The following is a 227,007-nucleotide window of genomic DNA, read 5'->3' as shown; positions in this document are numbered from 1 at the left end:
AAAAACAAACCAACTTCTTTATTTTGCCCTCAGCAGTTTTAGAGAAGCAGAATTGAAAAGGGAACAGAAAATGTGGAGCAGGGTCACTTGAAAATCCTGCGCACGTTGCGGGGGTGGGCTGCAGGAGGCAGCTCAGGCCAAAGCACTGAGTATCCCACCGAGCTCCCACCCTCATTATGTCCTCTCATTTTGAGTATGCCTGCTGGGAGGGTGGGGGAAAGATCCACTGAAAATCTCTCAGGGGAGCTCAAAGCATGGGATTTGCTGGGGTAGGAAAGCAAACACAAGACAGCAGCTGTCGCCGCAGACACTGGATAAAACCCAGGCAAGTATCAGTTCTCCATAGAGAGCAGCAACTCCTTCCTCAGGTGCTGAGCAGAGGGTGGCAAACGCTGCTGGTTTATGGGCAGCCCTTTCCGTGCTGTTTGCTGGCTGTCACCTCTCCGAGTCCCTGGGTGCTGTCACCAGAGCCACTGTTTGGGCTTCCTGCCCTCTTTGTGGGAAATTTGCTTTTTCTTCATCAATGGCAACACCTTCCCCTCGAAAGCTGATGTACCAGGGCTGTGCATCATGGTGTTGGGTCCGGGACAGCCCCGGGGGCGCTCAGCAGAGATGCTGAGAGAGGAACAGGCACTGCGGGGGCAGACAAAGGTTAGGCAGGGGAGCAGGCAGGGGCTTTTTTTCATTTCGTCTGAAAAAGAGATGGGGAAGGAGAAACAGAAAAAGCAGATGTAGGGTCTGGCTTTCCCTCTCCAACCTGCAAGGCCAGGAAGCATGAGGCGAGCTCGGCTCCTTGGCAGAGGAGCCCCCAAACCAAAGGCAGCACCGGCTCCCAGGAAGGGCTGCAGCTACGAAACTGGAACCAGTTTGCAAAGAGGTGAGGGGTCAGCGAGCGGCACTGGGAGCATGGGGAGGGGAACAGCAGCATCCCAGGGCTCTGAAAACGGGGCTTAAAACACTGAGTTTAAAAAGTCTGGCTGTTTTACAGCCTTTGGCATCGGAGCCATCAGCGGCAGACAGGGTGGAACACCTCGCTGATAGTTACACGGAGAGAGGTTTCCCAACAGGAGGGAATAGTAGGGTTTATTTTTTTCACAGGATCACTAAAACACAAACAACAACAACAAACAAAAACCCCAAACCGAAACAAAACCAACCAAACAAACAAAAAGCCAAAACAAAACTCAAACCAACCAAACAAAAACAAACAAAAAACCCCTCTCAAGGTCCAAGGGCAAAAGTCCAAGGACAGTGATTGCAAATGGAAGTGGGAAGGTACAAGAATTTTCCCACTGCTGCCTTTCCCATATCAGCCCAGAGCCAGGGAGTCGTTAGAGCTCCCATGAAAGCATCTAAGAGTGCTTTCCTTGGGAAGGCCAGGTACAGGTCATGAATAGGCACTCAGCTGGAAAACTGGGGGCCCTGGGCTGGCTGTGCACATACTCCAGGGTGATACACCTGCACCCTGGCACTGAGATCAACCTTCTCCCTCTTGGAGGCAGAAGGGGAAACTATTAATAATTGTTTATGATCCACGGGGAATTTCCTTTAGGAAAAGGAAAAAAAGAGGAATTGTAAAGTTTCTTCTGCCAATAAATAGGATCCTTTGGGGTTTCCTACCCTCAGAGTCAGGGGGAAATCTGAGGTAATATGTAGGGGAGAGAATGAACATTTTGTGGATAAGATAGAGGTAATCAGAGGGTTATTTTGGCTGTAACGTCTGCGCTAATCTGTAGATGAGAAAACGAACTTTTCGGGGTAAAACTTGAGATGATCTGTAAGGGACTAAATCTACGTGACAGATCATTGCACAATATCGTCGTTTTAGTTTTAGAAACATTTATCTCGGAGAGCAGCAGGGCTGACCCATGTCCCAAACCACTTCCGTGCCTTTTAAGCGCTGGCAGCTCCATCTGCTGGGAGGAGAAAGAAGGAAAGGATGGAAAACAAATGCAGGGAGAGATCACAGAATCATCATGGAATTCCAGACTGGTTTGGGATGGACGGGACCTTTAGGATCACGTTGTTCCAGCCCCTGCCATGGGCAGGGATACCTTCCACTAGACCAGGTAGCAACCTAGCTCAGAGCTCCATCCAACCTGGCCTTGGACACTTCCAGGGATGGGGCAGCCACAGCTTCTCTGGGCAACCTGTGCCAGGGCCTCCCCACCCTCACAGGGAAGAATTTCTTCCCAATATCTCATCTAAACCTGCTCTCTGTCAGTTTGAAGCTGCTGTGCTCTCACTCCCACAGCCTGGCTGGCTCATCATGTGCTGTTCTCTGCACCCTGGGCTGATTCACTCCTCTAATCCAGTCAAGAATCGTCTCCTTCTATGAGTCAGGGCCCATGGCAGGGGGGTGGAATGAGATGATCCTGAAGGTCCCTTCCAATCTAAACCAGTCTGGAATTCCATGATGATTCTGTGATCTCTCCCTGCATTTGTTTTCCATCCTTTCCTTCTTTCTCCTCCCAGCAGATGGAGCTGCCAGCGCTTAAAAGGCACGGAAGTGGTCTGGGACATGGATCAGCCCTGCTGCTCTCTGAGTTAAATGTTTCTAAAGCTAAAAAGACGATATTGTGCAATGATCTGTCATGAAGATTTAGTCCCCTACAGATCACCTCAAGTTTTACCCCGAAAAAGTTAATTTTGTCCTCTACAGATTAATACAGATTAATCTGTCCCCTACAGATTAATACCAAAAGAATATCTCTATCTTATCCCCCAAATGTTCATTCTCTCCCTTACATATTACCTCAGATTTTCCATCAAAAATATTCATTATCCCCTATTGATTACATCAAGTTTTATCCCCCAAATTTTCCCTATCTGTCTGCAATATATTACCACAGTTTACCTTAAAATATTCATGGCCTCAAGATTTACCCCCAAACGTTCCCTTTGTAGGCATTTTGTAGATTGCCTACACTTTGCCACCAAAAAGCCCCCACTGATTACCTCTAGATTATTGCAAATTTTCATTCTGTCCCCTACGGATAATCTCGGATTTTACCCCCAAAATATTCACTGTCCCTTTACAGATTGCCTAAAGGTTTGCACACAAAATTTTCCCTTCCTGTCCACTAACTGATTACCTCATTTTTACCTTAAATTGTTCATTCTCTTCCCTACAGACTAACTCAATATTTACCCCCAGAATGTTAATTTTGTCCCCTACAGATTAAGTAGAATTGCCCACCCAAAAGACAACTGTTTACCTCTATCTTATCCCCAAACTGTTGAAGGAGATCCTGCAGGGGTGGGATAATGCTTTTTTATCATGCCAATGTCCTCCTCTACACAACTGGATCAGGTGTAAAACTCCTCCCTGGGGGAGGTACAGGGACATTCACATCCTTCTGATAAGGCATCACTGGCAAACCCAGGCTGACAGGAGAGGCAGCTGTCATGTCTTAGGTGTCATAAACATCAAAGACTCCCGAAGTGCCCCCAGATTCATTTCTGGGGCTTCCACCAGTGATCCACAGTGTTACATGACAGTGTAAAACTCCCCTCTCAGGGGAGGTACCTGGGCATTCCCACCTGAACCTGAGTGTATATTAACCCATTAGACTCTATTATTTGGGGGCTTCCCCCACCCCCAATGGATCAAGACTCAGACCAATGAACATCTAAATTGCAACAATCAAGTCTCATCACTGGATCCATGGGTGCTGACATCTTTCTGCTGTCTGCCCTTATCCTTTCTTTCTAATTCTTTCTTTTCCTTATATATTTTCTTAAGTGATAATTTTATAGTTTTATACTCCTATATTTCTACAGATAACAACCAAAACAAGGTACACACCTCCTTTCCATTGCAATCAAATTGTTCCAAAATAAACCTGGCATATACATATACGTATATAAACACCAGTCATTCAATGTCCTTTCAGTCTAATCTGCCCCAAGGGATCTATTAACAAGAACCTCAATTATCCACCAAGAAGAACATGGGACAGAATTTGGTGACAGTCTTCTCAGGAAGATTTCTAGGCTGAATGCCCTGGTGACAATAGGGCAAAGACCAGTGGAGGCTTTTTCAAGTTGATGTGGTCACCACATCATAGGCTTGAACAGAGGGCAGAAAATCAGCATCAGATGCCTCTAATTCCCCGAAACCCCAGAGCATCCTGGTTGCTATAGTAACATGTTCCCCTTTCCTTGCTCCTGATGTCATTCTGGGGACTGGTCCCTTGCCTATTCCTGCACAGCAGGCATACGTGTGTGTGTGTGTGTGTGTGTGTGTGTGTGTGTGTGTGTGTGTGTACACACATGTGCAACACGGGGAGCAAGGAGAACAGTCTCTGTTATCCCTGGGGAAGAGGAATGGGGGACAAAGGGAACGTGATCCCGCAGCTAGTGAAAGGTGGAGGAAACACAACTCCCTGCCTCTTCTGTCGCCTCTCTCGGCAGTTTGAGGGGTGGAGAAGACACTTTGTTTCTCCCTGTGCCAGCTTTACTTATTAATGAATCAGGAAGGTGATCTCCACCCCGAGCCCCGCGTGTGTCTGTGTGTGTCTGTGTGTGTCTGTGTGTCTGTGTGTCTGTGTGTGTGTCTCTGTGGGTGTGTGTGTGTGTGTCTGTGTGTCTGTGTGTATGTCTCTGTGTGTGTGTCTGTGTGTGTGTCTGTGTGTGTGCAGAGCAGACAGGGAGCACACCCCAGGCTCAGGAGGGTGGGCTTCAGTCCAGGCTGTGCCCCACATGTGGGGAAGGTCCCTCCTCTGCTCCTGCCACCCCCTGGGACCACCGCAAAAGCATCCTGCAAAGGCAGTGACACCCCACTAGTGTGAGTGTCTGACTCCCCACCAGCCTCTCTCTGCCCTCGTCTTAAAATTATTTACATATTAGGGTTGTGTTTTCACCAAGATCTCCTCTGCCCACAAAATCCAAGGCAGAATTCCCTGCTTCAGTTGAAATAACAAGCGAGGAGCTTGAAAGTGCTTCGCCACATTTCCAAACCCCACAAAACTCCTGCGGGTGTGCGGCCAGCCAGACTTATCCACTCTTTTTTGACGTGATCAACCTGACAGCCTACACAGGCCTGATCCTGCAAGTGCCGGGTTTGCCTCATTTAGGCAGAGTTTCCCAGACTCTGCCCTTCACCCCGGTTCCATCAGCGATGCTGTGGAAGCCAGAGCTGCGGCAGGAGGGTACCGGAGTCACCGTGTCTGCCTGCAGCTGGATCACAGAGTTACTGCTGTGGGTGCAAGATAAAACCAGGAAAAACAGATGGATGGATGGATGGATGGATAGATGGAGGCTACACCACGAACATCACACCCAGGCTTTCCTGCTTTGGTGTTTGCATGCCAACTGTGCCACCAGCCACTGGCACTCTGTGAGCAAACCTGTCCCCATCACCTTGGCTGATAGGAAGCCGCAGAGGAGTGGTGCAGGTCCTCACACTTCAGTGCCAAGAAAACCTGCATTTCTCTGCCTATGCCACATGCGTAGCAGAAAAACTATGCCAGGAATGCAAAAGAAGGCTGAAAGTTTTTATGGGGACTAGTTTTTTGGATCTCTCCCTGCCTGCAGAGCCAGATGTCTTTCAGCTCCTCAGTATCTAACATTACAGAGCTCTGAGGGAGCTGTATGTACGTTTGAGTTTCTGCACTTAAACCAAAACAGCTGTTTCTGTACGATTTAATGCTCCAAACCCTTAGCCTGCCCTGCGGGGACAGTGACAGCCAGTGTCCCCCAACTCCTGAGCTGTTTCCAGTAGGATGTTCTCACTCCCTGCCTTCCTGGAGCACACAGACATGAGCTCACTGGCACAGCACACCACAGTGGGGACAACTTCCTCCAAGCTCCTGTATGGGGAGAAAGTGGAGTTTGGGGAAAAAGCTATTGACCCTGGAGCCAGTTTTGGCTGGGGACAAGCAGGAGGAACCTTCCCACTAGGTGGTCATGGAGATGGAGCCAGCTTCCTCACGTGGTGGGACGGTGAAAACTGGGACAGGAGAGATTTGGAGTGGATATAAGGAGAAACATTTTCTCCAGGACGACAGCGGGCAGGGAGACGTTATACTGGACCCATCCTTGGAGGTTTGCTGGATAAAGCCCTGACCACCCCAGTGTGATCCCGCTTTGGGCAGGGAACTAGACATGAGCCTGCAGCCCAGATCACACCGTGGTGCCCAGCAGGGATCTTGTCTTGACAGTTTCGCGGGGTGTCTGTGCGCTCCAGGCCCCCATTTCCCCACCCCAGCGGCCAGGCGGCCCCTTCCAGCGATCCTGGGGCTAGGGCCGGCAACTCCCGGTTTCCCGGCGTGGCGTGTCGGGGAGGGGACAGCGGGGAGGCAGCGGGGGCTGGCCCGGGGACCCTGCCCGGCTCCGCCCCGGGACCCGCGTCCAGGCGCCGGGACCGCTCCCCCCGCCGCTACACCGGGAGGGAGGAAGGAAGGAAGGAAGGAGGGAGCGAAGAGGGGAGGGAGGGAACGAGGGAGGGAGGATGACAGCACCGTGAAGAAAAGCAGGGGACCCTCTGCCGTCCCTCCTCCCGCACGGCAGGACCGGGCGAGCTCGCCCCGCGGAGCCACTGCCGGTAGGTGCGGCGGGAGCCGGGAGCGGGACCGATGGGGCCGGAGCGCAGCCGGGGGCCGGGACCGGGGCGATGGGCAGCGAGAGCCCCGGGGCGGGGGGGAGGATGGCGGCGGGGTCGGGCCTTTCCCGGCGCGGCGGGGAGTTGCGGGAAGTTGGGCGTGCGAGGAGGGGCCGCGGCCCCGAGCCCCCCCGGGCTGGGGGAGCGAGGCCAGCGGGGAGCCCGGGGGCTCGGCGGCCGCATCCCCCCGCGGGGCGGCCCCGGGCTCCGCTGGGTCCTTTGTGCGCCCTCCGGCCTCGGCCGCTCCTTTGTCTCGGTGCGGGGCCCCGGCCGCCCGCTCCCGCAGCGGGGCAGCGCCGGCGGTGCCTCCGTCCCTCACTCCCCTCGGCCGACAGCCGGATCCCAGCGCTCTGCCTCCGAGAGAGAGTCCTCCCGGCACGACTGCCCCAGCAGCTCTCCCCGTGCCTTTCTTTCGGGGAAAGAAAAACAGGAAAAATGCAATCAATGGAATAGAGTCGAGCTCTGCGGCGGCAGCGCTGAGCCTCCGTCCGGAGCGAAGCGCAGCTGGGGCGGCAGAAGGAGACTTTGGAAAAGGAGACTTTCTCACAACCATCCCGGAGTTGCATCATCCGGCCTGTCAGCCCCTACCAGGGAGCACTGGAAAGTTGTCCTCACCCTTTCCCCTCCTGCCTCGGGGCCTCCGGGGCACCCTGGCCCTCGGGCCGGCTCCCGGCACCGAGGAGCCAGCGGCATTTCTGCCGGAGCTGGGGCTTCGACATCCTCACGGCCCCAGAGGGGACCTGGCTGGTATGGGGGTACCTTAGGATGACAAAGACCGCCCCAGCAGAGCCCCCACTCAGAGCCTGCCGGGATTTCAGTAGCCGCTCCCACATCTGGGGCAGCTGCCCGCACCCCACTGCCTTTGCACCGAGCCTGGCTTTGCTGCCTCGGGGAAAGTGTCTCTTTTTCCACACCACCACACCAGGACAGGGATTTAACTCTGCAGTTTTCCCACATCTGCCATGTTGCTTCAGCGTACGACTCATTTTCGCACCAAGACCCGGGCACAGGTCACTATTTCCCCTCAGCAAACATCTATTGCCGCCGGTCCCCCCCAAAGGTCCCGGGAGCGCTACAGGCGCCTGTCTCGGGGTGAAAGGGACACGGAGCAGGGCACAGAGAGAGCGGTGTCCCCGGGTTTGGGGTGGCTTTGGCGGAGGAGCTTCCAGGCTAGTGCGGAGCAGCGAGGAGAAGGAGCGCGGGGCGGTGGGAGGGACCGTGGGCTCTGCGCCCCAGAGAAAGGGCTCATTGAGGCAGGGCCGCGCACTTGCGGTTGCCGGCGTGGCCGGGGGCTGCCGGCACGCACAGCAGCCGGCATTGTGCCGCCGGCGCCGGGCACACGGGGTCGGCAGGCCCCTCACCTGCCTTGGTGGCCTGTGCTCCGGACCCCCTTGCTGCCCGGCAGCTTGGCCCGTTCAGTGGCCCGTTCAGCTGCCGTTCAGTCGCTCACCTTTGCTGCAGGTGGTATTTGCAAAACCCACCCCAGAAGTGCCTGTGGTTTCCAGCAAGCTGGCTTCAAGGTGGTAGGTGTTTCAACTGCCTCCTGGTCCAGATCCAACCTCAGAGGCTGGTCCCTGCCTGGCAGACACACATCTTCCCCCATGCCCAGCACAGATGCCTCTGTGTCTCCCACCACAATCAGCAGGGCAGGAGCAGCAGCTCTCCTCTCTGCTGGGTTGGGACAAAACACCTCTCTTGGACACCACCAAGGTGAGGGAGAGCCCAGACTGGTCTGTCCTGGCCACAAAGCCTGTGCTGGTCCTGTCACTGGCGTTACTGTGCCAACACCTGCCTCTAAATCCCATCTGGGATTCAGTGCTTCTTGGGAGACGAGGAGCAAGGACAGCTCATCTAGTTCACCCCCGAGTTCAGGGTGGGACAATAAAGAGTGGACAGGAGACAACCTTGTGCATCTGGAGTTTGAGAGCTCATGCAATGAAAACAAAGTTGTGTCAGTGGTGCCTGTTTGTACCAACACCCGCTGCCGCTGCTCCTGAGTGTAACCTCAGCCAGAAGGACTTTCCGTTCCAAACTTTCTCCTCTGATGGGCAGTTTCCAGGCTTCAATTTGATGAGGCCTGTGGCTATTCTCGGTTGCTTTATAAACATCGCAGGCGGTGACATTTCCCTCCCTCCTTCCTTTTTTTGGCTTGACTAGACATGTTTTTAACCAAAAAATACCTGTCCAGACAGACTCCTTACACGCGCTGCAGGGCAAGCCGAAGCAGTGCTGTGCTTGTGCCATGGCTTGGAGGACAGCCAGGGCCGGGGTGAAAATTGCTGGGAGATGAAAGCAAAGTGGGAAGCTCCGGTGGCACGTTTCCCAAAGCCAGCCTTGGGAGGAAGCTGGGAGCGGAAATAGTTGATAGAGTAAATACAGAGGATTTTTTTCCCCAGGTTGCAGACAAAGAGCAGTGCAGACAGCAGATAAGCCCATGCTCCTTATCTCTTTGTTGTTCCACCCCTGTGTTTTGCTGGCCCTTGTGTCTGCTGGAAATCTGATGAAGCAAAGGATCATGGAGGGAATTACTCCGAGCAGCAGCAGCAGCAGCAGCGCAGGGGGCAGTGAGCTCAGCTGCAGCTCCCTGTGGGCTCTGCGTGGGAGCAGATGGGGGCTGGATGGACAGAGGGATCTGGGGCAGGGAGGGAGCTTGCATGTAGGTGCTTCATTGCCGCTCCTTATCTGAAGTTCACTTGTTGCCTGTTGAGTCACCGGAGGTAAATGTGACTTTATCCAGTCTCACCTCCAGCTGGTTTCCCCTGCCAGCCACAGGCGCCTTTCCTTCCTGGAGCTCACCTGGTGTGGGTTCAGGGCAGCCAGAGGAGGGGGATGAGAGCCCCAAGGCTTCATGGAAGACCTTCCCTTGCCCAAAACCAAGCTGAAAACCCTTGCTCTTCTCTCCCAGTCAGGCAGTCCTGCAAAATGCTCTGCAGAAGGGTGACAAGAGCATCCCGTTGCTCCTTCCTCTCCCCGCGGGCCTTGCTGTCCTTGCTCTGGAGTTACACTACCCTGCTCACCCCACCTGCACCACCATTGGAAGCATCCATGCCATGAACTGACTTGCTCCAGTGGACTGGGATGGTTTGGTGTCTCCATTACCATTCGAGTCCTTCCTTCTTGCTGTGGCAGGGTTAGGGTGACTTGCTGGTAGTATCAGATCCCACCTGGGCAGCTCTGCATGGGAACAAAATCTCCACCACCACCCAAAACCCTATGCTGGCTTTGACTCAGCTGGGAAATCCATAAATCCTTTATCCTCTTGGCAGTGGGAATTGTAGCAGTCCCTGCTGAAATGAAAAGCACTTCTAGCCCGAAGGATAAGTCAGGGAGCAGCACTTGAGGACCTGTGAGTGCTGCTGTCTGGGGCGCCTCAGTTCCTGGAAATTACTGCTCTTTGCTTTGGGATGTGCAGAGCAAGAGGAGAGCAGTTGCCTGCCATCACCAGGGACAATGTCCATCCGTCCGTCTGTCTGCTCACACTGGTGGAGCAGTCACTGGTGGGGCACCCCGGGGCAGCAGCAGCATCCTCGTGGTTCTCCTCATCCCTCCCATCCCAGCGGAGCCCCAGAGGGGAGAACACGGGGCACACAGAGCCCCTCTGTTCCCCCTCACAAAGGGATGCTTGTCGCTTGCATGCTGCCCCGTCCAGGCTGTGCCCCAACAAGGAGGAGCTTTGGGATGCCAAGCAGCCCCCACCAGCCTCGCCAGGCCCCCTGCGTGTACCCAGCCCCACGGCTCAGCCCTGACAGGGCCCCTGCGCCTGTCGCTGCCGCCCCGCGGGTCCTGGGCCGGACGTTTGCAGCCGGCTGTTTATTTAATGAATTATGTCTGCCCCAGGCCTGGGAATGAGGGTTTTGCCAACACTGCTGGACGTGGCTCTCTGTGTCATCCCTGTGAATAATTCTTGGTCTGTGGCTCATTTGTGGTCGGGCAGCTGGCGGCATTAGAGGGGGAAAACCCCAGGCTGGCTTTGCCCATGGATTTGTCTGAGGAGGTGGATGATGGCATCCCCCTGCGTGCGCGCTGCAGGCAGCAAGGGCACTGTCCCCAGCCCCAGGCGAGGGCAGTGATGGGGACCGCTGCCCCTTGGGATGCCACAAACCCAAAAGTCCTTTGCCACAGCCAAGTCAGCAACTCCGGCAGGTGCTGAGAGACGCAGCCACACACCCAGGGCTTTGTATGTTTGATTTCTTTCCTCGGTTCCTCCAATACTCCGACAAGTCCTGTCATCACAAGGGCACGACCGAGGAGGGGGGACCCGGGGGGCTACGCGGTGAAAGGCACCTGCCCCGGCTGCTGGCCTGTCCCTGAGGAGCAGTGTGCTGACAAACTGAGCCAACAGGGCTGTTAAACACACACACACACGTGCTGGGTGATGTCGGTGCCACTCACTGAAGGGGGAAGCCTGGGGGCCCCTGAGGGAGGACTCGGGAGCTGCCATGGCTCTCCAGAGTCCCTGCATCCCACTGAATCCTGAGTTTCCTGGATGCGTGGGTGCAGGTGTCTCTTTTTAGAAGCTTTTGCTGGGAAGGGAATGGCTGAAAGCCAAGCCCTGAGAGCTGAATGGTTTGCTCAAGCCTGGAAACTCCTGGTCCTCACACAGGGAGAACTGGGGACCGGACAGTCTGGATGTTGCCCTGGCCACAGGGCGCATCCCTCCCCTTCTGCCCGTGTTCCCTCCTTCCCTGTGGGAGGGACATAGAGCAAGCAACACCAAAAAAAGCACATTTTGGCCAAGCACGATGCAGAGGAGGTTGGGATGTGATGCAATGCCTGGCAGGGCTTCCCTGCTCCACACCCTGCCGAGGGATGGGGGCACTGCAGCTCGGCCGGGGCATCTCCCCTCTGGCAAACCCCAGTGCTCCCCAACAGATGGGGCTGTGCCTGGCTCCCCCCTTCACCCCAGAAAGCAGGGGTGGTACGGGCTGCTGGAGTCATGCTGGCAGAGTGAAACAAAAGCCAAATAGACTTTCCCTGAGTCACTGAAAGTCTGGCCAAGAAAGCAGGACAAGCAAATGGCATCACCCACACAGCTGTCCGAGCATGCAAACCAGCGGGTAGGGAACAGGAGCCCTAGGAGTGTAAATGTGCACACTCAACACATGCTGAGGACCTGCCTCAGAGCTCCAAACAGCAGCTTTGGCCCCCAAAATCTCCACCACATCCCAGCTGGTGTGTGCATTTGCAGCAATGCAGAGTGGTTTCCACCAACACCCCAATTTCAGCACTGGGAGGAGGATGAAAAGGAAGGATGCAGGGGGATCTTTTCTGCTGGGCAGGGATGCCAAGTCTCCTGGTTTTGCATCCCACACCAAGTTTTTTTTTTTCCTTTTTGGCAAAATCCCACCACCACCCAGAGCATTTTACACCCCGAAGGGGACTGGCAGCAGCAGCGTTTTCCGGCCCGTCATCGTTCCTGGAAACTCTCTGGGTTTCATTTTCGGTACTGAGCAGCTGCCGCTGCTGTGTTGGGGGAAGGCGGAAGCCGCGTGGCCCCACAGCGGGGCCCTACGGCAGAGTCTCCCACTGTCCCCAAAAGTAGCTCTTTCCAAAGGCTGGGAGCCACAATGCGCCACAGATCGGGATGATCCGACGGGTCCCTCGCTGTGGGCAGCAGGTTTTGCCAGTGGGGAGCAGGCAGCTGTCAGGGCAGCAGGGATTGGGTTTCAGGGCACGCAGGGGTGGCTGGTGGAAGCGTGGGAAGGGGTCCTGTCGGGCAGACCTATTTTGGGAAGGAGGGGGAGCAGCTGATGGGGCCTTCATGCAGCTGCTCCTCAGGGGTGGGATAGAACAGTAGGGAGGAGCTCCCCCTTTTTTACTGCTCTTGTCAAGCCTTTCTCGGAAAGGTTCAGCCTCTGACTCTGCCTGCAGGGAGCCACCACCACCATGCTGACCATTCTTCTCCCCACAGGCAGGGCTGGCAAGACAGAGGATGCCCTAGCCCAGGACACCTTCCCGGCAGACAGGAGAGATCTGTGTGTGCTCCCCATGGAGATCCGACGCGCTTTACCCCAGGATGTCTGGGAGCTGCTGCACTTCTTGAAGATGAGGAGCAAGTACGCCGTCCTGCTGGTCTTCGTTGTCAGCCTCGTCATCATCGAGAAGGAGAACAACTTCATCTCCAGGTAGGGAGCGGGTACCTGAGCCACCCTGCATTTTTCACCCTTTCTTTCCCCCACATCCCGAGCTCCTGTGCAGCAAGGGCCCCCAAATCCCCCACCGGGATGCAGGGGTGGTCCCGCTCTCCTCCAGGCTGGGCTGGGTCTCCCCGCAGGGTGTCAGACAAGCTGAAGCAGTCCCCGCAGGCACTGACAGAGGCCAACAGCACAGAGGTCAGCCTGGCACCGGCCGAGAACGGCTCACTGGCCTCGCTGCAGGAGCTGGACGCCGCCTTCTCCCAGCTGAGGTCCCACCTGCACAACCTCACCCTGCAGCTGGCAGGGGATGGAGACCCCGGGCCGCGGCGGCACGTCCTGCTGATGGCCACCACCCGCACCGGCTCCTCCTTCGTGGGGGAGTTCTTCAACCAGCAAGGCAGCATCTTCTACCTCTTTGAGCCCCTCTGGCATGTCGAGAAGACGGTGACCTTCCTGCCAGGGGGAGCCAGTGCCGTGGGCTCCGCCTTGGTTTACCGAGATGTCCTCAAGCAGCTCCTCCTCTGCGACCTCTACATCTTGGAGAACTTCATCTCGCCAGCGCCCGAGGGCCATCTGACGCCCTTCCTGTTTCGGCGGGGCTCCAGCCGCTCGCTCTGCGAGGACCCTGTCTGCACGCCCAGCGCCAAGAAGGTCTTTGAGAAGTACTACTGCAAGAACAGGCGCTGCGGCCCCCTCAACATCACCCTGGCCACCGAGGCGTGCCGGCGCAAGCAGCACGTGGCCCTGAAGACGGTGCGCGTCCGCCAGCTGGAGTTTCTGCAGCCACTGGTGGAGGACCCTCGTCTGGACCTGCGCATCATCCAGCTGGTGCGGGACCCCCGGGCCGTCCTGGCCTCCCGCATGGTGGCCTTCTCGGGCAAGTACGAGACCTGGAAGAAGTGGGCGTCCGAAGGGGAGGCTCCCCTGCACGAGGAGGAGGTGCAGCGGCTGCGGGGCAACTGCGAGAGCATCCGCGCGTCGGCCGAGCTGGGGCTGCGGCGGCCGGGCTGGCTGCGGGGCCGGTACATGCTGGTGCGCTACGAGGACGTGGCGCGGGCACCCCTGCCGAAGGCGGAGGAGATGTACCGCTTCGCCGGGCTGCCCCTCACCCCCCAGGTGGAGGAGTGGATTGGCAAGAACACGCAGGCGCCCCACGATGGCAATGGCGTCTACTCCACGTGCAAGAACTCCTCTGAGCAGTTCGAGAAGTGGCGGTTCAGCATGCCCTTCAAGCTGGCGCAGGTGGTGCAGGACGCCTGCGCCCCGGCCATGCAGCTCTTTGGCTACAAACTGGCCAACAGCCCCGCCGAGCTGGCCAACCGCTCCTTCAGCCTGCTGGAGGAGGCACAGCCCTCCTGGATCACGTAACAGCACCGGGGGACGGCGGCGGGGCAGAACGAGGGGCTGTGGCCCTGCTCCCGGCCGGTCCGGAGACGACCTGGGGGTCCCTGCTCCTGAAAATGCTCCTGGCTGCTGCCACATGGCAGCCCCAGGAGCTGGAGCACCCTGGCAGAGCTGACCCCAGAGTCCTGCAGAGCCTGAATTACACAATTTTCCCGGGAACGGGGAAAAGGCAAGGGTGAGGGGTGGTGGGTTTGGCACCAGGGCCACCTCCCCAGCCTGGGAGCTGCACCGAGGAAGAGGAGGGTGAGGGCAAGCTGAGGGTGACAGGACCAAGCACCTCTGCATTGCCACTCCCTGTCCCAGCTGGAACAGGGCAGGGACAAGATCGCTGTGGTGCCAGCAAAGACACAGACCCCAGAGGCCTTACTGGTTTTGTGCCTTCATACACCAGCACAGACTGGGAACTGCCCACAGAGCCCTGGACGGCACTTGGGCTGCAACAAAATGAGGTGACTTTGTGGTTTGGTGCTCTTCAAACTTGGTTTGGGAGGTTTGGGGTTTTTTCCTTTTTTCCCCTGTGTATTTGCATACCAGGTGAATTTATTTATTTATTTTGTGAAAAGGAGGGGGAGGCTGGTCAAAGAGCTAAGCCCAAAAATCAGAGCAGCACAACATACCACAAAGAAACAGGGAGACACCCAGAAAGGGAGGTCCCATTTTGGCTGGAGACCAACACGTGTCCTGCTGCATGATCCTGGGAGAGCCCCCAGGGACCCATGGGCTGTAAATCCCCCAAGCCCCGCGCGCGCGGGAGCAACTGCGAACTTTGGCGGTGCTGAAAGATGGTCGGACTTACTTGATTAAAAACAAAAACACCAGCACAGAGCTCAGAGCCTCTCCTGTCTCCTTAGCATTGGTGGGTTTCCCCTGCCCCAGGGGGAGCCCCAGAAATATAGGCCAATAGCACTGGTGAGTGACCAAAGCTGGTGGAGGCCCAGGGAGTTTCAGGGTGTTTGCCACATGCAGACGTTCACCCGGCGCCGAGCTACCCCATCCAATTCACATTTCATTAATTAAAATGCCTATTTTTAGCGCTCTCTGCAGCACATCCTTTTTCTCCCCCATGTATTTTAGGTTACAACAGCCACCTGAGGGAGAAGCCAGGCGTTTCGGTGGAGGAGGGGGGTTGCCTCCACCCAAGACTTGCTGAAGAGCCCCAAGGGCTCCCAGCAGCCACACGTCCCCTCTCCCCAACTGGAGCTGTTGACCAAAAGCAAAAATAAATAAACAAAACGAGGCGGCGGCTGGGCACAGCTGGGCTGTGCTTCTGCCGGCCGAGAGGAGCGTGCTGGGGCTCCAGCGACGGGCTGCGGCTGGGCTGAGCTCACAAAAGCCGCGTTTTTGACGCCGGAGGGAGAACAGAGGCGGCATTGAGGAGCGCGGGGCCGGCCGGCGGGGAGCAGCCGCGCCGGAGCCCTGCGCAGCCACCCGCCCGCCCCGGCTGCGGAGGTTTTCCGAGCGGGGCCGGGCATCATCTGGCCTCAAGGTGTGAATTCAGGGCGCTCGACACAGGCTGGATGGGGACAGGGTGCAAAAATTGGCACTTTTTGGCGCACCCTCATCGCTTACAGGCGGTGGAAAGCGTCAGCCCCCTGCCTGCCTCACACGCAGCTCTCGGCATCACAAGCAGCCCTGGGTTTGCTAAGTGAATCGGGTTTTGTTTGGAGGCTTCCTGCTGCGAAAGCAGCAGGGTCACTGAGGTCGGATGGATATTCCGCAGCTGCGCGCTGGGAAAAGCTCACAGAGCTCAGCCAGCGTTGGGGGGAACGCGGCCGGACCCAGGTCACGGGCAAATGCCTCTGGAAAAGTACCGTTAAGTTGACTTTTGCAGAGAAAATAAAATTTAAGTTAATCGTTTGTAAAACAGCACAAGGGGTGAATAGCTACTGAGCTGCCAACAGCCGGGGAAGGGATGCAGAGGGTGCCCAGCATCCCCCTCCCATCCAACGTGCAGGCGGCGCTTCGGGGCTTGGGGAAATCCAGGTTCAGGGGCAAGGACAAGCGAATAAGGGACATACAAAGCAAGTGCCGAGGGAACCGGGTGCTGGGCTGAGCTGAGGCCAAGAGGGGACAGTGACAACCAACCATTCTCACCTGGGCTGCCTCAGCCCCGGCTGGCTCCAGCCTGTCATTTGTAGCCAAGCACGAGCATTTATTCCTGGACACCCTCCAGCTTCCCGTCAAAAACGTCACAGGACAGAGAAAAAACACGCCCCCGACCCATGCAGATTTCCGCGGGGCTAATTGCTCCCATTAAACCCGCGGAGCCGAGACTCCCGCCCGGTGCCAGGCACATCGGGAGGCCACGGGGGACACGCGGCTCCTTCCGAGACCAGAGCAGCTGAATTCCCCCTGTGCCGACCAGGGGGAGGTTTGTCCCCCTAGGAGAGGGATCTCCCGCTCACGCCGCTCTGGCTGCTGCCAGGCCTTGCCCTGCTCTTTCCCTAGAGGAGGACAGGCATGGATTTGGGAGGAAAAGCATGCCTTGGGAAAGCCACGGCAAGAGACAAAACCTTAGAGCAAGAACATACCTGCATCCAGACAAACCATGCAGGAAGCCCACAACAGGAGCTGCAACAAATGCAGCCTTACCCTTTCACCATCCACACCAATGCCAAAAAAAACCCAAACCATCCTCTTTTCCAGGGATTTAAGCCTGCAGAAATAAAACACACCTGAAAGGCTCAGGCTTGCCTTAAAGTAAGCACCCTGTTTCCCACCCTTTCAACAACCTGCAGCTATACTGCCTCTGCCACAGCTGTGCTTTGTGGGGAATTGACCACACTGTGGTAATGCTTATTGTCACCAGAGAGACCCTTTCTGCAAGAAGCCTAGGAGCAGCAAGGGGACATGTGCCCTGTGGGACAGGGCCACCAGCCAAAACTGCTTCTCCTGAGGGTCATTGCAGGTGACACAAAATGATGTAGCAACAACGAGAGCTTTAATAAACGATGGATGTGCTCTCAATGTTCCCCTCTCAATGGGATCTTTCTAGGGTAATGCTTCCCTCACTGGTCTAATCCAGAGTTGACTTTGGACAGCAGGTACATCCTGCTGTTTCTATGCCTCCTTCTTGGAGCACTCAGGAGTGGCTGTGATGGCATGGCTGGGCTTGCTTGAGGCAGAAGCTGCCATTGCCAAGGAAGAGAGTTGTCAAGGTGGGCAAGTTGTCAAGTTGTCAAGTCTCTGAAATGCCACCTTAGATGCCCCTCAGTTTAATACCCAGGTGGCCCTGCTGGGCCACAAAGCAAAGCCTCCAGGTTGGCCCACAGAAATCCACAAAAAGGCCTTTTTCCAGCTTGGCACGAGGTTTGTCCCGAACATCAGAAGTTGTGGCTGCTCTCCTGTTGTCCTGACCCCCCATTCCCTTCTCCTCGCTTGCTCCTGCTCCATTTAATGGGATCGGATGAGCTAATCCCTCGTGTCTCCTCGCAGCGCTATCAGATGGGATTTGTGCACAGGGGCTGGAGGGAAGGAAACCCATGCTCCTTGCCCTCTTCCAGCTTCTACTGGAGGCTGGATCCACCCTTGCCCTTCACTCCATCACAGGGCTCGGTGCAGTTCCCGCAGGGAGCTGGTCCAGGCTTCGGCTTCACAGCCAAACGCCGGGTCAGTGGGGAGACCCGTGGGCCAGCGAGGGACCCTGTGAGGGCTGCAGCACACGTGGATATTTCAGTATTAAATGACAGCCTTGTTTTCTGTTGTGTTTTTCTAAGAGACTGCATGCCTGACCAGACTGCATTTCTTGGTCTGCATCCCATATTTATCCTGTAATTACACCTTCGGACAAAGGCTGCCTGTCTGCGAGGCTGATTTTTTTAAGGACACAGTTTTATTCTACGCTGTGCTCTCACTGTAATGAAATCTGGGGGGCAGGGAGGAGAAAATTCCTCACAATTCATGGGTGAAAGCTGTTCTTTCTCAAAATCTGCCCTGAGAGCAAAGGAACTTGCCTGAGCCCTCTCCCGTTTCTCTAGGAAAACCCAACTGCTGACTTCCTTTATGTCTCTCTACCACCCCACAAGGATTAATGCTGCAAACCACATTGTCCCATAAAAGAAAGGTGTCACCACACTGTCAGTCCATGGGCTCCTCTGCTGCAGGAGCAGAGTGTTTCCAGAGAGATCCCCACAATCCTTGCAGCCAGGCAGCTGACCTGATAAAGCTCTTTGTTGCACCTGCCTGGATCACAGCACAACAAGGGATGAACATCCACAAAATGGCATTTCTGTAAAATTCCCACACTTGGCTCTGGAGGGGCAGGGAAGACTTGCATGGCACGAAACCCCAAGGCAGTTGCTGGAGCTGTTTGAGCTGGGGTTTCCTCCAAGGGGAAGAACAGCCCTGGCTCTGCCCCTGCTCATCCCATGCTGGATGAGCCTCTCGAGAGCCCCAGTTTGTAGGTGCCGATGGCAGGTAAGACAAAGCCCATCACCACAGCACACTGAGCCTGGCAAACTCATCCCACTGCAATGCAGGGAAAGGGGAGCTGGAGAGCACCTTGGCACAGAGTCTGCTGCCATCCCAGGAACAGGGAGAACAGAGCCATGGCACGGCCCTGGGATGGACTGGAACCCTGCTACCAGCTCTGTATGGCTCCTCTTATGGATACAGAGATCACCTGAACCACAGAGACCGTTGCATTTCACCTTTGGGCTCTTCCTGAATCCCTTTCCTGGATGGGATTTGCCACCAATTTACGGGCTGGCACGTACAGAGGCGCTGCCTGTAAATACAAGTGACTGGTCCGGTCTGACCAAAATAAGGTGATTTTGGTGCTATGGCCCATGAGAAGCAGCTTGTCTTCCCAAGCCAGTGTCACTGAAAAACTGAAAATGAAATGAGGTTTGTTGGGAAGAGAATAAATAAAACAGGACCTTGTTGATTTCTGCTAAAAGTAGATTTTTATTTATAAAGTATAAAATGGCCAGTGTTGATGTTTAAAAGCAGCCAGGAACAGCCTGAATTGTTTTTTCCAGGCGATTCTTTGCCCTGAACTGACACGGTTCCACCTTGGCTGCAGCAGAGATCCCTGAGGCATGGGGGGGGAGCAGATCGCCCAGGAAAAAAGGGGAGCTGTGGGGCGGGTGCCAAGGAGAGGCAAAGCAGTTTGCCTAGAGCAATCCCTCATCCCTGGGAGACCCAGGATCCCCCTTTCACTGAAGCACAGCCTCAAGCGCTGCAGCCGCGCTGGTGCCGCTGCGGCTGTCGCAGGACCATGTGCAGGACACGTCTGCGGGCAGAGGGAATGTGCTGTGCCAGGCTGCTGATACAGGAGAGTATCTGGGGGTCTGCAGAGATGGCTGTGAGCCAATAACAGCGTCTCCAGCAGCTCAGGCTTGACCAGCTGGGTTGGGGCCTTCAGCCGGGCCCAGGTAGGATAACAACTCTCCAGAGGAGGGTGAAGGGAAGGATGTTATCCTTCTTCCAGCCTGTCTGGGCTATTGCAAAGTTACATGCCTTGGTGCTCGTGGTGGGCAGGACAAGGAGGCCCTGGCTTAGGGGGGGTTCAGGTGAGTGCAGAGCAGGGACACTTGTGGGATTGTAAGGTCTCCCCACACAGCAGCTTTGTACCCATCCTTGGATTAGTCATACTCAGAGGGATTATTAGCTCTGGTTGGTGTTGCATTAAACCTGGTGAAGAGAGGATACATATATGTACCCATGCTGCCTGTCTCAGAGTGGCAGAGCCCCTTCCCTACACCTCTTCCTTCCCACTGGATCCCTGCCATCCCACAGGGAGCGTTCAGTCCACAGAGCAGCTGTGAGGAAAAGCCCAGGGAGCCTGACCGCTGCTCCTGGCCTCCTGCCTGCCCCTGCCCCACAGATCACCAGCAGAAGGCAAACCCCTCTCTGAGGCTGGGCAGCTTTCACCTCAGCCATCTGCCTGCAGCCAGCCAGAGAAATATCATCAAAACATCCCCTCTGCCAAACCCAAGCAGCAGCCTTGGGCACTCGGAATTTCTTCCTGTTTGCCTGGGGCTGGATGTGAGGTTTTCATAATGTCTCCTTTTACCCTCCCTACTTGCCTTGGGCACCCTTTTTGGCACTGGCCTTTTCTTCCTTTGTCGGTGCATCTCCAACTCACTGGTCCACATATTTCCCCCCTTTTCTTGAAAGGTTTCCCTGATCTTCTGGTGTCCAGCCTGATCACACCAGGTGATAGGGGAAATCAGGGGAATACTCCTGGAGTAATCGACTGCTCTCAGCAGTGGGTATGTGCTGTAAAATATGTGCAAATGCCTGGCATGAAAAGCCCAAAACTGCCTCTGGAAAAGCCAGAGCTGGGCACAAGAGTGCAGAGGAAGGGGGAGAGGGCAGCAGCACATGGAAAGTGGTGACTCATCCTCAGCATCCTCATCTGCTCAGAATGGGCCTTTGATCCAGCTTTGCTCCACAGGATAAAGAGCCAGGGGAGTTATGGAGGTAAGGACGACCCTGTCAGGATGGGATGGGTTCACACACACCAGGTGCCAAACAAGCCAGCTCATGTAATTTGAGGGAAGAGCTTAAACCAGGTTTTGATTCCAGAGTTCATCCCTTTAGAAATGGAGGCAGGTTTGGTTTTTTACAATTTTTGCATTGAATGGTGCTTTCCCAAAGCTGGCCATTGCCAGGCTCTTCCAGCAGCCTCCTCACAGAGGTACCATGGTACCTGGTAACCAGTACCAGAAGAGAGGACAGGGAGCAGATCTGGAGCACTGTTACCCTGGGGATACTTCCCAGCCTCTGGACATTCACAGCTCCTGGATTTCCTGGCCAGGACAGATGCCTCGATGTTTAGCAGCTCTGGAGGGTTTATATTGCATGCATTAATCAAAATGATTTTTCTACCATTGAAAACTTCAGCATTTCCAGCCGAGTCCTGTGTAACAAACAGCACCAACCTGCCCTGGGCATATTTCAGCAGAGCCGTGGGCTTTCCCACTAAGGACCTTCCTCCCCTCCACCTTTATTGTCGGCTGTTCTATCCCTTTCCTTCCAGCTCTCTTCCAGGCTGAACAGTGTGGGATTCAGGAACGTCCCCCGCTTCTTTCCACCCTTTTGTCACCCTCCTTCCCCAGCCCCCAGCCTCTCCTGCGGCCGAGGGGAGAGTGCCCTGGACTGGCACCCCCGTGTCCCCACGGCCGAGCCGGCTGCACCCTCTGGCGGCAATCCCGAGTTCAGGCCCTGCTTTCCCGGGAAGAGATGCGAATTCCTTCGTCGTCTCCCTCCCGCGAGGTAGGGTGGGGAGTTTTGCTGGGGACCCCGCTGGGAAGGGGTTTGGCACAGCGGGCTGTGGTTCACCGAAGGAGGATGAGGAGCGAAGGAGCGCGAGGGCGGCTCTGCCAGCTCACAGCACCGCAGTGTGCACAGCAGCTATATTTATCCACATGGCCAGCAGCTATATTTATCTGGAATGCCACAGGAGCCGAAAGTCTTCAGGGAAACTTCCGTGCTGCGGACATTTTACGATCTGGACGTTTCGCTGTCAACCTTCTCCACTCCCTGCTCCCCTTCTGCAGGAGCCTTTGCTACCTCCTGAGCCCTTCCCTGCTCCTCCTTACATCCCACTATCTCCACCGTGGTGATGCTGAGCTCATCTTGTGTCCCTGCCCATGGGGAGTTACAACTAGATGTTCTTTAAGATCCCTTCCCTATTTTGTGATTCTGTGATCTCCCCTCCATCCCTCTTGCACAGCTCTCTCTCCTGCTCCACTCAGAGCAGATACATCTGTTTTCTGTGTTTAGGTTGGACGTCAGGAAGAATTTCTTCACAGAAAGAATGATTAGACACCGGAAGGTGCTGCCCAAGGAGGTGGTGGAATCAGCGCTCCTGAAGGTGCTTTAAGGAAAGGCTGGACATGGCACTTAGTGCCATGGTTTAGTTGACATACTGGTGTTCAGTCATAGGCTGGACTCAGTGATCTCAGAGGTCTTTTCCCACCTCGTTGATTCTGTGATTCTGTGATCGTCAATCTCCTCTCCAAGGGGTTATTTTTCCAGATGGAGTGAGACATCCTCTGCCACGCTATTCACCCGGCCTGCAGACTTGCGAATTTAAGAACACAGCCCTTGGTTTGTGAGATCGTTGCTCCCTTTGTCGCGTGGGGGATGTACGGGGGGGGGGGGGGGAACACTTCAGGCAGGTGGAAGGTGAAGCGCTCTGCTCTCGGGACTCCGGCACTCGCCCGGCAGGCACCCCCCGCCCGGCTGAGCCAAGGTCTGGAGGCCGGGCTCAGCGCCCGGGAGCGCGGCTCCGCCCCGCAGCTCCGCCCGGGAAGGCCGTGTTCCCCCCGGGACAACCCCTGCGCTCCTGCGGAGCCCGGCGCTGCCCTGCCCGCGATGGGGTCCCGCCTGTCCCTGGACGGCTCCGTGCGGGTGGTCGTGGTCGGGGGCGGCTTCGGGGGGACGGCGGCCGCCAGCCTGCTCAAGTCCTGGGCCGTGCCCTTCGTGCTGGTGGACGTGAGGGATGCTTTCCACCACAACGTGGCCGCGCTCCGGGCCGCCGTGGAGAGCGGTAAGGGCTCAGCCCACCCCGGACCCCCGCGGCAGCTCCCCTGTCCCACCGGGGGCTGCGGAGCTACCCTCGAGCGGCAGGGAACGGGCTGCTCGCACTGCCTCCTCCGCCCCCGCCGGGCTGACAGGCTTGATGTTTTCCGTCTGGAAAACAAGTACTTGGCTCCGGGAGGACCCACGGCCCGTCTGTGTTAACTTAATTGCAGATCCGCCGGGAAAACTGGGCAAAAACTATTCAGACGATCCCTTTGTGTTTATTTCAAGAGTTTAGTAGGTGACTAAGCTAAAAGCAGCAGCAGCTGGAAGGGCTGAATGAATCACTCTCTGTATCTGGCCCTTGAGATGTCGAGCAGCTCAGCAGTGAGGCCCTGGATGATAAAATCATGTTGGAGAGCTACTCAGGCTTGTCTGGAATCTCACTTGGGAGGCTGGGCTAACCCCATTTCTCCAGCCACTGGGGTTTAGGGGGAAAATCTCATGTTTAAGGCTGTGAACAAGCATCAAAAGGATGGCAAAAACTTGGTCTGAGAGGCAGATAACATGAAAAAAGCCTCTGACACCCAGCCCAAAATTCCTGAGACCACAGAAGGACTTACTGGCAAACCAGTACAGGAGATATGGGGAGTAGAGACAAAGCAAGGGCATCACCTGATGAGCTGATCTTATCACCAGGAGGCAAAGGTCCTGAAGCTCGTTGCTGGGCAGAGATAGCACACAGCACAGCCCAAGGTCCCAGGTATATGCTGGGCTTTTGTCTGAGCAAGGATGGCATGAGGGCAGAAGGGAGGAGGGGTTTAGCCTCCACTGAGGGAGAGCTCTTCTCTGCTGTCTCGTCTTACCACAGGATTTGCCAAGAAGACTTTCATCTCCTACTCCATCACCTTTGGGGACAGCTTCCGACAAGGCAAGGTTGTGGGCATAGACCCTGGGAGGCAACAAGTCCTGCTCAGTGACGGTGAGGTGGGTGTTGCAATGACCTGGCTGCCTTATGGGATCACCTGCTAGTGCAGAGAGTCAGGTGGTGTTTTCACCATCCTGAGGAGCAGGGCAACAGCCCCCGTCATTCCCTGCATGGCACCATCCCTTCCAGCCAAGCTGAGTGGCCTAGAGCTGTGTGGGATGTGGGTGTGCAGTAAATACCCCATCCCATCTCCTGCTCAGACGAGCTTTTATTCTTAGAGCTGGATTTAGAGCTCAGCAATTAACCCTGGAGCTCAGACCCTTATTTAACTGCAGGAAGAGACAAGGGCAGCAGCTCCAGTCACTCTTTCCAGCCAGAGCATCCCACCTCTGTTCAGAAGAGGGTGAAGGAGAGATGCTATGCTCTGGAGCCAGCTGTGACCATCCAGCATAAATAACACATAAGTTAAACATAAAGTGTAAAATAAACATAACTTTACCCTGTAAACTTATGGTAATTTCTTTAAAGCTCTCAGCTCACCTGAATGGTGTTTCTCTCAGACCCTGAGAACGGCAGTTTCTTGGTGTCACCTGGACCAGGTCTCCTCCTAAAGTCACTTCCTGACAATAACAAGCACTTTCCTAGTTACCAGGAAGGGCTGGAGAAGAGGCAATGAGTGACTAGAGCCTAGGAGGCAACCACTGTGTCCTAGGCTCCGTTTTCAAGAGGTCTAACATCCCATTCCACTTTCTGCCCTCCCAGGAGCTTCACTACTCCCATCTCATTCTTGCAACAGGCAGTGATGGGCCCTTCCCTGGCAAGTTCAACAAAGTTATTGACATGGAAAGCGCCATCCAGACCTATGAAGACATGGTTAAAGAGGTGAGGAATCAACTTATTTCCTAGTAGGTGCTGCCTGCCTTTGTTCAGCCTACCTGTCCCAGGCAGCACTATGGATATCTGTAGCCATCTGTGTCCTAGAACAAGAGGCCACAATAAAATGCCTATATGGACAGGCCAGGACAAGGAGCTCATCAAGGCTTGTCTAGCATTCTGCACAAGGGGAAACCTGAAATGCCCAACAGTGTTACAGTGCAGGCAGGAAGAGAGCACAGGGTTCTCCCTTTTTGTTTCCTCTTAACGAACTAAGTGGTTTGTTGCTGTTGGGCCTGTGCTGTGCCTCAGAACGTTCAGGGAGTGACTGAAGGCATCAGACCTTTTGCAGTTCTATGTAACACGAGTTGCCTCTTCAAGGTTGAGAAATCTGGGCGCATCCTGGTAGTGGGAGGTGGTTCTGCTGGAGCTGAGATGGCTGCTGAGATCAAAACAGAGTACCCAGCCAAAGAGGTAGGAGCATCTCTGTTACAAAGAACGTCATCCTGTTCTCTGAGACTGTTCTGTGATGGTGCTGCTGGAGGTATCCAAGATGGTTGCACATCAGGAGTTACTGAGAGCACCCTATGGCCTGCCACCAGCAGCAACTGGCACTAAAAGCCTCTCCTTGGCTCACTCTCCTTGCAGGGAGAGGGAAGCCAGCTACAGCTGCTCCCACATGGCATGCAGTGAGTCCTGTCCCACTCCCGTGTCCCCGTTTGCTGTTCTGTCCCCAACAGGTCATCCTCATGCACTCCAAACCTGCCCTGGCTGATGTGGAGCTGCTCGCCAGCGTCCGTCAGGAGGTCAAGGAGATTCTCCTCAGGAAAGGAGTGCGGCTCCTGCTAAGTACGTACTTAACAATGCCTCTGAGGATCTATGGGCTGCTCTTCCTTTAGCCAAAGCATCTCCTGATGTCCTCTTTCTGACAAAGTGTGGCTCCCTTGAATTCCTGTTCCTCTGGGCTAGCTGGAAACGGCAGCTTAGCAAAGGTTTGTGACCCAGGGCTCTCTGTTGCAACAGGTGAAAGGGTCAGGGATGTGGAAAACCTCACGCCAAACCAGTTCCAGAAGGACATGGTGGTGAGGACAGAAAAGGGCACCGAGGTGGTTGCTGACATGGTGGTGCTGTGCACGGGGATAAAGATTAACTCTTCAGCGTATGCTGCTGCATTTGGTAAGTGAAAAAAACCCCACTGGGTGGGGGAACCAGCACAGCTCTTCAGTGTCTTGTGCTTGAGGGGTGTGAGGTTAGGAATGAACTGTATACGACCTGCAGGGGATATTCTACTGAAATATCAAAGGATGATGCACTGCATGAGACTGCAGTGATTAACCACAGCAAGGCAAAAAGCATCTCTTCCCTGACACATAGAAAAGAGGGTGAAAAGCCAGCTCCTTACTTTGTGTCAATAACATCAGCAGCATTTTGGAGTCTTGGGCCACAAGAAGCAACACAAAGCTGCTTATAAAAACCTGCTGTTTGGCAAAACAGGTGACAAAATGGCAAGTAATGGTGCTTTGAAAGTGAACAAGCACCTCCAGGTGGAAGGCTATGAGAACATCTACGCCATTGGGGACTGTGCAGATCTCAAAGAGCCCAAGATGGCCTACCATGCCGGGCTCCACGCCGACATCGTGGTGACAAACATCATCAACAGCCTCACACAGAAGCCTCTTAAAACCTACGAGCCAGGTAAGGTCATCTCCTAGCTCCTGGCCTTAGGTGTTGGGCTGCTTTGCTGCAAGGAACAGCTGTTCAACTTGCATAGGACACTGATTAGAGGACACTGATCACAGCTGGGGCTGACTATGTCAGTTGATAGCTCAGACTTCATCTTAGTCCTTGCCAAAGACTGTAGCTGCCTATTACCTGTGCCAGTCTACTGACACAACGTGTCCTTTCTTCACCAATGTCTTCCTGAAAAATCCACTGGTGGGAGTCTGCTATTCATCACACTTGTTTGAACAAGGACATGGCTTGCCTTTCTCCTCTTCAACTGTACAACAAACTGTACAAAAACCTAGCTGGGCGATGGGTCTCAATCATAAAGCACTGATGTAAACACTAACCATAGCTGTGTCGAGAGCTGTTCCACAGGGATGCAGCGGATCTGGACAGCAGTTGCTTAACTTAAGCCTCTATATTTTCTTTCCAGGGTCACTAACATTCCTGCTGTCCATGGGCAGGAATGATGGTGTGGGCCAGGTGAACGGGTACTACGTGGGACGTCTCTTGGTGACCATTGCCAAGAGCCGGGACCTGTTCGTCTCCAAGAGCTGGAAGACGATGGGACAGACAATGCCCTCTTAGGAGGACACCAGGAACAAGCCAGCAAGGAAAACAGCCACTGGAGGGTGAGGTGCACTCCTGTTGCTTGGACTGGCTGGTGCTGTCTCCTGCAGCACCTCCTCGAGCACCCGTGCCACATTAACAGAGCGCCCTGCCTTGCTCTAAAGGGGAAGGAAGCACTTCCCAAACAATTTGCACAGAAGTTCCCATGATAAAAACCAGGGAAGGAATGTCTCTTTTACTCCCCTGCTGAGATATCTCTGAGCAAGAAGCTTGGCTTACCTTGATTTGTAACAATAAACACTGTGGTTTTCAGAATCTCCGTGTTTTATTTGTTATGTGGGTTTTCTTTTTTTCCCTGGCTTTCTCTATTCTTGCTCTTCTGAAAAGTACCTGCCTCTTACAGATCTGGAATCTGTCCTGCAGCACGCAGGGAGAATGGCTCTCAGTGCTGCCAGGGAAAAGCCTGCCTAAAACCTGGGAGGGGCTAATGTAATCCTGGGATTCAACAGGAATATATATATATTCCTATAATAATATGTTATTACATTATTACATATTTTATATATATAATATATATTATACATTATTATATTATTACATATATAATATATTATATATATTATATCATATTATATATATTATAATATATCTATATAATGCATATAATGTATTAATGCAGCTTTGTGTCAAAATCACCACAGATGTTTTGATCACATCACTTATAGCATTACACTTCAGCCAGAAAAAAACCTGCTGTTGTGATACAGCAAGTACTTAATTAGAGTTGATGCTGCTTTCTTTTTTTTTTTTTAAGGTGAGAAATTCCCAGAACGAAATTAGGGATTATAACAATAACCACGCTTGACACATTTTTTTTCTTATAAAACAAACAAAATCAGCATGAAATATTCTCAGTAATTACAGAGGTTATTGTGAGTTAAAAGCAAAACAGAAGCTTCTCATGCATCACTTCTAAAATCCTTTTCCCCTCTCTCTGTGGGCTGAAGGCAGTTTACCATCTACCCTCAAGGGAGGGGAAAAGGGAGCAGAACATTTTTAAGAGCTTTCTTTAAAGTGGTGTGTGTGGAGAAATCATCACTACAAATCTAAAATGAGGTTACTCTTTAAAAACTCCTAAACTAAAGTACCAAGGGACACTAAACTCCCAAAACCAGATGGTAACTCAATTGCTTAAGGTGATAGAAATGGCTAGAGGATGCTGATAGCATGAAGAAATCGGACTAAACCCCTCTCATCTCTAGTCACAGCTCTTCATCAAGTCACAACACATCACACTACTACCACTCCCCCTCCTCATCACATTGAAAAAATAAAACCCACCTCTAATGCTTTTAATGCTACTCAAGTTTGTTGAAAAATAAAGTTTCATTTGGCTGCCACTGCTACTTGGTGTCTAGCTTGGCCATTTCTTGCACGTAGATGCCGATGCTTTCGCTGTCGAAGAGCAGGAAGTAAATGTTCTTCAAGGAGGAAGAGCTGGTGCCATCAAAATGGGTGGAAATAGCTCTGAGAGTCACCTGGGCTGCCGTCTGTTTTGGGAAGCAGTTTCTGTGTGGGAGGGGAAGAGAAGAGCACAGGTGAGTGTCACAGGGCAGGCACTGGGTACACGTGATGCTGAGAACAACCAGCCAGCGCTGCTGCCAAGACAGTGCCAGTCACAGTCTGGCACATCCAGAAGCAAACCCCAAGGTTTTGATAGCAATATTCACCTGCTGCTATATCAGTCTCCTTGCTGGCACACCTGCTGTTTTCAGTTGCTTCTCCTTTTTATAACCACGCAAAGGTTTTTTTAATGCTCCCCCCCCCCCTTAGAATTAAACTTTTCCATGCCATGCTGGGCAGGCTAGAAAGTTCAAAGGATGATTTTGGTTTTTTAGCTGAAAACTGAAAAAAAAAAAAAGAACAAACCCAAAACATCACCTACTTAGCTGACTTCCTCACTCTGTCATTAAAAATACTTTGCTTGGGACTCCTGTGAAAATAATTGAAATTAGAGCTCCAAGCCAAATTAAGGTCAAGACACACTCATTCACTCATTTTGATGATAATATTCTCTAACCTACAATCTGAACAGCTAAAAGCTACCGGTTGTTACAGTATGTGGGCTTTTAAATTCCTATTTAGATTCTGCTGCATGATAATACTCCAGAGGAATTTTGATCCACGCCAAAAATAGTTGGTCAGCACAACCTAGGCCGTGCCCTTCCTCTGAGATAGGATTACATATAAAACTTTTGTGCTCTGAAAAAGGTTTGTCTAACTTATACTTACAGATCTTTGGTGGGGCTACAGCAGAACACACAGATAAGCCATTCCAGTGCCTAACAATCCTCACACTTGAGAGATTACAGTATTTCTTCTAATAGCATCCAGAACTGCCTTTGCAGTGTTTTTTCCTTCTCCCCCCCCCCCTTTTTGGTAACATTTGCACGTGTTTTGTATTTCACTTTCTACGTTTAGTACTTCTCACTTCTCTTTACTCAGTTTTATGTGAGTGATTTCAGACTACCTCTCATATTTATACTGAAAACCATCAAAAAGATCTGGCTCGACTGAAATATCCCACCTATTGTAGTGTTACATCAGTTACTGCAAACAGTCCCCAGGATGGGACAGAGGAAAATGTAAAAAATTCACAGGACTGATGCAGCATAATTCGTGATCTACTCACAAACCCAGTATTTCCTGGGCAGACACGTAGGGAGAATAAAACAAAAACAAAGCCATTAAGAACGATTTGAAAAATTCTTCCCTTTTTTCAGAAAATTTTGAGGTCCTTTGATAAATCTTACCACGTGGTAAGATTTATTCTATTTTCTGTTAGCAGGAGTAATTGTAAGAGCAACAGAGAGTGACATGGAACAAAGCAGCAAAAGGGTCTCCATCAAGACTAATGGTCCAAGACTGGATTATTCTAATTCTATGCTCATAGAAGACAAGAGGTCTCAAAACTATTTCTATTGGCATTAAAAGCTACAGTTCATTTTTGAAAGGTGCTCTTTACTATTAAAGAGTGTTAAAAAATTATCACGATTTGCTCTGACTGAAAACCATAAACAAAAAGATCTGTATATAAAAAAAAATCACTAAATATTGCACTGCCCCTCTATTTATTCTTTTGTCCTGATTCATAAAAATATTATTCTGCTTTGAAAATTGTCTGTGTAAAAATGGCACTTCCACCTCCTGTGTATTCAGTGATGTGGGGTGATTCCACTGATCAAAACACAGTTTGACTTTCATTTTACTCACTGTCGGGCCAACACAGCTGGACTGTACTATGTACTCTACTCTTTGGGCCCCTCTACCAAAACCAGCAGATACATTTCAAATCCAATATAAGCCTTAGAACTCTAACACAGAAGAACAAGTTCTGCAGTTAGCAGGGCTTGTCTAACGTTTCTTGTGATCAGGGACCAACAAACTGTTGGTTTAAAAAGAAGTTAAAAAGAAAAAAAAAAAGAAAAGGATAAATACTTCGGATTTCTTAGTCAACCACATTTTGTTTGCCAGTCACTGAGACAGAAACACGTAGCTTCACAGCTAGTTTCATAGTTCCCTTTTTAAAGCAAATATTCATTTGAGAAACATTTTCTTTTGAAAAAAGAGATTTTGTGTGACTAGTCTGTTTAATCTATATTGCCAGGGTGACTTAAGTGAGCACCCCACACCTACTTACCTACCTCAGGTTGCATCCCTATTACCTGCCCTCAGTATTATGCTGGTATAATCTTATTAGTACAAATGCAGTTTTAATAAGACCCCTACAGCCAAACAAAGGGACCTGAGGGGGTGTAGGCCCGTAGCAGAGGAATGAAAATGAGTGCCCAGCAATACAAAACACAGCAAGCCCACTCAGCTCTCCTGTGAGGTGGCTAATTTCTCTTCACAAAGGCTTTCTGGCAGTGTCCTGCCAGCACTGCCCTCGAGGCTGGTTTCCCCTGGAGCAGCACGGTGTGGCAGGGGCAGAGGCAGGGTCACAGAGCAGAGGGCACCTCTCTGCCCCAGCAGCAGCTCTCTGACAGCTAATTACACCACTGCTCCCTGACACAGAACCCTCCTGTGCAGCCAGAGTCCTACCTGCCGCTGGGGAACGGGGGGAACGCCACGGACTTCAACTTCTTGTCTTCTGCAGCTGTCAAGCAGTTCTTGACAGTCTCCTCGAGCTGCTCTTCACACTTGTCCGAGCCCCACTGTGGGATGTGACAGTGGATGACAAACTTTGCTGCTAGGCCGCTAGACTGAGTGAGTGCAGCTAACACAAACGGAAACGTAACATTTAGTGTCGAACAGGAACCACCCTGCGCTGACCTCTCAGCCCAACGCACTTCTTAATTACATCACCTCTCCAAAGAAACACATTTGGAATTACGACGCGCCACAGTGGCTCGCTCGCAGTCATAACCTGACTGCCTCATCATCACCTTTGTGATCAGTGGTTATTTCTTTGGAGACCAAAGAACCCAGGGCTCGTTTGGTTAGCACACAGTTATTCAGCTCTGGTTTTCAGCTCTCTCATTCAGCATGGCCTCGGAGGTTTTTTTGTGCAGAGCACCGAAACCTCGCCCTGAACACGGCAGCGCTAATCCCCCAACAGACATTTCTGCAGTGCTGTCACCCAATGCTTTGCACAAATATCCTGCATCATCATCACCATCATATTACAGCTCCAGAGTGTTGGGGAGTAATATTTACACAGCTGGGTAATTTCAGATAAGGACAAGAAAATCAAAGATGCTTGTTGAAGGTCCCCACCAGTTATGTCCAATTAGGAAGCTCAGATTAATTTTTCAGAAAGCCTAATATTTCTCCAGGACCTGCAGAGTCCACAGCATGGCATCAGTTTGTTTTTGTTGTAACTGTGACCATCAGAACTACTGGAAATCTGGGTCTGGGGAATCTCAGGTTAAACTCTCTGATATTAGCTGTGCAGGATGAAATTAGCCCAGGGATAAAAAACTTTGATGTATTCACATGTCCACCATTACAGAGAAAAGCAGTCTACTTTGATTTTAGGGCAGATAAATTTGATTAGATGTGAAAGTGAAGCACATTATCTTGTATGAAAATTTCCCTGTCATTTGAGATTATAAAACTAGGCTACTCATTCAGAAAATTTCCAAAATGAGACAATTTAAAGCATTTACTTTCTTGAGTATTGAGATACTAAGTCAGATAAGACATATTATAACTTTCTGTAATCCGTCTTCCAGCCACCTTTAATCCATATAAACTGGTTTAATTTGTCCACAAAGGAAAGCACAAGCTCAAGTCCCAACCCATTCACTGCTACAGATGCACTAAACCCTTGCAGGGAGCTCTTCTAATAATTTAGCTGTAGTGCCTGAACAATTGCTCTTCTGAAAATCAGTACAAACACAGCAGGAAAGATGGCACATAGGTGACAGCACAAGATTTTCTTAGTTTTGGGGCTCCTGCAGACAGAAGTTGCCTAAGAGAAATTAATCAGCCCAAAGACAGAACATGCACAGCACACAGGTATCCTATTCCTCCTTTTTTGCCCCCTCAGCAGGTTGCTCACATCAGCAGCAGCTTCGAAGAGGAAACATTTACATCACACAAGCAAAGGCACATATATAATCCAGAACAGACCAGAATGTCCAGAGAAAAGAACATATGAAATGAGCTGTGTCCAAGGCAGACTGCAGTATCCTTTTTACCTTCAGCAACTTCCAAAGGTCCTTGAGATTTGCGAAGCTCTTTCACTGTTTCTAAAAACTCTTTTCCTCCAGCCTTTTCCAACGCCTTGCCTGCAAGGACACGGAGCAAAAGGCCTTGGCTTCGGAGCATCAGCGTGGAAAAACAACTCTGCATTCTTTAAAAGAACACTGTACACTTATTATCCTGTCTCCCTCTATCAGCAGCAGCTGATGTTTATGTTTGCCACTGTGCCTAGACACAGATAAAGTTACTTTTTATTGGTTTTGAAGAGCCCTCTATTATATTACTGGAAATGACTTTAATATAAATATCTGCAAGAAAGCTATCTTACTCTGATTTATGGCTAAAATAGTGAGGATTTTCAGGACTCAGATTTTCAGCCTCCAGAATCAGTTCAGCATACAAACCCTACTGCTTGCTGAAACAAACACAGCTGAGATACCAGTGAAGGTCTTGATGACTACAAAACAATGATCCCAAAGCCTGTTACTAGATTCTGTGCCCCCCTACGTGAGGGGCTAATAGCTTTTTACCTCCCTCCTGCTTCAATTTCTGTATTTGTAATGATAATATTTCCTTATTTCACATGAGCAGGATAAGGCTTTGTACATGAGTATTTCTAAATTATGTCATATCCTATACTGAAAAGCATAATTAGCAGTGCTATTAATGTATAAGTTTTGTAAGAGAAATTTCAGAGGCAAACATAAAAATAATCCAAGAAAAGACAGCAGTAATGATTATTTACACCTTTGCTGCTCACGTGCTTCAACCAATTATCTGTGTTTTGCTTGTCACAAGGCATCATTAAAAAAAAAAAAAAGAGATAAATTAGTGATTAGCCTGTTATACCTAGTCAGATCCAGCCTGATTTTCAGAAGTGTTGTAAATGATATTTATGGCCTGGGGAAGATTCAGATGAAACAGGATGGGATCTCAGCAGGCAGCCAGTAGACCAGCTACTGTTCCAACTCTAGATCTGTTTTTTCTGCCTGTAGCAGAGCCTCACCTATTTCCTCCTTGAGATCTATTTCAGCAGTTGTGGGGTGAACGATGCCTTCTACTTTCATGGAGCCAATATGGCTGATGTCACTCTGTGTCAGAGAAAGCTGAAAAATAATAATGAGGGGACAGGAAAAAAGTAAAATAGTAATGCGAGTGCAAAAGCATTTTCATACCACAAAAAAACTAAAATGAAAGAAGTCTGGATTCAGTCTTTCAGAGATCAGTTATTTTATTGTGTTCAGTATGTGTGATTCTGATTTTCAGCTTTTGATTAATTAATTTGCACACCGCTCCAATTATTTGGTGATATGCCCACAGCTTGGGAGTTTGCTCCAGAGGAAGTTACTGCTAGGAAAATCAGTGTTCTAGCATCACACTTCAGAGAAAAAAGGGCTGATTTTGGAAATGCTTTGGTTTAAGGAGAAAAATAAAGAAACTAAAAAGTGTTTCTCCTGTAGAAGCCCTTGCCCTCAGAGAACTACTGTAAGGGGGCTGAGAAGATGGGCTGAGCACTGTCCTGATCTATGAAGGCTTCACAATCCCAGTGATTAATTACCTATTCCTGGCATAAATAATAATAAAAAATTGATTATATTCCCATAGCTAAATCTGTAAGAAAACCTCCAGTTTAATTCAGAGGGTTCAAAAATTAAGGAAGACAAAAAAACCTTCTTGTTCTTGGAGAGTACAGGGGAACAAAAAGTAATAAACACAAGGCACAGTCGATGGAACACCAAGGAGATGTATTTTGGTGGGACAGTTTTGTAACTCTGGCCAGGCAAGATGCCACAGCCTGTGCTGAGATGGAGCAGTAGGAATGTTCTGCAGCTCTGCTGAGGTCCTCAGTTGGAACACTGACAAAGCAGAGTCCCACAGCCCACTTTCAGATGGAGCACCCGGGCTTCTGGCACAAACCAACAAGCTCTGGGTGATCCTGGGACCTGGCCCAGAAATACTCTTTGAGAAACAATAAATAGCCTAGAAGTTTAAACCTGGTTTGGCAGTATGTCAGCACAACACAGACAAAGCCAAACCGATCAAAACCCCAGTCCTGCTCAGGCCAAGAAATGACTCAGTGTGGATCTCTGCAGAGGGGCTGACCAGCATTGTTCTTGCAAATCTTTTATCTGCAGACATACTTTTGAGACCTTGCCAATGACTGGAGCGAGTTTTGGCCTTAAGTTTGGAACCACTAAGGCAGAACACAGAGATTTTGCAGTGCTGTTGGATCAAACTCATCCTTTTGTTAATGCCAGGCCCCACTGCTGTGATCTCAATCCGTTCTGACTTCGTATTACCTTTTGCCCTGGCACAAGGCTCTTGGAGGACAAGATAGTGAAACCATCCCCAGGTCCATCCTCAGATGTTGAGTTCGAAGCTCCTTCTTTTTCATTGTCTTTTTGTTTGTTCTATTTGAGGGGAGAAAAAAAGCAAGGAAGCAAGGACTCTCAAAAGGGGAAAAAAAAATCAACATATACCATTATTGAATAATGGATAGATTTAATCAGTTACTATAAATCTAATCTTCTCAGATCAATATATTACTTGTAGCCTTCTAATCCCCAAAGATTATATAACAACAGAGGTCTGCCCTGTTTATATAATGCTAAACATCAGTGGTTCATCTGAGGTATTATATACATTTGTGGTTACATTCAGATTCGGGGCACCCACAGCCATCTGTAGTTTCACTAACAATTAAAGTTGTATTTATGGGTGGGTGTGTGCTAGTTTATTTTTGTTGCTAACAGAGCAAAGCTCATAATAAATCAGATTTAGTAACTTAGTAACCCAGTCAAATATCCCAATCTGAATAAAAAACAACTTTGTGATCTGAAAACAAACCTGTTAAGTCTCAGTTAATAAATCATAAATCCTTCTTGCTGCTTAGCTCCAGGAGCAGCAAACACACCAGCCCTAGAGGGCTGCAGGAGCATCTCCTCACATCTTTCAATATTTGCTTTAAGGTATGTCAAGAAGCTGACTCTTCCTAACAAGTTCAAACTCTGATGTGCACCATTCAAAGTAAGGTGGTGGCTGAGATCAATACACAGAGGCATCCTAATAAACATCCTATTAAGCAACTCCTGTTTTCTTTTCAAAAGTTGTCTCTGCATATCCTCAGCTACGGAACTCTATCAAAGCTTAAAGGCCTCTAGAAAAATGTGCTTAATGCAAGTTTAAAAAGCTTAAGTCAAAGCTTAATATCATCTAATCCCACCCAAACAAAACCTAGCAGCATTTTAAGGTGCATGCTCTGGAAGGACAAACCAAGAGCACTGATCTGGGTTGCTGCTTTACCAAATTAAACCATTTTGGATAGTGACAGAGGAAGGGCAACCACGAGGGAAGGTGCAGTGCTCAAGTTCTGATTCATTTATTCTTCTTTTAAAAACCACTAACAACAGCACAGCTAAGAACACGTGGAACAAAGAGCTTGTCACAACGGCACTGCCATATACCACGTCAGGACAAGTTCTCTGGGCAGTTAGGAAAATCTCTAACAGCAATTCAGTAACTGCACAAGGCTGAAGGCAAGACATCCCTCCAGTACACGATGTTTAAAAGCAAGAGCTCACTGCCACACAGTTAGTGTGGAGGTAAAGAGATTCCACACAGTTATCAAGAAAGCAGTGCAAAGGGCAGCATGGAATGTGCACCTGCCTTGTGCTTACTTTTTTGGATGTCCGGGCCTTGGGAGACTTTGCCTTCTTCCCACTCTTTTTGTTCACCATGGATTTCCTCCCCTTCTTCTCGGGAGCAGGGGAAAGGATGGTCTCAGACTTGCCTTTGGCACCCCGTTTCTTGGCCAGAAGCTCAGGCTGAATTCTGGGCAGGACACCCCCACTTGCAATAGTCACACCTTTTAGCAACTGCCAGGAGAAGCAGTGTAGAGAAGCATATTACAGATCCTCTTAGCCCACACCACCAAAACACTGTTAGGGACAAAATCCACAATACAGAGGAACTTGGCAGGTGACAGCAAAGTCAGCCAGCACATCCTGGGAACTCTGCTGCTGTACAATCACTCTTGTCTCTTCCAGTGCAGTGATCCTTGTGCAAACTTGTCCTTGGTGGCTCAGAAACACTGAGTGTGGGCAAAATAAGAAAAGTGCCTGTCCCACAGCCCTGCTCAAAGGACTGGATGCAGACCCCTTTGGCAGGGAAACATGCAGTGACAAAGCAAGGAAGAGCCCCAAGGACCTGCTCTGCAGAGACAAACAACAGGAGTGGGCTGTGATATTATGTGGAGGACAATGTCTGGCTAATTCCTAACAGACAACACTGGATCTCTATAGATCCCAGTTCACAGGTCACCGCCCAGAACCACAGAGCTGGGAAAGGGCTGGTAGTGTTAGCATGACTTTCCTTCTCTCCTGGCCTCTGCTTTGACTTTTCAGTCTGCTTGAGTAGAAACAGTCACATGACTTCATGGGCACCACACTTTCATTATTTAAAGCAGACAAATTAAGCGCAGGAGTATTCAAAGTGTGAATGATGTCATCCATCTTAACATGGGGCCCACCAAGAAGAGATACTCTGATGCTGCCTGAACCTTTTTGGCATCCCTGAATAGTACAATTTACAGGCCATCCTAATGATTTCTGTCCTCACTCACCAAGTTTAGCAGAAGTGAACCCACACGTGATCCTGAGAGTCAGAGCACTGCAAACCACAGCTAATGGGCAAGTGGGTGGGGAGGCAGCAACAGAGTGAGCCAGATCCCTACCCAAGATGGGCCTCACAGCCAGTATAATGGAAAACACACATTTCTAAGATTTTTGGGAAAAGGTCTTGCATAAGGTACATTTTCTTCAAGTGTTGCATGTCCCTGAGAAGAATGAAGCATCAAGCCTACACACTTCAACAGGACCCACAGGCTACAAAAGAAGCAAAATTTATGTCCATAAGATTTAAGATAAGGTATCTCAGAACCTTTGGTTTTGTTTGCTTTTATTTAAGAGGGCGCGGTCTTGCCTTCTGCTCTGACAACCACGTTCATGTCTCAGACTAAACTGTTTCCAGCCTTCCCCTATGCCACAGCACGTGACTCCTGCATTAAAAAGTAAACAGGTACCTGATTCAGTTCCTCATCATTTGCAACTGCCAGGAGGATGTGTCTGGGGGCAATCCTCCCTTTCTTGTTGTCCCGCGCCGCGTTTCCCGCCAGCTCTAGAATTTCAGCTGTGACACACCGAGATAAAAAAGAGCAACAAAAATGCACCTCAGGTACACGCTGCAGTCACGCTTTACATCCCTTCTTAACATCCATTTACCTTCTCGGGACGTTTCCAGATTTAAAGGGTCTTTGCTACGGAAAGGCAGAAACCAAATCCCACTCGATGTATTTGTAAATTTAGGTCAATTAATTTGTCCTTCCCAGTAACCCCTAAAGGAGAGCTAGCAGAAAATGTTTTAAGCTCGGTTCACGTCATTTCTTTTACAAGCCCCAAGTCATGATTCTTTCAAAAAGACAAAAGAACTACCCTATAAAAATGTACATTAGCAGTCCAACATTTAGCAGTAGCACCATAACAACAAACAGTCAAGCATGCAGTGAAACCCCAAACCTGGCACAGACAGCTCTGCCAAACAGCAAGGATTCTCAGGACTAGGTAAGATGAAGACTGAGGTGCATTTGAAGAAGTACTTGGAAAGCCAGCACACTAGCCAGGCACTGCTGGAATAAAAGGGCACTGAAAATCTGTGAGAAGCTTCATTTCAGATCAAGATATGAGAGGTTTGCCTTAGGTGCAAGCAGAGACAACATAAGAGCTTCAGTGCATGAAATATTGACAGAAGGTTCCTTCTACATCTCTGGGAACTGGAGGTCACTTCAAAAGTAGTTTCTCTAAATTATCAGTAACATTTATATTGCAACCAAAGTCACCGAGCTTCTCCTAAGTGTTATGGAGGAAATATAGGCACATCTTTCTAAGTTTATTTGGACTGCAGTAAACAATCATTAGAATTCATTAACTTACACAGTTTGGCCCCTACTCAGAAGTTATTTCTCAGGTAAGAACTCTACTGAAACACTGGGAAGGAAGAAGGGATTTTTTCTTCCCCCCTCCCCTCCAAATAATCACAAAAATCACATTCAAACTTCGTTTCATTTTAAAAGCATACAGTGTCCCTGTCTTTTGGTTTTGGGGTTTGGGGTTTGTTGTTTGCATTTGTTTGTGTTTTGCATTTCATACAGGGGTATGAAAACTACACCCCATCAGTGTCCTAATGATACCTTACTCCTAAATAAAGAACTGTAACCATTATAAGAAGAAGGACTTTCATGAAGAATTTAGTGGAAAGGTACATAATGCTGTCTGGCTAAAATCCAGATGATTTCAACATGAGGCTTAGCTCTCGGCTCTTGGGAAAAATACAAGTTTTCAATATCACTCAGTAAGAATAACAAAAGTACATATTTGTCTTCCAGTTTTCACTAGCATACAGTGAACATATTTAAATGAATGCTGGAGATGTAAAAGCCTATCTTTTTAAATTTATGTGCATATTCACAGTGAATTGTAAGAGCTAGGGGAGGAACCTCTCAGCTCTAGCATTTCCTAGAGTCTGTCCTGGATTTTAACAGAGACTGAAAAGAAATTCTGCATAATCCAGCTATATTCACCCCCACGGGGCTGGAAGTTTCAGACCCTCTCCCAGGCCTCTGCCAGTAGAGCTAAGGCAGCAGCAGACAGCAGGAACAGATTCCATCCATTGTGCAGACCAGCAGAGAGCAAGAAAAGAGGCCCAGGCTTCTCCAGTGGGTTTTGCAGATGTGTGCTGATAGCAGAGGAAAATTGCATCGGGGGGAAAAAAATATCCAGAAAAGCAACACATACTTACCTGCATGGGAACTGAAGTTCTTTCAGGTGTGCCAACAACAGGCACATCCTGCTACCTGTGTGCTCACCCCACTCCCCCAGGTTTGGGTCCTTTGGCCAGCAGCATCCTGATGGTGCACCCAAATGTCCTCTGCCTAATGTCAAGAGCAAAAAAGGCAGAACACTCAAATGCCAGCCATCCACCACAGGACACTGGGAAGAAGGGAATCCGAGGCAGAGGTGATGTATGGCAGACTGTGGAAAATGTGTATACAGCTTACCAAAGGACGCCAAATGTCTGCATAGGTAAATAATCACCTTACCTCCTTCTAATGGTGGTTTATATGCATATTTTTCTAATGGTAGAGGCAGGGACTCATAGTCTCAATAATATAAAATGGCACTTGCAAAATACACATCAAAACTAGAGGCATCAGTTGTCACATCCTCTGCTGATAATAACAGATTCGTAAAGAAAGTGCTTTACATTTCAAGCAGAAGCATCTTAACAGCTGAGGTTACCTAAATTCTAAGACCAGTCCAAGAATATAGGCCCTATAACAAAAGCATGTACTACAACAAGCTCTCTGGGAATTGGGCATCTTGATATTCTCAGCCATAAGTTGGTTTTACTTTATGTGCTCTCAGCAGCAGGCAGTAAGAATTAAAGTGAAATCTGAAACAACCTTGCTTCCCTCGAGATTCAAAACCCACAAAGGTGCCTCCACACCAGAAGTGTAACTTCAAGTCCAGACATCTTCAGCACAGGGGCCTACAAGCAAACCAGCTCCTTGAGGGACTCTGGCACACATGGAATGCTGGGCTACAGAGCAGTGCCCAGAACTCTCCACTGGCTCTACCCAACACTTCTTTTTAAAGTATCTTCAAAGGAGCCTTTTCTCTTGTTTGATAAGCACTCAGAGCAGGGAAGAATATAACTCCCTTCCAGCCGACAGGAGCAGCAGCCAAGCCATGACCTGAATGGGATTACATCTCCTCATCCTGTGACATACCAGAAAAAAGAGGTTTCTCTGGCTGATGGATCAACACATTTGGAGTGTCTGTGAAGTAAAAGCCTCCTAGCCAGGCCAAAGGTATTTGTTCAGCTGAGCTCAGCCTGTTTCTGTGAAGCTGGACTGATAAGAAAGGCCTATGAGAATTACTGATAGCAAACTGGAAAGATTTCACACAGGTTATCTTGTTTTCCACCTCCCCTTTAGGATAAGTTGTGTGAGGCAGATCATGCCAGGTGATTTCTGTGAAGAAAGAAGCCTTTCCTGGTGATGTGTTCTGCCCTAATTTAGAGGGGATGGCTTTCCATTGGCATCTCCCATGAGTTCCTCTGAGCAGCACCCCCCCTTCACATGACTTCTGCCTCCTAATCAAGGGGCATCTGCATTCTCTGCCTGCTTTTTGGGAAGGTGCACTGTGGGACACGTGCAGCTGATGTTTGATTTAGATGACTGTGACTGCAGTCAGCCCTGTGCACACTCAGAGCATGTCTGCTGCAGACTCCATAAATCCAATGGGACCGAGTCCAATTTTCCAGAGCTTTAACTCTGAAGCCAGTGGAGCCCAACGCTGTTCCAGCAAATAAAACTTTCTAGACAGGAATTAAGCTGCAGTTTTGCAATATGATTTTCCAGCCTAAGATATAAAACAGCATAGAGAGATTTAAATGAAAGGCATAGAGACCCTTTTGTAAAGCATCAAATCTCTGCTCAAATGCAGAGAAGCACTCAGGGATTTAGAGAAGTTCTCATGAATGCCTTAACACAACAAAAATATATGGTTTGACCTGCTTCTGTGAAACAGCTAAAAAGCCAGACTCCCTTATTGCCACTGTGCCAGATTTAGCCTGAAGCAGTTCCCCTGCATGCAGCCTTTCATCCTGAGTAACCAGCATTTCCTAAATGCAAGTCCACGAGAAAAGAATGGCATTTGTAACAGGAAGCATCAGATAACGTTAAGAAAATTTGCCAGTTTGACATGTAATACCCCCTTTAACAACAGCCTTGGAAAAACACATTTTGTTTCTACAGGCTTACCAAAACCCAAGACTTTATTCCCACAAAGTATTAGTAATAACTAGATCAGCAGGGTTAGATGTTGCAACACTGTTTTTTTAATCGAACTCTCCACCTTTGTAGTATTTCCAAACAAAACTCTGGACAGAGCACAGAAACTTTGTTTTGGAAAGGCCACTATCCACCAGCAATAGGTGTTTGCTCAGAAACATTACTCCATTCTATGACAATATATGCAGGCTTGGGTTCTCTGCTCAACCAGGCAGCTTAAAATAGCATTCCTTTACAATTTATGTGGGCTCCCAGCCCACACCTCTAGCAATTTTCTTGCCCAGTTCACTACACATTCTTTTTTTTCCCTAAAACAAAGAGTAGGCCCACACATAATCTGTCCATATAATATTAATGACCCAAATTAAACTGCATTTACTAGCCAGGAGCAGAGCCAAGATATACATTGTTCTAGTTCAGGTAATAGGTCAACAGTGCTGACCATAACTCAGTCTGCACTACCGAAATGCTGCACACACCAGATGTGCTGCTGACAATTTATTACTGCACCTTGTAATAATTGCCACAGTTCAGAACAAGCATCTCCAAATGTTTATCCTAGAAGCTCCTTTGAATGCTCTGGATCCATGTGGAGTGGGAAAAGAAAAGACATATTCCTCCCCAGACAGAGGGTCAGCAGAGTCACAGTGCAGCACATTATGTTACAAAAGTTAGTGTGATTTCTTCAACACGAGCAATACTTTGTCACTCCAGCTCCAGAAGTAGCCTCAGAAAACAACAAAAAAAGTCAATTCTCATCCTGCAGTGTACCAGCACAAACATGGAAGTTTCTGTAATATGCTATTAGGCATCATCAGAAATTTAATTTTAATGGTGAAATTAGTGAAATTTAATAGTGAGATTTTATATTTTCTCCACACCTTTGAAAGAAAATAGTGCTTTTATTGCCTGGTAGTGAGAACAGGCTTTCATGTGTAAAAAAGACAGAGATGTTTATGCAAAGCCTGGCATGCTTTTACATGGACACCAAGGCTCCATGCAAGCTTCTTCCTGCCACTTTGGCAATAAACTATGCTCCTGAAACACAATCCACTCAACTAATTCCATCCAGGTTGTGACTCCTCACTGATTCTCTAATGCACCTCAGTCTTGATCTGTAACACCTGAGTAACCTGAACCAGAATCCTCTCTGCACCGTGAGTTCTAACAATTTCCTAAAGTGTTATTTTCCATAATTAAATAAGAAACTGAGCAGATGTGACCACAGGACATTCCGAAACATTACTGTACAGAATCACAGGATATTGTATCACCACGTGACACCTGCCCCTTCCTCTGAGTTCAGTTTCAGAAAGGAAGGAAAAAGAAAACTTGGGGTACGTGGGAAGATTTAAACCCCGAAGCACTTTCTTTACACGCTTAGGCAAAGCAAAAGTGTTTTTAAAATACAAAAGAACAACCTTTATATTTCATAACACTTTTGACACTGTCCTGCAAGGAGAAACACAGCCAGCAAAACAGTTGAAAAGCACAAAAGATGTACAAGGTAGGTTTACTTTTTTTCTCCTGTTATTCACAGAATCACAGAATCTGCTGAGCTGGAAGGGACCCACAAGGATCATCGAGTCCAGCTCCTGGCCCTGCACAGGACCATCCCCAAGAGTCACACCACGGGCCTGAGAGGGTCATTCAAACACTCCTTGAGCTCTGCCAGCCTTGGTGCTGTGACCCCTGCCTGGGGAGCCCAACCACCCTCCGGGGGAAGAACCTTGTTCTAATATCTGACCTAAATCCCCTCTGGCACAACTTCAGGCCACTCCCTCAGGTCCTGGTCACTGGTCACATTTAGGTGTGTCAAAAGCTTAACATAATAATATAACATCAGTTATTATCCTGTCCAGCTGGTGCCTCCATAGGAGAAAACTTCCACCCTTGGTCTCTTCAAGAAACAAGTTAACCTCCTCAGCATTCTTAGCAAACATCAACAAGTGCTGCACCGGCAGAGCCTGATTTTCAGAAGTGCTCCACGCGCTCCTGCCCCATCCCTTGGCCATGCCTGGCTCCCGTGTGTGCTCAGCAGCTGCAGGCCCAGGTTCTTGGTTTACCTGCGAGGTACTCTATGACAGCTGCCATGTACACGGGCGCTCCCACTCCGATCCGGTACTTGTACGTCCCTTTCTTCAGGTAGCGCATCATCCTCCCCACGGGGAAGATGACGCCAGCCCTGCTCGAGCGGGACAGCTTGGACATCTTCTTCTTCCCGCTCCGGCCCGACATCTCGCAGCCTCGTGCTTCTCACCCCCCTGCTGACTCCGAACGCCCTGCTCCAAACCCACAGGCTGCAAGAGAAGGCAAACAGGGTTGGTGTTCAGCGCGTGGGAAACATCTTCGTGCATTGTTGTTGTTGTTGTTGTTCCAGGAGGAAAAAATATCCAAGCCCACCCTCAATACCTGAGGCATTATTCATTAAAAGTTGGATAACTGGGATATTTGCTGTAACTTTGCTTTTGAACTGCACTGTCGGGAAAGCAATATCAGCCACAAAGAAAACAAACCTCATTTTCTCCGTATTTTTCACGAGATCACAGGCAAACAGGCAACAAACCCTGGAATCTGCCGCTCCACTCCAAAGGATGCGAGTGGTCCTCTTACACCCCTAGTTCTCAGGCAAATAATGGGGATGTTTTAACTCTGTTTACAAAACCTGGTTTTAACTCCATTTTGACAGCTGCCCTGGAGGCCCAATTACCAGCCTGGATACTCCTCTGAAGCCAACAAAGGTGGTATTTCTGTCAGTGAAGGCACAGCTACTTCATTCCCAGTATTCATTCACCCCAGTGAAACGAGGAAACACAAGGAGGGAGATAATTTGGGAGGGGGGGGAATAAATTATGAATTTAGGTGATATTGTTAAACTTTATCACAATCTTCATTTTAAACAGCCTTCTGGAAAAATAAAAATATATTTCATTTGACACCACTGCAAGCCCTCGGGAACAATCAACATTCACCCAAGCAGGGCACAGAAATCTGTTTCAGTCTTATCCTGATTATTATAAATGAAGTGCATGTACAAAGAGAGTCATCTGTCCATACAAAGCCAGGCATTCCCAGAAACCGTCTCATCCATAACAGCCAAAGCCAAGGGGCAGTTTCTACAATAACCCAACTTGAACGCTGGTTTCCTTTATGGTGTCAAGGAAAAAAATATCAGCAGGGATCTCTAAAACCCTGGCATGTCCTTGTGTATCGGCCAATTTTTTTTATTCTGTGTGCAACACATTACGTGGGCATGATAAGAAAAGTTGGGAAAGATTAAAGCAGCAAACCTATCAGACAGGGACACGTCAAAATTGCTGTTGCTCATCATCCCACTCCAAGCTCCCTGCTGACTGCCAGCCCGGAATCACGAGTGGTGGCAACAGAGCTCAAAGGGAAGGTAGAAAGGGGAGTGGGGAGACATGACAAGTTTAGAGATTGCCTCAGAGATGTAAGAGGATGCTGCGAAGGTGGAGAGAGTGAGTGTTCCCTACAGCAGTGGCTCTCACAGAAGCTGTGTAGCAGGGGGGGAGGAGAGCACTGGACTCGGTCAGACAGGAGGCAGCAGAACCTTCCCACAACTTTAAAACAGTTACAGAATGAATGCCAGAATGACAGCATTGGATCTGCCCTGGGACTGGAGGTGATCTCCCAAGGTCCTTTCCTCAGTGAAACTTGCAATTTGTGACAAACTCCTTACAAACTTTCAGTTTCATAATAATAACAACCCTTAAAATGTGTCTTTTTCGTTCGAGGTAACTGACACTCAAACTACTGACTAAACGTAGGGAATTAGGTTTCTTAGCCATCAGAAGAGCCAATTTCTGGAACAGCCTTCACTTGTGAACAATATGAGCAACAGTAACTCATTTTAAGGTGGAACTTAATAAGTGTATGCAAGTAGGGCAGGAACTGGTTCCATCACCCAAGAGTTCAGTCCAGCACTGAAATCCCTACAGAGAGCCATGCTGGCAGAGTACACTACATGTATCAAAATCATATTAAGCTCACTCCTCATATGTTTGTTCCCATAGTATCAAATCCCACTTGCTTGTAAATCAATGGGAAAAGGCAAACATCAAGAGATTACACCCACAGAAAATGCCATAGTTGTACTTGATCTCTGTGATAGAAAATCCAAACATATTTGTATATAACTAACCACATTGCCCCGGGCATGCTGTAGCGTTATATAAATTTATGTTTAATTACTCACTTCTGGCTCATTCTTCCATTGCCTCACTGAAAATTCCACCCAGTCTACTCCTTTATTTTCCCCTTCTCTCTCACAGCAAGCCTCAGCCATTTTTATCCCCCTGCTGCCAAGCCAGCTTTTGGAATCCCAAAATATTTTTCCAAATACACTGCAGGTGACAGAGCAGGTTATGATTGTGGGACTTTTTGAGATACATTTGTAAATACAAAAGAGGTTTCAAAACTCTGCTAGCACTGTCTCTCTCTCTCTCTCTCTCTCTCTCTCTCTCTCTTCTTTGCAACTTAACGTGGACCAGGGTACACTGAGGAGCAATACAGACAACACTGTGTTCTTCTCTTGTCTTGAATCCTACAGGAGGCAATTTTTTGGTAGAAAGCCAAGCTATGGCATAGTCACATCAGCTCCTGTGGACCTGGACAAAGAAATGTGCACATCAGCTCCTGTGGACCTGGACAGAGGAATCCCACAGGCAAGGGTTTGGTTTCCTTTGCAGCACCATCACCTTGGAGGATGCCCCTGAGCTCAGCCCTGCCACAGCTAGGTAGGGCACTCACCTGGACTGCGACCAACAGGTAAAGAGCTACAAGTTGGGCACTGCCGTCCTAATTATTCTCTTCTGATGACACAGCCAAGCCTCAGGGGCTTCTCATTTGAAAAGCTCTCGAGTCTACCCACATGAATTCCCTCTGTGCCAGCTGATTCATCATCTCCACGTTTGTCCTCACAAAGCACAGCCTCCATTTAAAGATACGCCTGTGCCGTTCGTGCGAGGTCCGTCCTCGCTGAGCTGGAAGAGTCTATATCTGGCTACCATGACATCACGAGGCCTGGGCAATTTAAAGTGATTAATTTTCCCAATCCCTTAATTGGTCACAGCACACTCCTACTCTGCCATGACTCCAACATCCCTGTGTTGCTATGGGGGATTGAGCAGCTACCACATCTCCCAGAGCTCTCTGTGATGGAAACAGGGTAGACTCCTGCAAGCTGGGCGTTCATCTGTTGAGTTTTACCTTCTTCAGAGCCCAGACAACCAGTGACATTTTCCTTTTGCCTGCTGGAGAGAGCTCTGCCTCCTCACCTCTCTCAGGTAGGTCCGCTTTGGCCACTTGTAGGGTCCCTCCTCTGCAGATGTGACCACCCTCTTTTCTCCCACCACAGTTATCAGCAGAGGGTGAGGACTGCTCCACAAGGACACTGAGATGACAGACTGCCCTGGGATATTCCTCTCACCATTGTGCCATCTGCATCTCACACCACATCCCAGTGGATCAAGCTTTACCACAGCCACCTTACAACCGCATTTCTGTCCGTCCTACACAGGTTTGAGAGTTTGAAGAACAAACTCTCATAATCATCTTTGGACAGGAAAAGCACATATAACTTTTGGAAAATATGAACAACTTGTTGACACAGAAACAGATGAAACCCTCAAAAAAACCTGGACTTGGCCAGAAAACAATTTCAGAAATTAGCGTGTCAAGATGGGGCCAGAAAGCAGGGACTCACATCAGAGAGTTCAGTGCTGTACAAAATGCCTAAGAGACACCAAATCTAAATTTTTCTCTAAGAAAACCCACAGAGAACAGTAAAAGAAAGATTAGTTTGAACAATATAGCACCAAAACTCTTGCAGCACTGGTGGAGAACAGTAAATTCTGAGGAGGAGGAATTGCTTTTTGTTTTTAAATAGACAAATGGATTTTACACAGGTGATGTGGGATTTCCCAGGAAGGATTGAAAACATTTGGCTGTTATTTAATAGCTGTTACCCCAGAACAGCAGAGTGGTTTGCAGAACCAGACTGGCAGTACTTAGAATCACAGAATGGTTTGGATTGGAAGGAACCTTAAAGATCATTTCATTCTACCCCCTGCCATGGGCAGGGACATCTTCCACTAGACTAGGTTGCTCCAAGCCCTGTCCAACCTGGCCTTGGACACTTCCAGGGATGGGGCAGCCACAGCTTCTCTTGGCAACTTGTGCCGGGGCCTCAGCACCCTCACAGGGGAGAATTTCTTCCATATATCTAAACTAAAATCTCTTTTAGTTTAAAACCATTCCCCTTTGCCCTGCCCATGTAAAAAGTCTCTCTTTTTTATTCAAGTACTGGAAGGCTGCAATAAGGTCTCCCTGGATCCTTCTCTTCTCCAGATGAACACCCCCATCTCTCCCAGCCTGGCTCCAGAGCAGAGGGGCTCCAGCCCTCGGAGCATCTTGACTTCCAAACACCGAGAGAGCTCGAACTCAGCAGGCAAAGACTGAAACAAAGGACACGTGGGACTATCAACACACTTGCACTGTCCTCATCTCCAGCCAAAGATCTACTAGAACAGTTACGAGCTGACAAGGAACCCACAAACGTTTTATCACGGGCCAACTTCGGCTGCACACTCATATAGACACAAGATACTTGTGAAAAATAACCCAGGAGCCCCAGAGCAGGTGCTGTTTACGCGAATGCCCCCGGTGAGGCACACGCAGGGCACAAACACAGCGCTGTGCAGCGGGCAGGCGAGGCATCCCCCGGACCCCCGGACCAGGCACAGAGCGCGTTCCCGCGAAAGCGGCTTCCCGAGCACCCCAAACCCCGGGGGCCCTGCCTGGGCAGCTCCCCCTCACAAAGCACAGCGGCTGAGGGGACGGGCCCGGCTACTGAGACCCAGACCGAGCGTCCGGAGCCGGCTCAGCGCGGCCGAACCAGGGGAACGCCCCATCCCGCCTCAGAGCCCGTCCCGCCTCAGAGCCCGCCCCGCGCCCCTCTCGGCCCGCCCGCTCCGCGCGCGCCTCGACGTTGCCCAGACACCACCGCCCCGCCCACCCCCGCGCTGATTGGCCGCTGCGGCAGCCCGGGCCGCGGGGAAAGCGCGCTGATTGGCCGCGAGCCGCTTGATGGACGGGCGAGGGGCGGGCGGTGCCGCCAGGGCGCGCAGGCGCGCTGGGGCGCGGCGGGGTGTGGTGCGGGGGGTGTGGCCGCGGCTTTCCCGCGCAAACGCTCCCCCCCCACGCCCCCTCCCCGCCCTCAGCGTTCGCCGCCGCCGCCGAGGCTTCGCCCGCTGCCCCGCTGAGGGGCGGCGGCGGCGCGGCCTCGACACGGGAAGCGCGGCGGGGGCGAAGAGGAGGCAGCGAGCGAGGCAGAGCCGCCCCCCCGTCCCCCCTCCCCACACACACACACACACAACCCCACACACACCCGTTCCCTGGGGCCGGCCCCGCGCGCCGCCGCCTCGCGACCCCCGCCCCCCTCACGGCCGCCCCCCCCTCCCCTCACGGCCCCGGCCGGACCTTCCCGAAGAAAGGCATCGGCGGCGGCGGGAAGAGAAGGAGGAAGAGTAGGAGGAGGAGGAGGAGGAGGTGGGTCGTGCGGCCGGGCAGAGGGGGAAGGAGAGGAGCAGGGCCGGCCTCGCCGCGGCCCCCGGAGCCCCCGCGCCGCCGCTCCCCTCACCTGCCGCCGCCGTCGCCGCCTCCTCCTCCTTCTTCTTCTCCCTTCCTCTTTTTCCTCCCCCTCTTTTCCTCCTCTGCTTGCCCCCCCTCGCCTGCCCTCCCCGCTCTCCCTGTCGGGCTCCCCCCGCCCTCGCTCCGCCTCGGCAGCTCTGCCCGTATTGTATGTTCCGATGGCGATGGCGGCTGCTGCTGAGGGGGGCGGCAGGGGCTTCCTCCCGCTCCGCACATACCGCCTCTAGGAGGAGTCACTGCAGCCCGGGCCCGCAACAACCCCCCTCTGTGGGCTGCCGCCCTCCTTGCCCGGGCCCCAGGGCTGCGGCGGGGGCAGGAACCCCCTCCCCGCCCAGCGGGGAAAGGGTCCCCTTGGCCCCGGTCCCAGTGGGCTTGTGGCGGTCGGGAGCATAAAGGCAGAAAGCCTTCCCATCCTTTCCCAGGGTGGGGGAGTTTGGGGACGGGAGAGGTTTCAAGGCAACCCCAGATTGGGCTAAAGCTCGTGAGTCGCTCGTTTTTTGTTACAGGGAGCCACCCGTCCCTCCGTCCCTTTAGCAAGGTGACCTGCGTGCCTCGCCACGGTGCCTCCAGCCCAAATATTCCAGCATCCCCGAGCTGGCTGGGAACGGCCGTAACAAAGAGTGTCGGCGGCTCTTTGTGTCGTCTGGCGTTCCGGGCTCTCGCAGGCTTTCCAACTCATCCACGGGGGCTGCAAACTTCCCTTCCGAACCAAAGCTGAGGGCTTTGCTTTTCTTCCCCGCAGTCACACGGATTCAGGAGCTTGAACTCCGAGAGACGCAATAAGCGATTGTGTTACGAGCCTTGGCAGCGCCAAATCCCTGAGCGCGGGATGGTGCAGACAGAAGAGTGCAGGTTACCTCTAACTCAGGTACATTGTTATATGAAGCTGGGTTTATATCATCATGCCTATACAAATACTTTGTGTCGTTGCACCGATTTCACAATAAAGACATTTGAGGGCTACTGTAATGCACTAGGAGATACATTATTAACCCAGACCACTCCAACCCGCGGTGTTACTTCAGGAGGGTGTCTGGGAACAACAGAGTGATAAAGAGTCATCCATGGTTTCAGCTTTCCCTTTGTTGCTGTAAAAAAATCATACAGGTTCGCTGGAGTTTGGTTTTTGGCTCTGCCAAAGTAAACGATTTTGTGTCCGTATAGAATTGGATTTGGTGGGGAAAAGAAGCAATGGAATATTCCCTCGGGTTATATTAATTATGGATTGCACCATCTCCTGAAGAAAAAGGGCATGAGGTGAGGACCTGTGTTTTCCAGGGCTGCTCTGTGACCTTGAGTAAGGCATTTCATACACACAGCTGTGTTTTGACTGTCATTAAAATGGAAATAAAAATATCTTGCCTCTTTTTAAGCAGTGAGTAAGAGCTTTAACACATTTCTGTGGATTAATGCTTTGGAGTCTGTTCCCCATTTCTTTTTGAAAACAAGGTCAAGGTGCTTTGAAATCATAAGAGAAAAACCTCACATGTGTGAGTGACTTTTATTTTACAGGTAATGGAAAGTCTTACCTGGATCTTCCCTGCTGAGGCTTGGAATTTAGCAAAGGAAAAAGATACCTGTAAGACTTGTCAGTGTACTGAACCATACTGGGAGGGCAGGAGGAATCTGAAGAAGATTTTCAAGCACTAAGCATAAAAATAAATGACAACATAAAACCCATGTGAAGAAGGAAGTAAAGCATTTACATTTGTCTTATTTCCAGATACAAATAATTGCATCCAATAACCCTCACAATCATGCATGTGATACATAGCTTTGTAATCAAAAATAATTTGAGGCAAAATAAGCATCCCAAGTTTTTGAAAACATTCCCAGTTTAACATCAAATAGTTGCTGTGTGATAAGAACACAAATGTGTGGGAGGCCTTTCAAGGAAAAAAAAAAGTCTTAATGTGAGGCAAACTTTCAGCATTAGGACAACTCACTCTGTTTACAGCAACATTTTTCTGTTTATAAACAACATTCTCCATAAGGAAATGGGAATTCTGGAGAAGTGTGAGAGAGGACATAAAGGATTTTCACAATATAACAGTTTTTATCTTTAAGCCAGTCATAGATGTCTGCAGTTAAAGACCAGTTTTCCTACTGCTGTGATTTTTAATAGTCCCATAAACTCAATTTCCCCTCCTTATTTCTGCAGTGGATACAGCCTCTATCCTTAACCTAAATATTAACAGGATTATATGGATATTTTTTGTTGCTTCAAGTGTTTCTGGAATATTCTCAGTTGCTTTGTGACACTAGAATAAAGAATTTTTTAGCAGATCAGACCAAGGCAGCATTTGAAGAGTTACCACACGTGTGAACTGCTCTGCAGTAACCACACTTTTGGAACCAGCAGCTAAAAGACCTGTTTTTTGGTCACAGTAGCTGTGTGTTGTGGCCATTTATCCCTGGTTGTTCAGGGAAGAACTGTTACTAACTAACATTGTGCGAGGGGAAAACGCGCAGCACGGGATTGAAGAGCTTTCCCCACTCAGCGGGAGCGGGGCCTGCCCTCACGAGGTTGTGCAAAGACCATCTGCCGGTTGCCTTCCGAGCGCAAATACAATCTGTTACTTTGTCAAAATAAACAACAGATCCATCGGAGGAGCATTTATAGAGTGCTGGCTGCCTGACTCCCCAGCTATGGGAGAGCCAGCCTGTTTATGGCACTCTCATTTTGGGCCAGAAGCTGTTACATCTCAAACACTGTAATGAATATTTCATAGCTCTGGCACCAGGAGTTACAGCTTCACTCTCGCTCGGGCTGGCAGGTGTCCAGGGTCGCCCTGGCAGGGCAGGAACGTCAAAGTGCTCCAAAAGCTCTGTTTCAAGGGAGTATATAATCCAGGAATTTGATCAACAGTGTAAGCGCTGCCCTGTCATTGGGATAACCAAACACGATCAGAGCTGATGTGTGTCAATACTGTGGCAGCAGAGCACAGATGTAATAACCAAGTTCTGCAAATACTCTGTACTTCTGTGAGGAGTTCTTTGAGCCCTTTTTAACCCTTCCTCCACCCTCCATACTGCTTATGGGGTTGTTATGCTGCTAGGTTGGGCACAATGAGCCAGAAAAGCTAAATCCCAGCTTTCTGGAGAACTCTCTTTTAAGTAGCATTTTTTAAATTAGACCATCCCACATCCTTCAGAATTTAACATTTTTTCTGTGTGTCAGATTCTAACACATGGTGTATAAAGTAGGCTCACTAGCTGCAGCCACAGATTAATGTGTAAGCAATGAGAGAGGTCTTTCCTGCCCAAACACCAACTGATTCCAAAGGTTTAATGCTGGTTATTAGCTTAAAAAAATATCAAAAATGCGTTTTCATCCTTGTTATTTAAAAGCAGGTTTTAATCCTTGTTACTTGTCCTTAAATGCAGCAATGCAGACTTTAGAGATCATTGTCTTAATTATTCCTTAGTCACGTAAGTAAAAATATTAATTGAACACAAATATCTGAGTCATGTTTAATTACAATAATCATGACCTTTTTTTTTTTTTTTTGTCTAATGGAGATTTACAAATATATCCTTCAGAATTATGGAAACTCCAGATCTGTACTGCAGGGGACATCCTTAGCAAACTGGCATTTCACATACGAAATGTATCATATTTCCCGCTTCTCACAGTTGTTGCAAAGGGGTCTTATACCTGATCTGTTTTCCTGTGCCAGCAGAGATGTCTGTCCCCTCGCAGTTACACTCTTTGGTGCAGTTTGGAGCAGTGACACACATTTCCCTTCTCCTCTGGTGGCACAAACAAGCACATCCTCTCCCTGGATGGGACCATTAAGCTCCCAGTTCTTTTCAGAGAAGCTTCACAAGGTCAGGACTGCACAGCGCTGCTTGTTTGTCTGCTTTCATAATTGATCCTGAGTTTGATTTAAAACGAGACAATTTACTTCATTAACTACTTTTCCTGCTAACTGCAGAGCCCTTAGGGGGGAAAAAAAAATCTCAACTGTGACATATAAATAAATAAAAATGCCTTGGAACAAGCCTACCCTTGGGTCTGAGGCAGCACACAGCAACCCTCCAGAACGTTTATTTATTGCACCAGTGTAAGATTTCTCTACTCTCCCAGGGTACAGCAATACACATCCAGGAGCCATCATTTTTATAAAGCAAGAGTGACCTTGTAGCCTTCAGGAATGATAAAAGCCGTAAGTTTCAAACACATTCTCCATTCCAAGCTGGAGCATCGAAACATGTCTGTTTTCCTAAATAACTTGATGCATCAGTCACTGCTAAACATCCAGATCCTTGAGGGCTTTGCCTTGCGCTCCAAGGCTCATGGTACCTGTACCCAGAGGAGGTCAGGAGCAAAGCACACACTTCTGCTGTCTGTTCAGGAGCTAATGGTTGTTCAGCTCATGGCTTTCATTCCAAGGAACCACCACTTGATTTGGGCTCACACAGACACACACCCGGGCTCACAGGAGAGCAGGAGGGGAGGCAGGGGATGTACACCTAAGCGAGGGCAACGGAGAGATGGATGGACACCTTCCCTTTGGTTCTGTCTGCTTTGAGGAAAGACAGACAATACCCACGGCTGATAATTATGATCATTTCAGCGTGGGCATGACTAGAGAGTCAGTCTCTACTTTCCTCTGGTCTTCCCTCTCTCCCCTCTTTGCCCCTGCCCTCTCAGTTCCACAATTAGTGTGGCTTTGTGTTTTATGACTGATTAATTAACACTGTAAGAGTGGGCTCCAGTAAGGCTGTTCGTGTCATGGGAGGGCTCAGGCTGCCTTTCTCCCAGGCACATTCCCCAGTGTCCAGCACTGTGTCTCAGCTGGGGTTGCTGCCTTTCCCCTTGCCCAGGCACTGGGAAGGACTCTGTCCTCTCTCCAGCTGTCCAGTTTCATAGTGACAACAGTACTTTGGAGAATTCTGCCCTGCTAAATCTAGGTTGACATTTCCCACCGAGTTCCATAGTTCCCGGGCCTGATGGCAAACAGCAGATGGCGTGGTTGTCTCAGGATACGAGCCTAAAACCCCAAATGGGAAGTGAATTCACCTGTATGTGCATTTATGGGTTATGGATCTGCATGTGGTGTCATTTACAAAAGACAGAAACTAGTTGTACATAAACAGGGATTTTTATAAAAGGGAGAAGATATGTACATCACAGGTAACAAATGCAGACTGTACTGGAATATATATGTATGTATTTAATTTATAAATTAAAACAGAAACCTCACTAAAACATTGACACAAAGGAGTAAAGCTTCAACAGAAGGCACAGGCAATTCATCAGACTCCTCTTGGAAAACAGTAGGATGAGACTTCACATATTATGTTTACCATTACAACAACTACCCAGCCAGAGACATTTTTCGTTGCCTCCTGCTTGTTTTTTAGCCCTCCTTTGATTTACCAAAAGTTCATTCCCCAGACTAACTTGCTCCTGGAATCTTTGTTCTCCTGATGTCATTACTAGGCCGAGGTATTTAAAATAGCAACATACAGCTCTGAGGAGCAGTTTTTGTCACAGTATAAACCAGCACCTCTGAACAACATCAGCACTAGTTTCTTTATCCGATAAATCACTCTACTGAGGAGTGATTCAGTGAGTCCTGTAAGTGTGCCCTTAGTTTCCAGGCCAGGTGTGGTTTCATTGAAATCACTGGATTAATTAATGGACACAGGAAATGGGTAACTGAAGCCCAGCATTTGTTCTGACATTAAAATTCCTAAGCTATTTTTCATTCCTATGGGTGGAAATCATTTACCTGAATCCCTTTCCTCATGTTGAGTGCTTAGTCCTTTAGTGTCTTTTTAATATTTTATCACACTGTGAAAAGATTTGCTTAAAAACTTAATAGTGGAAAAAATACTTACTAACAACCCCAAAATAATTACAGTATTTCAATTCTGTTATGATCAGTAACTCCTTATGGCACAGCTATCTCTGTTTTTCTAAAATATTGCTAGAAATGGCCAATATGGAATTCAGAATTCCCAGGACTGAAAACCAAAACAAAAGAACGTTGTCATATTAACAAGGAAAAAGTGAAAGAAGAAAATCAAATGCTCATTTTGGCTGAAGAAGCTCCTGCTGAGGTTGAAAAGCTTGTGGGAAAGAACAGCCCTTTGTTCTCTTCATTCTAGCAATTACTTAGTGTAGAATTATCTGGAAGGCCAAAAAATTCCAAATAGCTAAACTATGTCAAAAGGAGTTGAAACAATGTCTTAGAAACAGCACAATGACAGTAAAAATTCCTGGTAACACAAAGTATACACAGCACACACATTAATGAATGCCAAATAACACTGGATATTCAATACACAGGTTGAAAAGTTCAATGTAAAAACAAACAAAAAAAAAGTGTAAAAAGCGTATTCAGATTTAAACATCTTAATTAATCAGTGTTTGTAAGAGAAACACAGAAACAATGCCCTGTCAAGGTCTACTCATAAATCATCACTTTACTACAGCTATAATAAATATTCTACAGTCTATGCCACCAAAGGGAAAACAAAAGTAAAATCTGTTGTAAAATTCAAGGAAACCAGATATGTAACAAATAAAGTTGCTTCAGAAATCATTCTCCTGCAGGGATTAGGCCAGTTTGGTGTCCAGCTGATGTACAGATGAGAAACAGGAGCAGTGCCAATGACACAAGCATTCTAGGTAGAATCAGGGAGGGGTTTTCTATCGCTCTGAGGACCCTGTCAAGGGGAGAACAACTTGACTTCTTGGTGAAGCGAACTGCCCTGGATGGGGGACACTCCTGCAAGCCAGGGCACCAGGAGCAATACCTCCACACACACAGTGGGAGTGTGGCCTGGAACTCGGCACTGCCAGCAGGAGAGCTGTGACATCTGCAGGCCATCCCCCAGGACCAGGAACTCCCTCCCATCCCTGCACTGCCCAACATCTGGAGCCATGAGAATGGTTCCTCCCTGCATCCAGGGGGTCCTCTCAGTCCTTCTGGGGCTGGGCTGAACAAGACCATGACAATGTTTTCTCTGCCTTTGACTGGTGAGGGAGAACAATAACACAGCGAAAGGAGCGGTAATGGGGCAGGTCATGAGTGAATGGTGAGGGAGCAGGCTCGGAGAAGGAGTCTCCTTATGGTGGCCTGCACAGTCTTGCTGCCTCTCTCCTTTTCCTGGACATCATCCCGCTGCAGAAAAGGCTGTGGAGTTTAGGGAGATGACACACTTCCTTTGGAAGGCTCAAAACACGGGTGAAACTGCTCGGTCTGTGGCACTGCTGGCGGGGTGCAACATCAGGGTAAATGCAAATCTTTGCAGGAGAGTAAAAGGGGAGATTTACTGAAGCAACACTTTGAAACACAAATGTGGAAAAAAAACCCCAATGGAATTATCACAAAATGGAATTTCACACTCCCAGCAAACCCCCACCAGAGACAACAGACCAACAAACGGCGTACAATGGAAAGCAAGCGTGTAAGTGGCACTCCACAGGCTCCACAACCAGTCCTCTCATACCTGTCATTAATGTCTAACCTACTAAACCTTGCAACAGCAGTTCAACAAACTCACGTTTTGCAGGAAAAACAAAAGTTTAGCAGGTTTTTCGTGAAAAAAATTTGCAATATTCGGACTCAGAATGAGTCTGTTCAAAAAAAAAAAAACAAAGATCATAAGAAAGCTACAAAGCTACACTGGTTTTGCTGCCATGTGTTTTAAATGGTAGAATCTTTACAGTCAACTCTAAAAAATATCAACAAACATCTAATCTTAATTCATGTTTGCCATGATATTCTCATCAGATCAAAATGTTTAACAAAGCAGGCCTACACGGAGGGCAGAAGGATAGCAGGAAGGACTGATAATAAAAGTGAGTGGGAAATGATCAAAATGCGACCAACAGAGATCTTCTGAAAATGTAGGGGGGAGGAAAGTACTTTGTCCAGGACAAAAACATCTGGAAGCAATAGGGACACAAACAAGAGAAGGGGGGAAAAAAAACACAAAAAAATATGGAAAAGAAGGGGAGACCCTCATCCAGCAAAGCATTTGCAGACAGGCTCAGGGTGAAGCACAGCCTAAAGCTAAGCTTGAGCCTGAGTGTGTTGCTGGATTCCGAGGAGGGAAAACAATACCAAGAGACAGCAATACCGTAGCAGGTACCCTCCAAGAACTTGCCATCTTCAAATAAGCATGACTTTTTAATTTAATTTTAACGAGCTTTCTAGCCCGGCTGTAGAATGCAGCTGCAGGGGACACAGCGGCTCTTGCTAGACCAGCTGCTTCCCGACAGACCCCCGAGGTGGGAAGGGACCATTTCCAGTCGGCTGGTCCCTCACATAGCCCTTTTCATCTTTGTAAATGTAAATGGAGAGTGTGGAGAGAGCTGTTTTGTCTGGGAGAGGTCACTGGTACCTGGTCCCTCGGTGTGGCCTGTGGGAATATGTTTTTCCCACTGAAAACTGTTTTGCCTGTGGAAAGCACCATTTTACTACTGAACTTAGGGAGAAAAAAAAAGACGATAGAAATGTCCTTAGGACGTTTTCGGTGAGGAACTTTTACACACTTATTCTAAAAGCCCATTAAAAATATACCTAGAAGAAAACACAACGGAGCAAACAAATTGCCCCCAAAAATCATTAATAAAAAGAACAGTAAAAGTAACATTAGCAAATTATATATATAAATGTTTTCAATAAAAAAGAAGGAAAAAAGCACACCTACCGCCTGCAGTTCTGGTCAGGTTCTCCCTCCAACCCCCTCCCCCCCCCCGAAAAAGTAAAAATAAAAAAATACAAATAAAATAAATTAACCTTTCCACCAGTCTAGTTCCTAACTGAAACAATTTCTTCCCCTGTTACTCTATGCACTGAATACATCTGTTAGAAGCCTTAAGAAAAAACCCTGCAATCCTTCAGATGAAACTGAAAGTAGGACTTTTCCCCCAATCTTTGTAAACCTGGAATTATTTTAACAGTAGACTTCCTGTGCGTTGGCAGGAGGAGGTGGGTGTCAGGTACAGGTGTCCTTATCAGAAGGTCAGGATGATTCCAGTGCTAACAAAGGGCGTTCGAATCTGGGATTGCTCCGGTTTAAATACATCCCTTTGAGCTTGAAATCAGCTCTTTCTTTCTGAACTGTAACATGAATTGCTTATCGTTTAATTCTGCCTAATGACTCAGATAACATCATTCATTAGCTCTAATAACAATGGCCCTGGCTCACCAGAGTACTTCAGTATGCAAATGGCATCATTTAGGCCAGCGGGAATCACGGGCTCAAAGTCAAATGTGTGTTTTAGTGCTTGGGCAAACGGGATTCCCAATGCACTCAGGGAAGTAGTCATGTTCATAAGATACATACTTAATTATTTATTTTAGGTTTGAGGGTTTTTTAATAAATTGCTGGGGTGGCAAGACACTAGAGCTTACATGTGAACAGAATTTAATCTTCAGCAACAGGGGCTGAGGAAGGGATGCCAGGTTTGCAGCTGGTAGGAGGTATCCAGGATTGTATATTCTGCCCTTCAGGCAGCTGGGAAACATCCTCCGAAGCCCTCAGTACTTTGCCAAATCTTTATTTCCCTTCAGTGAATGTATTAAAACATGTGACAGTGGAACTGAACCTCTGTGATCCTTATTTTCCATCTGGAAGTACGTCTGCGGAGAGATACCCACAAAAGGGCCTTAATGGGCCAGCAGAAAACATTTCTGGAGGGCTCCAGGCAAAGTACATCCAGTGTGTGCAGTGGAGACCAAAGCACAAGTACAGGAAGCAAAGGAATTAGTCAGTGAAACCAGACTTTTTCCACACTCCACATTTGCCTCCTTTGAACACATAGTTCATGCCTTCAAAATCCAGAGCAGTTAAAAAAGATACCCAAAAAACAATGTCATTTCCTTATAATTTCACAGGAGAAGAAAGTTTGTGATGAAAAGGTTAAAGATGGAATCATCAGTGATACAGGTGGAAGTCTGTCACCTGGTAACCAGAAACGAAAGCAAAAAGTGTGATCGTGTCCTCTCTGAGCAGCACTCTGAGCAGAACACGGGGGGTTCTCTGCTTCTCCTAAAGAGAATCGTTCAAGAAAGATTTCTCTCAGATCAAAGGATTCCCCTACCCCCCCCCCCCCCCAGAAATATTGTCTGTCTTGCACTCATTTATGCAGCCGCTGCTGGAAAACGAGCTTAATTCTTCATCTGAAGAGTCTGACCACAAAAGTCGAATGAAGCGAAAATGACCAAAGGAAAAGAATATAAATGGTGTCATTTTCGACCCCTGCCTCTGGCCTCTGGGAGAAGAGAGAGCAAAGCAGAAAGCGCTGGCACGCCGAGCTCCCGCAGCCCCAGCAGGCACAATTCCTGGTGCGCAGCTCAACAACTCTTCCCAGGCTCCAGGGAGGCAACTTGCAAAACATCTCCAGGAAATCTTCAGGAAGGTCCTCCTTCTCCTTTCACTCTGCTGCCATTTCTCAAGCTTCTCCACCCTCAGACTCACTTTCTGGCTATCAGCCAAGGAGTTTGACCCTTGAAGTGGCAGACAAAGTGTTTCATGTGAAAACAGCCAGGCAGAATCAACAGTAATCAGGTTACAGGTTTTAGTAGGGACAGACACTGAAAGGAAACTGTCACACTCAGGGTGGTGCAAACTCCGCTGCCACCGTTTGGGTTTCTCTTGACATGCAAAGTGCTCAGGTTTGGGAAGAGCAGCGGATCAGTGTGGTGTCACTGACCCTCGGTTTATCCCAGTGGCTGATGGGACTGTGTTAGTACAGGGGCTGTAGGAAGAGCAATCCAAAATGTTCACTCATCTTCTTCAGTTAAAATCCCAGGCTGTGGCTGCAGCAACCGCAGGGAACATTTGCCACCACGTTCCTGCCTTTAGGACAGGTGAGTGGGTACCTTACACATTTCCCCCAGAAACAGATAAGTCTTTGCTGACACAAGTCAGGTACTTTCGAGAGTTCTGGCAACTACATTTCAAGGCCTCCTGCACCTCAGGCAAGAGCTTTCTCACAAATGTATCAGTCAAAAAACAGCTCAAGAAATAAAACAGGTACAGTATCACCTCAGAAGTCCTTGACCTTTCAGTAGCTGTGCCAGGGCAACGTTACAGACGTGCACTTTGCTTTTGGATCAGATAAAACCAAGCAACAACAACTCCATGCAGTGCAATCACAAATACCAGCTACAAACCAAAAACACTCTACAGAGACCAAAGGGGACAGGAAGCATTGGCAGGCTCTCTTAGGGATCTGTAAGTTTTCGAGGATTAAGGATAGCCAGCATTTTTAGAAGCGGTGAAGCATTCAAACATTCTACCTTGCAGCTGAATGCTTCAAGATCAGAGTAGAAATTCACTGCTGCTACAAACTCCCAAACCCAAAGCACCCCCAATGTACCCATCTGGGTCTTTAGGAATTGCTTTGTTTAACAGGTGAGCAATTAAAACACGACTGGAACACTGGCTGTTCCAATTAGCTCAGCTCCACAGCTGCAAAGCCTTGTAACAGGGAGCTGGGGCTTATATTAACGATAGCTATTACTGAGAAAACCAACAAGAATCCCTCATGGCTCTGTGGTTCATTTTCCTTCTGTGCCATTTCAGCTCCAGTACCCCAAGCATCTCACAAAAACATCATGCATGGAAAAGTTCCATCCCAAGGACAATGTTGGCATGAGAAGAAATTGTTGTAAATACCATGAATTAGTTTAGGTTGAAAGTTGCAAGGAGTTTCCTAACCGCGAGAGCACTTGAGCCGGAACAGCCTGCGGGGTGGGGAGGGAGGGGACACAGGCAGAGAAACCTCACTGGTTTTTAGATGAAATTCAATAAATTTCTGAAAGGGTGAGGTGACAGATGGGTTGCAGCAGTCAGGGGCTGCGCTGGGTTCCTTGGGCAGTCCCTGTGTACCAGGGAAGTACATCCCTTATACCCCGTTCGCTTGACTCCGATGGTGCTAAAAGACTGTATGGAATCATCTGGAAAATAACTAACGAATGGTTTATGAACAGATGAATAATTGAGCAGCGTAGCCGAGTACAGAAGGGGTGGTGGTGGGGACCACTCCAGCTGGCACAGCTGCAGCCAGGAGAAGCCCAACTCCTGTCTCAGTGGCAGCATCATGCAAAGAGCAGGACGAGTGGATCAGGCTCACTAATGAACCACCACTCACGTTTCTCCCTTGGGATCGTTAAACATGGTGGCTTCCCCCTGAATCTCCTGGGTTGCCTACTGCCTTTCCCCCTACGTGAAGGGCCAATGCCAGGGGACATGTTTTAGGGAATGGATTTAGGTTTCCACTCATTTTCTAAGGAAAGCATATTGCGATAGTCACTTTAGCCTGGCAGTACTTTCCTTTCTGGGTAGTTTAGACTTGAGACATCAACAAGGGTAGGTCAGGACGGATAATTAAGATGTACAGATGCAAATTGTAATGGCACACTGCAAATCTGCATGTGACCTTTGGTTAATGTTTTGAAAAGCCATGTGGATTGATTTCTCTAACAAACATTCATTAGGATATCATCGAGGAATGCTGCGTTATGCTTCATTTTAAATGAGGTTTTCACTGAGTTACTTGCATGCCTACAATTTAGAAAGGGGTTAGAATTTCTTGCCAGCCAGGGCTCATTGTCATGAGCGTTATTCCAGCCCATGGGAGGATAATTATAAATCATGGAGTCTTTACGTTCCCAGTGCACGGTGACTACCAGCAGGTTTTTCAGCAACACTTTAATTCAGTCACAGCAAAACTGTTTATATTTCACTTTAATAAAAAATACATAATATTTTGAAATATTCTTGAATGACCCAGCTTGGAAAATGAAAATGACCTTTAAATCTATACAGGGCAGTTCCTTCGGGCATCTTTAATGTAATAATTTATTAAGTTCCTATATTCATCATGTGTGCACAAGTATCATGTAAATATTACAGCTGTACTCCATGACAAAACAAGCATAATGCAGACATAGAATCATACAGAGAACTGACAAACAGGGGGAAAAAAATCTAGTATTTTCTGTACAAAAAAATATGCAGCTTTTTGATAATTTGTAAAAATGCATAACTTTTGGCATTTTGGAGAAGAACACTGTATAAAAATAAATATCCTATGTACAGTAACACACACAGGCCAGTCCAGGTTAGAATCATCACTGCAAAAGAAAACATAAACTAGTGTTAGTGACAACTCAATACCAAGTGTTAATGCCAGCTCACAGGGCGTGGAGGGAAGGACAGCATTAGAGAAGCTGGCTCCAGGAGGAAGAGCAATGGGAATCTCAGCAGGGATCCTTTCCACTTCCCTGATTGAGGGTGGGGGGTTCAGCTTGGGCTGACTCTGCCTCCACCATCTTCCCACCATTGCAGCTTGAGGACCTGGCATTTACACCCACAACAGGTGCTGAAGGTGGGCCAGACCCCAGGGGGTCTGAGGGAATCCATGTGGAAATCTCATCTTTGTGTAAGGATTAGAGCACTTTGGGGCCAGGCAGCTCAAAGGCCACACATATAGTTCTCTCCTTTGCAGCAGATAGAGCTGTACCGTGATAGCAAACAAGGAGGAGTTTTGGTTGCTGCTTTTCAGCGGTTGTCCTGGTTAGAACAGCTGGGACCGGTTCATCACTGTATGGGTGTAACCCAAAACTGTGTATTCTATAGCCTTCCATGCCATTTCCCAAAAACTGTTATCAATAGACCATTTATACCATCTGCCCAGAGCAGCCTGACTCCTCAGGCTATAAACTGGGTGTTAAGAGGCCTTCCAGATAGGAGGATGCTCCTTTCCTTGCACCCATTGTGAAACTCCCCGCCCTGAGGGAGGTACTGGGCATTCCTGCCTGAGCTGGAGGATAGATAATCTTGGACTCTTGGGACTTTTTTAACCACTTGTGGGATTCAGAGGAAGACTGCAGATCACAGCTCTCAACCAGACTGCACCAGCACCCTCACCAACAGGTTTTTCCCTCTCCTTTTACTTTGGACTCAGGGGGGCCAATGAACACCACTCTGTTCATGCCTCAGGGTGCTGGGTTATACATTTGGGGTTTGTGGGTTAAAACCAACTGATTGTCTGTATAATCGTATTTATTGTATTATTTTATTAAATTGTTATTCTGATTTATAATCTCTCCTTTGAGTTGAGTTCATTTCCCCTGCTGGTTTACCTTTAAACCAGCACAGGGGTACAGTCCTGGAAATCCCATCCATGCCTCCACACCTCTTTTGCTATTAAACAGACTCACTGGAAAACACTAGCAAAACACACGGCACTGCCAACTCAGCACAGCAGCATTTCCAAGATTATTTTACCTTATTCCAGCAGCCTTGAACTGGAAGCCCATCTTCCCCCTGAAAAAGAGATGGATGAAACAGCAGTTTAGACACAGACAGTAGTGCAGAGACGGAGGAAAGAAGACGTGGGTTAACTATAACACCTGCAACAAACAGTGTGAATCAGAGCTGGAGGAATAGTCTGAGATATTCCTCAGCCTTTTGGAGTGACCCAGACTTCTGGCTCAAAGAACCTGAAGCAAGGGCTGGGACTGAAGAGGGCAGAGGCCTCAGGCTATGCAAGGGACTTACGCACATGAGGTCTGTAGGCTTGTACTCATTCTTCCTCAAGGAATAGTTTATCCAGGCTTCCGTGAAGGAAGGAAGAAGGAAGGCAGTGGAAGGTGTGAGGTGGTGGGTCTGTGTCTTAATGCTTGGCTCTGTAGTGCTGAGGTTATAAGCAAACCCCAGAGTCAGCACTAACCTCTGATCCTGAGGAGGGTCTATAAAAAACCTCCATTTCCTTTCAGCCCCAGGTGGGTGTGTTGTTGTCATTATTATTTTTTAATTTTTGTTTAAGGTTGAAGAAGGTTGGACACTTTAAGGGCCGTGCTACTAAAAGATGGAGACCCCATGGTTGGGAAAGGCTTTTGTGAGTGGCTGCCACTCATATCATCTCTGTGAAGCCCTGTTTGACAGGAGAAAACAGGATGTTATGTCAGTGCTAAGGTGCTCTTGAGCAAGAGGTGAAGTCAGAGGTAAGGAGATACATCTCTGACATGAGAAATCAAACACTTGTGCTGTTTCCATGTGGCCCATTTATAGGCTATCACTATTCCCCAGGAAAACCAAAACCAATACAAACAGAAAAGCAAATGCACAGTAGTATACTGAGAAACGAACTATTTAACAGAGATGCACTTTCAGGGGCCTGACGAACTGAACGTTGCCACAACAATATTGCTTTTCAAATGCATTTTTTGGACTGTGGTCTCCTTGTGCTGTTTCCTCCTCTTCTCCCCCATGTGGAAATATGGAGTTACCAGTCAATTACTGGGCATATTGCGGTGTTCCCATTGGTACACTGGTGGTGGTGGTAGGAATGACTGGTGCAGTGCAGCGCAGGAGGAGATGGGAAGTTAGGTGTATGAAGGAATGGGAGGCCAGGGAGTTACAGCTTAGGGATCAAAGGAAGACCAGGGTCACGAGGAAGTGTTTGTTGCAGGCGAATGTGCTGAGAACGGAAACATGACATGCTTATTAGCATCAAGGATCTCCTTCCACATATCTCAGATGTGCAAAGCGTTAGTTCACAGCCTCCATAAGTTACAAACGTGGATGTGTCAGCTGGATGCTAAGCTTTTAACCTAGTTGGATCCAAAAACATGCTTATTCACGTTCCCAAGCTAGCTCGCATGCCAGAACACTATATATAAAAAAATAATGGCATCTGCATTTCATCAGATTTTCTGGCAAGTTTCCCTTAACAAAAATAGGAATGACAAGAAGTGTGTGTTCCAACATGGCCATGTGGGGTGAATCCTCACTGGGAGCAGTGACACAAACAGAGGGGTGGTCTGCCAGGCACCCGTGGAATCCTTACAGGGATTGGGAATCAGGTGTCTTACTTGGCCAAAACTTACTCCATAGTAACCTGGCTATGACCATCAGGAGGCAGAACACATGGCTCTGTGGTTTTCCTCCTTTATGGGCCGTTCTGGGCAGGTCTGATTTCACCTGTGGGACTGGCCCAAGTTTCTTTCCACTACCCAGAATTTACAGAGCAGCAACTGAGACTTTACCAGTGGCCACTGCAAGAGTCAGTGCCCCAAAGAGGACACAGCAGTGCCCAACAGAGGGGGTGCTGGGAGGAAAACTGGTTAGCTCTTCACAAAGCTCAAATAACAAAGGCTTTTGATGGCAATTTCACAGCTTTTTTTCTCCCTGGGAGAACTAAGAAAACCTTCCAAATTAAATGTGGCTTTTTGCTTTGGGACGCATTTTTCCAACTAGCTGAACTAACAGATCTTCCATCCCTTGTAAATGGCATCAAACATCCTTAAGGGAGCTTAGACAGACCATCCTCAAGCAAATTTTGTCATGCCAAATAGGCCTGAAGGGCAGTAGTTTCTGTGTATTATGGAGATGTTGAGACTGTTGTAGGGAGCCAAAACCTCACCTGAACACTGCATCTTCAGAAAATCTCAGAGAAAACTAATAAATTGGTGATGTTTAGGGGGACACTTTGAAATCAGTTGAGATTAAGTGTTCCTCAAGACCTTTGTCTTACAGCACTTGGGCTAGATCAGGCACTAGTACAATAATAATTTTAATACTTAAGTTGGATATTGGGAAACATGCAAGTTTTTTTGCCACTATGAGTACAATTTGGACTTCTGGGGAGAGTCATAAATAAGAATTATCTCGCAGGGAGGCTAAGTGTCCAGTTAATATGTTTCACATGGGCTTGCTAACAGGATAACTATTATTTTCAGTCATCTTATTGTAGGGGGTGACTGAGGCAATACAGAGCCACGTCAGGCCGTGCCTACCACACACAAGCACTTAAAAATAGAGTTAATGAAGGACACGAGCATCACAGCTCCTTGCAAGGAAGTAAAGGCAGTGCAGAGCTGGGTCTGCACAGGCTGATTTAGTGGAAGTTGCCAAAGGGAAGACAAAGGAAGTGAAGCAGTTGTAAGTAAATCTGCATTCCCACTATTTTTCCTCACGCCACAAAGTAGTGCTGGCAGCAGCTGGGAATCACAGCATGAAGGGAAGGGCCTGGTTCTAACAGCAGCAATGTGAGGAAGGGAGGATGGAGACAGGTAAGGAAGGAGCTGCCAGGTGTTTCTAGGGCATGCAGCTATTTGGAGGTATCAGAAATAGCACCCAAGACCCAAAAAGCAAACGAGCATGCAGGAAAGGGAAGGTAGGCCATACCAATGGGCATGGGGCATCCAGGCCGTCCAGCCCAGGTAACCCCGGCTCACCCTTCTCGCCTTTAAAACCTCGGAGACCCTGTTCATGAAATCAACCACTGTTGTTATTTCAGTCACTGCCAGCTCCGTGTCACGGGGGTGGCCGAGCCCCCACCGGGACCCTCACAGGGCACTCTGCTGCACACCCAGCACACAGCTGTCTGCACACTTAGAGAATCAGCAGCACCAGCAGTTTCCTTTTGGGTTTTCCACGATCTGCGAGCCAGGAGATGCTTCTCTGAGCTGAAGCTGAGAGGATGGGAACGGCATTTCCTCAGTTTCAGAATCATCCCTTCCTCTGATCCTCACTAGGAAACCCAGCAGCTGGATTTCCAGCTGCATGATCCACAGGTACTCCTGGGATTTGTGGCACTGCTACAGATTTTTGGCAGAATTCGCTGCAGCATATGAGTTTAGATAAAAGTGTACACATATTCCTGTATTTATTAATTTGCCTAGATTTGTAGCCAATCTGTTTTGACAGACACACAACCCGTTTAGGAAAAGTGAGATTTGTTTTTCCTCTGGGTGCTGCAGCTCAAGTGCCCCGTGTGCTCTCAGGCCGTCCCATCAGCTGGCCCTTATTCCAAGGCAGGGGAACCAGCATTCCAGTTTTGCCATCTCATAGACAGGATCACACTGACCATCTCAGAGAAGAACTGCAACTGGCAGCAAAGGAGACAGGGCTCTATCCACAAAGGAGAAAGCCCTGGGCTCCCAGCACATGGGACACCCCCATGTACCCCAAACCTCAGTGGGCTCTGGAAGAGGAAGGAACATAACCGTGGTCACTCAGCAGCCTGGTCACTCAGAGGATCAGGGGTTCTCCCTCTGGAGAAAGCAGCTTTGCCACAGGCTGAGGTGGGAACCCAGCCAGGCCTTATCCAAGTGTTGTACTTTTGCAAGACCATTATTTATGTTATGATTTCCTTCTGTCTTCCCCATCAACACATCTTAAAACAATACATTTGATGAAACAGAACATACCAACGGACAGGGTGCATCTAATCCAGGCGCTCCTTGGTCTCCCTTATCCCCTTTAGACCCTCTAGAGCCTTTCTTGCCCCTCTCCCCCTGTAAATAATAGTTTAGTCCGAGAAAAAAAGAATACACAAAAGCTTTAGGATCATCCATTTCAAACAAATGTCAGCGATAGTTTAAAAAAAAGATAAACATTTAGGAAACATTTTAAAAGAAGAAAAATCTCTGTTTGAGATGTTAAGTGAAGAGCTGCTAAGCTGTAACTGAGCTGCATAAACACACTGGCTGTGGCTGCAGTCCCACATTGACAGACTGGGAGGGCTCAGCATCAAAGGGATCATCAGAGGACTTCTTGGGGCTTCCCACACTCCAGAGAGAGGTACATCAGGGAACATGCTGACCCCAGACACACAGGATGGGCAAACACCCCTCGGGCCAGCAGTGTGCCACCTCATCTCAATCTGCAGCTGGCTGGGAAGGTCCCTCCTCTGCCACTCCAGCTCTGGGATGGCACTAAGATGCTTTTCTTACCACTCTGAATTCTCATTCTTAATGAAAGTCTCACTTGGAGAACTCTCTGCCAGGGAATAAAGGAAGTACTCAGCCCTGAGAGTCCATACAACCTGGATGCCCCTTAGGATGCTCTGAGTAGTGCTCTCCCAAAAAACCTGTTAGACCAGGGACTAGAGCAGCCACAGGGCAGCAGCTGCTCCCTGACCCTCTTACCTGGCAGCACAAGGGTATAGCATGGTATTTGCCAGTATAACACAAAATCCTCAGAGCTGCTGAGCATGAAACAGGGGAAGGGGCTGCTGCACAGGGAACTGAACTCTGAACTTGTGGGGAGCGTTAAAGGAATTAAGGGATAAAGTCAGACAGCACGGGCTGCTGTTTCTTTAAAAAAAAAAAAAAAAAAAAAAAGGCGTTAAACCCAAAGCTGGCAAGAGAAATGGATGGGAGAGGAGAGGCAATGAGGAGAAGTCACCCAGAGCCAAGTGCAGGAATGGAGAGGATAATCCAGGAAAAGTGCGCCATGGGTTGCTCTGGAGGAAGGAGGAAGGAACCAGGAAGAAAGGCGGAACAGGATGGAGGGATAAAGGGGACAAAGGTGGACCTGTAGGAGCGAGGAAGAGGCACATACACACAAGAAAAAAAACAACACAGGCATTAAAATAAGAGTGAAGGCATCAGGTTGGCAGCACGAGCTCAGGGGTCCCACTTTTTCAGCTGGGTTACACAAAACTCTGCCTGTTCCCACCCCGACCCTGGGCACAACCACAACACACTCGTCTCCCACTTGGAGCAGAGGGCAGCAGGAACATTTCTGGGGTTTAAAGAGCCCTGCTCTGCCTAAAGGAACAGACAGGATTTTGGCAAATTGCCTGGGACTTTTGGAGGAGTAAGGGGAATCCCCTCTACTCAGTGGGAAAAGGGGTATTTTCTAGGATCCCATCTGCTAAAATATCACACTTGCCCATTTAGACTCAAGTTTCTCAAACTTTTTCATCATTGCAAATTATGGGTTGCAGTGATGCAAAGTGCATGCACATTTCAAGGGGCCAGCACAACCTCCCACTCAAGCTTTTGAACTCATCCTCTACAAGGAGTTGCAATTTCTCCCAGTTTCATTTGCTTTTATGCCAGAGCTCAGAAAAATCCCATCTACAGCTAATGACAGATCCTTCTGTAACTAAGACACCCAGTTTAAAAACCAACTGAAAAAGTCTAGGAATTAAAAGTTACTTTTTGTTTAGAAGCCACACAAACAAAACAAAACAAAACACATGTTAGGGAAGAGGAAGTTAAGAAGCAAAGCCAGAAATGCAATGATTAAAAAAGGGGAGAACTTTGGGGCTCCCTTGAACCTTTCTCCCCTAGTTTAAGATGCCAGTTGGCTGCTTCTTTACAAAACTGCCCTTTCTGTGCAAAGTAAGGTCAGAAATCCATTGCAGATGGAGGACTCACTATGTATCAAAAGCAAACCCATATAATGAAATCACCACATGGGCACATGCACTATCAAAATTTACGTTTTCAGATAAATTCAGGTGATACCAGAGTCATATGAAGAGTTGTGTGAGTACACACACTTGTACTATGCTGAACTGCTTGACATCAGGACAATTGTTATCTTACAAAGACTCGAATCCAGAAGTCATTTGTATTTCTAAATATAAATTATATTCAACTATAGCTCTCAAGTGTCTTTATCAAAAAGATTCAGAGCTTTAACAGGCAAGAAAACCTGATGAAAAAGAAGGAGCTTCTCAACATACACTTCTTGGTAATATTTATCTTTCTATTAACACAGGTGGTACAATGGAAAGTCTGCCATTCATGTTTCTGGTTTTGACCCAACTCTTCACCATCATATCTATTCAGGGTAACGCCTGAAGAGATTTCATGTCTGACTCTTTAAGGCAGGCAAATTTAATTTATCTTTTCCAAATTTCCATCTTCCAAATTCTCTGGAGGAGTGTTTGCTAGAGGACAACCTTCTTTTTCATGCTTCAGGGGGAATTTAAAAGTACCAAAATAAGATTTGTGGCTGCACCTCAGCTAATTCTCATGGGAATTTACACACATCAGTAAGTAGATAAGTAGGATTTCCTAAAGCACACCACTCTGGCCTAACTGAACTACACATGAAGTCCCATGCTTTGGTGAGAACAGAGCTGTGACAGCAATGAACACATTAGAAAATCCCTCCTTCAGCCTTCAGGCAGATGTGCCACAATGTCCTAGGTGATGGGACAAGCTACAGGTATCACCTTCTAAAATCCAGGTATGCAAAGTCACTTGTGTGAAGGTCTAGCAGACAAACACATGCTGGCTACTAGAGGTGCTCAGAGTTAACTGGGCTGTCCCTGTGTAAAGGTGTTAGTAATTAAATACAAGTTTGCCTGGTAACTTACCCGGATTCCTTTGTCACCAGGCAGACCTTGTAAACCCTGAAATGCATCAACATAAAATATTTTAAAACAAGTAGGTCCCACTGTATTCCCACTCAAAAAGAAGAATGTGTGCTCAGGGATTTGGGTTTTTTTCCACTTATGTTACAAACAAACAAAACTTTTCCAGCAGACAACCTCCGCTCCATCAGACCATCCAGGCTGTAACAGCACTACTCCTCTAAGGGTTCTTCAGATAAAAAACAAACTAGTTTAGAGAAGGCAGTCCCTGATAAAAGCAGCAAACTTCCTTTTTTGTGTTAAGCAACAAAACAGCTTCATGATTACATTACACTAGAGTTCCAACACTGGCCCCGTTTTTCCAAAAGCAATCCCAAACAGTGGAATTTGTTAACCTCACTGGAGGCAGCTTTTGTCCCTGCAATGGCAGGACAGGGCTCTCCCAGCCAGGCTGTGAAAGCAGAGGTGCTCCAAAGCAGCATTTTGGACTAAAATACCTATCCTGGGAGCCCCACTCAGCTTCTTTTGGTAGCTTGAGGACCAAGGTGAATTAACAATTTCCCTTCAGCTTCCTCCTCCTCCCTCTGAGTCACTGCTCTTGAGCTCTTTCTGTCGCTCCCGTAGTGAGCAAAGGTTTGTAACTGGAGTTACACTCAACCCAGCTGTGATTGCAAACACTGGATTACTGCAGCATCTTCAGCTGTCAGTGATACAGGCCCTGTAGATAAATCCCTTGTATGCCCATACTCACAGGAAGCCCTGCTGGCCCCATTGGTCCTGCAACTCCAGGATCTCCTTTACTGCCCTGAAATGGAGACAAAAGAGTAGAAATTGCTACGTTCCTACTCAGTACAAACAGGGAGCAAAGCACTAGAGAAGAAAAAGCAAAGGATGCAATTCAAAACACCTAAAACCTCCAAGGATGAGGTACTCAAATATCAAAGAGGCCCAGCTGAGAGTCTTGTATGCACAAGGAGAGGGCAGTTCCATCTCTGGAAAAGCCTAGATCTCCTCTACTCCTCAGAGCTGTCACATCTTCAGAGAAGTTACAGAGCATCAGTCAGTTCTGAAGCAAACTCACCCTTTCTCCTTTTGGTCCTGCTGGTCCTGAAACCCCAATTGGTCCTGGAGTACCCTGCAGTTGTAGGAAGGAAAACACATCAGGATGCTTTTATTCAAGGGCCTCATTAAACCAGGAGACACCGCTGCTCCCTGAGGCAAAGCACAGCTTGGAAGGACAGTCTGGTGGTGGAGGGCACCTCGCACCACTACAGCTTTCAGTGTTGGTGGTGATCTGAAGTAGTTGGTACAGGCAGTTTGAACAACATGGGAACTGCTAAGTTAGATCACACCAGCACCACTGTACAGAGCCTTATTTTTAATTTTGAAGCTTTCCCTTGACAATTGTTTCAGCAGGCATTTCTACCAACTCCACAGACAGGATTTCTTTCTCTCTAGTTCATATCAGACAAGGCTGAAAGCTGTAGCAGAATAAAGGCCATTTAGAATTATGTTAGGCAATTCTCCTTTATTTCCTTATTTTCCCTTCTCCCCCCCCCAAATCAGCAGAGCTGAGCAAGATAGAAAGCGTCCTGTTACGTGGTGGCAGGCAGCCAGTGAGTTGTGCATGCAAGGTGACAGACCCTGTGGTGCAGCAAGGAATGCAGGGGTGCACAGGCAGAGATGTGAACTAAGAGGGGTACCCTCCAGTCCCTCTGTTCCCTCTTTGCCATTCCTGTCACTCCACCAGGCTCCCAGTCGTGCCAACAGGAAAACCCAGTGTTGTTCCTAACCCTTTGACACAGGGGCCATCTCCCACCAGCATACCAAACTTCTTTCCCAGTGCTCCTGAAACTTGCTGGAGCTTTGGGAAATGAACCAGTCAAAGCTGATCTTTAATGTGGGCAGTGCAGCAGTTCAGCAATAGTCCTTCTGGCTAAGAACAGGATTTGGGCACTTCCAACTCTTTATAGACTCCTTGAACTCCATCCACACTTTGCTAACCACACAGGTATGGATCTACACTTCCATCATGGAGCCTCAATAAAGGGATACTTTTGAGGCATATTACCTGCCTCCTAGGAAGAACCAAGGCTTGAGAAGTCTTTTTCTAAAAGCCTTAAGGCAAAGGGGTTTGCATTTTTTAACATCAGCCTGCAATCCCTAGTCACTGAAGTAACCCCTCCGATGTGAGCAGGATGATTCATGTGGATCAGGAGAGGTTTTCAGACAAGTTAAGATCTGCAGAATACAAGTGGAGGAGTAGCTCATGCAGCACACAACTTCAGTGCAGTGAAGGAAGTAAGAAAAATCGGGCTCTCCTTGAATTCATACAATCATGGAAATCTTAATTGCCTGCACTTCGGCATCACTCAGTGCCTTGGAATACACTGAGGTTTCCCTTGCACCTCTATAAAATTAAATCTACAACATCCCCAAACAAGTGAGTGTATAAGCTGCCATTCAGGTTCTGTTCAGAAGTCAGAGCAGCTGACACAAACGTTCCTGCTCACAGCACAAAACGCTCCGGCGTTATTACACCTCAGACAAAACTGAAGAGCTCCTGCTGTGTAAAGGCAGCAAGCAAGGCTACCACGGAGAACTACAGGACAGAGATCCCTCAGGACAGAGAGGACAGGAGAACAGAACATCATGGAACCATGCAGAGGTTTCATTCATCTTGTTACTGAGGCAAAGTGGAACAAGGCAGCTGTGATCCCAGGATCCAGACAGACTCATAGCATCAAAAAACATAAGTGTGTGACATCACTCCCCAGTCTAAGTTTAGCCACCCTCCCAAGCCTGCTTTGGAACAAATTATTCCTGGTGTAAACTAGAACTGGGCTGGAATACACAAAACAAATCATGGAACTGGGGAGGAGGAACATAGGGCAATGGAGAAATGGAACTCACCGGTGGTCCAGGCCTGCCGTCTAAACCTGAAGCACCCTGAACAGACGGGGAGGGTTCACAAAAACAAGGCAGGAGGAGAGGGGAGGGGAGAGGTGAGTGAAGCAGTGACTTGAGACAAACATATGCTTGCAATTAACAAAAATTAAGATCTCAAGGACAGGTGATGGTACTTACAAGCAAACCAACAAAAACACAGAAACACTGAATACATATAACATTGACCCGCAACTTTTAGATCCTCTTAAAGAGGGTAAATTTCCTTCTCTCAATGCCACCAAGAAAACTCCTGGGGAAGCAGCTGTTCTGTGACAGATCACACAAAAGGACAATGTGACAGCAGAGTTGGAACCTGCATTGCCATAGAGAAGCCCAAGGCTGTTGAAATTCTGGCATCATGTCAAGCCCTTAGTCACAGAGGAAAAGGCAACAGATCCAGCTGCACGATTTTACAGAGTCTGAAACAGTTCAGTACCTGTCTGGCACTGCATTTAGTTTTACAGGCTGAAGACACACAGAATCAGGCATGAAAAAGCTTAGGAACAGAGTTCAGTGGCTCTGAGGAGGGACACAAGGTCCACAGTGTCTGATCTTACCAGCAGCTCAGTAACTGTGCTTCCTGGTTGGCCAGCTGATAGTGCTGATCCAAACACAAAATATTTCCCAGAGGACACTTCTGAGCCCTCCCCTCTCTATAGCTCAGGAAGAGTGACATGAGAAGCCAAGGGACCCTGGGGGCTAATGGGGCTCTAGGAGAAGCAGCCAGCACATTCCCTGCCATGCTGGTGAGCTTCTCAGGACAATTGCTGGGGCATCTTCTTCTCAAACTGTCACAAGGATCTCCTTCCCCTGTCCAGATACCCCACAGCCTTGAGGGAATAACCATCTACACAGAAAACTTCTGTTTCTATTTCTCGTGGGACTGGGCTCTGTCTTCTCACTGCAGCACAATCCTCTGCATTTGATCATAGAATCACAGAATCCCAGAATCAGCTGGGTTGGAAGGGACCTGCCGGATCATCAAGTCCCACCCTTAATCCACTACCACCGTGGTTCCCAGCCCATGGCACTGATGCCACATCCAGTCTCATCTTAAACACCTCCAGGGATGGAGAATCCACCACTTCCCTTGGCAGCCCATTCCAATGCCTGATTACCCTCTCTGTAAAGAATTTCTTCCTAATATCCAACCTAAACCTCCCCTGGCAGAGCTTAAGACCAAGCCCTCTTGTCTTGCTGATCGCTGCCTGGGAGAAGAGACCAACCCCCACCTGGCTACAACCTCCTGTCAGGGAGCTGTAGAGTGAGGAGGTCTCCCCTGAGTCTCCTCTTCTCCAGGCTCACCTCCCTCAGTCTCTCCTCATAGGACTTGTGCTCAAGTCCCTTCCCCAGCCTCACTGCTCTTCTCTGAACGTGCTCCAGCCCCTCAATATTCTTCCTGAACTGGTGTGACCTCACCAGTGCTGAGTACTGGGGCAGAATCACTTCCCTGGACCTGTTGGGCACAGTGTTCCTGATCCAGGCCAGGATGCCATTGGCTTTCTTGGCCACCTGGGCACACTGCTGGCTCATGTTCAGCTTCCTGTCAATCCAAACTCCCAGGTCCCTTTCTGCCTGGCTGCTCTCCAGCCACTCTGCCCCCAGCCTGTAGCACTGCAGGGGGTTGTTGTGGCCTTCCCAAAGCACTGCTTTCTCCTCACTGGCTCTGCCTGGAGCCACAGGAATACAGTCATGTGAGCTCACCTGGGGGCCTAGACTCAGAGAGGATGCATTCAGGCCCTGGAAGGGAATTGCTACACAGCACAACTAAAGGAGGAAAACATTTTACAAACAAAGACACGCACATTTCAGCCAAAGTCAGGGACAAGGGATCTGAGTGGTCAAACACAGGACAAAGTCACACAGTACATGAGATGCACTCTGCAGTGCTCATTCCAGGGCATTCAGGAAAGGGAGAGGGTGTACTGTGCCACCAGTGCTTTTTATGAGGAGAGGGCTTTGGGGCCAGTGGAGCAACTGGGTGGGACTAACTCATTATCAGCTGTCAGCTCACACAGCGGGCTTTAGCAGATGTGAGCCAAGAGCTTCACCAAGTCCCCAGGTTTGTATCTAAAGCTCCTGTAATTTCTCTGTAATGTATTGAGCCTCAATTCCTTTGGCTGCCAAGCAGTGCACTAACACAGGCTAAAAGGACTGAGTTCACACACAGCAGGGACACGCCAGGGCAGGGAAAGCACTGATTCCACAGCAGAAGTGACAGGAATGTTCTGGCTATTGAAGAAGTTGGGTGCACTGAGAACCACCACGCTTTGTACAAAGCTTGGCCCAGCTGACAAGTGGCTGGGAAGGCATTTACTTTTCCACATCTCTGACTTCTGTTTCTGGCTTTGTCCCTTTGCCCTGAAGTGCAGAGAACCCCCAGGAAAGCTACTGCTTGTTTTTCCCAATCCTCCCAGAAGCAGGAAGAAATAAAGTGATGGCTGATCTACTCAACCGATCTCAAAGTTGAAGGCTCTGTACAGAGCAAAGGCACAGTTATTTATAGACCATCTCTTTCTCTGTCTTTACATATCAAATCCCCGCATGCGTCTCCTATTGAGGGATCTTTTTACAGCTGACACAAGTTTGGCTCACAAAGTGCTGTTTGCTTCCTGGATACTTACGGGTAATCCCAGTGGCCCTCTGTCTCCTTTTTCACCCTGGGCACCCTTCTCTCCTTTCACTCCATCAATCCCTGCTTCCCCCTAAAGGAAGGATGGAGCAGAAAATAAACTCACCATAACAGCACTTATATAACAAACATTCCTCCCTTCAGAGAGCCCCGGAGCAGCAGGGGGGATACAAGAGGCACCAGAGTAATGCTTTAGCCCAATTCTCAGCCCAATTTGAAGAAAACCACTGTCAGTCAAATTCCCCCTGTGTGAGCACCTGTTCTAAGTTAATGGCAGATGGAGGAGATTCAGGCCCTGTGAGTAAAGATGTTGAAAGGGGAACTGGGCTCACTCCTGTGCTGCTCTCCCTGCTGTTGTTGCTGTATATATATTTATAGACAAATAACCAGAAGTTATCTGATAGGGCAGGTTTACATTTTAAGATGTGGATTGATTGAAAGTAAATAACAGGTGTCTACAAGCTTCAGAGAAAAATCATGCAGAAGTCATCTTTGCAAAGACTTTTGTAAATGTAAAGGCATCAGTTTAAACATTTGGGGAAAATAATTTCATCATTCCTTTCCCAACTGTATTTTTTAAATTCTGTATTATGAACTATATAGCAATAGTAAACAAAACACAATATATTAAATAATTTTTTCTCACAAACTCAAAGTGTAACCCAAAGCTTCTTTCCCCTCATTCCTGTTCATGAGGCATTTCAAGACGTTATTTTGGTTGCATTTTGAGACAGAAGTGTCAGAAGAACCAAGTTTGCACAGTCTCTTACACAAGTCTCCCAGCCACCTGATAGCAGTGGCTACTGAGTTATAGACCAGATGGATTACTGTGTCTGTAATAACACCTAGAGGAAAGGAGAATCAGGATAAGGACACCATCCCCTTCAGCACCCAAACAGTGCTGGTGGCCAAATACTGAGGATAACCAGAACAATTAAGATGTTGGCCACATTTTCCAATCTTTGCCCAGAATTTCAGAGGAAAGATGCATCTTTCCTTGAACTATTTTTTGTCTAGGAGCTGTTTTACAGCAGGCAAAGCAATAGTGTGGGCTGAGCATTTAGACAGATTAAAAAGATTCTCACCACCAAGGACAGGGAAGTTCTCGAGTGCTTTACAGCAGAACATACAGGGTAATTCTAAGGCTCCTTTCAAGCTACAGGTCAGTTACTTAGAGATGTATGATGTACGTTCATCCTGCTGTACAGATCTTGACCCTTCAGGCAAAGATTTCAACTGTTTTCTCATGGGAAGATTTCCATGGACCAGTGACTTCCCACTTCTCTGGATGAAAACTGGAGGGAACGATCAGTTCTTTGGGCCCTAAAGTGAGAGCTGCTAATCCATTTCCTTCAAGAAAACATCCAGAAGGATTTGTCCTCTTACAAAGATGGAAGAAAAGTACTATTTGAACACTAGGAAGTTGTTACTGAAGGGAATTCTAACACCTACGACAACTTTGGTTAAATTTCAGGATGTAATATTTTGCAGCCTTACCTTAGGTCCTGGGAGGCCCTGAAGACCCTGTATTTGGGATGAGAGACAAGACATGAGTAATGTTTCAGGATGGGCTTTAAACTCCAGGTATCCCAGCTCAGTGTTCAGTACAGAGCTTTCGCTTTCTGAGGGCACAGAGGCCTCTTTATTTGTGTCACGGGCACTTCATGTACTGTTCTCATCTGGTAACGAGAAGGCTCTTGCCAAGCACACCCTGGCAGGGGGCCAGGTGTGCTATTAAGACGATTTCTGCAGTTGATCCCTTTAATCCCATCATCCCATCTTACTACTGTCTTCCCTTTCATCTGAGACTAACATAAGCCCCTCTCTTTGCCCACCCAGCCCACCACAGCTCTGACCTACCCTGGGGGTGGGTTTGGAAGTGATACGTTTCCCATTTCAACACTGCACTGGTTCTGCCTGTTTTCTCCACACAGAATCCTCCCCAGTCACTTCCCACTCTATCCCCCCCATGCCCAGTGCCTTGCTCCTGAGGTGAATCACTCAAAACTTACTGGAGGTCCAGGAGGACCCTGGGGTCCGGGGGGGCCAGATATCTAGAAAGCAAACCAGGAGAAGTCACCGTCAATGTGCTGCCCTAGGGACAAAGGCAGACAGGGCACAAGGTGCAGCAGATCTCTGCCAGGCTGGGAAACCTGGACTCCCCCTAAGGACTGCATTTGGAAGCAGCAGTGATCCAAGACAGAGTGACTGGGAAGCAGCAGCAGGACGCTGGGGAGGGTTATGCAGCAGTTGCAAATATTTAGGAGGAGAGAAAGCAGTGAGGTTTTTGCCAAAGAAACGTCCGCTTTCACTGTTCTACCACAGTTCATGCGAGGAGGCACAGGGTCAAAGAGCAAAAGATAGGGAAGAAGGTGGCTGGCTCCACACATGTCAACAGCCTGTGGGACTCCTTGCTGCAGGGCATTCTAAAACCTAGGGGTGAGTTCTGAGGGGAGAGTGGGCAAATTCAAGAACCCTAAAATCTACTGAAAAAACCCTAAATGTATATGTGTATGTGTGTATATATATATGCAAGTATTGCTAGGAAACCCCTATACTGCAAATGCTGAGGAAAATATTTGTTACACTTTCCAAGATCTTCTGTTCTACCCCAGGCATTCCTTATTGACTGCTGGTTGTGAGATAGATTGTTCTTGTGTCAGGGAAAGGGGGGCATCAGGAGCTAGAGGTGGCTGGTGATCCAGTCCCAGGAGATGAGGCCTTGCTGTCCTCAGTGAGGGGGTTTCACCAGAGGGTGGGATGTGCCTGTTTCCAGCAGCTTTGCTGACAAATCGTCCCTCCCTGGCTGCCCAGATTGCAGAAGAAACATGAGAAAGGTGACCTACCGATTCTCCTGGATTTCCTTTGTCTCCATGTTCCCCAGGCTCACCCTTCTCTCCCTGCACACAACAACAGACCCTGTCACCACTGGCTGTGCTCTGGAGTCTCCCTCCATCAGAAGCCGTCTGTGAACCACCCATGTGCTGGCCAGCAGCAGCTCCTTCAGGGAGGAGCGTGAGCAGACCATGTATTCCACATTCCCTGCCTGCTGCTGGAGACCAGACGGACATTCTGTGACACCTAATTAAGGGCAGGGCTCTGAGTCTCCCAGGATACTCAGCACTTTGGGAAATGAACCCTTGTGTGCTGCTCTGTGCTGTTTTCTCTTTACCAAGCAGGAAAGAGCAGCCTGTCTTTCCCATTCTTACTGTCAATCCTGGAAGTCCAATGGGACCCGGCAATCCTGATGGTCCTGGCATCCCTTGGTCACCTCGTTCGCCTTTCTCTCCAGTGGGGCCATCTAGACCCTATGGATCAAGAAAGATTTGTGGATTTTTTGCAAGACTAAGTCAGGCAGACACACAAGACATCATTGCAGGAGTCAAGACTGGCTCTGGCCATCCCAAGAGCTCCCTGAAAACCCCAGACATCCATCAGGTGCCCGGGGAAATGCTGGGCTTCACTAGTATTGGAAGTGGATGAGCAAATGGCTGAACATCCTCCTGCCACTGTGGATGTGCCCGTCCCCTGAGCAGGGATGGGGCACTGCTTTCCTGCCTCCATGTTCTGCTTGTGGTTATGCAGCTTGCTGGAGTCCATGCTAGGAATCACTCCCTAACAGCCAGCTGTTGAGACAGCAGGAGTTTTATCCTAGTGCTCTTATAGGGAGGCAGGAAGTCGTTGTCCTTGAGCAGTGCTGGGGACACAGAAGCTGTAACAGACAAGCTGGGAGCCCGGGCACTGTGCCCCTGTTAGTGGCCAGGATGTCACAGGTTACCCCATGCAGGTGCCCTCCCAGGATGGGGCATACTGGTGCATCAGCCTCCTTGCTCAGAGTCAGTGCCAGCAACACGCCAGGCAGCAAGCTGAGGCAGTGACACAGGGCCCAGAGGGCAGGGCAGGGCAGGCAGCAGGGACAGCACATCTGCCAGATGCCAGGATCTCACTTCTGTAGTGTCACACTTCACACAGCAGCACCCACCTCGGAGGGGCTCGGAGGTGCCCAAGGAGTCCCAGGGCCTTGCCCATAACCTGGGTAGCCACCAGTAGTCTGAGAGGCCTTGGTTTACTCACCGGCGAGCCCGTTTGTCCTGGCTCTCCCTTATCGCCCTTCTCTCCTCTGACCCCAACATGGCCTGGCTCTCCCTTTATTCCAGGGGGTCCATCCTTTCCTGGCAGTCCGTGAGGGCCAGGGGGGCCCATTTCTCCAGGCTTGCCACGTGGTCCCTAAAAAAAATTCACACAACACAAAGTGAAGTTTTTACAGATAAGAGAAAGTTTACTCCTGCCTGGCCCAGAGCCTCTCCCAGCACTCATCCTCTCCCTCATGGATATGCCCCTTGGAGACAGGACAAAGTAGCATTGCCATGATAAATGTTAGGACATTGATAAACCATTAATGCTCACTTTTGTCAAGCAAAATACTGTTCTCCCCTGTGGGAAAAGCAACTGTGCTCTGTCAGTGACAGAGGTGGAACACACTGACTCCAGGCAAGGCCACTGAAGGGAAGAGCATCATGCCTTACCTTTTCTCCATCATGGCCTGGAGGACCTGGCAAGCCAATTTCACCCTGAAACACAGAATTGTTACTCTGGCAGTTTGAAAGCAGCTGTTGTGACTCGTTCACGGTGACAATGAAGGATGGGCATTGCAGAAATGACTGCAGGGACTAGTCACAGGGAAAAAGCGTGGAAAAACCTGGGTTTTTTTATTTTTTACAGAAAGTAAAGCATGGAAGCCTCTGCTGAAACAATACATTGTGTGACTGCCTGAGCACTTTCCATGTCTTGTTGATCCTGACTGCCAGTTCACAGCCCCAGTACTGTTACACAGTCCCCAACCAACACAATCCCACAGAGTGCAGTTCCCACAAGCCGCTCTCTGTAGGGGAGGGAAAGTAGAAAGGATTCTTCATCTTTCGGATAAGGCATTATCATTGTGGGAAAAGAGATTTTCAGGATATAGTGCATGAGTAGGAGTGGTAGAGACCAGCAGGACAGTTCAAGAGCGCTGGACAGGGAGATAGGAGCACAGGGAAGAGCTGTGGGTGGGAATTCTTCCTGGGCTACTCCTGTTTCCCTAAGCTTTGCAAGTGCTGAACTGAGCCAGTACCTTCTGTCCTGGTGGCCCTGGAGGTCCAGCCACACCTGGAAGTCCTGGGGGTCCCTAGATAAAGAAAAAGTTCATTTTCATATTATCAACAGGGCTTTTATTTTTGTGTTTTGAAACCCAAAGGCTCTCTGGAGTTTAAAGGGAAATCACAGGGAATTTTTCAAGGGATTCCTAAAATCATATTTGGCTGGGAAGCCAAGCAGTAGAGAGCCCTCAGAGTTGCTCTTCCCTACTCCTTCTGAGCACTCCCTGTTCTCAGCAGCATGTATTATGTCTTAAAGCAGAGAGATCAAAGTCTTGATTAGAATTCAAGATCAGAAGGCAAGATGAGCTCTCCCTTCAGCTGTCAGCTGCCCCAGCTTTATCTCCCAAGAGCAAAGGCCAAATGTTTTAGCTGCATCTAAATTGTCAGGCCTTCTGCCTAGGATGGGCATAAGGCTACTCGTGCAAAACCCCACAGCAAAGACCAGAACTCACCATCAAGGCCAAAGTTCTTATTTCCTAGGAAAATACAGGAAAAAAATAAAATTAAAAACTAAAACAGTTATCAGAAAACTAAGCTTTTTCCTGGAGGTAGTTTCTTCTCCACTAATGTAACAGTGGCCTAAGTGAGCAAGGAACCTACAGAATTAACAAGAGCAAAAAACCCTCACTCTGAGTCCCACAGAGCTGTTATTCTACAATTTCCCCTTTTCCAAAGTGGAACCCAGGCTAACTCAGAGCTGGGCATAGCCACTCACTCACTGCTCATCCTCAGTGCACACTTCCCAGGAAGCTTTGGTGACCTTCACTCACCACCTATCCCACACCATAGGCCACTCCTGAGGGGATTCACATGACCTCTACACCCACTGGTGTTAATCCATCAGCCCAGCAAGGTGCCCAGGTATTGACAAAAACACTACATGCAGGGAGCTGTGGGATGGAGGGGACTATGGCACATAGTCCAAGTGCTTCCCTTTGCTGCTACTGCTGAGGAAGCAGATCTACCTTGTTCCCAGCTGTCTGCATCCCCTGCAAAACTGTAAAGCATCCAGCAGTCACCTCACAGGACAGGAGGGTAGTTGCTCACCTGGAGAGCTTCACTGATGTTCCCATCATAGTCCATCATTTCGTCCTTCCCAGGCTCTCCTTTGGGGCCCTGCAAAGTACCACCTCTTTAGCCAGGGGTTGGGATTGCCCTTCCCTTGGGGTGCTCAGAGCTGTGGTTCACCCTGAAAAAGAGGGCTCAGAGGGACCCATTTCATGAGTGTCCAGTTCTTCATTTATTACAGAAAGCTTCTGTAGGGTAGGAAACACTACAGAAGTGCAGCCAGCCCAGCCTAGATCTCCATGCCTTGACCATCAAAGCTGGCAGGTCTGGGAAGAGGTACAGTTGAAGCCAGAATCCAGGAACTGGATTTTTTGACCAATTGTTGGACTCGGGCACGCACCAAGCACCCTCCTGCTGCCCTTCTCTCATAGGCCAAGGGCCTGAGTTCAGACTGGGATGCCCAAACCCACCTCCTCCTACAAACAAGCCACCCTGAGATGGCTTGGAAGACTTTTTCCTTCTAATGTGGAGGTGGGAGACGGAGTGGAGAAATAAATGGCCTGTCTCAAACTCAGCCATTGCCCAGTTATGAGCATTTTAGTGACAGGAAGACACAATCTGGACTGTCAGTATGGTCCCACTATCCTCAGACCCCTCTGAAGGGCCTAAACTCCTCATTAGTAAAGGAACACCTACCCTTGGGCCCATGGGTCCCTGGTCTCCTGGTGAACCACGTTCCCCCTGTAACAAGAAGAACATGCTGTCAACAGAGCCTGCCCCTTCACTTGCTCAAACTCCAGGAATCATTCTCTGCTGGTCCTTTGGAACAGTCAGGGTTTGACAGCTTAATTTAAAAATTCTCCTTTTCCAGTAAATTTTGTACATGTAGGAACAAACTTGCAGCTACTGAACCTCTGAACCTGGAGTTGGTTTATGCAGAAACTCTGTACCTTTTCTCCCTGTGACCCTGCAGCACCAGGCCGGCCAACGTCACCAGCTTCTCCCTGGTGAGAAAGGGAAAGGAATGGGTCTGTGTTGTGTGCACCAGGGGTGACTTCACTTTGGCTTTGCATTTTCAGGAGGAAGAACTGCACCAGCCAAGCGCCCCTGCTGTGCCCCCTTCTCCTTGGGAAGCCAAAATCTCCTGCCACGACTTCCCACCAGGAGCCCTTCTGTTCCACCCAGTGCAGAGGGAGTGTTCAGACTGGTTTTTCACAGAGCCTAGAGGGGAGTTACTTGAGCACAGGCAGGGTATTTTCCTTCCAGAAACACAGTTCACAAATCACCTTCAGCATTTAGAACAACAATACTAAAACACTCTGCAGCACCTGACACCCCTTCAGCAGGTAGTCAGAGGTGGGCACAGATGAATGCAACCTTTACTCCTTTCTACACACCTTGTGCTGGGCACAATCCCTCACAACACACAAGTCCCTGAAGGAAAAAAAATCACTCACCTTTGGTCCAGGGGGTCCAGGCAGACCTGGAGGGCCAGGTTCTCCTTTAGCTCCCACCAAGGCATTCTCAGCAATTCCCTTCTCTCCCTGTTTGCAAAGAAGAATAAGGCATGTGTCACAGATCAGATTCTTCACCTCTAATTTCACTTGCCAAACTGCTGGCTTCAAGAGCCATGGTCCGAGACAAGGTCCATCAGCTGGACTCTTGATAGCCCAGAAAGGCACTGCTCCAGAACCAGGAGCTGGCCAGGAACCAGGCCAGTCCTGCCAGGGGTCCATGCCAAGCCCTGCCAGCAGCCACAGGTATCCTCATCCCTGCGGCTGCTCAGCACTTACTGCCCAGGGCCTGTGCACAGACCTCATCCCTGGCCTCCAGCCTGAACACAACTGTGTTGTATTATTAAAACTGAGCTGGTAAAACCACCTGAGAGTGGCTTCCTTTGCCATGTCTCTCTCAGGAACTGTAGTCATTAGCCAGTCAGACCTGCACACCACATCCTTTGCACACAGCAGATAAAAAGGCAGCAACAGGAAACCTTTGCCATTACATCACTTCCTGAAATGGCCACTGTCATTCCATGCACTGTCCCCTCGCCCAAAGGAAAAGCACTTTGTGAAAGTCTGATTTGAAAGGTGTGATTTCTATCTAGAAACCTCAGAGCACCAGGAAAAAGCCAGTTTGAAGGCTTAGCTTTAGCTGACCTGCCCTGGGTCTCTCCAAGCACAAGGCTACTCCTCCAACTCAGAGCACAGCAGCGCAGCTCCCAAAAAGCCCATCTCATTACACAAGGATCTTAGAGCTGGAGGGAGGCTGAAATGCCACGTTACATCTGAGGTCATGCTTTTAACAAGGAGTTACTGGAATGTGGTTCCATGGTCCCATTCCCAGGACCACAACCTCTCCCCCATGCATGAGCGCATGGAATTCCTCACCAAAAGGCATCCTTTGTGTGCCCCCTCACGTCCCTGGGGCACAAACATCCAGCTGAGTGCTGCGGAACACCTGCCACAGTCACCTAAGAGTGCGAGAGCTGTGCCACGCAGGAGGGAGGAAGGAAAGGGGAGGAGAGTGGTCCCACCAAAAACAAAATATCAGGGAAGAGACAAACCTTCGGCCCAGGGAGTCCAGGAAGCCCAGGGTCACCAGCTCGTCCCTTCTCACCCTGTTGGCAAAGCAGACACGGTCAGGGCTGCCTCTGCAGACTCTTCATTCTGGAGGAGCAGCCAAAGGGTGAGCTGCTCCTGGTTTCAAACTCTCCTTCCCCTCCCCAGGCATTTTATTTTAGGCACAGCCAGGACATCCTCCAGCAGTGAATGTTTTCTTCCTTCCTGTTGACTATCTCTACACATCATTGTCATTTCTCTCCAAAGGAAGGTGAGTGGGAAAGGGATCCAGGGTCCCCCTGAGAATCTTCCTTATCGCTCTAGGCTGCTAAACCCTTTTCCCTGACAGTTCTTCAGCCCAGGATCTCCCTGTTCTATACTTACAGAGAAGTTGTTGCCCAGGGCAAATTTTATTTGGCACACAGGACTTTCTCCATGCCTTGCTCATCTTCCCTAACTCCAAATCCCAGTCTCATCGTGCTCTTACAAAAAACAGGCAGTGCAGCGTCTCAGTTGGCAGCCAAGCTCTGTGACACGCACTGGTCGTGAAAAGCAGCGAAGACAAGAGCAGCAAAAGTGGTTAAGACAGCAGCTGATGGTGTAAGATGATGCCTGGAGAGCAAGGGCTGCAGGCTGGGCTGTGTGAGGCACCACAGAGGATGCCACGGGCAGTGAACAATGGAGGGCACCCAGCACTCCCTTGGTGAAGTGGCTTTGCTTAGTTCACCATGACAGCTGGGCCATATTTTCAGTATTGGAACTCAATTAGTGGTCTTTATGCTGAAGTTAAGTTCTATTCAGCCCCATTCCATCCAGCTGCTAAATCCATGGTTTCCAGGCACAGTGTCCTGTTTGGGAGTGCGAATTTTGCCACGACAGAGAGAGATATCAGAAGTTTCTGTTACCCTGAAAAGATGTTTCAAATGCATCACCAGGGAAAGGTGTGTTCTTACCTTCAACCCTCACACCTCCAAGACTTAGCAACTTGTACAGATTACACAGAACAATTCAAACCCTCTTTCCCCCCACATGTTGCCCAGCTCTCTCCACAATGGCTCCTGGAGCCCTGTCTCTGCCTGCAGAGGCTGGTACTGCTTATCAGAACTCAAGGGCACCCATCTGACATGCAGTGAGTCTCAGTGAGACTCCTAGAGCATCAATGCTGCAGGAACAGACATGCACTGGTGGTTCCATGGAAAATAATTAGCTAGCAGCAATCCTTTTTTCAGGCAATCCTAGGGGTCCCAGTGACCCCTTTCTCCAAGGTAATTTGGCCTCCAGCCACCTGTAAGACCCCCACAGCTTTCCTCCCCTGCTGGAGAGTGCACATTGCTGCCATAAATTAATGTTTCTATCCCTGGAAAGAGCAAAAACATTTGCAGAACCCAAGGAAAAGGCTGGGCATTTGGGGTTTTTGTAGAGATATAATGGCTAATCCTGTCCCAGGCCTCTGTGAATCCCCGATTCTGCCTCAGTATCCCACTTTTCATTCAAGGACTAATTTTGAATACACATGTCCATAAGGGCTACTGAAAACATCCTGTGCTGCCAGAACTAAGGTGCAAAGCAGCAGATTTCTTGAGGAGGGAGGTCAGATTACTGAATCCCTCTGTAGGGTGTTATTTCTGGAGTCAAAAAGAGGCGGCACTGTCCTTAATCATTCCCAGGACAAGACTACATCCCAGGCATCTCATGCTGCCCTGCCTGCCACCAGCCCCCCACTCCTGCAAGCGGGAACATGCAAACACACTTCACCAAGGGGGCAAGAGCCAGCAAAGGACACATAATCCCCTGCAAGCACAATAATTCAACACGCAGCAGGCTCCCGCCAGCTCCCGCTCGCAGGGAACACAGCACGGCACTGCCAGGACACCCAGTCCAAACACACAATGTCCTACCCGCTGCCCCCTCTTCCCTGGCAAACCTGGGGGGCCCATCCTCCCTAGGACTCCAGGAGCTCCCTTTGTGGGGAAGAAAAGAGACAGAGAATGTGTCTGTTACGTGGCTGTCACACGCTATAACACAACCCAGCCAGCCTCAAACCAGAGGGGCCAGCTGCTCCCAGGGAGCCAAAGTGGCTGCTTAGGGATGGAGAGCTCATGGATGGGGTACTTCTGTACCGTGCCTGCCCCGGGAACTCAGACCAGGTCAGGCTACACTGAGAACATGGGCAGACACTGCACAGCAGAACAGCCCCCTTCAGGGACAGGGGAAGGCCGCTGGTGGGATCAGAAGTCCTGGGAGGCAGAAGGGGATGGGGAAGGGACAGAGGGAACATAGTCACTAAGCAAAGCATGCTGTGCATGTTTTGTGGAGTAGGGAGGAGAGGAGGCAGGCAGCTGGAGGAGGGTATTCCCACCCACACAGACAGAAGTAGGAGGGAGGGAATGTTTGCAATACAGTCCCTCTCTCACTTGGTATTCCTGTATCCTATTACCATTTTGCTTACACCAGCAGGTGCCATTTGGGCCTGGATTTGGGCACTGGGAAGTACAGAGCCATCCCTCAGCTGCTCCGGGAGGGAAAAAAAAAATAAAGATACACAAACCAACTAGAAGTGCAGGCTCACAGTAAAGCCTTCTGAGAGTACCTTTTCTCCTGGAGTCCCAGGCTCGCCCTGGTGAGGAAGAGACAGGAAAATAAAGTGAAAAGCCAGAGGAGAGAGTACAAATCCTCCTAGAGCTATCAGAGTAGAGAAAAGAGCCTTCATCTGTGGGGCCTTTGGGCTTGTAAATAAGGGCATAAGAATGCTTTAGGTGCAGACGTTTGTGCCTGGAGTTTGTTTTATCTTCATTAGCCAGTGTCCAGGCTGCTGTAAGAAACCAGCAAACCTGAGAGTAATGGCTTTTACAAAGGTGTTGCAGTACTTCAAGAGGCTTACCAGGCACCAGGGAGCATAGTAAGACAAGACTCATCTCCTGGAATTTGCCTGCTCCCAGCTGTGCGTGCAGAGGGGCAGAGCAAGGCTGCGGGTGCAGCTGGGGCTGAGGGAGGCTGTGATGATCCGAGTTCACCAATCTCTGCGAGAGCGGTGCCGGGTAGCAGGGCTGCTGCTGGAGACAGGTCCAGTACCTCTGCCAAAGGCATGGCAGTTCTGATATTTCCCTTTAGTGGGAGCTGTCCGACCATTTTCCAGCGCCTTGCGCTCTCCCAACCCCATCCCGTGCCCTACTCAAGGCACTGCAGTGTAAAACTGACCTTCATCCCTGCAGCGGCCATCCCAGGAGCGCCCTGGCAGAGAGAGGAAAGACAGGAACACCTTGTTTGAAAATTAATCAGACACAAAATTTTAAAAAGCAAAACAGCATCAGTCAGGTGGAACTAAAAAGGCAAAAATCCACATCTTTTCCTTTCCACAACTCAGAAGTAATGCTGTAACACCACACAGCACACACTCTCCTTCCCTGCGCAGGTCATTCACCTGTGGCAGTGGCTCTGCATTCCAGAAAGCTCCTCCAAAGCACAACCCAGTCAAGACAACCAGATTTCCACCCCCCATCCTGGTTTTAGTCTTGCAAATGAAGCAAAGGCCAACAAGATGAACAGTGTCAAATAACTGAGGAATGCAAAGACAGACCAAGGACCAAACCCCCAGTTCAGTGCTTGAGCCCAGATACATCAGCTCGAGCATCTTGAGAAAGGCCAGCTCGTACCCCAGAGCCTTGGCCTTGCTATTTCCCATCATTCTGTTTTTATCACAGAAGAGAAACCCTGCAGTAAAACATTTTCAGGAGAGCTCTGAAGCCACACATCTGCCATTCAGGTGTCATTCTGCAGCGCAGAGCGAGGCATCACCACAGGACAGTGGGGTCCAGCCTGCCCTGCCATCCCAGACAGGAGCCTTGGAGCCCCCGGCAGCTGCTCCCATAGGCACTGCCACATTGCCCTCAACAGCACTAATGCAAAAAGCAGGTCTCCCTATCAACCCTCTGCTCTGAAATCTCTGAACGCCCTGTATTAGTAGTAGTTAGGTCCTGGCAAAAAGGTCAAGTTACAAAAACAAATATGAGGGTCAACTAAGGAGAGGGCAGGGAGTGAAATGGTGTTAGAAGTTAGGGAACGTGAGGGGTTGGGATGTAGCACAAGGCAGAGAGGAGGACTGGGAGCCAAGTTGAAAGTGAAAAGAGCTTGGAAAAGTTCAAACAAGGAGGAGTGGGGAGCCAGAGAGCAGCAGGATCATACCTCTCAGCTTTCTGAAACAGAAATCGGGGACAAAAGCTAAAAAACACAAGGACAGAAGATGGAGATCAGGGATTCTATGCAATAAATGGGGGGGAAAAGCATTCCAGATTGTCTCAGGGTCAGTAGGTTTCAGTGGATACAGGCTAGAGCCATGAAAAGGGATAATGTGCAGCAAGCAGCTTTGGGTTAGGCTTTTGCAGTGCAGGTGGGATGCCTGTTCCTCACTCTTCGGCCTTCAGATGGCAGTGAGTGTGGATGAGGTTATTCTCTAGTATTTATCCTTAAACTGCAAGGCACAGACATGCAAGGTTGCTCACACACTGACCCTGATTCACCACTGCATTAGTCTGGGTTGGCCCTGCTGATCCCACATTTGCTGCGGTCACCTGGGACCCCCAATTTACAAAACACCAATTCCCTACTGGCACTGGCCGCTCTCACTGGCGTAAAGCATTAAGATCCTGATGCTGCAAGTCATCCTTGGACTGGGCATGCCATTTGCTTGCTAAAACACTTCTTTCCCCACCATCCCCTGCATAAATTAGGCCCTATGTTTTGCAATTTAGAAGCAGAAATAATTCAGCTGAGGACAGTCACTAACTAACGGACACACACACAACTCCAGGCGATGCTTGTGCATCAGGGACAGGCGAGTGCTATGGGTGAGATCAGGCAGACAAGCATCACTCCTCTGGTTACAAGGTACCTTAGAGCCATGTCTTCCTGGCAGCCCTGGCATGCCTCTCTCCCCCTGGAAGCAGAGCAAGACACACAGAGAAAGAGAGCAGGAGACAGGAGATGAGTCCTCTCAGGGCTCCGTGCAGAGTGCCCAGGGCACAGGTGATGAGAAACCCTCCTGGGCGAGATGAGACATGGCCCGTTCTCCCCACCTGACTCTCACCCAACCGACTGTCCTAACCAGAGACCTTTCCCTTCAGTGGCACCTTTCAAGCCTGTTGCTTATAGCATGACCAACCCCACTAGAGTGCCACAGTCTCTGTATCCTGCTGCCACATGGCATGGCATGCTGCAGGGGCACAGGGAGTCAGTCTGCAGTGACTACAGGATAAACAAACTTATCTGGAGAAGCAGAGAATCCAAGGCTTGCCTTTGTATTGTTAACCTGAATTTTGTCTGGTGATAACTGGAAAATAAAACCTCTTCAGGCAATATGCATGCTGTTGTTGCTTTGTTCTGGGTGTTTAGTCCTTGCTTGGAAAGACTATTCAGCAGGGATATATGTGTATGCTTTTTTAAAAAGCACTGTTTGTAATTGTGCCATCCTGTGAACTATATTTTGTAAAATACCTTCTAATACCATAATACACATAATCGAGGCAGTGTGAGCACTTCCTGCCCTGTACAACATACTTAACTACCCTATTTTCAGCTGTAAAGCAATAATTACGAATGCTTTGTAATGGAAAATGGGGACCACTCTCTCACTGTCCTTCCCAATTATGCTCCCTGTTTTTTTTAAGTGAGATCAAGCAAAGAAGACCAGTGCTTTCTGCTGGGAGGCACCCACGCTGTTTGCAGAGACCATTCCCACAGGGCAGCCCTGACTGTGACAGTAATTCCTCATCCCAGAGACTTTCCTGGAAGAACTGCCTGCCTGAAGAGATGCTTAATTATTTAGCTCTGCACAAGCAGAGCCCCCTCAGCGAGAGGCAGCAGGGTAACCCCCCACAGGGGGCAAGTTACAGAGCAACCACCCCACCCTGTGTTTTCTGAAGATGGCCTCAGCCCGCTGGCACTGCCCCGGCACCGGCAGGATCACACAGGCACTAGAGCTAATTAGAGAGTGGGAGCAGCAAACGTGACACTGCACCACTGAAGAGCAGAATGAAATCCCGGAGCCAGAGAAAAACATCTCCAAAACATCTTTAAACCCTTATGTGTTTGAAAGCCATTGTAGCGCAGCGAGCACCCGCTGGGCTGATCCCTCTGTGGTCCCCCGGTGCCCTCCGAGCTGCACAGGGCGCTGTAGCCAGACAGCAGCAGCCCATCAGAAGCAGCACCGGAACGGTGCAGTCAAGCCAAGAGCTCGGAAACATCACCAAAGGTGGGTACAAAAGGCAAAACACCCACCACAAGTCCCCAGTGGGCTCCAGGAAGGCAATCAGCAGCATCTCCCAGCTCTCGCAAGCTTCACGCCGACTTAGGAAACACCTCTCCCGTGTCTCCCGAAAAGTTAGGCTACACCTCTCCCCTCACACTCGCTTACCCTCCACCTGGTGTGAGCAGCTTTATCCCCACGGGGTGCCAGTGAAGCCCCAGGCTGATTAGCTCGTTAGCTCCCAATTAAAGCAGACACCCTTCCTTATTGCTCCGTGAGGGGAGAGGCAGATTATGAGGGGGTTATATAGCAAGGCTGTGGGCACTTTATTTATTGCTCCTCTTCCTCAGAGCATGACAAAAAGCCTCATCCTACAGACCTTTCAGAAAAAAGAAAACATCAGTGAAGCTGAATGTGACAGGCTGGGGGCAGTGAGTCAAATGCTCATTCAAGAGGCCCAGGTGATCACAATCACTGGCTAATGACCTCTATGGGACACAGATTTAGGTCCTTACAGGATCAAAGTACGAGGCCACAGAGAGAGAATCTAAACTGTGCCGCATCTGTCACTGGGTGGGGAGAGGTGGTTAAATTAGCACCGGCTTTGTGTTATACTAGCAAACCTCTTCAGGCCTGAGATGTTCTTCACTGCCAGCCAAAGCAGTGATATCCCATGCAAAATTGGTCATGACAGCTAAACCATGAATAATAGTGTTTGTCCAGGGCTCCTCAAAGCTAAGAGAAGCTAGAATCTAGCCTAGATAATTGGATCCAACATTGGAAGCATTAAAAGTCTTCCAGAATCTAAATCAATCCTCTTAGGTGGGAGACAACAAGAAAGAAGCAATTTCCAAAGACAACAAATGCACGTGCTGTCGGACGCTCAAGAGCTGCTACTGGGTGAGGTCTGGCTGCTGATTTAAGGGTACCTCTGCACTTCCCTTTCAACTCCTCTGAGCAAAAAGAAAGGAAGTTGAGAGAAAAGTGATCCTGACAATACCAAATTAAAGTCTGTGTGTGAAAGAAGACGCCCCTTTGGGTCTGGGGAGGTGCCCCTTTGGAGCAGCAATTTAGTATCACGAAAAAGTGTCTCCGGTTTCATCTCTGCTCTTTGCGACATGGGATGAATAAGGAGCCAAGTAGGAAGAGTGTGTCTCCAGCATGACCCTGAGTGGGGGAAGGCTCTTGCCTGTGGATGGCCCTGAGACATCACTGTAATACCTGGAGACTTCCCTTTGCCAGAGATCTAGTGAAGGGCTGGTTAGATGTGCACAAGCAGAGCAGATGTCTGCTGGCAGTGAAACATGGCAGTATAAGCAGGGGTGAAACACGACTTCCCCTTCCAGCCTTTCCTTCCCCCCCAGGCTACACTCGATGACTTCAGTCCCCCAGTTCTGTTTAACAGGAGAGATGAAAACAAACTCTGAGCCCCAAAACATCAGTTCTGGGTGCAATTCCACCTTTATTCACACTGGCACAAACAGGAGCGATGCCTTTGTGCTTGATGGAATTACACTGATGTGGAGATGGACACAGGGAACCTTTGGACTGTACAGGCATCTCAGTATTTCTGAGGAGGTATAGTTTTCTTGTAGGAAGGCAATTGCTATTGCTCTATTCAACTATGGACCCAGATCCTGCATTCCCTAAGAACATTTCTTTAAACTCCACGTTACACATCCCTGGTAACCTCTGAAGGGGCCTTTTCTCCCTTCAAACAATAATCCACCCAGATGGAAAAGATATAGAAAGTGTATGTGCTGCACGATAAATGAGCCGCATGCCACGCACTAAATACTTGAAATGTACGTGTCACAGCTAATGCTTTTCCAAGTATTACAGGACCGGTCTTTCCTCGTGATGTTTAAGATGTATGGAATGACACAGTGTGCTCTGACTGCCATGAACACTAGCCAATGTTGTAATGTTTTAAGCACAGCCTACATTGAGTAATATACTTTAAATATATGGGTACAGTAAATTTCAGTCAAATAGATAACATCTGGGCACAGACCATATGAGCCTGTAAAAAGTGTCCAGAAACAGACAGAAACGCCTGGTGCCAAACCTCAGCCTGAGTTGCAGAGTTTGAGCGGATTTGATGCGTCAGCTAACCAGATTTTATGAGGAAACCCCAACCTAGCCCATCAAATAGAGAGATGTAACAAATCACTAGCAAGCTTCATAGTCAGAGAAATGCCTTTGGTAAGAATCGAATTCCACCGAACGGATAAAGGCTGCTTTTATTGCCTGAGCTCAGAGTGCCTGTCTGTGGTTAATCAGAGCACAGATGTGCACTCCATTAAATACCCCACAGAGCTGCCTCGGACCCAACTTCCCCTTGCAATCCATCAGCCCAAGGAGCAGTATCTATCTCCCAGGTGATCTACCGCGCCTTAGAGAAACATATTCCTCATGCCTACCTTTATGCCAGCGTCCCCTTTTTCACCCTGCCCAGCAAAGGAGAGAGAAGGGGGGGGGAACAGAGAGAGGGACAGTGAACATAAAGAGTAACTGAGCAAGCAATCATAACAGTGAGGGACAGAGAGAAAGCAGCCAAAAGAGGGGTGTGATAATGCAACCCCAGGCCTCTGGTTCTCCTGACAGCAACACGGTACCAGCCCAAGCACTGGCTGCAGCCCACCCCTCCCGGGGAATGCAAGGCAGTTTAGGTTTCTGGAGTAGATGCTGGAGGTCACCCATACTAATGTTCTTCCACATGATTTGGGTGTAGAAACCGTCAAAATGTTTCATGGCCCATTCCCTCAACCCTGGTGCAAAAGCCTCTAAAGGCTGGGTCAGTTTTATTCTATAATGAAGCCCTGTGCAGGTACTGGTTCAGATAGCATGAAATCACCTTGGCCAACAATTGCCCAGGCTCCCCACTCAGGAGCAAGTGTTCCTGGTTACATGGCTCATGACGGGCTCTAGAGAACTGCCTCCAGTCCCCAGCCTTTGACATCCTTTAGTTGACTCTAGCCTTGTGGGCCAGTTATCTGCCCTTGGGAGATGCCCCCACTGACTCGAGTTTAAGGGTTACCTTGGGGCCAGAGGCTCCAGGGAGGCCACGGGCACCGGGCAGGCCTGACTCGCCCACCTCACCCTGAGGAAGAGAAGAAAATGGAGGAAGGAGCGAACACAGCAGCAAGAAAAGGAACTGTGGGTTGCCAGGAAGATCAGCAGAGGTGTGAGAGGGATGTCCCACACTGAGGTGCCTCCCACACACCAACCTACCACCTGGGTCTCTCTGGGAGAGGAGCGCCATTCTGCATCACAAAAGATGTGTGTGAAATGTCGGGAAGGGAGTGGTCCCGTATCCTGTATTATATCTGAGTTAACAATTTTCCCCTACATTTTGCTTTCTTTTCCCTTTTCTTAGGATTTGCTCCCCTACTTTCATCTATTCCTTCCACCTTTCCCAGAGAAAGGTCACAACCTTGGGCTCATTCCTCCAAGATCAGTGCAGGCTCTTTGCTCGGAAGTAAATTAGCCAGACAAGTGGTTTTGTGTAAGAGGAGCTGGTAGCAGAAGCCCTCGCTGTGAGGTCGCTGCCGGGACCGCCCGCCCAGCGCACACAGAACAGGATGGGCTCCTAATGGAAAATCCAACAGTTCACCGGGAGAAGGGGCAATAAATTGTGTCTGTCTGCAGAAGTGGGCTGTGGTCTGCAGGGGCTATAATTTCCACTTCCTGACATAACAAAAACTTCTCAGTTTATACAGATCTAATTAAAAAGCTCTCAGGTCTTGCCATTTTACTCGCAGAGCACCCATAAAGCAAGGTGGAGATAACAGGGGACACAGGACTCCTGCCTGCTGGGAACATTCACCTTCCCCTTCTCCAGCTAACATCTCTTTATTCTCTCTCTCCCCTTTGATCTTCCTTGTGTCTTTCCCCTGTCTCTCTTTCTGTCTCTTCATTACACCCTCCGGCCTTGACAACCCTGCTGCTGATCAGCTGCTGCTGAAGGCATTCGGACATTGCCAGCTTCTGCCTCTTAACCTGGAGGAGGTTAAGGACTCTTTCCTGTATTCCAGAGAGCAGTACACAGCCAGGGATTTGGCCCTTTCCAGCCTCCTGTTCAGGTCTGGATAAACAAGACCTGCATTTCAGCCTGGATGTGGGTGTAGAGGGGCACACACACGGGGACTCTGTTTCATAGCTGCTGGAGAGTTAAAGACACCTCTGGGCCCAGGCTCTCCTGATGTGGGTGACAGGAAGAGATCTGTGGGCCTGCCAGAGCCCCATGTCCAGTGGGAGCAGAGCTCCACAGAGGGCTCCAGAGTCGTCCACTGATTTGCAGCCATGATTCCACAGGGCATCAGTGCACTTAATTCGTTTAACAGCACTGGAGCTCCCCTTCTTACCTTTCTGCCAGGGTATCCCTGAATCCCAGCCTCTCCCTGCAAAAGGCAAAAAGACAAAAGAAAGTGAGGCTTGGCCTGAGAAGGACAAATCTCTGCTCTTTTCCCTGACTTACTGCTGGGATGGGAGGGCATTCCAGGGGGAGAAATTCCTCTTTTGCTCAGAGCAACTCCACTGAGCTCCTGACCCTTCAAACCCACGGGTCACCATTACTTGCACTGGGCTGAGTCCTGGCAGGAAAGGCACAGTAAGCCCTGGCAGCCGGATAACACGTGCCAGCTCTGTGCCCCAGCTCCATGGTTCCCATCTCCTCACCCTGGCTACATATCTCAGATAAAAACTAATTAGGGTGGGTGGCTGCAGCTGAAAAACAACAACAACCACCCCCCTCCTCGCACTTTGGCAAGTGAATAAATGGGAACCCGTGGCGGAGTTAACAATAGCATTGCAAAATCCATTCCTGAAGCGCTGGGAAATGCTTTGAGAATGGAAGAAGCCAATAAAGCTGTGTGTGGCAAACAATTTTGCAAGAGGGGCTGATGAGGCGTGCCTGGCTCAGTCAAGATGCAACTCAGACGTGTCGCCTGGACAAAACCCATGAATCAGCACACGGGCTGGGCCCCAAAGGCAATGCTGAGCTGGGTCAGAAATCTTTCTCAGCGATTTGATGTAACCTCCTTTCCCCTCCTCCATCCGTCAAAATGTACACATCTGTCCTCACCAGGAGTATCCATCCCCGTTTATCACTGTGCTACACCTCTAAATGAGGTGAGATGTCTCACCTTTGGTCCAGGAGGCCCAGGTAAGCCCTGTGGATAAAATCAAAACAGACACTGGGGTTGGCAAACGTAGACATTACATGGACTGCAGGGTGATAGGAGACGCTGGCTGCTTTGGTTTGAAATGAGATGATTTACAGAGATGATTTATGCTGGTGAGCTCAAACACCCCCAATCTATTCTTCATGTAGATGAATACTGTCTTAACCCATACACTCAAATAAATCCATGTCTGTAGTGCTCCATCTCCCCAGGTTTGATCAAGCTGAATCTGAAAACCAAAGAGCTGCTTTGCCTTATGCATTACGCTCTAGAACCTTTTCTGCTTCTCTGGCTCGCCTGGGAAATTTGTACCCACTGTGCAGCTCTGGAGTAAATCAGGCATTTGCAGCTAAATAGAGAGAATATATTAACAAACAAACCATTCATGTCTTTAAATGAGAAATAAGCAAACCTGATATGAACCATGAAACATACCAGATATGTGTGTATGTAAATATAAATAAACAAAATATCCGTGGCAGAGCTGTATGTGAGCAGACAGAAGGGGGAAACTACTCTAGATATGCTCTGATGCCTATACCACCCTTGATGTTGCCTGCTTATGGCAATTCAAGTGTTCAGCCATCCTATCCTTGGCTCCTCAGAGCTCAGAGAGAAATAGGATGCTTACAGGATCCCTGACTCCGGTACTACATGTGGAGAGGTGCTTTTGCCTCTGGGGAAAAGACCTGCTTGTCCTGCTAGCAGGCCTTGAAAACTCTTTGAGATGGAAACTCCTTTCATTCTGCAGAGGCTGCAGAGCCAGTGTGCCATGTCTCCCCCTGCAGCTCCCAGGAACGGAGCTGGTTCCTGGTACCCACCTTTCCGTCTCTGCCAGGCTTCCCAGGTTCTCCCACTCTGCCCTGTTACAAGAGAGAGGTACATTAGCAGGGTTTTCTGCCCTGTCCCCTGCCATTTAGCAATGGTATGACTTTATAAATGGTGCTTCTGTCCTCTCCCTCCTTGGCTGCTTGCTAGAGCAGGGACTTCAAAGGGGTGGCAGGGATTCTTATCAGTCAGGTTTCTGTTCTGAGCACAATTACACCCTTCGTGTTACTTCCTCTCCGGGGCCCTCTGCAGGGTCTGAGAAGGAGGAAATGAGCCTGGTGTCACCCACTGTGTGCCCAGATAGCAGCAGTGCCCTGTGCACACCTCCGCCTTCCCTCCCGCTCCCCTCCTTCCTGGGAACTTCATCCTCTCCACACATCCACATCCTCTGCAAGTCTCCTGTCCGTGACTATCTCAGCTTCAGCGGAGGCAAGAGAGGCCAGAGGAAATTGCCTGTGCCCCAGGGGAAGGGGAAGCAGAAGAATTTGTTTTTCAGTAATTGGACTTACAGGGGGTCCAACTGGCCCAGGACGTCCTGGGGTTCCTTCAGGTCCAGCCGGTCCAGTGGGCCCTGGTGGTCCAGGGGGCCCTGGGGGACCCTGGATCCCCGCTTGTCCTTGTTCACCCTGTGGTTTGTAAAGCAAGAGGTTATCAGCTGGCAGAGCAAACCCTTCACACCACCACCCCAAGGCCTCAAGGCAGACCAGCCTGGCTGAAGCAGATGAGGTAGAAGCAAGTCACAGGTTAGTGCCAGGAGAAGTTTCCAAGAGTGATGGAGAGCCCTGCTGAGGATGGCTGGGCTGCCTGGGTGGCAGGAGCTAGCACCCTACGGTTTGCAAAGACATCCAAAGCTGCCTGATCAGACCTCTCTTCTAAAGGGATCTATAGATGACAGAGCAGTCCAAAGAGACCTTTTTCTTCATTGAGTCGGTCAAGTACAATATTTATGCGAAAGACCGACGTCTCTTGAGCCTCTGAGGAGGCTTTCCAAAGCACTTGACAGTCACATGTGAAGCAAAGCCTCCCATGACCACACTGGCACTTCCAGGCAAACCCGCAGTGTCTTACCTCAGCCTATTTTTTTCCCCCATGCTATATTTGTTGGACAACACTCCCTCTGTTTTGCCAAGGACCAAAAGTAGAAATGCCACAAACCCAAAAGAAAATAACACGATCATCATGGCATTTCTGGAGCCCACCCAAGGCAGGCCCATGTGCACCAGGCATAGCCTGTTTTTCTAAGATTTAACAAGGCAGTGCTGCCGAGCCACCTGCCATTTTAAGCTCTCTGCCACGGGGCCGTTTGAGCCGGTTCCTCCCCAGGCCCTCAGTAGCCGTTCGGGGGCTGTGGCTCATGCCTCAGCAATGTCATCTGGCCCCAAGGACCTGGACGTGGGACCCAGCGGCGCTGAGGAGACAGTGGGTTGGAAGCGCCACGTTTGAATACCAGACTGCTGATCCATAATTGATGAATCCAGCGAGATCCTGAGGCACCCGCGCTGCGCTGTTCGTCTCACAGGCTCCCCTCCCTGGATAAAGTAGCATGACGGTGATCACTGTTAGTGATCCAAGTTAAATTTGAAAAACGCTACTTGGTGGATCCATGGGAAGCCAGAAATCAAACATGGCTGTTTCTCAGTTAAAAATCACTAGGTGTGCAGTTGGGTCTCCACTGCATTTATCCTCTCTACAGCCTTATACACTGCAGGAGGACGCATGAAATCTGTGCCCTGCATGTGTTCCTACCAAGTGTGCTGTTTGTCCTGGCTGCCTTTAGTAAAACATGCAGATACAGGGATGTTTGCTTTATTTAGAATGATAGATGAAAGTAATAAGCTGCAAATTTCATCCCTTCTTCCATGAGCTTTATTTAAAAGAAAATTTCCAACACGTGGGCCAGGCTCACAAGAAGCTCAGTCATGTGTAGAGCCACAGCTCTTCTCCTGCTCCTCACCACTGGACCCACAGCCCACACTGGGAAGCCTGCTGGGCCAGGTAGGAGGGGCATCCTCACTTTCCCCCATTTTTTTAAGTGTATCCTATGGCCCATGCAAGGGAACACAGGATCTTTCCTAAGCTTCACTATCCTCCACACTCAGTGCTATTCAACTGTCCTGTAAATGGTCTCATAGCTTTTAAATGTGGAAGGTAATTTTGGATCTAATGAAGATGTTGGGAGGACGCTGGAGTATATTCCTAGATTTCCTCATGCCTTGACCTCTCATTCCAACTTCAGATACTTCCCTCCCACTCCATCTTACAGCACCCCCAGCATGGGTGCACCATGGGAAGGCAAAGGGGGCTTTTTGCCCATCTCACTTTGGCTCTCCCTCCTATTCCCACCTCAGCTGCTCTCTGCCAGCCCAGTCCATGCTCCAGATTTAGGGCACTAATGCAGCACAGTGCTGGGAAGGGGTGCTGGCAGGGGACAAGGTGCTGGGAAGAGCAGCAGCCCTGCCCCAGCATAGGGAGCAGCTGGAAGGAGCTCACCCAAACTCCCATTCACATCACCCTTGCTTTGCTGTCTTAGAGTGTGTTTTGTTGAGGAGAGTGCCCGTCCACGCAGATCCCTAAACACACAAAGCATTATTACCACATCATTATAGTCTTATTAATGTGTTCAGCACAAAAGGACCCCCACAGAGCTGACCAGACAGTAGGTGGATACAGTAAGTGGGAGATCAGGTGTCATTTTCTTCAGTTGTCATTCTATATTTTTAGCCATTGACTGTAGCTACTTTTCAGTTCTTTTAAACGCCAGGCAACCACCCTGACTGTGCCCCCGCACTGCAATTCTTGCTCAGCCTCCTCACACAGGACCCTGCTCAGCCCCTCTCTCGGCTAAGCCCCAGCCCTTGGGCAGAGCTGATGTGCTCAGAGGCAGCAGCATGGCTTTCCTCTTTTCCAGGCACTGGCACTACATTCATTTTGCAGCCTCACTTTTTTTCTTAGTATTCATACGCTGGGCTCCTGGAATTGCCTGGTGCTGGCAGACCTGTAGGGGCGGGTTACACTCTGTTGCACTTAGAGAACGAAACAGCAACAGCAAAACAGATCATGGCAAAACTCTCCGGTGAAGTTAAAGCCTCTGCGGACAGAGGGAATTTGCAGCCCTGGCTGACGACAGGACGTAGGGCAGCTATTCAAGTTTCCCACTTCATCCTGGAGAGGAACTTCAGCTTTCAAAGCCTTCCCAAGAGGTCAGTCCTTGGCCTGGCTCTCCAGACTGTCACTTTAAAGGGCAAACAGTGCAAGCCATGGGGCTCTGTGTGGTGCAAATGCTGAATCGATAGAAACTGAACTGAAAGCACAGGCTCAACTGGTCAGGTCAAGATTTGTCCAGCGCTGGGCAAGGACCGGGCACCTCATGGTAAAGGTCTCTAATTGCATCCTACAGTTCCCTGCTAGCATCCAACTGTCTAGACAGGCAGCAGGGTGACAAAACCCAGCCACTTAACAGAGAGTGCCCAGCACACTTCACGGGGTAAGTACAGCGGTTTGTCCACACGGAGAGTTAATCCCAATTGATGGAATGAGGGAGCTTAAAGAGGGCTCATTAAAAGCCACATGAACTCTGACTATGGACACTCTTATTCACTATTCATATGTCCGTAATTCGCTTTATGAATTAATTCCCAAAATAAACTAAACATGAATTATGGTCCTGGAAACAAAAATAAATGTGTTTACACAAAGATTTAATGCAACTTAATGAAACCATTCTAAGAGCTTATTTAAACACATTTCCCAAGTGCCTCAGACTAGACTAGTCCTCAGAAGAAGCGTTTGCCTATTCATTCATCTCAGTTAAATTTCACAGACATTAGCTGCATTTCAGCAAGAGGTTTCTAACCTCTTCTGGAGATTGAATATGCAGGAACTGACTCCTTTAGGGAGGAGGCTGCTTGTCGACAGCCCTAAGAACAGTTTCATGGCCCATTTCTTTCAGTTTAAAAAACTGGCTTCACTGCATTTCTTTTTAGCAACATTATCACATCAAAGATTTCCTCTGCTTCAAAGAAAGTCCCTCAGCTCTGCCTGAAACTCTTGGAAACCCCTCTGTAGGGGAAGAAAGACAGGTAGCAAGCTGATTAATGGCAAGCATCAGGATAAGCTTAGAAACAGGCAATGAGGAGGAGAAGTCTACCTGGAAAGTGCGTCTCTTTATGACCGGAGGTGGAGCCAGCCGCACTGAATTGAGGAGAGGCAACAGCTGAAGAAGATCAAACCAGAAGGTCACAGGGCAAAGGAGGCCATTAGGGCACCGAGAGTCAGAGAGTAGCCAGGGGAGAGAACAGAGAAGAGGGGAACAGAGAGATTGCCATGAAAATAAAGCCCAGCATGAGCACAGCACAGGGACCTGCGGGCAGACTTCTGAGCTCCCCACGCTGCTCACAGAGGGACTGGCAGTGCCAGCCTGGCAAGTGCAGGGTGGCCACTCACCATCTCGATGCTCCCACTGTACAGAGCTTTTACAGCTTCCTCTGCTCAGAAACACAGCTTACCCAGGGGGTTTTTAACTCAGCTCCGCTGATATCCTTAGGCACTGTTCACTGCAAGACATACCCCCACTGGCTCTGCTAAGATCTGCAGTGATGAGACTGTTTCTCTTAATTTCTCATCATCAGATTTGGGGCAACTATCCAAATGGCAGTTTTCTGCAGAAGGACATTGCCTTGGTAGCCGGTGCTTTGCTTTTTCTGCTCAACAGTAACATCACCCTCTGACTGCTTATAGCCAGGAATGCTGCCTTAGGGTACAAAGCTGACCCGGACACACAGAAATCAAATGCACTAAAGCTCAGGAGCATTTGTTCATCCTTCTGCTGTATCCAGTTTCCACTTGCATGCACGCTGCTGTCAGCCTGGCACCCACCGTGCCGGCTCCAGGCCCAGGAATGCTCCTCTGGCCTGATCCACTTTCCTGTTGCTATCAGTTTTCCATTGAAGCTGCTCTTGATTTACACAGGGAGAGGCTTTCTGTGCTCAGACACAAAATCGTGCCCGTGTGCGCCATTCCCCGTGTGAGCTGTGTGCTCGGATCCCAGAGGTGTGCCCACCCGTCTCCCACCACAGTCACCGCACGCTTCCAAGCAGCGCACTTTAATCCCATTGAACATTGTCCTTCTTGTGCGCAGTGAAAGCAAGGATCCAGTCCTGTTGCAAAGAGAAGAGGCAACCCAATATTGCAGCATTGTGATCAAGTGGTTGTGTTTGAATGCTTCGATCCTGACAGCCACAAGCTATCGCTCCAGAAGCAGTGCTGCTGGAAACTCAGCTGGGCTGATTTTATCCAAAGGCAATTCTATCCCTTTCTAGAAGACAGTTCAGGAGGCCCCATAGCTCAGGAGAGCCAGCTGAGCTGGCTTTGACTGGCTCCTCAAGCGCTGAAGGGTATCTGAAATATTATGCAGCTTACAGAGAAGCAGAAGGAGAACACCGAAAAGGATAAGGAGGAAAAAAACAGAGGCAAGACAAGACCCAGCAATGGATTCAGGTGCAAGTGGGAGAGTTTAGAGAAGAAATCTGAAGGCTCTCCCACCCAGCTCCTGCCCTGCCTCCTCTGTGTCCCAATGGGAAGTTTTTTCAGAAGGCAATGTGCAATATTGAAGTCACATCCTCATGCCTTTGCTTCAGAACTGGGTCACATCAGACTATTACCCACAAACCTTCAGTGTAAGGATCTGGTTAGAGCGCAGGGCTGCAAGGGTGGTACTTAGATATTCCTGGGGAACAGTGAAGACACGTGAGACAAACGGGGTCAGTTAGACACACACGGCATTTCTGAGAGCAGACAGAGCACAGCTCATCCCCCCTTCCCCCAAGCAGCACTTCGAGCAGCTCGAGTGGCCATCTCACCCCAATGCCTGGGCTCGTCCCTCACAGCAGTGCAGGCCATACAGACTTATACAGAAAAAAAATAGAAATTACAGCAAGAGCTAAGGCATATAGCCTGACTTTGTATTTCCTTCCTACAAAAACAAAGATGAAACAAAACTGAAACAACATCCCTGGTTTTTCAGGATGCTGGTTTTCATTTCCTCACCCAGAACATCTGACAAAGAACCTTGTCAAACAGAAAAGCAAGAATAAATTGCAATTCAGTCAGCTGTGTAGCATTTTTACAACATCCTAATTTTCATTCAGGGAGGAAGAAAGAGAACTGCACCTCTGTTGACTGGTCTGTGCCTCTGGCTCCCTGAGCTTGCACAGTCTGTGACCAGAGCCTTCAGCACAGCCCATTCTTGAGTTGATTTGAGGACAGTCACCTTTCCCATGAGCATGTCTCTGCCTTGGAACAACTCATAGGCTTTTGAAAATGTTGAACTTGCTGCCTCATGCAACCAAAAGTACCTCCCTGAGAGCCAAGGAAACACTGCTAAGATGTGAAGCTTTGCACCCATCCCCTTCACGCTGTCACAGCCCTGCAGTGTGTCACCCTACAACCCCGGCCCACCAAACCAGCGTGCCTTTGCCCCCAAGCCCGAGCCTAGGCTACTTCCAGGGATGCAGCAGCTGCATCTCCCTTCCCAGTATTGCTTTGGGTCTGCCACTGCTTTTCACCTTGAGCGCTGGGGACAGTGGAAGCCAAGGGCTGTAACATGACCCAGGACGATGCTCGGTGAGCACTGTTGTTAGCTTCTTTTTAACATAACAATCTCGTGAGCCCGCTCGCTAAATAAACACAGCTGACCGGCTGTTATTGCACCGGGACTGGCACATACGCACAGCTCCCTTCTCCCTTGCTGCCAGCCAAGCTCTCTCTCCACTGGCTCTGCTGCTCCGAGCATCCCAGCCCTGCTCCCTCGGGGCCAGGGACCAGAGCCCAGCTAATTATCCAGGGGCCCGTCAAAAATAAACAGAAAGCTCTTAAGCCTGTCTCCCTGTACACCCAGATTACAAATTCCAGCCACTTCATATGATGTCGTTCCAATGCATTTCCAGTGGATTTTCAGCACTCTGGTTGTTTTTAGAACTGGTTAAATCCCCTCAAACCCTATGATGTACTCTCTCTGCTCTTGGCTGTGGATGCCGGCCAGGCCAGAATGAAGAGGCAAGTGGGGCAACATCCTGGCTTTCATTAAATGGTTGCTGGTATCAACCCTCCCTCTCAACCTCTTCCTTGCAGGCAGAAAGTCCACCAGGCTTGGGGACCGGCACAGGGACCAGCCAGAGCACTGTGGGTGGGTCAGGGAGCACAGCCTCTTGCCTCTATGCAGGGGTGAAACCACCATGAGGGAGAAGAAAAAATGGAGGGATGATGATAGTTTCCCCCAGGTCTGCAAACCCCACACTGCTCCTGGCCACACAACCACCGCAGAGGCTGTGGAAGCAGCACGGAGCTGGTGCAGCAGCACAAGATGTGAGTGACCCCTACTTCTCCAGAAACCTCAGGTTTCACTGGGTTTTGGGGTGAGGACAAAGACCTTCCCTTCTCCAGCACAAATCTCCAGGAAGCAGCAATGACAGCAGATATCTAGGGGTCAGCCCCGGTGGGCAGGAACAGACCGGAGAACCAACATCCCTCCTGGAAAACCTTATCTGCTGCTTTTCTGTGAAACACATCAATCAGCCGAGCGCTGCCCTCGGGGCCCAGATGACGCATCTTGTTAATGAGACGATCTCTACTTACAACAAAAAGCCATTCAAACGAGGGAGGATTAACATGCAGGAAGGCACGGGACAGAGGATAATAACACTAATGACTTACCCTGTGCGGGTACTCTGCACACTGACCCTGTGAAAGAACAGGATTAAAAGGAAAGAGTTTAAACCACTAACAGAGGGGACTGAAATAGGCACACAGGGTCAGATCCAGAAGGTGTAAATCATTGTGACTATATCAAATTCAGTGCAGTTATACCAATTTGCACCTGACAAACAGCCTTCCTCCTGTCACCTATCCCCTGAGCCCTCTGCTCTTGCTGTACTTCTCAGCCAAAGTCAGACCGAGCAGCACCAAGTCCACTGAGTCCCTTCCGCTCTTTACATTTAATTCTTAACATGTCTCCCATTGAATTTACCTTTTCTCCTTTTTGTCCTGGGGGTCCCTATAAAAGAAAAGTGACGAAATAGGCCTCAGTAAATTAAGGAGTTCAGTGAATGCCAAGGGAGAGGGATTAGGGGGAGACATGGGATAGGGATGAGATGGGATACTTGGATACTTACAGGTTGTCCCCTGGGACCTGCAGCACCCTTTAAAGAAATACATATGTGAGCATGAGATGGTTTCCCATTTACAGTGACAAGAAGACAACAACTCTCAGTGTATGGAGTAGGTGAAAAACTCAGCTTTTAAAAACAATTGTGGAGAAAACTCCCAAAAGAAGTCTGGGCTCCCTTTTTTTGTTACTCTGGAGGAGTAAAAATGCACACATGTTCTGGCTGCACTGCAGGGGGGAATTATTAAAAGGAGAGGGGAAAAATCATCAGGAAAACACACCCTTATTGTTCCCAGGACCTCAGTTGACAGCGCGGCTCCTCGGCCGACGCACTGGGATGGAACCAGAAGCAGCCAGGACTGAAGCCTGAGCTAGGATTGCACAATGGGAGTGGGGAGCAGGGATCTTCAACATGTGCTTGCCAGAGGGGTGTACTGACACTCAGGCTCAAAAAACAGAATTAGCAGAAGAAAACATTCAGCACTCCAGTGAGCGAAGGTGACTACAGAGCTGCTAGCTCGGCATACTCATGTTTGGGATTTCATCATCAGAGATGTCAAGAGGAACAAGACCGCATTTGGGCTTCCATCAAGTGCGGCCTAAGTTTATCATTTTCAACCAAATGCATTTTAAGAATGATGCACATATGAAACAGAGCTTCAAGGGGGGGGGAGAAACACATTTAATACAAAAAATATGGGGGTTTTGGTTGTTGTTAGATAAGTTGAAAGCTGCCAGATGGGTTTTGAGAAATCTTTCCATCAACTTTTACTTTTGCTATGAGGCCAACCACAAAAAATGTCAGCTCCCAGAATATATTTAAAGAACATAATTGCTAAGTGCAAGGAAAACACATCCCAGGCATAACTAGAGAGTTGCTGTTGTGACATGATGAATCTGATAGCCATAATGTAAAAATTACAGCCGTGCATCCCAGCACTGCTATTATGAAGTTACAGAATTAGGGATGCAGCTCATGCATCAGCTGAACGAAGATTGCTACCCTGCCTATGAGCTTGTTTCCAGCTGAGAGGCAACATCATTTCAAACCTACCCATCACCTGCAGACAAACATGTATATTTTTACCATCTCTCCCTTCTGTCCAGGATGACCCTGCAAAAGAAGGAAAATATGCATCAGCTTCGGCCACCACAGTCACTAGAAGATGTTGATTTACCCCACTTCCCCCTTACCTCGGGAGGTACCTCCAAAGGGGGATGCAGCGCCGAGCTTTGCTCACACAACTAAGAGGACACCACTCCCTGCTATGCAGAATGCTCAGAACAAAGCTCTGGGGGCTGAATACAGGGTGAAAAGGCTCTGCAGGGCATGGCTGGGACACAGTTCAGCCCCCCTCGGGCTGGCAGAACAGCTTCTGCTGAGTGCAGTGTGTACCCACAGAGCAGTACAAGAGAGAGGCTGCTGGGTCTCTCTTGGGGATCATGTTCCTCATGGCAAAAACAGGATCCTGCTGCAGGAAATTAGATGCCAGAGGTATGAGCTACCAGCTCCTTTTCCATTGCAGCATGGCTAGAGGAAGTTGGTGGGGAACTTGGCTGTGTGGCTGCTACATGGAGCTGTGGGTTTCATGTCTGCTGGGTTCATGGGGAAGTAGCTGTGTTTGCACCTGGCTCTCCAAAGGATGGGAAGAACTTCTCTACTTCTCTACTACAAAGCTGATTATGAGGAGGCTCTAAGGACAGCATGGAGGTCTCATGGAGATCTTTAGGATCCTTCCCTCTTCTACTGCAGCTCTTTTCAGCAAAGCAGTGAAGAGAAAGATGCTGTAGGGTCAACTTCAAAGGAAGCTGTTGGCTGAGGCAGCTGTCTGATTCAGGCTGGGAGTGCCTGCTAAGGCTTTCCCTGTGACGTGCTATTTTATAGATCTGCCTAGATCTATAAAAGAGAGGCCACACTCTGCCTTCCCGAGTTCTCCTGACTCCTGCATCTCCCCCCAAGGCATCTGTGGCATTCTCCTACCTGCCAATCTCCTAATTTTCTTTTAATCCATGCACATGCATGACTTTGCAAAATAGTCCCCTTAAAAGCATACTGTATAAGACACAGGTTGGCAGGGCAGTGGGACCTAGCAGGAGGCAGGACAGGAAGCTGCAGAGAAGTTGTTTGCTTACCGGTTTGCCGTCCAAGCCAATAGGGCCCTGAAATAAAAAAGGAAAAATGATGAGAAGTGCTTTTCCCGGGGTGTCTGTCCATCTGCCCCAGGAAGCACCATGTGCCATGAGACTGCACGGACTGGGGTGAGGTGAGGTGACTCTCCCTGCCCTCTGGCCGAGTCCTGGCAGGTACCTGGCCCACTGAGTACAAGCCCAGATTCCCAATTGCTCCAGCAGGGACCTGCTCACTGTCAGCCCATTTCAGCAGCAATGCTGGACACAAGAAGGGAAGAGAGGAGGGATTCATAGGCAATTTGCAAAAAGCCCTCAAAATTTAAAATCCTACGGTGTCCAGTAAACTAGTTGAAAATCAGCAGTTTTCTCAAGACTTCAACTTAAAAGGGCATATGCCTTTGGGGAAGAGGCATTTTTGCAAGTGATAAAATAATAAAAGTGTCCCTGGGAAGAGGTGACACACAGCTCAGCACATGCTGAAGGTACTGTTTGATGAGAAACAGGCTCCACAGAGCGCTGTCCCACTCTGCACTTTCTCATGAGCTGGGCTGATTTGTTTTCTGCTCCTCCAAAAGCCAAAGACCACAACGGCCCGGGGAGATCTGCTTCTCCTCAGCCCCGGGGCAGCTCACAGCCCCCCTTTCAGCACAGGGCAGAGCCGCGGAGCCTGGTCAGACAGCTCAGAGGCTGCCAATTCCTCCCATTTTCCAGGCAGGAGAGTCTCCCCCCGCAGACCTGCTCTGGCACATCCAGTGTCCTGGAGCAGCAGCTGAGCTGCCTGGCGGGAGCAGGGATGTGGGGGGTGTTTGCCTTAGGCTCCCTAGTTGTCCAGGATAAATGCATATGAATAAATAGCAACCGTTTGAGTTCTCCAGCAGCCTCAGTGCTTCAGAGAGTGCTGCCAGCAGCTGTAGGATTGAAATGAAATTTGCTTTGTCCTCTCCTGGGCTTGTTCTCTGTTCCCTTGCCCATCTGCAACAGTGTTTCAGAAGAATTCCCTCTCATGTTTTATGTACTCTCCCTTTGGCATGACCAGGGTGTTCGGCCCAGCACAGTCCCCAGCTGACCCTGACCATGTAGGGCCCCCTTTGGATCCCAGGCACTTCCTGCTATTGGAATATCACCTAAAAGCTCAATTAAGGTTGGAATTTCATCTACCTAGGGGTTATTTTCTTTTTGGGGGATATTTCTTAGGACAGTTTTCTTTTATCGAACAGATCTGGCTTCACCTATGTTATTTTAACACTTGGGGTTTTTTTTAAATTAATTTCCTTCTGGAGTTGTGTGGTTTGGAGTTTTTTCCCCCCTAAGTATCACTTGAAAGGAAAAAAAAAAAGAAAAACAAATGAAGAAAGAATTACTTTTTCCAGTGATATCAGATCAGGTAATTGGTTTCAGGAAGAAATGATGAGATACAGCAGGCACTAATGAGGCTTCCTAGTAACATCACACACCCGTACCTCATAAATTAACAGTTACACTTACCGGGAATCCAGGAAAACCTCTTGTTCCAGGCTGTCCCTGGGAAGGATGAAACAGAGACAGCAGTTTAGAGGAACTGAAATGAATTTTGATAGACCCTAAGTACTCTCTACAGAGCCTTTCCTCCAGCCTCTGACCAATTATCCTAGTACTCTCTGAAGAGACACCTAATTCTCCTCCAAGGGGAAAGTGTCTTGGGAAGGAGGGGAAATCTCTCATCCCCACTCCAGCTTGTATAGGGCCAAGAAAATGCTGGAGCAGCTCCATTTTGGACTGCAAGCAGTTTCCTTGAAGTTTTTACATTAATTAAATGGGTGTCCCTAGCCCATATGCTAGGCTTTTGGAGTATATTCCAGAGGCTGAGCTCATTTTATGGCAATTCTTGCTGCCATAAACCGGAGGCGTTTAATGCAGGGTGCTGCTCTGTGCAAGACAAGCCTCACAGATCACTGGTGTCTAAACACAACCATCCCCCTTCTCCTCCTCCCCTAATCTCAAGTCCCAGCACATTCATTTTCCTCACAAATAATTCTGGAGAAGAGATGATGTTTTTCTTTTCTGGTTTGGTTTTTTTTTTTGGTTGGTTGGTTGGTTGGTTGGTTTTGGTTGTTGGTTTTTTTGGTTGATTGGTTGGTTGGGTTTTTTTGGTCCTCTGAAAGCTAAGAGAAAAAGGAGAGTTAGGTAGTGTGATGAGAGGAACATGAGCACCAAGTCTTTTCCCCACCTCTTGCTAGCTAGCCAGAACTGGCTACCAGTTTGGGATCAGGTACAGCAAACACTGGCTTGGGATGTGTTTGGCAGCTTCTTCATCACCCACTTAAAAACACAGACAAAAAAGAAAATGTCCTGGCTGTTAATTTTTCCCAGTTCTTCAGTTTTTGGGACCTGTGACACCCCAGGTCACAGTGACCGTAGATTTGTGGGTATCCAGTAAAGATACCACTTCACTTAGGGATTTTCAATCTCAAAATAAAATAAAAAAAAAAAAATAAAAAATGTGTGAGCCAAGTCAGGAAGTTTATGGTCCATATGGTCCAGACTTCAGCAGATTTTGAAGCACTCATGTAGATGGAAGCAGCAGGATGAGGTAAATCCTGTACCATGCTCATCAGGTGACCACTGTGGCGTCTTGCCTACCCTGAAAGCTATGCTACGATGCCAAAAAGCCCAGGTTCCTTATGTACTCTCCCATTCTGGGGAAGAAAATGCTTTCTTCAGCAATTTGAGACACCACAACTGGACTGTTTGAGTCCCACAAGGGTTTCCCAGGAAAGAGCTATAAACAAGTGTGCAACTCTGCCTTAACCAGAGCGATCCCGTGTGGTGATGAGGGAAGGGAAGGGGGAGGAGGGAACGGGCTTTCTGGGCTGTGAGACTGAGGTTTGCCACAGTGAAGCAATAAGTATCCTTTGGGAGAGACCTCAGAGCTACACTGGCAGGGGAAACCTTTACCTTCAGGTTACATCTCCTCCCTCTATCTGCAGAGAGACTCAGTGAATGTTTAACCCTGCAGAGGATGGGGCCAAACAGTCCTTTTGCAGGGTTTGAGGGATGTGCCCGTTCCACAAAATGCCTCATGTTGCACTGGCAGTTCTGGTTTTGTACACAATGCTAGCAGGAACTTATCGCATTTGCACTGGCTTTTTAGTTCTGCAGAGTTGAACTTGGTCAGCTTTGCTTTGCAAGATACATAGAAAACCACCTGGTCCTGTTGGCCAGTGACCAGGAGGGAAGATAGGCTATAAATTAGAGGATCTGTCCACCGCTGGCTTCTGAAAAGGCAAGAAGCAAGAAGAGCCTAGCCACAATTCATTAGTTTTGGTTCCCGGTTGGACACTTCCCCGGACAAGAAGTGCTAAAAAAAGAATTAGGGAGAAAAACCTGGAAATGGTGCAATTTGGCTTCCTCTGTAGACTACAGACTGTTGCCTCTTTCTCTGGAGGACAGCAGCGTGATTTGCACAGTATCACGCCAAGACAACAGTTCAGCAGCGAGTGATTCCAAGAGACTGTTTTTGTTGGGTGGCTGCTTTTCCTTGTCTTCTTTTTAAAATGTTGATTGTATGAAGAATGCAATCCTGGGAGCTGCCAAATCATGGAGACTGTCTGTTTCTGCCACTATCGCTGCACTGTCCCTCTCTGGCCAGAAGTTAAGCAGCTCTGAGCTTGAGCAAAAACTTCAACCTCCAAACAAAAATCTGGAAACTATTTGTCATCCCACGTCTTTCCGAGTGGCCCCTTGGCCAGGGTTTCCGTGTTTGTCTTCAGTGCTCAGCCATCCTTTTGACCTATCACCAGCTCCCCAGGAAACTGGATCATCTTCACAGTAGGCTTTGCAGCGGGAAAAGTGTGGAATTGTGCCAGTCCTGGCATATCAGGGCTTTGACTGGTGTAGGCAAAGCCCCATTTTAGATACCATTTGCCATTTCTGCTGCTTTGAAGATGCAACGTGTTCTGCACTTTCCCAAACCACAGCAAAGGCAGCAGCACCAAAGCAGACATTAAAAACTGTTCTGCAAACCAGGCATGTGTCCTTCAAGAAAACAGTGATGCCTGTCTCTCTCTGCAGGACCTACATGGACAGGGACTGATGGCTTTTCTCTCCGATTATTGTAACTACACTGTCCAGAAGGCTGAGAGCCACAGCCTGGGAGAAACAGCAAAATCCACAGGACACTTACCCTCCAAAATCTGCTGTTTGTGGAGCAGGGTGGTCTTGCTCAGATCTTGGCATTGAGAGACCTGCCAGCTGTTCCTCCTTGCCTGGACATATGGCCAGGGACCATCTGCTGGGCATATTGTTTGGGTCCTGAATTTTGGTTCTGTCACTTCTCAAACTCCAGCATCCCAGGCAGGTGGGTCTGGGAACCGGCAAAGCTGTTTGTTATTAGAAACACTTGCCATGGGGCTTTTGGAAAGTTAATTGGAAAGCCAGATGTAGCCAAGTGTTCTCACTGCCTAGGTCTCTCTCACTTGACCTCTGCTGTGAAACAAAGGCTCCAGCGGCCCATCCTCTCTGCAGGTCAAGGATGGTGCTCTTCACAGGTTAATCAAAATCGGAAGTGCCCACTGGGAGGGAGAGAATTGAATCTCCAGGTCTTTTTTTCATGGAAATCTCTGGTGGAGGCTGTGCAGGGATGGAGTGGAGAGGACTGGCTGCAGCCTCACAAAAGCAGAGGCTTGCCGGCTGAACCGCAGTGTAAGAAACACCCAGTGTTTAGGGCACGTAAACACACTCCAACCCTTCAACTTGGTCTTTTTTTATGACCTTATCCTTGCAAAAAGCTTTGTCTGGCTGACTCGTTGCACCTTGCAGGGACACTTTTGCTGGAACAGGATGCATAATCCTGCCTGCACTTTCCTCATTGCCCCAGACAGCTAAGGGACTGCCCAGATAGCAGTAAATGTGTTGACAAAGAGTTTTCAAGATTTTGCATACTTGGCAAGACCTCCAAACTACTCATCTTTGTGAGTTCTCCACTCATCAGCTTAGCTCTGATCCTGCTCCTTCATCAAAATCAGGGAGTTTGTCCCCTGCTGAAGAAACTAAGGTTGAGATCAGCCAGGCATTTTCTGCAAAAGTGGTAGCAGCCCTGTTGCAAGAAGAAAGGATGCTTCTTCCTTTTAAATGCAGGAATATGGTTTCCTTGCAAGGAAAGGCTTCCTTATTTGTTCTGGAGAATGAGCTGTAATTTCATTATATATAGTATATAATAGCAGTATAAAACCAAGGCTGGCTCAGTATGGGAACCACATTATACAGGGTTTTTGCTCTTTCCAGCTGATGCTGTGTCTTAGTGCCCCTCCTCAGTCTTTCCCAGTAACCTGCCCACATCCTGCATCAGCCAAAAATAGAGAGAAAAAGCCACTCACAGGCGGACCGCGGGGCCCGATGATAGACATGCCGGCTTCTCCTGGAGCACCCTGCAGAGACACGAGGGAGAGGAAGGGGAGTGAGCAAAGGAGGAAAGGAAAATACAAAGACAATGATACTCCTGTCAAGACTGGGGTTAAATGAGGGTGCCTCAGGTGTGAGACCTTCAGGGCTTATGGGGCAGCTGCTGTTCTGGCCTCCCCCGGCTCTTGCCTCACACTTTAGGAGAAAAGAGATGTCATTTGTAGCCGCTCAGAAGTGCCAGAAAATGGAATCTGCACAGCAAGGAGAACTATAAACACATAAAACACTTTCTGGCAAAACAGAGGTTCTGCCCCATTGCAAGTGTGAAAGATGGCCTGAAACCCTTGCTGTTTCCTTACTGTGAGTCCAGGAGGACTGTGTCCTGCAGAAGAAAGAAAAAGAGGAGGGAGGTACTGGGCTTCAGGGAAATTGGAGCTGTGGGCAGCTTGTGTACTTCTCAAACTCAGCTGAGATGTGGATGAAAACAGAGCAAAGTGCTTGCTGGAAAAGAAAACAGCTGCCTCTCCAGCTCCTTGCCACCCACGGCGTGCGATGGGCAAGACATGTCCCTCTCTCTGGAAAACAGTGTACTCCTGAGAGGCAGCTCCAGAAGTGCCCAGGGCTGGGGATCTTTGGGATGGAGCATCCCATAAACCAAGCAGCCTGCAAGCAAGCAGAGCTCTCTGCAAAACAAAGCTGTGGCCTGCCAAGGACCTAGGGCTCTCACAGAGTGCTTTGGGGAAGCAGGGACAATGGATTTTTTCCACTGTTTGTTTGTATGTATCTGCTGTTCCTTCATGTTGAAAACTTTCGCCAGAGAAAAATGCAAGGACATGCAGAGAAAAAGCAGGATGGCTTCAGGTGGGGAAATCTTAGTCTGTTGGATAATGTTGGTTGGCTCCAATGAGCAAGCAGTGAAAGCAAGGAAGGAGAATCTCTCTCCTACCTTACCCTTCCCTGTTGTATTTTTCTCTCTATGTACTATGAAGAGGAGCAAATAGGCCTGGTATGGCAGCGCACAGGTGATGCCCCTGTCAGGTGAATATTCATCCCTATCCTAATTCCTACACCTTGTTACTCAGTTATTCACACACCCCAAACACCTCCATTTCCCTGTTCTCACGGGTGGGAAGTACTCACAGCTCTGGGGAAAATACGCTAACACTGAAATGTCAAAACAGGGGCCAGCAGTAGGGTGCTTTGCAAACCACCAGTTCTTTGTGGGCACAAAACACCAACTCATTACACAGCAAGCAGTCTTTGAGATGGTGTCCCACTGTGTCAGAAATAGAAGCATGCTGTGCCATTTTCTTCCTTGCTCCTGCTTGCACCAGGGATCAGGCTAACCTGGGAGGTGGAGGGGAGCTGCAGGTTGATTAGGTCAAGCAGAGCTGCCAGTGGGGAAGAAAGTCAATGGTTAAAACCCAGGAAGCCTGGAGGGAAGCCCTGCGTGTGCCCGCTGGCTCTTATGCTGTTAGTAAATTGTCATAAACAAGAAACGCAGCGTCTTCAGAGGCTGAGTAGCCTGGAAGGAATTTGGGAAATATACTTGCACTGACACGGAAGATGGGGCAGCCTGGGGGTGTGGAAGCCCAAAGCTGACTGCAGTGGCCATGACTGTGACCAGGGAGCTTGGGCTGGCCCTAGAGAAGGCCCTAGAGTCTAGGGGTGCTACAGGCTATGAGAAGCTGACTCACCTTCTCTCCAGATTGCCCTTTTAGTCCCTGGGTCAGTGGCACCCACCGCAGCCACATGCAAGAGGGTGCAGGGAAGAGAGAAAGAGAGACAAACACAGGCGTCAGCGGCAGGGGCACGCTCTCCCACCCCAAAACCCTGGCTATGGGGTTGGGATGAGCAGGGTGGCCTCAGCTCCTGCCCCACCCCTCCTCCCCATCCTCATCATGGGATGCCCGAGCAAGGAGCAGCTCCAAAATACAGCCCTGAGCCAGGCAGGGGATGGTCCCCTTCACTCAGGGCACAATTATCTGGAAAGGGCAGCTGCTGGTGGCAGGCAGGGGTGCGTGTTAGCAAGCCCACAGTTAGCAAGCCTGGCCAGCGCACGAGGTGGAGCAGGAGGCACCCAACCAGGGGGATGCTGAACCAGAGGAGGACCTGGATAGCACAGCAGAGGGAATGGAAACACCCCTCCTGGCACGTGTGTGGCTTGCAGGGCTGGTCACCCTGCTGCAACAAGGGGAGCCCCTCAGATGTGGGGCTCAGAGAGAACACTGACACCTGCCAAGGACCATCCTGAAAGCTCCCCCCGCCAAATCCTGGGGGTTGGAAGAGAATGGGGAGGATAAGGCACACACAAGAGGTTTTGACTTACCGGCCGCCCAGGGATCCCCATCGCACCTTTGTCTCCCTGGCAATTAAGGCAAAATCAGAGGCAATTGGTAACTAACCAAAAGCAAGGTTATAAAACAGCACAAATGAAGTGTGCCACAGCAGCAGCTTTGTGCTGTGGTGCAAGTGTTGAGGGATTTTGAGGGGTAGAAAGAAAGTTAAAGAGAGGAAAGTGCATTTGCATGTGCCCAAACCTGTCTTTAAGAACAAGTATGAGCCACCAGTTCATGTGTATATATGACAAACCAGCAAATCTCACAACAGAAATCACACACTGCAATTTAGGTGGCAAAAGAAGGACAAGAGTCTCCAGTCAAACAAAGTGTAATCCCAATTTCCAACACTTCATAAAATCCAGGTCCTGGGAACTGGCTTCCTGAAGTAGCCGACTGTCACGTTTTTCTCTTTCTTGACCAAAGTCAGCTGGGTGTTAGCTACTTATTTATAGAGTTATCACTTTGAAACACAATTCTCTTAGACTTGAAAATACAGTCCTGTCCAGAAGCAACAGAAAAATGTGAGAACACAAGCTGACACAGGAAAAAGCATGTCTGGAAGAAGACATACGAGCAGCTGTGTTCAGTGTCCTCTACCCCTTTGAGTTACTTCCCAGTGCGTTGTCAGGGTGTGAACGATCCCAACAGTGGTTTTGGGAATGACTGTGGGTCAGGAGACACTGGACAGAGCCTCGTAAACACATGAACGCAGGACTGGTGGCAATTTTCTTCAGCCACTTACCTACAAGGCAGTTTGCTGCCTCTTGCAGTTAAATTTAACTATGCAATTAAAAAAAACCAAACCACCCCCCTCTGCATTCCTGGTCACCAAAACTGAAGGCTGTGCAGATCTGGAAGACAGCAGCTCATTGCTAAAGGATCTTGATGATTATGGCTTCAGCAGTCATGCAGCTTCTGCTCTATATTTTGCAAAAATGACATGATAATAATCTCTCAGTTCTGTTTCCAGCAATGTTTGGGGTTTCCTTATGTAAAACAGAGTTTTCCTGCCCATGGCTGACTGTGTCTGTGGGCACAAACCTGGTTTTCTGGTTTCTGCAGCTGGAGACACCGGCCTCATCAGTGCCACCTCTTCATGCCTTCCCCCACATTCAGCGCCGGTGCATGTGAACGTACTCTGAAATCTCTGGAAAGGGAAGGCACTTCACTATATTCATTTTTCTGGGTGTACACAAAGGCTCTTCTGGTTGTACAACCCAAACTCCGACATTATTGCCTGGGATCAAACCGTTCCTTGGTGGAAGTTTAGCCACTTCCCTCTGTGGAGCTGTTCGGTGTGGGGAGCATTCCTTCCCATGCAGCCCATGGTTTGATAAATTGAAGAGCAATACATGCTCTGCAAAAGCATCCCTTGCAGATGGATCAAACGCTAAACAGCTGCTTGATTTTAAATTTTGTCCATGATATATTATGGGAAACTGCTTTCTTCCAAGGTTTTAGGCGGGTTCTCAGTCCTGCTAATATTTGACTATCTCTGTGTGCCAGCAGCGAGCAAAACTCCTGGTGTCAGCATCTTGCCCTGGGATTCCTTTGTGGCTGCTGGAAAACGTAACGCTGAGCTTTCCTCTGCTTTTAGTCCCTTAAATGCTGCTTTCCTCCACAGCTGAGCCCAGGCTGATCTCCCTCGTGGTTTGAGGTAAAAGCTGAGTTAATTTCTCCTGGCTCTGCTGTGGCTGGTGCCTGAACAGGAAGAGCCCAAGGTCAGGGCTGAGCCGTGTCAGGTCTCCCGTGAGTACCTGGTGTCGGAGTGGTACATGACGGCACCGTATCTGGTATGTGACTGCACAGCATTACAGCCCTCCGAGCAACAACAGCAAAGGGGGAGCTCCCAGTAGGACAGCAAATAAATGCCAGATGTTTATAAGGAAAGGTTGTCTGTGACAGGGAGCCAGGAAAGAGAACTCGTGGGTGGATGATACCATGTAGGTTGGTTACAAAGTCATGCAAAGCCACCTGAAGCTCCCACATTGGAGCTAGAGGAGCACGAAAGGCAACAAGCAGCCTCTGTCCTGAGTCAGGGGAGAGCCAGCAGCACAGTTTGCATTTCCTTCATTAGGAAACTGCCTGTTGCAACTCGTGCAGTCTCCAGGTGAGCAGCAGCCTGGGGAGCAGGGAGCCATCACCAGGAAAGCACACAGCTCTAACTCCAAAACCCACACTCCTTCCTCACTCATGACTAACTCAGATGCAGATACTGTTATTACAGACTTTTGCATTTGTCCCAGAGTGACTTAGGCCTTCTAAATCTTGCTGCAACTAGCAAGCCCCATCAGCAAGAATACTGCACACCCTGCCTCTTTGACCAGACTCTGAAGCTGACAAAGGTATCTTCAAAAGTAGTGTTTCCCACACATAGGAGGGCTCATGGGGATTATGTTACCCTCAGGTTTGGTCCTACAAAGCTCCTGCAGTCCCTGTTCTGCATGAGCCATGTCCTGTTTGCAATACTCTGTTCCACAGCACATTTTCTATGCCAGACTTACTTCTCCCAGTTTATGAATGCTGGAGGCCTCCTGATCAAAGTACTGCCAGATAGAGAGAATGAGGGGATGAGACGGAAAGAATGAAGTACCTACTGGGAGCCCAGGCCTTTCTGTGAGGCCCTGGGACAAATACACAGAAACAGCAAAAACTACCTTCAAACTCTGAAGGGAGGGCTTGATAAAGAGATGAAATCACATGGAAGGGTTTAGGAAACAGAATGGTTAAAAAACTCTCCACAGCTCCTTGACCATCAGCTCTGATTGCTTTGGTTTCCTAATCTCCTGCTTGTGAAGTTTTCTCTCCTTTTGGCATGGCTCTGCCCACAGCTCTCTGCACGGGCTCTGAAGGTATCTGCAACTCCATGGAGAACAAGCTAATTACAGGGCTTTGACTTTCTTCCTTACTTTCCATCTGCTAAATATTATTTTTTCATGTATGGAATTGCTGCAGTTGCCACAGAAATGTTGCATGATCAGAAATAGGAGAGAAAATGTCCATGAGAGGATCTTCTGCTTCGGATGTGGTCCAGACAGTGAAAGAGTCTGGAAACCTCTGGACTATTGCACGATTTCATAATTTCCTTCCTTCCTTTGCCCCTTTTAGTCTCAATCTCACCAAATATCTTACGTGACTGCGGGTTGCCCTTGCCTTCACCAAAGCCTCAACTGACTTCACGAATAAGGGGGGGAGCATCAGTTGGGCAAGAGGAGAGCATGGACACCCCTTCTGCTGCTGTGATGTTGCTCATCCACTTCCCCGGCTTTTCTCCTCCTTGTCCTAGACTACAAGCAGGGCCCAGTGCATTTCTAGTGAGAACTTCTGCCCACCTCCACACTCAAGCCAACACCAGCACTGAGAGCTAAGCCCTGCCACACTGCATGCTGTGTTTTGCAAGATGGAAAACAAAAACAGGAGAGAGACGTGAGGTGGTCGGCACTTTGGGGTTGCTCTCCAGAACAATGCATATGACAGTCAGCCAGGCAGGAGCCCAAGTCTGTTTGCTCATAAAACCATTGCCATTTTAATCACAAGAAATATGAGGGGGAAAATATTTCCTATGGTGACATGGAGGATTCCATTTGGCTCTTCAGAGGTGAACTTTCGCTCGCAGTGGTTTCGCTCACCAGCCATCAGAAACCCAAGAGGTCCTGAATGAGATGAGGGTGCTGCTATCCCAGGACAAATTCCACCTTGGCTAACGACACTCAGTCTGCCTGACTTCCTCTTATTATTTCCATTGGCTGTAGCACTCCTTATGGCCTGTCCTGGAAGTCTGCATGCGGAGGCAGGTTCAGGGGTCGCAATAAGCCAGGATACAGTAGCAAATAATGTCAGCACTTCTCTGGTGGTCTCATGTGTTTCTGCCAGGCTTCAATCTCTCATTACAATATTAGGTTTCTAACCCTTAGTGCTGCAGAGGAAGCCTGGAGCGTGCGTCTTCCTCACCCCACAAGGCACCGATTGCTCTCTAGGAGATGTTTGTGCTGAGCTATTAATTTCTCTTTAATTTCTCACGGCAATAACAGACATACCAACACCACCACCAATTTTGTGCCCGCCCCGTCTATTTAATGCCAACGTCTGGCTGCCCAGGCTGGAGTAGGAGGGACAGCCATGGATGGACTCCACTTGCAGCCCCCTCCAAAGCAGTGCTTTCTTCCCAAAACCCCACAGTTAATGCTGAAATACATCCACTTCTGTCCTCATCCTCAAAGCCCCTGGGATAAGCTGAAGGTTTGTGTGGATCAGGGCTTCCAGCTGTGAAACACTTTCAGACCTTTTGGCCTAGAAGGTGCAACTTTTTGGAAGACTGTTGTCATTAAATACGTCTGTGTTCGTATATCTGGGGGAGTTCAGTCTATAGCATTTCAGTTTGATGAAACAGGAAAGAAAATAGGTTGTGCACAGCAACTACTTCTCCTCAGAACGTCATCTGCAAACTGTTTAAGACATTTTTGCATGAACAGACAGAAGATGACTACCGTATGTTTAACTTCTCATGTTCCTCCACAGAAACCCACTATAGTCACTCTATTGTACACGAATATAAACCATTTCCCCTGGAAGGACTGTGCTAGAGACAATATAGTGTTTCTTTATAATCCTGAGAGATACATGGCCTCAGTCCTTGCATTGCTGCTGCTGGTTTACTGTGGGTCTCTTAAGAGCTACAAGAAAATTTCTGCAATAACCTAGCTATTTTCCTGAAGCCTAAATCATCTGCACTGAGGTTTTACATTAGCTAACATTTGAAAAGGAAGCTGTCAACACAATTTTTCCTTGGAAATTGATAGCTGTGCAGCTATACTTGAGAGCCCAGCAGTTCAGCCAGCCTGGGTGAAGTAGCAGGGAACAAGTCCCTCCAGCTCAGCTCCTGCCATGTGTTTGTGATCTGTCTTTCTCTTTTTTGCACACACGTCTTGTTCAGTGTGTGGCACCCAGTGCATGTGAAGCACATGCAGGCGGTTCCCCCGGAGTATGTGAGGCCAACTGGTAACACACAGACACCTGTATCCCATGGGTTTGCTGTGTCCCCATCCCTGGCTCACTCTATCTCCCCCTCACAGGCTGAATTGCAGGCAAGAGAAATCCCACTCCAGTATAGATCCTGACAACCCACAGTACTTGCTGTTTGGGAGATCTCAGGGTACCAGGACTGCAAAGTTGACTACCACACCAGATACCACAGACAGGAGACTGTATCAGTTCATGCCCCACAAACTCTGTGTCAACAGCTTCTAAAACCACAGAGGTTTGGTACTTACAGGCGGACCTGAAAGAGAGGAAAAAAATTAACAATCATTAATTATTTTAATGTAATAAATGCTAACCAGAAGGACTAGATAAAAACATTGCACCATCTTTTGGGGTTGATCCTGAGGCTGCTCCCATTTGCTGATGCACTTTCACCAACTCTCTGCTTGTTCATTAAAGTATCCCCACAATTAGCAGCTGCTAATAATCACTGAGTGCAGGGCAGCCTCTGACAGCCCTGTGTCAGGAAGGCCATGCAAGTCAGGCTCTTGACGCTGTTACACACAGGTTTGGTCCTTCAGCACACATGAGTGGGGGTCTTGTTACTTGTGTGACTCCACCTCACATCCATGCCACCCCTGGCGACTGAAAATGTTGAATCTAGGGAGGCAAGAGCCCCTTTGCTGTTAAAACTCCTGTGCACTTCCCACCAGCATTGGTGATCTTGCAAAGGTGTGAAAAGGTAATTAGGAAACTACAGCTATTAAACGTATCAGGTATCTTTTCTCTTTAATACAAGCAAATTTTCCCCTTTGCTTCTGCCTATGTTCCAATAGAAGCCAATCTGCCCTCTTGGAAGAAATTCCCTTAAACCCTTTGGGTTTCTTTTATTTTGGAAAGCTTTTTGGAACCTGCCAGTGTGGAGTGCTGCAACTCCCTTGTACAGAACAGTTGTACAGTATATATCAGGGCTTAAAGAACACGCTTCTTTCATCAGTTCCCAGAAAATTCCTCAAAATCCTGACAGATATTGTGTGTGTGGAAAGAAACCCCTGGACTCACTATTTTGTGGTTTCCTCTCTGTGGGAGAAGCAAGACACACCATACAACTGTCAGGGGCTTCTACATTTTCCATACTTTATAGATACTCTTGTTTTCTTTTTTTTTATCTCTATACAGAGTGCCAAGAATTAAGGCTAAGCAGTATAACAGGCGAGCTGACAGATAACAGGCAGCAGCCTCCTCCTTGCACGGGAGGCGGATGTCACAGTGAGCACCTGCGGAATACGTCGTCATCCTGAAAATGCCCCTGGCTGAAAGTCCATAAAAGAAACCGGAGACTCTGGATGAACAAACGTTTTCCACATTGGAAATCTCTCACTTAGCATGACTCTTTCATACCAGGGGCTTCAGCAAATGGTTTGGCTATCAAGCTTTGGTGACCTAAAACTGCCCTGTCAAATGCCACTGTTAGACACAGCTTTCATCGTGGTTCATTTAGAAGAGGTTACCTCTAAAGGGTACCTTTGGGTTAAAAAATAATAAAGCTTAGCACCTTCGTGATGACTGACAGAGAGAGCTAAGGTCAACACTCACAGCCAGAAGGCTCAACAACTCAACTCCAATCAAATTTAGGACAGGATCTCAGGGGCGACCCAGATTTGGTTGGTCTGGCAATTGCCCCACAACCAGTGTTGATGCTGAGGTCAGTGTCCTACTTGGTACATCAAGTCTAAACAACAAAAGGGTTCCTCATCAGAGAGTTCATTTTGGAGGGCAAGGTCAGACTCACATCCAGGAATCCTAATTTATGCCAGACTGGGAGAAAAAAAAAAAAAAAGAAAGTTTTCTGAGTCTGGCTTGGATGACAATGAAGTTCTGTGAGAGAACTGTTCTGGAGAGATTTTGTTTCAGAGTGAGCGCCCTGTCACAAGGTCAATGCTTATGGCTTGCCAATACACGGACTTTATTTCCATTAGTAACACTGCAGACCCTTAATAACCCGCCTACCTGCCTGCGTGGGCTTGGGGCACTCACGACTTGCATGAGCCAAACTACTGAGCTAATATTAAAAGAAAAACTTAAAGACGAGCAAACCCTGAGCCATCCCTGCCCTTCTAGACCCAACACACCCAGCCAGCAGCACAGCCTGTAACGGTATTGCTATTACCACTGCAAGAAAACATAAGCTCTTGTTTGCTCCAGAAGCTCTGTCCACAGAGCAGAGTAAATCAGCACTGCCGGCAGCTCTGGGCCCACCAGGCCACACACCCCACACAGATCAAAGGCAGGAGGCATAGTGGAGGCCCATCTCTGTTATATGCCCTCTATAAAATTAATGGTTGTGTGAAGGGGGGACTGCACAGTCTTGTGTAAACACACATCAGGGAGCTGCAGGGACAGAGTCTTGGCTGCAATAAGTCAATTGGTAGAGACCATCCAGGGACTGGGCTTCAAATGCCGGGATCGTCCATGTGACCCAGGAGAAAGTGAAGCCCCCAGACAGAGTCATTTCCAAAAGCAACATCATCTTACATGGGCTGGAGGAGGAGGAAAAGGGAAAGGAGGAGGAGGCAAGATGTCTCAAAGACAGCGGGGAGGGAGGAGGTGTTGCTGGATAAGCTGTTGCAAAGCACTGGGGATTTTACAAAGCAAAATAAAGCTCCAGCAAAATGCACTGGTCATATTGTGTCCCAGTGATAAACAAGAAGGTGGAGCAGAGGTTCTAAAGTGTATTCTTAATAAAACAAGTAGTAGCTGGCAAAGGAGGACAGGGATATGTGCACCTCCACCCCCAACTGCTCCAACCATTGGTGGCCAGGCTGAGCCAGCCTCTCCTGGGCAGTGCACTGGACTTGCCCCTGGCCAGAGGTCTGGCCTGGTCAGGGACACTGACAACTCTGTAAGCCAAGGGGGCAAACTCACAAGTCCACCAGGCTGCATGGGAGCCTTCACAAAAGCCACCTGAACTGCAACAGAGTCACCACAACACCACTGCACGTTGTCCCTCATGTCACCAGTGTCCTGCATTCCCAGTCAGACTGGGGCAGCTGTGTTGAAACAGGCCTGCTTGCCCCCAAGTGGGCCAGCTCTTGATGGTGGTGAACTCCAAAGAGCTCCACAAACAACCAGGAGCCAATATTATCAACAGCCACAAGTACAAATCACGCCTCTGGGTGTTCCTCCTCTCCCTACAGCAGGCTCTTTTGGGGTGAGATAGTGGTGGTGCTGCACAGGAGAAGAGCTAGATCCCCTTTCCATACAAACAGTCAACAGAGAAGGGACAATGAGTCAACAGAGCAGAGATCAAAGCTACCGCGAACGTTTCTAAGCCCATTCCATAGCTAAGCCCGGGCAGCAGACAGACCCAGAGCTCCCAGACCACCAAATCCCTCAGCCGTGCACAGACAGAGAACCTCCATTTGTAATTAGCACCTCCAGATGCCGTGTGTTTTGAACCTGATCTTGCTGGGCCTGGAACAAGGCTGGCGCTGGCACGCGGGCTGAGCACGGCCGTCCGCCCACGACGGGCAGCTCAGGAAGCCTCTCTCCGTGCCGGCGCCTCGCTGGAAGGCACCGGAGGGCTGTAAGCACTGGATCGCTGTTTATCCAGCTGCAGGGCTCAGCGAGCAGCGGGGGACGGAGGAGGGGACGGAGCAAACGTGTCGGGAGTGGATGAGTGGGAGGAAGCAGCGGTCTCCTGCAAAGAGGAGACCCCCAGAGCACCTTTGAAACTGAACATTGAGAAAACAAAGAATTCTTGTAGGGGTACCCGGGGTCCCTCCAAACATATGGCCTCTGGAAATTAGCACCATCTGCACTGTCCCTTCTCAGCTGCTCTGGTTTTTATGCAGACAAGCTTTCCTTAAAGTAGCTCTGCCTTCCCTGTAGCCCAAATGAGTAAATGGGCAGCCACAGTCTGCAGATAGGCTAAACCCACCTTACTGCAGATACAGAAGGGACACACCTGCGATGAACAGCAAGGCCATGCCACAGAGCCCTCTCCTCACCTGACCTTCCACATGGCCCGTTCAACCAGTGACTAACAAAAACAGAACTATAAGGAACCCTTTGCTCTCACCCACACAGAGAGATAAAAAGCCACCCTCCATGCTGTACCCTCTTCAGCCTCACAAGAGGGGATGCTTAGTTTTGTTAAGTGGGTCATATTTATCCTAATCCGGAAAGTCCCGTGTTCCAAAATAGCAGATGTTAAAAGATGGACGTATTGGAGCAGGTCAGTTTGGTAAGAGACCTTCCGCTGATGGCAGAGATATCCTCCAGCTTGAGAGACAGCAATGCTCTCTGGACCAAAAGGATCACTGAAATGATCCCATCCATTTAAGGGCATTTCCTGCTGTCTGGAAAAATGTCCATTCTAAAAAGGCTCTCAAATGCTGGAGCTTTTTTTTTTTTTCTCTCTAATTTCTTGGATTCAGGCAGTACAGTGCCTGCAATGTGGGTGTCTTCCAGCCTGCTCCAAAAGCTCACACACAAGGGATTTTTTCCCCCCTCTTTAGCTTACACAAGATGAGGAGGACAGAGAGAGAACATGAAGACATTATTGTTGCTTACTTGGGTCATCCGCACTACACACTCTGGCAGCAGGGAAGATGTAAACATGTAATCCATCCCTGTGAGGAAATCCAGCCATTTCACAGACCCAGAAGGCAGCCTTAGCGAGTTAGAGAGATACAGTTACTTCCTGACATTCAGGACTATGTTAATTGATAATAAGATAGCTGTGGCCAGGCAATTAGTTATGAAATGCTGATTAAAATGTCAGTGGCCTGAGCATGACCTTATCCAGGGTGGCCTGGATCCCTGGGTGTCCAGTGCAGAGTGATCCCATTTTGGAGCAGGCAGACCCCAGTTGGGTGCATGGAGCCCAAATGGTGGCTTGGGCCTGTTTTAGAGACTGGCCACACTACAGTTTTCAAACAACACACCCACAGTACTCATAGCCATGAAGAGCCATTTTCCCCATCTCCATCCGGGGACAAATGATACAAGGGGAGGCAGAGGGACGTTAACTCAGAGAGCTTCATTATTAGCTGCAGGGGAAATTAAAGACAAGAAAAATCTTGAAAATAATAAGAAAAATTTTAAGCAACAGTGACAACCCAAAGCACAACCTCCAGAAATTTTGCTTCAGGTGTTGTCAGCAGTAGCAGCCAATCTGAGTTTATAACTCACTCCAGAGAGTGCGAATCCCTTGCAAAGGCCAGGCCCCTCCGTCCCCAGAACACTCCCCTCTCGGCTACACCCTTGCAGAGTGGCAAGAGGTTCTTCAAAGGATTGCAGCAATGTTGGACGGCAAAAGGGCTACAGGATTTCACTGCCAAAAATCTGACCAACGCTAAGCTGAGGCACCAGGTTATGCCAGTCATTCAAGCTCGCCTCCGAAATCAAACCCATGACATCACCGAGACTCGGCAGTTAATATCAGCAGCTGTTGAGGATAAAAGTCGCTGCTCAGGCACTCTGAGCATCCCGGCACACCATCACCACCACCAGTCCAAGCCAAGGAGAAGGCCACAAGCAGAGCACCGAGAGAAGTCCAAAGGATGCCATGAACAAAGTGAACACCGAGGTGGAGCCTCACAGCAAAATTAACATGATTAGGCAGCAGTCTCAAGAATAAGAGAGAGGGTCTGATAGTGGAGTTTAGTTTAGATTCCAAGTGTATCTCCAAGCATCTCTGCTTGTTTTAAGAAATGTCTGTAAGGACAATGGGAGCCAGTGGGCCTCCAGAGCCAGAAGAATCTGATGAGGATAACTGGGGCCATTGGCATAACAGCAGGCAGCCCATTAGGCAGATTAAAGTGCTTAAAGACAAGGGTTCAACAATAGGCAAGCAGAAATAGTCTGACAAACATCTGGGAGAGCCCCTTGTGAAAACAAAGGACAGGAAAGGGTCAAGAGCAGATGGCCCACACAGCGTTGCTGCACCAGGACAAGCACAGCACCTCCAGCACTGCCAGAGGAGAGATGCAGGGATGGCCAGGGCTGGGCAGCAATGCTCGTTTTGGGCAGGCATCCGTGGGTCAGAAGGCTCTTTCCAAGCAGCAAACAATCGCATTTGTCCCTGCCATGCTGAAGCACTTAGCGTCACAGAAAGCAGAGAAGGACCCCCGGGGTCAGCTCCCCCAGTGGGTTTTCATGCTTGGAGGCCCCCTCAAGGTTTTCCAGTAGCGGTGCGGACCCCTGGACAGTAAATTGAAACCTTATGGTGGCAGGCTCATTCCGCTACACCACCTTCTGCCGAAGAGCCCACGTGCCCCCAGGCTACAGCAAACCACCAGCCCAAAACTGCTGCTCTTGACTATCCCCTTTCTCTTCCCCTTCTGCCTCCCCTGAGCAAACCAAACAGAGATTAAAGGATTCCTGTGGAATGACAGTGACACGAAATCGAGGAGGGAACATCTTCAAAGCAACCAAAGGAATAAAAAGCCTCTACCTAACCCATTTGGGCAAATATTTCTCTAACCTGTTGCTGTCCTCTGGGGATGATGACACTACATGCTTCCCTAGTGATCCAGTCCAGGCGATACCCAAGTCCTGATTCATAAGACCATATTTATTATCTTTCTTAGAGACTACCCAAAATTTCCAGTGTTGTTGTTTAAGTCAGTCAGTGACCTCTGATGCACAGCAAACTTGAAGAACAGATTTTTTTATTTCCCTCCTTCTCGCGGTTACCTCTTACACGTTTGAAGTCTGCTGTCCTGTTCCCCACAGTCTTCCCTTGCCTTTAGACTAAACAAAACCTAATTCTTTCAGTCTCTCTGCAGAAGCCATGTTTTCTGGACCTGGTTGTTCTCGTTGCTCCCCGTCAGTGGCCCGTTTGCACCTTGAAGTGTAGTTCTCAAACAGTAACCTGGTCTCTGGCTCACTGCAGGAGTCAACAGCACACAACGTGGTGAAGGCAGAAGACACACTGTCTATTTACTTTATCTGCAGAGTCTTACAGAGGGACACGAAGTTCCTCCCTGTCACCACCTCTGCCTTGCCCTTGTGTTCTGACATGTCACTTGTCCTTCACAAGCCCTCAAAGGCTCAGAGACTTCTTCAGGAAGTTGGTGTCCTTGTTGTCTGGTGTGACTGGCATTTATGCTCCAGTGAGAAGGAAGGTCTCCTTCTCACTCACAATAAACAACTCTAGCATTTTCTCGAGTGTCATTCACAGTCCTACCTGACCCTAGGCTCTCAGATTTTCATCTTGCATACCCATACATTTTAAATCCTTTCAGCTTTACTTTTGTCCTGTCTTGAATTTCAGCTTGCTGAGGAGTTCGTTATTTTCTTTAGCTGATCCCTTCCTGTAGCTCCTCATGCTTCCAACAGTTTCCCTGCCAGGTTGCTGAGTTTCCTCAACTTCTTCCCCAGCTCCTGCTCTCCAGGGGCACTACCCCACCAATTCTCCAGCTCCTTCTGTGTTTTTGAAATCCACCTCAAATATCTGGACATTTCCAGAAGCACCTCACAACTCTTAGCTTGAAGACACACGTGCCAGTGCAGCGAGCTACCACTCCAACAAAACCCTACTCTTGGCAGAGTAGATGTTTGATAATCTCTCTGCATTTCCCACCCTACATTCGCTAACACATCCTATTCCATGGTAGGACTAAAAAGGTGGTGTCTGAAAACTCTGGAGATCCAAACCAGTTTGAAAACTGCAGTTGGTTATTCAGGAGGAGTCTGACATTCCTCCATCGAGGAGCTGGCCACTTCTTCAGCACTCGGCCAGGCCCTGCACAAGTCCTACTCCTCAGAGAGCCTCAGAATTAGGAAGGAACAACAGGGGAAAACTGGCCAAAGTAAATCATGACTGGGTAAAGCAAAAACCCAAATCCATGGCGTTTTTACTTCCTGCTGAAAATTGAAATCTCTCTCATAATGTGGTTGTCTGGGAAAAGTAGAAAGTTGGACCTTACTATATCTAATAATTATTTAAATAAATTCTCTGATCATGCACTTAAAATGCAAATGACACGTTTTATTTACTTGTCAAATTGCATAATTCTTTTTCGTCCTATATCATTTTTGCAATTAGCAGCTGATTTTAATAACTAGTGCGCTGTTACTTTTTTCTCCCCTGAATTCTTGTTATTCTTCCCTCTTTTCCATCTGCTAACTCTTTTCTTCTTCCTTCCTCCTTCCAAAATACTTTTCAGTTTTTATAACAGCAAATTCTGTCACCTACCCAGGGACGAACAAAAGGCCATTGTGTTCAATTTATCTTTTAATAGACTCCTTCCTCAAATACCTTACGGACTGCCAGTACTGTCTTCCAGACCCTGTCTCACACCCTTTTGAGTTATGAAAATGTTTGGGAGGGTCTTTCCTTTCGCCCAGACATTTTTCCACCCAAGATGATTGATAGCTCCCAGTTACCACTAATTACCCTATCAGCAGTTGGACATGAGCCTAAGCCACAGCACTCTTCCTCCAGAGGCCAGCAATGCATCCCTGTCGCTCGTTATCCTCTTCTTCAAGGATGGAACAAACTGACTAATTAGAGACACCATAAATTCTTCCTTCAGGCCCCTTCCTGATGCACTGCCTTGCTTCCAAACAGAGCATGTGGAGGAGAGTGGGGCTGGTGCTAGTCCCTTCAAAAGGAAAAATGTGATGGAGTTTACGAGCCTAAGTGGGTTTGCTCAGCGTGTTTTATGGCGCAGGAAGAGGAGAGCATTCATTCATTCATCCAAATCTAGCTGATGCTTTCTTAGCACGTCTCGAACTCGGGGAGGCTGGCTTTGCTTGGCTACTCCAGCACTGGGCTCTGCCTGGTGGGAGCCAGGCTGGGACAGCTGCACATATGGAGACAACCCGCACTGGCTCACAGGGACGAAGGACTCACGGCTCCCCTTACCTAGAATGAACTGAGCGTGCGGATCCCTTCCCTGCCGCCCCCAGTGCCAAAACCAGATGCTCTGCAGAGCACACACTGTGGAGAGAGCCATCGAACTGGAAAGGCAAAAAATAACCCCAACCAATGCTGTCTCCTTCAGAGCACGGTCTGGAAGGCACCTGTATTCTCTCATCTTCTCAACATGGCAAATTTGACTCAATAAGTTTGCTAAACTCTGTCAGAACCTCCATCTTGTTTGAGACTAAAAGATTTTTCTTATTTAGGCATATAGGTTGTTAGTTTTTAAGGTAGTGAGAGATCCCATTATAATCTCAAAAAGAAAAGAGAGCACAATGAAAATGGAAAAGACATATTTTCCCCTCTCCCCGCGGCAGAGAAAAAATAACTTGGAAGAAACCCAAGCAAGTTTAGAAACCAGTTACTCTGAAGTTCTTCCTCCCAGACAAAAGGAAAGGCCCTGAGGGCATAAGGGGAAAAGGGCATTACATTTAGAGAGAAACTTCTCCAAAGTACATGGGGTGTGTGTTACACCTGGTAAATAACTGTTGAGGCTTCTCAGCCACCACTAAAGAGGTCCAAGTCCTACCAAAACAGGAAATCCTCACTGTTCTAGAAACAAAAGAGACCAAAGAGGAGGAATGAGGACTTGAGGTCTGCAGCACTTTGCTGCAGGGGAAAGGCACATGGAGAAACCCATGTAGAGCAAGGGGGAATGGCTGAAGGCATGCTAAACCATGTGGGGCTGGGGATAGTGCATGCACCACACCAGCCCCCAGTCCAAGAGTCACATGTTTGTAGCTTCCCTTCCTAGAGGACTTGAGAGGCACTTCCCATCACTGTCCCAAGAAACTCCAGGACTCTGCCCATTAAGATAGGGGTCAGTGCAATAACAGAGCATGGGGATTTATCCAGGATGGCTTTGGAATTCAAGGAGAGAACTATGCACAACCACACCTGATAACTCCCATCTCCTCCTTTTTTCCCAGAAAAAAAGCATTTTCCATAAGCACTCAGGTCATCCATAAGCAAAAGATCCCTAGACACATTGGGATAAACTAAAAAACATGAGGCTACATCTTCCAAAAATAGATGGGTTTTTTTCCCCCTCTCCTTTCTTTCTGTTTTTAAGCCCACATTAGATCCCATTGCACAGGGGATGGCAAACAGCCTTGCCATACCACAGCTTTTCCCTGGGTTTCTGACAGGTCCGAGCCAGGTACCTCACTTCCTGGTGAGCAGAGAGCTGAGACATGGCTCCTCGCTGTGGCCAGGGCAGTGCCAAAGACCCATAAGCCTGTGGGCTGCTTTTGGGGTTTCAACTCCTCTTTCATCTGTGTGGCACTTGTATATAGTAGGGTTTAAGGGGAAGTTAATCTGTAGGTAATGACTGCCTTTTTGGGAGACATAATTACTCCCTCTTTGCTGCCAAAATTACTCTAATAAGAAGCTAATATTTAAAAACTAAATAAAAAAGGATAAAAAAAAATCCCAGCCCATTGTGTGCTTCAGCTTAGGGACGAGGCCAACACAGAACTCCCAGCAGCTGCCACTGCCTCCAGCAACATCTCCTCCCTTGGACAGCAGTGGCAGATGACAGAGGCGAAGGCCAAGAAAAGAGCAGCCACCAGGATCTGGCCACATCCACCCAGTGCCACATTCCAGAATCAGATTTGGCCTCTGTAAGACCCCTTCCCAAAGGCAAAGCAGCCCCATGGTCCTCTACCTGCTGCTGGTTGAGCCGCATGGCAAGGGGAGCCTGGTGTGGCTGGGATAGCTGGGTGGTCCCCAGTGAGGCGCACACACTGCCCGGAGCAACACCAAATCATAATAAACAAGTCCCTCGCACAAAGCTCTGTCAGTTCAGATTCCAGTTCAGCTGATATAATCTTCACCTTCCCTTTGAAAGAAGGGAAAAAAGAAAAGCAAAAGGAAAAAAAACCAGACATCCTAAGGGAGAGGAGTGAGGCAAGCAATTGATACTGCTGCCCGTGTGTGTCTCAGCCCCCCGGCGTGGGGAAAATGTGCTGTTAATCAGCCTCCCCTCCCTGGGGAATACGCTGATTTAATTACCTCCTGCTTGCACAGTCCGTCTGTGATGCTGCTCACCCAAGACATTACATGAGGAAGAAACGGACACTGAGCTGCAGCAGCCAGGCTGGAACAGGATGGGCAAGCAGAGCAGGAATCATCGCGGCCCCGGTGGGAGGAGTGAGGGGGTGAATTGGTCCAGGGAGCCTGTGCGAGCACACTGCCTCCCAGTCCCACGTGTACAAGAGCCAGATAGCATCAAAGGGCACCACTGCCCCCCTGGAGCCACAGGCACTGCAGAGGGGATGGATGCACCGAGGAGTCACCTTTCCTCTATCTCAAACACAAGCTTATTTTGGAGGCAAAATCAAAGACATGCAATGGGCAACAAGGGGGTTTTCATACAGGAAAGGGGAGAAATAGCCAGATGAAATGGAAATGCCCAGTTAGGAGGTGTCATGCTCCAGCCCCCCTCCCCTCACCAGCTGCATGGCACAGCCCCCTCATGTGAGCACATCTCTCCAACTCTCTGGTTGTCATGCTGCTGGCATTCTGCAACATTAATCTGGGAGCATTGCTCTAATGCAGACAAATATTTTCCAGGCTTCTCTTTTACTATGCTTATGAATGTCAGTGAGGCAGGACCCGGAGGGGTAGAGACTTGGTACAGCTCCTGCAAGGGGAGAGCTGCATCAACTGCATCCACTCTCAAAGTGACACACTGGACAGTCACTTTGAAGAGCCTTCAGCAGAAGACATGGGTTTCTGCTCTCCCACCTGGGATCAGCCTGGATGTTCAATAATTAATGGCTGCACACTCGCCTGCGAAGGTCGGTGAGAAAAGCGTCGCTGCGTCTTTAACAGCTGCCAGCGATGGGAAACTCATTGGAGTGTGCGTTCAGAGGGGAAGAAGGTTAAGATGATTAACTGGTGCTAACAAGTTTAGGATGTGGAAGAAGTATTTTCTTGGACGTCCATCAAAGAGAGGATTGAATGTTCCCTGGCGGAGGGGGGGCGGTATGTGTTTAACAGATGAGGTTTCTGCCTCCCAAAGCCTGCCCAGCCCCACATGATGCAACCTCTCCCTTTTTAAGGCTGCCTCTGCCCCTGTACCGTCAGCGTACCTGTGGCCTCAGCTTGGCACGAGGGCTGAAAGACGATCCGGGGGAAGGAAAGCTGCTCCTCCACTCTTCCTGTTGATCTGCGTCCTGGGACACCCTTGGGCACTAGGGAATCAGCCTGGTCCTTGGTTTCCACAGGGAAAAGGTGTGGGCAGATGCCCGGAAGAGCCAAGAGGGTATCACCACACTGAAACCACACACCCTGGAGAGGAGGATTCCTCACGAGCCTCTCTACCCCACCGTAAAGCCCCTCTCTGCCCCACCACAGGGACACCTAACAGAGCCATCCTGCCACTGGCTAGGCCAGCAGCCCGCCTTTTACTTCCCCATTGCCCTCAAGCACATGGCAGCATGTCCCACTGGCGCTGGCACGAAGTCCCCTCACAAGCAACTTTGGAGTGAGCCACTTGGCACCTGCGACGTCCCCCTTGGCCCATGCCGGGTATTTTCGGTGCTCCTCGCCGGCTGGCGGGCGCCCACGCTTTGCGCAAGGGGTTGGCCGCCACCGGGCGCCGCGCCCGCCGCCGCGCTTGGCGGCCAGTACGGCTCGCCCTCATTCCCCCGGCCGCCGCAGCGCTGCCAGCATGGGCAGCACACGCGAGGCCCGCGTCGCGGGGCCCGGACGTGCGTCAGCAGCTGACGCAAACCAGCCCGGCCATGTGCACACAGCCCAGGCCTGGGAAAAATCCTCCACCCCGGTAGCACGCTCGTGCTCAATCAAAGCCGTCGCCGTACAGTAGCAGCGAATGTGCTCCTCGGGTTTCCTCAGCCAGCTGGGATGTTTTTGCCTTGCTTTGTCAAGGCGCTGATTTATGCCCATATGTACCATATACATTGTAAGCACAAGGCACGCAATGGTGTAAACACTTCTACCAAACATCTGTACACAAACCCGTCAAATATGCAGAAGCTCCCTGCTGCAGCCCTTGACATGCATCCCGGCTGCCCCACAGGCAACCTGTCAGGCCCTGGTCTGCATGCAGGATGCCATGTGCCACTGGATCTGTTACTCGGACACAGCTGGATAGGGACAGTAAAGGTCACAGTGGGACCATTACCTGATAAAAATCAGCACAACCACAATGCTTTTCTCCTGCCTCAATCTGTGCTTCCAGTTGGAGCTCATTGTGGTGGGTATCTGCTCTGAAATCTCCTTCCCATGCATTTAATCCTCAATGTCTTTCTCTGCACCATACCCTTGCCTAGAGAAGAGGTTAGTTTATCTATGGTTTTGCATAGATGGCTGTACTGAAAAACCAAGGTTTATACAGGGCTGGGATATAACACCTGGGCTATAATATACAAGCACCATTCAAATTAATGCTTGTGCCACCAGGACTCATGCACGCCTGAATATAAAGGTTCACCTGTTTGCACTTTTGGGCAGAACTCAGCCTCCAGAGAAAAAGTCCCACAGCAATTCTGTGTGTTTGGAGCAAACTCCTCCCACCTTCCAGCCAGCTTAAAATAATAAAAACTAAAATAAAAAGTTTAAAATGAGAAGACACATAGAAGGACAAAGAGAGGAGCCCTGGGGTGTCCCAGACACAGGCCTGAGAATGGCAAGAAGGAATCATACCAACAAGCAGACGAGTGTGAATAAACAGGCCACTCTCTTGCTGAGCACTTGTGCCCATTACTGTGCCTCAGAGCCCACCCTTTTCAATTCATTGGCTGTTTCTAACCAAAGAGGAGAGGGAGAGGCCGAGGTTTTTGCCATCCAAACCAAAGACAAAGAGGGAGAGGCCGAGGTTTTTGCCATCCAAACTCCATCAGCATGGTAGCACCACAGGGCTGTTCTAAGTCCTCCAGCCCAGGCCATGCTCACAGCTGTACTAATGGCATATGCAAGCCCTCCTAGTCTGCACTGAGACAACAACAGCAGGTTCATTAACATCAATTAAACACTCCTTAATAAAGTCAGCTTAAATCCCATACACAGACTAAGCTGGATGAGATGGTGCTTAAAGGCATAAGGAACATCCTGGCTTCCTCTTTCTTACTGTCCCTCAGCCATGGATATGGCAACCTCCAGGTGACAAGAGCCAAGGTGGGGGTGACTCCTCGAGTTGCTCCAGGCAGTTGTGCAAGAGCACAGCAGCCTACATGTTCAGAGAAAGAGAGTTAAGTGACCAAGCAAACTATTTGTTTGTTTTTTTTCCTGAATTGTTCATCCTCATCTATTCATAACTGCTCACAGAATCTGTGGAATTCATTGTGTGGTTTGCATCTTCAAAACAAATGAAACAACAGTATGTCTAAACCAAACAAACCCCAACCCAAAAATACAGCCAGCAGGCCAGGGTGCATGAACAACCTTCCAGGCTGAAGTGTGTGTATACTCTGGAGGGCCCAAAATATGTGGATGGGGGAATATATTTAAATTTCAGGGAATTCCCAGGGAGATGTCTTACAAAGGGGGGGGAAAAGGAGGAGTACTATTAAAGCAATGATTATGCTGCAGTTTTTCTCCCAGCTGTGCCATGAGGATGGCGTGCCAGAGAACCACATTTTCTGACACAGCACCACGCTGCTGTGGCTGCGGTGGTGCCGCAGCAGCCCGGGCACTGCTCCCTCCAGATCCCGGCTCTCCAGCCAGCCTGGCCATGAGGGCTTTGCCAGTGCATTCAAGGGAAAACAGGCAAATCAGAAAGCTCAGAGCTTTTGGCAAGGAGTGGTTGCTTGAGATAAAAGTCCTCTTTTCCAATTTTTTTTGTTAGCACTTGTCAAAAAGCTGTGTTCAGACACTTTTAAAGCTGAAAACACCTTTTTCACGGTCAGCGTAGGAAGCCACGTTGATTTACCATCCTGAAAAGGGGTCAAACACAAAACTGTATCATTTCAATTAGTTCACTGCACCTCCTGACAGGAGGGCCATGGGGATGGGTGTTTCATTGCATCCTCCCACCTCATGCTCCTCATGGCTCTGAGCCAGAGCTTCCGACACGGCTCATGGCTGCTGCTGTTTAAATAGCTTCCACACCCTCACCCCACGCCAGGGATCCCAAACGCCTTCTCCACCTCTCAGTGCTCACCAGAGCATTCAGGCTTTTCATCTCATGGGAGCCCCTGAGAAGCATTAAGACACTGGCACAGATTGCCCAGAGAAGCTGTGGATGCCCCATCCCTGGAAGTGTTCAAGGCCTGGCTAGATAGGGCTTGGAACAATCTGGTCTAGTGGAAGATGCCCCTGCCCACAGCAGGGAGTCGGAAGGAGATGATCTTTTAGGTCCCTCCCAACCTAAACCAGTCTGTGATTCTATCATCTGCCAAAGCAGCCCCAGCAAGCTGAAAAAGGATCATGTCAAACATGACAACAAGAAAATATAAAAACCATGAAAACAACCTGTCAAGAGAGGAGCATGTCAGCTGGGATGCGGGGAGCAGGTAGGACTCAGTCACTGTCCTCTTTTTTGGCTCATCTCCACAGAGATGTTTGGGGAAAAGATATGAATCCCAAGGGAGAAACCAATGCATCTACCTGGATGCAATATTCTGCCTGCGTGCTGCGGAGCTGAGGCTCAGCCCATGCTGCCCAGGGGTCTACCCCTGCTTCAGCCATCCCCACCACCCCTAATCCTGCCTTTCCCAGCGTTTTTTCCTCCCTCTGCAGCTGCCTATGGGGCCAGGCAGGGGTCAGGATATGCCTCTAATCCTGCGGCCTCCCGTCAGCTGGCCCTGCTGGCTCTGGGTGACACATCCTGGGTGGGAGCCAGAGCCCCACTGATGCCCTACACTGTTTCTTGCTGGGCTCCTCCAGCAGCTGCCAGTGTGCCGAGGGGTCAGGACAGCATGGACGGGGGGGTGCCCAAGGGGGAGACCAGAATGCCTGGATCGAGTGTGCACAGCATGTGGCACTTGTCTCCCGGGTGCAACTGGGGCCACCACTGCACCTTGACTTCTGCAGGCCTCCCTGCAAGAAGGGGAACAGCAGCAACATGTTTGAGTTGCAGTATCTCCTGCTGTAATTTCTGTAAGGTCAATCGCAGCTGAAGAGTGGCCGAGCACCTTTCCCTGTGCCCCAGGCTGGGGCAGACAGGGAACGTGGGTGGAATTTTGTAGAAGAAATGCCTAGGGGACATTCCTTTGTAAAGTCTTACAGACATTCCCGAGAATACCCCAGTTGCCATTCACTGCCAAAATCCTTGCGGCTGCCCCACACCATCCTCCAAGCCCCTGTAACAGCAAAAGGTACGCTGGTTTGTGGCGGGGTTGTGCAACCTCCCTCTGACTGCCAGTCCCAGTTCCCAGGAGCTGCCTCCTCCTGCAGCCGAGGTCCCTCCTCTGCCCGCGAGCGCTGCCACAGGGAGAGATGGAAAAGTCATTCGGCATCCCTCCGAGCTGCTTCCCTGCTTGCATGGCTGACCGCCTCCAGCACCGCAGGCTCCTAACCTGCCCAAGGAGAAACTGGACCAAAACAAGCATTGTGGGGGTAGACAGAAAGCAGCCAGGGATATTGAAGACTGGAGCAGAGAGCCAGCAGAGTGAAAAACAGCCACGTGGGGACTGTGAAAATCAGAGCTGAAGAGAGGATGATGGGAAAGGTCTAATAAAAAGTCACAGTATACAAAATACACAAGCACCCACCTCCACCAGGACGGCTGTGGGAACGGATTTTGGTGTAATCTCTGGCTATTGGGGCTGTCCAGGCAGACACAGTCTGGATATGTAACTGGATCAGGATTAGACCTGATTTAAGAAAAAATCTACGGAAATCTTGGATTAGACCTAATATAAGAAAAAATCTAAGGAAATCTTAGATTAGACCTGGTCTACAGAAAGCTTAGATTTTTTTGCTCTGTCAACTTGAAAGACAATGCTTTCCCTCACAGTGTTTTGTTACTACGTGGAAGAAATCAAGGGAGGCCAGTTGGCTGTAAGAGGATCCTCCAGCCTCAGGTAGCTCTCAACCACATCCACATACCATATGGAAAAGCATCTGCTCAGCCCCAGAAAACCTCCCCCAGTCTCATCCTAGCATGCAAAAACCTCAGACCAAACCTGTGCTGAGTTCCCTCCCCACACTTGGCCCCAGCACGGCGCAGGCTCTGGGGGTGGTGAATAGCTACAGTCATTACTACCATTGAGCCTTAGGGTCTCTTTCCCAACCTGTGCAAAGTTGTCCCAGGTCAGTCTGGCAGACAGTGGGGGCAGAAGGAATCACGCAGGTTACCTATCAGACAGAGGGAACCGAGTGATTAATCACCCAGAAAGGTTGTGCTAAACTTGGAGGCTGTGTCCTCCCCGCCAAGACACTGCTGGAAAAGCCCACTGTGACCCCTGAGCTCAAAAAACTCAATGCCAAGGAGCGAGGCGTCACAGGTAGCCACACCCACCCCCAGCCCAAGTGATCTGAAGTAGCAGCTTCCCAGTCAAAGGAAACTTATATTTCCTTATCGTTTGCTATAAATACAGCTGCGCTGTTTTCCTGACCGTGTTATTCCTACAGTCCTTATCACACACACTCAGATATCCACAGCGCAGTCACACACTTCACAACCTTCTTGCTCTCCTATTCCCAGCGTTTCCAAACCATTTACATTCACATCCCCCTGTGTTCTGAAGCTCTTCTATGGCAATGGGTGACACTGCCCTGGACCTCCACATCCGCACTGAACAGGTCAGCAAATGAACTTGTCTTCCTTTTCCCCTTCTCTGCCATGCAGGGACCTGGCTCGCAGCTCGGGATGAACTCAAATGTCACTTCTGATAAACATTTATTTTTGCTGAGGAGTACGATGTGTTTATAGGCAGTGAAGTGGGCCAGTGAGAAGCAACAGGCATGCGCCAAGTCTTGCAACATCTTGACGCTTCTGAATACCTTGGTCTCCCGCAAAAGTCACGTTGTATGGTCCCTGGGGCATTTTAAACACAAGGGGGAAAAGGATTCCCAAGGTCTCGGGCTGGAAGAGAGACCATGTTGAAACAGTGGGACAGTGCATTCAGGTGGCCTGTGTTGCATCAGCCTGGAGACCAAAGGGAAATACCCTGGAGCAAAGGGTCTGGGAAGAGACAGCAGCTGGCTGAAGGTGCCTTCATTTCTGCACTGATCCAAGACAATCAAGACCTCACCTGCCACAACATCAGCTTTAGACCGTGGTCTCATTTCCCACGACAGATTAGGTGACAGGGTGGGGGAAAAATTTACACACAGTACCCGTACCTGTAGAATATTTGATGAAGATGAGCAAGTTTAACAGGTAAAAAGGCAGCCTGAACCTTTATGAGTGAGACGATACTACAGTCCTCCTGAATCAAAGCTGTCATTCAGCAATACTATGAGCTTAACTGGATGAGTGGGCACCCAAGTGCTAGGAGAAATCCATCACCAACTGCTGCCAAGCCTTCCCACGGGATGTGGGTATCTGTAACCAAGTATTATGACCTTGATGCTGAAATACTTGGGCAATTCATCTATCACATGCCTGGTGCAGGGGGTCACATTCAGATGGCCTCAAAAATCAGTGAATCTCTTTTTTCTCTGCTCTGCATTCAAGTTCTAAGTTTCCTTCTCCAAGCTGGCTCAGAAACACCAGGAGGATATTCATTCCTGTGGTTTTATGGCATTTATATGTCGAGTCTAGGCAAGAACTTGAAAATGGAGTAGGGCTATGATTTGTGTTCCCATTGGAGGAAAAAGTTTGACATTTAAAAACAGTTGAGCTCAGTTTTGATCTGTTCTTTAGAGAATAGATACTTAGAAGAATAGGCACTTAGAAGACATTTCATTTGTACTATCTTTTAAATTTAAACTAAAATAGCTCCAGTTGTTTCTTTCTGGGACTAAAAGGAAGTCCAACAGTCCTGATCCAGAGTAGTCAAATCAGGCTTTTTCCAATGTTCTACAAGTCTGGATCCTGGATTTTAGTTCTTTTCCATCATAAACCTGTACAACTTTACCTCTTGCTTTTACAAGCTGCCACCTTGCAAATCCATTTTAATGTGGCAAGAGTCTGCCTCCTATGTCTCTACACAGGTCTAAATACAATGATTTTGAGACGTTACTTACAGCAAAGACAACCCCCCATAATTTCCACCATTATCCCACTGCTGACCATATTTGAATACACTTTGATATGTGTACCACCAGACACTGTCAAACACCTCACATTGGGCACCAAAGAGAACCAAAGGAGAAACCACAGAAAATAGAAATGCTGCTTGCATGTGCTCGTCCAGACACAACTTCCCCTGCCTCTTTCTTTGCAAAATGAGCTTCAAATACCCAGTTTGGATATACAAATTCAAACTCTCCCAAAAATTCAGCTGAGGATGTGAGTGGTAGCTGGCACTTCTCTGGTTTTTTTCTACACACTCCAATGCATCAAAAGACAATGAGGAAGGCTGAATGATTCACAGTCATGGAATGAAATGCCATTCACAAATGTTTTTTCCATAGCAATTTGTCACTTATTGTATTGAAACCACTTCAGATGTGTCTCAAAGAGCCTTTTGATATTAGCATGATTAAAAACATAATGCAATTAAGCAATCCCATAATATTTCTGTATGTTATACAAGTAGGACCTCGAGTGACCACTTCATTGAACCCCCTCACAAATGAACAGTTCTAGCAGAAGGCTGTTATTCTGCAAGATGCCTCAGATAGTGGTACAACACGAAGGAATTCAAATCTTCTCATCCCAGAGGCATTCTGGCTCACCAAAATCCATCTGTTCAGCTTTGGTGTTGGGTCTAGCCTACATGTCTCAAACCTTCCAAAACCAGCCAAGAAAGATGCACCTCCCCAAGAGCCACTCTGCCCACTTCAACACTGATGTCTAAAATCACTGGGAATATTTGCCCTCTAGAGCTTATCTTTCTCTCTTTATTGTCTGTCTAGAATCTATCTGGACGTTTGACACTTGCCCTGGTGTTCCTGTCACCTGTTGGTATTTAGGCACATACCAAATTTGTTGCGCACCCCTCCACATCGAATTCCCATATCCAGAGCGCACTGTTATGCAAACATGCACAACTTTGCACTCATACACGACACAGCATTAAAAAAGCCTTCAATGAGATGTGGACAAAAAAGGTCCTTCCAAAGTGCCAGCTTTCCCCACATCCCTACCTGCCGGGCAGTTGCATCGCTGGTGTGTGTCTCGAACTTCTCGATGTCTCGGCAAGTGAAACTTCAATTTCTGTCAAGAGAGGAGAAACAGGAAAAGGATTAATTTATACCATCGAAACCAAAGCCTCAAATTCTTGGAAAAGTGGGAGTTGGGGGGGGTGGTGCCCAAGAGATGGGAAAGACAGGGCAGAACAGTTTGGGAATGAAGAAAGGCATTAAAGTTCACAGTATTTAACTAGAAATGTGGAGTTTGATTAAAAGCAGGCTGAGGGAGTTTCGTAACGGCCTCCAAATGTGGTCCTTACAGGCATTACAAAACCAAGAGCTGGCACTGGCAAATAAATTGGTGACTGTGTCCTTGTGAAAAAGCTGCGTTTCTCAGCAGACTCACTCAGCAAACAAAACCCGAAGATCTGAAGCAGGTACTCTTCCCCCCTGTGGCTCCTTATGCTCATGGAGACACCTGGATGGACAGGAGGGTCCCACCAAAATATTGTGGCTGAAGGTGAACTGAGAACAGCAACAGCATCTCCTGAAACCTTCAGAGGCTGTGAAACTTAACTTTTCTCCAAGTGCAGAACAGAACAAAAGCTATCAAGAGCTTCCACAATGTCAAATTGCATCAGAATGTTCATTTCCCATGAGTTTGGATTTCTAATGGTGCCAGCATGTCAGTCTCCTGCTCTCTGGGCCCACCTGTGTATCTCTTAAAGGGCCAGTAGAGTCCACCTGAGGTCACCGAATCTTCCCTCACTGGAAATGTCATTAAACTTAACCCATGTCCTGAGCCAAATGTGCTTTAGGGACAGCATCCCCACCACCCCTCATAGACTGTATTAAAATAGCTGTAATTTATTAAAGAAAATGCAAATCAACCCAAAGAAGTTATTCATTAATGCCTGCAAAGTACACTTGGTTAATGATTTGAGATGATCTGAGAAGGCTGAGCTGCTGGGCTGCCTGCGCTAATGACTCACTCCCTGTTCCCTTCTAACCCTCAAGCCCAGCTTCCCATCCCAGTTACACCTTCCTGTTGTTTGACCTACTTCACAACTGGGCCAACATTCCAAAAGAAGTAGTGGGTGCAACAGAAGCCCATGCCCAGGATCATACAGAAATGACTTAATTTTCACAAGTAATCGAGCACCTTCCTGAAAGAACACATCAGTTAGGGGGAAATTCCTTTTAGAGAGGAAAAAAGTAGAGCAACTTGGTTCTGCCTGGATGAGGGAAGGCAGAACTGGCTGGAACACTTCCATTTTTTTCACTTTGAAATGACTGGCTTCCTTATTGCAAGTCAAAAGCAGTAAGGGTTGTTGTGACTGACTAGAAATTGAGTATTTTCAGTGCTGAAACATTCTGATAGAGAGTTGATTTGATATCAGGGTGACGAGGGGGTTTCAGGTGAGAATTGCCAGTTCCCATAGAGCATTTTTATCTGTGTTTACCTTCTCAGTTTAAAAGCACTGATATGTGAATCTTTGCATTTGGGCACATTCCCATGTAGCTGCCACCTCCCCGATGGCACAGTTCTGCTCTGCAGCACTGAATCACTTTGTGCTAATGGTCAAACATGGGCACAAACAGGACAGAGGAGCCTTTATTTGCATACTCACACTGGTATGTAGGCATACACGTTCCCATTTCCATCTACACACATGCCAACCAAAATGTCTCAACATCAGACCACCACATTTGGGTGGCTTTCCCATGTTTGGGAATCGGCCTCAGCACAAGGGAGGGATGATGGGCTGCAAAGGCAGGAGCAGAAAGCCATTTCCTAACCAGTAAGGATCCAAACACCCTGACTGCAGCAGGACCCTTTGTAGGACAGAAATCTGCAAGGAAACCTGGAACAAATCGCTGCCCCATTGAGTGTAGAGGCACTGGAGGGGCTAAGGGGAAAGGGCCAAGTTTGGGTGGGCTGCAAGGAGCCTTGGCTGGGTTGCTGTGCCGGCACAGAAGGAGAAGAGCAGCAATTGGACTTGTCAGGGAAGTGATGACCCAGCAGGACTTCAGCATGACCGGGAACAGAACCGGAGCAATAACATTTCCCCAAGACTTTATCTGCAGGGTCAGGGTCCTGGAAAGACCTGGGACTACTGAAATAGCCTTAAGGATGGGGGGGGCCTCAGGAGGAAGGGCAGGAGCTGCTGGGCAGGGATGGGAGCACAGCCCTGTGCACCATGACCATCAGCCATCAGGCACTCACTGGCATTTAGCATTTTCCCCATCCTTGGTGCCTCCCTTGAGTCCAAGAGCTCTGCACATCCCTGGGGAATACAAAGGGCAGTGGTGCCATGGGATTGCTCCCCTTCAGCGGGAGGCAAACCCTACCAGGAATTTAGGAGCACCTGGAGTTCAGTTTCCTGCACAGTCTATTAAACACAGACTGAAACACAGAAAAAAAATCTTTGGCTTCTGGAGACCTCAATTCAACTTTAGGTTGAGATGGTGAAACAAAACAATTTTCTGTCCTTTTCTGCTTCCCTCATACCACTGTACAAAATATCGCCTGGTCCAACATAAGCAGCTGCCTTTGCTCAGGACAGCAAAACAAATGAGCTTCCCTCTAAAAATGGTGTTTTCAAGGGAAAACTTTCATTCCCAGGCAACACAAAACCATTCAATTTTAGGGCAAGGTTGACTTGTGTAAGCAAAATTAAAAGAAGGTGGGACTCTGGAAGTCTAGGCTTTGTGATCTCCTTCCTGGGAACTGGGGTTTGCTTTTTCACCTGGGGGATACCTGGAGCATGTAACACCAAGAGCAGGAACTGGCTCCCTCTTGCCTTGGCAGAAACGCTGAAAACACTTCCTCTGGAGAGGATTGCCTTGTCAGCAGAGCCAGCTTGCTCTTGCCTGTCATGTTTTCCAGTGACATAACAGCTGCACCTTCCCTCTGCACATAGGAACGTGGTTGAAAAATCCTTCGCTAGCGCTGGAGCCAGAGCTGACCAGCTCCGACTGGGCACCCCTGTGTGTTTAGGGAGCTATCACACATCACTGAGCATCAAGGAAAGGGGGAAACCCTCTGCCTGCAAGAGGGAAAGGCAAGGAGGGCTGGGCTGACACACGTGCTGGGAATGGCAGTAAAGCCAGCGTGGGGTTTTCCCGTGGGTGAACTTAGTGCAAGCATGACAGGACAGGGCTGACAAGGGCAGACAGAGCAGAGAAAGCAAGAACTCTTCTGGCATTAAAGGACCATGGCTGTGGTCTCCTAAACCTTGCAAGTGCCTGTCTGTTTTGGAGGGGCACTTGAGATCAGGGGAGAGGGAGGGCACTTCTTCAAAGGGGGCAGATTAATAGCTCTTTAGCATTCCCAGTTGTTTGCAGTCACCCAGGGAAGGTGAAATCATTTCCCACCACTATCTCCAACAGCTAAAAGAAACACATCTTAAATAGATAATCTATTACAACCATCAGGGGGATTTCAAGGGTGGGTGGTTTTGTTAACTCTTATTGTTTTATCTCCAATTTCACTGTTTTTTCTTAAAGGCCCAGCTCCTGGAATCACGGGACCATGTGGCCCAGAGCAAAAGCAAGCAGGGAGTCCTCCCAGATAGAGCAAAAAGCTTGGAAATAACACCATCTAGGTGCAGGGATTGCAAGCAGCTGAAAAGAAACAGGACTTAGCTACCAGAGAAGTTGGAAGGAAAAAATAGGTCCGGTATTTTGGGATGGAAAACGCTAAGCTGAAGATGGAGGCCAGGTTGAGAGCAAGCTTGCAGACACTGATAAGCAGAATTGAGCAGTGTGCTTTGAGATACTGAATAAAAGCAGAAGAAAAAAAACTTTAAGTCGGGAGGGAAAGGGAGTTTTCAGCTGTCCTTCCTTTGCTTGCACAAGTAAGGAAAGAATCCCAGCAAAATGAGACTATTGGGAAAGCAGTGAGGATCGACGCTCCCTCCCCACTCACGGGCACAGTCCCTGAATCCCTTCAGCACCGCTAAAGCCACAGCAAATACCTTCAACACAAACCCCTGAGAAGCTGAGCATGCTCACCACGGTGCAGAGGGGCAGCTGACCTTCCTCCAGGCTGCACAGGATACCTGCTGTTGTGTTACACATACACACTTCTATCTCTACAAGCTCACAAATTCGGGGATTGTTTTTCCTAGCAGCAGCACTGAATCCATCCTGTTCTCCACCCTGATGAGCTTTTGGCAAATGAAATAGTACCAAATGTTACCCAGCATGGGAAAGGACCTTGTTTTCTTCTTTGGAAAGCTTTGCCTCTCCTGCGAATATGAGTTTATTTGTGCTCTTTGTACGATTTTATGATGTCCCATAAATGCAGAGGAATTCCTACGTGAAGGTAAAGTTCCCCCTGAACTACCTATTTCTGGCCCATTCTGCACAGATGTTTTTATAGGAAAACCCAGTCAATTTGTGTCTGGTAGAAATTCCCCTCGGGTATTCGCCTACACCAGGCAAGAGGTTTACACAGTAGCAAGTGAAGCACTGGTCAGGCTGCCTCTGGGAAAGCATCTGCCGCCCTCTCCTTGCTCCTCCTGAACTGAGATGGAAACACTGACACAGCACCAGTGATGCTCAAAAACCAGGCTCCAAGATCAAGAAAACACCCCCACCAACTGCCTTAAAATTAACATTTTAAGCAAACCAACTCATCTCCTCTCCCTGCCAGTTTGCTTTATTTTTGCATGTCTAGAAGAAAGGCACCTAACAGAGCTTTGGCATTTTGCACTTTTCACTGCACTCTGTATGGTGTCCCTCACAGACCCTTGGGAACATCCAGGGCACACCTGGGCACTGACTGGAGAGCATTACACACTCCAGCCTGGAGTACAGAGCAGTACCGGTTTTGAGCATAACCTTAGAGCTCCTCTATATTAGCCCTTACAGACTTGGCTTCTTCATTTTTCTCCAGCTGATCTTCACAGCCATCAGAGCTAGAAATGTGCTCCTGTGCCGTGGCTCCCCTTACCTCCCACCTCCCTGCCTGCCTCAGACCAGGTTTTTCCAAAGCTGGGGTTCCTTTAAGCTTTGCTGTTTTATTTTGTGATGGATAACACTGAGCTGGCAGCTGTGAAACCCATTAAGGTCGAAACACCAGAAAACTCTGTGAGGATGTGGCAACGAGGCAGCGAGGGTCTGAGCAGGGGGAATGAATTTCACGTCCATCACAGCAGCCCATTCACAGCCCCTCTCCTCCAGTCGTGCTCAGAACAGTCTTTTGCCTTCCTTATTTTTTTTCTCCCATCATTTTCCTGCTCCCCTTTATCTTCCCTGTTTTTCTCCATCCTTGCCCCTTGCCAGCCAGACCTATCCCACTTAGCCCCACTTCAGACACAATGAAGAGGAGGACCAGGGGGATTTGTTTTTCTTTCCTAAGCAAAAGCCCCATATGCCATCTCACCATCTGTCCACCAGCAGACCCCCACCCTGGACCTCGAGCCACTTGGCCCATGACAGTGGTTCTGGCTGAGTGTGGAGACCTGAGGTTTAGGAGCCTAGGGGAAGTGGGCAGTGGAGCTGGGGAAGGTCTCCTGCCCAGGGGGCACAGCTCTCCTCTCTCCATTGGCAGCAGCCCTTCCCAGGTGTAAAGGGACAGGAGACCTGGGCCAGGCATCCCTGCTCCTCCACAGGCTCTGGCACTTTCCTCCAAGCTCTTTTGGAAGCTGTGACCCAGCATGGAGCTGTTAACCCTGGTGGTACCCGGCAGCAAGTGCTGGCCCCTCAAGCCATCGCTCCTGTTCCACGGCTGCTCCCCACACCGGCTGCGAGGGAGACTGTGCCATGCCCAGGGGCACAGGAGGGGCTGCTCAGAAAACAGGGGCGCTGCCTGGCACACGGGCACCATGAGAGCCCCATTTCCTCGCTAAGCCGAGCTATAAAAAGGCGGAAAGGTGCCATGGCCAGCAGAGCCCGCAGGACATAGGGGGCCATCCGGCCTCGGGCACTGCTCCTGGCAGGCATCCTGTAGCACTTCTCAAATCACTTGGTAGAGATAAACTGCGACTTCCCAGCAGACTCATGCCAGCAGCAACAGGGGGATCGCTGGACGTTATCCCCTGCCTGGTAGTGAGGAAGGAGTTCCAGCCACTTGTAATGCTTCTGTTTCCCCAAAAACCTTCTTTTAAGTGGGGTACTACCCCATGGACCCTATCTTCCCCTTATTCCTCATCTAAAGAGACAACTCAAAACCAAATCCTTCAGCTCCTGCGTTGTTTGCTAACTCGAGGTTCACAGCTTTTGGCTGCAAACCCCAGCCGATCCAGGGACTGCTCTCACAAGACTCATAAACAGAAGCCGAGCCTGTCAGCTGCAGGTTTAAACTCCTCACCACAGACCTTTGCCGCTCCTGGAAAGCAGGAGGGGGGCCGAGGTCACCCCAGGTACCAGGCAGCACTGCCCAAGGCAGGTCCCTATAGCCACCACTCGGATCACTCCATTCCTCGCCTCGTTTGGCAGTAGCAGCACAAGAGGGGTTTTTTTCAGACACAAACAGTTTTTGGGCTAGCCCCAGGGATCTCTCCAGCATGACTCAAGCCAAAGCTGGAGTAAACAGAGAAAATGAGAGGTGGGTGGAAACAACTCCAGCCCTGAATTTCAGCCCCAAGCCTCTCCCAGAGCTGTGGGAACAGGTCAGTGTGGACCCATCTGAAGAGTTCAGAGACATGAACCACCATCTGCTCCCAGACATGTCAACACTGCTTCAAAGCCCAACAAGGCAAGGAATACAGTAGGATACTCATCCCGCACAGGGTAGAGAAGCCCAGACAGCCCCCAGCAGCACCAACAGAGTAAAGGGTGTTACCAACAAAAATCTGCTTCTTTATCAACCTGCTGAAGCCAGCACCAGCATTCCCCCATCCTCAGAGGAGAACCCACAGGGTCCAGTGGAGCTTGGATGGGGCTCAAGCAGGCATAACACAGGCATATGCTCTGCACTGATGCTCTGGCAGTACCAGAAGCCATCCTGGCAATGCCAGTGTGCCTCATTTTCCTGAGCCAGGAGCTGTAGAAGGGGTCAAGGCTGGCACAGCAGCAAAGCCAGCCCATCATAACACTGGGGTGTTTGCAATTACCTCCTCCCATAGAAGCCCTAGCTGCAATGTGCCATGCCTCTCCCTCTCTTGGGGCTCAGACACACACTGAATCCCCAGGTTTAACCTCTAGCTCAAATTCTTTCAGCAGGCAACACTACCAGACGGAGGAGGCTGGAGGTTCTTCCCTCCCTGCCAGGACCAGGGATGAGGTTTTCCTCTTTGCAAAGTGCAGGGGTCAGCCACAGTGTGGGCTAGGGAAGAGAGAAGCAAACACCAGGTGAGTTTGAGAGGTGGGAGGGACCTGGAGACACAGGGAATTCAACCTAGAAGCAGCATCACTTGTGCAGAGATAGGTTTTTAAGGCAGGGGAAAAAAAAAAAACGGATAACACAACTATGCAAGCATGCACGTGCCTAAAATCTACAGCACTGCAAACTATACGTGCAAAATGAAAGGACACCGACCTCATCAAGCAGTTGGTCAACTCTTCCCAAAATAGCCGTCTCCATTTGGTCTGCTGAGAGCCAGGCAGGGAGCTGTGTGGGTCTGTCCGCTTCCAAGTGGGACACCCGGGACTGCAGATCGGAGGTCCGAAAGTACAGCAGGAGGCTCAGCACCAGAGAAAGCAGGGAGACGCCGGGCAGCCCCGAGCCCAGCAGGAGAGGGAGGCGGCAGCATCTCTCCCCATCGCCGGTCCTGGGGGGAGTCACACACCCCCTGTCAAAAGCTGCTTCGTCGACGCCTTTCCAGCTCTTCTCCTCCAACATTCCCTCCCTGTCCTGAGAAACAATAAATAAATAAATAGAATAAAGAAAGCCTCACTCCTACTCCGAGAAGCACAATCCAGAAGGCACAGAAAAAGAGCATCCAAGAGGATCCCAGTGCCAGCAAATGACAAATGACAGCAATAATGACAAAAGTGGATGGGGGGGTGGGGGGTCTTTAAAAAAATAAAAACAAACCACACACACATAAAAGAGGTGCAGAAAAAAAGAGATCCAACTGCAGCAAAGAGTGCGAGGGGGGAAAATAATCTGATCAAGATTTTTGTTTTTCCTCCTGTGTTTCTGTCTTTTGGTTCGCTGGGGGGTTTTTGATTCCTTCTAAGCTGCCCGTTTCAGTTCCTTCGCAAACTGGCCAGGAGCTTGCACATGAAAGTCCCCATTAGAGAGAGGTAATTCTCAGCTGCTCTGGCGACGTTGTGCTCTGGCTGATCGTGGCTCCCCTGTAACATGACACACTCCCTTCGAACTACGGGGCTGGGATGAGCGAGCTGCGCGGCTTCCCAAAGTAACCTCCTCTGCTCGCCCTCTCTCTCCACCTCTCCCTTGCTGCATGATTTATTTATTTATGCAAAGCGCCGGGGTGGGATCGGGCAGTGGGACGCCCCTGTCCCGCTCGGTCCCCAAAGCACCTCTCCGCCGCCAGCCCTTCCTTTGAAGTGACTCTCGCCGAGGTTATTTATAGTGGCAGGAAAGAGATTGTAAAGCAGAGGCTGGGCTCACACCAGCCTGCGTCTTCCTTTCCTCCCCGCAGCCGAGAGCACTTTATGGGATGATGCAAAAGCCTTGTCGCGTCCCTCACGCAGATCCTGGGGCATCCCCGAGGCACCAGCGGCGGGGTATTTTGACCCTGATATTTTGAGGAGATCAGCCAAGCAGGGTGAGAAACAGAGGGAAACATTTGGAAACAAGACCTGGCAGCTGAGAGCTCTGCAAGAAATAAGCGAAGGGTAACAGGGAGAAACACCCTAGGCAGGCGAGCTGCAGTGCAAGGGGGGAACTTTTGGGGCTTGATTTGGGGGTACAGCCTGCCAAGGGCGTTCAGAGGAAATAATCTGCTGAGGCCCTCTAGTGAAGCAGAGCTTCTCGTCATCTCCTCCGTGTCCCGGCGGGCGCAGGGCACCAGACAGACAACCCTCTTTGGCAGGGAGCAGTCTCCCTAAAACGTGCTGTAGGGCAGCTCCGAGCCACGCGTCTGGGAAACAAAGTCTCTTTCTGTTCTTCAGGAGCAAGGGAGGCCCACCTCTCCCAATTTTTCTGAGCATAACATACAATATTTTATCCTCCAGGGTGACATGCAGGCTCTGCTGAGCCCCTGCCTGTCTGTCTGTCCATTCTTTGATCCCTTCCTTGAGCACGCTCAGCAGCAAAGCAGCACAGGGCTCGCCATGGTGCACAGTCCTTAAAACCCAGGCAGCAAATTGGTCTCTTAAAATCTGGCTCCCTTGTGGCTCTTTCGCTGTCATTTACACGTTTTAAATGAAGATTTTGCGTGCAGTCTGTGCTGGAAATTACTGGCAGAGAAAACTCATATTCATCTCTGGCCCGGTCTCTGTTTCAGAGGGCTGGAAGAAATAGACCTTCTGGGAGCAGGTTAACGCGAGCACGAGCTGTTTCTCCTCCACCAGACAAACCCTTGGAGGACCCGGTAGCACACAGCCCCAATTCTTTGAATGGCCTCATGCCTTTCACAGCCACTCGCTTCCCAAAACGGGGCTTTAGTGTCTGCAAGGCAGGAAATCCTTTCTTTATTTCTTTTAGCAGGTTTCTTGTCATCTCGCTGCTCCAATTTGCGCTGCTGTTCCGGCACGCATGGAAAATACCTCTCTGATGGCTGCAGCCTTTCAACAGTTTCTCATATGAGCAGGGCAGAAACGTGTTACCCACAGACCTGGCACACACTGGGTGTCTGTTCGGAAGGTGCAGCCACCCCCGTCTCCTACCCCCTGCTCGGTCTCTTCCCTACGTTAGCAGCCAATTTCTTTGCAAAAGGAAAAGGAGTCCCTGAGGCTGTGGCTTTTCCAGAGGTAAACCATGGTCCATGGAGTTACCGAAGATACCATCTGCAATCACAAAAATAAGCAGACAGCAAGAAATGAAGAGGAGATGCTTAGAGGCTGATGATGCAGTGTTTGGGAAGCAGAGATCAGGGAAATGTCAGTTGGCAACTGGGGTGCTGAGCATCCTAGAGAGTGATGAAGAACACTAAGACTGAGGTTGAGCTACTGATGACTGCAGCTACCTGCCTGTGTCATACATTGTTTCACCTCAGGCTGTCTCTCTCTATCTCCCCTTTATACCAGTCTAAGCACTAAAATCACAAAAAGCCACCCTCTAAGCTGAAAACGGAAATCTGCTGGGTGTCTACATCTCATTTCCCCACACTGGCTGAGGAGAGGTCTCTGCTCTTTCACTCTTATTTGTGATAGAGACCCTGCTGTCCAGACACAAGCATCGGCTGAATGACTCTGTGCCTTTTCCTGCCTCCCCACCAGCCCCTCTCCAGCTGATCAGCTCATTTAGGGGGTATGTCATGGATGCCGCAGGCTGGAGAGCCGCACTCAGCCGGGTTTCATGCGGAAGCCTTAGTTGCAGATGTGCAGGAGGGCAATTTTTCTATCCATGAGGCATTAAGGAGCCCTGTCATCCCATGCCAATACAAATGGACTAATTTAGCTACGAACCTGAGCCAACCGCGCATGTCGCGTCTGCAGCGCTGCTCGACAAACGAGCTGCCTCCAGGGACTGGCCCCAGCATGTGGAGTCATCGCTCCAGGAGGTGAGCACAGCTCAGCCTTCAGCTCTCCCCACAGCCCCCGAGGAGGTGGGTGCCGGCCTGAAACCTCCTGCAGGTTTGTGTCTCTTGAGGCTCGTTGAGTAGAAGCAGATGCTCCGTTACAATCAGGAGTGATTTCACTGACCGGTGACTCTTAGACCGCCTTCGATATGCTGAGCTTGAGGCTGTATCCCTCTCTCCTCAGGGAGGTTGATGCAATTCTTTACAAGGACAGTAACCACACACTTCCGCCACTTCTAGGAGGTCCTCTGGGGCGGTTATGGACCTCAGCACAAACATACAATGATATCTGGAGCAAATATAACCATATATACCTCCCAAAGCAGCTGAATTCCTCTGTTCAGAGAAAGAGTTTCCCATCTAGCACATGGCACTGGGGCAACTGATCAGTGACAAAGAGTTTGGCAAGCCTCTGGCTTGCTCAGTCTGTTGCTGGCACTGCCAGTTCAGCTTTCTAGGGGGCATTGGTACGTGGGCAAAGTTTGCCCAGCACTGCTCTGCAACAGACACACAATGCTCATAAAGGGGCACAATGTGTAAGGCAGGGCACAATGTGGTATCATTGCAACAGACCCTCTTTGACCCAAGGTAGGCACTGTGGACATGAACCACGCCATGCCACAGGCCAGAAATAGAAGGGCTGCGCATGGATGAGGTTCTTACTTCCATAAGCACAGTTCAAGCCTGCCAGGTATCTACAGCTCATCTTCACTTGGCCTGGAAAGGGGTGGATAATAGCAGCAGGCTTTCCTCACCTTCCTTCGCTTTAAGCACAACCTTTCCTTAAAGAAATAATGTGCCCTTCCTGTCACTAACTGGAAGTTGAAGCCAACTGCATGGAAATGGCTGTGTGCTCAATCCCACCAGCGACCTCCAAAACTGTCTGAGGAGAACTTCCCCTTTTCAGGTCATTTACTAGGGAGGAAAAACCCCACCCCAGTTCTCTTTTTCCTTTCTGTTCTTGTCCTCCCCCTGCCCAGGAAACGTGGGGGTCTTAGTGTGCTCGATGAGCCATTAACTAGCAGCCGACATCTCCAGCTATTGTAAATATATTAACTCAAGGCCTTTCGCTGCGTTTATTAGACTCAAGAACAACATCTGGAAACAGATGTTTTCTGAGCGCAAAGGCGAGGAGGGAGGAGAGTAAAAAAACGAGGCCAGGGGAGGACTCTTGCAAGTGGAAGTGCATGGTCTGCAGACCGTCCCTTTGCACAATGCTGCTCACATGGAGCACTGCAAGGGGCCGAGGCGAGCGCAGCCGTGTCCCTCCCAGGCAAGGCAGTGAGAGTAGGATGTCTGAGGGGGGCTGCTTGAGAGAAACAGCAGTGGGGGAATAGAAAAACTCACATCAGTTTTCAAGGCCCTTGTGAAGAACAGCTATAGTGCTCTCACACAAATAGGATACTGAGGCAGAGAGATTTAGTTGGGTTTTTTTTCCTTTCCTTGCCACAGACCTTCCCTCATCCTAAGTTGCTCTATGTCCCAGAGACTGCCAGGCTTATGGTGGGGTAATGTCACCTCCACAACAATTTGGCAGCATCTGCCACTGGTCTAGGGTCCCCATGGGGCACCACCAGTGCCCTGTCTGCCCCAAGCAGCTCTTTCTCAAAGGGCAGAGTGGAAACCTCCCATCCCAAGGACTGTGAAGGTCCTGCTCTGATGAAGAGTCTTGATGTCATGGTTCAAGTTTAGACAATATTTAGAGAATTACATAGTGTTAACTAGGGACAAAAGCAAGCAGGCAAATGCAAGCTTAAAAATACATCCTATAGCATTATTGTGAAACTCAACTAGATAGATTTTAGCTTAGGTAGCAGAGATGCCTAAGTTACAATAGAGGTCTGAGATCAAAGCTTCCATGCATTTCTTTTGTGGGAAATGCAGCTGAACACACACCCTTGCTTTTTATAAAAATAAAATAAAAAAATTAGCCAACAAACAACTCAAAAAAAACCAACCCACAAACCAAAAAAAAAACCAACAAAAAAAATCAACAACCCAACAGCAACAAAAAAGAAATACCCACAACCAGTATTTTGTCATCTCTAGCCCTAGGTTCACAATAGGTATCTCCACCCCTGTCTCTCTAATGGGCAGCTACACATACTTTGCTAGGAAGGTCAGTAATATTGAGTATTACCTACCCAATTTGGCATTTGTTTATAGGAAGTATTAAGTAGCCTATGGAGCAGAACAATTCCCGCCTGAGGAGCTGCTCTAACCCATTGTAGAGTTATAGAATAAAGACACATTTGATCCTTTGGGAAAAGAGTTATGAAAATACATGGAAAAAATGTACTGTCCACGCATAGTAATATCATGGCTGTTTTCAATCACTTGGTTTCCTACAAAACAAAGGGGCTCACTGCACAATATGAACTCCTAGCATTGGTAGCAGCAAGGAAAGTAGGGAAGAAACAGAGTTCGTAGTATCTGGTTGGGGGTTTATATTTTCATAACCCTGAAATGCCTGAGCTCATTGCTGCCTCCCTCCCATCAAAGCCAAACTGGCTTCGTGCAGCCGCAGTGCTGGGAACCTGTCCCCGGAGCTGTGTGAGAACAACCGAGCAGAGCTGGGCTGCGTCAGGGCGGGAATGCAGCCACCAGCAGCTCCTGCAGAGGCTGGCTCACAGCCTCCAAGGGAGGGTGAAGCAAACCCGGGTCCTGCACGGTTTGGGGCCAATCCTTCTGAAAGGCCAGCCCTTCTCCCGCACCCCCCGCAGAGGGAAGGCTTTGCAGGAGGACAGTGAGGCAGCAAGTGGTGGACACACAGTTAAGTTGCCCACGCTTCTCCCTGTGTTTTTAACTAACCTCTCACCTTTTGTTCAGATGACGAGGGGAATGGCTCCGAGCAAACCAGGCTCTGCACTCTTCTTCATGGCGGAAGGAACTTTTTTCTCACAGAAAAAGCATTTCACAGCCAAGAAGCATTTCACATGGAGATGTTTTACTTCTTTTCAGCAGTGGTTTGGGGTTTTTTGTTTGTTGTTGGGTTTTTTCCTCCGTGTTTGGAGCTGATTTTTAATGGGTTGTGTTCAGTGCTGCTGCAGTCTGCAGAGAAGGTCATCTCTTCTAGCCTGTTTTTCGCTGTTATCTTGGTTCCTGCAGAACCTGGGTGGGAAAGAGATGGTAAATTAAAAGGAACAACATTGCTACAAATAAGACAAGAAAAAGCCTCCACCCTTACAGTACTATTCTCCAATATGCTGCAAGCTTAAAAATTCCCACAGCAGCCTGTGGGAGATGTGTTTTGCTCAGGACTGAGATGTGCCTACACCGGGAAAGCTGCTTTGGAAACTCTTGGTGAACCTGGGAAACCCCTGGTGCAGAGCACCACTACAGGCTCTCAGCACAGCTAGAGCAGTACAAAGCATTAGCTGTAGCAAAGAGGTTCTCAGACCGAACATTCAAAATCTGCTCAGCCAGGTGGAAAAATAAGGGTGAGATTTTCAGGCATGAAATCAGTAGGGCACAATGTTCTCCAGGACAAGGCAGGGACTCTGGAGAAAAGCTCCTCTGTTCCCAACAGCAACTCCCCCTCAGCTCCTTGCTGAGCAGAAAACCTCCCTCTGGTAAGGCCAAGCTCAGGCATTGTGTGCTCAGTTAGTTACTGGTGCACCGAGGTGCTCCCTGCTGTGCATTGGCACTAGAGGCACTGATAAGCCAGAGCACTGATTTGCATTTGGATTTACCATTAAACAGTTTGGTGTGAAGCTACTGCTGAATGCCTCTAGCTTCACTGCACAGCTGGGCTATCCTGCCTCCCCCTCACCTCTACTAGGTACAGAGTTCCATTAGTCCTCCACTGCCTATTTCCACACACATCGCTAAAATAACCCTTCACCTTTGACAGATGCAGATCAGGCTCAAGCTGCCACCCACCTGGGACAACCAGCCCAGGGTGAACACGCTATAGGGTGATCTGGAAACCCCAAAATCCTGCCCAGGGCAGACCAGATGCCACATGCATGTGCAGAGGCTGGCAGAGTTGTGTCACAGCTCTGTCTAGGAAAACCAAGCCCTACAGTGCCGGGGCAGGCAGGGATCCCTGTGCAAGCAGCCGGGGAACCCGCAGCAGCTTTGTATGGACTTTGAAGTTAATGAATCAGAGCTGGGAGGATTGGGAAACCCAGACTAAGTGTCAACTGCACTAGGGGAAGCAAAAATAATGAAGCGAGGCTCCCCTAGAAGACTGATTGTTTTGGAGTCCAGAAGTGAAGGAGAATGGATACAGCAAGCTCAGGAAATTGAAAACAACTTTGGGTAAATACTTCCTCTCACTCCAGCACTTGGTCTTTTATCAAAGCTGATTCAGACCCTGACAGCAGCGAGCAAAGCAGTTTTGCTCCATCGTAATGCAAAAGACAGGCCCGGCGGACAGGAGGTTAGTGGCTAATGGAGCGGAGTCGGGTTCAATTTCCCTGGAAATTGCTCGCAGAGGAAAGCCAGGAGACAAGGAGCACTGCTAATGTCCTTCTGCAACGCCGGTGCTTCCCCTGCACAGGGCAAAGCCCTCACTTGCGCCCTCTGCCTCCCACGCCGCAGCTCCCTGCGGATCCCCCCGGCACTCCAGTGTGAGGGAGAGCAAAGCCAAAGCAAAGCAGGAAGGACATGAGCTGCCATCCTTGGAAGCAGATTGATGGTGTCAGGAAGCAGCATGGTTCCCACCACAGTTGCTTTCTCAGCACCTGATGTAAACCCTCCTGGCAGGGTAGTTAACCTGCTTTATTCAAAGCAGCTCTATCAGCAAACCTTCAGCCACCTATGGAGTCTCTTCCAGCTTTTTGGGATTTTGCCTGCCACCAGGGGCTTGTCTCCTTTTAGCAGCATTGCAAGGGGACTATGGAAAGATGCTTTTCCATCCCTAAGGCACACTTGGCAAGACCAGTTCACACAATGGCTGCAGTGCTCCAGGATGTGCAGTGTCAGTGCTCTGCATCCCCATCAGGCTCGGCACCCAAGGGACATGTCTGAAGCTGAGTGCCAATAAATGAACTTGTTTTAAGAGAAAGGGTCCAGTTCTTCTCGCTTGGGACTCATTAAAGTCAATGGAAAAAAGCTCTTTTTAGCCTCCTTAGTCTTTGGCACTTTGGTCTCACGGCAGCTTGACGTCAGTGTGGTCACTCCAGATTTATGCCAGTCCAGAAAAAGGGCATCCATTGTGACAGGTCCCAATGAGAAGAGGGGAGAGCTTGGTCCTCTGGTCACAAAACTCAAGTCTCTACACGGCAAAGCCAAGCCCCCCCATTTTTACCACAGGCATCTGAAACTGCATCTTGATGCATTGTAACATTCCTCCTCTTTCTCCTCAATAAACCAGTGCTATCCACTTTGTGTGAGTGCTTCATACCTACTTCAAATTTGAGAGGCCTGTTGCTGATTTCAAACAGCAGGGAGTAAAGCATATATACTTAGTAGACCAATATTAAGTAGTAAACACACCTTGCAATGGTCCTTGAAGGATTCACCTGAAATGGTGGTTCACTTCCTTCAGGCTCAAAATATTATATTTTTTTTTAATTTGGCCATATGCTGCTACCAATGCAGTGAATAAAATACACTTCTCTGTTAAAAAGGGGTCAGCAGGGAGAGAGCATGGAACCCCTTCTTTGGAGGCATTGCTGCCCACCACCCACCTTGCAAATCACAGAATCATTTAGGTTGGAAAAGAATTCCAGGATCATTGAGTCGAACCTATGACCAATCACCACCTTGTCCAGCTAAACCACAGCACTAAGTGCATGTCCAGTCATTTCTTGAACACCTCCAGGAATGAGATCACCAGCTCCCTGGGCAGCCCGTTCCAATGCTTGACAACCCTTTTCAGTGAAGACATTCTTCCCGAAATGCCCATCCTGCCCATGTCAGTGGATGTTGCAATGGATCAGGGCAAAGCTGACACAACCCGTGTGATCCGCAGAGGTTTGCCTTTCCTGAGGGCTCTGCTGTGCGTCAGCAAGGAAAGAGCTGCCTGTCACGGGCACACTGGAGAACACTGCTGGGCTGAGCACACAACTGCCCCTGCACATTTGGAGCATGGGGGGTTAGCGTGGAGGCTGAAATATCACGCCTATCAGTAGGGCCCTGCGGACAGAAAATAGCAGAGGATCTGGTGGCAGTTTCCTTTCAAGAAGTACAGGAATAGCAGCACACATCTCTGCCGGATCATATGGACTGAATTCCTCAGTCCAGCTCTTTCGGTTTGAATTCTTCTGCAAACCATTTTTTTTCCCCTCTTGGCTTGTTTGTTGTTTCGGGACCACTAAATTACCAAGAATGGTTTATATTATATAACCACCCTGTCCTTATTGCATTTCAGGGAGGAGACATATCTAATTTGTACTTTAAATTGGCTTCTGGGTCATGCCTTCCAGATGGAAAACCCAGTTGCACTCACCAGCAGATATCCCAGCGCATTCAGGTCCCAAGTCATGCCCTGGCATACAATTTGGTTTTTTACAGCTAACGGTCACTTCAGTTCCTGGTGAGGCAGCATTGCTTTCCATCACCTGTATCACTTCAGCTTTCAGCCCCGCCTCGCTGTCCTGTTGTTTTTCCTAGAAGCCTATTCGACAGCTGCAGCAGCTTTGTAACTGCCGGATTAGGGATTGGTCTCCCTGGGAAAGTCCTTTCAGGTTGCCTTTTTCAAGAGTGACTCTCTCTGCTGGGCTTGCTCAACCTGTTTTAACACCAACCCAAATCAAAAACAATTTTAAGAAAGCAAACACCATGCTGCTTTTGCATTTGAATAGCACAAGATCCTCTTGTCTCCTGCAGGGGCAGAATCAAGGATACATTCAACCCTGGTTTAGGTTACAGCCAGGGTCTGGCCAGTGGCACGTTACACATGGGACACTCACATTGCTGACAGCCACAGGGTGCTAAAATGCTGCCATTGACAGCGACAAGCCTGAGCTATCATTTGCTTCGCTGAGGGCTAGTGAGGTGAGGTGGCAAGTGCCTTGAGGCAGCCCCCAAATGTGGCTGGGAGCAGGTCTCTGAGCTGCCCTGTTCCCTGTGTCCAATTTGGGGAGCTGCTGGGAACAGCAGCTCAGGCTGAGATGAACAAACTTTATCTCAGAGGCAGGTGCAATGCCAGGGGCTGACCGCTTGTAGGGAAACGGCATTGAAGATACCCATCATCTGCAGCAGTGGCTGGTGTAAGCTCACACAAGAGCTCAGATAGACAGTCTGGGGCTTCCTCAGTCCCCGGGACGTTTTTTGTCCTTTTAGCTTTTCTGTTACAAGGCACATATAATTCTAGGGCTGTGTGGCCTGATGGATAGGCAACTTGGTGTTTTTCCCACATATGCCACTCTGCTGCTTGGTGGCCTTTGGTGACCAATGAATGCCTTTCATTGAGTCTTCCTTCCTTTCCTCTGCAGGGAAACAAGGTTACTATAAGTTGCTTTAAGATAAACTGCTGACCAGGGCCAAGGAAAAAAAAGAAGATGAATAAACCGTCAACCACAAAGAGTTTCAAGCCAGAGTTATCAAACCCTTACCTTGCAAGTCTTGAACCTCATGGTACCCACAAACACATCCTCATCATCATCTGGAAAGGCTCCTGTCACCAGGACAGTATTTAAAAGCCTGCTCATGTTCAACTCACACTTCCAAGAGACATGTGCCATGTGTCGTCCAGGGAAAGGCAGTGAGTGGTGCTGAGGGAGACCTGAGAAGCCCATAGGGACACTAATGAGTAAGCCTCCCTCACTCTTAATGCTCTGAAGCTGATAGAAGAACAACCATCCCATTGCAATGCCCTGTGCCCTTCCTAAGTGTCTTCATGTTTTCAGAGGCTCTGTCAGCCTAGCAACATGCATGGGACTGAAATTAGCTTTTTGGGGAAAGGTTGAGAACAAGCTTACTTGGGGCCATCATCTCTGGGCAACTAGAGCTTGCAAAGAAGATCAGATGAATGTCAGTCATGCTGTTGATGGGCAAGATCATTCCTGGAAGACTTTGTGAAGCCCACACCTAAAAGCCAGTGCTGCAGCTAAGAGCATTTGGGTGGACTCAGGCCTGATGGGCCTCACAGCGAGCACTGCATTACACAAGAACAAGACCACAGTGGCTGGCTTGGATGGAGAGGCTCAGCCAGGCACATTTCTTGTGTGGGAGAGCCAAGGTGTTGAGCAACACCCAGCAGAGACCGGCAGATCTGCTGCCAGGTCTCCCCTACACAGCCTAACAGTGCCCACGCATCTCCCGAGTCTCCATTTCCCAGTACCTCTTGTAGGGATGCACATTTAGCAAAGAAGTGTAAACCACCATCAAATCTGAGTGGTTGCACTTTACAGCCACTTCAGCTCCGGCCCAAACAATTACACAGAGTCCACAGCAGCAAAGACCAGGGCCATATATTACTTTAAAGGAGTAGTTTGTTTTGGTTTCACTCCCCTGCCCACATCTCTCTGAAACTGCCCTCTGTTTGTTTGGGATATTTGCAGGCTTGCAATATTTTCCTGGCTGAGTTCACAAAGGACACTGTGGTCTTAACAGGCTCTGCCTTGGACTCCTGTGCTGCTGTGGCCAAGTCCTTGGACTTCTCTGCAGAGTAAATCAAATAATGTGTGCAAAAGCAGACATGAAAAAAATAACATACGCAGAAGGACTGACATGTTAAACTATGAGCAATCACTGCAGGTGTGCAAGAGAGTTCCAGGGCTGATACTCAATTGCTGCACTGGATTAAATTAAAAAATTGAAAAGTCTGAAGGACTAGGCAGCTATACAGTAAGATCCAAGCCAAACTTAGGCGATTCTCCCCAAAAACTAGCATCTTGGAAAGTGTGGAAACTGCAGCACAGTGAACCCAAAACTGGTCCTGAAAACTCTCAGATTGTAAACAGCTCCTCCCAGGCCCTGTCCCCTTTGATGCTCCCCTGACACAGGCCTGGGAGGCCTAGCAGCAGGGACTAGCAAGAACTGGTTTCTGAAAATATGGAAAACAAATTTCCTGAGGGAAAAGAAAACTCGGACTTGCTTCACTTTAAAGGCTTGTTTGTTTGGTGCCTTTGGAAAAATGAAAGAAAACAGTGATGGTTTTGATAAAAAAAAAAAAATACCCAAATGCAGAAAGAAATAATGAAAAATAAAGTATGTTTTTTTGACAAAAGCATATTGGCCAGCCATGCTGCTGTGTCTATGTCAGATGTGTCTCAGCACCAGCAAGAGTCCTCACAGCCCATTGCTGGCAACAGTCACTGAAAAATCCCAGCCTGGCTTGGAGTTCACACCTCCACTATTTATACTAATTGTCTGCAATTTCTGTCAGTGGTATCCTCTCAGTAGTAGGCATATTTATCAATCTGTTAATGCTGAGCTGTTGCCTGCCACACACCAGCTCTCTCTTCTTGCTCTGCCTTCATATAGACAGAGCCAGGTTTGCAGCAGCAGTCTAATACCTTTTTCCACTCCACGTCAAGAAGCATCCGTTGTGGATCAAAAGCTCCTTCTCTCAGGGAACTTATTTCATAAATATCCTCATCTGACTGATTTCTTGGGGCTACCCTACCAAACAAGGGTTGTGTGGAGCGGTGTTTGGAAGTGCATAGAGTCACAGAATGAATCCCACAATTGTTTAGATTGGAAGGAACCTTAAAGATCATCGCATTCCACCCCTTGCCATGGGCAGGGACACCTTCCACTAGCCCAGGTTGCTCCAAGCCCTGTCCAACCTGGCCTTGGACACTTCCAGGGATCCAGGGGCAGCCACAGCTTCTCTTGGCAACCTGTCCCAGGGCCTCACCACCCTCACAGGGAAGAATTTCTTCCTAATACCTAATCTAAATCTCTCCTCTTTCAGTTTGAAGCCAGCCAGTAAGCAGTTAAATATTGTTTCTGGTGAAAAGCTATGGCTGTGCTAACAGCAAATCAGTCCATCAAGCTGCCTCATTCTCCCACCCTCCCAAGGACAAAACCACAATGAATGATCCAAAGTAGTAGTCTTCAATATCCCCTTTTAGCCCTAAACTGGCTAATCTGCACATTCATAAACTATATGTGAGTTTACAATATACCAGAGGGAGGGATACCTTTCTTGGCAGAGCTGTGTCTCGGTTTACATCACAATAGCAATAAAATTATCTTATCTTCATTTAACTTTGCACAAACCTATCAAATCTAGCCTATAGTCAAAACCGGTTGTCTCACAAAATACATTATCAGTTGCAAGTGCCAAAGCAACTTTTCTTCCTCCTTACGTAGACAAAACACATTCTTGCCCTAGAAAATGAACACATTATGGGGTTTTTTTACATGAAAAGAGAAACCCGTGAGCTTCAGCACTAAACCTGGGTTGTCATCAGAGCATCTAGTGCCATGAAACTAAAAACCCACACAAACACTTCCCCTGATACTCTTTCAGTGAGGAAACCGAACTAAAAGCCTTGCGTGGACTCAGCAGCATGAACTAGTGTCCACTAGGGCTTGAGCTGACACCTCGGGGTCTGCCATTTGAACCCACAGCCATATAGATGAAACTCATGGTTCTGGGCTTGTTTTCCTCCTTTTCCTCGTATAAATGACATGAGCCAAGCTCAGGCTGTGCTGTGTTAGCGGTGCCCAGCTGTCACCCACACATCGCCTCAGCACAACAGGCACAGACCTGCCCCTTCATGGCGTCTCCACAGGAGGCAGGGGAGGACCACCACCTCCTCCTCCACCCCCCAGTGCTCACGGGGCTGTTCCTCACTTTCCCCCCCCTTATTCCTCTCCGTTTTCCAGCATTTTCTCCCTTTTTTACCTCAATTTCCCCAAGGCACCACACCAACAGGCTGTGAGGGCTGCGCAGCCGCCAGAACCAGCTGGAACTGGCCGTGCCTGAGGCAGTTCCCGCCATCCCCCACAAAGACCACTCAACACTGTTTCCATCCCCGAGCAGTTCCCACATCTCCTCCCAGAGACCCCCTCAGCCCCACTGTCGTCCCTGGGCAGTTTCCACGTCTCCTCACAGAGACCCCTCAGCCCCTCTGCCATCCTCAGGCAGTTCCCACCTCCCCTCACAGAGACCCCTCAACCTCACTATCATCCCTGGGCATTCCTGCCTTTCCTCAAAGATCTCTCAGCCCCACTGACAGCCCTGGGCAGAGGGCACATGCTCACCCTTGGTGGTCTGGATGCTTGGGATAAACTGGTGTCTGTGCTCAAGTAGCAGCCCCAGTTCTTCACAGGGACCACTGAGGGCTGTGGCGCTTCGCCTCAGACAAAGCCGCCATCTTCTGAGCGCCTCACCCTGTGCACACGAACACTCGATGCTCGATATACTGCTCTCCCTGCCTCAACCCAAGTTTCCCGAAATGACAGAAATTAAGTTGTAAAGGCTGCCTTTCATTTCCCCCCCACCTCCATGTGTTTTCACTTCAGCCAAACACCAAAAATATTTCCTGGCAGCTGTCTTCAATTGAGGGCAGGGAGGGAGGTGAGCTGGTGGAGAGGAGACCCACAGAAGGGACCCGCGCTCTTTGAGCCTCTTCAGAAGGAAAAAAAGGGGAAGGAGGGATGAGAAAAGGTGTCATTGCTCAGTTTTTGATGATGATGCTAAGAACAGCCATGGGGAAGGCAGGCAGTGAGTGCCTGCACCATTACCTCAGGTTCCAGTGGCAAAGCCTGGGCATCCAGCATTCCCTGCACATGGCTGCTCCTGCTCCAGCTGCAGCAAGGAGAGTCCCTATGGCTGGGGTCAGAGAATCTATGTAAGAGGTAGAGAAACTTTGCAGAAACCTGTCTGGAATAGCAACCCACTGACAAATCCCTCCAAGGTTCCTGACTTCAAGAAATGGTACAATGGTAAAGGTGGTTTTCTGCCTTGGGGGTGAGGAGGTGCTTTCACACACTACTTCCCGAGCCTTGGAAACCAGAAGCGTCCCTCAAAATGCCTCTTCCCTGTTGGCAATTTCCTGTATTAGGTCAGTAGACCCTGCTGGCAGCAAGAGGCATAAGGTGATGCTGTCTTGGCTTTATTCATATTTTCCTGCAATGAGCTCTCATCTTTCCCAGGGATTTCTGCTCACTTCTGCATGATAAGGAAAAGGTACTTATCTGCACTTGCATGCTTCCTTGCCTGAAATCAAACAAGGAGAATCCCTCCCACAGTTAGCACAATGGATACCAGTGCAGAAGCCAAACCAGGAACAGTAACCTTAGCAAATACCATGCTGGCCTCATCACAACACTGCTGCCTGCAAAAAGCACAGAGGCAACACGCACATCCCCACTGCTGTGCACTCATATGCAAGCTGGAGAGCCAAGGATTAACCTCCCTGGCCAAAACCAGGAGCAGGAGGCAGGAGTTGCAAGCTGAAGATCAGGGCTAGAAAAATCAGAGACCTCAGCAAGGTGGAGATCAGGATCCAGACCTGCTGCATATCAAGGAGCACTTAGAGCTGGATTCAGAAACCAAGCCCTGGACAAAAACTCAACAGCTCCTCTCTGCTGGCAAGGGCTCACACCATTACATTCCTGCGCAGAGTTGGCCTGAACCACGAGAGTGATATAAGATGGGGTGGTGAAGTATCACCTATGAGTAACTCTTGCTCTTACAAGCTAATTTCACCTCACCCCTGTTCTCCACATGCACACATAGAGTGTATTTTCTTCTCTTTCCATCTGTTGCACGTGAGGTTTTCTCTTCAATATTACAAATCTTTCAGCAGATCCACTTGTACTCTTTTTCATAACCTTGCTGAGACATATTAAAAAACAAAACAAAATAGCCAACACCAAAAACTCTCAGGCCTCAGCACAAAGCTGTTTTCCATGGCATATCCTCCTGGCTTCCCTGCTCCTACAAGAACAGCTTTTCTGCCAAACTCACCCTGTACCAAAAGCTGACGTTTATTTACACTTGAAGCACACTCCCGCTGTGTCCCAGCCTCTACGTTGAAATACAATAGCATTGTGAAAAGTGCCTGACATTTCCAGAGGGAAAACCCAGTAATTAACAACCATAAGAGCACCAGTTAATTATTCCGCATGAGTTACCTTTGCACTTGCATTTCCAGAAAACCTCCTCCCTCTTTTATGGACACCCCCAGCCCCCCATCTATAAAAGCCAGGTCCCCCCCAGCCCCCTCTAGGCCACTCCAACATTTGCTTTCCTGAATCATGGGCTTGAAGGGCAAATGTCCTCACATGGGTTTCATCATGCCACAGAAAACAAAATATCTCAACTGGGCACGTGCTTCACTTCAATTCCCAGAAGAAACCCCCAAAACCACTAAAATATGCATCACAGTTAAAAACCAGGGAGATACAGCCATGTTCAATACTCAGAGCTCTGCCTGTGTGGGAACATCCAGAAAATCCTAATTTTACAATATCCTCTTTACCTTTCATCTTACTCTAATGTCCCCAGTCCCATGATGGGAGAAGCTGAGCCCCACCTCTCCACGCAAACTCTCCTCCTTACTTCTTACACCAACAGGCAATCAGGAAGGTTATTCTCGCTGCCACGCTTCCCGGTGGTCCCAATTAATCCCACGGAGTCAGAACACAGCACGTAATCGGGAGCTCGCCCGCGCAGTCGGCAACTGGGAGCCCCAGACACACTGTATTTATCTGTAAATCAAAGTGAAGCTAAGCAGGTCCCCAGCCCTGACAGCATTGGTGTGTCTCCCAGAACATTTTACAAATTGCTTTTATGACATGCTTTGTGTCTTTCCACGTTGGACGACATGTTTAATCAAAGGTTTCTTCCAAAAAAAATGCCAAGGACTGCCCAGTGGGACCAGAATAAATTCAAGAGGATACGCCGTCCTGTTTTATTTTTTATCCATCAATAGCTATTGTGCTGTTTAAAGGACTGAGAAGAGTTTTGTTACTGGAAAGCTTTTCAATGCTTTGATTTCTATTTTTTTTTCCTCTCTTCTTTCTCTGCAAAATGCCACTTGCGATTCCCACCCTTTTTCTGCTGAGTGATTATGCCAAAACTTCTGCTCAAAGGATTTTGACCAAATTTTGCCCTCAGATATGCACATTCAACTGGCAGTGAAATTAGTGGTTTGTTTGCATGCAAGTTGGAGGAAGGAATTTGGCAGCATTTTCTGAGCGGCCACAGAGTGCATGCACACCAATTTTTTAGACCCCTGTTTCAGACACCATGGCCCAGAGGCAGCCGAATTCCCAGACCACTTCAAGTTGCATACCAAAATGTTTGCAGTGGTGAGTGTTGCAGGATGGTTACCACAGCCCCCAGTGCTGGAGGGGATGTAATGCATCCCCATGACATGCCAGCATGGGAGCTGGGTGCTGGCTTTGCTCTCCAGGACCTCACTGCCTTCTTGGTCACGACTCAGCTCAGCTGCAGGTGGGGTCAGCATGGGTGAAAGTTGGTGTTACACATCAAAAATGTGACTTATCCACACACTGAGGATCTCCCTGAGGTTCTGGTGGGCTCATGAGTGATTCATCTCATGCAGGAGCAGCTCCCTTGCTTGCTCCCTCTGCTTGATGGCAGAGGGAGATGGTTGTCTCCATACATTGCCTGGAGTTATGTCACCAGACACCCACAGGCTCAGATGTGACATCCCATCTGCCACCCCACACAAAGGTAGAGTGCTCCCTGCCAGCAGATACCAGTGGAACTCTGACATGGGCTTAACACCTATGGGACAGCAAGTGGGACACTCAGGACAGGCTGGATCCTCTGTAGCACTTCCAGGGAATTTAGCTGCTTTCTGGTGGAAGGAGGTTTGCTTTCATCCTTCCTGGCATCTGGAAATGTACAGCTACTCTTCCATGACCTGCTCTCATTCAGGCTGGTACCTCCAATATGCGGTGGCAGGAGAGAGGACCCTCAGGGGTGGCTCCTCCAGTTGACTCTGGCAGGAAGGAGAGCAGGTCACAGGAAGGTTGTTTTCAGGACTGTAGGAGACTCTGGTAATAACTCAACTGACATTGTGCCCAAAAGTGGGACAAGGCCAAGCTCAGACCTTTCCCATAGACATATGTGCATTTAAATGTGTGCACATGCACACGTTTAAATACATACAGGCAAAGATAAAATTAACATCCCTCAGCCCTTATTGATTCTAGTAAAAAGGAATCAGGACGGATGCTGGCCTTGTGTTTTGGGATCCTGGCGTGACCAAGCTGTTTTGGGGAAGTCTGACTCCTTCTTTCCCTTGCCCTTGCGTGCCTGGTGGTCTCCAAGGACAAGCCTGCCACTATGGGGAAATTGGGACACAGGAAGCTGCGCTGTGCACGGCTGGTCCCCATGTTATTTTGGTTAGTGGCAATGAATGGTAATGAATTCCAAGATGGGTGGAGGGTGGAAGAATGAACCAGCCCAACATTAATCCCTTTTGTTCGTTCAGCTAACAGCATAATCTCCAAATGTCCACAGACAGTTCTTAAAAAAAAAAAAAAAAAAGAGGATAAAGAGCAAACGATGTAACATGTACGACTCATTTCCAGGCTGAAGGCCTTCCTGGTATTTCTGTCTGTGTTCCAAACTCATCAACCCCTCCTCCATGCTGAGACACAGGGAGAAAACAGCATCCCTGACCCAGGACCCAGCCAACATCCTTTTCAAACCTGATTTTTCCCCACTCTTAGGTTTTGAGAAAAAACCTGAACATCCCCTAAACCAAGCTATTAGTTGAGACCTCCCAAGTTAGCTGCTGAACTATGAATGAGGCATTTCCAGTCTACAGAAGTTACCTTTTTGTCAACAGGGTTTCTTAACACCTCTGGACCAGCAGGTTCTTCCAGAAATACCCAAACAACTCAATAGTTAAAGGCTGCTAAATCTTTCAGTCATTCAGTTGACTTTCTTGGTCCTTATCCCACATCTCTTGTTCTGCAACCTCCATGAAGCTGATCATTGAACAAACATTCCATGCCATCAACAAGAGCACCAGAAGGTGACTTTGTAGGAACACACAGGACTTACAGACCTATTTTAATAGTGCAAGAGTTTCAGACCTTCTGCCCAGACAGCACCCACAAGTGAACTTCAACAGCTTCACTTTTATTTTTGATCTGGAAATATTCCTGTCCTTCAGAAGTCTCTGTACCTCAGTAAATGTGAGAGGGGTTTTTTGTACTGAACCTGTTCTCTGGCATCCAAGTAATCCCAGTGGAGTTGAACCAAAAAAAACTCAATAAGCTGCTCAACTAAAAGAAACAAATAATTGCCCCCAAAAGCAAGAACCTCTCCAGTGTCATGGCTACACAACACAATGATAAAACTGAGTAACACTGGTCTCAGTCGCTGTTGACTCTTGAGACCTGGATGGATTTTTTTGCCATCACTTTGAACTGAAGGACACAAAAGACCTCATTTATTCTTCCTTCTTCGTTCTCTGCCATAAAAGCCAGGAAATGCAGTAATATGGCATTTCCAGTGCCATTTCATTCACTTTGTGCCTGAATTATTTTTATTTCCCAAGGCAAATGGAGAAGCGTGAGACAAGCGTCCGTTCTTAATTCCAAATTTCCTGCCATTGCCCAATTTAAACCATAGATTTAACATTGTTAGGACAACATTTTCTTCTATATGTCTTACTGTTGATGTTAACCACTTGCTGTTTATTTCCTACACCAGCTGGGAACATGGAAGCATGTATCAAAAGGACTGAGTCACCTCCCTGTTGTCTAATGTTAGCCTTGAAACCTGGACATAGCTCAGTAAGGACATTCTTGCCTCCAAAACCAGAAGCCCCTCACCACTGCTGAACACGGACTTTCAAAGGGAAGAAACGAGTAGCAAGGAGCCCTGCCAAATTGGGGAGGGCCAGACAAACAGGGGCGGACAGTCAGACCTTAATCCCACTAAATAGAAAGTGGATAGCCCTGGAGGGAGGGGGGGCTCCTGCTACTCAGGATTTCAGCCCTTTGTGGAGAACAAGAGCTGGCAAGGATGGGGGAGAGCCACTGCCTTTATCTCCTCCCCAGTTTACACTGCCGGCTGGAGGCGAGCCCCCCCGCAGCAGCCCCTGGCACCAGCCTGGGGACCCCTCCATGGACTCAGCTTGGGTTAATAACATCCATCTTCCCTGGGAGCTAGGGATTTGTTGTGGAAATGCTGCCAAAAGAGCCTAACTTTGGCTTCTCTTCCCAAACATTTGTGGAAAGTCTGCAAAGCATCTGCTAGGACCTGATGCTGAAGAGAAGCCCAAGGCAAGCAGAGAGAGATCCCTGTTAGGACTGTGGTTCCTGCCAGAGATGTGGTGCAGCATCAGACCCTGGGATGGGTAGAAGGTACTCTTTCGTTCCCTCCTTTTTTCCCCCCAAAATCTTCCTCCAGAAAAAAAAAAGGGGAAAGGCTAGATCTAAGGGGCCCATAGGTATGAGGGGTGAGAGCTCTAGGATTCCTTGCTGCCCTCCACTTTTGCACTCCTCCCTTGGTAAGGAGAGATAAGCAAGGGTGCAAGAAAAAAAAATAATTACCTTCCTATTTTTTTAGGGAAATAAAAGAAAACAAAGATGGAGGATATGAGGCTGCCAGCAGGAAACCAGGTCTTGGCAAAGTGAGGTGTAATGAACAGAAAACACCAGTCCATAGGGCTCTCCACGGGGGATGGTCACAACCATAATGGAGCCATCAAAAAATTATTGTTTTCCTTACAGTAACACCTCAAGCCCAATTTACTACAAAGAAGAGAGAGCTGTAAAAGACTGGGAAGTCTCTTCATCCACTGCTGCTTCCTAGGGACTGCATGAGGCCAGTTCAATTTGCACCTTTTATCACCCCCCGCCGGTGTTTCACTTGTTTGCAGGAATCCTCTCCCTGAGGCCATAAAACCAAAATTACTGCAGAAAGCAGAATGTGGAAACTGCTTGCCTGGAATCCAAAGGAGCTTTACTGAGGCAAGAGCTGCCAAAAAGCACTGTTGGACCCCTCTGCCCCAAGCACACAACAGCCCCTGATCCCACTAGCACCCTTCACACAGCTCTGGGCGTCCATTCTCTGCACTGGAGCAGTACAAGCTGAGCTCCCCCGTTTCTGTAAGTGCCCTCCCACCCATACGTTTCCTTCTACCTCCACTTGAAAGCCCCTGCCCAACAGGAACCTGGAGGTTGAGCCCACCGACACAGAGAACTTACCAGTTCTACTTGATTTTTCAGCTTGAAAGCTTTTTCCCAGCTTTGCTGCTTGCTCTTGTCCTGGAATTATAGACCAACCCACCAAATTACAGCCCATTTTAGGGCCCAGCTGCTAACCCAGAGAGCAGTAAGCCCCTCTATAAACTTTTTCCATCATTTTTCTTCTCCATTTCTGGGAAATAAGGGTCCACACACTCCCTGCCTCTCTCCCACCGCAGCACTGCCAGAGATGAGAACTGCCTCAAGGAGCTGGTGCAGTCATCAGCTAGGACACATAGCACCTGCGTGGAAAGGAAGCAATAGGGAAAAATCAAGATTTTCCCAGGTGGGTTGATCAGGGAGGATTTTCAGGTGTTTGTGTTTAGATCCACAGGCAGCCAGAAGTGACCCCCAGCTCACTCCAGCATGCCAAGGGCATCTTTGCCCATCACCTGCATGCTCCCATATAGGCAAGAAGTTAGACATACAGGCAGCCCTGCTTCTGTGGGCTGATAATTGCTGTGAGATGATAAACTGCAGCTCTTCAGGCAGCTGTGACCTGCCAAGCACCCCCTCCCTGACCCAGCACTCCTCTCCCACTCAGCTTTGTTTTCAGGAAAAATTAGGCTGAGTTTCAAGCAGACCTGGGCTGAGCTTCAAGTGAGCCTGAGCCAACTCCTAATTTATGCCGGCAGCGTATTGTTTGGGGTCAAAGCCATAAGACACATGGAGGCTTTGCCCTGTTTCTGCTCCAACCTGCAAGCACACCTGAGACACCCTGGCTGTGGTTCTCTACCAGAAGGGGCCTGGATCACAGCACAGGGCAGGACTCAGCTGGGAGCAAGAGGCAGCAGGTCCCAGGGGCCAGGCTGGAGCAAAGGGTTGATGCACAGGATCCCAAGTCCGGCCCAGGCAGTTATTTCAGGGTCACGCTCTGGAATGATGAATTCTCCAAAAAACCAAATCTCACTGCAGGGAAAGATGCTGTTGCTCTTAATCAGGCAGAGCTGCACCTTAGCAAGTAACCCTTTGCCTGCAAGGGCACTGCACAGGTTTAGTTTGCAAAATAGGTTTCTGGAAGCTGTAGAGGCAGCGAGGCTGGACGTCACCCCTGGTTAGTAGAGTGCTGGGCCAGGGCATGAAAGGTAAAGCTCAGCTAAGAGAATGCTTCTTCATTTAGGGACACTTCTGAGAATAATTGTATTTTACAGGTGCTGGAGTATCAGAGGGTCATCATACATGTCTGTCACTCCGCAGGTTTAAGACACTAATGATATTTAGCTTTGCCCCTTTCTGTCTCCTCCCAGCTCCTTTTGAAACATGAAAAGTGACCCCTTTCTCCATGTCACTTTTTGCAAGGCATGACAGAGGAAGCTTGCACTGGGCACAAGGGCCAGAAAAGCCACTGACATGCTTCCACAGCAAGGAAAAGGGTGCACATGCAGAGTCCCCTCTGTTCCTCATGCCCTGACTGAGACTACTTGTACCACATCGCTGCTGCCAGAAAGGCGGTTCATAAGGCAGGAAAAGATGTCTCACCTCATAGCAGATCTCCTAGGTGAACTGAAGTGTAGGAAGACAGACTTTCTCCTCTGGAAACCTCTATTCCTCTCCTATAAAATTCACAGAGAAAGGATTTGGCAACACAAAACCCTGAAACAGCTTGAATTTAGCATGGGGAATGGTAAATTGAACAAGTATCAGGGCACTAAGATGGGAACTCCCCCCATTCTCATGAATTTCAGCAACAGCAGAGGTGGGAAAATTGGCCAAGCTTCACCAAGAGCATCCATGCAAAAATTCACATATATAGGTGGCATATTGGTGTGATAAACAAAGTGCATACAAGCCACAGCACCAACACAAGGGGCAAACCATTGTCTGCAGTGGCAAGCAAGGGGTCTGTATCTGCTCTTTCATGGCAAACACTGGCCTGAAAGTGGCCACCAAGAAGATGTCATGGAGGCTGCCACCTCACTGGAGGAGGACAGAGGAGAACAGCTCTTCCCCTCTGAGAATTTTGCTCATTTCTGTGAGAAAGTTTAGTCTTGCTGGGAGGTTGCATTTATATTGTGGCTGAAGGACTTGCTCCAAACTGGAGACCAGTAAGTTAAACAATCTCCCCAGCTTGTCTTTGTGCTGCAAACATCTTCCACAGCGCTTCAGTAGTTTGGGCAACAGTGGGGCTGTGTGTCATGTATTATTTCTGTCCATCTGGAACACGCATTAACCACAAATAAGCAAATTTGCTTGTTCTTTACTGCAAAGAAAGAAGAGCCTTGCCAGAACAATGCTCATTTCCACCGATGACAGATGTTTTGGGCATGCTTGGGTACAGACAGCTGCATGTAAACCAGGAGTCACCCTTCCTCCATCCTGAGGAACCTCCGAGGTTTATGGGCTGAGATTCTGAAAAATTAGAGGGGAGGAGAATATTTTTTAAAATTGACCTTTATGATGACTCAGACTTTCTGGGTTTCTGACCCAGTGCCCCTGTGGAGTGAAGCTTACCCAGTGGCTCTCTGTTCCTCCTTCCCCTGCCAGTTTTTGCAGCTCTGGGCAGCTTGCAGGCGAGGTGGAACGAGCTGCCCAGGACGGCTGTGTAGTTGAGGATGGAAGCACAGGCACATAGAGGCCAGGCCCCCTGTGGACCATCCGAACTGGTGCTTGGAAAAATCCCCAAATCTGGGGAATTGCAAACTTCCTTGGGTGCCAGCCCTACATTCTCTGTATCCATACACACTTTCTCCCCCTCCTTCTCACACACACACAGGCGGCTGCTCTCTCCCTCCCAACCTCCCACATGAGCCAGGGGGACAAAATGAAATCAATAAATAACCACTGTTAGCTCCTGCATTTTCAAAGTGGCGCACGGGGATTTGAGTACATGCAACTTTCATTAACCTCATTTAGAGTCAAAAACGTAACACCTTGGCCACCGCTCTGCAAACCCCGAGACTTTGCTGCAAGCCACTGGTGCTGGCAAGCCCTTGCTGTTTCTTTGCCCAGACCAAGGCTGGGGATTTGGGACTTTTTCTGTTGTTTCAGGTTTTGTTTTTTCAAAAGAGAAGCTGTTGCCTTCCTGAATTTCTCATTCCCCCCGTTATTGTTTTTGATGGCTGGCATTATTCTGAGGGGATCTGCAGTCCAGGACCATCACATCCCCATATGTCAAGGCTTCATCACCAGGCTGACAAAGTGCTCCATGCTTTACTGCTAACCTGTGCTGCTTGGAAGGGGCGCCCAGGCAGCCCTGTTTTTCACAGAAGTTGCCTCAAAAACTCATGAGCCAGGAGCTCCTGGCTCAGTGTAGGAGAGGTTTTAGGTACTGATCTTGCTTCCTCTTCCCAGGCTTGTACATATGTGTATGTTTATTCCAGGATAGGGGCAGAAGTCTGTAAGAACATAAAACTGACAGGAGTTTGAGGCTTTGGAGCCTCTGAGACGTTGCCCCTTTGGAGAGCACATCCTCTCTGTCATTCCACAAATCCAGAGGATTCCCACGAAGAGCTGTAACACAGCAGAGTGCTGACATCAAGTGCTGCCACCAGAGCAGGAGAGCAGGGAGCTGTACCCCACCTGGGTCTGGCAATCCAAACACTGCTGCATCCCAACACTACAGGCATTTGTCATTCCTGTTATAAACAAACTGTTACACCAGGTAAAAACCAAAGGTTCACTTGCTGCAGCAGTTATGGCAGTTTAAGAGCGGAGGATTTCCTATTTTTGTATTTTTCCAGCCTCGATAGGTGATGGATGCAATTAGCAAATTAAAGCAACCATAGTCTTCCTTGCTTTTGCTCCTACTGGCACCAAGCAGCTTTTCAAGCCCCGCCTCAATAGCACATTGCTAGACATTTACACCCTGATCACCCCAGACCTTTGGTTGTGTATTTTTAGAAAAGCTTTAGATGATATGGCAATTGTCTTCCTTTTTAGGAAAGGAAGAATATTTTCAAGAATACTAAATTTCTAATCAGGGTTGAGTGCAGAAGAAAGGATCCTTCCACAGGAAAGGGCCTTCAAAAAGGCATCCAGAATGTTCAGCAACAAGCTTGGGAGGCAGGTGAATTGTTCATAGAATCTTGGAATGGTTTGGGCTGGAAAGGACCTTAAAGCCCATCTCATTCCACTCCCCTGCCACAGGCAGGGACACTTTCCACTAGATCAGGTTGCTCCAAGCCCTGTTCAACATGGTTTGAACACTTCCAGAGACAGGGCAGCCACAGATTCTCTGGGCAACCTGAGTCAGGGCCTCACAGTAAAGAATTTCTTCCTAATATCTAATCTAAACCTATACTCCTTCAGCTTAAAACCATTCCCCTCTCTCTGAGGCATTGTTGCAGGGTTTTCCTTTGTACTTATTTTCTCTTATTATCTACTAGAAAGAGGACCAAAAAAACCCCAAACCCAATCCAGAGAAAATATTTCTTTCTTTCAAACAACAAAACAAATGTAAACGTTTTTGTAAGAAAAATAACAAAGGAATGCATATGTGTAAATTCCATGTAACTGAAAACGCCACTTCAGGTAAAGACACTTACATAAACGTTCACTTCCTATGGAAAAAAAAAACCAACACAAAACATTTGTAACACTTTCGTCAAAATGTTTTTAAACAAATGCCTATTGTTTAGAGAAATTCAGCTGCACCTCGAGCAGTTTAGCACATGTGAAGAAAGTGCGCAGGCTGTTGGCAGAGAGGTTTCTCTGTCAGAGCACTTGCAAGGATTTAATATTAAAAAGAGCAGCTATGGGCTCTTTTCCCTCTCCCTCAGCATCACCAGTGTGGATGATGAATCCACGGGGTGAGCCGGTGGAAAAAACTTTGTTATGCTATATGTTAGATTAAAAAAAAAGTTACACAGACTGGTTTTGCTCAATGAATGACTTGTCCTCAAGTGAAAGCAAAGCTTTCAGGTCATGCCTGGAGACGAGTGAACACCCAAATCTGTATTTGTACACATAGATGCACTTCCATACACCTGGACATAAAAGAACAAGTACATCTACGCAGAACAGAGCAACTGGCACAGGAAGATACATGGTGTTGTACACAGCTGTGGAGCAGTGGAGTTTATAAAACCCCATTTACTACATCCTCAGACACCTGGCTTAGCCTCTCTGGTGTCTGATACAAGTTGTACTCACACAGTGTTCCCCTCAAGCACAACACAGAAAGGTTGCCTTTTTTTTTAACCTTTTTCCAAGGTCACCCATTTTCCCCAAACCCTGAGAGAAAGTGAAAAGGTCCAGGGATTTCTCCATCCCTGCCCTTAGCTTAGGCTGAAGCCAGTCAGTGGGGAAGACACATCAGACACCTGCACACAGAAGTGCTGCTGTCATATCCCACTTCATTTCTGCAAGTAGACCAAACCCGTCACCAGACATGACTGTGTAAATACTGAGTCTCTGCTCAGTTATGCACCTCCATCGAGACACAGAGTGGGATAAATGACAGTACAGGAGGACAGGTGAGGTCTGCCTAGAGGCACCAGCATCCCCACACACCTCTCTCACCATCAGCCTTCCCCTTGCATAGCACGGGATCTGCCATCCTAAAAATAGGCAGCCATCCGACAGCTGATCCCCACACAAAGGACCCTCCGTATCCCAGGAATTTCACATGGCTGACAGACAGGGGAGCAGCCCTGCTTTGTGCCCCGAATGCCGCTGTCATCCCGTCTGTCCCTGCCCAGCACTGCAGCGTCCCCACAGCTGCGCTCGCTGCAAGCCCCGGCAGCCCCACACGCCCCCGCAGACGCCTCTGCCCATGCCCTGCTGCCGAGAAAGCCGGCACGGATTTACACCGGCACACACAAACCTGGGCTCCTGTGCTCACAGGCTGGGCTGATTTTCCATCACACACGTCTTTCCATTCATTTTCCTTCTTCAGCCTAAATCTGCTCTTTTCACCAAGTCACTGTAGTCTTTATGGTGGTGCTTTGCAACTTTACATCCGTGCAAACTACTCGGGGCGGGACGTGCTTATCGTGGGAGCCAAAACCTGCCTGGTGCAACAGCAAGCTAGGAAACAAACCCAGACCCCAAAAGGCACAAAGCTGCCTAAAAGGCATCAAAGTGCTGCCACAGGCAATGCTATGAAAATTATGGTGGTTGTGGAAGTAGTCAGCAAGCTTGGAAAGGACTTGCTGCCTGCTGGTGCACCATCCTTACTCTTTCAGTACTCAAGTATCCCTGTACTGCTGGTGCTGCTATGACAAAGTATTGTTGCAACACCTCATCGTGGCCACAGTATCTTTAGGCTGGTGGTTTTGTTCCTAGCTGAGAGAAGGTAGGAAATGGGGTAGAAACTGAGCATCTGGGCACAGCAGCACCTGAGGGGGAAGCACAGCCCAGCCAGGGAGGGAAATAGGGCAGGAAAAGCCTAGGCAAGGCTGACCAGAGGGCAGGGGGACAAGCCAGGACCTCACACAGAGCCCAATTCCCTTGCAGGAGCGGTGGTTAGGGCTGGATAAGCCTCGATCTCGGGCAGCACATGGCAAGTATCACCATAAATTACCAGGGACAGAGCTGGGACAAGCAGGACACCATTTTAGGACAGCAACAGCCTTGTGTAAGAGCTGTCTGGGCAGGCAAGGCAGGCCAGTGGCTCCGGGCTCTGGCTGAGGGGTGAGCAGATACCAGGTCCATCCAAGTGCCACCTGCCATGACCAGTCAGCACTGCAGAGCAAGCCCACTGCAGATGGACAGAGGTCCACAACAGGCTGACAAATGCCTTATCTCATCATTACGTTATCCATATGCCCTTAAATCCCAGGGCAGATTTCACTGGCTCCCCAGCTGCATTTCCCTGCTCGCGCCTGCCGGGCTGGGCAGCAGAAAGGTGCGAGAGCTGCTCTGACACCAAATCTCTTTGTTGTCTATTTATACCCTGCCCTCTGGAAGCAGCTCACTAGCGGCTGTCACTTGGCGTCTTATCTCCCCTCGCTTTGCAAACTGTCTCCTGGCAGCCCCACCGCACCCCTGCCGCCGCCGGGGGGGCTGCTCCCTTCCCACTCACTGGGGTTTTGTTAAAAAAAAAAAAAGGCATCATAAGGCACACAGATTGCACTGTTTGGTTAAAAGGCAGGGCTTGACTCTTCTTTATCAAAGGCATAAGGATTTGCCAGCGATCCCAAGATCCAAGCCATGGCCTTCATTTCGTTCCTGGCACGCAGAAGTTGATGCCTCCTGCTGCAAAAGTGGCAGGGCACTGAATAATACTCATCACAGCGAACTCTAGGAGTCCCTGCTTACATAGCCTTAGATCTCAAAGCCCTTTTAAAAGCATTTCCATATAATTATCCTCATTTTATAAAAGGAAAAACAAAGTGCATATGTACACTCAAAAGCCATGATCCTAAAGCCTTTGAGCTGGTAAGACCTCAAGAGCACTAGGAGGACAGCAGTGACTAACCCATGGATGCACATAGCACCTATGTCTCTTCGTGTCCCTCTCTGTCAGCATTTGAGGCCTGTTGTATTCTGCTGGAACTTCCAACAAAACAAAACCACATTCACCAAGCATGAAACAGCATTTGACTCAGTCCAGAGAAATTTCCCATTAAACCATCTCACCAGCAGTGGCTGGTGATACAATGTGCCTCACACAGGAGTCCCACAGCGGTACTGGAGCCTAGCACCACATGGGGACGTGTCTCAGGGAAGGACTATGGTGCACTCTGCTGGGATCCAGCCCTCTGTTAACCCCATCTTTCCCCAGTTCAGGTAGCAGACAGGCACCGAGGCACCAGGACTGAGAGATAGGGAGTTTTATGAGCAGCCCATGTCTCTGCACCCCAGCGAGCCTCCAGCTGTCTCTGGAGCCACTTGCAAAGCCACAAGGCCAGAAAGTGTCAGCTGGGGCTGGGGGAGCCCTCCCTCCACGGGTCTTGTTGCACAGTCAAGTGGTGGGGACAGAGTAGGGTGAGGAGGGCAGCCATGGGAAGCAACAGGGCTGCTGGCAGCTGTTTGTCACAGAAAAGCAAAATGGCCAAGGCAGAGAATGGGCAGGAGCAAAGCAAAACTGGGTGCTCTGGCCTAGGTGGAGGGAAGGCAATGGGGTGGTGGAAACAAATGACCCCACCACAGCAGCAGGGATGAGTGTAGTAAGAGTGGCCACCCCCCAGGAGCAGAGAATCATCATAGAATGGTTTGAGTTGGCAGAGACCTTAAGTATCATCTGTTTCCACCCTCCTGCTGTGGGCAGGGACACCTTCTACTAGACCAGCTCACAGCCCCATCCAGCCTGGCCTTGAACACTTCCAGGGATGGGGTGGCCTGTGCCAGCATCTCACCACCCTCACAGGGAACAATTTCTTCTTAACATTCAATCTATAACTCTCTGCTTTCAAACTGTTCCCCACTTGTTCTATCACTATTTACCTATGTAAAAAGTCACTCTTCCCTCTTTTTTTATATAACCCCTTTAAGTACCAAGAGGCAGCACTGAGCATCACTGGCGACAGGCCATCAACCCAGGCACAACAGCCACTACTGCAACTCCCCCAGCATCCTCTTCCTCTCACCCAGCTGGGTCTTCTCTCCCCACTATTCATTCCTCCTGCCTCCCAGCTGCCTGTCCCCAGAAACAGACTGGAAATGTGGTCCCAGCTCCGAAAAGCTGCTGCCATCTCCTGGAAAGAGGCTCCTTCCCTAGAGAGTGGTGAGAGCATGCTGGGGCTACCAGGACATTCGACAGAGGGGACCTGTGGCCACGGGCACCTGCTGCTCTGGGGATGGGCTGATCCTCCCACACCTCTCACCCCAATTACCGAGGATGATGGCAGAGAACAGAATTACAGGCTTTTGCTGCAGAGAGAGCAGGGGACAAGGGCAGGGGCCACCCTTCAGGAGTAGGAACACCCTCCTTCCCAATAACTTTTAACCAGCATGAATAACACCTGGGCACCAGGGTTTCCTTCTCCATCTCCCAGCTGCAAAATCAGAACCTTTGAGGGAAGGAAATAGTGCAGGATGGTTCTCCCACACCAGGCACAAGGACCCCATCACCATCAGGAGGCTGAGGGGGAAATCACTGCAACTCCCTGGGTCTAGTTTCCTCTGCAGTGCCCCTTGGGCTATGCACAGCTACCCACCAAAGTTCAACCTGCCACTTCCACAACTCCACACAGAGATAACTGGCAGTCCCAGAAGCCTTCCTCTGGCATTGATATACATTTTCATAAACACATCTGTCGAACAGGGTTGGGATGGCTTTTCTTTTTCCCATTAAAAAAAAACCCAAACAAAATCTAAACCATCCCTTCCTGAAGCCACCAGTCCGAGGGGTTCAAATTGCCCTCTCTGAAGAGCGGCGCCTGCCACAGCACAGCTGAAGGCCCAGGAGCTCCAAGCTGGCCCCAGCCAGCGTCACCAAAGTATTTATATCCTTTTATTGTGCTTTAAACCAGTGGGGAGAAACAGGTGCAGAGTTGTCCGTGAAACAGTGGCCAGCAACACTCCCCCCAGGCCTCAAGCTGTTATATACACCAGCACAGACACACGCATGAGGGAGGACAGAGCCAGGCCTTTTAAATCCCTATCATGGATAAAATCAGGGAGGAGGACACAGACCAACACACAGTAAAGATCTGATGGGTAGATTAAACCCTCACAAGCAATACATCTGACAAAGACACCCTGCTTCAGCCCATGCAGCCATTCAGAGGGGTCACAGCCAGCTGGGGACACCCCCACGTGCCCAAGGGGGTCCTTCCTGGCTACTTCAGCAAATAAATCACTGCTGCCCTTCCACTGCCACCCCAGGAATGCAGCCTTAGTGGGACCTGCTCTCTCAGAGATGCTCAGGACAGGATGCAAAGGCCATTTGCGGTGTACATGGGGCTTGGACAGCAGCTCTTACCTTGTTTCTCAGCCTGCAATCCCATGGGGATTTGCTGGGGTGCATCCGTCATTCCTCCGCAGAGAGGTGGGGATGTCTCCTTCAGGATAAAACAACTCTTCTGGACACAGATCAGCACTGCCCACTTGAGATTCACTGAAAACTCCCCGTTTTTTTTTCCCTTAGGAGGAGGTTGGTTGGCACCTATCCTTAGGGAATCCCCAAAGAAATCTTTTAAAAAACAATTGTGGAGCTGCAGCATCCTCCAGGACACTGGAAGAGAAGCATGGGTGGGTAGTTTATTGCCCTCATCCCAGGCAGGGTGTCACCATCTAACCCTATACAAACCTGACCCAGACTTTCCCAAGGCAAAATTAAGGGACAACTGGAAGACAACTGTAGCTTTTGGGCCTGAAGTCGACTTGAACAAGAGTCGAATGCCCTCACTGAGCAGACCAGTGGTGCGACTGCTCAGGCTGTGTTTGGGGACACCTCCTAGCCCTGTCCACCCAAAAACACATCAAGGGAAGAACCAGGTGACATCATCAGGTTCACAGCTGTCTGGCCACCCCTCACTTTTCCTTAGCACAGGTGGAGGGTGATATTAAGACTAGCAATGTAATAGCCCAGTGCCTCAAGCCTGCCTGGCCTGGGGCAGCAGAGTGCAATGGAAGAACAAGGATGCAGCTTGCCTGGTTTTCATGAGAAGCACACAGGAAGCCTTGGATTAATTGACCCAGCATTAATACTTCACTGCTAGAAATCAAAGCTGAGTTTAGCTTTGAAACCCACCTTTTATGGGCGGAGACATTACCCAGTGCTGCACTGTTCTGTATTACTCCAGAGCAGGATAAAGCCAGGTGCCACTGTGACAAATACTATTCAGCCTTTACTGAAAATGAGCCCTTTTCCTTCCCTTTCTTCTCGAGCAGGGGAGATCAGTGTCAGTGTCCCCTGCAGTTGAACACCTCATAAATCTCCCCTTAGGGAAGCAGGGCAGCCCCGCTCGGCTCCCAGGGAAGAAAGCAGGTATTGTTCAGGCCAGGCTCAGGTGCACCACGGGGAGTGTCTGCGCCAAACCCAGGCGTGTGTGCCGCGGGACAGGCTGCTGTGACAGCCGGGGCTGACACAGGGCTGCAGGTTTCCTCCCCAGAGAATAGCGCTTCCAGTTTTTACATCAGTTGCAAGAATAACGATGCACTTTGTAATGTGTGAAATGGAAATACTGGGATCAGGTTCACCTCCGCCGCTCCTCCTGCGCACAGGACAGGGATACATGTTGCTGGGCGAAGCCATTTCCCCCACTACCATCCCCAGCAGGACAGAGCAAAGCTTTCATAGCCCACTTGCCAGCATCCTTCTCCTAGACTTCAAGGCAAAGCTCCGGGCACCTTTCTTCCCCAGGTCCGCAGATCTATGTAACATCTGGCTCAGCAAGGGGAGACTCCAGTCCCCTGTGTCACTGCCATGGGGAAAATGCTTCCTCTCCCACCACACGCCTCCCCTGGGAAACAAAAGGTCAGGGGAGCCAGAGGGAAATTTATGGGCTTCCCCTCCTAAAAGACTTCTCCAGATGGGTCTCCGATGGTGGATTTTTTTTCCAGGTGAAGGGAAAGAGAAGGAGGGAAGGAGAGGAGGGGAGATGGATAAGGGCAAGACAGCAGGTCACATTTCTCTGCTCGCAGCAAGCGCATCAGGCAGTGGGGCCAGTGAGTGGCCAGGCTGCTACTCCTACTCAAGCCGTGATGGCATTGGTTGTTGAGCTCTACAGGGTGCATGAAGCCTGCTCAGGCTCTGCACTCCCAGCTCATACCAGACCAACAGCAGAAATCCCCAACACAGCAGCCAGCAGCTAGAGTTGCCCCTTGGAAAAGCACCTTGTGCAAACAGCAATATTTTGGTGATTTGAAGCAATAACCCAACCGGGAATAAGCAGTGTCTTCAGGGGAAGAGGCACAGCACCACGGAACACTCTGTGTCGGCCAGACTCACAAGCACCAGCCTTGCCAAAGCCCAGCACCTTCCTGGGCAGCAGGGTCAGGGGTGACATTATTTCAGTGCCCCTGCTTTTCAAACCAGTCACCTGCAGGCAGCCGGCACAGCAGGACTTCAGGCATCGTCCAGCCTCCCCCGGATCGCCTGTCAGGAAGAGGAAATGCCATGCATTTTGCAGCTGCTTGTACCTGCGCCAAATCTAAATGCCACCCCTAAAAATACCCGCGGGAAGGAGAGACATGCCCCTGGCCGCTCACCCCTCCAGCCAGGCCACTGCAGCCACGCGGGTTGCTTTCAAATGAGGCAGCAAATTGAAGCAGCTGAGTGAGACCCACCCTGGGCTTTCGCTCCTCCCCACGCGGGTCAGACGGCGACAGCCCAGCGTCACCCACCACAAGGCAGCAGCAGAGCCACGGTAACACACTCGCACTGGTCGTGGGCAGGAGTCAACATCCCGGGAACTGCTCTGCATCCACGGGACACCCCTGGGGCTTTGACTAGTGTTCCGAATGAAAATAAGCTCCTGCGATGCCTCTGTCTGATCAGTGGCCAGCCCTGTGTTGCTTTAGCCCAAACAACTTTGATCCCTCTGGCAAAATACCCCAGGCACCTTACTGGCTCCCCTAAAGTCCACAGCCTCCACTCCTCACTAGAGATGGGGCAGCAGCACCTCCCACGGGAGCACTTCTCTCATGCAAAGCAAAGCTACTCAGTTTGCAGGTGACATCCAGGCACAAAAAGCAGCCCTCAGCCCCAGACAAGTGCACTCAGCAAACCACAGCCTGGCTGGAGAAGCTCTCCTGATTAACCTTTTTTTTTTTTAACTGAACAGTGACTTATTTCCAGTTCTGACTTATTCTGGATAAACCAGGATGAAAACATCCAGTCATTAAGAATTGCCTTCCCATTTCCAGCTGCTTTCCTGCCCCCTAAGAGGGGCAGGAAGAGGTGGTTGGGAGAGTTTAGGGAAGCATTAGACACCCCAAAGCCCCATGACGCTGGGGGGACAAATGGAAGTGCTGAGCTGGGTCATCTCCCTGCAGCCTGAGCCATTCCTCAGGGGGATTTGCACCTCTCAAAAACTGGCGCAGTCCAAGGGCTGTTGCGTTGCTGGCACTTGGCAGGGAGAGCTCAGCAGTGTCTCTCACCTTCCCCCCAAAACACATCCCTGCAGCTGGTGGTACCCACACAACTCTCCCTGACATCATGCTGAAACCAGGGGGAGTTTTGCCATTTGCTGTTGAAGCACTGCCACCTCCCACCCCAGCTCCTCACACATGTCAGGGTGTGACACTTCAAGAGCACCCACACTCAGAGTGATGGGCAAAACACCCTGGGAGTCTTGCCAGGGGCAAGAAAGGCAACAGCTTCAGCTCCGCAGCCCCTTTGAGGACATCATCTGCAAAGGCAGCAAAACCCACCTCTGCCTGCACCCAAGATACAGGATATGAACAACTTTCCTGCACAATTAGTATAGGGAATTTAAGAGTTTAAATGTCAGGACTCCACAGTGCTTATTTAGAGCAAAATAATGTACGTTTTTCTGTGCAATGCAATCCTGTCACCTCCTTGAAGCCACCCCAAGCCCTGCTTGGACATCTGGACTGAGCAGGCCCACCGGATGCCTGTGAGCATCCCAGGACAAAAGGCTTCTGTGAGGAGGAAGCGGGTGTCCAGGGTGGGAGTGCAGAGGCCTCCCAGAGCACATGTACAGCTGCCCCAGATCCAAAGGGATGCACCAGCACAACGGGGAAAATTGATGATGATGAGGGAAGTCCATCAGGCTGCGTGTTGGCCCCGCAGATTGATGGCCTCTGCAACGAGCCACACATAATGGCCAAGTTCAGGCTGCAGTGGCCGGGAGCTGAAAGGCAACAGCCATAAATAAGATGGGGAAAAGAGGGAAGACAGAAAGCTGGCAGGGATAAATAAATACTCATGCTGCAGCAGGGCTGGGGGTAGGTGTGAGGGGAAGGGCTGAAGCACCAGGATTGGGATGCAGCCCACACTAGGATGGAGACGCTGCCACAGAAGCGGCTTTGAGGTGAGATCTCACCACACAATAACACTGAGTTATTTCCTCCCCAAACCATCTTTCCACCCAGAACCACAGCCAGCTGCCAAGGGGGCCATGTCACACATCCTTCCCCAAAATACAGTGGGGAAAGGACAAGAGTGACCGAAGTGTCTTGGGACAGGGGATTTGAGGGTTATAATCTCACCATTACCTAAGCTCCAACTCAGCCTGATGCTTCCCCCCAAGACTTTTACATCTCAGCAAGTTTCTCCATGACTGACCTGACCAGCTTGGCTTCCCTCATCACCTTCCTCAGCCAAAAGTACCTCAGACTTTTCCCCCTTTCAGTTATAGCCCACTAATGAATAGGGGAGGAGGGGGGAGTGGAGGGAACAGAGATGTACTTCTCCCTCATTGTCTCCCATCTGCTTCGTTCAGGACAGTTACTCTTCTCCGGCATAAATAAGCCCTTTGCATTTTGTTGTGCTCTCTTCTCTCTTTCTCCCGTCTCCGCCGTTTTGTCAGGAAAAACCTTGCCCAAAGAGCGGCTGTGATTTACTGCTGCGTTAACAAATGTCAGAGCTCGGGAGCCTTGTAGGAACCGCTCGCTGGCAGCCTGCCTGGACAAACATACTAAAAGTCAACCCTGGCGTGGATACTTGAGGAATTAGTGTCCATACAAAGATGCATTAAATACAGGGAGAAAGATGGGGGATTTTTACAACGGAGGCTTGAAAGCTTCCTCTGGGCTGTTTAACATATGGTGCTTCTTCTCTGCACCTGCCCCTCACAAGAGCAGCTCCTGGATTCCCGTCCTTGTCACCAGACCCCAATGCCACTCAAGTCACAGTTCCCAATGGGTGCTGCTGGTCTGGCAGGGGCTGAGCCCACCTGCAAGGTAGAGGTTTGTACAGTTTTGTGTTGACAGGTAAATTTGCCCCCAACCCTCTCTGCCAGATGGGCTTTGCTGGTGGTGGGCACATCACAGAGCAGCCCCTGCTGGGCCAGGAAAGGTTCCCCACTTGCTACCAAAGGTATATTTTTAAATGCAATACATAGAGGGACAATAATTTTAAAAAAAATAGTCCATAAATCTAACATTTTGCTCATGAAATCCTTACATCCAGCACAACCATAGGGGAACTTATCAAATGTGGGGTAACCAGGCAGAGAGAATCATTAGGAAAGCAGACTCATTGGCAAAAATAACGATGTTTAAAAACTCTCAGCATTTCCTCCATGGCTGCCAGCAGCTCCTCAGCCCTGCCTGTGTTGGCTGGACCATTGCTGCCCTCAGGCCAGGCCGGCCGTGCATCCCACACAGCCCCACCACTGTTATTGTCATTTGCCCAAATCCCAGGTGCTGCATTAGGGAGGAATATTTTGCATGCATGCTGTGTGTGTGTTTTAAAAGTTAAGTCCTCCTCTACCACCTTCTGCTCGACAGATTTGTCCAGCATTGCTGTAGCAAGCAGCCCCATGCCAGGAGAGACACACTCAGCCTTGCAAAGCGTGGCCAGGCAATGTTCCTTGGCTGATGCCAAATTTGAAAAAAAACCCAAAAAAACCCACAAAAAAAACAAAGACAGAATATAGAAAAATATCATGTCCTAAAATTAAAAACTGAAGTAAAATAAATACCCCCTGGGGCTCTCAAGTGCACAGAACATTTTTTCCAAGCAAATCCATTCCCATATATGCACTGCCTGGGGTGTGGCAGTGTATATATGGGAATGGATTTGCTTGGGAAGAAGAGGTAGATGGAGAAGGCTCTGGAAAGACAGTTATATGAACTGATGTGCTGTAAATCTCCTGCATTAAGTGAGATATCATAACCTGCAGTAATTTAGCAACTTCAGAATCATCACACTGACCCAGCTTACACAATGTTACCTTAGTTTACCTCTACGTCCTGCCTCCAAAGCACAGCTCCTCACCCACGAGGCAAGACCCAGAGGAGCACACTGGAAAGGGAAGGATAACTTGGAAACCACTCCTGGGTATTTATGTGGATGGCAGGGAATGGATAAAAGAGCTATTTCCCATCCTCCCTGCCCTATGTCCTCGCAGAGCAGGGCCAGCAGAGGTGAGGCCACTCTGCTTCAAGCCTGGACCTTGTGTCCTCACCACAGAGGTTTGTGTGCACAGGCACAGCCGGGAATTGGAAAAGAAAGATCCAGCCAGTCCCACCTGCTCACACCCCCACACCGCTGGCCTCACATCGGGCACAGCTCACCATTCCCAAAAACACATTTGCTGGATGAAACCCTCTCCTTCCCACACCATGATGACTTTTCCCCACCCAGCCTCTTCCTACCAAAAAGCTGCTTCTCCATCAGGTGGATGCCAACAACTCAGGAAGGGGCTTTAATCTCCAAAACAGCTGCGATGTAGGAGGCAGAGGGAGTTGTGAAACAGCCTTCAGCATAGCAGGTGACCCATCTCTATGGAGCAGGAGCTCAACACTCTCCCCAAACTTGCACCCTTCCACACCAAGCTGCAGGAAGGAATAATGCTCCCAGGCTGGGCTTAAATAGAGCCAGCCCATGGGTGTGGACAGGCTCCAGGTGAGGCTGCCAGGGTCATTAATGCCAATTAGTGCCCTCAAGACCTGACACAACTAATTACTATCCCAGGGGTCTTGTCCCTGCTGGGGCTCATCCCTGGGGGCCTCAGAGAGTTGCCTTCGCTGTGCTGCACATACCCCTTGCATTGTGTTTCACTGTGCCTTGGTTAATCCTGCACCCAGCCCCTCTGGGCAGTTGGATCCAGTGCAGGATTAGTGCCCACAGACTTTGCCCATCCCCAAAGCCTTGGCCAAACTCATCCGAGGATTCGCTGGCAGGCTGAGCTGTAGCAGTAACTCTAGGGCAGGGACTCAGGGCAAAAAGCCTCTTTATTTGCCCTGCCAGGCCAATAAAGCTTAACTCAGGTACCAGCCGAGTCCTGAAGCGCAGGGAAAGCAGCTGCTCTGGCTGCACTTCCTGCCGCAGGAAGCCCCGGCACCTCTGCGGGGCCGTCGGTCCCAGCCAGGCCCGGCACATCCCGGCGTCACCAAAGCCACCTCTCCGCCCAGCCCGGGCTGCCGCACCTCCGACAAAGCCCAGCCTGTTCCTTGCCTTCCCACCATGCCATGTACATCACCAGGCTCCCCTCTCGGCTTTCCCGAAGGAGATGGCTCCTCCATGAATGGGACCCTGTTCCTCCCTCGCTGTGGGACAAGTGGGAGGGTTTCAGCCCCCGCCGCACTTCGTAACTCGGGATTTTATTAGCCCCCAGCCTCTCTGATTCCGAGAAGCTCTAAAAAGAGACTTTGATTTCCATGGTCTGTTTTTTCTTTGGGAATTAAAATACCTTTCATCATCGCACGCAGCAGAGCAGAGTTACGGAAAAGGGGAGGGGATGGAAATTAAAGTAATTGGGGGGAATTACTGGAATGCACAAGGCCTCTCTGGGTGCATCCCTGCCACAGCAAAGGAGCTTCCATGCCATCTCACTGTGGCAGGAAAAGCTCTGTCTGGCCAATAAGCATTTCTCAGCCTTTTGGGGACACAGAGAAGCCCCTCTGCACAGACCCAAGGCAGAAATGCAGCAGGGAACCCTTGGCTTCTTGCCCCCAAAACCCAGCTCGCTGGTTCGTCAGAGCCTTTACAAGTCCCCAGGCTCCCACAGAGCAAGGAGCAGAGCCATTTAGTCCAGGTGAAAAAATTTTTCTGCTGAAAAATAAGGAAAAAACTACTTATGAATGCTGACTGGAGTTAATAAAACCACGAAAGCCATATAAAGAATAATAAGTGTTGAGAAAGGGCTTCTTAACTTCTATTTTAATACAAATACTAGAGCAAAAGCGCATTACTGTGCATAAATGGCTGAAATACATCCATCTTACTGATTTCTTTTTTTCCAAACCAGGAAGGCTTTAACCCTGCTCAGCTGGCCTGGGAGCTCTGCCATGGTAGGAACCCATCTCAGGTTGTTCTGACGGAGGCCATGTGGTTTGGCCCCAGAGAGAGCTGAGCCCCATGGCCAAGACTTTTTTTAGCCTAAATTTTTAAAAAATCTTTTTATGTGTGTATAAAGACATAAAAAGAATTGGGAAAACAATCTGGCTTCTAGAAATATGAAAATACTGAGACAGTCCCTGCCTGGTTGATGCCCCTCCAAGGTGTCCTATAGGTGTCCTGGAGGAGCACGGGGCTCTGAGGGTGAAAGCAAGGCTTTACTCCAAAATGCCCTATGGCAAAAACACTGCTTCCCAACCCCACCTCCAGCCTAGCCAAACTCTGTTTCCACTGGTGAGATTATCCTGGGAGGGGTTACACCAAGAGTAATCAAGAAGCCACAGGGTTCCCTCATCTGTGTTTTACAGGGCTGACCTCTCCAAGGTGAAAAGTACAGCAACCCCTTCCCCTCCCAGCTGCTCGGATTTTTAATTTGCTTTCTGCAAATCCCTCCCTCTGCAGCAAGGCCGGGTCACTGCCGTGGCCCTACCTGAGCCAGTGGTTTGGGTGCAACAGCAAGAGAGGAGCTGGCAAAGAGCAGCGAGCAGAGCTGGCAGCAGAGGGGACAAACACGCTGCCCTCCCATGGCAAAACCCACGTCAAAGCCAGGACGGGTGGAAAGAGAGGTGGCAAACGTCACAGGACAAGCTCAGGCCATGGGAGGCATATTTTGCCTGTGCTAGAAGCAATGTGTATTCTTCCCCCCTCAGACACCTCTCCCAGGTTTCCCCACACACCCAGACTGCCTGCTTGGGAATAGTGCAAATGCAAAAACTGAGCAACTTGCTGAAGTAATAAATAACTGGCTTAAAGTAAAGCTAAATAAGTAGCTTAAGGGAGCATGAAGGGAGCTGCAAACTGTCTCATTCAGTCCCTCCAGCGATGGGTCCTGACAGGACAGCGATAGCCATGCCATGGCATGGACCTTCAGGCCAGGAAATGGTCTAAATCAGGCTTCTTCCCTGCAGTATCCTGGGCTGCTTCCTGAGATATTATTGTTTCCCTTCACCCTCTTGATGTATTGTCCTGTAGCAGATTCGGGGTTCCCCAGCGTGTGCCAAGAAACCGCTGGCCGTGACGCACCAGCCTGCGCTTGGGCGGCTCCTTCCTGCGGGAGTTGGGAAGTGCAGCCTCCGCCAGGGCTCCCCAGGGTTCCCCCACCTTCTGGTCCAGGGAACCTGATGCATGCATTTCTCACACAAGGGGTGTGAAAAATGACAATTTGAGGGAAAGGCGAGGATTAGCAGCATCTCCGTGGCCCTGTGAATGGTAGAGAGCCGTCTGCAGAGCAGAGCCCGTTGTGCTGTTCTGAAATGTAAGACATCCCCTGCATTTTCCTGGATTTGGCCAAATAAAGATAGGGAAGGGGGGGGAAATAAAAACAAGCCACACCTTTCCTCACCCTGGTTCCCAGGCAATAAAAATATCTCAGAGCAGGAGGCCTGGTTTCGCAGCTCGGCCAGTGACAGAATCATGCGGTGAGCCAAGGCAGCAGGGAGCTCACCTGCATTGCTTGGTTTTTCTTTCCCACAGGGTGGATTTTGAGGATCCCAGTTCCAAGGCAGCACTGGCAAAAGCCATTTGAGTAAGGCTTTCCTTACTCAAATTTGAGTAGTCTTCCCTTCCCAATGCTCCCATGGACCCCTTCTCCTCCTCCCCCCCGTCCATCGCCTGCTTGCAGAGCTAATGAACCCCTGCAAACTCCCAAAGCTCTCTTGGGGATCCTACACCCAGGGGCACATTTTTCCAAGCATCTCTCCAAATATATATGTCAGCAGCAGACAGGGGAGGAGAGCAAGGGAAAAAAACCATTTTGTGAGTATCCATCTGTTTGCAGATCATTAATTCTCCCTGGGGAGCCCCAGAGCTCTTTCATCTGCTTTTTGCTAAGTTTAGGTCAGGGAGGTTTTCGGGTGCAAGTGTAGTTCAGGGAAAGGCAAAGGCGCCCTGGGCTTTAGCAGATCACTGAGGAGGAATTTGGGTAGGCAACAGGAAAGCTCTTTCCCCGGCTGGGAGGCATCCAGTCAGGGCAGAAACAATCCTGGCTGCTGGAGGCTTTTATAAAAGTAAGAATAGATGTTTACTCACAGGAAAGCGAGGAACGGAAAAAAGTTATCAACACCATTGTTTGCTGCAAATAATTTCACCTTCTCCAGTCATATGGTGCATTCAAAAAAACCCCTGCTCTTTCTTAGGTAACATCACATACAGGAGTCAACTATGTAGCACCTATGTAGCTGAGCTCACTCCTGGCCGGCCCCGAGGGCTCGGCTTGAGCCCACCCCACGGCAGAGCCCGTTTCCCATCACCTCTACGGCTCTTTCTCGCTCCCGGCACCTTGTGGCCAAGAAAACGTGACCTGAGATCCGCTTTTCCAGACGGGATATCCCTCTGCGGCTGCATTTAGGGGCTGACAGCTCTTTAATTGCCATTTATGAAACACCCTGCCAGAGCCCGGAGTGCAAAAAACTTCTCAGTGCTCAGCTAAGAAACCGTTTCTAACGCTTGCTGGCTGCAGCATCGTTTGCCTGCGGTCCCTCCCCCGGACCCCAGTGGGGTTTGGGGGGTCATGAGCAAGCTTAGGCAATCTCAGAGCAGCACGGGACCGAAAACCTCCCCAAAATACCGCTGTCTAGACAGAAATTGTGGTGTGTCCTTCTCTGCGACTTCCCTGGCATGTTGCTCCCGGGGAAGGGTCCTTCCCGGTCTGAACCATGCTATTCCACCGGAACGTTGTGGAGGGCTCCCTTCTCTCCACCTGTGACCCAGCATCGCCTCCCCTCTCCCCTTGCAGCCCCCTACAGCCGATGGCTCCCTGGAAAAGGCCGCACGCCCAAAGCCCGGCGTTCTGGCCCGTGTCCGGCCAAGGCCAAGGGCGCAGGATCCCAGCACCACCTCCTGGTAACGCGCCGCCATGCACAGCCCGCAAATCCCCCAGCAAGCCACGGGGACCATCTGGGGAGAGAACCCGGGCTGCCCAGACCCCAGACTTTCACGTGTTTGGCCAAGTACGGGCATCCTTCCCTTCCCCCGGCAGCACGGGGCGGCTGCGGGCGCAGGACCCCCCATTGCATCCCCCAGTGAGCGGCAGCTGCCTGCTGTGGGGTGAATAGCGGCGCGGCTCGGCCGAGAGGCGACCGAGTTTAATTGGAGATGAATGGGCACCTCCCTGCAACCCGTGACATTTTCATTGCAGGCTAACAAGGGGAGAAAAATCCAATTAGGTAACAAAGGGGGTCCCTAATCGGCCGCGCAGCCCGGCGCGGGGCAGCCAGGACAGCACAGCATCCCACAGGAGAGCAGGGACAGACCATGGGAAAATAAGAAAACCGTCCAAAAGATTCCTCTTCTGGTACTGCAGAGGCCATACTGCAGGATGCCAAGTGCACCCAAAAAATGTAGTTATAGAGTTGCTATTTGCACCCCCAGGGTCCCATCCATGAGTCTCCCAGGTCACTGAAATAAAGCTGAAGTGCCCCAATGTGAGCTGAGCAGGGCAGGGCAGGGGCATTTCCCACATACAGAGTCTGAGAGCAGGGGTAAGTAACCTGCAGCCAGGAGCACGCTGCCCCTCAAAGAAAATAGGAATAAAATTTGGCAGACTCCTCCCGTGGCACCCACCCAACACCAAATGTTCAAGAAAACCAAGTTCCAGGAGCAGGTAAGGAATGAACCACATCAGAGTTCATTACCAGAGCAGCTTTTTCAAACCACAAAAGGTTTTGGATAACTCTGGGTTGCAGTTTTTCCAGCAACAGGTGCCTTTTCACGGTTTTAATGTGTGCAGCCAGAAGTACCATTTATCTCCAAGCTCTGGTGCCTAAAGTGGGGGTGGGGGGAATTATGGTGGCACTCACACACATGCAAACCCCCCTCCTGCCAAAATGCAGGGATATTGGGGCATCACGGGCTGTGGCAAGGGCATAGCAGCGCACTGGGAAAGGCAAGGGGGGCAGGCACATAAATAACAGCTGGGGTTTAAAGGAAGGGTGATAAATGGGAACGTCGCACTCCCTCGGGAATTATTAACGGTGGGGGAGGCTGGAACCTTGGCTTTGCCCCAGGAGCTGGGCTCTGTGGAGAAAGCCAATGGGTGGGAGCGGGCAGGGGGAACAGATGGCTGGGGGAGGCCGGGGGTCCAGCCGGGAGCAGGGGCTCTCCACCAGCACAGCACAGGGACCTGCGGTGGAGTACAGCAGCTGCATCTCCCACAGGACACAGCTGGGCTGCGTGGAGGGACGGACCCCCTGTGCCCTCTCCTCCCTGGAGCCCCTCAGGTGCTCCAGCCACAGCTCCAGGTGGCCACCGTTGAGTATTGACCCAGCGCTATCTCAGCTCCCACCTTATCAGGGCAGGAGCCAGCTCTGGGCACCAGCACCTGCCCCATTAATCTTCCCCCTGTCCCGCAGGCATGAGGTCTCGGTGCCTGAAACAGCCTGCCCAGGGAGGGAGCGGGAGGGCTTGGGCCCTGGTGCCCAGCGTGTGGGGATGATGGATTGGTACCTGGGAGGTGACAGAGAGAGCGCTTTTCTGTTTCCCTTCAGCTCCTGCCATCGCCCCTGCCCTGGCAAGGGGGCTGTGGGCAGGACAGGTGCCTTTATAGCTGGGCATACTCATGGCAACTTTTTCCGCTGAAATTTGAATACTGAAGACTGGGGATGCAGTGCCTTGAGGAAGAGAGAAAGTGAGCTCCACTCACAAACACAGGGTGGGAAGGGAGGAGGAAATAATTTCCCTACAGTTTCTCTCTGAAATAATGAGCTGACCCTGGGCGAGCAACCCACATTCTGCTCACAGCTTTTAGGCTGGAGATGTGATTCCCCTTGCCAGGGCCAGCTCCAGACAGAGCTGCACAAAGTCCAGGCAAGATCACATCTGAGGCCCCAGGAAAATGAAGCAAAGCGTCATAGCTCTGGTTTAAATGAAAACAAAAGGCAGCGATTCTTCATGGCTGCAGCTGCACAACTCCTGGCTGCAAGGGTTAAATGCGGTCAGAAACATCTGTGGGGGCCATTAAGCACAAAACCTCTGTGTGCCCCTCAGGGAGGGAAGCCCCGTGTTTTGACCGAGCAGGAGCCCCACGATGAAGGGGTCACTGAGGTGGTTCCAAATGCCTCACCCCCAGCACCCTGCTCTTGCCTGTGCCCCAGCAAACTCCATTCTGGAGGTGCATGGAGCTTAGAGGGGCCAGAAAGCTCCCAGCAGAAAAGTTCACAGCCCTGCAGGTGAGAGAATAACCAGGGAGGCAGGGCAACCCAAGCAAAGCAAACACTGAGCTTTTGCCATAAAACCCACCCAAGCACACTGTGTGTCCAGGAATGAAGAAAGATGCTGGGGGTGTTATCATGCACCTCCTCCTCCTCTGGGAAGGAAGAGCATCACTAAATAGTCAAAGCTGGAAAGAGTCTAACTTGCCAGCCAAGGACTTGGATTCACAAGCAGATAGGACCTGCTCAGAGGTTAGTTAGCACAGTCTAGCCCTGTTCCAAATAGAAATACACATTGATTTCTGCACTTTTCCTCTGCACTGTGAAGTCCACAGCTCCAAAAGGGCAATGTGCAGTGGGTTGGTCTCGTTAGAAAGCAGTGCTGTCCCATCAACCCTGTGCTGAAAAGCCTCTGAGCAGAGGAGAGGACACTGTGGGACATGCCCGTGGCTGCTCCTCAGGGAGCTCACTGCTTGGTTGATGCTTTTGCCCTCTCCTTAAAAGCCCCTTAAACCCTCAGGTTATGTTTTCTCTGACAGAGAAAGGCCCAGCTCTTTTGGTGAGGGCACCACATGAACCACGGGCAAGGCTTGAAGGTGGCTTGGGGGTGCTGGGACATGGTGCCATACCCCCTCCTGCCCTCCCCATCTAGGCAGTGCAGATGCAATGGAGTTTCCCCCTTCCTTACACAAACTTGGGATCTCCTTTCAGCCATTGCTTTTTTTTTTTTTTTTGTATTGATTTTTAAAAGAGGGCACTGCAGCTTTAAAGAGCTTCCCAGACTTGCCTTTGTGACCGGAGGAGAGGGTGGGGTGGTGGCGGAGGTAGGGACCCAGAAGAATGAAATAAAGAGAAGTACAACAAAAAGAAGTTAAAAGTGTGAGTGACAAGTTTTCGGCAACAGGCTTCAGCCCCTGTGGGGTCGTTTGGGCGAAGAATGGCAACAAATGAACAAATGAGCTGGATTTTCATGCTTGGTGGACGGTGAATGAATAAGCATCTTTTAAAACCCTATCAGGAACTCTTTGGATTGTCATTATAGCTGGGAGGAGGGGGGGAAAGGCAGACTTTTGAAGGCTGATCATGTGAAAGAATCCCAATTCTTCGCCTTTTCTCTGCCGGCAAGCACGGCTACACAGAAACATGCGGCCAGTGCAGCCACAGCCAGGCATCCTGCCATGGCCCAGCACAGGAGCACTGCTGGGGGACACTGGGGTGCCCCGATGCCCTTTGGAAGAGGCAAGAGGGTCTACTCTGCTTGGAGGAGCCCCCTCTGGTTCCCAGTGGCGTGGAGCGGACAGGCAGTGGTTTGCAGCCTCCTCCTCCGGGAAACCTGACTGCAGTGTCAGAGGCAGACAATGTGAGAGGGCAGAAAGCAACTCACTTAAAGCCGTATTTAGAGCACAGAGTGGAGGCCTGAGGTCAAAGGAATTGCCCTGGGATTATGGGAATCACCCTCATTTTCTTGCCAGCCTTTAGACACAAGGGAGCCAGCCAGGAGCAAGGAGGAGGGGGATGAGTCTGTCTCTGAGGAAAGGACCTGGGTGTTTCCCCTTTCCTGGCCCTGACAATGAGCCTGGCCTCTCTGAGCCACTCAAATAATTTACAGCGTCTATTTTCAACTGTTTTTTGTCCTCGATCCCCCATTTTAACCTTGAGCAGAACAGAGCATTGGTGAGGAAGTTGCAGGAGACTCCGTGGCCAGAGTTTGCTGAATATCCCTACAGATGGAGTTCAGCAGTAAAGTGCAGCCATGGAGGAGAGAGAAGGTCCAGAGGTAGACAGGTATATAAAGTCTCCTTATTTCTGTAACAAATTATTCTATTACATACTGAAAAAATCATAGAATTGTAGAATTGTTAAGGTTGGAAAAGACCTTTAAGATCATCAAGTCAAACCGATGTTTAGACGATCTTTTTCTCTAAACAGAGACCTAAAGCTGAATATTGGAGGCATGAAGACATCAGCTTGTAGTAAAAAGGGTTTCCCATGGCTGCAAAAATAAGAGTTGAGTTCACCTGGTGTGAGATTTCAGCAACCAAACCTGCCAGGGCCCGGGCTAAGTTGGTTTTCAACCTGTTGCCTGCAAGTATGTGAGGGCACAAGCCTGTGTCTCTGAAACGGTCGAGGTCCAGCAGCCACCTGTTTCTTCCACATCAAAAAGTCCAGAGGCCATTACAGCAGCCGTGGTTATAAAAGCCAGGCACTGGCGCTGGGACAGCCCCGTCAAGAGAAATGAGACCATCATGCACTAAACATAGAGAAAAGATAAATGGAAAAGGAGTCTTTCAGTCTTCATTATCAAGTTTCCATGGGTTTGCCAAAACCATAGCAACCAGTTCAAGCAATGATTAACCTAATAATGTGGAGGCAAAGAAAAAAAAAGTGCATTCAAGCCCCTAAAGAAGTCACTAGTTCTCTAGAGGTAGTAAATCTGCCTGCCCCCCCCCCCCCCCCACATCCACCCCCAACACACAGCCCTACGGCTGGAAGACCAGAAGCATCCTAAGTCTCCAGAGAAAAGAATCAGCAATGCAGTAAACCCCACTAAAGTGACCACTTTCTGAAAATCAGCTGTATAGACATCTTTGTGGAGTTCTGTAATACCTGCTCTTCACTGAGCCCTCGTGCTCTTCTTACTCCTTTTCTTGCCCATACCGACCCTGAGCTATCTTTTGCAATTTTTTGCAAAAATGCTACTTTTACAGGTAAGTGAGTGTGTTGTGATCCACTTTGGTCCCACGGCATATGCAGATAGAGAGGGCAATATGATACCTCCTGCAGGGAGATATCAGAGGGGAACTGGACTAGCAGGGAAAACATTAAATGATTTTATCACCCAAATAATGACGGTGTTTTGCCTGTGGCCACACACAGAGACCTTGGGGCACTTTGCAGACTGTTAGAGTACGAAAACAATACACAATTCAGCCAGAAATGGGGGAAGGGGGAGGAATACTATTAGGTCTTTCATTCTGCCTATCTGATCTACGACACAGATAGATCACGTTCAGGACTATAACAGTACACACAGAGATAGGCATACACAGCCTTTTCTTAGTCCTCAACCTTGCCCCATGGCCTATGTTTCTCCAGCAAAGTGGGCACAGCTTCTCAAAGCAGTGAATAGGCAAAGCGAGGGGGCTCTGCATGGACAGACGGGTCCCAGGAGGCAGCAGAAAGAGCAGATCTCCAAAAAGCTGAAGTAAAAAGTGAGATCTGCTCACCTTGCTTGTCAGCACTGGCTGCCCTTGCTCCCTTCTCCCGGGTGCGTGAGGCACCTGCAGCTCCTCCCCGTGGGACAGTTTGTTGACCGAGGCTGGATCAAGTGCACAAGTACAGGTCGCTGCTTCTCCAAAATGCACCAAGCTCCATGTGTTTTCTGAGCTGCCAAGTGTCCTGTTAGCACTAGGGCCATGCCCTTTGCCGCAGGACTGGGCGATGGCCCCCAGAGCCCACCCGAATGCGCAGCACCCCAGCGCCGGCCTGCCCCCAGGCTGACTCCAGCAGCTCCCAGGGGAGAGGCACCGAGAGGGGCTCCCCATCACGCCGTGCCGGGAGGGGTAGACCGCGAAGGCCGAGCCCCGTCGAGGGGAGCACAGCGCTGCGCCCCCGGCCCGGCCCGTGCCCGCCGCCGCCTTCAGCACCATGGCCAGAGCCCGGGGCGGGCCGGGGCGCCGGGACCGCTCCGCGCATCGCTCTGCGCGCCCACCACCACCCAGCCCTCCCCGAGCCGGGGGTCTCCCCCACTCCAGCCCCGCTCCCGGGGAGGGGGATAGCGCGGAGGAAGGGGAAGGGGGGAAGGAGGAGGCGCCCCGTGATTGCCGCCCCATCGGCGGGGCGGGAGGTGGAGGAGCGGCGGGACAAGACCCCCGGGATGCCGGACCCGGTCAGGTTTCACTCTCGCCTCTTTCATTGCGGTACGGGAGGGAGCGGTTGTTGTTGAAGGGGGGGGGACTGTTTGTGCGTGCGTCGTTGTTTCCAGTAACCAAATTTCTTTTGTTCTACAAATTGCCTCAATAGCGTCTCTTTGCCGCGGGCAAACGGGCTCAGCGAAGAACAATTAGCATCACAATGGGCTTTTGGCCTCGCGGGCCGCTTTGTCTAGCGACGGCCGCCCCGCCGGGGCAGCGCAGAGAGGGGAGGCGGCCCGGCCGTAAATCTACCAGCTACAAATTGAGTCCCGGCAGGAGAGGGCCAGGAAGGGCTCGGGGGATTCATGCGACTTCTCTTCTCGCCGTGCCGTGGGAGGTAGTGCCTTTCCCACCTCTGAGCTTTTAAGAGGCCTGACGCAGCCCCCGCCTCCCCGCTCCAGCCCCCTCTCAGGGCTGCAGGTTCCGTCGGCTGCCCCCGATCCCGCGCCTGCCCTGGCTAAACTCAGCCCCCGGCAAGATGAGGTCGGCCTGTGAAGGCGCTGCCCCGGGCACCCGCACCGCTCCAGGCGTTGGAGCTCTGTGCCCCGGGGACGTGCTCCAAACAGCCTCGCAGCCGGGCACGCCTCACCTGGAGGCGGTGGGACAGGACCGGCCGCAGCCCTGTGGGAAAGGGCACCTGCAAAGAGAGGTCGGGTTTAAATCCGCGCTGGGCCCCGACGGGCACACGCTGGAGTGTACACAGGCACACAGGGCCCCGCCGCGCCGCTCTCCATCGCCGCTGCTCCGGGCACACCGCCCGCGGCCCCGAGGAAGCCCCCGCAGGGCCGGCCCTGCCCTCCCTGGCGCGGGCTGCGCTCGATTGGGAAATCCCCAGAGAGCCCTCGGTGGAAAAAACACAGCGTTGCACAGGTCTGACCGCGACACGCTTTATTTTTCCTCTTCTTCTTCTTCTTCAGAAAACCCAAAATACAGCCGCGGCTACGGACAGCTGGACCACCGCTGCTAAAAATACTCTTATATACAAAATACATATTTGTCACGAAATATAATCAATAAATACCGATAGCGACAAATTAATATAATTTACCGTTAACGAGTACAAAACCGTGATTTGTTTTTGTCCGCCCTCTCCCGCTGCGCTTTTCAGCCGAGCGGGACAGGACGGGGAGGGGGGAAGCGGGGCCACCGCCGCCCCCCGGCGCTCAGCGCGGGGAGCCCCCGCCTCGCCGGCCCTTTGAAGGCCACAAGCGGGGGGACAGCGGCCGGGCGGGGGGCTCACAGGAAGGCAGGGAAGGCGGCGGGGCCGCGGCGCAGGGCGGCGGGCGGTGGCGCGGCGGGGCAGGGCGAGTCCCAGGGCCCGGGGGAAGCGGTGGCGGGGGGTGGCGGCGGCGGGGTGGGCTCGGGCAGGCTCTGTTCGGCCAGACGGAGGCTCTGCGTGAGCGCCCAAATGTAGTTGTGGGCGAAGCGGAGCGTCTCGATCTTGGTGAGCTTGGCGTCGTCGGGGAAGGTGGGCAGGACGCTGCGGAGCGCGTCCAGGGCGGAGTTGAGGTGGTGCATGCGGTTCCTCTCCCGGTCGTTGGCCTTCATGCGCCGGCTCCTCTTCTGCTTGCTGAGCAGCCCCTCGTTCCGCGCCTTGCCGCGGCCCCGCCGCGCCTTCCCCTTCCTGCGGGCCGCCCCCTCCCGCGGGGCCAGGGCGGTGCGGGCCGGCGAGGCGTCCCGGCTGCCCGCGGAGCCCCCACCGGCCGCCGGGGTGGGGTCCTCCGCGCCGCCGAAATAGGGCTGCCCTTCGTCCGGCGAGCGGTCGCTCTGCGGGGCCATCCTGCGAAGCCAAACCTGCGCTGGCCGGCCCGGGAGAGCCCTCTCCCCCGCGGCTGTGCCTGCTGAGCCCGGCCGAGGCTGCGGGGCCAGGAGAGTGGCTCTGGCTGCGCGCCCCGCGCCGCTCCCCCCTTCCCGCGGTCCCTCGAGTGCGGGCAGGAGAGGTTGCGCCGTCGGCACACGACTGCCGTTAAGCCCCTATATATAGGGCCAGCAGACAATGGGGATTTCCCGGCCGGGCGGCGTGTGCGCCCCCCCGCCCGCACCCACCCCTTGGCACGCTTTTATCTTATCAGCTCGACGGGAGCGTGCCGGGCTCGGCACCGCCCGCCGGCCCGGCCCCGCCACGCGAGACCCCGCCGGCTCCCACGCCGCGTAGTGCCGCGCCGGGGCCCCCCGCCCCTGCCCGCCCCCTCTCCCCCAGGCCGGCCCCCGCCCCCCAGACCTCCCCCGGGCCGAGCCGCCGACCCCGCGCAGAGGGGCTGCACCGCAGCCAGGGCGGCCGCACGCTCCGGGTTCCGCAGGGATGTGGTGGGGGTCGGGGCGAGGTACAGGGCCCCGGCGCTGACAGGGCGCAGCCCAGCACCCAACACTGCCGCGGGGCAGCGCCGGGCCCCGGGGTGGCCGGGGGCGCACGGCCGGGCCAGGCGGGGTCCCCGCCGGTGCCGGCCGTGAGGGCCCCCTGGCCCCGTTCCGGCTCCGCTCCCCTCGGCACAGCCACAACCACTTCCCGCGGTTCTGGCCCCGCGGCGCGCTCCCGAGACACCCCCTCTGACCTCTTAGGGGAGCGAGTGGACCTCGCCGCCTCCCATCACGCCTCTCCTCGCCCCTGCAGCGCCGGGAACATCCCCGCGCCCCTCGCGCATCGACGGGCAGAGCTGCGGGCGCTGCCCTGCGGGCGGCGAGCGCCGGCACCGGAGGGGACGGGACGCCGTTCTCCAGCCCCCACCCGCTTCATGACTTTGCTCCCCCAGGGGAAACGAGGGCTGGGTCCCGTAGAGGAAGGACCCTCCCGAGGCCTGAGGGCCCCCCCGCGCCTCCGGCCCCGCGCTGGGCCCGGGGGGAGCCGCGCTGGCCACGGGGCTCGGTGCGCAAACGTGCCGGGGACTTTTGCGCACCGGCTGAGGCCGGCGGCGGGGAGCGGCCCGGGGCCGGGGCACCTTTTCCCGGAGGAGGGCGAGGGGCCGGGAGCAGTGGGGCCGGGCTCCTCCTGCACGGCACGGCGCTCCCGGGGGTGCGGGCAGGGCAGCCGGGAGGGCGCAGCCCCGCCGGGGCGGGAGTCCCCCCGCTCCTTCACCAAAGCGGTGCGGCGGATCCCGGCCGGGAATCCTGGGGCCGGGAGCGGCCGGAGCGGCCCCATTGGGCCTCGGCGGGGCGGAGGACAGCTTCCCCAGCCCGGGCCGGTCCTCGGCCCCCCGGGATGGCCTTGGCCGGCGCGGTGCGAGGCGGTGCGGGGCTGTGCGCGCTGCCTTTCCAGGAGCGCGGTGCGGCGGCGAGCAGCCTCGCTGGGAGGGCGGGGGAGCGGGGCCGAGGGGGGCCGGGCGCCCCTTCTCGAGGGGCGGCTCGGAGGGCAGTGGAGGATGAATAGGAAGGGCCCGGAGGGGCTGGGGGTTTTTTTTTGTGCCTGTGCAATTGGATGACAAAAAAATCTGGCGAGCGAGTTTCCAAGCCTCAGACTACCCACTTCAAACGTCCTTCAAACAAAAGCTGAAGAGGAAAAGAAAGCCCCACCTGGTACCGCTGTTTGCTAAAATAATAATAAATAGATTTCGTTTAATAAATAATTACAAGAGATTGTAAAGTGGAGTGCTTTGGGAAGCATTAATCATGGGGCTGGGGGCAGACATCACCTGCTGGCAAACAAGACAACTTTATTGTTAAATCACCTTCCCACCGCCACTTTCCGATAACTCCCTCCCGTCGCCACAAAGCCCGATCGGGGATGTTTACTCATAGTTAGCATAACAAGCACCATAATGCCACGAACCTGATAAAAACCTGCGGGGGCACCGCGGCGGGCTCCCGCTCACACCTGGTCGGGCCGCCCTGCGCAGAGCTGGCACCCAACGGTCCTTCCAGGAGGGGCCCTGCTGCCGTTTACATTGGCCTGGTTTATGCTGCTTTATAACAGGTTTACTGCAATCCCTATCTCCCGGCCCTATTTGTCTTATTTTATTGAAAACATATGGTAACCAGAGCGGCCCCGGCGCATCCCTCGCCTGCCAGGCGTCGGGGACGTTTGGCGAGCCGGGGCTCGGCCGCAGCCCGCCCGCCCGCCCACCGGGGGCTGTTTGCTCTGGAGAGGGGAGGGCAGATAAGGCTGGGCCCGCTTCCGATCCTGGAGGTGACTGTAGGGTCGGGGGGCCGCCGGCCGCTCCGCGCTCTCCACCCACCCGGGGCCAGCGGTGCGCGCCCGCGGGGCCGGTGATGCGGAGGAGGCAGCGGCGGGCGCACGGTGGAGGCACCTGCCCCGGGGCCGCCCCGTCCGTCCCCCGCTGCCCCCGGCCGGGGCTGCTCAGGAGGTACCGTGATTTGCGGTGCCATATGTCGGGCGGGTCGGCGGAGCAGCTGCTGCCCCGGCCCTACCTACCCGGCGCATAATACCTGGGAGCCGCAGCCCCGCGTCCCCCTCTGAGGGGGCAGAGCGGCGGGGCCGGGCCCGCGCCGCTGTTTTGTGACTTTATTGTGGCGCCCAACAGATGCACGCCGGCCCCTCCTGCCCCTCGCCCCGGTGCGAGCGCGCTGCTCGGGACACAAGGAGCACAGATGCCAGGCGCAAGGTGCACCAGATGCCCCCCTTTGTGAATTCAAACAATATTTCTCCCTTCTCCACCCCCCCACCCCCGCCTCTTCCTATAAGAGCGAGAGGAGAAGGGGCGCAAAAATACATAAAGCACCAAACCAAGCAGGAGAGGGAAGGGGAGCCCTGGCAAGCGGCGGCCGGTGCGCGTCCCCAGGAGCCGCCTGACGGTGCGCACGACCGGGCGCGGCCCCGGGGAGGGAGACGGCCACGGGTGGGGGCCAGGAGTGCCTGCAGAGGCGCAAAGAGCCTCCTCGGGAAGTCGTCCCTTACGTGGTGAGCGCTGAGCTGTGCACAACTGAGCACCGTCTGTCCCTTCGATGGGCAGCTGAGGGGTGAGAAGTTACAGATCGAGCCAGTGGGACAAGTCCTCAGCACCTGTAACCTCATCGTGCATCAAAATGTTCCTTGGGGCCACGATGATGCTCCAAAGGCTGGAGTACCTCTGCTGTGGAGACAGGCTGAGAGAGCTGGGGTTGTTCAACCTGGAGAAGAGGAGGCTCTGGGGAACCTTCCAGTGCCTTAAGGGGCTCCAAGAGAGCTGGACAGGGACTTGTGAGAAGGGTGTGGAATGACACAACAAGAGGGAATGGGTTCACATGGCAGAGGGCAGGGTTAGATGGGATATTGGGAGGGAATTCTTCCCTGTGAGGGTGGGGAGGCCCTGGCACAGGTTGCTCAGAGAAGCTGTGGCTGCCCCATCCCTGGAAGTGTTCAAAGGTTGGATGGGGCTGTGAGCAACCTGGTTGAGCGAGTGGCATCTCTGTCCATGGCAGGGGAGGTTGGAACTAGATGATCTTTAGCATTTCAATCCAGTCCAAACCATTCTATGATTCTGTGCAAGGAGAAATAAAGCCTGGGGTCAGGGATGCTGTCACTGCACCAGAGGAGGAGAAGCCCTGATAGAAAGCCCAAGAGTTTTCAGTGTGCAATCCCACTCTACAATAAACCTCTCTCCATGCTTATGTGTCCTTAAAACAGCCTGACAGGAAATGGCCTCATAAGGCTGCAAGAGCAGCTGTTCTGACACTGAGACATTTTGGGTCAGAATCAACAGTATTTAGCAATGCAAAAACCTGGGTTACCACTGGATAGGAGAGAGGAAAAGAACAGAAATACCATGGAGAGGAAAGGCAGGGAACAAATGCCAAGTAGAAAAGGGTCAGTTGGATACTGGACTGTGATGCCAACAGGTGGGTGCTGTGAAACCTGTACATTAAAGTATTTACTCAACTCTCCAAGCACCTGCCCAGGCAGAGAAAGACAGTCCTCTCTTCTCTGGGAGCCAGTCTCTTCCCATCATTCCCAGCTCTGCCAGGCTTGCTCTCCTCCCCATTTATGGCAATAGTTCCTTGCCCCAGCATGTCTCTCCTGCCAGAAAAAAGGTTTCTCTTCTGCCCTGATGACAGCCTGGGCAGATAGGATGGGTTACACATCTCCCTCACTTGGGTTTTCCAAGTGCTTTAATCTTTACACCAAGTTTCTGGTGAGATCTGGCTGAATCCACCACCACCACTACATTCCTCTGATGGCTGAATGAAACACATGCATTCAAGCCCAGAGGCCCATCAGCAGCTCCAGAGGCCCAAAGCAAGCCCGTAGCTGTGTATCTGCCTGCATGGAAATCTCAAAGAAGAATTGTAATCAGACACTTACTGTCTCCACAGCTACAGTTGAACAGGAGGTAGTTTTCATGACAGGATTTCCCCAGCACTCAGACTTCATCAGCTGGCAGTGGTTGTCTTCAGCTACCACTTGGACAACACAGACTCGAGGCTTCATCATTCATTTGCACCAGCTCTCCTTCAGCCACCAATGAATAGTTACAGACCATGGATATGCTGAGGTCAGGCTGCCACCTTCCTGATCAGTGCTTCATTCCCATAAGGATAAAAATCTATCTTCTGGCATTTTGATGCAAGATGAGGTTATAAGCACTGGTCATATTGGCTCTCTCTGAAACTCGTCAATCCCCAGCTGCTCATCAAACAGACAGATGGTGCTTTCTGACCTCCAGAAATGCTTTTCTCTCTGATTTAGAGGCTCCACCAGTCAGACTTCGAACACAGCAGAATGCACCAGAGAGCTGGCTTTTGAGAAGCAAAAAAAGTTGCTAAAAGCCAGGAGTTTGGAAGGAAATCCCCCCATCTGATCTGGAAAAAAGGGCAGAGGTGCCCTGATGGATTCACACAAAACTAACCCCTCTCCAGAGCTTCACTGAAGCCTTCAACATGAGACAGAGCAAGATGGGGGGGCTTAGACCCTTTCTTTGCCAGCTGAAGTTGGTGCCAGGTCGCTGCCACCACTGGGAGATGTGCCCAGCGTGGTGCAGGGGTCACGGCTCAAGCCAAACCGCTGCTGCCAGGAGGGATGTGACTCAAAGCTGTGGGGTGGGTATTTTGCCCACTGGCCCCATGTACTTGCCAGTAACCAGTCCATGATCCTCCTGTCGCCATTCTCAGCTGTGCCATCCACACCTGGCACCTACAGTGCTGTGCTGACCGTCCCACAGGGTTCAATGTGGTTGCAGCCCCCACACCAATCCCAGCAACTCCATCCCCTCCCTGACCAGTCCTGTGCCAGCCTGGTCTCTTCCCATCTCCTCCCTTCTTTCAGCCTCAGGAAGCATCATCCCTTCCTCTGTCCCAGTCTTGCCATGCCCTCGCTCCCCTCCCCACATTTTTGTGCCCCTCTCCTGGCACACCTTGCACTGGTGTCCCTTCCAGGCAGGCTTGGTTCCTCATCCCAGATTTCCCCAGCTATCCCTGCCTATCTGCACAAACCCTCTCCCAGCTCTTCATCTAGCACGTGGCTTAATCTGCCAAATTCCTCACCTTTGAATTGGAGCTTTCTCCTGCCCTGCACTGCTGCAGTGGTGAGGAGAAGACAAGTTTATATCCATACAGGACCATTTTCTTCCTTGAGTCCAGGTGTATAATGAACCTGGGAAGCCCACAAACAGCACAGCCCCTCCTGCCAGCTCATGCCAGGACCCCTGCAAAGGTGAGCAGCCAGCCTGACTTCTGTATCTCAATAAGAAATTATGTATTTGCAAAAAAAAAATTAAAAAAAAAGATATTGATGCATTTTCACACAAAGCACTGCAGTTGTGACCCAGAATTTTAGCTGCAGCCCAGCTCTGCAAGACAAGCTACCATCAACCTGTACATGTGATTTTGGTGAACCACAATCTAAACTCATGCCAAAAGGTTTCAGTGGGAGAAAGGCAACAATCCCAAGGCAGGTAACAGCAGGAAAACCTCCAAGCACTCACTGCCCATGTGTAGCCAGAGCCTTGGAGCCATCTGGATGGCTCTGCCAGCCCCAGCTGCAGGGAGGGGAGCTCAGGACCATCCCTGCCCACAAAGCTGGTCTTGAGCACGAGCTGAGGGGAATGCTCCAGCCAATGTCACGAAGGGTCCCAGCAGCTTCCTGAGTTTTATCAGCAGCCTAATCATCTTCTTTCATTATTACACTTCTTCAATCCTATTATGGCTCCTCCAGGCACCCAGCCCCAGCTATGCTTAGGAGCTCCAGGGTACCGGTATTTCTGGGGGGACTCTGGCTCCAGCAAGGCCCCCGTGCTCAGGGACACGTTATCTGACATCCTCTCATCATCTGACATCCCTTTCCTCCGAGCCCTACACCTCCCTCCCCCAGCTCTTCACCACAATACCCACCATTTTCCACCATCATTTAAGTTTCTGAAGTAATTTCTTTTTTCTTTTTTTGTCCTTTTTTTTTAAAAAAAAAAAAAAAAGCAAACCATCTACCATATGTTCTCCCCTGAAAGGGGTAATTGTTAACAGATCATTAAAACACCGTGGCGAGTGCTCTGAGATTCCTTCCCTCAGTCTTACGCATTATCCCGTCTCTGTCACCCTTTCAATGCGGCTTTGAGGGCTCTGCTTTTCTAACTTCCTCCTCGGGGAGGGGGGGGGAAAGAAGAGAGAAAGAGCCACTAAAATGACCCTCTTCACAGCTCTTCTCCTTGCTTTTCAATGTCTTTTTCGACACCCAGCAATAATTGGGGTGGGGGGCTGGCGTGCCGCCGCTGCTGTCACCAGGCTGGGGGTGGGCCACATCCTGCCCTGTTCACAAGGTGCCAGGGTCGGGATGGCAGGATGAGGCGTGACAGGGGTGCTGCAGGCACCCCGTGGGCACTGACAGCCTCTCCTTCCACTGCCGGGCAATGAGGCTGCTTGCCATGGGATGCTCAAACAGCACATCCCACCCATCCTGGTCCCTTTGTCCCTGCTCCTGGGATGGGGGCTGTGCAATGACCCCATGACACACACACGTATCCTGGGCTGACATAGAGAGTATTCCTGACAGAGCTCATTTCCTCAGGTGGATCAGATGCTTTCTGCAGCACAAATACATCTTATATGGAAATAACCTAACAGCTGGCTGGGAACAGAATGAAGCCCAGACATGGAGCTGTCTTGGGGGCTTTGGATATTTCACCTCCCTTTTCTGAAGAACCAACACTATTTTAGGAAACGCCAAATTATGGGAAGCTGGGGACCACTTCTACCTGAGCCATGGTCTCAGCTGAGGGAAGCACAAGCACAGCACCAGCATCTGTCCTCTTTGCTGGGACAGGGACCTTCCCAGAGCTGTGCCCACATGCTTCCCAGCCCCATGTGCAGGGAGAGGGACCCTGGGAGGGCTCCTTGGATGAGCCAAGAGGACTTGCAGCTGCACAGTGCCTCACCACCAAGAGAAGGGCAAGGAGAAGACCCAAGAGAGGCAAAAGCACATCCCAACACAGCACTGCACGTGCCTGATTCCAATGTGAGGGCTGCCAAACTCACCATGAGCACCAGCAGCAGCGGTCTGGGGTTGAGGGTCACCTCCTGCAGGCTTGTGATAGGAAAGATCAAGGTTTTCAGAACTCACACTGAAGTTCCTTACCTGCATCTTCTCCCCTTCTGCCATGGATTTGGCCATCCCTCCAGGGGACCATGTTCCCTGACTCATCACAGCCTGTAGCCAAGCTTCAGGCATGGTTTGCACTGCTCCTCTGGCATAGCCACTTTTCCCAGCCCCAGCATGAGGCCCTTTGAATTTGTACTTACCCATCCCAGCCAAGGAGTGTGCTGCACAGCACCCAAGAGCACACAACACCCACCCTGGGAGAGATGGGGAGGAGTCAGCTGTCCCAGCCAGCAAAACCCAGTTATGTTTGAAAACACACAGAAACTTCCGAGTCCTGCACACAGATGTCTCCAAGAACCAACAGTCCACACACAGCAGCTCAGCAGCTCTGCCAGTGCCTTCACGTAGCTCCAGGGACCTCAGAGAACTCCTTCCTCATCTGACACCCCATTCTGCTTCCCCAGTACCCTCCAAACCCCTCAGGGAGTTGCTATGCTTATTTTCACCCAGGAAGCTGTAGCCTCAAGCTGGAATTGATGGTGCTGCTCCTGCTTTGCTCCAGCCAAGGGGTCAGCCCTGCACGGATCCCACTGCACAGTCCCTGAGCATCTCTGGGAGCACTGTAGCAAGAGATGCTCAGCCAGTGCCAGGAGCTCCTTGTGCTTCCCCAGGCAAAACCTCCCATCCCAGAGGCCATGGGGCTGACCCACCCTGCTGTCCAAGCAGGGCTGAGCACTGGGATGGGGCTGGGATCAGCAAACCAGTACCCAATGCCCAGGGGGATGAGGTGGCGTTGCCCTGGTGTGCACATCCCAGGCAGATCAGCTCTTTTCCAGGATGGCGGCTTTCACCTCTTCATCAAGGACAAAACTTTCCATGGAAAAAAAGTACCTCCTTCAAAGAGCATCTTGGAAACAGGTTGGAAACAGCTCTCACTTTCTTGAGTGGATTTAACAGCTGCCTTTGCCAAGGGCTCTTCCTGCTGCTGTGGGGCCAGATGTAATCCCTTAGAGCTGCAGAGACACCCATCAGGCCAGGAGCTGAACTTCCCAAGCAGTACTTCTATCCCAAGTGCAAAAAGAGATGGAGCTGCATCAGTTTTAAGCAGCACAATGGACTGAAAGTCAATTTGACATCATAAACAGTAGCACTGCCCTCCCTCTCCAAAAAGGCACAGTCATCAAATGAGGATGTCAACCCAAAGCAACTTCACGTGCCACTCACGTCCTTGGGGTCAGGCTGGTCTCCCTGGCCCAGCAGAGCCCACAGGATCCCCATGAGTGGGAGCACCTGCTCCCTGTGGTGGAACACCCACATTATTTCTTATCAAAAAACAATTCCTGAACCCATACAAGAACCTTTAAATGATCAGCTGGTGCAGAAATGTCAGGAACTCTGGGAAGTCCTAGTGAACAAAAGGGCTTTAGGAACACAAATATGCAAATCAACTTTTAGCTAAATGTTTTTTAGACCTTAAACACTGATTTTTTTTTTCCCCCATCGAGAGGAAATTAGCTCATCCCACCTCCCAGGCTGGTTTTCCAGGTGAAGCTGTAACCAGCAGTCGTATCCCGAGTGTCCCTCACAAACAGATGATAATCTCTGCAGAGGTTCAGGGCTATGGAGGGATTCCCATGGAAGCTGTGCCGGCACAAAGGGGTTTCTTGAAGGAGGGCAGGGGAAAGGGCCAATGGAGGAAGCCTTGTGCCGTATGGATGCACTGAGCAGAGATCTAATTCCAGCGAGCAGGGACTTAACTCGTGTCTTGCGATATGACACACCCGCACCAGCAGAGGGAGAGCTGCTCGGCATTTCTCCTCCGGATCCGTGCTAATTAAAGGGTTTTATCATGTTCCAGCAGCAGCGTATACAGCACATACTGTGCACGATGCTCCAGCCAGGCACCCCAAGTCTGTGCCTCTATGGCCTCTAGTTATTTGAAATATAGAGGCAAACCTCTGTTTCTAGCTGAATGGTGATGGAAAGCAGGAGCACATGGACGATGAACCCTGGGAAGCTCACAGTTGTCAAGGTGCTTTAAAATTACACACACAAAAAAAATTCCATAGCTCTGGGATTTTGCAGAGTTGCCTCAGTCTTTTCAACAGCAGGCAAGGAACATTTTCTTAAAATCAGGTTAAAGATGCATCTGTGAGGAGCAGCCCAGCCAGGAGGACAGGGATTGAATTAGATCAGCATTCCTCACCCATTTAAAGCCAACTTTCACATCATCTGCCTGGAAAAGGCAGCTGAGCAGAGAACTGCAGCATCTCCCTCCAGCCACCTCCCAATAGGCATCATCCTTCCCTCTGGTCACCATGGGCCTGTGAAGCCAAGAGTTAATTTCCTCAAATCTGAGGGAATGGGAAAGGTCAAGCTTTTCAATCAACTTACTAAACTTCTTTGAATCAATTTATTAAACAAAATCATCCGGGTTGACTTCGTGATTGTCAGGTAGACACCATTCCCATGCAAACACTGTGTATGAAAACTGGGGATGGCTGAAAATTCAGTGCAGCCCACAAATTTCCTTGCTAAAGGAGAACTGCTCTCTGGTATTCCCAAAGACTCTCCCAGTTTCATTTAAACCACCCAAAGTTTAACCATGCTTCCATTACCTCCTGCTTTCCTGGACAGCTCGTATTTCAAGCCACCACAACATTTACAAGACACTAATGGTAATGAAAAAAAATTACTTCTGTCATCAAAGGAGAATTCTCACCTTCCCAGCTCACTCTCCACAACAAAGCAGTTCCAGCTTTAATTTTCCCATCCTTCTCCAGCAGTCTGCTCCGTCCTCCCAAGCTGCCCCTCCTTTTCCTCTTCCTCTCTTTGTACACAAACCTACCCCTTAAAACACACTTCGTTTCCTAACTTACCAAAGCACGTTATTCAAGACAGACCCCAGGAAGATTTAGGCAACAACGATATGGAGTAATTGAAATATGTAACAACCACGTGCAGGACCCGACGCTAGAGTGTGCTGTGTAGGAAATAACGCCGTGAGGTCTCTCTCCCTAGAAACCAGCAGGAACACCAAAGAACTGGATGAGTCCCTTCTGGCTCCTGGAAATGCATAAAGCTTCCTCAGAAATTCTTGGTGAAGGCAGAGAGCTAAACAGAAAACACTGAGTTTTGAAAAAAAAAGCAGAAAAAATGTCCAGGACAAGGAAATTTAAAAAAACCAAAAAACAAAAAACAAACAAACAAACAAACCAACAACAAACCACCACCAAAACAAACAACAACAACAAAACCAAAAACTAGCAAGGAGCATAATATCAGATATTGCTCTGTTTGTCTTAGTGGACTGTTCAGAAAAGCAGAGATTTAGATTGAGAATATAAACCTGCTTTATTCTCTTCCTGTCTTTGGTTTATTTGAAGTATTGTGATAATTAGGTTTTGCATTTTGCCTGCAAGCCTTGCTGGGGCTGGAGAGACTGCAGAGAAATGCTCAGGACAAAGGAACACCAACAAAAACCCCAGAGCTCTTGGTGACTCCCAAGTATTGTCCCCAATTCACTAAGAGAAGCAAGCGAGGCACAGATGTTCAGTGCCTCTCCAAAAGCCCAGGCAGGCAGCACCCAAGCCAGAATCACAGCTCCACCTATTTCTACCTTTGGATTCAGCATTTGAGGGACAGCCTTAACTTACATAAGAAAATGAAAAGCATATCAGACAAAATCTTTGTGGTTTTTTGTTTTCTTTTCTTTTTTTTTTTTTTAAGAAAAACAACTTACTGCTTTTATTTTGACAATAAAATTTAGAAACATCTTGACACACAGAACTCCAAAAAAAACAGAAAGTCATAAATCACCTAGTTAATTTACTAAAGAGGAAAGATATATCCAAAACTCAAACATCTTGTAAGTTTATACAAAAGCCAGACAGTAATAAATTGCATTAAAAAAATATATCAAGCATTTCCTGACTAATTCCACGTTGGCATTTGCCCCATTATTAAAAGGCACAGAAAACTGAGCAATGAAAGCGATCAGCATCACATCCATTATTGTCAGTAAAGTCATCCAGATTAGCAAAAAAACGTTTATTAAACGTATGTTTAATAATCACCACGTAGATCGGTAAGAAATCTCTCTTGGAAGGAGTAAGAAAATAAGGCTGGGAACGACACACATTGAAATACGACATCCCAAGGCGCGAAGACGCCTCCCAGAAATCGACGTTCCGATCTCCCCAGAACAGCTGCTCTGGCTTTGTATCACTCAGCAATCACTCAAAAAGGAGATTTAATGATCCACGAACCCACCTTGCGGCAGCGCCGCGATCCCACGGCGGCGGCGGCAGCGCGGGGCCCTTCTGGGGCGTCTGTGGGCGCAGACACCCCGAGGGCACTGTGGCACCGCCGCCGGTCCGTGACAGCAGCACGTGCCAGACCAGGAGGGCTCGCCCGGCTCTCACTGCTCTCGGGGGGCCCGCAGTCACCCCGGGTAGCACATGCAGCAGCCGGCCCCGCCGAGCTCGGGCGCGGGTCCGTGCCGCGCGTCCAGGAACAGCCGCTCGCCCAGCTTGTGCTCCGTGATGATGTCCTCCACGCGCGTGATGTACAGCAGGGACAGCAGCACGCCCAGGAACTGCAAAAGGAGGAGATCTCCACTCAGAGCTCACAGGCGGCTTGTCTCGTGCTTCTTGCAGCAGGCTTTGCAAACTGTGTATACACGTCGGATATACGGGCAGTGGCGTGTGTAAATATATATATATATATATATAAATTCACTTTTCATATAGCGGTATAAATGGATATTTTTTGTGAAGAACTAAAACAGCAGAAGAATTAGCACCCCTGTCCTTTGGAGCATTAGAAAATCTCAGTGGATGCAGCTTGAGGAGGAGAGGACTCAAAAAACCCCAAGCAAGAGCAAATTACCCCACCAAATCCTGCAACATATGGCAGTAATGCTACTAAATTACCAGAATGCAGCATCAGCTTATCAGTTACATTACATCAAATGGGATTTCACATACTGTAGCAACAAATCAGATGCTCCCTTCAGTGGATAAGGCAGTGCCCCCTCCCTACCTGGGGTAGCAATATGCCGAGCAGCACTCCAGCCATGATGGTGTAGTTGTCCAAAAACCAGATAAGCACTGCATTCGTGCACCCTCGGACGTAGATAATATTCTGAACACTCAAGCGCTGCAAAATAAGGGAGTGAGCATTCAACAGGCAGTTCCACTGCTGTGTGACACTCAAAATTCAGGGAGGCAAATCTAGTTCGCCTTCCCACCTCTTTAAACCCACTGCATTTAACAGAGACCTCACTGCTAATCCTTCCATCTGTTTTTAAGTTGTTCCACACCTGCACAAGTTATTTTTTTAAACCTTTCTTTTTTTAAGTTGTTCCACACTTAAATAAGTTATTTTATTGCTTTAAACCCGGTTTTGCAGACACTTTTCTACAAGAAATGCATCCAATTCTGATTTGAGACCACTTTGAAAGAAGAGAAGTCTCCCTCTGGCTTTCATCTCTTCTTCCAAGTTGAAAGTACAGCAGTGGAAAAATATAAATTGTGGACCAAGTGCTTTGCAATAGACTCTAAAAAGGGCAGGAACAAGAGGGTTTGAGATTCAGTCCTGCAAGCTGTGCTGCTCTGTGACCCCAACCCATAATATAGAAAGCACTTGAGGCTGCAGAGGGTCCTAAGCAGATGAATGGGGTGAAGTTAAGCATATGCTTAAGTGCTTGGGGCATTGGAGCCAGGCTGGAGCGTTCAGGTGATTAAGCAGTAAATCAATTAACCTAAATGAAGACAAGTCGTGTGTAAAGATAACCAGTAATCCCAAAACCCAACAACCGAGGCTGGCATTGTGCTCCAAGTGCCTCAAATGAGCTGGGGAGAGGGGCTTTCCCGGAGCAGCCCCCACACCAGCACTCCAGAGCCAGGAGTGGAGAACTCAGGGCAGATCCAATTACTGATTTCCCTTCTAAATCACTCTGCAATTACTGCCTTGAGCTGGCAGTCTCTCCTCTGGAGTCACCAGGGCTATTCCCAAAAGGGAAGGCTGAAGGAGGAGGCCCCATCCCGCTCCTGGAGGGAGGAGAGGGCTGCCAACACAACCTGGGAAGTCCCACTCTTCTTCCAGGAATAACTATTACAGGCCTAAAAATAAAAAACCCACTACAGGGATACAAAATACTTAGAAACAGCTAAGTTGGCTTTACTAACACCGATTTTACTCAGTGAGAAACTTTGGCTTTTAAGTATTAAAAGCTTTCCCCAACTCAAGTCACTGCTTAAAAGTGTGAAAGCAGCTTCTTGTGCATTAATTGTGCAATTAGCTTGGGGGAGTTGTCATGAAACAAGAAATCATGGAAAATGCAAAGAAGGGAAGATAACACAATCAAACGAGATTACCTGTTTTAATATATGGAAGTTATTCCAGAAAAAACCCCACAAACATTTTAATTGCTGATTTAACTGTCTGGCAGATTGAAGCATGCAGAAGACAACTTTACAACTGACCAAAAACAATGCAGAGAAGCAGCACCCTCTGCCATGGCAGGGTGGACACTGGTTACGTTACCTCTTTGTCAATGGTCTTGTATCCACACATAGTGTTGATAATGTCTGTCTGAAAAGAAAACAACAAATACAAGCTGCAGCAGAAAATAAAAATTACAAAAACATTATTTTTACTCTTTCAGCCCATACAAAACCAGCGACAGGGTTATTTCCCAGTCCAACACCAGTTTCTTCCAGCAGGCCCAGGGTCAGATTTAGTAGCTGATTTCAGAGAAATGAGTATTGTCAGTGTGTCATGACACATTTGAGCCATATCTACCCAGCAAAACCAGCGTGGCATCAGCAACCAAAGCAAGCTAGGACACAGCAGTTCCACAGAACGAACAGCTGGGTTTCATTTTAAAGCCTTAATAACTTAACACATCTTATTAAGAAAACCAGTGGTTAACATAAAATGGCCTTCATGCCATCATGATGACAAATTTAAGCTCAGAAATATCTAAGCTTCAAATAATGTCCAATACTATGAATGCTTCTATGAACATTTTACAAGACTAAATTTATTACAAAATCATTTTATATACCATTATATATATGAATATAAAATCTGTATATTTTAAAAAGACTGAGTGCTTGCATTCACCACAAATTACTAACACATTTTCTGTAGCCATGTAATATTCTCTGTGGGTTCCACAGTTCTACCTGGCCTGGCAAAGCTAACCTGAAAACAACCCTCCCTCACTCACAAATCATCCAACATAAAGCCCACCAGCATCAAAGAAAGCAGCAAACAAAGCCAAAGACATGGGAGAAAATGAGAATATGTAAATGACAGAAATAAGGCAGAACAAACTGCGTTACTGATAGAGAATCACAGAATGGTTTGGGTTGGACCATCCAGTTCCACCCCCTGCCATGGGCAGGGACACCTTCCACTATCCCAGGTTGCTCCAAGCCCCGTCCAACCTGGCCTTGGACACTTCCAGGGATGGGGCAGCTACTCTGTTGCCACAGCTACTCTGGGCAACTGAATACCCCTTCATCAAAATTAAAACAAGATGTAGGAATGAAGATTTCTAAATGCTGGTGGTCTCTGAGTGGTAGTCTGGGATTCCCAGGTCACCTTCCCAAGAAGGAAGAGGGATGTTTGCAAAAGACAGATGTTACCAAGTGGCAGAAACACCAGCCAGTGTCAAAGTTCTTAAGCCCCCAAAATCTGGGCTCCCACCTTGAACACACAACTGTCTGACAAACAAGGCTCAGCACATTCCTAGAAGAAAAAGCTCCAACTATTTCACAGGGCTGTTGGGAAACCGTGAGGAGCACCCATCTGCCAACCACAGGGAATAAATACACTTGGAAGTCAGCGTTTGCACCAGCGTGTTGTTGTGTTGGCTGTGAGTGATTTCATGTTCCCAAATCACTCGAGCACCCTGGGACCCCCCCCAAAACATGTAACCACCCCCAAAATACGTGACCACAAAGAATGCAGTTGAACCATTTCATTTGAAACAGCATTTGCAAACAGCACATCATGGCACAAGCAAATACACACAGCAGAGATAAATGCATTAGAAACAGAAGATTATAGGCATTTGGGACTAAATTTTATCTGCTACACTAGTGTAAGTCTTTAATAAATACTTTGACTTAAACATAGCTCCTTCAGAGCCCCCCCAGTGTGAGCCTGGCTCATGTTAGCAGAAGGCTTTTTTAGAGGATCAGAATCCAACCTCCAACATTAGCAGGAGTTTTCCATGACTACAAAGCCAGTGAGTAATCACAAACCATATCTGTGGCTTTCCAGGAGAGAAAACAGCCTGTATTTGGAAGCATTTGTCAAACATACAAGATTTATGCATCCTCTGGTTGGCTTTTCCCCGAGGCAGCCATCCTTGCAGCCCGGTGTTGGTGTTACCCTGACGAGCAGCATCCGTGCCGCTCAGACTCCACAAGGCCATGAGTGTGGCAAAGCCATGAGCCCTAAGGCACTGCAGCATCCTGATCAACAGCCTGGGCTTAAATATGAAGCTTGTTTATGATTTGGGGGCTTCCCCTTGCCTTTCAACTAACCTCCCTGAGCTTACCACTTTACAAGTAGCCTCACCCTCCCATCTCCAGCTGTCAGTGAAGCACATGGAGAGTATATTTTCCCTTGGAGAAGTTTTTATTTTAGTGCTTTCCCTTTCCTGAGGGCAAAATCCTGAGTTCTTCTGCTCCACGCAGTTCTGTCTGCAGATCAGCAGACACCATCTTCATATACACAAATTTCTTACTCTCAAACACCCAAGACTCAAAGCATAACTGTTTAGCTTTGGTTCCTGAGAAGCTCACCACGGATTTAAACAGACCCTTTCTCACGCACCAAAAATGTGTAAGCACATGTAATAAACACCTTCATATGAGACACATTTCTCAGGAACACCTACTGATGCAGCTATTGCGTTTATTTTCCCTGTTTGTAATTAAACAGCTGTGCTCAAGGCAGATGTTGAGAGGGCAGCCCAAAGCAGCCACAGCAGGCACCACGAGCTCTGCTGTGTCTCCTCTTACACACTCAATTTTTCTGCCTCAATTTCTCTTTGTTCTGTGTTCAGAACAAAGACAAAAACCCAGTGAGGCAGGGATTGCCTGGACTGGTTTTAAATTGAGGAATAATTCTTTATCAAATTCAGCATTGTACATCCCTCAAAGAGCAATGAATTATAAGATTGAAACATATTTATATGAAACTCAGTGCCTGCTCCTCCTGCTGTCAGCACCAGTTAATACCAGTTCATCATAGATGGAGAAACTGGTCCAGACCCCAGTCCTTCCAGGATTTTAGAGAGTGGGAAGGCAGGTAGTTTTCAAGGACAGGTTAGGGCCGAGCAGCAGCTCCAGTCTAGACCTGTGCCCACAAGCATGCCCTGACCCTGAGGTCAGTTGCCCACATTTCTGGAATAATCTGGATGACGAGGTCACTCTGGGTTTTAACTCACACAGCAGCTGGTGCACATCACTGCAACCCCCACCCACGGAAGCAATCAGGGCCCAGGCTTCCTGGCAAAGCTGGAACAGCAAACCCTGGGGAAAACACCAGCAAAACTTTAAGCAGCTCTTGTTCAGGCTCACCATGAGATTAGAGGAGCTCCCAAGATCCCTTCTGGGGCTGTGTGGTGGGTCAGTACAATGGAGCAGAGCCAACACATCTAACTCATTTTATTTTCTCCTTTTCAAGCTGTCAAGACCCACAGATCCATTAGGGGAGGGAAGGACCCATTTTCCTTCACTTCTCACCCCAGAATTCCTAAAGTAAGGTACCTTTCTAAGCCAACCCCAGTGATGCTGAGGGGCCAGGACTTACCTTATTTCTGATGCAGCAAGTGTAGGGCACCCCACAGGCCAGCGGGCCCGGCGCCCCACAGTTGTGGTAGGCATTTTGGGACCAATCCTTGTAATCTTCCCCACCACAGCACTTAAACTGGAAAAAAAACCAACACAAAACTCAATGATCTTAAAGGTCTTTTCCAACCTAAATGGTTCTATGATTCTAAAAGGTAAAAGGAGGTGAAAAAAATTGTATCTTGAACTCTTTGAATAAGTAGAAAACGAAGTTAGAATAAAACAATTTAAAAAGCCCTGAGCCACCCAAAAAATCTGTCCTTTTGTCAGCAAGGCACATATGAATGTATATTATAGACAGAATTAAAAAGAATTATGGATATAAGTGGCACTCCTCCATCATTCATTGAGCTGGGGTGCCAGAGCAAAGTAAAGGTGTAAGTTCCACTTCCCATCTTTTCCAAGTTGAAAAATTATCTTTCCGGGTCTGGACATCACTAAGCAATGTTTTTAAATTCATTCTATCTTGACCTGTAATAAATTTCTGCAGCTGCTTGAAGGATTATGACTACATTTCCAACTGGGTCTAAAAGACAAAAGCATTGCTATAAGGCATAAATCAATCTCACCAAAACATTGTGAGTGTAATTTAGAAGAACTGAAATCTGACAAACAAATACTGTAAGTTTATGCTGACTTCATACAAATATTCACTTTATAATTTAAACAAAGGGAAAAGCAGCAGTTCATTTAATCAGTAAGATGTATACTGGCTGTATGTATCCATAACTTTGGGCAGTGCATGGAAAGTTTAAAGCATTATGAAGTCTAATGACAAAATTTCCTCGGGATGGTTTGCTTTTGACAGACTTTCCATGCTAACTTTGTTTTTCAAAGCAGGCTGCCATCTCCATAACGATGTCCTAAAACACATGTAACACTTCCTAAGTTAATTTTTTTTTTTTTTAATCATTATTTGGCACAGTCACGGACATCACATGGGCCCTGACATCACATTTCTGAACATTTTCTGCTTCTTCTATAGTCTCTGAACTGCATGGCAGAACTCTTCAATAACCCAATAAACATTTCAACAGACCAGCTTATTAAAAAAAAAAAAAGGCTATGAGTCAACTTCACATGCCATTAAGTAATGCTCAGCTGGGCTCAACAGCATTTCTGAAGTTTAATTACAGGTATATACAGTTCCACGGGCATTTCCTTCCAATAACCACCTTGTTGGAGAGCTCTTTGGGTGCCCTCAAGTGAGAACACAACATGTTGTGTTCTAACAGCCTAAATGCCACCTCAATTCTCTTTATCCAGTGCCTCCTGTTAACGAGATGCTTCTGAATCTCTTGGACCAGCAGAAACACTGAGTGCAAGGCCTTGGGTGGAATTTAGGCTGAGCTTGTCTGAATCCAGCTGTGGGGCCTCCATAAGCCCACGTGTTTGTAGGATCTGACCTTGAGCATCTGAATTGCACCTGCCAAGGCAAAAGCTGCATTTTGGCCCCCTGTTTTTGCAGTGATGTAGAGGGTTTTAAATGCCAGCTGGAATGCTGGATGAGCCCTGATCTCAGCAACACCAGAACAGAGACACACAAGATCCCACCCCCCTCATCAGTGAGAACTTGATTATCACATCACTGGAAAAACTCAAAGCTGTCGCCGAGGACCTGCTGCATCTCCGCACCAAGTTAGTCCCAGGGAAAAAAACCAACAACAAACCTGCTTTTGAACAGAATCCATGATGTTCTTGAAGTCTAAATCATCGTAGTAATTCTCAATTCCTCTTCTAATGTTATCGTTCAAAAACTTGATTGTCTGAAAAGCAAAAGGAGAACAAGATTCGTGGGTTGCACACACAGAAACAAAATTAGAAGAGCAGGTTAAAGGGACAGGTGTAACTGACGGGCACAAAAGAAAAGGCTTTTTTCTTTAAGGAAAAACAAACCCTAGTTAAAAACAAATCTTAGCTCAGCCCTGCAGGGACCAACCATCTGTTCTTTCTCATGGAAGCAGCCACACTGCTGGGTTTGTGATGGGAAGTGCCAACAGTGCAACAATTCTCTTCTCTGAGACTCTCCAAGCACCTCCCAGGTAGGATCCCTCCCTCTGGGCACTTGAGATCCTCACCACCACTTGGGTGACAGAACAGTGGATCTTGGGTCTGCACCACACCCCGAGCAACAACACCACCTTCCATAAATTTTATTTTCTGCGAATTTTCCACTAATTTGATTTTCCAAGGAGTCCATAACTGCCAGACAAGGAGGTTTATTTCACCTTAAGCAGGAAAAAAGTGTATCTGCACGTTTTACAGTGGTTCTTTTGAGAAATATGGCAGTGGATGGGCAGATATAAGATGGTATCTCCTCAGCATGGCAAATTAGAAATTAAAGGAATAAAACATCTTTAGAGTTCAGAAGATGAGGACAAAGAAAAAAGTATTTGGTTTTCAAGACCCAGCACAATCACAGCACAGCAAAATCAGGGACTAATCATAACCAGAACGTAATGACTTCCCTTTCAATCCAGCTGCTAAAATGCCCAAACCTAAAAATCCTAATAGGTCAGAAAACCTGAAATACACCTACTCGTCTTCTCAGTATTACAAACTGCAACACTTACAGACAAACCAGAACAAAAAGCATTAGTGCATTGGTGATGAGAAATAACAACTTGCAGGACCATCCTAACTGGCCAAGAACCTCATTTAGACCCTACAGATCTGAGAAGGCAGTAGAGAAAGAACTGGGGAAAAAAATCAGTGAGACATGCAAGACAAACAGCACCTCAGTAGAGGCTGCTACCCTAAGCTTTTATAAATACTTCCTTGTCCTCTCCATACTGACCTGAACATCTCCATTAACTTTGAAAAACAACTAAAGAAACCTGTCCCTAAGCACAGCTGTCCTGCTTTGGTCCAGTATGGAGTAAGAAGAAAGCACCAGCCAGAGAGAACACAGTATTACCTCAAAATACAAAGTTATTACTTTTTTTAAAAAAAAATCTTTTTTTAAGTTTGGTGGTGTTTTTTTTAATATCACATGTACATATGTGGTAAAGCCACATGGCTTTTGTGGAAAATGAGCGTGGTAGGATTGGGCCAGGGAGGGAACATGTCTTACTATTCTGCATCTCCTTTTAATGCTTGTATTTTGCCAGATTAGAAAAATAAGTCAAAGCACAGCAATCTAGTACTTGCCATAGCGAATACATTTATGTTTTAAAGCATTTCTAACTGAAAAGAATAGTATGCTGCTTTCTGTCTAGAAAAATCCAAGGTTTTAATATAGTAATAGCATGGTTGTGAATGATGGAGTCTCCTATATAAATTAGTTACGTTGCTTATGGATGTGGGCAGGGAAAAGCTGTCCTTTAGGTGAGGTAAAACATTTTGGGCACTAAAAAATAAAGTCTCCAAATCCATCTGGAAACTTCCCAAATCAGCAGTCAGACCCAGATGGCAAAACAGAAGAAAGCACTCTGTAATACACGAAGAGCTGGAAACACGTTTTGCCTGTATTGCACACTCGTAGTTACCAGATTTTCTTCAAATTCTTTAATCTGGAATTCATCTCCAGAGCAGATGAATGGCAAATCCCACCACTGCTGAACCCTGAAGGCCCTGAAAAGCCTGGAGCTTTCTTCAGATCTCCATCAATTACTGCCCAGTGACAATTTTAACACCTTTTATATTGCACACCTGTAACTTCATGGATATTAAGTCACGTTCTCTGTGATCAAAACCTAAACACAAGGAGCTCACCTGGTTTCTGAAGATCAGGGCCACCACTCCACCGGTCAGCTCGATCAGCAAGCAGATACCAAGGATGTACATGAACTGCAGAAAAACAAGTGCAAGTGAGTCATTAGACAGAACAAACCTCAATTATTCTTTCAATTAGTGCCCCTAAGTCTAACATTCAGTTGCCAAGAGATTTGGCTTTCAGCAAAGAAGATGGCATTTTAAAAGAAGATATGAAATTATGGGTCTGTTCTTATAAAACTCTACATGTCACGAGAAAGCCTTTTTTCCATGTTTGAGTTATTCTGGGTTTTGCCCAATTGGCAAACACGTTATTTGTCTGCTTTGAATGGACTCAAAACCATTAGATGTATTTATCATGCCAAGACACTTCTTTCCACAACAGCATCGCAGAGAAGCACACTGATGGACTGCTACAAAACTTCATGGTTTTATGTCTCCTACAAAACCAGTGCTTACCTGTTTGCTTTCAATTAGTGGGTGAAACAGCACCTTAAGATAATCCAAACCACCTTCTACTAAATTGCCAGTGCTAAATCAAAGCAAAGTTCCAGGCTCAGTACCTTCTAGTGTGCTGCTGTACACATTTATTCGTGTGTGTACCTGCAGATGCTCACAGATGCACTCACACCACATGTGCACCCGTGGCTGCTCATCCAAGCATGTGCAAAATACGAATAACATGAAGAAATCCACAGCACCATGAGATGGCTGCAAGGTACCAGCACTTGAAATGTTTTTCCAACGCTTCAGGCATAAAAGATGGCTGTTATGTGAATTTGGGTCTGCTGTGGAACAATGAACTTCATCGGGAACGGAGTTTTATGATCCCTCGTCTGAAAATAACCCCTGATGCTCACCTCTGAAAGCTGGTTTAACTTCTGTGTGCTCTGTGCCCAGTATCAGTGTCACGAATTCACCAGACAGTATCTTTTCTCCTGCTAAATCTGGAATCAGCCTGAGAAGCAGGAATCAGGGACTGGCTTTGTTAAATACCCATCTGAGTTTGCTACCAGAATGGGAACGGAAAATGTTCTCGGCATCAGACACACCACCACACTCAGTGGGAGAGAAGCCCAAGGATGGGATCTCAGCAAAATTCCAGCATCATTTCAGAATCCACCGTTACTTCTGGCTTTGTATGTTGTGGTCCCCCACAACATACCATGTATTAAGCATTTCATTGGACTGAGCTGGCATGACAAGGCCAGGCTGGGTTGGGTTTTGAACAACCTGGCCTAGTGCAAGGTGTCCCTACTCATTCCAAGGGAGTTGGACTAGATGGCCTTTAAAAGGTCCCCTCCAAACCAAACTATCTATGATTCTGTGGAGGTGAAAAAGATGTTTTCACACTTTATTTTTAATTAGTCGCATGTGCAACCACAGCATTATCCAGGAATTCCCCTAAAATTTACTCTTTCAGAGGCACTGGAGAGAAAAACCTTGTCCCTTTCATTTCACCCTCAGGGCCCTTCTCTCAAAGCCCCAAGCTACTCAGGTAACCTTGTACCATGCATTTCCACATCTACCCCTACATTCTGCTTCTCGGGGAGGACAGACAGACTCCAGCCACCACCAGACATCAGCCTGAGCCAGGGTTTCCTTCTTGAGATCCTTCCTCCAGGTCCAAATGAGAAGCCAGTGTCAAATGGTATGTCAACAGCTGAGTTTGCACAACATACACACTGACTGACAATAATAAACATTCCTGGGTATTTTCCATAAAAACCTTAACTACTGGGAAGCTGGTTTTCTCAGCACAGGGGTCAGACCCTCACCGGTCCTGTCGCTGGCTACTGCTCCCTGATGGAGGGATCACTGCCATTAAATTCAGATTTAATTAAAATAAAGCAACTTTGTTAAAATATTTTTCAATGCAGACATAGTTATGGGGTGTGAATTCAGAGGGCACTGAAGAGCGGAAGCAACAAGCACTGGAAATCAGGAATAAAAGTCGCAGCACTTACTGCTTGCAGAAGGCATAAGTTGTCTCTTAAGGAAGCCAGCACACCCACAAAGGATACCAGGAACATTATAACACCCAAAAGTATTAAAATAATTGCTGGGGCTAGAAAGGCACTTTCTAGAGTTTTGTACTTTTGTCTTTCGATTTCTGCATAAATCCCCACGGCGAGGACGAGGGCTCCGATGAGCTGGAACAGAAACAGAGGAGAGCACGGATGTTACTCCTTCTCCCAGTAAACACTGAGGTGACATGCTGTGAGCACACAGGAGCCTGGGACTGCTCACTTCAGGATACATTATAAACAGCGAAACACACAAAGCAGAAGTTTGGATAAAGAAAGGAAAAAAAAAACAACTCAAAGACAAAGGCAGAAAAAGAGCTGTGGTAGAAGAAAAACAAATCAAACTTGTTTATTTCAAAAATATATTTCAAAATGTTTTAGCGTGCTAGAAGTTAAACAAACTGAAACACTGGTTGAAATGTAATTTATTACTCATCTGAGATCACATGTATGACATATATGAGCAACTGCCATGGCATTAATGTGTGTCTGTCTGTCCTTCTCTCTCTCTATGAATACACATCTATAAATAGATATATATTTAATATAACACAGTTTCTAAGCCCATCTGCAAACAGCTTATCCATCCCTTCATGCCAGCTCCTATTGTATTTAGGCTCAGTAAACACAGCCAGGTATATCCTGTACCTCCACTCCTGCCATCAGGAGAGAGGCACTGGATTAAAAGCAAACAAAAAAAATCCAAGTCTGAAGTTACGTCACGTTCTTGAGCAAGTACCTGATAAAGCCAGAAGTGAAATAAGAAGAAACATATTTAGTTTAAAAAAGGTAAAGATATTTCAATCAAAATAATTAGTTAAGTCATTAAATCACTTGGTACTGAGCCTATGGCAGGTTGCAAATCACTTTGAATTATGCTGAATTAATTAAAATAAAAAACAGCCCACAATACTTAATAATGAAAATTGCAGTGGAAAAACTTTCCTGCTGACTCCAACAGCCAGACACATCCTCAGGGAAGAGACCAGATACAAATCATTTTGGCAATGTGATAAACGACATTCCCCTTTTCCGACCTGACATTTCCACGGGTCTGCTCCCTGCACACCAATGCTTCTTAATTATACTTCTTCATTTTTAATTTCGTTTCTTAATTTTGGATATGACATGGTATATCCTGGGCAAAGGGCTAGGTGAACACACAACATGATTTACCAGAACACGAGCCAAACAGTTGAAATACTTTTTTTAATTATGGGATATCTTAAAATAATTAACAACATACTGGAAATTCTTGACTTTCTAAGGGAATGAATAATAACCCCAAAGGACAATATGTGGGGCATGCCACCAAGTTGTCATTTAAAAAGAAAATTCTCAGAAGGGCTCAGCCATAAAAATAAATATACTGAAGCTATTTAAAAAGCACCTTAAAATTTGACAGGAGCAAATCGAGAGTAACTCGCCCTCTGACAAATGCAGAAATTGTGCTGTAGTGATGACAGAAGAGAAAACATGCTGGACAAATAACAGGTAATAAAATTACCACTTATATGCTTCTACTGTAAAACTGTAATTGGGGTTTTTTTTATTACTAAATGGTCCATTTGTAATGTCAGCTTCATGCTTTAAAAAAAAAAATGTAGTGATTTGGGTAATAAATTATTGATTTCTTTTCAAGCAGATGACAAAATAAATCAGTTAGAAACTTTTAAATGCAGCTCTAACAGTTGAGGAAGAAGTCTCAGCACCATACAAACCTAATACAGATTCTAAAACTGGGGACTGTACTTGTACACATGACTCGGGAGTTCTATTATTATTATTGTTATTTTTTTAAAAATTATTTTAAAAAACCAAAACTGGATTCTCCTGCAAACCTGAAATGACATTAACAGAATCAACACTAACTCTTGCCTAGAAAAGTAAAAAAACTCCAAACATTGGACACATAAACCACAGCTATTAAAGCTTGAAGAGGATTATCAGAATTTCAGAAGAGCACTGTTTCAAGACTAGAACTTCTTATCGAACTTTCTTTTTCTTAACCATAGTTTTCTCATCAAAACATTAAATTTCAGAGTTTTTTGGTTGTTTTAGAGATTCAAAGGTGCCTGTGAGTAAAATACAAGACACATTCCCACTTTAAGAGCTTAAGATGTATAGACACATATAACATCTTGTTGGACACATATATGCTCACCCCTTTTCACTTGCACTTTTGCTCACACAGCCTCCAAGATCTATGCTTTTATTATCTTCTACTTCTTTTATGCATTTAATAAAAATCTTTTGAACCTTTAACATGGTCAAGCCAACAGCAGCAATTATTTATGACGAGCAGATGTGGTAACTCAGCAGTCATCACACCCGAGTCTCCTCTCGGACCTGTGCTCTCCCTTCCTGTGACTGGGGCTGGAAACACAACTCTTACGTAGGGAACCCACCGATACAGGGGCTGTTTACATCCTGCATCCTTCCTAACAGCTCCCAGTTTGGCAATTCCAGCTGTGCACGCAGGAAAATTAACTGGCCTTGACTCACATTAAATGAGCATCCACCAGCAAATACCAGGGGATTTCTCTGGGGCTTTTGCATGCACAGAAGCTGCTTTCCCAAGAGAAAGCAAAAGCATTTATTTATTTATAAGCAGAGGTTTTAACCCTGTAGATACAGTACTTATTCTTAAGTAAAGCAGCCGCTCAACAACAGCACCTTCTGTTTAAAATGCTGGATTTTCTTTCAGCTGGGCAAGAAAAATTACATTACAGTGTCATGCACCAGCAGAAGAGTTACCTGGAAAAGTTACAGGGACAACCAGTTTTTAAAAAAGTGCTGGGTAAGACCTACGAGAAGACACAGGGCCCTTAGCAAATATCCCCTCCAACACTCCCAGTGATGTTTTAATTTCCTCTCTGCTTTGGATAAGGCTGATTATTTAGTTCCTAGTGGTTTAAAACCATCCTGGGGATTCGAATCTGGGCGTTCATCGCTCGTAATGTACCAGAGAAACAGCTACAGCAGGGAGGGAATCGAATGAACTCAGCATCCAGCAGGTCAAAGCCCCAGACAGCAGCAGAACATCACAAACCAACCAAAATTTAAGCAAGGCAATACTCCACAGCCAAACTTTACTTCCACTTACACCAATTTAAAAAAAACCCTGAAAACAAAACAAACAAAAAAACCCAACGAACACCCAAACTCAGCAAGAATCACACAGCTGAAAAGAGAACCAGGCGAGTAGCATTTACAGCTGATGAGATCTGCCTGGCTAAGCTGGAATAAAAGGGAATTTCGCGAGCGGAGCCCACAGGCTGCCCCTTACACAATGCGGGGTGTGTTCGGCCCCGGCCCCGGGATGATGCCCAGCGCCAGCCTTCCTTCCCCCGAGCAAAGGCCAGCATTCCCAGCCTTCCTTCCCCCTCCTGCAGCCCCCATCCCTCCCCCTCCCTCTCTCCCTCCCGGAGCAAACCATCTCCCCGGCAGAGCCGACAAATGGAAGCTCTTGGTTATAAACAAGGGCAGAGCATTGAAAATCCACAGCGAGCAACTACAAAGAGTAAATAAAATCCTCGGGCTGCCTGAAAGAGGCTTTGTCCTCCGCGGGCGCCCCGAGAATCGCTTCAGAAGGGCCCCTTCTCCGCCACCAGATGAATGTTCACATCCCAGCACCCAGGGCCCTCGGTGCCCGTGGAAAACGCGGAGCAGACAACGCGCACGGCCCTTCGCGAGGGACTCGCTGCAAAAACACGGGGGGGAAAATAACACGCCAAATTTCTCTCTCCTGAAACTCGCACCTGCGGAATAGCCGCTGCGGAGGAACGCAGGAAAAGTGTCAGAAGCCTAAACCCAAGGGTTGGCTTGTCTGCCAAGACAGACAAAAGATATTCAATATCCCCAAAAGCCTGAACTGCACCCAAACGCTTCGTGTTCCAATCTTTTTTTGTTAAATCATATCTCTAATCAGACACCTACTATCAAACCTGATGGATCTAAAGGTCTCCTCCCACGCAGTGCACTAAAAGCTTTACCATCCCACTTGGCAAACACCGTGTCAGACAGAAACAGACCAGCCAAACAAGAGCTTAAGCAGCGTTTAAACTGAAAGGGCCAGAAAGAAACCCCGCCTGAGCACCTCCGACATCAGTACAGCCTGGAGCCGGCATCACCCCAGTATCCCAGAGCCCGAAAAGGCACCTTTTAAAATCATGGTGCTTACAAAGAGTACTTTAAGAGAGCCCCAAGGGCTCCTTCCAGCCCGGAGGGTGCCTGGTCTGGGTGGATTTGCCACATGTCAGAAGTCAGTGGTCGTAGCCTGGCCTCTGCGACTTAATGGCTTTATCCAGCACCTGGATGAGGACAGCAAGTGCCACACACCTGTAATTCTACAGCCTCGCAGCCTCATCCTGCCAAGGCTCGGGAGAGGGCTTGTCCCATACACAGGTGAGTGACGTTGGAGGGCAAAGGCTCTATCTGCCCATCTCTCCTGGAGGAAAGAGCCGCATTTTAATTACGCGCACGGACGACTTTTACCTGCCCAACTTCCAACTCCTGCAGCTCCCCATCCGCCAAAACCAGTTCGTCAGTCCCTAGGGAAGGTCGGGGCGCTGCCACGGGCGTGACACCCGCCACCTCAGCCGCGGAAACATCCACCGACTGCCAAAGCCCGGGGCCCGGCGCGGGGGGACCCCGCTGCCCGGGGGTTCGCGGGACCGCGGTCCGGGACTCCCCGCTCCGAGCCCAGACCCCGCACAGCCCCGCCCGCCCCCGCCGCTCACCCAGAAGAAGGTGGAGTAGGTGATGAGGGTGAGCTTGAGGCAGAGGTAGGAGAGCCGCCCGCAGTACCGCGCCTGCTCCGGGTCCCCCGCCGCCATCCTCCCTCCCGCCCCGCGGCACCTGCCGCCGCTCCCGCCGCTCCCGCCCCTTCCCGGCTGGAGCGGGGCGGGCCCGGGGCGCCGCCGCTTCCGGAGCGGGACCGCCGGGGACACACGGGCAGCGCCGGGGAGGGACCGGGGACCTCCGGCTGCGGCTGCTGCTTTCTTCTTTTTTTTTTTTTTTTTCCGCTTTTTTTTTTCTCCATTCCCCGGCAAACACGCCCGGCCGCTCGGCCGGGGTTAACCCCGCAGCTGGAGTCGGCAGGGAAAAAGCAGACCCGGCTGCTCCAGCGCGGCCAGAGCCACGCGCGCACCCCCAGAACCTCCGCGGCCGCCACTGAAACAGCCCGGACAAAAACACTGCGGTGGGAGGCTCCTGCTGCCCGTGCGCGCCGGGATTTTGGGTCGAGCATCCGTAAACACGGCAAAGCAGGGTCCCTGGGCGCTACGCCGGCACGGTGGAGCGATACCAGGGCATTTACCTTTCGCTGTAAGACTCACGCGATTGTCCAGCACGTCCTGCAAATAACAACAGTTAATGAGCGGATTGCACTGGCCACGCTTTCTGCCTGCACCGAGGTTTATCCACGTCCCGCTTCTGTGACAGTGGGACAGCGCTGGGTCTGACGCGGCGATCATGAACTGCAAACGCCATTCATGCCTCCGAGATGAAATAAGCCTTTTCAAGCCCGCAGCGCTGCACTCCTGTCCCACAAAGGGCTATTTTTCCCCCGGGGAAAAAAGTCTCATTCAAAGTGGCAGACAACTGTCACAGAGTTGGTTGTTGCATCCTGGCCCGGAGCAGAGACAGATGGCGTTGAAAATCAGCGTCTGGTGTCAGAGGAGATGAAGTGAGGCAGCATTTGTCCTTAAGTTACCTAGGAAAGCGACTGGAAAACCCCCGAGCTGTGTACGTAAAACTGTGTAAGCAGTCAGTCACACATCATTTCGTTAGGTCATACAATATACCAAAACCTTGTTTATAAAGGCTAAAAAATATCCCTGGAAAATTCTGTTATAAAAAGCACCATTGCTTTTCCATGCAGTGCTACATTCTGCTTCTGGAAAACAAATAATCCAGCCCAGGACCCAACCGGTAGCTCTTCACCTGTAACGTTTCTGACGATAATTCAATGCCCCAGAGCATTCATCCTCTAAAATATCACAACTTCAATTTTCAGACAGATTTGCAAATATCCCTGACACTCACAGCGGTGTGCAGGCTGGAAATCACATCACATGCTGTGTAGGTGCTGGGAATTAGAGTCTGCCACAGGTTCTTCATGTCTCATGAGTGTCATTCACATCCAAACATGTTCTTGTCACTTGGACATCTTCCTTGTTTGAGTATTTAATTAAATTAATAGTTTTGGTGTGACTTTCTTAATGCCTTGCCTGTTCATTTGTACTGATTTCTGCAAATAAAATTTCAGGGCATGTCCAGCTGGATGGGGAAGCTGATTAAAAGGAGTGTCCGTTTTCCTGTTGTTTTCACTCTGAACAGAGCCAATGCATCAAAACAGGTTCCTGTTATGAAACTGTATGAAAATAATTGACTAATCTCTTTCTTTGCTGAATCCCAGACCTCATCTGTATATTGAAATGGCAAGATTTATGGACACAATTAGTACAGTTCAGCAGCAAACAGTGGTTAAAAGTAAGATGTTATGAACTGCCTGTGGTGCTGAGGGTCCTTCTTGGTTGCATTCTCTCCCCCTCAGCCCAAGGCAGCACAGAACTGCAGTTTTCCATCAAGGAG

The 227,007-nt window shown here is 49.3% G+C and overlaps 6 protein-coding genes across 27 annotated transcripts; 2 read left to right on the top strand and 4 right to left on the bottom strand.

The window, feature by feature from the left end:
• The first annotated feature begins 6,422 nt into the window (after positions 1-6,422).
• CHST3 (carbohydrate sulfotransferase 3) lies at positions 6,423-16,321 on the top strand. 2 transcript variants are annotated; one of them, XM_051800337.1, is made up of 3 exons: positions 6,423-6,547; positions 12,516-12,729; positions 12,879-16,321. In XM_051800337.1, the coding sequence occupies exons 2-3, from the start codon at positions 12,593-12,595 to the stop codon at positions 14,107-14,109; spliced, it is 1,368 nt and encodes a 455-aa protein (XP_051656297.1). In that variant the 5' UTR covers positions 6,423-6,547; positions 12,516-12,592; the 3' UTR covers positions 14,110-16,321. The 2 variants fall into 2 exon arrangements, with proteins under 2 accessions (XP_051656297.1, XP_051656298.1); XM_051800338.1 differs by having other exon boundaries at positions 6,482-6,551.
• Positions 16,322-22,408: 6,087 nt separating this feature from the next.
• On the top strand, positions 22,409-27,028 carry AIFM2 (apoptosis inducing factor mitochondria associated 2). The gene is made up of 8 exons (XM_051800325.1): positions 22,409-22,645; positions 23,489-23,604; positions 24,308-24,427; positions 24,800-24,892; positions 25,159-25,267; positions 25,442-25,594; positions 25,913-26,113; positions 26,577-27,028. The coding sequence occupies exons 1-8, from the start codon at positions 22,471-22,473 to the stop codon at positions 26,729-26,731; spliced, it is 1,122 nt and encodes a 373-aa protein (XP_051656285.1). The 5' UTR covers positions 22,409-22,470; the 3' UTR covers positions 26,732-27,028.
• Positions 27,029-28,060: 1,032 nt separating this feature from the next.
• LOC127476870 (core histone macro-H2A.2) lies at positions 28,061-49,190 on the bottom strand. 2 transcript variants are annotated; one of them, XM_051800326.1, is made up of 9 exons: positions 48,988-49,190; positions 43,394-43,627; positions 37,500-37,606; positions 36,097-36,294; positions 34,720-34,830; positions 33,426-33,525; positions 32,416-32,505; positions 30,815-30,989; positions 28,061-28,282 (listed from the first exon to the last, which is right to left on the bottom strand). In XM_051800326.1, exons 2-9 carry the CDS (start codon positions 43,563-43,565, stop codon positions 28,117-28,119), a joined length of 1,119 nt encoding a protein of 372 aa, XP_051656286.1. In that variant the 5' UTR covers positions 43,566-43,627; positions 48,988-49,190; the 3' UTR covers positions 28,061-28,116. The 2 variants fall into 2 exon arrangements, 1 of the variants encoding a protein (XP_051656286.1); XR_007906751.1 differs by having other exon boundaries at positions 28,169-28,282; positions 30,815-30,927.
• Positions 49,191-52,550: 3,360 nt separating this feature from the next.
• Positions 52,551-148,162, bottom strand: COL13A1 (collagen type XIII alpha 1 chain). 20 transcript variants are annotated; one of them, XM_051800281.1, is made up of 44 exons: positions 147,714-148,162; positions 147,209-147,523; positions 139,727-139,804; positions 114,641-114,676; positions 114,009-114,035; positions 112,287-112,337; positions 108,418-108,453; positions 106,936-106,962; positions 105,890-105,916; positions 104,810-104,836; positions 104,665-104,691; positions 104,352-104,378; positions 100,789-100,854; positions 97,151-97,267; positions 96,635-96,676; positions 95,775-95,801; positions 94,995-95,030; positions 93,668-93,730; positions 93,051-93,077; positions 89,275-89,319; positions 87,585-87,617; positions 86,977-87,003; positions 86,285-86,347; positions 84,392-84,445; positions 83,283-83,369; positions 82,776-82,829; positions 82,522-82,566; positions 81,865-81,933; positions 81,270-81,293; positions 80,793-80,846; positions 80,206-80,250; positions 79,754-79,906; positions 78,889-78,987; positions 78,526-78,579; positions 77,692-77,733; positions 77,177-77,203; positions 75,672-75,752; positions 73,012-73,047; positions 71,180-71,233; positions 70,850-70,903; positions 70,102-70,137; positions 67,193-67,279; positions 63,264-63,302; positions 52,551-59,473 (listed from the first exon to the last, which is right to left on the bottom strand). In XM_051800281.1, exons 2-44 carry the CDS (start codon positions 147,509-147,511, stop codon positions 59,441-59,443), a joined length of 2,439 nt encoding a protein of 812 aa, XP_051656241.1. In that variant the 5' UTR covers positions 147,512-147,523; positions 147,714-148,162; the 3' UTR covers positions 52,551-59,440. The 20 variants fall into 20 exon arrangements, with proteins under 20 accessions (XP_051656241.1, XP_051656242.1, XP_051656240.1 ...); XM_051800282.1 differs by having other exon boundaries at positions 147,209-147,518; XM_051800280.1 differs by lacking the exon at positions 100,789-100,854 and adding an exon at positions 102,310-102,366 and having other exon boundaries at positions 147,209-147,518; positions 147,716-148,162.
• A 48,279-nt stretch (positions 148,163-196,441) lies between these two features.
• Positions 196,442-197,116, bottom strand: NEUROG3 (neurogenin 3). Its single transcript, XM_051800350.1, has one exon. It carries the CDS (start codon positions 197,114-197,116, stop codon positions 196,574-196,576), a length of 543 nt encoding a protein of 180 aa, XP_051656310.1. The 3' UTR covers positions 196,442-196,573.
• An 11,360-nt stretch (positions 197,117-208,476) lies between these two features.
• On the bottom strand, positions 208,477-225,684 carry TSPAN15 (tetraspanin 15). The gene is made up of 8 exons (XM_051800341.1): positions 225,153-225,684; positions 220,351-220,536; positions 218,384-218,458; positions 216,340-216,435; positions 214,632-214,748; positions 211,344-211,391; positions 209,838-209,954; positions 208,477-209,391 (listed from the first exon to the last, which is right to left on the bottom strand). Exons 1-8 carry the CDS (start codon positions 225,246-225,248, stop codon positions 209,239-209,241), a joined length of 888 nt encoding a protein of 295 aa, XP_051656301.1. The 5' UTR covers positions 225,249-225,684; the 3' UTR covers positions 208,477-209,238.
• Positions 225,685-227,007: the final 1,323 nt, after the last annotated feature.

This window comes from Manacus candei, unplaced genomic scaffold (genome assembly GCF_025592945.1).
Source record: "Manacus candei isolate 608988 ecotype Guabito, Panama unplaced genomic scaffold, ASM2559294v1 h1tg000050l, whole genome shotgun sequence".
Taxonomy (NCBI): Eukaryota; Metazoa; Chordata; class Aves; order Passeriformes; family Pipridae; genus Manacus; species Manacus candei.
This window is presented reverse-complemented; position numbering and strand designations above follow the sequence as displayed.

Excerpts from the sequence above, each read along its gene's own strand:
- LOC127476870 (XM_051800326.1), bottom strand. The coding sequence starts at position 43,565 with ATGTCGGGCCGGAGCGGGAAGAAGAAGATGTCCAAGCTGTCCCGCTCG. Across the intron at positions 37,607-43,393 it reads TGTCATAGAGTACCTCGCAG|CTGAAATTCTAGAGCTGGCG; the intron begins GTAAACCAAGAA and ends GGTGTGTCACAG. Across the intron at positions 34,831-36,096 it reads AGGCCCGGACATCCAAAAAA|AACAAACAAAAAGACAATGA; the intron begins GTAAGCACAAGG and ends CCCCTCAAATAG.
- CHST3 (XM_051800337.1), top strand. The coding sequence starts at position 12,593 with ATGGAGATCCGACGCGCTTTACCCCAGGATGTCTGGGAGCTGCTGCAC. Across the intron at positions 12,730-12,878 it reads GAGAACAACTTCATCTCCAG|GGTGTCAGACAAGCTGAAGC; the intron begins GTAGGGAGCGGG and ends GTCTCCCCGCAG.
- TSPAN15 (XM_051800341.1), bottom strand. The coding sequence starts at position 225,248 with ATGGCGGCGGGGGACCCGGAGCAGGCGCGGTACTGCGGGCGGCTCTCC. Across the intron at positions 214,749-216,339 it reads TGGATTCTGTTCAAAAGCAG|TTTAAGTGCTGTGGTGGGGA; the intron begins GTTTGTTGTTGG and ends TTTTTTTTCCAG. Across the intron at positions 211,392-214,631 it reads CTTGCTGCATCAGAAATAAG|ACAGACATTATCAACACTAT; the intron begins GTAAGTCCTGGC and ends TTTTCTTTTCAG.
- COL13A1 (XM_051800281.1), bottom strand. The coding sequence starts at position 147,511 with ATGTTGGAGGAGAAGAGCTGGAAAGGCGTCGACGAAGCAGCTTTTGAC. Across the intron at positions 97,268-100,788 it reads TAAAGAGACGCACTTTCCAG|GGTGAACAAGGACAAGCGGG; the intron begins GTAGACTTCTCC and ends TACAAACCACAG. Across the intron at positions 87,004-87,584 it reads TGGCCGCTGCAGGGATGAAG|GGCGAGCCTGGGACTCCAGG; the intron begins GTCAGTTTTACA and ends CTTCCTCACCAG.
- NEUROG3 (XM_051800350.1), bottom strand. The coding sequence starts at position 197,116 with ATGGCCCCGCAGAGCGACCGCTCGCCGGACGAAGGGCAGCCCTATTTC.
- AIFM2 (XM_051800325.1), top strand. The coding sequence starts at position 22,471 with ATGGGGTCCCGCCTGTCCCTGGACGGCTCCGTGCGGGTGGTCGTGGTC. Across the intron at positions 23,605-24,307 it reads TCCTGCTCAGTGACGGTGAG|GAGCTTCACTACTCCCATCT; the intron begins GTGGGTGTTGCA and ends CTGCCCTCCCAG. Across the intron at positions 24,428-24,799 it reads ATGAAGACATGGTTAAAGAG|GTTGAGAAATCTGGGCGCAT; the intron begins GTGAGGAATCAA and ends TGCCTCTTCAAG.